The 245,482-nt window shown below is 37.4% G+C and overlaps 1 protein-coding gene, 2 long non-coding RNA genes and 3 pseudogenes across 19 annotated transcripts; 3 read left to right on the top strand and 3 right to left on the bottom strand.

The window, feature by feature from the left end:
- The first annotated feature begins 20,237 nt into the window (after positions 1-20,237).
- LOC102155258 lies at positions 20,238-23,738 on the top strand. The gene is made up of 3 exons (XR_005370376.1): positions 20,238-20,887; positions 21,500-21,577; positions 23,299-23,738. It is a non-coding gene; the product is annotated as an uncharacterized LOC102155258 (long non-coding RNA).
- A 952-nt stretch (positions 23,739-24,690) lies between these two features.
- On the bottom strand, positions 24,691-100,305 carry LOC102155141. Of its 10 annotated transcripts, none has more exons than XR_005370372.1 (5): positions 98,657-100,304; positions 96,915-97,063; positions 83,895-84,109; positions 34,888-35,012; positions 24,691-25,043 (listed from the first exon to the last, which is right to left on the bottom strand). It is a non-coding gene; the product is annotated as an uncharacterized LOC102155141 (long non-coding RNA). The 10 variants fall into 10 exon arrangements; XR_005370371.1 differs by having other exon boundaries at positions 24,698-24,868; XR_005370368.1 differs by lacking the exons at positions 24,691-25,043; positions 34,888-35,012 and adding exons at positions 64,414-65,127; positions 68,401-68,653 and having other exon boundaries at positions 98,657-100,305.
- LOC119869469 lies at positions 24,890-25,042 on the top strand (annotated as a pseudogene).
- On the bottom strand, positions 52,181-55,877 carry LOC102155189 (annotated as a pseudogene).
- A 274-nt stretch (positions 100,306-100,579) lies between the features above and the next one.
- On the top strand, positions 100,580-243,674 carry OSBPL8 (oxysterol binding protein like 8). 8 transcript variants are annotated; one of them, XM_038558500.1, is made up of 25 exons: positions 100,657-100,762; positions 141,542-141,650; positions 158,111-158,149; positions 163,949-163,985; positions 173,919-174,047; positions 201,145-201,215; positions 205,366-205,443; positions 207,525-207,626; positions 210,027-210,230; positions 213,048-213,132; positions 214,600-214,771; positions 217,669-217,906; positions 218,529-218,713; positions 221,840-221,921; positions 222,226-222,324; positions 224,133-224,229; positions 226,800-226,898; positions 229,391-229,488; positions 231,139-231,228; positions 233,170-233,306; positions 234,794-234,979; positions 235,308-235,395; positions 239,183-239,288; positions 241,217-241,319; positions 243,542-243,674. In XM_038558500.1, the coding sequence occupies exons 2-25, from the start codon at positions 141,609-141,611 to the stop codon at positions 243,672-243,674; spliced, it is 2,700 nt and encodes an 899-aa protein (XP_038414428.1). In that variant the 5' UTR covers positions 100,657-100,762; positions 141,542-141,608. The 8 variants fall into 8 exon arrangements, with proteins under 8 accessions (XP_038414429.1, XP_038414428.1, XP_038414427.1 ...); XM_038558499.1 differs by having other exon boundaries at positions 173,910-174,047; XM_038558505.1 differs by lacking the exon at positions 100,657-100,762 and adding an exon at positions 166,359-166,441 and having other exon boundaries at positions 141,586-141,650.
- On the bottom strand, positions 118,121-118,230 carry LOC119869437 (annotated as a pseudogene).
- Positions 243,675-245,482: the final 1,808 nt, after the last annotated feature.

Below are 245,482 nucleotides of genomic sequence, written 5' to 3'. Positions count from 1 at the left end.
TTTTATTATATTGTCTCCTTTAATCTTTACAATAAACTCTAAAGTAGGGTTATTATCCTCATTTAATGGATGAGGAAATTGAGGAATAGAAAGGTTAAATATAACATGCCGAAGGCCAGTTGCAGAGATGGGATTCAACTCAGACTAACGGATTCAAGACTTCACGTTATTAAATGTCACCTACCCAATTACACCTTTAGCTAAAGTCTATATCAGTACAAGGGATGGGCCGTACTGATGGTCAGATAAAGGCAGGATGTAGCAGCATTGTTGTTGGGAAGTCGTTGGGTTAATCTAGTTTGAAGTGCGCCACTTTCAGTAAGAAGTTATTAACACACCCCTTTTGTATCGGTTAAGGTAACACCAGCTGCTATAACAAACAATCTCAAAATGTACAACAGCTCAAACACAATAAAAATTTATTTTCACATACATGACGTCCAAAATGATTGCTCCTGATGGCTGATGGCCCTCCTCTAAGAGCCAGCCCATCTTGTGTCACCTTCATCTTCAACATGTGACTTCCAAACTACAGTGTTCATTTTCATCAAACTACAGAAAGGGAAAGGAACATGCTTGGAGTGGGGCTGGGGGGATCTTGTGGACCAGCTGTGGAGGTGGCATGCATCACTCCAACTCCATTTTACTGATTAGAACTCAGTCACCCGCCTGTATCTATCTAACTGCAAGGGAGACTGGGAAATGTTGCCTAGCTAAGTGCCCAGCTAGCCTCTCTGCCACAACTGATTGCATTCATGACGTGATTTCTCTTGGTTTTACTCTCAAAAGAAACTGGAGCTTTCATTTGAAGATAACCTTGCTTTCTTTCCCATGTAAAATTTACATTCACGTCAAATATACCACGTGACTCTTCCTCTCACATCCAGTGTGCTTATGGAGAAAAAGTTCTACATTCATTTCTTGAAGGTTTTAAAGTAAATAGCTCTTCTCTGATAATTTGTCCATAACCTTTCCCATTATTTCCTTTTTCACTCCTTTAATAGGGCATTCTATCTTGCAGAAACTTGTAAAGCTTTCACATTTATGGACTCCTTTAAACCTTAACTGATGAAACATTGACAATCTTGTTGTGCTGGTTTAATTTATTGATGCCTAAAATTGTATGCCCTGATGTGGACAAATATGTAACAATGCCATTTTTACCCATAGAAATTTACATATTGGGGATCCCCGGGTGGCTCAGCAGTTTAGCGCCTGCCTTTGGCCCAAGGCGTGATCCTGGAGTCCTGGGATCGAGTCCTGCATCGGGCTCCCTTCATGGAGTCTGCTTCTACCTCTGCCTGTGTCTCTGCCTCTCTGCCTCTCATGAATAAATAAATAAAATCTTTAAAAAAAAAAAAGAAATTTGCATATTAAGAAGATTAGGTGCTAACAAAGGTTGTAATGATGGTATCCTTTTAGAAAACTCCTTAGATTTTGCTTAGATGTTTGGGAATGTTCCTTTATCTTCTCCATGTTCCAAATATTCCTTCATTGTTTTTGTTTTTTTTTTTTTTAATTTATGATAGTCACAGAGAGAGAGAGAGAGAGAGAGAAATAAGAGAGGCAGAGACACAGGCAGAGGGAGAAGCAGGCTCCATGCACCGGGAGCCCGACGTGGGATTTGATCCCGGGTCTCCAGGATCGCGCCCTGGGCCAAAGGCAGGCGCCAAACCGCTGCGCCACCCAGGGATCCCTATTCCTTCATTGTTACACATATTATAACTTTGTTTTTCACTAATGACTCTGCCTCTGATTCCAATGTGTGGTGGTTTTCCCAACACTATCAAGTAATTCAGCACCAGCCAGATGTCCTGCAATTCAATTCAGTTCTCATATTATTTACCTGGAGATAAAGATCCCATTGGCCAAGGGCTCAGTCCCATAGGGCTCAGTCCACTTCCTCCAACTCCAGATGCCAGTTGGAAGTTCAGATTGTCACCTGTGCTTCTGACCATCCAGCTATAGATTGAGGGTTCCAATGACCCCCCTCTATTGGCTAAGTTAATTTATTAGGGTGGCTCATTAATTATTGAGAACTCTGAGAAACATTTTACTTACTAGGTTACTAGTTTATTGTAAAAGGATATAATTCAGGAATGAGTTGGAAGAAATGCATAGGGCAAGGTATGGGAAAAGGGCATGAAACCCGTACACTCTGGGAGTACCACTTTCCCTGAATCTCTACATGTTGACCAACCCTGGAAGCTCTCTGAACCCTATCCTTTTGGGTTTTTATGGAGGCTTCATCACATAGGTAACTGATTAAAGCATAGGCCGTGGGTGCCTGAACTCAACCTCCAGCTTCTCTCCCCTACAAGAGGTGGTCAGTGGGGGGTGGGAGACACTGACAATTTCAGCCCTCTAATGACACGGTTGGCTCCCCTGGAAGCCAGCCCCCATTCTTCGGTTACATAGCTTTCCAAAAGTCACCTCATTAACATAACAAAAGATATTTATTGTTCTCAACATTTAGGAAATTCCGAGGATGTTAAGAGCTCTGTGCTAGAAATGTAAACAAAGACCAAATATATATTTTTGTTATAAATCTCAATATTATATTCACCTATTAAACTAATTGGAAAATAGACACAAGACAAAAAGTGAAAACTTTTCATTGAATCCTCCTACTCCCAACCCAAAGTGGGAAGTAATGTCTTCCTCTTCTGCTTTTCCATAGCACTGTACCTGTATTTCTCTTGACACAGTAAATACACTCTTCTTGCCTTGTTTTATGGTTATTTACTTATATGTCTTATCTCCCTTACTGTTTTACTTATTTTAAGGAAAAAGATCCCATCTAATTATTTCTCTGTAGTGCTTTCCTTATAGTATGAGCACAATAAAAAAATACTGATTTGAACTCTTATTTTTTATTTTAGCTACAAATGTTTCTAAAAACATTGAACTACACGAAAACATTTTCTTTTAGCGCTGCCAAAATATCCATTCATCCAACAACTAAAACAACAATAAAAATTAATGAGTAGCAGTGATAAACAAACCATTACAGTGCCAAGAGCTGGAGTACATTTATGAATAAAGAATGAAATTCAGATTAGAGAGAGTCACTAGCTCATCTAACAAAAGTTGAAGGCTGCTGGACAAAGAAATTGACACTTAAAATTTTAAGCTGGAGAGATGAGGAAAAAATTCCAGGCATAGAAAAAAAAAAAAACAACATAAGAAAAAGCAAGGTACCATGCCTCAGGCAATAGACTTCAGGAAAAACAAAACTCTCAAGGGAATGAGAATTCATCTTCAATCCTTCACCAATAACCACTGAATGGCATTTTGCTGGGTAAGGTCAAAATGCAATTAGAAAAGCATGAGTTTATTCTAAAAATTACTAAGGGACCTTGAATCCAAATGGGAAATCTTCCATTCCAGTAAATCCTCATTTTTCCATATTTATTGCATACCACATATTTAATTGAGTATGAGTTCTCTGGTGTCACATAACATATGAACTAGAATCAAAGGTTTTCTTACACTCACTACATTTATATTTTGTTCCTCCATGGTTTCCAGAATTATGACCTGATTTTGACTGATTTTTCCACTCTCATCATATGAATGTGGTTACTGTCCCCTATGAACTCTTTGATATCTAATTTGAACCAATAAAGAATGAGTATAGGGCAGCCCGGGTGGCTGAGCAGTTCAGCGCCGCCTTCTGCCCAGGATGTGATCCTGGGGGCCCGGGATCGAGTCCTACGTTGGGCTCCCTGCATGGAGCCTGCCTCTCTCTCTCTCTCTCTCTCTCTCTCTCTGTGTCTTTCATGAATAAATAAATAAAATCTTAAAAAAAATGAGTATAAAAAAATAGGCATTTTGTAGGGAGGTATATTTGCCAGATATACATATTGTAATTATATGGATTTCTTGGTTCCTTTGATGTCTGGTTTACTTCCCCTGGTGGTCTGGTCCTAGCCCTAGTCACTCCTACACAAAAGTCCACAAGAGCCACAAGGATACTAAACTGAAGTCTAATACAGGACTGTGGGGAGCCTGTGATACCTACTTCTCTCAGCCACTGAAGGTCCTTCCAAGGGCACAGAGCTTGATGACTGACCAGAGCACAGTTGCACAGCAGCCTCCACCGGCGGTCCGCCAGGCCTGGTGCCTGTGCGCAGGATGCAACCTGTACATTCACGTGCCAGATCCCTGCAAACACGTGGGGAAGAAAGCCTTGGGCCTTCATCCACCTCCATGTAGTTAGTCAATCAGACCATTCCTGCCCATGCTCAAGGAGGAAGGACTTTGGAAAAATCAACCTCTCCCAAGTTAATTTTAAAAAGAGGGGGGCATTGCTGACACAATACAGACAGAAACTATCACCAAGAGACATTGTAAAATAAGTGGTTTTGGTTGTCAATTTCTATGGTCTTTGCAATATTCTGGTCTTCCATGCTAACCCTGCACTCTAGATTCTTGGGTATAGGACTTTAAAACTCCAAAATCAAGACAACCCAAAAAATGACATCTGGGAGTTGACTGAAGATAATGAAGACCCCAAAAATAATTTTGGTACATTAGGCATCTGAGTGAAAAAAAAAAAAAAAAAAAGGAATTCTTTTTGGATTAGGCTGCACTGACCCAAGACACAGAACTCAAGCTTCTGATCTTCCTGCAATCAGCTGATGTCAACGGGCCACTTTACTTAATAGGGCGCCCCCTGTGGTAGTCATCATGATACAAGACTCCACAACGTGAAGAAATTTAGAGGAAACTTCCCACGTACGCAGTGCTGGAAACTTTCTCTTCCTGCTGATAGCTATATGTTTGTGTGCAAACTTGAAAGAATATATAAGCCTGACACCTTCTTGGAGTATCTCTGATTATAGGGTACCATTGCCAGGGGAAATGTTTATCTTAGAAGAACTACCCAATCCAAATTTTCAGACTTACCAAATCATGCAAACAACTGAACAGGATCTCTGCATATAAAACTAAGTATGAAGGAATCTTCTGGTAAAGGAATCCGTTGAAAAATATAAACCAAAAAAAAAAAAAAAACAACAACAACAACAACAAAAAAGAAAAATATAAACCACTAGGGCTGGCTCAGCCAGTAAAGCATGTGACTCTTGATCTCAGAGTAGCGACTTCAAGCCCCACACTGGGCATGGAGCCTACTTTTAAAAAATACAAACCATTAGTAGGTAGTGCATAAAGGATAAATATAAATTCTTAGATCCTTGCTTTCATACTCAGGGCATGTCTAGGTATGGGGCGCAGGAATTGTATTTTTTTTTTTAAATTTTATTTATTTATGATAGTCACACAGAGAGTGAGAGAGAGAGAGAGGCAGAGACACAGGAGGAGGGAGAAGCAGGCTCCATGCACCGGGAGCCCGACGTGGGATTCGATCCCGGGTCTCCAGGATCGCGCCCTGGGCCAAAGGCAGGCGCCAAACCGCTGCGCCACTCAGGGATCCCAGGAATTGTATTTTTAACATGTATGTTGGTGATTCTAATACAGACAGACCATGAGAACCACCAAGCAGATACAGCTCACTCTAGACGTTTCTACATGGTTCATTCATTCAAGAAACATTTGCCCAGTGTCCTCATGGGGCTTACATTCTAATGTGGGGAAGCAACCAATAACAAACAAGTGACCAACCATATATCAGGACTACAGAACATAGGGTAGGAAGTTAGTTCTATGTACACAACTACGGGAGGACGTGAAGATAAAGGCAATGGGCTGAGAGAGAAGGAGTGCTACTTTTGGACAAGATGATCAGGAAACGTCTCTGATGCAATGACATTGGAGCAGAAACCTGGAAGACATAAGAGGCCAGTCATGCGTATATCTGAGAGAAAAATATTACAGTACGAAAAAACTGCAAATGCAAAGGTCCTGAGGCCAGCACCGCCTGAGAGCCGGGAGGGGTGCAGATCGTGAGGCCCTTAACATGCGATGGCAGGTACCTTGCCTTTTATTATCATGGAAGGTTTTGAGCAGAGCAGTGACATGACTTAACTTACTTTTTAGAGGAGGCATCCAAGTGAAACAATTTTGTAAATCAAAAATTCAGTGAATTTGTCGTCTTATTTATAACACCAAAGTATGGAGAGAGCTAGGATTTTTTTAACGTATCAATTTTATTAGTTATGTGAATGTTAGTAAAAAGTAGCAAACAGTATTTTTTAAAATAGTAAAAACAAAACAAGTAAAATTGGTTTTATAATCAATTCATAGCCATGCCTCCTTAAAATGGTAGGTTTGAGAGTCAGATAAACCAGGTTCAAGTTCTGCGCTCAGCTTTCTTACTAGTAAAACAGGGGTAATACATGCCTCTTGGGTCACTGTGAAAATTAATTACAATTATATATGCCTACCAAGTAGACGGTACTCTCTTAAGGGCAGCCATCCTTAGTAGTGTTCTTTTGTCTGCATTGACTGACTGTTCCACAAAACGAGAGAATATTGGTCAATAGTAACATTTCATTGTTTTCATCCCCTATGCTGCATTTTCGAAATCAGTCTTCCAGTTTATTATTTTTTGCTGCCATATGTAACCTGCCAGGTAACTCATCCACTGGGTTTTCATTGCAACAATTATAATCATCTACTTGGCTCTTCTCCAAATAATTTTTGTAGTCTTATTTTGTGCTTAATTTTGCAATTGTTTTATTTCTTTAAATATTTGATATGTGGCTTTTGCATCATACGTCCGATATTTGATATGCATAGTCGGTGGGTCTTCTGTGTTTGTTGTTTCTGCTGACTCTTACTCATGGTGTGTGAATTTGGGATTTGAACTTTATTGTGAGCTATTATTGAGGGCATATATTGGGAGGATGCTTTCTTCAGAGAGCCTTTGTGATGTTTTGCTGGGATCCAGAAATGTCATTCACCTGGCACCACACAAGTTCCCTTTTGGGATTTCAGTTTAGCCTGAAAGTCTCTGCTTCACCTCCCCTACATTGCTGCTAGTCCAGAGCTTTCAGGAAATCTGTCTGTGCTTCCTGTATTTGGGGCTTGCCAATCTTATTTTAGCCAATGGTCTTTTTCTCCTTCTGACTGCCTATCGGCCCAGCAGGGTCTACTTTTCACATGGGATCTAGTTGTTTCATAAAGAAAAATTCCTTCACAATAAGTGAACCTCTTCATTTTATTCAAGGCACGTAGCACCACCCAACATTATATTGTATAATCACTTGTTTATAGTTTTACGGCCAGTTTCCCTAGCAGGAAGCAAGCTTCCTGAGAACAGGGACTTTGGTTCACTGCTGAATCCCCAGTGACACAGAACACAGTGCTTAGTTCATAGCACAGCTTGGAGCTTGACACCTATTTCTTGAATGTTGAAATGAATTGATGAATAAATGAGTGAGTCCCGTCAGTAAGTTCATCAGCATCAGGTGTCCCACTGGGCACTCTGATACAAAGATGAATCGGGCAAAGTTTTTTCCCTTGGGGTACTTACTCGAGGGAGTAGTAAGGTAACAGGTGAGCTTACAAAGGATATACAAGTAATAAATCCAACAAAATGCATGTACACACACACACATCTGTGTATAAATAAATATACCCCGACATATGCCCATAAATAATACCCTAACAGAACTATCTTTCTGACAAATTGGACAAATTGGGAGGACGACACAGGTCAGGCCATGCTCAGCAGTTTTTAACCTCATCATTCAAGCCATCTGTAGGGGGAAACAACAGGATCAATTTTATGCTGTGGGGAGATCTTGGCGGATGAATTAGGGCAAGCAAGGTTGAAGCAGAGAAAGACGACCACAAATTACTGTAGTCCAAGCTTTACTCAGAAAATGTCTTTGAGTGCACATGATACGCCCGGCACCATTCTGCGCACCAGGGAAGATCTGTGAACAAGGCAGGTAAGGCCTTGCCGTCCGAGAGCTGGAATTCTGGTTGACTGAAGTCAGTGGTAAGTCAACACGTAAACGAACGTCACTTGGTGGTAGGTGCTCGCAGGAAGAGGGTGGCGGGTGGGCCGTGTGGGCAGCGGCCCAGGGAAGGCCCCGGGAGGGGCGGCTTGGGGACGGCCCGAAGGACAGGAGGGAGGCGCCCGCGGGAGGGCAGAGGGCCGGGAGGGCCCCACGTGGAGTCTGGGGGAGCGGGTGGGGGCCCGACGGTGACCCCCCCGTGGCAAGAGGTCTGGGTGTCAAAGTGCAGTTGGCGGCAGCGGCCGAGTCCAGGGCCGGGCCCGGGAGCGTCGTAGGACTGAAGCTTTAAAACGTTCATTCATGTGGCTGCTCTGGTGGCAGGAGTCCAGAAAGAGGTGGCGTGAGCTGCGGGCACGGGCGGGACGTGAGGGGGCCCGAGTCAGGTGGGCCCGTGGCCCTGCACCCTGTGGCCTGCCCTGGACTCGTCTCGGGCCTGGCCGGGGGGCAGGGGGCAAGCAGTGCCCGGCCCCACCGGCAGCTGCCAGACATTCTGTGTCACCATTTGGCAGTGGCCTCGGCCTGGACACTCGGCCGCAGGAGGGACGCTGCTGAGCTGTGGGCTCAGTCACAATGTGGCCCACCCGCCGGGGTGCCGCCTCGTCACGCCTCCTGGTCACACTGACCTTCTGGCCTCTGCGTCACGGCACCTGTTTGCACGTGTCTCCTGCCAGGTGAGCCTGCACGTGTGTGCGCACGGCTCCTGGGGCTCGGTCAGCGCCGGACACCGGCTGCAGAGGTGGCCGGGCCGGGCTTCGTTTGGCAGTAAGGTCACCGTGACGCACGGGAGGACGACACAGGTAGGGGGCTTTTCACTACTAGTAGGTATGGAGCTTTATTATTATTTTTTTAAAGACTTTATTTATTTATTCATGAGAGAAACAGAGAGAGAGAGACAGAGACCAGGCAGAGGGAGAAGCAGGCTCCACGCAGGGAGCCCGACGCAGGACTCGATCCCGGGACCCCAGGGTCACGCCCTGGGCTGAAGACGGTGCTAAACCACTGAGCCCCCCGGGCTGCCCAAGCATGAAGCTTTAGAGATGATTATATGTAGAATCACCAATGGATCTTTAAAAAAAAAAAGAAGAAGAAGAAGAAGGGGGCGCCTGGATGGCTCAGTGGTTTGGCGCCTGCCTTGGGCGCAGGGCGTGACCCCGGGTCCTGGGATCGAGTCCCGTGTCGGGCTCCCTGCGTGGAGCCTGCTTCTCCCTCTGCCTGTGTCTCTGCCTCTCTCTTTCTGGGTCTGTCATGAATAAATAAATAAAATCTAAAAAGAAAAAAAAAAACAGAATCAGCAGTGGGGGCTCTGCTCACACAGGGCACACTGGTCTGCCACGCGAGGTGGGCGTGCGGCCAGGCCAAGCGCTCCAGGGCCCGGGCCCACCGCTCACACCTGCCGGAGCCGGTTCCTCACCCCTGCTTTTGGCAAACGCTGCCCGTGGCTGGAGCCCTTGGGACCGGGTGACGTGCAGCCTCGGGCTTCAGCATCGCAGGTGCGGCCAGGGCTGTCACCTGTGCACCGGGCGGAGGAGGCTTGTCTGTGTCAGGTATGCGGCCGCTGGGCTGCGGCGGGGGCAGGGGGGTGCAGGCCTGGGGGGCCCGGGGCCACCAGCGCGGTCTGTCCAGCAGCCCAGGGACTGCACCTGCCCCCCAGGGGCAGCCTGGTGGTGGTCCCGGTGGACCAGGCGGCGCACCTGTGCTCCGCCACGTCCCGCTAGTGGCGGTCACCTGCAGCCGCCCCAGGCCGCCAAGCCCCGGCTCCTACAGCCTGCTCGGCCTGCTCCAGCGACTCCGCTCCACACCTAGGAGCCCCGCTCCATTCCCATCCCGGCCTGGGTAACCCTGGGCTACCGGGGACTCTGCCCCGGGCCAAGCTCCGGGAAGGCGAGACTGTATTGCCCACAAGCAGCTTTTATTCTCTGGCCTAGAGCTTGGCACAGCTGGACCCTTAGGACGCAATCGTGAAGGAGGTAGGCTGAGAGCTTCTGGGCGACACAGAGGTGTTCTGTCACAGGGACGTGGCGGGGCCTGGGCAGAGCTCCAGGTCGGCAGCATCTCAGCGAGGCGCTCTGGTCCAGGAGGTCTTCGGCTCCACACACCTGGGAGAGCAGCCCTGAGCCGTGGCCAAACCCGATTATTGTCTTGCAGGTAGACTCAGACTAAACAAACTCTTAAGAGCCCGATGTATATATTTATTATCCCCACACTTGGGTGGTCCGGAATTCTGCTCATTTATTCATGTAACGAATTTGAAGTACGCTAGGTATTGCTACATCCTTGTATCAACAGTGAACAAAATAGACAAGACCATTACTATCGTGCAATTTGCACAAACGATGGCAACAAGAACATAAATGCAGATCATGGCAGCTGTTATAAAGCATCTATACAGCAGGATAAAAAAGATGAAGCTTGTCAGGAAGGAGTGTGTGCTATTTTAAATTGGATAATCAGGGAAGGTGTCCCCCAGGAAGGACATTTAAACTGAAACCTGAATTAAGTGAGGGATGAAAATACCAGAAAGGGGAAACATTACATTTAGAGGCTCTGAGGCAGAAATAATCCTGGGGAGGTTTGAGGAGTAAGAAGTCGGCCAGTCGGGTGGGCGGCCTAAAGACGGCTGTCAGCGATCTGGCTACTGGTGTTGGCGCCCTTAGGAAACTCCCTCCCCTGGGGTGCGGCCTGGGGCAGTAACTACCTTCTCCTGAATAAAATCTGGCAGAGGTAATGGAATGTCACTGCCAGGATTAGGTTCCAAAAAGGCGGTGGCTTTGGCCTTGGGTGTTTTTTGCTGTCTTAGTTTTTCACTGGGCAGAAAAAGTTACCACGGCCTGCCAAGACGGCTGTCCTTAGGCCAACTGGTAAGACTGGCTCTTGGCGGGCATCTGGGAATGTGGCTGGTGAACAGTTCCCCACACTGCTGTAGGACTTTCCCAAACTGATAAGGGCCACTCACTACGCCTCGACTGATTGTGCAAACAATATGCTTATGCCGAGCACCTGCTTTCCAGCGGGGAGTCTGGAATTTCAGGATTCATTGGGCAGGGGGTACCTGTATGAGCTGCCCTCGATACAATCTTCAGGTGCTCAGTCTTTCATGGGCTTTCCTGGGCAGAAATCTTGCACACACGTTGCTGCACTTTCTTCACTGGGAGAGGCGTGTGATCTGTGCAAGCCTTTATGGCAGGGTGAGCGTATAAGGGGTCCTGCAGATGGATTCCTCCAAACTCTGTGCCATTTTTTATGACTCGACTGTGTGTCCTCACTACATTGCTTTGGTAAATCTTAGTGTGAGTACGACTATGTGACCAGTCCCCTGAGTGCTTCCTGACTCATCTCTGAACATGGAGGTTGTCCTGGGGAACCTCCAACACACTGGCTCTGACAAAGCTAGCTTCCATGAGTTGCTCTATGGGACGGTCTTCGGGGCAGAGAACTGAGGGAAGCCTCTGGCCACAACAGCCAGGAAGGAGGAATTGAGGCCTTCCCTCCAACAGCTGGTAAAGAACAGCCGTCCATGTGAGTGAGCTGGGAAGTGAACCCCTTCCCACTTGAGCCTTCAGATGAAGCTGCTGTTGTAACCTACACCTTGATCTCAGCCTCGTAAGAGACTTTGGACCACAGGCACCACCTAAGCTGCTTGGATTCCTGGCCTACTAAAACTCTCAGATAATAAATGTCTATTATTTTTAACATCTAAGTTTTAGGGTGACTCATTATGTAGAATTTTTTAAAATATTTTATTTATTGATTCATGAGCGAGAGAGGGAGGGAGGCAGAGAGTCAGAGATACAGGCCAAGGGAGAAGCAGGCTCCATGCAGGGAGCCTGATGTGGGACTCGATCCCGGGTGTTCAGGATCACACCCTGGGCTGAATGCGGCGCCAAACTGCTGCACCACCAGGGCTGCCCTCATTATGTAGAATTAGATAATACAGCCAGTATGGCTGGAAAATGGGAAGCAAAGAGAATGCAGTGGGTGACAGGCTTCACAGGCGGACAGAGCTCAGATCATACAAGGAATTATAGTCAATGGTGAGGATTCCATTAGCGGATTTGGAGCAGGTAAATCTAATCAGCGCATTGTCTCCTGTAGGCCAACGGCTTTCTACTTTGGCTACATTTTAGAATCACCGACGGAGCTCTATGATAGGCCCCAGAAATTCTGGTTCAATTGGTCTCAGGAGAGGCTGCAGTACTGTTACTTTTTAAAAGTTCCCCATGTAATTCTGATGGGCAGCTTGGGTGGAGAACCTGATGTGTTTTAGGGCAGCAAATTCGTGTGGGAAGCCAGAGAGGATAGTTCACTGAACAGAGAATCAAAACAAAGGGCGTGAGTTGCTTATTTCTAATGGTGAGTTATTACATCAAAGTAAGCAGGCCTGACATACCTACATGATGCGCTCTTCTGATTAGTGCTGGGGAAATAGCCACAGTTGCTCAAAACTTGCATTGTTCTTCCTTTTTTTTAAGAGTGTGGGGGGAGGGGCAGGCTCCTTGCCCAGCTTGGAGATCATGACTTGAGCCCAAATCAAGAGTCAGGTGCTTAACAGACTGAGCCACCCAGGCACCCCATACTGTCCCTTCTTACAAGGGTCATCCATCCGGCAGCCCTGGTGGCGCAGCGGTTTAGCGCCACCTGCAGCCCAGGGCATGACCCTGGAGACCCAGGATCGAGTCCCACATCAGGCTCTCTGCGTGGAGCCTGCTTCTCCCTCTGCCTGTGTCTCTGTCTCTCTCTCTCTCTCTCTGTGTCTCTCTCATGAATAAATAAGTAAAATCTTAAAAACAAACAAACAAACAAAAAACAACTGTCATCCATCTGTTCTGTTCACACAAGATACAATATTGTGGATGAGTTTTCAGCTTCAAACAGACCAATACAAGCAAATGTAAATCTTTGGCCTTAAAACTCTTTTGATAAATTCTAACAGTGGTAATAGGAAAAAGCTTTTGTCTTCCATTTCCAAAAAGGATGACAAAATGAATTCTTTGGTCGACCTGACTCTGCTTTAAAAAAAATGGCTCTGAGACACTTGGGTGGCTCAGCATTTGAGCATCTGCCTTCGGCCCAGGGCGTGATCCTGGAGACCAGGGATCGAGTCCCATGTCGGGCTCCCTGCATGGAGCCTGCTTCTCCCTCTGCCTGTGTCTCTGCCTCTCTCTCTCTCTCATGAATAAATAAATAAAATTTTTAAAAAATTTAAAAATTTAAAAAATGGCTCTAATAACATATGCTATATGGCTCTATAACCAATGCATGCATGTAAGACAGCAGATTAGGAGAGGAGATGCTAGATGCTTCACCAACCTCAGTATATTGGAAACTTCATCCTCTGTAACTCAAAGCACTGACATGAACAAACTAAAACAGAGCAAACAAAAAAGAAAAATCACTTCCATGAGACTATAACAACTTTGGATTTTTATATTTATTGTATTTTCTATCAGTTATATTTTATATATTTGGCTAAAGATATTTATCTGAATCTTAGATTCTGATCAACACACTGACATTCTTGATTCAAATATAATTAAATGTAAATTTTAAAATTTTGATCTACAGTACTTTATTTTAAAAACTTTGTGTCTTTTTGAAATGGAGATGAAGGCAATTATGTTTGCTTCTCCTCCCGTCAGTTTGGGGCCTGAACAAAGAGGGGAAAGTGCTGCCAGTGTTTCTAGGACTAGAGGGAAATAACCTTACATTCATATTGAAAAGAAACAAAGATGGGCAGCTCAAAAGTATTAAATCACAAATCATTCATTCCTTCATTCAATAGACATACTGAGTGTATTAGATGTCATGTGCTCTTTCTTGGTGCCAGGGGTACAGTTGTGAACAACTTACATAGGGTCCTTACAGAGCTTTCTTTGTATGGGGTGTGTGTGTGTGTGTGTGTGTGTGTGTGTGTGTCAGATAATTAATAAATGTCAGGTAGTAAATAAGTGCTATTATTATAATGAAACAAGATGATGTAATTAGAAGATGGGACTGGAAAGGTAGAGGATGGTTACTTTTGGTTGAGTGGTCAGTCTTTCACATATCAGATTTACTCCAGAAGAAAACTGTGATCCACAGGATTTTTTAAAAAGATTTTATTTATTCATAAGAGACAGAGAGAGAGGCAGAGACATAGGCAGAGGGAGAAGCAGGCTCCATGTAGGGAGCCCGATGTGGGACTTGATCCTGGGGCCCCGGGATCACACTCTGGGCCGAAGGCAGGTGCTAAACCGCTGAGCCACCCAGGGATCCCAAAATTTTAAGTATTTTTAAAGTAACTGCCAATCTTTAATATTCGGGAGATTTCACATAACATTTAAATTTTTACCTTCTCTTGAAAAGTCAGAATTATTCTAGGTGGATATTTCTGCATGGCAACAGTATTCTTTTCAATGGGAAATGTCTTTCCTCTTCCTCATAAATCCCCCTTTACTAACAGAGCTGCTGTGCTCATTTGCAATACCTACTTGCTTCTGAATTCTGAAAAAATTTTAAACCCTGGGCTAGTTAAAGCACAGGGACCAGGGTATGGCATGGAAGGGATCCAAAGCATCTAGAAAGCCAGGAGCTAAGGAGCAGCGGGGAGCAGGCCTAGACATGTAGGTAGCCATCCAGATCACTTCCTTGCCTGGTTTCACCACAGGCTTTTAATAGTATATACGGTCTGGTTTGTAAAAGCATGCAGAGCAGACCAGAGAGTTTAGTAAGATGGAGAAAAGAATGAACTGGTGGTCAGGTTCTGCTGAAATGTTCCTATATAATTTTATATGATCACATGTTTTAATATGATTATATGTTTTTCTAAAATTGGGGAAAAAATAAGATATTTAACCACTATTTCTTTCTACTCAGAATTCCCATTTGTCAGACTTTCTCTAATGTCAGATGGCATTGGAATGGCAATAGGCACCTTGAGAATACAGCTAAGGAAAGTGGAGTTGTGAAGGGGCCACTTTAACTACAATTTGGAAAGTCATTTTGGAAAGTTTCAGCAAAACTAGCCAGATATGATAGGCTTTTAATTTGAAAAATATAAAGCTATCTTCTTTTGTCAGCTTTAAGTTTATTACAGAGCTGATAAAAAGTCATAAAAATTTAATGCAATATGAAACAAAAGGGATAAAGAAGAGCAATGAAACCAGTGGAAATTATTCTGACATTGAGAGGCAAATAGTAACAAGATTTTTTTTTTTTTCCAGAGCATGACAAAAGCAGCATCTTTTGTAAAGGAAAAAGAAGAAAAAAAATAAGACTCTTGGATTGTTTGATAAGAGAAGTTGATCACGGGATCCCTGGGTGGCGCAGCGGTTTAGCGCCTGCCTTTGGCCCAGGGTGCGATCCTGAAGAGCCGGCATTGAATCCCACATCAGGCTCCCGGTGCATGGAGCCTGCTTCTCCCTCTGCCTATGTCTCTGCCTCTCTCTCTCTCTCTCTCTGTGTTACTATCATAAATAAATAAATAAAATTAAAAAAAAAAAAGAGAGAAGTTGATCACGTGGAGAAAGGTTGAAATTTCCCACTTAGCTGATATAGGTATGGTTACTGAGGTCCTGACCCTCAGTGTCAAATCACCCTTTTTTTTCTTTTTGAAAAATGGATGCAGGCCTTTAAAATCATTTTCCTTTCCTAGCTAGCACTGAGGTTCTGACAGTAGCTCAGGAGAGCGTCCGGAGAACCCTGCGGGAGGAAGAGGCTTGCTCCCTTACTCGGTGTGCTTAGGCTTGTGCTTAGGCTGGTTCCCACAGCACATGAGCCGGCCACAGCCCCGCAGCCCCAGATCCTGCAGTGGGTGGTTTCTCCAGCATCCAGCCCTACAGTACTCGTAGCTCCTCCAGTACCAGCCCCTGCCCTGCACTGGAGCCTGGAGCCCCCCAACCAGCCCCTTGGGCAGTTCTGTTAAGGAGGCCCAGGATCAGCTCTCACCAGCACTCTAGAGGCCCATGGCCCCCGAGTCCCACCGGTGGGGGGGGGGGGGGGGCACCACAGCCACTTCTCCGCCACTCAAAGAGTCACAGCTAGACAACGCATCTCAGTCCTGATTGGGGGTGTGGGGGCTCGGCATGCTCTATCTCAGCCCTGAGGGTAGTAGCTGCCTCTATCATCTGCTATTTCTATACTCTATATTTTTATGTCTTTTTATTAAAGTTTTCCTATTAAATTACCATGTGATTTTCTCTCCTGATTGGACCCAGACTGATACAACATGAAATGTTGATATCTATGGAAACAACATAAAACTCATTTCACCAACTGCAATGAAAACATTGATGATAAAGTAGTTAATGGTTGTCATCAATTTAAAGAGTATAAAATCGGTCATTTTTCAAGAAAACTTAAATGCCCTGAGAAGCTTGCAGTTCATGCCATGAAAGAAACTTTAATAGAGGGTTTTTCAAATTTGACAATCCTAAAAATTTACACAATCCTACACAGAAGAATTATGAAATTGAAAATAAAAACTTTTTAAAACTATAAGAAAAACAAATTTTGGTCAACAATGTTGGAGGAAAGATAAAATTACCTTTCAATTCTCTCTAATTTTAAAATATTATAATATGCAGAGCTTGGGTGGTTCAGTCAGTTGAGTGTCTGCCCTCAGCTCAGGGCATGATCTCAGGGTCCTGGGATTGAGCCCTGCGTTGGGCTCCCTGCTGAGCGAGGAGTCTGCATCTCTTTCTACCTCTGCCCCTCTCCCTGCTCATACTCACATGCTCTCTCTCTGAAATAAATAAATCTTAAAATAAAAAATTAAAAAATTATCGTTTAGAGAGGTGATTAAGAAGTATGCGGCCAAAAAAAGTAGGAAAGAATAACAGAGGTCAAGCAGATGGTTAATAAGAGTATTATATTTTTTGGATTTTGTGGTATTTGTGGTATTTACTAGCTTTTCAAAATTTATAATGTGTTGTGATTTTTTTCTCATTAAAAGTAGATATTTGCTTGTATACCTGATATTTCCTTCATATTTGTGTATTCTTTTTCTTAAAGAAGATCCCCCAGTTGTACAAGGTTTTCCACTAGCCTGGACTTGGTCCAACAAGCCCTCCTTTTCCCCATCTGTGTATAAAGGAAGTTTGTTTGGATAAGAGTCCACCAAGGGATGCTCATCCCCACTCCCTTGAGAGATTGTATTGACAAGGTGATTTGTACCTACGAGTAGCATAAGACAGCAGGAAAAAGTTGATGACCTTGAGTTCACAAATTCTAGGATACTGATGACTTATTCTCTGTAGAAATGTTCTCACCAAATATGCAGGAGGACAAAAAAAAAAAAGAAGAAATTTTCCCAGGATATTGGGGAGGTTCAGCTTCTGCTCACATACCAAGCGCAAGAGGGATAGGGCTATGCTGGGCTATATGTACCATGTGATACCATGTTGGGACCATCCTCCACCTCCTCCCACCCCACAAGCATCAGAACAGAATCTAAAAAATCTCACCATACAGACTTTTCTGATGTCTGGAATTTGAGAGATTAGAAGATATCATTATCGAAAAGGTAAAAATTGTGTTTTTGCAATGAAAAATAAAGCTACAGATAATAAGATACATATACTGTCAGGGAATGTAATCTATTTTTTTTAAGATTTTATTTATTTATTCATGAGAGACACCGAGAGAGAAGCAGAGACACAGGCAGAGGGAGAAGCAGGCTCCCTGCAGGGAGCCCCATGCGGAACTCGATCCCAGGTCCCCAGGATCACACCCCAGGCTGCAGGTGGCGCCAAACCGCTGCGCCACCAGGGCTGCCCCATCCCTATATTCTTATAATAAACCCCATCACCTTTTTCATCTCTGCGTCAGCTAACGGTACATGGTTTCTGTCTGCTACACAAAGTGTTCAAGTTAAGCTGGTGGAAAGGAAAGGCCAAACATTTATCTACCACCTACTTCATGTCTGGCATCTTCTTAGCACCTTACATATAGTAACTCATGTAATTCTTACAAAGAAGCCAACGAGGTGGTCGCTTGTCATCCCCATTGTATGAGGAACGTACAGAGGCAGACCGCGCAGAAGTTAAGGAACTTGCCCAAGTAAGGTCACTGGGTATAATAAATAGCTAAACCAGGATTGTAATCTGGATTTCCTGGCTCTAAATTCTAACAAAGGAACTGGAATTGAACTCAGAACGTCTGGCTCCAGAGACCGTATTCCTAACCTGTATACTGTGCTGTGAAAACCGGAGTATCACAACCAGAGTATTCCTGTGTGGTTTGTGGCCACGCGGATCCCAGCTCCCGGGCACTGCAGAGCCTCGAAGAGAGGAGCCCTCTTCTAGCACAGGCTTGGCGAAGGCTTGTTCCGAAAACACTGGGGTGCAGTTCAAGGATTGCAGGGTTCTTGGCTCATGAAGTCAAAGAATGAGTCTCATGGAGACAAAAGGGTTAAGTGAAGTGAAAGTTCATTAAGTGAGGGTGAGAACAAAAAGGATGAAAAAGCTCTCCAGAGTGAGGGGGTCCCCGAGGGGTGGCCACTGAGGGCTTTTAGGGCCAGTCTTTTTTGAAAAGTTGACCAGGAAGCCTGTGGCCCAGAGATTCTTGTGCCGTCTTGCTTTGAGCAAGGACTATTGGTGACATCCTTAAGGACTTACCTCTCTGAGGGTTGGTCATGTTCTGGATCACGCTGTAGCCACCAGAGAAAACTACTCCTTAACATCTGGGGCCAGGTGGTCTGGTCGATTCCTTCTCTCTCTCACGCTTGCTTAGCACTTCTCCCTGCCAGGAACAGTCTCAGAGCCTCCCAGGGGCCCCCTATCTCTGTCTACACCTTAACCTTTCCCTTACTCAGTACCAAAGAATTGCTTCTCACGGGCACTTCCAGTTCTGGGACAGACTTCACTGTGTCGAGCACACATTTTGGTTCTTAGGTTCCAGGGCCATTTTGCCCCGCCTCCTTCCTCTCCCCTCAAGCACCGCCCGCGGGGTTCACTGCAGGGCGGGGAGCCAGTGTGCGGGTCCGGGTCTCGCCCCTCCCACTACCAGAGGGATAGGTAGCCTAGGAGTCTGGAAGTCACAAGTGCTCTTAGGCACATTTGGTTCAAGGAAATCAGTAATGGTTGAATTTCAGTTGTAAGTGTGACACGCAAAATTTTGTACCACCTGGATCTTGCAGACCCTATAAAAATAAGACTTTCATCTGTCAGCTTCAGAGGCCTTGGTTTTTAAAAGGGCCACCCCACAAGCTTGACTTGTGATCTTGTGCCCTGCAGTTGGCTTGGGCTGTCATAAGAAGCTGTCCCTGAATGCTAAAAATTGTTAGTTTTTTTTTTAATTTTTATTTATTTATGATAGTCACACAGAGGGGGGGGGGGGTGCAGAGACACAGGCAGAGGGAGAAGCAGGCTCCGTGCACCAGGAGCCCAATGTGGGATTCGATCCCGGGTCTCCAGGATCGCGCCCTGGGCCAAAGGCAGGCGCCAAACTGCTGCGCCACCCAGGGATCCCTAAAAATTGTTAGTTTTGTTTCTTAATGATACATGTAGAGTTTCCAATTTGGTAAAGATTCTAAATATGAGCCAGTAGTTTCTAGAAGTTGGTTTGAATTTCTTTTTTTCTTCCTTCCTTTCTTTTTCTTCCTTCCTTTTCTTCTTTCTTTTCTCTTTTCCTTCCTTCCTTCCTTCCTTCCTTCCTTCCTTCCTTCCTTCCTTCCTTCCTTTCTTTCTTTCTTTCTTTCTTTCTTTCTTTCTTTCTTTCTTTCTTTTTCTTTCTTTTTCTTTCTTTCTCTCTCCTGTCTATCAGCAAAAGCCTCTCTGAATTACTGCAACTAGAAATGATCTGTTTCTCCAGCCACTATAGTGCAGAGACACTTGAAACCATGCTCATGCTCTTTTATTGAATAAATCGCTATACACTTCTCTCACCTATCTACCAGACCAAATGTAGTGGTAACATGTGTTCTGTTGGAGCACAGTCTTCAAAAGTGGCTCCCTTACAACAAAAAAAAATTTTTTAAGATTTTATTTTTTCATGAGAGACACACAGGGGGGTGGGGGGCAGAGACACAGGCAGAGGGAGAAGCAGGCTCCATGCAGGGAGCCCGACATGGGACTCGATCCCGGGATCCCAGGGTCATACCTTGGGCTGAAGGCAGACGCTAAACCACTGAGCCCCCCAGGTGTCCCAAAAGCACATTATTTTGAAAGTCAGGAATAAGATTATAAAACAGAACAAAAAAATAAATGTAAGGGATTTAGTTTAAACAAAAAAGTTTCCCAGGGCCAACAAAGGCCTAGGGATGGTGCAAATGACTGGATTTCAAGCTCTTTGGAGAGAATTTTTTAAAAACTCTGGAAATGAACATAATAAGAACAGTAAGAGTAAATTTCCAGTTTGCTTAGGTAAGCTAACGAAAGTAAAGAGAAGCATGAAAGAAGTGGATTTCAAATATGACTGCTCAAGACCCACAGGCAGTCAAAGAAATACCAGAAATTTGTTCTTAGTTGAACACAAATTCAAATGCTTTGTTAATCCGGATATAATTTTATCCACAGCATGCACCATTAAATATTAATCTTTTTGAGCACTCATTCCCCGTCCCCCCAGCAATTCAAAATAGTTCAAAATACTTAGGGAAAAATTGTTATCAAAACAAAGCAAAACCTGAATCAGAGTGAATTATACCAGCCACCTAGTCACTAAAGCAATGCTAGACAAGCACAGACGGTGAACATCTGGGTTTGCTTGCCTGCAGGGGGTGGAGTGAAGAAAGCAGAAGGCATCAGCAGGTGAAGCAGGCACTGCACTTGTGTCTCCTGAGCACATTCTTCAAAAATGACTTACTTTCACCAGTTTAGTGTGCCAAAACTCACTGCTTTTCAGACTATGATGAAAAAAATGTTGGAGGAAGTGGTGTCAACATCAGGAAAGAAAAGAGTCCAAGGGAGGAGGAGTCTTCTTTATGATGCTCACCCCCACGTGTCTGCACAAGCCATGCTCCCTCTGATGACGGATCCTTAGTAAGTCTCTGCTTACCAGTGGGTAAAAAAGGAAAGTGTATATAAAAGAAACTGATTCTCCAAAAGAAATGTTCTACTGACTTAAAAAAAAAAAAAAAAAAAAAACTACCACAACCACCAAAAAAAACGAACAATACTTCAAGGGGGTTATTCAATGCACTTAAATTAGTAAAAGGACAGAAATCAAACCTGGGCAGGACCTTTGTCTACAAAAGAATGCCCTGGGTATCACTGAAATCAATACTCAGATACTAAAGTTTCCATTCGGGAAACATTTTTCTATATAATAAGCAGCTCTAATTCTATTTTAATTCTATTTGAGGAATATAGATTGTTGATGAAATTCAGAGACCATTATCTCTTCTCCTTTTTTAAGGATTCAGATTCCCCCATCTTATAAAGCATCCAGTAGTCATTTATACTCCTCAGGCTACTCCTCAGGGAGGGATGGGTGCGGGGAGCCAGGCTTCAGGATAGGGGGGATTGCTTTTACTGTTCTTCATCGCCATCACGGGAATTACATATTCAGCTCCAAATGCTGAATTTACTAAAACAATGTTTTTTCTCCCTCCTAAAAATAAGACAAACTATTCAATCGTTTTTCCTTTCCAGCTAAGGGTCCTTGTCGTCCTGATCAACTAAATGAACGATGCAGCATCTCCTTGGAAAAAATGTGCAGCAGAAGTGCACGTAAGTGGTTAAATGCCCACAGAAGCTGGGCTCTGCAAGCTCACGGCGGATGGCACGCTCACTGTTTGCAACTCACTGCTGGCATCTGTTGCCGCTGGCACGACGCTAATAGGCTACCCCCGGGAGTTAGCTCATGCTTTCCCAATAACTCCCTTCTAGAATCACCTAAGCAGTGAAGCAATCTCTATATGCCCGCATGAGTTAGGCCACTGGTAAAAGTCATGAACCCGTGTTGTTAAAGCAACGTGGGTTTACTCCAGCCTTGCTTCACTCAGATTATTATCCGGGATAAAAGGGCAAGCCACTGTCACGAGCCGGATATCAAGGGCTGGGGCTAGAATTAAAGACAATAGGGGCTTGGCTGGCTCAGCTGGGTAGAGCACGTGACTCTTGATCTCAGGGTTCTGAGTTCAAGCCTCAGGTTGGGTGTAGACATTACTTAAAGAAAAAGGACAGGAGGTCATCATCTCTGCAGAGAGCTGCCTCGGTCAGCACCACTCACCCAAAGGGTCCATTAGCATGAAAAAAAGAAAGGTTTTTGAAATCCTGTTGGTTTCCTGCCTCTTGGCTTTAGCTGGCTCCCCTAATTGAACAGTTTGTTTTCTCTTCCTGTGCTTGGACTCCTCTCCGATGGTATAAACTTTGCTTCTTTTTCTCTTCTTATCTAATACAGGAGAGGCTATTTCCCTCTTTCCTGCCCAACAGGCACCGTCCACACCTCACATCCTTCTCTTTTGAAAAATGACATTTGGCAAAGGGAAAACACATCAGGAGCCATTTCTTAGATCTTTATTGCACTGAGTATTTAAATCTTTTGTGCATATTTCTAGAGGACTGTTCTGTGCCCAAACAGGAAAGAGATGGACTCCAGGGTTTCCAATGAAATTTGCTATTTACAGCTAGGCTGAGGGAGAGTTATGGCTCACAGTCAGTGTCAGGAAATAGGGAGTATAATTTAATCTGTGCCTCCTCCTTCCTCATCTTGCTGTTGGAAGGTGACCCACTTTGAATGTAAGTGGAACTCAGATGTTTCAGGGCCCTTCTGGTGAGCAACAGAGGTGGAGCTTCAAGAATTTGCAAGAGGAGGAGCCCTCTGGTGAGACTCCTTCCCAGAGAAAAGGGCCTAGACCTCACAGGTGTGAGGGGAGGGGCAATTCAGAATTCTGCAGAGAGTCCTCAACCCAGCCTTGCCATCAGATCAGGCCCCAAAGACTCACGTTCCACATACAGTGTGGGAATGGCCAGTAGAGAAAACCTCTAACTAAAAACTATTTGTTTACAAAAATTTGTTGAGACAGAAGAACCTATTGGCCATCTTCTAAGAGGAGAAGCAATTTCCAGGGCTTCACTCTATTAGAAGCATCGAGTATGAGCAATCTGTATTGCCCAGCAGCCATAGCCAGTGGACATGAGAGCAGAATTTCACAGACTGGTTCCATCTAGAGAAGGAGGTTAACATGCTCAGTGGAGGTGAGAGGACAAGGGGAAAAAATGGCTGTTTCCTCAGGTTAACTGACCAGCATTTTTTGGAGAGACACCCTGGGGACCTTCATAAAAACCTTGGTTTGAGAAGATCCTGTACAGAACACTGAGACCTTCTATTAGCAGGTGGGAGCAAGTGTCAGTGAAACCAGGAGGCCGGTTGATTCTTTTCCTAAGTGTGGTTTTACTTTGCAGGGAATAACCAAGCAAACAGACTCTTAACTGTTTTTCTTTCAAAGGACAGATGGTGATCCATGCTGCTCAGGCCTGGCTTCTGAAGGGCTTTGGCACTGGGAGTAACAAAACTGGAATGTGCTGCTTGCTTTTGGGGGTGCTGCTGACCCGGTGAAGATGTCCCTGAGAACACTGCCAGGACTACTGATAATTTTAGCACTCCACTGAAGGCATTAGATCACAGTTATTAGCTATGGAGTATGGTTGAAAAATTGTTTTAACATTTAATTTCTGTAGCTTTTTATATGTTTATTCTTTTGAGAGACTTGGTTCATCTTTGGTGTTTAGTGAGAGCATCTTCTAAGAGCTCATATCTGGTCAATTCTCCATGCTTGTCTTCTATTGTATTTTGCATATTTTATATTAAAATAATTGGTTTTGGGCAGCCTGGGTGGCTCAGTGGTTTAGCCCTGCCTTCAGCCCAGGGCATGATCCTGGAGACCCGGGATCAAGTCCCAGGTCGGGCTCCCTACGTGGAGCCTGCTTCTCCCTCTGCCTGTGTCTTTGCCTCTCTCTTTCTGTGTGTGTGTGTGTATGTGTGTGTGTGTCTCTCATGAATAAATAAATAAAATATCCTTTTCCAATCTGTGATCTGTACATGTACTTTACCTATTATATCTTTCAATCAAGCAAAGTCTTTAATTCTAAATCTTTTCCATCCATTTCTTTTTTATCCTAGAGTTTGTGCTTTCGGAAGTTGGTTTAAGAAGATCTCCCACATCCCAAAGCCAGAAAAATAATCTGTGTTTCTCTTTTTTCCTTTTACTATTAACTTTTCAGATTTACATTGTCCATTTAGGACATTAATCCAATTAAATTTCACCTTCCCAAGAGACATAAACAGCAATAGATATATAAAATATTTGTGGTATTAAAATTTCATTGGAAAAGGTAGAAAATTGGGGGGGAATCTAAAAAAGTTTCTTACGTAGAAAAGAATGAAAAAAGGATTGAGAAACACTGCTATGAGCTAAGAATCTAGCATTTTCTCTATAAAATGACACTTTTCTAATATCATCTGTTAAATGTTTTATCAATTCTTTCTTCAGTTATCTAGTTATCAATTCTATCTACCAGTTATCTGATACCTGCAGTGACCTCTCCCCAGACCCTTTTTCAAAATCGCTGTAATTACTCATAACATATTTAGTTTTCTTATACTTAGGAAAATAAGTATGTTGAATTCAGTTTTTTAAAGTCCTACTAGAAACAAAAATAAAGTCCTACTAGAATTTTCATTAGGATTGAACTGAATTTACAGATTAATTTTGGAAAACACCTTTTACCTTGTTGCTGTCCATTCCGTTACCATGGTATAGCACTCTATTTATTTAAGGCTATAATGCCCTTAATAAATTAAAACTTTTTCTCTACTGAGATCATATACGTTGTTTATTCAGTTAAATTCATAGCTTGTAGTTTTGACTACATCCTAGAATGTCACATTTTTAGTCAGCTAATGACGATACAGAGGAACACTACCAATTTTTGTAAATGGATCTAGTATCTGGAATTCTTGTGAAACCTCTTATTAGATGCATAGTCTTTCTGTTGATTCAGTTGGGATTATCTCACCTGAAAGAAAAAAGAGAGGGGATACTTACCTGGCAGAGGAGTGGTTTTCCCAGGGCTAAGCTTATCCATTGCACTCCAGATGTACTGATGCTTGAGATTTCCCCAAATGTGCGAAACTTGACTGCATAATTTGTGATTTATGGTAGTCAGGGACTGCATTAGTGCTCTCCCCTCCCTGTGCCACCACACACACACACACACACACACACACAAAAGGTGGGGGGGAGGAGGAAAGAAAGAATAAGAAAAGAAAAAGAAATCAATACTTTTTCTGAAGGGGCGCCTGGATGTCCCAGCGGTTGAGCATCTGCCTTTGGCTCAGGGCATGACCCCGGAGTCCCAGGATCAAGTCCCACATGGGGCTCCCTGCATGGAGCCTGCTTCTCCCTCTGCCTGTGTCTCTGCCTCTCTCTTTGACTCTTATGAATAAATAAAATATTTTTAAAAAATACTTTCTCTGAAGCAGATAAAGAGAAACCAGTAATCTAGTTACCTATATGTAGCAAGGACAGAGAATTGAACCCTTGTGGAACACACCATAATAATCAGCTGATCTGTTTAATGGCACAGGTGATTTCTGCTCTGCATTTGCAATGATCAGCTTGTCCAATTCTGTCTAATAAGTACCTATAATTACTTCTGGCTTCCTTATTCATATGCTCAGTCCTTTTTGCCCTGTATAATTGTGAATTTCAGGAATGTATTATATTATGAAAGGTTAGAACCACTGCAGTTAGTACACTGCTTTATCTCCATGAGCAGAGCAGTAATCAATATTCTATGGCTTTCTTTGAATAGTCATATTTAATAGCTCTGAACATTCTCACCAGGACTAACAATGAGGAAAAAATTTAAGCATATGTATTAGAAGAGGAGAAAGTCTCTTGAGTAGTTTCCTAAATGATGACCTACCTAAATGATGCCTAAGTTAAAGAGATCATTTTTGCCTGATGATCCAAATTTATTGCTTAATAAGAGCTTTAGAGATTAGTAGCATCAAAATATACACACGATTCCCTAAATCAAGTAATAGCTACAAAGTAAAATTATGCTCCATTATAACAAATTTGGACAAAATTTCCATGCAAACACATGACTGTAAAATCTGGAAATTTCCCAAAATAGTCACAAGAAAACTAGATGCCTTTAGAAACAAATTCCTGAAAATGATCATATCAATTGGACTGAAAATTTCTTCACCATCTAAAAAATCCAAGAAATCATTTGGCTAACAAGTAGTTCCTACCAAAATAAAAGTATAGCACTTGGCAAAATATAAGCAAGTGTATTTCATTTAAAAAAAAATTTTTTTTTAAGTAAGCTATATGCCCAATGTGGGGCTTGAACTTACAACCCTGAGATCAAGAGTCACAGGCTCTACTGTCTGAGCCAGCTGGTACCCTTAAGCATATGTATTTTAAACAGAATGAATTGGATTTCTACATAAAGCTTTTTGTAAGCTAAATTAAATCCAGAGCTAAGGCATACAAAAGAAGCACTAAGACTAGCTCTTATTAAAGAGAACAGACTTCTCTGTATCCATTAAGTGGGACAGATAGAAAGACAAATTTGTAACAGTGGGATCATCTTAGCTGCTCTTAATAGAGCAGAACTCAAAGTAAAATATAATGGCTTAGCACGGAGGGAGAAAATCGGAACAGAAATATCTTTATGAAGGTGATCCTATGTAATTCTAACAAAAAAAAACATGAGAACATGAGGTTTAATGGAAACGTTTTTCAAACATAACAGTAGAGTAGTGATTTAATTTAGGTCATTAACAGCAGAGCTGGCAATGGTATTGCTAACTCATTGTACTTTGTATGTATCTCTATGAAAACACAGATTCACCCTATGTCATAATTTTGAGCAACTGGCATTCAGAAATTATCTCTTCCTCTCCTGGTTTGTTTGTTTTAAAATCTCCTGTACCTAGCATGATGCACAGGAGTGTAGTAGATGTTCAGTCTTGGAAATGTTTTCTGTTTTAAAGTAATAGGATTATATGATTTAAGACTTTGCACTATTTCTAGATGTATTCATTATCACTGGGTTGTCTAATAGGCATATGGCTTACTCTACTTGAGCCACAATACCCTGCATTAGTTCAGTCTAGACCAATTATTCTAACCTCTAACTTGGACCTTTAACTCTGCCAGATGCTCTTTGACAGTAGATTCTCCAATACTGAAAATCTTGCCAAGCATATATTATGTAGTTGTGTAATTACAGCTTTCTAGTACTTAGTATGGTATTATTAGCTCAAGCTGTGGCTCATTTAGTGTATATAATTACAGCACACTCAGCAGTGAGCACTGACCTACAAAAGGGGGGGGGGGCGGTGGTGATTTCTGGTGCTATTTTTTTTTTAATTTTTATTTATTTATGATAGTCACACACAGAGAGAGAGGCAGAGACACAGGCAGAGACACAGGCAGAGGGAGAAGCAGGCTCCATGCACTGGGAGCCCGACGTGGGATTCGATCCCGGGGCTCCAGGATCGCGCCCTGGGCCAAAGGCGGGCGCCAAACCGCTGCACCACCCAGGGATCCCTGGTGCTATTTTTTTATATACTTCAATTGACAATATATGTAGTTATTACTAAAACTCCAAATTTTGAGAAACTTTGATGTTCACACTACATTTTCACGTACTTTTGGAATATCTAACATTACACTGATATTTTAGAGCTATTATTTCTGCTAATGATTACTGACTATTAATATTATTTGGATAACACTTCAATTTTTAAATTTTTTTCCTCTCATAGGTGCCTGGAGGAAAACAAGAAGGGACAAAAACGGCACAAAAGAGTGCAAGTCTTAAAGAAATGTTCTGCTGGAGAGTGATCATTTGTTAAATTTTTATAATGCCCTAGGGCCTACTCACACCTTGGGAAATGACACTTTCTTGTCATCATTCCATCGACATATTTTACAGCTTCAAATATCCCTCTTTAAGAGGCACAGGAGTTAGCCCCAAAGCAAACAGTAGTCAGAGGTATATTCTCCTAGGGATCCACATTGTTCTGGACATGAGGTATTAAGTCTTGGGGGAGGTTGGGAGTGGCAATATGAAGCTTCCGTTAGTTGCCTGGGCCCTTCCCAGGCCTTTCTGACTAGCTTCCCATCTTATTGCTCCTTGTCACCATTACACATCTCAAAAGTAGCCAAGCTACTTTTCCTTTGGCTCCATGTTCCTCTAGGATTTACTGCCATTACAAGAAAGGTTAACAGCTTAACCCCAACATATGGCACTTAACTGAAACTCACAATATCAATAATTGAAGAACTTTAATTTTTAAAAAGATGTCTTGAAGACTACTCTTTTCCCTTTCCTTAACTTGTCATAAATAACAAGAGGTAATGCTTTTACATATTATTTCACACTTGTAAGTCTCTGTGAACCTCAAGAAGAAATCATTAAGTGTGCAGTATATTTTCCACTTTGTTCAAGCACTCAATATTTTTAAAAAACTGATTTTTAAGAAAGAAGCTTCAGTTTTCAAACTATTCATAATTTACATTTTAATTGGCATTTTAAATATTCTGAAGGTGAAAGCCATGGCTGCTTCAATATTAAAGACCTCTTTCTACTTCCAAATACACATAAAAGTAATTTTCATTTATGTGGTTGAAAGGTCACACGCTAATGTAGGCAGGAGAATTGATTTTAATTCCATAAAAGTCTTTTTGGTATTATGTAAAAAGATTCTTACCAGCATAATCAGTTAACAAAGTTATAAAGAGCTTTTATGTGGGCATTTTTCAGACTGTGATTTATCCAATAACATACATACAGACAGACAGACACACAATTTTCTTTATACTAAACCATGTTGTAATATAGTTCCACTTAAAACATCTTGACATCTCCCTTATGCTGGTCTTGTGACCATTACAGAACCAAATGACTATTGGGAAACTCAGTGATAAATGCATAAACAAAATGGGCCTCTCTTGATAGGTGTCAATAAAGTACAGAGCTGGGGCAGCCTGGTGGCCCAGCAGTTTAGCGCCGCCTTCAGCCCAGGGAGTGACCCTGGAGACCTGGGATCGAGTCCCACGTTGGGCTCCCCGCGAGGAGCCTGCTTCTCCCTCTGCTGGTGTCTCTGCATCTCTTTCTCTCTGTGTCTCTCATGAATAAATCTTTTTTAAAAAAAGTACAGACCTGTTAGAGCCGTCTGAGATCATTTAGACTGCTACTGTCATTTACAAGCAAAGCCTTAGAGACATCAACCTAACTTGTAACACACTGTCTCTAAAGGTAAAGTCATCGTTGTCGTCATCATCATTGTCATCAAAATCAGAGAGACTGCTAAAAGGAAAATCAACTAGTAATTTGCAGAAAGAATAACTCTTACAGTGTTCGTGTGGACACACACCACATAGTGTCTAATGATTAAGGCCTACCATCTTGAAATGTTTTATGAGAATACCTGAGCTCAACATATCAGACTGAAATTTATTAGAAATGTTTTGCAGGTAACATGTATGTTAGATGCCATGAATGATTTTTAAAGTTATAAAAGGAAGAAGTGACAGAGGGAGGGAGGGTGGGAGGAAAGATAAAGGCAATGCCTGTCTTCCAAAACCTTATTTTTACTTGGAAAGAAGGTATTTCTATTTAACATTTTGTCTAACCTCTATAAACATTTCAATATTAGAGCTGCGTCTGCCATAAAATGAAATGCTCTCCAAGGACAGAGAGTTTATCTTGTTTACTGATTTATCTCCTAGAGTAAGAACCTCCCATTAATGGTATTTGCTCAGTAAACAAACGCTTCTTACAATGAATTGTCATTATTATGGTGCATCCGAGCACCAGTGATAGAATGGATCCTTCACCTTTCATATTCTACTTCAGCCACGTTAATGTACATCCAATACAGCTTTTGCATAAAGAATAATTAATATTATGTTTTTCAAACAATAGCTTGTACGAGTTTTAAAACACTTGAGGGAAAAATCAATGATGGAATAATGACTGATTTAGAAATATACTCATTGACATTCTCATTAGTCATTTAATTGTGATTTTTTTTGCGGGTTAACTAGTAATCTCAGTTGAAGATGAATCCTTTAATTCTGCGTGCCTTTATTAGGTTAACCGGGTTGAGAGGGAGAATGCCTACGTGAAAGGTAAGGAAAGGTGTTATAAATAGGATGAGACCTCTGAAGAGCACTGATCCACTGACAGGCATTTGGTCTACTTAAGAGGGAAAAGGGCGGAGTTTGGTTATCAAAGAAGAGGGTCTGTTAGGAATCAGCTGAAGAAAGAACAGGAGCAAAGACAGAGATGAAAGGGTCAAGTTGTGATATAGCAACATATATGATTTTTTATTAGCACAATAAATAACACAGCATAGCAACAGACCTAATAATCTCTAAAATTGCCAAGTTATGCTGTGAGTGATATTTTTCAGATTTCTGGAACAACTGGAATGTGATATGAAAAGGTGTAATTTCTGTTGACAAATTCACAGAAACTGTTAGGGCTGCTGTTGGTTGTTGTTTTCGTTCATAATTGAAGGAAGTCTGAATTTAATTAGAGATAAACAAAAATAAATATGTCATTTTTTCCTCATCTGGGTTCATGGACCCCTGAAATATGCAATTGTCCTTGGCTCATGCCTTCCTTTCACTCACCTATGTAAGGACTCTAAGGACCTGTACTAGACTCATTCTGTACCATTCAAAAGAGCAGAACTACACTCAGTGGGTTCAAGTTATATGAAAGACAAGATTTCTACCTGAAACCAATATAACACTATATGTTAACTACACTGGAATTTTTTTAAAAAGCCCACATCAACCAGTAAAAGCATCTGAGTAACAATGTTTCACTTCTGATGAATATATAACTGCCAAAAAAAGAGACAGATTTCAGTTCATCATAATGGAGAGCCTCTCAACAATTAAAAATCCTCAAAAATAATAGACCAATTAAAGTAATGAGTTTTTCATCACTAAAAACGTCAAGATTAAATATGATTAAATAAGGATTTGTGTACTGGAAATGAAATTGGGTCCTAATTTCATAAACTATAACAAGAACGATGCTTTCTAGAGATTTGCAATGAAGCCAGTCTGATAATATTTGCCAGGCATGGTGCTTTACATTCATTCACCAATTCATTCCTTTTTTTTTTTTTTTTTTTTTTTTTTGAGGACAAAGAATGCCTGCATGTACCAGGGAGGAGCAGAGGGAAGAGGAGAGAGAGAGATAATCCCAAGCAGGCCCCATGTCCAGCATGGAGCCTGATGTGGGGCTCAGATCTCACTACCCCGAGATCATAACCTGAGCTGAAACCAAGAGTCAGGCACTCAACTGACTAAGCCACCCAGGTACCCCACAACTCACTCAATTCTAACAGAATACTGGGAACCAGGAATTATCTCATGAATATTAGCTCAGTTATTTTTAAATATCCTGGCCAGGCCAAACATCTAAGAGGTAGAATTCAAATCAAGGTCTTTCAGGCCCCAAAGGTCAGTAGTTTCCATCTGAAAACTGGAGTTATAACACCTACTTCTAGAGTTGTTATGAAGACTTCAAAAAATAATATATGACAAGTGCAGATACCAGATGATCATAGATAATAATATTCTAGGCACTTTACATGTATAAACTTATCTTCACAGCAGCTCTATGAGGTAGATGATATTATTATCCCCATTTTACAGGACAGAAAACAGAAACACTAGGATGTTGAACAGCTTGCCAATAGTTATACAATTGGACTCGAACCCAAGCAGTCTGACTCCAGATTCCACATTGGTAACTACGTTACAGGATTTCTAATTCCTTTAGCACCCAGGGTTCTTGGTCCACTGCTTTGAAGAATGAAGAGGTGGACCAAGGAGGGGTGGGCAGGAAAGCAAAGTTTATTGAGCAAAAGTACAGAGGTCCAAGAGGGGAAGCGAACCTGAGAGGGTTGCCACTGGAGTTTCTAAGATTAGCGGTTGTTACGCGGTCTTTCGAGGAACTATCTAAGCAACCAGGATGTGCTGAGTCGTGCCATCCAGGGCTTTGGTCACATATCTGCCTATCTATCGCTTAATGTTATGTGCTAATGGTCTTTTGGGGCCGACATCTGGGGGCTTACGTCTTAAGTGCCCCTTGCTTGTGATGGTGATAAATGCTTTGTGGTGAATTGTTTTATTTTGGGATGTTTTGCAGAAGTCACCTATGCAAAGGCCACAGAAAAGAATGTTAGTGTGTTCCTGTCCAAGCTACACAACAGGATGTTAGTGCTATTCTGTCTTAGCTGTCCCAATTCCATATTTTCTTGGTGGGGACCCTGGCCCTGACTACCTAACTGTTCAACTAACTCCTAACAACTACTATGCTATGCTAGCAGGCATGGTGCTAGCAATTTGTTTTATGTGTTTGCAAGATTTCTCTTCCCAACAAAAGTTATAGTTCGAGGGTAAAAAAAAAAAAAAAAAAAAAAAAAAAAATGGAAGTGCTTTAATACAACTAGGCTTGACATATAATAAAACTAGACATATAAATTCAAATGAGGCCTAGAGTTCTTTTGTTCGTCACTGCCCAGCCCATAAATGTTCTGTACTGAAGATCTCGGACTGTCATCCTAACCTACATTTACTTTCCGTGCTAATACCTAAGCAGGATAGAGTTTCTCACTTCTTGATTCTTATTCCTTTACTTCTGTCAAGGCTGTTGATGAGTCAAAAACAAATGACTCATCAAATGAGACAAAGCAAAAAAAATCTGGGCAGGTCTGCTCTCCAACTCTGAGGGAAATCAACAACAAATACCAGCTTTACCTAAATCCCTTTGCAACACAGACAATAATCACATAAAAGAACCTTACAATTTCATTTGTAGAATCATCCCCCCTTTGCCCTCCAGCTATATCTCACCACAGCAAGGAAGATGCTTCAAAAGGAAACATGAAAATTTCAAAATAATAAAAGTACCAGACTTTTCAGGACCTATTCCTATCAGTTTGACTCAGAACCAAGTTGTTTTGCCTCCGTTGCCTGCTTCTTTCAATCATTAGGGTTATTATTTATAATCTCTGAGGACGTTTTGTTCATGGTGGGTCCCTGACAATGTCCTCTTAGGGAGAAACAAGAACCACCCACTCTCAGGGAAGCTTAGTAAAGTGCCGCTCTGCCTGTCGCCAAGCCTGGTTTCTTGTCCTGCAGTGGCCTCCAGAACCGTGATTCACAAGCTGAGATTTAGGACTTGCTACGTTCAAAGAGATAAGCAAAATATTTATTTTTGTTATTTTTCTCAAGAAGTTATTTGAGTCACTCACATGTTTCTCTTGGTACTTAAAAGGCTATAGTTTTTTTGTTTTTTAAGATTATTTATTTATTTATTCATGAGAGAGAGAGAAAGAGAGAGAGGCAGAGACACAGGCAGAGGGAGAAGCAGGCTCCATGCAGGGAGCCTGATGTGGGACTTGATCCCTGGCCTCCAGGATCAGGCCCTGGACTGAAGGCGGCACTAAAACGCTGAGCCACCCGGGCTGCCCAAAAGGCTATAGTTTTAAGTAATTATATGACCATCTTCATAAATGGATATAAGCTGATGGCAAAGCAGTGTATCAACATTCACATACATTCTCTCACTCGATCTTTATAAAAACTCTATTGTCTTAATATCTTTGGTCCCCGTTTTATAATGAATGAATGAAACAAAGTTGAGCAGTTGGGCACGCCCTTTGGGGGGGTGTAGAACTGGAATTCAATCCATGTCTGTGAGATTCCAGAGCTTAAGTTCTTAACCCTCTATTTTCAACGTTCAGGGACCTTTTTTCAATAGCCCAGACAGACACTGGCAACTCCTGCCGAAGCACTTGGTTCACAACTATACACTAAAGTCCTCTGTCCACCTATAAAATGGACCCCGAGCTACTTTTCCTGATACTCTCTGCACCTTTCATCCTTTCAGAGCGCTGTTTTATCTCCTGAGCACTATGTGCTGCTTAGTGCAAGAAAAGTTACTTTTAGCAAGAAGTAGTTTTTCTGGGGTCAACTTCATAAATGCAACTACATCAGCGACCCTTCAGCGGGACCCCGAGCGTGGCTGGGTCAGCCCTGGAGGAATGAGCTGAATGCAGGCTTTGTCTCTTGACAGTGGCCACATACCCTACAATACTCATCCCAGGATCTCCTAAGAGGAGGGAAACCACTAGGCCAAGTCTCTTAGGATGAGGAGGAATTTGGACGCCAGTAATCAGATTCAGACTGCCGATTGTCACTGCTTGTTGAGAGCTGGCATTTACCTGTGGCCAATATTTTCCCTAAGGATCCTCCTAGAAAAATCTTTGTAGTGGCTCCAGCTGTTCCTCAACCTTCTGGTCAGGTCTTCACAATTCAGAAATAAGTGCCAGGAGTTATTTAGGTAATTTTTGTTAGTTCAAGTCAAGCACTTGCTCCCTCTTAAGCTGCCTACGGCTGCTTCACTAAAGGATTGTTTCATCAATAAACACTGGAATTTACCTAATAACTCTGTTGGCGGTGCAGATATCCAGAAATTTTATAGGACACTTGATAGCAATGATTGTAGCAAGAAGTATTTCATGGGAATTTATTATCTTCTTTGAAAGAAGTATAGACTATAAATACTAGGATCTGTCAGAAGAAAAAGAGTAAATCTTAGGTTGGCCAAATTGGAGAATTTTTGTGTTTTTATATTTCATTGTATCATTTTTATTTCAGTTTGCAAAGCGTTAGAAGTCTTTAAATAAGTACAATTAAAAAGAAAACCTTTTCTGTGAGCCAAAGAAGCATTTTAGTATTTGTTCTGGTTTATTTTTACTTTCTTGCCTACTAAAAAACTGTGAAAGATATTTCCTAAAATAATAAGTAGTAATGGCTGATAAACACCAAAAAATATGTTGTATCTAATTATTGCAAATTTTTAAAAAATTGTGAATTAAAAATGAGAAAGAGAGACAAACAAACCAAAAACAACAGTAAAACATGTGTCAGTGAACTCAACCCCCCAGGGAACCTTCTGAGAAACTGTGTGGAACCCACCTCAGAGCTGTCCCACCAGGGGACAGGGAATAGGGAAGCTGGTCCCACTAGTTGAAGATGCTGTTGACTCTGTATTTCTGATTCCAGTAGTTCTGAGAGCACCTGTGGGGCCAGAGCGAGCCCTCCTGTGGAGAAGAAAAGACTCAGGAGGGGTCAGTCAGGTGGAAGCTGTTGCTAGAGCCACAGTCAGGTAAGCTTAGGGACGGGGTACAGGGGGTGGGGGGCCAACAGTCAGGGAAGCTTAGAGGCAGGCGTGGCACGGGGGTGGGGGGTCAACAGTTTCTTTCAAACAGATGCTAGATTGACCCCTGAAGGGTGAGCTTCCTCACGATTTCAATTCAACCAGGAGTGCGACCTACTTGGCCGCTCCATCACTGGCCTCAGGCACAGACTTGGGTCCCCGAATGGGAGCAGAGGACACCTTGCCTTGGGCGGGTGCGTGCCAGAGAGAAGGAGGAGGCTGAGGCAGCCGGCGCTGGGCAGTGAGGCGCTCCTTCCTGGAGGGGGGAAGGCGAGGCAGGGGGGGAGGAGAGCCCGACCAGAATCAGCACTTAATAGCCAATACTGCAATTTAAAAAAGAAAGACAATCGCGGTATTCACAGGTGATTTCAGATTATGAAGGTGTACACCCCCCACATAGCTAAAAAATTGCAAAAGAAGTTGTCTGCTGGGATCCCTGGGTGGCGCAGCGGTTTAGCGCCTGCCTTTGGTCCAGGGCGCGATCCTGGAGTCCCGGGATCGAATCCCACGTCGGGCTCCCGGTGCATGGAGCCTGCTTCTCCCTCGGCCTATGTCTCTGCCTCTCTCTCTCTCTGTGTGACTATCATAAAAAAAAAAAAAAAAAAGAAAAGAAGTTGTCTGCTGGAGAACGGGAACTGGGGCCAGAGGAATAGAAGACGCACCGTCTTTTTCACAACAACCTTAATCGTACTATTTTGTTTTCCTCTGAATACATGTATTAGTTTGACAAAACATTAAATTTTTAAAAACTATATAGCAAACCCACCACACTGAGGAGGAAAAAGGTTTGTTTTTTTTTTTAACAGATATGACACAATAATCCTAATTATAAAAAATTCTACATGAGGAGTTGTTACTTTTATAATCAGGAAAATACACATCCTAAAAATAGTTGAAAATACATAAAGCTTAGGTGAGTTGGACTCACTGATAGTGTTTTTACATATTAGGTACTTACAAGGTTTATTTTATTTCAGCAATTAGTTCTAAGAAATCACAGTGAAAATAAATATAAGAACAGATACTATGCTAGTTCAAACCCTGTTTGATTGAAAAACCTGGGACCCATTGGGATGTAAATAAAACTAGTGAGATACCAATGTGAAATGCAAGAAACTCTGGATTTGGAGTAAAAAAAAACTACACTGGAGTTCTGGGACTGCCACCCACTAACTCTGATGTTGCTTATGTTCTTGAATATCACTGAACCTTGGTTTCCTCTGTAAAGGAGGGTAACAACACTGACTTCACAGGATTATTTTTGAGATCAAGTGAAATAATAATAACCTAACAGTATAATAATAATAAGTTACATAAATATAGGTATCTATTAGAAAATTTGTTTTAAATATTAGATTTAAAAACAAGAAAACTAATTATAGATAACCTCTTAAAAGAAGAATTATAAGGGCACATCTTAAAATTAAAATTTCATTAGAAAATATATTTCCATTTAAGTTGTATATGAAGATAAATCTTTCCATCACTATGTGCTGGCTAGGATATTAGCATACTTATAACAATAGTGTCTTTCACATTAGAATTTATCTGATTATAAAAGTAATGTGTGTCTATTAATCTTCAAATGTATCTTCTCCAAAAATGGCTTTTAATGGTCACAAAACATTCCATCAAGCAGCTGTGCAGTAATTCGACATTTTCCTGTTGCTAAGATAGGTTGTTTCCAACTTCTCAGTATTTAAGTTGTTTGTTTGTTTGTTTTAAATTTTTTCTTTATTTATGATAGTCACACAGAGAGAGAGAGAGAGAGGCAGAGACACAGGCCGAGGGAGAAGCAGGCTCCATGCACCGGGAGCCCGACGTGGGACTCGATCCCGGGTCTCCAGGATCCCGCCCTGGGCCAAAGGCAGGCGCCAAACCGCTGCGCCACCCAGGGATCCCAGTATTTAAATATTTTTTAATTTAATTTAATTTTTAAAATTTTATTTTTTTAAAGATTTTATGTATTTATTCATCAGAGACAGAGAGAGAGAGGCGGAGACCCAGGCAGAGGGAGAGGCAGGCTCGTGTGGGGAGCCCGACGTGGGCCTCGACCCCGGGAGGTCCCACTCCGGGCGAAGGCGGGGGCTCAAGCGCTGGGCCCCCGGGGCCGCCGGGTTATGAGCAGCGCCCCCGGCTCACAATGCTACTACACAGACCCTGCACTCTGAGTCGGAACTGCCTGTTTACTCATCCGGTTCCCTCACTGGACAATAGGTTTTGTGAGGGAGTTTTTTTTTCTGCCACTTTACTCAGTGCCTAGTCCTTTGTCTAGAACATAGTCTTCTATGTCTATAAATAGGTGCTGTGTGAGTGAACAAAGGAATGAATGAATGAATGAATGAATGAATGAATCCTAGTATTTCCCCTCAGAATGTAGGTGGTATTGGAGGGATGCCTAATGAACTGAGATGACCTTTAGAAAGCACTTTGTGTGTTTTAAACTTTATTATCTTTTAATCAACATTATTTTTGCTGTTTTTGCTGTTACCATGAACCAGAACAATAAGCAAGAGACCTGGGAGGGGCAGATGAGGGCGTCAGCGGGGACACGAGATGAGGGGGCGATAGGCCCAGCGAGCACCGGCTGCTGAGAGCCCTGGGTCACCTTGGCAAGGATGAGGCTTTCCCTTCACACAATCCCCTGTGGCCGCATGAGTAGCTGTTTCACAGCAGGAGGGAAAAAGAGCAAAAGCAATGGCTGTGGGGGAGGGGCAACTATTTTTCTCATTTTCTACTTAAATCCGAGTTGGAAATACACAAAGGGGAATACACAGAAAGACATGCTTCCCCTGTATACTTGAGTTCTTTGCTTGAGGCCGACACAAATGTGTATTTGCTAGAATCCGGATCCAGCGTGCTGCTCCAGAGCAGCACACTGAAAGAACTGCAGAGGCCAGAAAGCCTGGGAAGCAGTGCGTAGTACAGGAGGAGTGATATGTTTAGGTAATTTCTGATTTAGAGGGGGTTTAGGAGCCTCCGGGTGATGGGAATAGTCCGTATCTTGTTTGGAACGGTGGTTATACCAATGCGTACAACTGCCGCAACCCTTTGAACTAAATGCCTAGGATTTCTGTGTATGTTATTGAATGTAAAGTGTAGAGGCCACTTTCAGGCAACCAGCTTGAGCAATGCAAACCTGCGTGAGGTCAAAGGGCCCAGGGGACCCCTGGGCTGAATACGATCAGGCCCACTAGGTGACGCACCTCAAATACCCATGAGCGCTAGCTGACCAATGGGTTGCTTACCCCCAGCAACAGGTGTGAAAAAAGGAAAAAAGGGAAATTCCGTATGTTTCCATCCCGCCTCACCTTCCCCTTTACCTACAACCCCCCCACCCCCCACCGCCTCCTGGCAAACAGTCTCTCTTTTGCTGTCCTGCGCCCTACTCCCTTGCAGTGGGAGTTTACTCCCTGCAAACTTCTCTCTCCTTTGTTCAGCTTTGGGTGAGTTCTTTCAACACCACCAGCGTTGCCAGCTTCCACTGGATCAGGTTGTGTCACATAAACTATACCTCAATTCAAGAAATTATTGAGTAATAGGTTTTTTTTTCTGGTTACAAAAATAACATGCATTAATTCTAGAGCGTTTAGAAAATACTGATATGCACAAAAAGGGAAATAAAAATTATACAGACTTTTATTGCCCAGAGACAATCACCCTTAACACTATTGTCATTGTTATCTGAGTTTCCATTATCCCAACATCCCACTTAGGAGGCTACCTAATAAAGCAGTAGTTATTATATGGACATATTCAACTAATGACCTGACCACCTATAAAATGTGTCCCCACCCAGTGTCCTCCAGCTTAACACTAGGTTTTGTCCCCACCCATCCTGTCAAAATGCTTGTCAGGCAGCCATTGCCTGAATGTTGGATGTAAACATCCCAAATGTAATGGGATGACCCTAAAGTGGATTGTGATTTTTTTAAAAACAAAGTATACTTCATAAAGTCAGCGTACACAGCGTTGGAAAACTGCGGGATCACATGAAAGCCATGGAAAAGCAAGGAGCTCCACCTGATGAGCATGTACTGCAAGAAAATAAACAGATCTGATGACAAGCACTTCAAGAGAATGATTCATCTCTCAAAGATTAGAAGAAGCTCTTTGGAAATAATGAAGCCCTCAAATTATTTTTGTTACAAAAGTTATGATAGTACTACAAAAGTCAGCCATAAAATGAAGAATATTATACCATACTATCATACAATTTTATTCAAAAGAAAAAGTTGAAATATCAATATTTTAAGTTTTTTCCCAAACATTTTTAAAAGATTTATTTATTTATTTAAGTGGGAGGGGGGCAGAGGAAGAGAGAGAGAGAGAAAGCAGACTTCTGCTGAGCATGGAGTCGGACTCAGGTCTCCATCTAATGATCCTGATGAGATCATGACGTGAGCTGAAATCAAGAGGTGGACCCTTAACCAAGTGAGCCACCCAGGCACCCTTCCCAAACATTTAAAAAACTATTTTCTTTAACAGCATCACAAATATTAATGTGCATGGGAATCACCTGGAGATCTTGTTAAACTATAGATTATGATTCAACTAGGTCAGGGGAGGGGTCAGAGTCCACATTTGTAACAAGCTCCCAGGAATGATGATGCTGGTAGTCTTTGGTCCTTACTTTGAATTGTTAAACTGTAAAATTGTAGCTTAAGTAAATTCACTTTAAGTGACCTTTATCCAATACTAATTATCTTTCAGAATTTAGAAACACCTCCCTATCCTTCCAGCTATTTCTAATTTAACTGTTCTAGAACACATATAATATATGGTTCTCAAACAAAATCCCCTGGAGAGCTTGTTCAAACAAATTGTTGGGCCCTATACCCAGAGTTTTTCTCTTGGTGTATCTGGGGTGGGGTCCAAAAATTTGCCTTTCTTACTAGTTCTCAGGTGATGCTAATGTTGTTGATCCAGTATATACTCGGTGAATCAGTTAAAATGATTGCAAATAACTTCCAGGGAGTTGCTTACAATACCCAAATTAGACATTCTGCTTGTAACATTTGCAAAACAAAGAGCGAGCAGCTCGGGTGGGCTGCTCAGGTGGCAGCCAGGGTGGCTCAGCAGTTTAGCGCCTGCCCTCAGCCCAGGGTGTGATCCTGGAGACCTGGGATCAGGCTCCCTGCATGGAGCCTGCTTCTCCCTCTGCCTGTGTCTCTGCCTCTCTCTCTCTCAGTCTCATGAATAAATAAATAATTTTTTTTTTAAAAGAGCAAGATGGAAATTGTACAGATCACAGGAACAAGCCCCAAGCATTCTACTACCTGAACGTTTCTGCTATTTACTGCCCTCACTGATCCAGCTTACTGCCCAAGGATCGGTTTTAGTAGATGATGTATGTTAGTGTTCTCTGTTTTGGCTGTAAAATTATTTTTATTAATGATTTTCTATAACTTGGTGTATTTTAATTATATTTCTAAAGAGAGTAATAAAAATACATACGTGAGATATGCTTAGATTATCAGTTGTTTGATCTCATTGCTGCTGACAGAGGAGTGCCCCTCACTTTACAAGTAGGGGCTCTGCCATCATCTTGTTGACTGCACCTGAATTACTAGAATGTGCAAATACATACATATTTATTAGTATAAACTACTCACTACACACAGTTTCTTTGTATGGATCCTTTCAGACAATCCTCTCATTTTGAGAAGATTCCGTAGTTAAAAGCAGATAATATAATCATCAAATCCACTTCCTGTATTTGTAAAATCTGCAATAGGCAAAACATGAACAATCAACTTAAAACTTCACCATAAACCCCTGTGCTCCGAGGACCTAGCACTCAGGATACTGCCAACCTTTAATCACTACTGCCAGTATTGTTATTCAGTAGGCAATGTAGTCATGTAGTTGTGCTATTAGCCCAAAGTGATACCATGGAGAGCTGTGTCAGATACCTCAGGAGGAAGCAGCGTGTGGTGGCTAAGCGCTCTGGCCCTAGAGCCAGGTGGTGTAGTTCAGATCCTGGCTCTATACCACCTACTATGAGTTCTGTGGTCTTAAGCAAGTAACTGGATCACTTAGTTTCTGTTTCCTCCGTTGTAAAATGGGAATAATAATAGAGCATATTTCACAGTGTCATTGTGAAATTCAAATAAGTTAATATGGGTAAAAGCATTTAGAAGAGTCCTGGCACAAATTAAGAAGGCAATAAACATACCTATTTTATTATGCCCTAATCATTGAATTGGAAGTCAGCGATCTGGGTTCAAGTCTTGGCTGTGTCATTAGTTTTATGATTTTACAGAAGCCATTTAATCTTTCTGAGATTTGTCTGCAAACCAGGGCTCTAAAGCCCTGCCTTGTCAAGCTGATAGAATTGTGATCTCAAATAAAATCAATAGTACATGTAAATGTGCTTTGGAAAACTGTAAAGCATTATATAAATGTAAGAGTCAAAATCCTTCTTTATAATTTTATTTCTCTTAATTATCATAAATCTTTTTTTTTAGTTTTTTTTTATATTTATTTATGATAGTCACACACGGAGAGAGAGAGAGAGGCAGAGACATAGGCAGAGGGAGAAGCAGGCTCCATGCACCGGGAGCCCGACGTGGGATTCGATCCCGGGGCTCCAGGATCGCGCCCTGGGCCAAAGGCAGGCGCCAAACCGCTGCGCCACCCAGGGATCCCTCATAAATCTTAATACATTTATATTATATGAAATATTTTATAGAATAAATACATGATCAGAGCAGGAAAGTATTCTTAGTGAGTACTTCCTTTTCTTACAGTTTTATAGTCACTCATTTAGCAATTTTTTTTAAAGATTTTATTTATTTATTCATGAGAGACACACAGAGAGAGAGAGAGGCAGAGACACAGACAGAGGGAGAAGCAGGCTCCATGCATGGAGCCCGATGGGGGACTCGATCCTGGGACTCAGGCCCTGGGCTAAAAGCAGGCACTAATCCACTGAGCCACCCAGGCGTCCCTCATTTAGCAATTTTTTTTTCTGAGATTTGAAATGAAACTTACTAGAATAAAATTTCTAGTGTCCTTTTCTTCACTAAAAAAAGAAAAAGAAAGAAAGAAACATTTTGCCATAACTCGTCTTCCAGCTGTCTGGTATGCTATAAAGAGCGTGGGCTTTGAGAACAGAAGACCAACACAAGTGCCGTGTGAGCTCTGTGACCTTGCACAAGTTATTTAAATGATCTGAGTTCCCATTTTATCACAGGGGTAATAGTGGCTGGAAAGCCCACCTCCCTGGGTAAGACCTGGAGAGGTCCTAATGAAATACATGGACCATGGATGAGAGATAGATATATATGTAACCCATGAATCAGTGCATTTTTTTTTCAAAGACTAAATGGTAAATATTTTAGGTTTTGCAGACCCATAACCCTCCGTCAAACTACCCGATTCTCCAATTGATGCCGACTCTCCAGTTGATGCATAAATGCAACCATAGACAGTATGTAAACAAATGGGCATGGCTGTGTTCTAATAAGGCTTTGTGGACACTGAAGTTTGGTTTTCATATAAATTTCACATGACACAATATATGCTTCTTTTGAATTTTTTCAAACCATTTAATTTTCCATTCTTCGCACACAAAAACAGGCAGTAGGCTGAAACTGGCATTATGAGCCATACTTTTCTGACCTTTGGTCTAACATAATGCCTAGCAAGTAGCACATAACAGTAGCTAATATTAGACATGTAAAATTGCTTTATAAAATGTAAATATTAGGTCTAAGCTATTGGCAACTTTCTTGTTCTTCATCATGACTTAAAGACTATCAGCTGTTGTCCCATTATCACATCTCTACTCTCCCAGTACCTGAGGCCATAATTCATCTGAAACTGTGGATGTGGCATCATCTAAAGCACGGATTTGGACTCTTGCTTAATCTTTCATATATATTGAATTTAATTATTTTTCAATAAAATATTAAAACTCTTTTTTCAAGCAAAGAAAGGTAATATTCTAAAACTTTCAAAAAATAGAGGAAAGTAAAAATGAGGAGGATCTCTCATTTTTCTGCTTAGTTATGTTTTCTACTTTTCCCTTTGAAGACCATTTTCTTTACTTACACAACAAAAAAGAAGTACAATAGTTAAGTGTTTATACTTTCTCTGCCATCTGTCAGCATTACATCATTTTCTTCCTCCAAACATAGCTTTGTTTTGTTTCAACTGAATTGTTTTTTTTTTTTATCTTCAACTTCAGCTGGTTCTGTACTTTATCCTTCCTGAGTTTTCCCTCCATGTGTGTCCTTAATTGTGCACACCTCTATCATCAGATATATCTCAACACCGTCCATTCTCTTCAGCCACATGTTGTTTCTTTGGTATTTTGTTTCTTATCAGCTTTGTATGTTGACTGTAATTTCTTATAACTCATGTTTCCCTATCCACACCAACCTAAGGAAAATGGAATCATGTAACAGTAATAAATAGTATTTTTTTGTGTGATTTTTCACCCCAATCCTCCACTGTGGGACTTGGAGCTACTCTTAAAGTCTCATCCAGTTGTCTTTATGAAGCTCATAGGTAGTATGACACATGTCATACTCATAAACAAGTCTTATGTCACCTATCCCGTCTGCCATGATTCCCTCCTACCCTGGCCATCTTTGGTGATATTTGCTTTCAAAACCTTTGCTTCCCACGGAATTACTTGGTAGTGCCCGATCATTGCCACTACTGCAGGTGATATCCTATGCTAAGGGTATTTTCTCCTGAAGCTACAAACTATTAAAATCTTTCCCACTCTTGGAACTAGTTTTCATTCCTGCAGGGTGATGAGGGCTGGCTTCCACTGGCCACCACTATGAGGGCTGGTCACCGTTGCAGATTCACTGAATGTTAAAGTTGAAGGAAGCAATTTTTAGAATCTTCCTTGCACTGAAGCCTGCTGTACCAAAGTAGGATCAAAAAAAAACAACAAAAACAAACAAACAAAAAAAAAACAAAGTAGGATCAAGGCTTTTCTCCTTCGTGTGTTAGCATTAGCAGATGAGTAACAGGATAGGATTATCTCGTTATTGTAGTATCTTACCTAGTTTATTGAAACAGAGCCTTCATCTCCTGTATTCCCCTCCCTTAGGACACTGAGTTTATAGCCTCTGGGCCAGAGGCTAAACCAGAGAGACAGACATCGTGCTCTACTAATTGTCCCTCCTGTGTGCCACTTATTGGTCCAAACCTAAAAGCAATATTTTCTCTTCCTTTAGAATGAATTAATTCCCAGGAGACTCCTTTTCCGGTCATGCACAATAGTGGAGGACTCATGCCCTGACACTACACATGTCTGAAAAACCAATGGTGATTAAAATATAGGTTCAAGCCAGATCCTCCACCTCATCAGAATTCTACCCCCTAGTCATTCTCATTTTTCTTAATCTATTGTCCTTTTTAAATGATGTTGGCCATAAAACCACAGTTGTCTTTCTCTGGGCTTTTAGAAATCTGTTTTTCTAAAATCTCCCATATGTTTTTGCAGTGGACATCTGTTGTTTTGCATGTCTCCTCAAGAACATTTGCTCCATCAATTCTGCCTTTAGTTTCCTATATCATCAGTTTCCTTTCTCCACTAGCTCTTTCTAGAACATATAAATTACTCCCATTTACAAAAATTTTCTTTTGACATCCTCTTCTAGCTACTGCCCCCATTTCTCTGCTCTACTCTTTTTTTTTTTTTTTTTTTTTTTTTTTAGTTTTTGTTTATTTATTCATGAGAGACACAGAGGGAAAGAGAGAGGCAGAGACACAGGCTGAGGGAGAAGCAGGCTCCATGCCAGGAGCCCGACGTGGCACTGGATCACGCGACTCCAGGATCAAGCCCTGGGCCGAAGGCAGGCAGGCACTAAACCGCTGAGCTCCTCAGGGATCCCCCTCTCTGCTCTATTCTATTGCAAAACAGATATAAACTGTGCTGTTGTTTTTAAGATTGCAGTCTCCAAATTCCCTTCTTCTCGTTCTCTCTTGAACAGACTTGAGAGGTTTTTTTTCACCTTCAGACCATTTAAACTGCTCATGGCAAGGCCTCCAAGTAGTTAAATCCAAAAGCCAGTCCTTATTTTCACCTGACCTCTCTTCATTTGACAGTGAAGTCTCCTTCCTTAAAGCATATTATTCTCTTTGCTTCCAGGATATCTCATTCTCTTAGATTGTCTATCTCATTGGCTGCTGCTTCTCAGTCTGCAGTCTTCCTTACAGATTCTTTATCATCATCCTGACATCTAAACTTTGAAGTACCTCAATTTTGGAGTTTTTTTCTTCTATACTCTGTCTCCTTCAGGATCTCATCCAGTCTCATGGCATTAAATGTCATCTGTATACCTATAAACTCTGCAGGCAAGAACTCTTACCTGAATCCTAGAGTCATATGTTCAACTGTCCGCCAACATCTCCACTTTGAATCATTAGCAAGTATCTCAAATGTAATAAGAATGCAGTGGAACTCCTGTTCTACAAGCCTGTTCCTCCCACAGGAAGGATTTTCTCCATCTCAATTAATGGCAACTCCAGCTTTCCAACCACTCTTGCCAGAAACCTCAGAGTTATCCTTGATAGTTGATTTTACTTCTCCCTCCACCCTAATTCACTACTTTGAAAACATATCCAGAATCTGACACTTAACTGAGTCCACTGTTATCATTTTAGTCTAAACTATTAATATCTTTAATCTGGATTACTGCACTGATCTCTTACCTAATCTCCTGCTTCCTCCCTTTGGTTTGCATTTTTAAATGTCAGCTAGACCATGTCATTACTCTGCTTAAGCTCTCTAGTGGCTTCTCAACTCATTAAAATCAAAGACAATAGCCTTCAAGACCTTTTACAATCCTTGACCTCATCTCCTATTCTCCCCTGGTTTACTTGTGCAAGATACAAACCCACATATACACTGCTGTTTCTTTTCCCCTTTTACCCGGATATTTACAGAGCTCATTCTCTTGTTTATTTTGGCTTAATTGTTCCCTTCTCAAGAAGTCCTCCTCTGATAACCCTACATAAAATTATAACAATTTCTATTCCTCTTCCCTGATATTTTTCTACAGCACATATCACCATCTAAAATATTACATATTTTATTAATATACCTGTTTATTGTCTCTGACACCCCAACTAGAGTGCCAGGTTCAATAAAACAAGGATTTTTGTCTTTATTATTCACCATTATGTATCTGAAATCTAAAATAAGCCTACATATAGTAGCACTCAGTAAATCATTGAATGAGCCCCCAGCACCTGTAATCCCTGCAGTAGCACCTTAATTTTCCTTTGTGGAACTATTCCTTTTCAGTCAATTAGTACTGACTTTAGCCCCTCAGCTTCAGATTTAGTATGTGCCTGATATATTCCTAATCCCATCCCTCACACAGGTCACATAATTGGTTTAGGGATGGGCCCATGACACAAGCCTGTCAAATAACTCTCAAATCCCATACTTTGGTGAAAAATTTGGGGGAGGAGATGCTCTCTTTCAAATGAGGCTGCTAACCTTGAAGGACATAAGCTATTGGAGTTCATCTTGCCACTATGAGAGGTGACCGTTTAAAGAATGAAGCCCGCAGACAGGAAAACAAATAATAACAAAAGAGAAAAACTGATTCTTGATGATTTATTGTGAAGACCTGTATCTAAATGTGCCTGAGTCAATTTGTTTTTTTTTTTAATTTTTTATTTATTCATGATAGTCACACAGAGAGAGAGAGAGAGAGAAAGGCAGAGACATAGGCAGAGGGAGAAGCAGGCTCCATGCACTGGGAGCCCCACGTGGGGTTTGATCCCGAGTCCCCAGGATCGCACCCTGGGCCAAAGGCAGGCGCCAAACCGCTGCGCCACCCAGGGATCCCTGCCTGAGTCAATTTGTTTTTTTTTTTTTAATTTTTTTTTAAATTTATTTATGACAGTCACACAGAGAGAGAGAGAGAGAGGCAGAGAGATAGGCAGAGGGAGAAGCAGGCTCTATGCACCAGGGGCCTGACGTGGGATTCGATTCCGGGTCTCCAGGATCGCGCCCTGGGCCAAAGGCAGGCACCAAACCGCTGCGCCACCCAGGGATCCCCTGCCTGAGTCAATTTGAATTGGATTCTTGCCACTTAACAACTAAAAGAATACTAACAAACTCAGACTCTACTCCAACTGTGTCCAACTCTAATGTGATGCTGCTTTTTTTCTTGATCTTCTTGTAGCTTCTGTATACTTCACTATTATTAAAGTCAAGCCCAGAGCATAAGTTTCTTTAATTGCTTCCTTAGTTTTTTGAGTAATAAAATTATCAGATAGGCGAGTAAAGAATTTTTCTAACTCTTTGCCTTTAGGAGAATAGAACATTCAGTATACATTGGAGTAGTTGCAGTTCCTCCTCTAAATTGCCTCAATGCATTTTAAAACTGGACTTAGCATTTCAAACATCCATCTTGTTAGGTGACATGCAGCATAATTCTACAGTAATATCACTTGCATTTCTCCACCCCCACCCCTGTTTTCTTAAGAATTTATTCATGAGGGATCCCTGGGTGGCGCAGCGGTTTGGCGCCTGCCTTTGGCCCAGGGCGCGATCCTGGAGACCCGGGATCGAATCCCACATCGGGCTCCCGGCGCATGGAGCCTGCTTCTCCCTCTGCCTGTGTCTCTGCCTCTCTCTCTGTGACTATCATAAATAAATAAAAATTAAAAAAAATATATAAAAAAAATAAAGCTTTAAAAAAAAAAAAAAAAGAATTTATTCATGAGAGACCCAGAGAGACAGAGACATAGGCAGAGGGAGATGCAGGCTCTCTGTGGGGAGCCTGATTCAGGACTTGATCTCACGATCCCAGGATCATGACCAGAGCTCAACCACTGAGTCACCGAGGTGCCCCACATTTCTTCCTTTTTAAACAGAAAAAAATGATTTTCATTATCTCCATCCTTAGGTGACTAGATCTCCTTATAAGTAAATATTATTTTTGAAATCAGGAAACATCCAATCCAAACTCCATGCCTAGTACTTTTCTAGATGCTAGGAATATACAGATGAAGTTTTATTTTATTATATAGTATTATATTGTCACACAGGAGGTATTTGGTAAACATTAAGTTAGTAAATAAGTGAATACATTGATATGTAGAACTTACTCAAATATTCATTGGATCTATTTCCTTTGTTATATTGTTTCTGTTGACATATTTTAGTCCATTCCAACAATTATTGAAAGTGATGATGACAGCAATAACTTTGATTTATAAGGTACTGATTTACAATATATACAATGTTTTATGTTTTTACTACTCCAGTCAGTAATCTTTGGGTGGATAGGACTACAGACTAATTCAGGTTAACTAAAATGAAAGGGGTTTATAGTATATTGCAATAAAAGTGTCGTTATACCAATCCAAGAATACCCACATGTAATTGCCATAATAGTGCCAGATCCTGGATTCACGGCATTTCTTGGGACTTCAACAGCAGAAATTCATAAAGATGACCCTTTTGCTATATTGTTAATTACCATAACTCAGTGGTATTCCACAGGCCTGCTTCGTTCTTTTGTACTGTGGTCAACTGGCCACTCCTGGTTCAAGCAGCTCATGGCCAGTTACAAAAACATGACATTAAATGGCAATCAGCACTCAATGCGGGATAGACTGACGGTGGAGGAGATGGGGGTGAATTTAAGGGTTTTATTTAAAGGGGACTGATGATTGCTGCCATGTGGGAAAATGGATCTATTGTTGCCACATTATCTGACTTTTCACAAGGAGCTGGAAATCCTCAGTGAAATTTCTTAATTTTTGAAGGATGGCAACTAAGTTAAAGAGAGAGAGAGAGAGAGAAAACAAAGAAAAAACCCTATATGGGCAAACCCTCTGTTGTCTGTACAAAAATGGTTAATATGGCAGGTCAACCTGCTTATTCTTAGAAAAGCTTACTTACACGTTGACCCATGGCTGGTGGGAATTCGAAATTTAGGAGGGTTCTCACCATTCCCAAAATTGTTAAGACTGACTCACTGTGTCTGAGCTGTTCGTACAATGTGGTTCATGCTAAGCACCTGCTTTCCTTCTGAGAGTCTGGAATTTTGGTATATGCCTGGCAGGAGCTGCCTACATGACAAGTTCCCAGTAGAAACCCAGGTAGCTGAGTCTTTTTTTTTTTTTTTTTGGTAGCTGAGTCTTTAACAAGCTTCTTGCTGTGTAGCATTCTATCTGTGTTGTCTTAACTTATTGCTGGGGCAGCCAAGCAAATTCTGTGTGACTCCATGGGAAAGGACCCTTGAAAGCTTATGCCTGGTTTACCCTGGACTTTACCCCATGTGCTTTTTCTTTGCTGATTTGGCTGCATATCCGTTTTCATGATAAATCATAGCCTTTGAGTATGTCTATATGCTTAGTCCTGTATATCCTCTTAGTGAATCATCAAATCTGGGGGTGGTCTTGGGGACCCCTGACACAAGCCCAAACAAAACATCTTTGAGCCCACAAGGTATAATTTTTAATCTCTAATCCAAGAATTGGTCATGGGCAGGACAAGTACCACTCCAAAATGAAGTATTTTTCCATGCCTTATCTCATTTAATCCTCACAACCCTGCAAAATAAACATTTTTATTATTTTATTTATTTATTTATTTTACATTTTTAGAATACGACTTGACACGAGGAAATTGACACTCAGAGAGCTTCAGCTTGCACAAAGTGATATAAACTCCAAGTAGAAGAGGTGAGACTCAAACAGAGCTAAATCCTATTTTATTTCCATATTGCCATGAGTGAGGCTTTCTGAGCCAGTATGGAAGGTGGAAATGGGCATGGACAAGGGAAGGGAAGGATAACCCAGCAGCTTGGCCACCTTTTGCTGGCCTGTCAGAAATCCCAACAATAGGGTCTGAAGTGGTATGGGGAATGCAGAGTTAATTTGGGTCCATATCCAAGAGAAGATGTGATGATTACTACTGTCTTTTAGACTAAAGAAATTTTTGTCAAAAGGACAGTGATAGTTGTTCTTGAGGGATGGTGTTTGCGGAAGACTCTCATCTAGCATCTAAGGGACAGTGGATGGTTGGGATATCAGGATAAGAGGGTAAGAAATGGATAGGTAGGTTGTCAAGGCCTAGCTGGGGCCCAGGACTGAGCAACATTCTCAAGAAAAACTGACATGAAAACAGGCATCTGGGTAGAAGTCCCACTCTAAGACCTGAACTCCTGGAGTGGGTCTCCAGTATGCCCTGGGCCAAAGGCAGTGCTGAACCACTGAGCCACACCTGGGCTGCCCTGTTATATCCATTTTAAAGGAAGAAAACTAAAGCACAGAAAAGTTCAGCACAACTATTAGTTTTATGTGAAAATGTTCCAAGCTTGAAGCAATAAACAATTTAGAAAGAGAGATAAGACATAAATAAAGACAGCCATCACACTGCCTCCCCACACATTCACCCAAAACCTACCTTGATCCTGAACATTTCCACCCTCTGTTCCAGGAGGCATCCAAGCAACTCTAATGCCACCTGTTGACCAGCATGGGGAACTGTCTGCTTCAGTACCTCTTCTATAATCCTATTCTAGAGGGATTTTGTCCTACATTCCCCCCACCCCTTTATTTCTAGTTTTAAATATCCACTATATTCCCCATGATACTCAACACAAATCTTTTATATCTGAAGAAGAGAAGGCTTACGAGACATCTATGGTAAAACACTTACTCTAAGAAATGTAATCCATTGTGAAATATCAAATGGATGATTCCATAAACATGAATGGATTTCTTTGCTACAGAAAATCCAAGTGGAGTGAGTGGCTCAGTTGGTTAAGCATCTGACTTGGTGTCTGGCTCATGACCTTGGGGCCATGGGATTTGGCTCCACATTGGGTACGGAGTCTGCTTGAGATTCTCTCTCTCCCTCTCCATCTGTTCCTCCTTCCCCCCACTCACGTGCTCTCTTTCAAGTGAATAAAAAAAATTGTAAAAAAATAATAAAGGGGCACGCTTGGGTGGCTCAGTCGGTTAGATGTCTGCCTTCAGCTCAGGTCATGATCTCAGGGTCCTGGGAGGGAGCCCTAAGTCGGGTTCCCTGCTCTCCCTCTGTCTCTCTCCTCTGCTTGTGCTCTCTCTTGCTCTCTCTCAAATAAATAAATAAAATCTTTTTTAAAAATAAAGAAAAATTAAATAAAGAAAAAAAAGAAAATCCAAGGAATGGAGACATGTAGAAAGGTTTCTTGAAGGAAAAAAGGATAACACCCTGAATACATTTAGTTTTCTGCCCCTTCTGTACCTCACATTCTTCTTCTGCATTGTCCAATGTCCACAATGTTAGGTTGTCACTAAGCTACTGCATTATAAGGGTGCTTTGTTTGAGTCTTCATTCAGTGCATTAAGTTCTGTGATGGCTTCATCAAAAGTGGTCTTAGGCATGGCACAAAAATAGACACACAGATCAATAGAACAGAATAGAGAGCTCAGAAATAAACCCACACTTATATTGTCAATTAATCTACCATGAAGGAGGCAAGAATATACAATGGGGAAAACACAGAATCTTCAATAAATGGTGCTGGAAAATCCGGACAGCTATATACCAAAGAATAAAACAGGACCAGTTTCTTATACCATACACAAAAATAAATTTAAAATGGATTAAGTACCTAAATGTGAGGCATGAAACCATAAAACTTCTAGAAAAAAACATAGGTAGTAATTTCTTTAATATTGTGCATACAGGGATGCCTGGGTGGCTCAGCAGTTGAGCGTCTGCCTTTGGCTCAGGGTGTGATCTCAGGATCCGGGATCGAGCCCCACATCGGGCTCCCTGCAGGGAGCCTGCTTCTCCCTCTGCTTCTCTCTGCATCTGTCATGAATAAATAAATAAAATCTTTAAAAAATACTGGCCATAGAAACATAAAATAAAAAAAATAAACAATTGGAACTATATCAAACTTAAAAGCCTTTGCATAGCAAAGAAAACCATCAACAAAATGACAAGGTAATCTGCTGAATGTGAGAAGATATTTGTAAATGATATGTCCAAGAAAGGGTTCATATCCAAAATATATGAAGAGCTTATACAACTGAACACCAAAAAGAAAACAAACAATCCAATTAAAATGGGCAGTGGACTCATATAGACATTTTTTCCAAGGTCATAGAGATGGACAACAGACACATGAAAAGATGCTCAACATTACTAATCATCAGGGAAATGCAAACCAAAACCACAATGCAGTATCATTACACTCGTCAGAATGACTAGAATAAAAAAGACAAGAAACAAGTGTTGACAAAGACGAAGAGAAAAAGGAACACTACTGCACTGTTGGTGGCAACAACACAAATCGGTACAGTCCCTGTGGAAAACAGTTTGCAGGTGCCTTAAAAAATTAAAAATAGAATTTCCATATGATCCAGTAATTTCACTAAATATCGGGTATTTATCCACTAATTCAAAAGGATATATGCACTCCTATGTTCTTTACATCATTATTTACAGTAGCCACTATATGGAAGCAACACAAGTGTCCATCAATAGATGGATAAGAAGATGTAGTGTGAAATATCATTCAGCTAAAAAAAAAAAAAAAAGAATTACATCTTGCCATTTGCAACAATATAGATAAATGGACCTGGAGGGTAAAATGCCAAGTGAAGTAATAAGACAGACAAAGACAAATACAATATAATAACAAACTAAAAAGGAGAAAAAAAAAAACAGAGCAAAAATTCAGAGAACAATCTAATAGTTGCCAGAGAGGAAGTAGGTGGGGAGATGGGGAAAATGGGTAAGGGGATTAAAAGTACGCCTATAGTGGTGAGCACCGAGTAATGTATACAAATGTCAAATCATTTGCACACCTGAAACTAATATGATACTGTATGTTATGTTCAGTAAAGCAACAACAAAAGTGGTTTCAGCCAGTGTGCAGGCACGCTCAGGGTTACTATGGACCTCACAGTAGACTACAGAAAAGAGTCAGCCCAACATAGATTGGCGTGTGGGTTCCATCTCTTTAGTTTATGTCGAATGCCTTTTGGAAAGCTTCTCCAGAATTATCTATAGTTTGTTTTCAATTGTTACTATGTGCAACAAGGGTTACTAGAAGTAAACTCCATTTTCAGATAATAGACTTCCCTTTCTGAATTAGTTGCATTGGTTATTAAGTACTCGTCCAACAACTGCAGGACAGTGGTACAGATGAATTTCAGTTCAGACTCTTTTTCCCAGTAGTTCTTAAGCAGTTGCAACTTCCGGTCAGAAATGTTCATCTTTTGCTCCATGATTGAGAAGATCCTCCAAGGACCTCTGCAGTCCCTGAAGACATTCTTACAGGCCACCCAGAGCAGGTTAAACTCTGACTGGGCAGCTTGGCTCCAGGATCCATCATGGCCTTCACACGGGTGGATATGTCGAAGCACCCGGCCTGCTCAGCCAGCTTGCCTTCGGGATCACTCTGTGTTCTCAGTGGGCAGGCTGCAAGCAGGACTGATGGGGCTCCAGGACCAGGACACGGAGGAGCATGTGGCAAGGCATCAAGGGTGTGAGCATCAATAGGATATGGAGGAGTCCTCCTCAAGAGCCTTCTCATCTCTGCAGCTACTCTGATTAACATCTGGCTTTAGCAGAGGTCCTTCCTACACACCATTTTCAACCTGTCTTTCTTTCTGCTTCCAAATCTTGGCTCACTCATAGAAAAATTTCACTCCCACTTTCTTTGTTCCATTTACAAACTCAAAGACTACTCTCCATGTGCCTAACCTTGAGGATCATGCTCTTGACCTTCCTGCAGCAGAGTCTCAATATTGGGGGTAAAATCAATGATCACAGAAAACTTGAATCTAATATATTTGAAAGTTGTTCGGAGCACCCCTCAGAATCATTATGAAGTCCTTACTGACCACTTCACTCACTTTCACTTAAATCTATATTTTGCTAAGTACCAATATTCAAGATAAAGATTTCTTATCCACCAAGTCTTAGAATATTAGAGTTGAAAAGAGCCATAGAGACCATTTATAGAGTTCAACCTTTATTTTATTTTATATATATATATATATATTTAAGATTTTCTTTATTTATTCATGAGAGACACTGAGAGAGAGAGGCAGAGACAGAGGCAGAGGGAGAAGCAGGCTCCATGCAGAGAGCTTGACGCGGGACTCGATCCCAGGACTCCAGGATCACGCCCTGAGCCAAAGGCAGATGCTCAACCACTGAGCCCCCCAGGCATCCCTCGAGTAGTTTCTAAGAAGGAATGCATTTCTCCTTTATTGAAGGTTTTCTCCTCCTATCCTATTATTTTTGGCAATGGCAGAGTTGAAAGGTACCTAGGGATTACTGGCCCCATAATTTTAGAGGTGTCTCCTCCCCAACTCTTTAATATTGAACTCTGATGTATCCTCAGTCATATAAAGTGCTTTGCAAAATCAGCTTTAAGGCTCCTGTTCTAACCAATCTGTAGCCTCCCATCCACCCTAAATAGAACTTCTGGACATGCCATTGTCTCCTGGAGATCTTTAGCAGGGTAATGACTCAAAGCAGGGAGTTTGCTGTTTTTCCTGAAGGCCACCCATCCTTTGAAGCTCTCATTCTTCTAAAAATGAATAGTTAGAGGAACCTCAATCTCTACATGGTTTGCATTTGTGCAGAAGCAAGAGAACCATGTATCATAGCCTGGCTTCTCTGCTAAGTTGTTGATAATGTTCTTTAGAATTTGTAGTATGAAGTTAGGGCATTTCTTAGTTTCAGTGTGGATAAAGTTTCCTTCTCTAGTTTGCTTCTTTGAGTTTCTTTTAGTGGGTGTGGAATGGGAAGGAATTTTTTTAAAACATACTTTTTCCAGAACTTTTCCTACCCTTTCATTTTACAAGTAAAGAAACTGAGGGACAGAGAGGTAAAATGATTTGGTCAGATTCAGCCAGAGAAGAGCAGAAGCGAGGACTGAACCCAGGGCTCCTGCTACACAAACAAATGCTTTATTTACCTGTTGTATTTAAAAACCAATATTAGGAGCACCTGGGTGGCTCAGTTGGTTCAACTGTCATGATCCCAGAGTTCTGGGATTGAGCCCCACATGGCTCCTTGCCCGGCAGGGAGCCTGTTTCTCTCTGCCTCTGCCTGCCACTCCCCCAGCTTGTGCTCTGTCAAATAAATACATAAAACCTTAAAAATAAATAAAATAAAAAATAAAAACTGATATTATAATAGTTTAAACTTTTTATTTTGAAATATTTCATATTTCAACTACATTATGGATTCAGTTAATGGCTTACCTCAGAAATGAATCATTATTTAAATGAAGTTTCCTATGGGAAAATGCATTTCTAAACCCAAATATTCAATTTCCTTAGTGTCAGTCAATTCAAACCACTAAGATACTGTAGATTGGGTGGCTTAAATAACGGACATTTATTTTTCACAGTTCCAGAGGCTAGGAATTCCAAGATTAAGGTGCTGGCAGGTTCTATAGTTTGTGGATGGTTGCCTTCATGTGTATCTTCATATTGGGAGTTGAGGCGCTCAAGGAGAGAGAGAAGGAGCACATGCACTATCTCATCATGAGAACCCCACCCTCATGTGGGGTTAAGTAGAGGTTTCTGACTATTCTTTAAACTGTCCTTTCCTTGAGCACTTACTCATAGTCTGGGCCTATGCTTGTCCTTTTACTATGTATACAGTTATTCTGTTTCATTTAAACTGTTAATTCTTTAAAAGTAATTATTACTGTATTATTAAACTTCTTGAATAATTTTGCAAAAATATGTATGACTATTAAAAATAAAATGAAGTGCTGGGGCACCTGGGTAGGTCAGTCTGTTGAGTCTGCCTTCAGCTCAGGTCATGGTCCCAGGGTCCTGGGATTGAACTCAGACCTGGCTCTCTGTTCAGCAGGAAGCCTGCTTCTTCCTCTCCCTCTGTGCTTGTGCTCTCTCACTCTGTCAAATAAATACATAAATAAATAAAAATAAAATGAAGGATAAAATTTGTTAGAACTCACATTTTTTAAAAAAAAAAAGATTGAAATTTGAGGAGAAAGTCAATGTAAATAACAGAATCCTTTTTCCAGAGAGTAATTAACACTTGCATGAAGTAGAGGATTGGACTAGGTGACTTTTGAGGTTCCTTTTGGGACTGTGATTTCATCTCAATCTTATGCAATGGAGAGGAAAAAAGCAATGGAATAACAGATCTGGGCAGGCTTGTAACTTGCTTATAATCAAAGACACTGAAGCTAGCTAGGTCATTAAAGGTGATGCAGTTTCCATCCTTTTGGCTGGAACACTCTTGTTTTGTAGCTCTAGAATGCCACATATACTATTCCAACTTCAGTCAGGGTCTCATGTCACTAGTGAGCCTAATTCATAGAAACCATAATATAATTGTGGTTTGACTCCACTAAATTGGAAGTGGTTTCTTATGCAGCAACTGTGACTGGAACAGGTATGTTAGTATTACTGGAAGAAATAAGCAAGTACTGGGAAGACCTGGAAAGAAAAGAACTGAAAATGAGAGAAATTTGTACTTTGGTAGTTCTTAAAGGGTTAATTACAGCATCTGTCATACAGAGAATGGATGTGTGTGTGTGCATGAGCGCCTGCTCATCCGTATGTTCCTAGCTGGGGAGGAGGGTACCAATCAGCATGCTCTACTTCGGGAACTTGAAAAAAAATTTTTTTCTAAGAATTCTACTTTCAAAAAAAAAAAAAAAAAAAAAAAAAAAAGAATTCTACTTTCATGTAGACCCAAAGTCTACAAGAAGAAAGTACGAAGAAGATTTGGAATGGATATTGAGGTTGAGACAATGATAAAACAAAAACTGTACCCACCCTGCCTTTGGTTTTGTTTTTTTAAAGCTAGCCCAGCTGTATTACCTGACCTATTCTTAAGCGGATCCCTGAACTGGTGCTTGGAATAACCGCACTGGAACCTCTCTCTCTTGTCTTCAGTCTTCTGCCTCATGCCCATCCCATGTCCATAGTTGAATAGAGATACTACAGTGACTAAGACTCCAGGCTCTAGAAAGAAACTGCCTGGTTTTGAATTATGGCTTCTTTATTTACTAGCTAGGTGGCTTTGAAACTCCCAAGAATTGGGGAATTCTTTCTTTTTTTTTTTTTAAGATTATTTATTTGGGGGGGGGGAGAGAGAGAGAGAGAAAGCACGAGTGTGAGTGGGGGGGACTGGTGAGTAGAGGGAGAAAATCTTAAGCAGACACCCTGCTGTGCGTGCTCCATCTGACAACCCTGAGATCATGACCTGAGCTGAAATCAAGAGTCAGACCTTAACCAACTGAGCCATCCCAGCACCCTTGGGAAATTATTTTTAAAAAAGGGAAAAAATCAAGGGAATTGTCGGAGCCCACATGCCTGGGGAAAAGAGGGGCTGGTTAAGAATAAGCTTCAATGAGTAAGAGACTTAAAGTGTAAAAATACAAGATGTTACAAGCTGCCATGAAATGAACTTCATTCTGAACCCAAAAGTCGGGATCCCTGGGTGGCGCAGCGGTTTGGCGCCTGCCTTTGGCCCAGGGCGCGATCCTGGAGACCCGGGATCGAATCCCACGTCGGGCTCCCGGTGCATGGAGCCTGCTTCTCCCTCTGCCTGTGTCTCTGCCTCTCTCTCTCTCTCTGTGACTATCATAAATAAATAAAAATTAAAAAAAAAAAAAAAAATTGAACCCAAAAGTCAACCTGAAAAATAATTGAAGGAAAGAAATCTCATGTCTTAAAAAATCAGGAAAAGTTCCCTATATGGACTAGAAGCAAATGAAGAAATTAGTCTGTAAATCAGATTACCTCTTTGTAAGTGTGCAAAGATTTCCCCACATGTGTTACAAAAGCTTTGTGCTTTAATTGCATGGATAATATGTTAAGAGGTAGATGACGCAGTATGCACCAAGGGTAATAAAGAAATGAGAAGACAAAATCCATTCTTTAGATAAATGTGGCAAAAACAAAAACAACGCCTGCATTTGAGAAACCCTAGGCAGCCTTGATTTAAGGGATACCTCTGACTAATCTCACCAAAGATACAAGGCCCCAATTCACCAACACCTTACCCCCCTTTCTTAGTATTGCCCAGGCCTGGACTATGTATTCAAACAAACAATCCTAGAACCAAGCAGATCTCCAAAATTCAGAAGATACCATTCAAGTACACCAGATAAGATAAATAACATTTGGATATGCACCCAAAAGCAAGTCTGATTTCCTGACAAAATTATTTTATTTTATTTTATTTTTTGACAAAATGATTTTATAGAGAGTTTTATGCCTTTCTAAGAGACTACAAAAATCAAATTATGTTTTTCTTCAAGTAGCACTCAGACTCAGCCCCCTAAGAATCCTGATAAGCAGTAAGTTTATACTACAGTATAAAAATAGTCTTTTTTATATATTTTGATATTGTTTGGGAAATAATAGGAAATACTGTCTTTTAATATTGTTTGGGAAATAACAGGATATAAAGATCTATGAAATTAAAGTACTTCCCCCTAATACTAGGGATCAGTTAATGAAAAGAAAATGGGTGATAACAATTAAGATAAGTTTGAATTGGGAAGCACTGTAACCTTGACTGGTCCCCCAGTTAATGAGACAGTTATTCCTATTTGAATAAGGAAACCAAGAGTCAAAGATATTTTTCATTTGTGCATAAAGGGAAAAAGACATTCTAAAACTCTTCTTCTGGCTTAACAAAGAAACCTCACAAATATTTAATTACCTTTTAAAAAGTAGAGATGTCATTTTAAAAATAATTACTAAGGAAGCAAATTATTAAGATAAACAGACCTGCAGACTGTTGCAGGTCGTAGAGACCTTTTCAGAGGACATAGCAAGCAATGTCTCCTCAAGTCTGCCTGCCTGCCTCCCTTTAAAAGACCCTCTGTATAAGTATACAAAGAGTTATAATAACGAAAAACAAAAACAAAACAACAAAAAAAAGAGAAACAGTACAGGATTATGGGTTTAAAAAAAAAGATTTACTTATTTGATAGAGGGTGTGTGTGCACAAATTGGGGGTGGGGGGAAGCAGAGGGAGAGACTCTGCAAGCTGACTCCCCACTGAGGGTAGAGCCGGAAGCAGGGCTCAATCTCATGACACAGGAGATTATGACTTGAGCTGAAATCAAGGGTCAGATGCTTAACCAACTGAACCATCCAGGTCCCCCAAGATTATGTTTTTACAAGTGTCCCCAAATGGAAGAGAAATATTAGACTGATACTTTTCTGAACATCTTAGATTCAATCTTTTAACAGAAATACCTTTATGCTGCTGAGCAGTGTCTGCTTCTCTATAAGAGAAAAAAGAGGGGATCCCTGGGTGGCTCAGAGGTTTAGCGCCTGCCTTTGGCCCAGGGCACGATCCTGGAGTCCCGGGATTGAGTCCCATGTCGGGCTCCCGGCATGGAGCCTGCTTCTTCCTCTGCTTGTGTCTCTGCCTCTCTCTCTGTGTCTCTCATGAATAAATAAATAAAATTAAAAATAAATAAAAAATAAATAAATCTTGGTGGCAACTGATAGAGATCCAACTGAGTTACATGAAAAGGGGAAAAAGAGCAGAGATACAGGATCCAGGGCTGCAAGCACCAATGGGAAATCAAAAAAGGCTCGCTATCCTGGAGTGAGGCCTCTGCTTCCCTCGGAATCTCCATTCTTCCCTCTTCCTGCATGCTAGATATCTCTGTTCTACAGGCCACAGATAAGAAAATATCTATCATCAAAAGAGGTTCTAGTTTAAGCAGAGACTTGAGAAAGTGATACTTCACAAAAAGTTAAAGGAAACAAAGGGAGTAAATTATATTAATATTTGGGAGAGAATGAGTTTTGAAGCTCTGAGTTTTTTGCTTGATTCCCAAACAGACTCTAACAAACTTCTTAAAGTCATCAAGTGAATTTCCTACAGGACAATATTAATTTAAGCCGTGAATGTTACCGGTTTGTGTACGCTCCATCAGCTATGTCATTGCAATCTCTGATTCTGCCCCCATGATTATTCTCTTGCTCATCTTTGGCCACAAAGCACCACCAACAATGCTAAGTGCCTCAATTCTTTACAAGACTTTCTGAAGAATTCCACAACTCTTTCAGCCAACCTTAGATGGTCATCCTAAGAGTGGCAAAGAAGGAGTGCGGGGATGTGCATATGTATGCAGGGTCTTTTATTCTCATCCCTTTATCTCCATCAGCTGCCCAGACAAGCCCCACAAATAAATATACAATGAAGTCATATTGTACTTATACGTAAGTAACTTCAAAATATGTCCACAAAATGAGTTCCCCTTCCCCATCCCAATATCCTCAAACACACACACATACACAAAACAGAATACAGCTCCCAATGTGCCCAAATGGAAATTCTGGCACCGACACTGACTGGCTTCATATGATTATGGTTCATTTAGTGCTCACTAGCTAGCCTTCCCTACTGAATTCATAGTTTCCATGTTGTTTTAAACTGGGTTCCCCAGGAACCAACTCTAAGACTAAGTTAATGTGTATGATATTTATTAAGGAAAGCCACAGGACTAGCAACTGTGGAAGGGAAGGAAGCAAGAATACACAGAGAAGTTGAGCTGTGATGCCATCACAGTGACAGCCTTGGCTGATGCTACAGGGAACTGTAGAGCTAGAATGGCCCTTCTGCACTGTGCCAGGTTGGGCTAAGATGGCTAAGTCTTTATGCACCCACACTGATCAATTATTGTGAAGAAGCCTAAGCCACATCGAAAGGACATGTGTACATGTTCCGGCCAAAAGCCCTTGATGAGGTCCCAGCCAACAGCCCCTACTCCTGTACACACGTGGATGCAGAAGCCTCAAGATGACTCCAGCTCCAGCCACAGTCTGACTGCAACCACAGAAAGCTGGGCTTAACTGAAACTAGTCAGCCTCAGAGCCATGAGTGTTGATAATAATAAACAGACTATTGTCCTGGGCTACTGAGTTGAGGTGGTTTGTTATACAGCAATAGGTAACTGGAACAGTGAAGAATCCTCCCAAGGAACTGAGGCAGATGTATCTCAACATTTTCTAGTCAAAAGCTCTTAATATTGTTTTCTCTTTTTTTTAAATTTATTTATGAGAGACAGAGAGAGAGAGAGAGAGCGAGGCAGAGACCCAGGCAGAGGGGGAAGCAGGCTCCATGCAGGGAGCCCGACGTGGGACTCGATCCTGGGTCTTCAGGATCAGGCTCTGGGCTGAAGGCGGCGCTAAACCTCTGAGCCACCCAGGGATCCCCATATTATTGTTTTCTGATCTAACCATCATTCCTAAGTTCCCTTCACAATTTCTCTCAGGAGAATTCCATACCCTCAAAATAATATCCTAAGATCTGCCTATGGTAGGTGGCATGTACATTATGATCCTAGGGACACTAAAGTAACAACTTATATTTTCTGTTGAGAGCACCCGCACTATACTACAGAACCAAGTAGCTGCATCAAGTGGAATTATTGGAGCTTATTGCTTTTCCTTTTATCTGCTCACATTCACTAGTTTATTCTGAGACTGTTTTATTTTATTTTATTTTTTTAAATTTTATTTATTTATCCATGAAAGACACAGAGAGAGAGAGAGAGAGAGAGGCAGAGACACAGGGAGAGGGAGAAGCAGGCTCCACGCAGGGAGCCCGACATGGGACTCGATCCCTGGTCTCCAGGATCACGCCCTGGGCCAAAGGTGGCGCTAAACCACTGAGCCACCAGGGCTGCCCTGAGACTGTTTTAATAAGTAAGAAGCTAATTACCTTAAAAGGAAAAAAAAATCAACATTGAAAGAAAAAAATTTCTTCAAGTTAATGTAAGCCACTGAAGGATTTAAGAAAAAAATAACATGTTCTGATTTACATTTTTAAAACAATGCTATTTCTGTTGTGTGGACAAGAGAAGGGAGATGGGTTAGGAAACTATGGCAATCATCCCAAGGAAAAATGACAGATAAGAATCAGTAGGATTGATGATGAATTCAATAGAAAAGGCAGGGAAAGTGGAATTATCAAGGGTGATTTCCAGGTTTCTTAAATGAGCAGCTGGAAAGAAAGGGTGAAAGAGAAGTGAAGGAGAAGAAAAGTTCAATTTTAACCATGTTCAAATTGACATGTTTCCATAATGAAAAATATTTCAGAAAAGCGCAGTCACATAATGCCTTCTGGAACCCAAAGAAGTAGTGTGGGCTGGAGGAGGGGGGTGGGGTGGGGTGGGGAATGAGAGTACATCCAAGTTGCAAATGTGCTTCTGCATTTCTTGTTTAATCAAAGTGCTTTTAATTTCCTTTAGAATCTTCAAAAATTATTGCTCAGCCTTGCAAAAATGAAGATGTCCTTTAGTAAGGTTGCTGTGAAATGTCTGCCATCTGGTGGACATAAATAAATATAAATTTAAATATAAATTTACCTCATCCAATGGAAAAGAAACATTACTGCCAAGTTGAGCAACATAAATCTTTCTAATATCACTGTCTTGCTAACAAACATTTACATCTTTGTATTTCTCATTAGGGAAAATTGACACATTTAAACCTAAATCACATCAACGGTACAACATTGAAAAGATTTATAAAAGGAATCTTGAGTTTGATAAAATATTAAAATCAAACTTAGGTATAATTCCAAAAACTAGATTTTCTAGGAACCATATCAGATAAAAATGTAGTCTTTGGCTCCTTAACAGAAAATAAATTAATATTTATCTTTCCCCGGATCACAGTCAGTGGGTGCTGGAGCCCACTCCCACAGACTCCTAAGAGCTGATTGTGCACATGTCTTCTAACTCTAACTTTAGTGATTTCAGGTTAGTAACTCGGTATTGTTCATGGTGGTTGTATTTATACTAAAGAAATCAAGAAAGACTTGAAATTAGAGTTGTTGGTTTTTGTTTTTAAAAAAATCACCAATTAAAAAAAAAAAAGCATTCCATGGAATGGTTGTTATCATTTAAAAAATTTTATTTAAATACACATTTCCAGGGCAGCCCGGGTGGCTCAGCGGTTTAGTGCCGCCTTGGGCCCGGGGCATGATCCTGGAGACCCAGGATCGAGTCCCACATCGGGCTGCCTGCATGGAGCCTGCTTCTCCCTTTGCCTGCGTCTCTGCCTCTCTCTCCTGTGTCTCTCATGAATAAATAAATAAAATCTTAAAAAAAAATAAACACACATTTCCAATTTTGGAACACTACAGAATCTTTTAGGAAATGCTATTTTGGGTTTTATATTTTTCTTTTCTTGGAGGAGCCCAGAATGAATTTTTAAAAGGTTATTTACTATTAAAATTATTTCACAAAGGTAATATATCTCAAATTGCTGCAGTCTTAGTGAAACATTTACTAGTGCTGACATTTTGATTTTTTTTAAAGATTTTATTTATTTATTTATTTATTTATTTATTTATTTATTTGAGAGAGAAAGCGAGCGAGTACAAGTGGGGGAGGGAGGAGCAGAGAGAGAGGGAGAAGCAGATTCCTCACTGAGCAGGGAGCCCAATGTGGGATTTGATGTGGGACTCGATTCTAGGACCTTGGGATCATGATGTGAGCTGAAGGCAGATGCTTAATGGACTGAGTCACCCAAGCGTCCCAAGACTTGAATTTCTTGTACTGTTGATTGTCAGCTAATAGATGTGATGAATGATTATATGGCTCCAAAATTGGGACCAGAAACTGAAATGCTCCATATGCTCTGAAACCTTCCTGTTTTTAGAGGAGTGAACTCAAGAGATAAGTTCTTATTATATTTGTCTGATGACTCAGAAATAGTCCCTCTGATGTTTTTTGAGGGAGAGCAGTGTGCTTACCCTTACCTCTAGTTATATTGCCTTAGAGAGTCTAAACAATAAATGTGAGGTAATTCATTTCTTACAATCCAAAACTCTTGTTAACACATAAGAACAAGTGCTAGACATAAAGCTATTGGACCAGGGTCTTTATGTTCAGCTCTCCACTGTGCCATTTTCTAAAACAGACTTTTCAGATCTTGTGAATTCCATAAACCCTTAGATAAAAGAAAATGCAGCTTTCTGTTTTCTGAAACAGAAACGAAATAGGTCTGTTTCATTTCAGCTGAAGTTCAATATGACAGAGAAATAGTTCAGTGGAAAAATCCACAGGCTCTTTCGATTTGCCTTCCGTGGTAACAAGGAATGGTATTCTATAATAGGTGCAAGTGGATTGAGTTGGGAATTTGAGCAAGAAGGGGATTTGAGTTGAATCATGTTAAAAGGTTATGGAAATGCCCAGCACTAAAAGTAGTAATTAGAGATGTTTTACCAATTGTAATGCATTCCCATCAAGTAGACTCAACTTTCACTTTCTTGAGGACGGTGGTTTTGGTATCTTCCACACCTAGCGTAAAACCTCAAAAGATATTTATTTTTTGCAAAGTTGTACAGGTAAAAATGAACGCATTGTTTATGTAATAATGTCTATTTTCCCCAGGAGACTGCAAGTTCCATGAGGTCAGGGATCATATCTGTCTTATGAACACTGTATCCTCAGTGCCTGGCATATAGTAGGGAATTTATACATATTAATTACATGCACTAGTAGAATATAGACATTAGGTATGATATATAGATATTGGATCCAATGCAGATCTATTTAAATTTGTTTTGTAGGTATTCTAGCTTACTCAGGATGTCACTGTGTTTTTTTCTAGGTGATTATATATTAGGGGGCTTAATTTAACTATCTTATGATATACAGGATTCTGATTTTGTAAAGGTCTCAATTTAGTGTAATAAGGAAATTTTCTTAGTTTCCTAGTGTCTACACTAGTTGAGGGAAGAACAATTCACCCATTCTGTTCTTTTTTTCTTCTTCTTCTTCTTAAAAAAAGTTTTCTTTTTCTTATTTAAGTAATCTCTATATCCCACGTGGGCTCAAAATCACAATCCTGAGACCCGGAGTCACAGGCTCTAATGACAGAGCCAGTGAGGCATCCCAATCACCCGTAGCGTTCTGACAGTTACTCCTCCTACTCTCCTTTGGAGAACATGTGGTGTGCAGTTCTCCTGAGTTACTCCGTCATTATGCTTTCCTTCCCTTTTCACAGAATGAAGGAGCCTGAAATAAAGGCATAACAACATGTCTTAAATAAGGTTATAGGACTTTCCTTGTCAATAATTTCTTTCCTTCTAGTAGTCTAGTAGTCAAATGTTTCTTAAATACATTACAGTCAGGGGCGCCTGTGTGGCTCAGTCAGTTAAGCATCTGCCTTTGGCCCAAGTCATGATCCCAAGGATCCTGGGATTGAGCCCCATATCGGGCTCCCTGCTCAGCAGGGACTCTGCTTCTCTCTCTCCCTCTACCCCTCCCCCATGTTCTTTCTCTTTCAAATAAATAAATAAAATCTTTTTAAAAAAATTACAGTCAAAATTTATAATCTTCCTTGTCAGTTTCCTCTATCATCTGAACTTTGAATATCTAGTTAACCTTATCTTCTATCTTCCTTTTATGCTGTTTGCATGCAGGTCTCCTTCATGTGACATGATCACATGATGCTTCACTTTTCTTTATGTCTGATATACTTTCAAAGCTATTTTTAACTTATACAAATGCTCAGTTCTAGAAACTCCACCTTCTCCACTTCATGTCTGAGACTTTCCAGGAAACTTTAAGAACTCTGTCAAATTAAAAAAAAAAAAAAAAAAAAAAAGAACTCTGTCAAATTAAACAACTGGTATATTTTTCAATACAAAATGTTACCCATTCAACCCTAGGAATAAAGGGACTAACAATAGTGTCCTCAGCCACTGCACAAGGGAAGTCCATGGTGTTACACAGAAAGTGTCATGGGTCTTTACTTAAGTGGTAAAGTGCTCAGTTTGGACCGTAGGCAAGAAGACCTTTCCTATCAGACTTTGTCATCATCACAGCTCAGTGGCCAGAGGGACACATGATCAATTCCTACATGATCAATTTAGCAAATCCAGAACATTCAGGTTAGAGGGATTCAACTGCAGAATTATCCAATCATTCTCAGCCTCAACGAATAAAGATTCCTACGTATCAATACAATAAGAATAACAGTTCATTCCTTGTAATTTTCTTTTTAATATATACAAAAATGAAATGAGATGTGTGGAAGTATTTTGTAAAATGCAAAAGGGAAAGGACTTGTATCATTGAGCACCAAGTGCCAGGTGGTGCATGTAAAAGACAGCACAGGCATATCTTTCTTGGATCCCTGCTCATTGCATCCTGTGGGAGAAGCTAATTATATCATTAATTTCCAACTCATCATCCTCTGTCTAGAGGAAAACCTCCACACTTGAATGCTCAGACTTGCTATTAAGAGCCTTCTCTGCTGTCTAAATTTAAAGTGGCTTTAGAAGGAACTTACCTATTTTTTTTATTATTTTTCAAATGACTTTACTATAGTTACATTTTAAAACTTAAATAAAGGATAAGAATTGTCATTCCAGTGAAGAAAGTAGATGCCCCAAGGAGAGCCCCTCACTGGAGGAAAGAAAGTCTCTTCAATAAATACTGCTGGGAAAATGTGATATTCACATGTAAAAGAATGAAACTAGACCCTTATCTTATACCACTTAGAAAAATTAACTAGAAATGGATTAAAAACTTAAAAATAAGACCTAAAGTCAAAACTCATAGAAGAAAATATAGGAAAAAAGCTCCTTTACAGGGGTCTTGGTGAAAATTTTTCAGATATGGCATCCAAAGTACTAGCAACAAAATAAAAAATTAACAAGTAGAAATACATCAAACCAAAAGGCTGTTGCACAGCAAAAGAACAACCAACAAAATGAAAAGACAACCCACAGAATGGGAAAAAAATATTTGCAAACCATATATCTATCTGATAAGGGATTAACATCCAAAATATATAAAGAACTCATACAACTCAATAACTGTAAGAATAATAATAATCCAATTAAAAATAGGCAAAAAATCTGAACATTTTTCCAAAGAAGACATATAAAAGGCCAACAAGTACATAAAAAAAGACGTTTAACATCATTAGTCATTAAAAATGCAAAAAAAAAAACCACAATTAGATATCACCTCAAACTAGTTAGGACAGCCATCATCAAAAAGACAGGCAATAACAGACATTGGCAAGAATGTAAAGAAAGGGGAACCCTTGTGCACTGTTAGTGAAATTGTAAACAGGTGGAAAACAGTATTTTAAACAGGAAATTAAAAATAGAAATACCATATGACCCAGCAATTCCACTTCGAGGAATATATCCAAAGGAAACAAAAAGATAAATTCAAAAGGATATCTGTACCCCTATATTCATCATAGCATTATTTGCAATAGCCAAGACATGGAAACAACTTAAGTGTCCATCAATGGATGAAAGAGTAAAAAAGTTATTACATATATAAATACAACAGAATGTTATTTATCCATAAAAATGAGGGAATCCTACTATTTGGGACAACATGGGTAGATCTTAAGGGCAGTATGCTATAGGCAATAAGACAGATTAAGATAAACACCATAAGATCTCACTTACATGCAGAATCTTTACAAATAAAAATTAAACTTAAAAATATAAATAAATAAAGCTCATAAAAAAAAATCGATCAGATCTGTGGTTACCAAAGTAGGGGATAAGGAGAAGGGAATTGAAGGAAGGAGGTCAAAAGGTAAAAACATCTAATTACAAGCTATATTAGTACTAGGGATGTGATGTACAGCATGATGATGATAGTCAACATAGCTGTCTGATTTATGGAAAAGTTTTTTTTTTTAAGATTTTATTTATTTATTCATGAGAATACACGGGGGGAGGGGGGGGAGCAGAGACACAGGCATTGGGAGAAGCAGGCTCCACACAGGGAGCCCGACATGGGACTGGATCCCCGGTCTCCAGGATCACGCCCTAGGCTGAAGAAGGCGAGGCTAAACCGCTGAGCCACCAGGCTGCCCTGGAAAAGTTGTTAAAAAGAGTAAATCCTAAGAGTTCTCATCAAGAGAAAAAAAATTTTTTTAACTTTCTTTTTCAATTTTATCTATATAAGATGATGGATGGCAATTAAACTTACTGCAGTAATAATTTTACAATATTTTTAAGTGAAATCATTATGCTATACACCTTTAGCTTATACGGCATTGCATGTCAAATATATCTCAATAAAACTGGAAGAAATAAGGGTCAAGCCTTTTTAAGCACAAGACTTTCTTAATATAGATATCCTGAGCAGGTACTAAATGTATCTCTGGATACAATCGTATAGTAAAAACCAATAGTCCATGCTAAAAGGCACTATTTCCTTTTCATTTTCTGAAAAGGAAAAGGAGAAAGGCACGTAAATACTTTAGCCATATAAAGTAGAAGAAACAAGAACTTTGAAATCACACAGAACCTGGTTTCAAATGTCATTCCGTTTCTTGCTTGACCTTGAGAAAGTGACTTAACCTCTTTGCACCTTGATTTCTCTTATGAAAATACAGATAGGGGATCCCTGGGTGGCGCAGCGGTTTAGCGCCTGCCTTTGGCCCAGGGCGTGATCCTGGAGACCCGGGATGGAGTCCCACGTCGGGCTCCCAGTGCATGGAGCCTGCTTCTCCCTCTGCCTGTGTCTCTGCCTCTCTCTCTCTCTCTCTCTCACTGTGTGCCTATCATAAATAAAATAAAATAAATTTTAAAAAAAAGAAAATACAGATAATACTTTTTAAGTGTTGTTATGAGGATGGACTGATAAAATTTAGCATAATAAATAACACAAGCTAATCATTCAATAAATATTTATCACTTTATTAGAGATATCTTTGTGATAAATGGACCACAGGAAAGCTACAGATGTCTAGAAAGAAACTCCACAGGGAATTAAAATACCAACTGCATTTTTTTCCTTTATATTGTAAAGAGACAACATAAAACTAGTCCAACTATAACTATCGTCTTGTAATATTCTAATATATTGGGTTTCAGTTCTCATAAGAGCTATAAAATTAGTTCCCCCTTGAGTATAGCTACTTATACGCCTAATAACCACAATCTTTTAATACCTGTTAGGTTCCAGTTCTTGAAGGGTATAAAATTAGTTCCCTTTGAATATACTACTTATATTCCTAATAGGTAGAGAACTGAACTCATCATTTTGCCTCACACAAACCGCTCCTTTTTCTGACTTCCTGATTTCTGTGAATAGTATTATCATTCTCCCAGTAACTCATATTTGAAGCTCTAATCATTTTTTCACAACCACTTCTCCACTTACTGATCTTACTTCATTGTTTTCAAAATCTATTTCCACCCATCTCTACTTCTAAGGCTATCAACCTAGTTCAGACCTCCAACCTGGTTTTTTTGCCTCTAGTCTCTTTTCTCCATCAAATTCTTTTCATCGGCAGTTGCCAAATAAATCATACACAAATAATGCTTTGATTATTGAGTCTGTTTTACCCCATTACCTCTGCCTCTCCTGAAACATCTCTGGTAGCTCCCCACTGCTTATTAAATGAACTCTTAGGCATTCAACACCTTCCATGAGATGACCCCTTAGTACCTTTCTGCGCTTGTCTTTGATTACTCTTATCTGCATCCGTCTTGCCTTTTCCTAAGCAGTACCTGTGCTTTTTTACCTTAATACAATTATTATTATTTCTTATACTTTGAAAAACGTACAATCTCGTTTCACCTGTTCAAATCATGTCACTCTTTAAGGCCCAAAGCAAAAGCTATCTCTCTAGCAAGTGAAATAGTAGATTTGCAGAAAATTCATTTTAAAATCAATGAATTTATTTAATTCATTAAACACATACATACATACAATAAAATTCTACCCTGAAGGGCTAGGTTGATTCCTGGCAACGAAACTAAGAATTGAATTGGAATCATTAGAAAATTAATGTGGGGTTTGATTCGGCAGACAAAAATAAAGGCCAGTAATCTTTATTTTGGCAAGAAAAATGGAGGGTTAGAAATGAGGAAATAAGCTGGAACCAGAACAGCATATGATGGGTCATGATTACCAGTAAGCAGGTTAGTGAGAACAGTTAGGCCAGTATTGGTTAAAAGACCATAGACTCTTCACAGAGTTGTGAAAAATTGTGGGTGAATGCAAATTATGTGAAAAATGGATTGCTACCACTTACAAGTAAGATTTGCTCTTGGCCAACAGTTCTCAAAATGTGGTCTGTAGACCCCTTGGGCCCTGAAAACCTTTCAAAATATCTGCAAGGTCAAAACTATTTCCAAAATAATACTAAGACATAATTTGCCTTTCAAACTGTTGTTGACATTTGTACTATAATACAAAGGTAATGGACAGTAAAATTGCTGGTACATTAATAGAAATCAAGGCAGTGATACCAGCCTATACTAATAGCCATTGAATTGGTTACTGTTATATACTCACAAGAAAAAAAAAGAGTTTCATTTAATAATATGCTTGATAAAATAGCAATGATTACTAATTTTATTTAATCTGAACTGCTGATGATTCAATGTCTTTTATTTTATTTTTTTTTCAATGTCTTTTAAAAATCTATGATACAAAGAGCACAAAGCATTCCTGCTGCATACCAAGGCACAATGGTTGTCCTGAGGAAAAGGATTTATGTGATTCAGTTGTGAGTTGAACAAGCCACTTTTTATATGGAACAACACTTTTACTTGAAAGAATGACAGACAAAATGAACTCCTGGGACTTTTGCACATCAAAGGAAATAGTCAACAAAACCAAGACAACTACAGAATGGGAGAAGATTCTGATAAGCAAATCTCTTATCAGATAAAGGGCTAGTATCCAAGATCTGTAAAGAACTTGTCAAACTCAATACCCAAAAGCAAATAATCCAGTTAAGAAATGGACAGAAAGGGGCAGCCCCGGTGGTGGTGGCGCAGCCGTTTAGTGCTGCCTGCAGCCCGGAGTGTGATCCTGGAGACAGACCGGGAATCGAGTCCCACATCGGGCTCCTTGCATGGAGCCTGCTTCTCCCTCTGCCTGTGTCTCTGCCATTCTCTCTCTCTCTCTATGTTTCTCATGAATAAATAAATAAAATCTTAAAAAAAAAAAGAAATGGACAGAAGACATGAACAGGCATTTCTTCAAAGACATACAAATGGCCTACAGACATGAAAAAATATTCAACATCACTGGGAATCAGAGAAATACAGATCAAAACCACAATGAAATACCACTTCACACCAGTCAGAATGGCTAAAATAAACAAGTCAGGAAACAACAAAAGTTGGGATGAATGCAGAGAAAGAGGAACCCTCTTATACTGTTAATGGGAATGCAAGTTGGGACAGCCATTCTGGAAAACAGTATGGAGATCAAAAAGTTAAAAATAGAGCTACCCCACCACTCAGCAATTGCTTTACTAGGTATTTACCCAAAGGATACAAATGTAGTGACCCAAAGGGGCATCTGCACCCCAATGTTTATAGCAGCAATGTCCACAATAGCCAAACTATGAAAAGAGCCATATGTCCATCGACAGATGAGTGGATAAAGAAAATGCAATGTGTATACATTATATGTATATATATACACATATGGTTATATATACATATGGAATACTACTCAGCCATCAAAAAAATTTGAAATCTTATCATTTGTAACAATGTGGATGGAACTAGATGGTATTATGCTAAGTGAAATAAGCCAGGAAGACAATTATCATATGATTTCACTCATATGTGGAATTTAAGAAACAAAACAGAGGATCATAGGGAAAAAGAGGGAAAAATAAAATAAGACAAAATCAGAGAGGGAGACAAACCATAAGAGACTCTTAACTACAGGAAACAAATTGAGGGTTGCTGGAGGGGAGGTGGGCGAGGGGATGGAATAATTGAGTGATGGGTATTAAGGAGGGCACTTGATGTAATGAGCACTGGGGTTATATGTAACTGATGAATCACTGACGTCTACCTCTGAAACTAATAATACACTATATCTTAATTAATTAAATTTAAATAAAATAAAACTTAAAAAAGAATGACAAAGAGTGGTTATTCAGACTTGGGTATTTGGCAGACATTGTCTCAAAACTTAGTGAAGTCTGTCACTTCAATGAAAACAACTTACAGTATTTGTCACCATAATATATCAGTAGCTTTTAATGTTACAGTATATGAATGTCCATTCATATGATTTCAGATTCCACATTTAAGAAACCGTCACTTGTAGGTTTCAGTGGTGTGATATCAAAGAAGAATATTCACAATTATCTTTTAAAAAAACTATTAAAATGTTCCTTCCTTTTCCAATTACATATGTGTATGAGACTGGATTTTTTAAATTTATTTCAACCAAAACAAATATCAGAACAGATTGAATACAGAAGTAGATAGAAGAATTGAGTTGTCCTGAATTTGCTCTATGGCAACCCTACTCAGAAGGTAGCTTCCTTTGTAAATAAAATGTCCACTAATGCTAACAATACTCTCCTGTTTAAATAGTAACAATCATGATGTATGAACAAGAATGATTTTGTGTTACAGAAAGCAGAGCTCACCAATAGGCAGGGGAAGGTGGCAGAGTAGGAGAATCCTGAGCTTATGTCCTCACATGGGCACATGAAGGCAACAAGTACATGTAATGCAATTCACTCTGAAAATGACATGAAGACTAGCAGAATGGATCTTCCACAGGTAAAGTCATAAGGAGAAGTCCATATCAAGAAAATAGGAAGGGTAGAGACTTGGCGAAGAACCAAACCACTAGTACAGCAACCTACTGATGTGGAGAAGCAAGGGATAAAGCTCCCCAATGAGTACCCCAGCCTCGGGCACCTGCCTGGGAAGACAAGCCCCCACAATGTCTGGCTTTGAAAATCAGTGAACTTAACCATGAGCTATGAAAATCAGTGGGGCTTAACACTAGAAGAGCCAGAGGACTATAGAAAACTGAGTCTTGGCTCCTAAAGGACCAGCATGCTGTATCACTAGGTCTGAGATCCAGGAGAGAAGCTTTGAAAGTGCCTAGGCTATAATTTTAGGACACATGCCAGAGGAACAGTGATCATAGAATTTTTTCCAGGAACAGAAGTGATATGGGCAATCCCAAATAAACAAGTTACCTTACACCTAAAGGAACTACCAAAAGAAAAACAAAGCCTAAAGTTAGTGGAAAGCTCTAACTAAATAAAGATCAGAGCAGAAACAATGAAACAGAGCTAAAAAACAACAGAAATGATCAATGAAACCAAGAACTGGTTCTTTGAAAAGATAAACAAAATTGATAAACTTTTAGCCAGATTCATCAAGAAAAACAGAGGGATAACATAAGTAAAATCAGAAACAAAAGAAAAGTTATAACCAACATCACAGAAACATAAACAATTATAACAGACAACTATGAGAAGTTATATGCCAACACACTGGATAACCTTGAAGAAATAAACTCCTAGAAACATACAATATCCCAAGACCGAATCAGGAAGAAATAGAAAATCTGAACAGACCAATTATTAGTAATAAAATTGAGTTGGTAAAAAAAAAAAAAAAGACTCTGAACAAGCAAAAGCCCAGGACCAGATAGCTTGACAGGTGAATTCTACCAAACATTTAAAGAAGAATTAGGGGATGCCTCAGGGGCTCTGAAGTTGAGCCTCTGCCTTCGGCTTAGGGCATGATACTGGGGTCCAGGATCGAGTCCCATATCAGGCTCCTTGCAGGGAGCTTGTTTCTCCCTCTGCCTATGTCTCTTCCTCTCTCTCTGTGTGTCTCCTGAATAAACAAATAAAATATACTTAAAAAAATAAAGAAGCATTAGTACTTATTCTTCTCAAACTATTCTAAAAAATAGAAGAGGAAGGAATGCTTCCAAATTCATTCTACCAGAACCAAGGACAGTACAAAAAAAGAAAATTACAAACCAATATTCCTAGTAAATGCAGATGCAAAAATCCTCAATAAAATATTACCAAACTGAATTAAAAAATACATTAGTATGTTAATTAACTTGAATTAAAATTAAAACTTAAAAAATAGATCAAAAGGATCATTCAGTATGTCAAGTGGGATTTATTCTGAGGATGCAAGGATGCCTCAAAATTAGCAAAACGATCAATGTGATACACCACATTAACAAAATAAAGGATAAAAATCATATGGTCATCTCAATAGATATAGAAAAAACATTCGTCGAAAGTTAACATCCATTTATGATAAGAACTCTCAATAAAGTGGGTTTAGAGTGAACATACCTCAACAGAATTAAAGGCCATATATGACAAACCCATAGCTAACATCATACTCAATGGTGAAATGCTGAAAGTGTTTTCTCTAAGATCAGGAACAAGACAAGGATGCCCACTCTCACTGCTTTTACTCAAAATAATACTGGAAGTCCTAGCCATAGAAATCAGACAAGGAAAGGAAATAAAAGGCATCCAAATTGGGGAGGAAAATGTAAAACTGTCATATCTGCAGATGACATGATACAGTATGTAGAGAACCCTCAAGACTCCACCAAAGGACTATTAGAACAAATAAATGTATTTAGGTTGCAGGATGCAAAATGAATTGTATATAAATCTGTTGCATTTCTATACACTAATAACAAAGTAGCAGAAAAAAGAAATTAAGAAAATCATCCCATTTACAATTGCATCAAAAGAATAAAATACCTAGGGAAAAAAATAAGAAGGTGAAAGATCTGTACTATGGAAGTTATAAAGCACTGGTGAAAGAAATTGAAGATGACACTAATGATAAGATATACCATGCTCACGGACTGGAATAATTAGTATTGTTAAAATATTACCCAAAACAATCTATAGATTCAATGCAATCCTTATCAAAATATCAATATTATTTTTTCATATAACTAAAATAAATAATTCTAAAATCTGTATGGAACCAAAGCAATCTTTTTCCTTTTTTATTTTTTTTTTGAACCAAAGCAATCTTGAAAAAGAAGAGCAAAAGCTGGAGGAATTACAAGCTCAGATTCCAAACTATACTGCAAAGCTATACTAATCAAAACAGTATGATACTGGCGCAAATAGACACATAAATCAATAGACCAGAACAGAGAGCCCAGAAATAAATCCATGCTTATAGTCTACTAATTTATGGTAAAGGTGGCAAGAATATACAGTGAGGAAAAGAGTATCTTCAATAAATGATATGTGAAAACTGGACAGTTACATGCAAAAGAATGAAATAAGACCATTTTTTTAATACCATATACAAAAATAAACTCAAAATGTATTGAAGACCTAAATGTAAGACCTGAAACCATAAAACTCCTAAAAGAAAACATAGGCAATAAACTCTTAGAAATTGGATTTAGCAGTATTTTTCTGGATCTCTCTCCTCAAGCAAGGGAAATAAAAGCAAAATTTAAAAATGGGACTACATTAAACTGAAAAGCTTTTGCACAGCGAAGGAAATGATCAACAAAATGAAAAGGCAACCTATTGAGTGAAAGAAAATATCTTCAGGGACACCTGGGTGGCTCAGCAGTTGAGCACCTGCCTTTGGCCCAGGGCATGATCCTGGAGTTCCGGATTGAGTCCCACATAGGGCTCCCTGCATGGAGCTTGCTTCTCCCTCTGCCTGTGTCTCTGCCTCTCTCTGTGTCTCTCACGAATAAATAAAATCTTAAAAAAAAAGAAAAGAAAAAGAAAATATCTGCAAATGATATATTCAACAGGAGATTAATATCCAAAATAAAGAACTCATACAACTCAACACACGCATAAAAACAATCCAATTTAAAAATGGGTAGAGGATCTGTATAGACATTCTTAGGAAGAAAACATGCAGATCGCCAACAGACATATGAAAGGATGGTCAACATCACTAATCATCAGGGAATTACATATCAAAACCACAGTGAGTTATCACCTCACACCAGTCTGAGTGGCTAGGATCAAAGAGACAAGCGTTGGCAAAGATGTGGAGAAAACGAACCCTTATATACTATTTGTGACTGGAATGCAAATTGGTGCAGCCACTATGGATAACAGTATAGTTACCTCAAAATATTAAAAATAGAAATACCAGGGGTACCGGGTAGCACAGTCAGTTAAGTGTCCAACTCTTGATTTTGGCTCAGGTCATGATCTCAGTGTCATGGGATCAACTCCCTATCAGGTTCCCTCAGAGGGGAGTCTGCTTCTCTCCCTCTCCCACTGCTCCCTCCCCACTCATGTGTGCCTGGATGTGCATTCTCTCTCCCATTCTCTCAAATAAATAAATAAATAAATAAATCTTAAAAAAAAAAAAAAAGAAATACCATACAAACCAGTATTTCCACTTCTGGATATTTACATTAAGAAATAAAAACACTAATTCAAAAATATATGTGCAGCTCTATGCTTATTATAGCACTATTTACAACAGTCAAGATATGGAAGCAACCTAAGCATCCATAAATAGATGAATGGATAAAGATGTGATATACGTACACAATGGTCTACTACTCAGCCATAAAAAAGAATGAAATCTTGCCTTCACAACAACATGGGTAGATATGGAGGGGTTTATGCTAAGTATAAGAAGTCAGAGAAAGACAGGTATATGATTTTACTTATACACAAAATCTAAAAAGTAAAACAGACCCATAAAATGCAACGAACAACTGGTGGTGCCAGAAGGGAAGGAGTTGAGGGGATAGGTGAAATAGTAGAAGCAAATTAAAAGGCACAAACTTCCAGTTATAAATAAGTCACAGAAATGAAAAGTATAGCATAGAGAATATAGTCAATAATATTGTAATACTTTGTATGGTGAGAGATAGTAACTATAGTTATTGTGCTGAGCATTTTGTAATGTATATAATTGTCAAATCACTATGTTGTACACATAAAACTAATATTGCATGTCAATAATATTTTTGAAAAGATTTTATTTATTTATTCATGAAAGACACAGGGAGAGAGAGGCAGAGACATAGGCAGAGGGAGAAGCAGGCTCCCTGCAAGAAGCCTGATGTGAGACTTGATCCCAGATCCTGGGATCACACCCTGAGCCGAAGGCAGATGATCACTGTCACCCAGGTGTCCCAATAATATTTCAATTAAAATGAAAAAGGGGATACACCTGGGTAGTTCAGTGAGTTAAGCATCCAACTCTTGATTTTGGCGTAGGTCATCATCTCAGGGTTGTGGGATCGAGCCCAGTGTTGGGCTACGCATTCAGCACCAAGTCTGCTTGTTCCTGCTCTCCTCTCCCCTATGACCCCATGCTCTCTCTCTCTCTAAAAAATATATAAATAAAATCTAAAATTAATTTTAAAAAATTTTAATTTAAAAAGAATTGAACTGTCCTCTATAAAGCCAGCCATTAAAGGGATTTGCAGGGGACAGCCCAGGTGGCTCAGTGATTTAGCACTGCCTTCAGCCCAGGGTGTGATCCTGGAGACCCCGGATTGAGTCCCATGTCAGGCTCCCTGCATGGAGCCTGCTTCTCCCTCTGCCGGTGCCTGTGCCTCTCTCTCTCTCTCTCTCTCTCTGTGTGTCTGTCATGAATAAATAAATAAAACCTTTAAAAATAAATAAAATAAATCATTATTTAAAAAAAATAAAGGGATGTGCAAAAAAATGTAAAACCAATACTACTCTTTTCACTAAATTATTTGGGAAAATAGTTAATTTTTATGGAATATATGTTTATTTATGTTGAAATATAATGAGTTTATTATTGTAATTTTTAAAGGAATCAATAAATTTTTAAAAATCGTGGTTTAAATTTTCTAACACGGTAAACATCAAGAAATATAATCCATATAAACAAAAGCTCTTTTGAATTCTCCATAAATTTTTAAAGCATAAAGGGATCCTGAGACCAAATATTTAAGAACTGCTACCCTTGGCAGTCTTTTTAGGACTTTTAGGAAAAAGATAGGGAATGGGTAGCTCCCTTGTGTAAGAGGCTATGTATTTTTGGTTCAGAAATTGTTCAAATCTGTCTTGGATCAAAGCAGCAGAAAGTCAGGTGAAGTTAGGATTATCTGCATCCCCTGCTTTATTGATGTCTGATCCAAACTTTAGCTTTATTTGGTCAGAGTTCTCACGCCCCCTCCTCAAGGTAGCCTCTTGAAGACAGACTGGGATTGGGCTTACCGGTGACAGATCACCCTGACTAGTTGCAGTGTCAGGGTGTGGCTCAGGTCATGTGTGTGGATTTGGGTGTGGAGGTCCTAGATCTGTTCTTCTGAAGTATACCCTTTCTAGTTAAGAAAAATACAATTAACTTCACTATAGTTAGGTCATCAGGTGATCACGCTGTTGTGCCCAAGATTGCAAATCCGAGAAACCACCAAGGAGCTGACACTGATGTAAGCACACGAGGGTTTATTAGCAAGCTCGAGCTTGGGTCCAAGTATACCCGACACAGCGGAGCAGGGACTTGGACCCCGAAGTGGGTTACAGCTGGGTTTTTTATAGGCTGGTCTAGGGGATTTCCAGAAGGGATGGAAGAATTCTAAGATGGGACTTTCTACCACGGGCGTGGGCTCTGTTGTCTTTCTGATATGGGATTACCTGCCGAGGACATTGAGGACATTCTGCAGTTTTTCCCTTAAAGTTCAGCTCTTATTCACAGGGACCTAAGATGGCTGTACTTGTGCTAATGCTAAACTTTAGGTGGGATGGCCTTAATTTTTCTCGGCTTCCACAACGTGGTCAGCTCATAATCTGTATCATTCACTAGAATGCAAGTAGAGAATGTGGACTTCAAGAAACTGGGGTGCTTATTTTGATTTAGAGGAGTAGAAAATGGTGAAATACGGGATAGATAGAGAAAATGAAGAGGAGTTTCAGTTTTATGATCTTGATGGTGGGGGTGAGATCCAAGAAGAGATTAGATAATGTTTAGAGGGCTTTAGGGATGAGATTTTCATAACCAGCCCCAAATCTGGTCTCTTATATGCAAGAGTTTCCCTGATATAAATTGGAGTAGCCCTTGGAAACTGCATCAATTTGATGAAAGAGCATCTGTATGCCAGATTAAATGGTTTGTAGTTCCCCAAACTAGTTGTACATGGCTACAGCATAGTGAAAGAGATGAAGGACAAGGAAAATGGAAAATATAGTTAATGTGGAAAGGAAGTTTTGACATTATAAAGTGGAGCAATTTATTATTGCTATTGGGGGAATTCAATAATGAAAAGGAAAAATGGTCCAATTACTTGTCTTGATGGTAGGCAATGGTCTTATCAATCAGACAGTCAATAAAGGAAAAAAGCAAATGCTGACCTAAGATGTAAAAGGATACTGACAAAAACAGGATAGAAATGGGGAGGAGGGTTTAATCTTTCATAAGAGAACAGATCAAATTAGGGCTGAGTTGTAGCAGATTTCTAGGTACAAACAGCATTTTAAGTGCAGACTCTGTGGTAGTCATTAACCTATTTTTTCTGAGAGCCATCCTTCCCAGACTCTTCCCTGCTCTACACTCTGAATCACAGGACGTGACCAGGTTGAACCATATTTCCCAGTATCTGTTTGCCAACTGGCTTCTAGTTAGGTTCAGCCTAGAAGGTACTAGTGGGAAACTGGAAGGGAGAATGAGGGGAGAAGTATCCTACTACCCAAGAAAAAGACACAGAGAACCATCATATACAACACTTGGGGTAGCTTGGAAGGCTGCCAGTTTTGAGTGGACTCAGAAAATAATAGTTCCTGGGTACAATTACTCTTCACCTATGGACCTGAAAAACTAAAGGAACAAGTTGTCTGCCTCTACTATACCCAACGTTCAGATGGTGGTACAGATTCAGTATGACAGTTAGAGACATTCAAGCTCAAATGGGGGAAATTAAGGTTAAAAAAAGGTAAAATGAAAGGTAAGTTGCTCAGTCCATAGCATTCTGAAATACAACTGGGTGAATGTTCCTTAATTAGGTTCTTCAGCTTGGGGATCATCCTGCAAGGCCCTTGGCTCTGCCCCCTGGGTTCTTGGTTCAGCCCTCTGAGTCATCCTTCCTTTTTTATGGAAGGTAGCATGTGTTCACAGATGAGCAGGTTTATCTGCCTATTTCCTGCCAATAAAATGGGGGAGGGATGTCTGACAGCTTCCTTTTGTTTTACACTCTTTCTCATTCCAAGCTGGCACTGTTTCTGCAGAAATAAATTCCTCAAGAACTTGGTGGGTCTTCAAGTATTTCAATGAGGGTTACTCCTCATTTAGACAAAGACGCACAATCTACAGTTTGTTTCAAAATAATCTCATCTCTATCTTTGGCTCCTGCTGAGAGCCTAGGGCTGAGGAATAGCACCTTTAAACTTCTTAGAGGCCCAATGGTTTGATTGAGAAGATCTGAGGCACACCCTCAATCTCCTGAAATAGCCCTTTGTGTGATTAAGCACCTTGACCTTCGATCTATTTAAGGTTTTAAAAAAATGGTTGTGGAGTTACTACTCTCTGGGCACTTTTTCTAGGGCAAGCTTTTTTCAGTGTTCAGGACCCATCTCCTAGTATTAGTATTTTTACTATCTAGGGAGGATGAAGATTTTCAAAATCATCAAGTCCCGATTCCTTTTTGTTTAACAGTTCTTCCCTTAAATTGTCTCTTTTCTTGAATTTTACTATAAGTAGGAAGAATAAGCCAGTTGTAACCTTCAACACTTTGCTTGGGAATCTTAACTATATAGTAAGTTCATCACTTACAAGTTCTGCTTTCAACATAACGGCAGGAGACAAATTTGTCTGCCACTAAGGCTAAGCTGTCTGCCACTATGATTCCCTTTCCTCTAGTTTCCAATAACATGTTCCTCACTTCCTTCTGGTAATGTCCTCAGTTCCACATTTCTACTGATAATCTGGTCATGGCAATTTAGGCTTTATCACACTGTTCAACATTCTTCCAGCTTCTAACCACAGACACACTTTTAGGTATTTGTTACAATAGCACCCCACTTCTAGGTACCAAAATCTGTATATTTTTCTATTTATGTGTAACAATCCCATAAATTTAGTGGCCTAAAATAACACCCTTTATTATATCTGTTTCTGTGGGTTAAGAGCCCAGGCACAGCTTATTTGGGATTTCCACTTTGGGGTCCCTCCAGGCTACACTGAATGTATTGGCTGGGCTGTGTTCCCATCTGGAGGCTCAAGTGAAGAAGAATCTTCTTCCAGACTCCCTCAGATTTTTGACAGAATTCATTTCCTTGCAGCTGTAGGAATAAGAGCTTCAGAGGTCTTTTGCTGGCTGTCAGCCAGTGTCTTCAGCTTTTAGAGGCCACCTGGGTTTCTTGCCACATGGTCCTTTCTGTAGGTAGTCACAACATAACAGCTTGCTTCATCAAAGCCAGCGGGGAAGTGGGAAAGAACAATTCTGCTAACAAGATGGATTCTTACATAATGTAGCATTAATGAGGAGAGTGATGTATCCTACCACACCTATGATATAATGTAATATAGTTATGGGAGTAATATCTTACTACCTTTGCCATATTCTATTGGTTAGAAGCAATTTATAGGCTTCACCTTGTAAAAATTAATAAGGGGAAACCTCACTAAAGTGAACCTGGTATAATAGAAGGGGGAGCTGGAATGGGAAGCCATACCCTCAATGTCAATTATAGGAAGAATTGTCAATTACAGACCCCTAAAAAAAGAATCCTCAACAGGAAAGAATCATCAGTTACAGGCCCCAAGAAGGAAAGATGTACACTGCATCTGCTACAAGGAATTAGCTCCCCCTGCAACTCAGCCAATGAGAAACTTTCATTATCCTAGACTCCTACTTTTTCCCAATGTTTTGTGCAAAACAACCCCTGCAAACTTCTTCCTTTTCCATAAAATAAATCCTTCCCTTTGGTAGACTTGCCAATAATGTTGCTGTAACTTGCTTATCCTGAATTGCAATTCTCTGTTCTTCCTGAATAAATCCATGTTTGCTGGTAAAATAAACGACTTTTATTTTTTAGGTTAACAATCTATATTTGGAGGTAGGAGCATTAATATGTAGATAGAGATCACTGGGAGTTCCCTTAGGGTCTATCTGCCAATCCATATAATTTCTCAAGACTAATGATGCAACGCCAAATGTAATGTTAAAACTTCATAGAATAAAGCACACAAAAGGATTCCCAGATACAGTATTTCTCCTCTGGAAAGGCAGAACTTGCCCTGGACACTAGATTGGGCTAAGCCGATAAGAGGAGCTCAATTAATTTCTGTTGTGGAGAGAGGATTTTATCAAGTAAGCACCTGGCAGAGCTCAACAGCTCAGAAAGAGCAACAAAAGTCTGAATATAAAGGAGAAAACTATTAAAGAACATTTATCACACCAAAACACTAGTTTCTTCAGTTACCTCTATTTCCATGGTATCTGTCACCACCACTCATTCTACTTTGGTAGAGTGACTATCACTCACTTTACTTTGGGCAAGTTATTTGTTGAATCATAAAGGTGAAATGAGACTGTCAGGTCATATGTTTGGTAGGGAGGGAATTACAAAGAAAGAAAAACTGTGACACTTGGGGAAAGAGTTATGAAGAAGGAAAACCAAAGGGGTGCTTAAGAAAAGGATATGAATTAGAGTTATATGGATACCATGGCTAGCACAGTGAATTATTATAATTCTCACATAAAATTTCTAAAATGGTTATCTTAAGATTACACTGGCTACATGGTCAGTGTAAAATATTTTTAAAAACTTAAAAAAAAGTTAAAGCTTTTAACAATTGGATTACACGGTTGCCTCAGGCTTCAGGATAGGGAATCTCAAAAAAAGTTTTTATTATTTTTTTTAAGAAGATTTTATTTATTTATTCACAAGAGACAGAGAGACAGAGACAGACACACAGGCAGAGGGAGAAGCAGGTTTCATGCAGGGAGCCTGACGTGGGACTTGATTGATCCTGGGACTCCAGGATCACACCTGGAGCAGAAGGTGGCACTAAACTGCTGGGCCACTGGGGCTGCCCGTCAAAAAAAGTTTTTATATTTAAAAAGAATTTAAGCTTTCCCATACCTCATTTCAGTCTTTAAACTAGTGAGCTTAGGGATCCCTGGGTGGCGCAGCGGTTTGGCGCCTGCTTTTGGCCCAGGGCGCGATCCTGGAGACCCGGGATCGAATCCCACGTCGGGCTCCCAGTGCATGGAGCCTGCTTCTCCCTCTGCCTGTGTCTCTGCCTCTCTCTCTCTCTGTATGACTATCATAAATAAATAAAAATAAATTTAAAAAATAAATAAATAAACTAGTGAGCTTAAAATTTCTGTTTTTCTCTGGAAGATACAAACTAATCTATAATGACAGCACAATAGTGGTTACTGGAGGATAAGGAGGGCTGGGAGGAGCAGGAGACAGAAAGAAGAAATACAAAGTGGCACGAAAAAACTTTTGGGAATGGGGTGCTTGGGTGGCTCAGTTGGTGAAGCCTCTGGCTCTTGATTTCAGCTAAGGTCATGACCTCAGAGTTGTGGGATCCAGCCCTGGGTCAGGCTCCCTGCTCAGTAAAGAGTCTGCTTGGGATTCTCTCTCCCTCTCCCTTTGCCCCTCTGCCCACTTGTGCTTGCTCTGTATCTCTCAAATAAATAAAATCTTAAAGAAAATAAAAATAATAAACTTTTGGGAATGATAAATGTATTCACTATCTTGAGCTATCTTGAACCACACTAGCAGTAGTACATAGTTGAATATATGATTCAAACTTATCAAATTATACTTTAAATATGTAGTTTATAGTGCATGTCATATTCATATTCAGATGAGGAAATAGATATCAAGAAGTTAAAGTGCCTTGTCCAATATTAGCCAGAGTAAGGAAGCAGAGACAGGTAAAAATAGTTTTTAAAACACTTGAACAAGTGCTATTTTTCCCTCTTAACTTGATAATTTATCTCTACATGGTTTTAAAAAGGACTTGAAAAGATATAAAATATGAAATGTATATTATAGAAAGAAGATTGTATTTAAGAGCTCTGGGTTAACTTACATATCTCAACTGAACACTGGAAATCCACTGTGAATTCATTTGATGAAAAAGTTTAATTCAGGATGCCTGGGTGGCTCAGTGGTTGAGCATTCCCTTCAGGGCGTGATCCCGGGTCTTGGGCTGGAGTCCTGCATCAGGCTTTCTGCAGAGGGTCTGCTTCTCCCTCTGCCTATGTCTCTGCCTCTCTCTGTGTGTCTCTCATGAATAAATAAAATCTTTAAAAAAAAAGAAAAAGAAAAAGTTTAATGCATCTCAGAAGTTTGTCATTACATGCAATCTGAGACATACCTACCTTTAAGAATTTTATAATTATATGCCCAGCAGGGGGCAACTAACTACTTCAGAAACAGCATGATGTATAGGAAAACACATTAAAATTGCAGAAGAGACTATGAGCATTCTCAGTTGTATAGAACTAAATTCCTATACATGTGTCAGTTTCTGGATGAGGCCATGAAGGACCAATATGAAATTCCCCAGTTCTTCTCCTACTGGGGCAATCATGGAACAAAGACTCATATGAAGATGGTGTAACCACAAGGTTGTGTGGAGGCTGAGAAAAATTCAGGCCATTCCACCTCAAGTTTAGCATTAGCACAAGTATAGCCATCTTAGGTCCCTGGAATAAGAACTGAACTTTATAGGAAAAACTGCAGATTGTCCTAGGCAGAGAATCCCATATCGGAAAGACAATAAAGCTCAGAATGCCCTCGGCAGAGAATCCCACATCAGATCTTAAGAAACTCCCCTACCCTTTCCCCCATATTGGAATGGAAAAAAAAAAAAAATTCCTCCACCCCTTCTGAAAATCCCCTAGACCAGCCCAAAAAAAAACCCAGCTGTAACCCACTTCGGGGTCCAAGTCCCTGCTCTGCTGTATAGAGTATACTTGGACCCAAGCTTGAGTTTGTAAATAAACCCTCATGTACTTGCATCGGTGCCAGCTCCTTGGTGGTTTCTCGGATTCCCAATCTTGGGCATAACAGTTGAAAGAGCCTAGATTATCATGTCATCACATGGAAGACAGTTCACTGCAGCCAGAGCCAACATTTTGGAATAAGAAATAAATCTCGGGCAGCCCGGGTGGTTCAGCAGTTTAGTGCCGCCTTCGGCCCAGGGTGTGATCCTGGAGACCTGTGATCGAGTCCCATGTCGGTTCCCAGCATGGAGCTTGCGTCTCCCTCTGCCTGTGTCTCTGCCTCTCTTTCTATCTGTCTCTCATGCATAAATAAATAAAATCTTTAAAAAAAAAAAAAGAAATCACTGTTCAAATAATTGACTTTTTTTTTTTTTCAACTGCAGCATAACAGACTATTTTGTTCTACTTCATGGAGTTATTTTGATGATTCAATTGGATATGGTATGGGAACTGTTTGATAAACAAGAAGCATTCAAGTGTTATATTGAATCAATCATATCAGCTTTGAATATAAATCATTCCTTCGGGATCCCTGGGTGGCGCAGCGGTTTGGCGCCTGCCTTTGGCCCAGGGCACGATCCTGGAGACCCAGGATCGAATCCCATATCAGGCTCCCAGTGCATGGAGCCTGCTTCTCCCTCTGCCTGTGTCTCTGCCTCTCTCTCTCTCCGTGACTATCATAAGTAAATAAATAAAAAAATTTAAAAATCATTCCTTCATTGTTGATTATAATAAAGATTCAAAACTCAGTTAAATTAGAGTACAGGTAACTTAAAAAAAAATAAAAGATTTATTTAAGAGAGAGAGGCCACAAATCAGGGGAGGGGCACTTGAAGAAGAGAATCTTTAAGTAGAAGTAGAAGGTGCCTGCAGAGCTCTGAAGCGTAACAACATGAGATCATAACCTGAGCTAAAACCAAAAGTTGGACGCTTAACCAACTAAGCCACCCAGGCCCCCCATAGATTATCAGGTAACTTTCGTTTAAAGTATTCTAACTCGGGATCCCTGGGTGGCGCAGCGGTTTGGCGCCTGCCTTTGGCCCAGGGCGCGATCCTGGAGACCTGGGATCGAATCCCACATCGGGCTTCCGGTGCATGGAGCCTGCTTCTCCCTCTGCCTATGTCTCTGCCTCTCTCTCTTTCTCTCTGTGTGACAATCATAAATAAATAAAAAAAATTAAAAAAAAAAAAAAAAAAATAAAGTATTCTAACTCTTTAAACCTCTCCTTGGAGCAATGCCTAACACACAGTAGGCATTCAGGTATAAATGAACAAATTCCCATTTTGCTGATTCTCTGATAATTGCTATCATTTTATTCTGGGATCTTTTATTCTCTTGTTAGACTGCCAAAATTTCATTTTCCATTCCTTTTATCGGACCTAGGATCTCATTAAACAACCATTTTTGGATAAAGTTGTTCTATCAATAATGGGGCTTAGGCAGTGACGGCTGCTTATATGCCTTAACTCTCTTCTGAATTCAGAACCAATTGCTAGGGAGCCAGATAGGGAAAGATTGAAAAGCTGCGTTCTTATTGATATAGCTGCTTGGGCAATATAACTTCAATGTACGGCCACTAACCAGGCTTTTCAATACTTCTTTCCAAGTCCAAATGAGATATGGCATAATAAAAGGAAATTTTGGGCCTGCAGAACAGATAAATTTGGGCAGAATCACTGCTCTCCACACTCAGTGAAGTCAACAGTAGAAAGAATGAGGTTCAGGACTCAGGCCTAAAGAAGGCAAGTGTAGGCTCTGATGCATGTGTGTTTAGTTTATTACACAGAATAAGAAACAAAACAGAGCATAATATGTTGTGGGTAGGTAGATTTGAAAAATATGGCAAGAAAGAGGCTGGGTCTTATTTTCTTTTTCAATCACCAATTAAATGAAATAAGTCTTTCTGCTTATGGAAGGTGACAGAAATAAAAATGGAAGTTACTCTTCCCTAAAGTTCTGAAAGTAGCAGATTCATATTATAAGCGCCAGGTAGGGAGCACCTAAACATGTAAATATATAAATTCATAAACATATAAATGTCTAAGTAGGGAGTACAATAATTAGTGCTTATGTTGCTTAGGAGAGAGGATTAGGCTGGAGATACATACTAAATTAAAAAGAATGAGAACACAAGATCCAAGGTCTCCTCTCTTTTCTAGGAAGAAGAATGAAAAGAAAAGAGGGCTGAGTATGAAATTTTGGAGTAATAAATAAATAGTAGAGAAAGATAAACTTGCAGAAGAGAATGAGGAAGAGTCAGAAAGGTAGTTGGAAAACTAATGTGATGACCTAAAAAAGAAGTGTTTCTGCCCAAGGCCAACAGAGGCACATATCTATGTTGCCAATTCCTGAAGACTGCTACAGTGCAAAGGCTCCATGGATCCAGTGCTGAGGTAGGCCTATGATGCAAAGGCCAAGGCAATCTGCAAGCAGAGAGGCTTTAAAGAAGTGACCACATTGGTTGGTGTCCTGGCAATCCTTCATGCTAGAATGTTTACAGTCTCATGTTGATGCTGACTCAGAAGCTATATGTAGGCTCAGTAGGAGATAGTAATTTTCTTTAAAAAAAAAAAAAAAAAAAAAAACTTCTGGGGGATGACTGAGTGCCTCAGTTGTTACACATCTGCCTTTGGCAAAGGTCATGATCCCAGGATCCTGGGCAAAGGCCCCATTGTCAGGCTCCCTTCTCGGTGGGGAGCCTGCTTCTCCCTCTAACTCTGCCTCTCCTTCCTGCTCATGCTCTCTCTCTCTGTTAAATAAATAAATAGAATCTTAAAAAAAAAAGTCATTTAAAAATAAATGAATAAAAATTAAAAAAATAAACTTTTGTTACTATGAAAGCAGTAGATGCATGGTAGAAAGTTGGAAACTATATATAAGTAAACTAGAAAAATAAAAACAACCATATTTCCCATCTATTAGCACTGTTAACAGCTCATTGTATATCTTTCCATGCCTTTATTTATCCTACAGATACATATAAATATATATATGTATTTTTAACCAAAATGATTTCATACTTAGTGTTGTTTTACAATATATTTACTTTTTTAAAAATTAACAATCTCTACCTTTCCAGGTCAATGAATTTTCATCTTATCTAAAACCCAAATTCAGATTTCCTCATTGGTCTCCAAATTATCTTTAACTCTGAAAATTACTAACTAAAAGTAAGGAATTATTTATTTTTCCTTTCCTGTATGAAACATATTTTAAGGTAACCAAATAGTTCTAGGGACAAAGGAAAGCTCTATTTTACTGAAAAAACAAAACAAAACAAAACAGTCAGAATATAGAATAAATGATGGTATTAAAATTATTTTGCAATTCTTATTGAAATTATAGACTCGTGCAAGGGTTTTCAACAAGTGTTAAAACATGAGGTTTGGGGATCCCTGGGTGGCTCAGCAGTTTAGTGTCTGCCTTCAGCCCAGGGTGTGATCCTGGAGACCCAGGACTGAGTCCCATGTCAAGCTATCTGCATGGGGCCTGCTTCTCCCTTGGCCTGCATCTCTGCCTCCCTCTATCTTGGTCTCTCATGAATAAATAAATTAATTAATTAAAAAAAACCCCCCAAAACCCTCATGGTTTATGTTTGAAAAGGAAATGGGCATATGCATGGCATCAAAATAATGTCATACAAATTACTTCCTGGTTATAAGTTTATAAAATAGGAATGAGACTGCCATATCATTAATTATCAGTCTAAGCATCAGTAATTGAGCATTAATCCAATAACATGAAAGATGCTATACAAAAAATATACTACATTACCTATAATTATTCTAGCCCAGGGGCCCTTGGGTGGCTCAGTGGTTGAGCATCTGCTTTTGGCTCAGGTCGTGACCCTGGGGTCCCTGGATCGAGTCCCACGTCGGGCTCCCTGCATGGAGCCTGCTTCTTCCTCTGCCTGTGTCTCTACCTTTCTCTTTTTCTGTGTCTCTCATGAATAAATAAATAAAATCTTGAAAAAAAAAGATTTTATCTTAAAAAATTTTATTTATCTTAAAATAAGATTGTATTTATCTTAAAAAAAAGATTTTATTTATTTATTCATGAGAGACACACAGAGAGAGGCAGAGACACAGGCAGAGGGAGAAGCAGGCTCCATGCAGGGAGCCCGACGTGGGACTCGATCCCAGAACTCCAAGATCACACGCTGAGCTAAAGCAGATGCTCAACCACTGAGCCACCCGGGTTGCCCCAATAAATAAAATCTTTAAAAAAAAAATTATTCTAGCCCAAAATGTTTAACTCGAATCCACTATATCTTCGCAACTAATAGCTCTCAAAGATTCCAAAGTCAATTTTTACATTTACTGAATATCATAATGAAGGTGTGTTGGATTACTAAATGACATTGTAAGGGCAGAAGAATAAAAAAATGTATGCATTACCACATTGTGCTTAGAGATAAATTTTATTATGATTTATCATAAAGAAGTTTGGCAAGAGAGGACTCGCTTAGAGTGTTGACTTCATGTATTGCAACACTCTAATGTCTGTTTTAAGTCTTACTTGAACGGCAAGTACAACTCAAATCGAATTTACCCCCTGGTTGTTAAAGAAATGGCTTTCATTCTCACATCACATGTGAAACCTGATATTTGAATTGGGGACTGTAGGGACGCTTGAGTGGCTCAGTGGTTGAGCATCTGCCTTTGGGTCAGGTCGTGATTCTGGGATCTGAGATTGAGTTCCACTTCAGGATCCCTGCATGGAGCCTGCTTTATCCTCTGCCTGTGTCTGCCTCAGCCTCTGACTCTCTCATGAATAAATAAATAAATATTTTTTTAAAAAATGAATTGGGGATTGTAGAGATTCTTAAATAAATCTATTTCCAGGGCCTGAGGTTATGTCCACCTATGTATCTTCTACAATTCTCAGAATTAGGCCAGTTGCCACAAAGTCTTTCTATCAATGGAAGATTGGTAGAGTATATACTCTGTGTGTAATTCTTTTACAATCAAGTAAAATGAAAATATAGTTAGTAATATTGCATATGATGTAATATTCCCCAAAGATAGTAATCATAATAGTTTGTTTCTTGAGGTTTTCTCTTGTTTTCTTTGAGTTCTTTAATTCTTATCACAACACTGAAAAATAAAAAAAATATTTTTTTAAACTCCACTTTACAGATGAGGAAAGAGCCTTGGTGAGGTCTCACAGCTAGTAAATGACAGGGTTAACATTATGTATCTTGATGCTAGAATTGGAGCTCAATCCCACTACACTGTACTACTTCAGTGACCTAAATTTTTACTGATGAACTTTGTAATATTGATTAAATTTGTTTTTAGGGATCCCTGGGTGGCGCAGCGGTTTGGCGCCTGCCTTTGGCCCAGGGCGCGATCCTGGAGACCCGGGATTGAATCCCACGTCGGGCTCCCGGTGCATGGAGCCTGCTTCTCCCTCTGCCTGTGTCTCTGCCTCTCTCTCTCTCTCTCTCTCTCTCTCTGTGTGACTATCATAAATAAAATAAATAAATAAATAAATAAATTTGTTTTTAAAGATTTATTTATTATAAAGAGAGAAAAAGCACGTGCATGAGAGGGGCAGAAGGAAAGAAGAGAAAATCCTCAAGCAGATTCCCTTCAGAGTGCAGAGCCCAACGTGGGGCTTGATCCCAGCACCCTGAGTATGTGACCTGGGCTAAATTAAGAGTCGGCTGCTCACCTAACTGAACCACTCAGGTGCCCCTTGATTAAATTGATTTTGAGATTTCTGTTGGGCTTAATAGTAATACTTACTCATAACAGTTTCTGGATTATCATTGTTAACCTAATGGGAACATCTCTGCATAAAATGAAAGTACTTAGTTCTTGTTAAATATTAGCACATAAGAAATAAAACATTAACAGAATACTTTTAACTTTTTTCCCCCAGAAAAGTCAGTGCTCTCAAGGCAAGCCTAAGCTTTCACTTGACTTTTTTTTTTTTTTTTTTGCTACTTTTTATGAATTTGACAATTGTGCTTTTGGAATCTGTTCAAATTCTATTTGTAGCTGAATCATGTGAATGCCAAGGAGATCAGTACATCTGCTTCTTAGCATCTCTAGCTAGAGTAATCTGTATTTGCAGAATGCTTTATATAAATTTGAACATGTTAATGTGCTTAATTAGATTTATTTACACAGGTCTTATGATATTTGGTCTTTCACAGTAATTTAATAGAGGTCTGGAGCAAATACCAGATAGCATGAGTTGCTTTTGATTTGAATACTTTTGCCAAAAATAACCATAGACATGGGGCACTTGGGTGGATAACTCAGTTGGTTAAGCATTCAGCTCAGGTCCTGGGATTGAGGCCCACGTCGGGTTCCCTGCTCAGCAGAGAGTCTGCTTCTCTCTCCCTCAAGTAAATAAATAAAATCTTAAAAAAATAGAGACATGATAAAGAGGAAATGATTACTATCTTAAGGGTAGAAAATAACAAGCAGTAGTTGTAGAATACATTCCCATGGATTTGACCTACAGGTAGAGAAAAGAAAGTGACATCATTTGAAGGTTGTTTTTTTTCCCCCTTAAAGTAGGGCCCAATTATACAGTATGTATCTATCTCTTAGAAGTGAGACATTAAAAAAAAACAGAACCCAATCACATATCATTATCATGCCTAAGATGATTAAAAATTTCCTGATATCATGTAATATCCAATCAGTATTAGTATTTCCATGATTGTCTCATTAATGTCTGTTTATAAAAGTGGTTTGAAAACGGAATCTAAAAGAGGTCAATATATTCCATTTGGTTGATATGTCTGATGAGCCTATTTTATTACATAATAGTGCTCTCCCCTTTTTTTTTCTTGCCTTTATTTATTACATAAAAGTCATTTTCTTCTAGGGGCACCTGAGTGGCTCAGTGGTTAAGTGTCTCACCTTTGGCTCAGGGCGTGATCCCGGTTGTCCTGGGATTGAGTCCTGCATCAGGCTCCCTGTGGGGAGCCTGCTTCTCCCTCTTCCTAGGTTTCTGCCTCTCTGTGTCCCTTATTCATGAGAATTTTTTTTTTAAGGGTCATTTTCTTCTAGAATTTCCCTGGTTCTTAGTTTAGATCATTGTATTCATATGATGTACTGCCTTTATAATAATTTCAGAGGGGTAGGGAGGCAAACAATGTTAGGTCCAAGACTATTGGCTGACAGCAAAAAAAAGTTAGAAGTAATAACACAATATGGCACCACAACAGGCAAAGTGTTTGGCCATTTGTGGAAAGGAGTTAATATTTAAAAATAAAAAATATATGTATCCCAACTGCTGTACATTTCAGGAAGGTATTACAGAGATCAAGGTTAAAGGAAACCAGGGGGGAATGGGATTGAGAGTCTGGTCTCAACTGCCTGTGCATATAGATCAGCACAAGTTAGGCTCCCATAGGAACTGACTGAAAACAACTAGGGGAGAGTATCAACAGGACCTAGCACAGAGGAAATGAACCTGACAAGAATGCTTTGGACAGATACTACTGGAATATAGGGTAGGTGCCTTCCTTCTTCACCTTGTCACCTCTGGGCTCCAGTGTTCTGGAGGAGTGAGAAAGATCATAAATACCTAGGAGATTTGACAAAAGGCATCAAGGTAGCACTTGTCCTTGCTGGGTGGGGTGGGTAGATAGCTGCTATCTGATGATGTTGTATGTATGGCACCTTCATTCCCAGCAGAGAAGAGCACAAATGGCAGTTTTGAAACACTGTTAGTTTATAGGGTGAGGGCTCTTGCTAGCTTCCCATTCATTTCAAAAAAGAGGTGGAGTAACTGACACTTATTTTTTTTTGTAAACAGGATAGGCCTTGGACCCAGTAAAAACTGGTAACTTATTAAAATTGAAAGAATTAATGTACAGTCTGGTTTATATGAATTGAATTACTTTTGAACTGTCAGTTCACAGATGTATAAATACAGATTAGACAAAACTAACTGGAATAATCTATCCTAGCAATATATAATTTCATAAATGTAAAAAAATAGAAAGTAACGCAAGTCATTTGGACAGTCTTCAGTGAAATAATAAATTTGGTTTTCTCAAGAAAGTATTATAGAAGTAAGTATGTTTTGAATAATCCCAAGTGGTTGAGGAAAAGAAAGTAAAGCTTTCATAAAAAAAGTAAGGTATAATTTTTTCGCATTGTTATTATCACAAATTTGGAAATTTAAGGTATTATGTGTTCTATGCTTTTCATGTTTCCATAATTGTGATAAACAGATTTTTATACACTCTCTTGAAATTGAAATGAAAAACATATTTACAACTGGGAACGTGTAGTCTAGGCAAGTAGCACAAAGAAATGAGTTCTTCCTCTTCCTTTAAAAATGTATTTGGAGTTCAGGATGCCCTCTGAGCTGAATTATGCTTAGGAGTCAATCTCACAGCCTGAGCATAGATTTCTAACAATTTCCAGAGACGGTGTTAAAAGTCATAGCATGCACATAATTTTGAATAGGCAACGTGAGCGGAAAGAGTAGTTAGAGCTTTTCAATAGAACTTAATTGTCCTCAACCTGTGAATACATAATTATATAATTTGTTATGATGAACTTTCATTTTTAGACTTCTATGGTGGGGCTCATTAATGCTTCACAGTTGTGTGAAAAATAGTACAGAATTCTGTCTTTTATTAATCCACATCATGAGCTCCTAAATATACGCTAATGTCTTGGTCTGATTATTAATAAATCACCTTCATTGGTACATTATGCAAATTTGAAATAGAAAATGTCACGAAGAAAAACATTTAAGATGCTATTTCAGTACAGTCATTTAAAAAGAGAATACCAATAAAACATTAATACAATTTTCCTATGTGGACAAGAGGAAAAAAATAAATGAAAATGTTTAGTATTTTTGCTTTTAAGGGCATATACTAGATGGAGATAATAATACAAATGCATAAAATACTTGGATCTGATAAGGTCTGTTTAATAGTTGGTAAAAGTGAGACTGGACTTATTCTGATGTCAGGAATATGAGTGATTGCTATTTTTTCTTTTAAAAATATTTTTTTCTTTTAAAAATATTAAATAATTTTAACAATTCTGTTTGGCATAGTCAGTGGTTTTTAGATTCATGCAAATATTTAGCACTTTCAAAGCTCTTCCTTTAGTCTTAACTCTTAAGACCTTTTATTTGAGTCATTTCATTTTTTTCTGAAGAAAGAAAATCTGATAAAGAATCATTATTAGCAGCAAACTCTGCTTTGCCTTGCCTGAAAATACCTTCATTTTGGCTTCATTTCAAAAGATCTCTTCAATGGGCATTGAGTTCTGGGCCTATAGCCATGTTCTGTTAGCCCACTGAAGACGTTATCCACTGTCTTCTGATTCTGTTGTTACTGAAAAAAGTCAGTTACTAGACACTTTGAGGTTAATCTATTTTTTTCTTCTACTTTTAAGGTTTTCTTTTATTTATTTATTTTTTGGTGTTTTATAGTTTTACTATGATGTATATAAGTGTAGATTTATTATTCTTTAACTTACTTGGGATTTGGGGGACTTCCTAAGTCTGTGAGTTGGAGTCTTTGATCAGTTCTGGAAAGTTTTCAATCATTACCTTGTCTAAGCCTGCTTCTGCCACATTTTCTCTTTTCTTGTCTTTTGGAGTACTGCTTTTATTTTAGACTTTCTCACATGTCTTCCATGTCACTTAAAGTCTTTTTCATATTTTTCATTTAATTTTCTTTTTTTCTATTGCATTTGGGCAATTTCTTCATCTCTGTCTCCCAGTTCACTAAACTGTACTTCTGCTATGTCAAATAGACTATTAAATGTGTCCACTTTATCTTTAGTTACTCTTTGTACATACTTGTTCTCTGTATATATTTTCAAGGTTGACTTTTATTCACATTTTATATAGTTATTTTATAGTCTATGCCTGGTAATTTCAGTATCTGAAGTCCTTTTGAACATGTTTCTGCTATCACTGATTCTCACTAATGGTGTGTCATTTTCTTCTGTGGTTGTTGTTGTTTTTTTTTTTTAAATGTGAGGTGCTCAGGGTGGCTGGGTGGCTCAGTCAGTTAAAGCATCCAGCTCTTGGTTTTGGCTAAAGTCATGATCTCAGGGTCATGGGATGGAGCCCTGTATTTATATGTAAATACTCTGCAAGCAAATCTCTCTCTATATTTTTAAAGATTTATTTATTTATTTATTTATTCATGAGAGACACATAGAGAGAGGCAGAGACACAGGCGGAGGAAGAAGCAGGCTCCATGCAGGGAGCCTGATGTGGGACTCGATCCCAGGTCTCCAGGATCACGTTCTGAGCTGAAGGCAGATGCCCAATCGCTGAGCCACCCAGGCTTCCTAAATCTATATATTTTATAAACAGACTACTTTTTTTTTTTAATTTTTTTAAATTTATTTATGATAGGCACACAGTGAGAGAGAGAGAGGCAGAGACACACAAGGCAGAGGGAGAAGCAGGCTCCATGCACCGGGAGCCCGATGTGGGATTCGATCCCGGGTCTCCAGGATCACGCCCTGGGGCAAAGACAGGCGCCAAACCGCTGCGCCACCCAGGGATCCCAACAGACTACTTTTTAATAGAAATTTTTAGTCGAGTGCTTACCAAATATCTAGGTGATTATTTTATAGATGTCTATAATTTTATTTTATTAAATAGAAGAATATCATTGTTCTACAATGCATTTAGCGTTTGAACCACTAATCTGTTGGTTTACATTCATTTCAGCTGATTAGTGAGATTATACTAAATAATAATTTCAAAATCTCTATGATTTACAACAATAAATATTTACAGTTTACTCTCATATCATGTTAGTAGCTGCAGGTTAACTGCTGCTGTATTGCTCCAGGGTGAAGTTCAGTTTCAGGTCTGCTCCATGTATTTTCTCATTCCGATACCCTATTTGGAACATGTCTTTCTCACGGCCGGCAGCACACGACTAAGAGATTGACACCAAATTTGATGTTACACTCAAATTTATTTTATTTTATTTTTTTAAACTTTTATTTTTTTTTTTTAATTTTATTTATTTATTCATGAGAGACACACAGAGAGAGAGGCAGAGACACAGGCAGAAGGAGAAGCAGGCTCCATGCAAGGAGCCTGACATGGGACTTGATCCTAGGTCTCCAGGATTAGGCCCTGGACTGAAGGCAGTGCTCTAAACTGCTGAGCCACCTGGGCTGCCCTCAAATTTAAAGTCGTTAACATGTGGCTTATAAACCATTGACTAGATCAAGTTATATGGCTGAGAGTAATAATACAATCTACCACAGTCTTCAAAGATCTGTTGAATACCTTATTCATGTTTGAGGTTGCTCTTAAATCTCTCTGAGAAAATAAGGATGTTAGCCTAAAATCCTCATCAGCAATCTTTGACAACATAAATGTCTAACCAGCTAGGCTAAAGGTAAAATAAAAATCAACATCAAACCTATCTCTCATTCTAGGTCAGTGCTGATACATATTCTGTGGGGAAAATCATCATGTCTGTGAGTGCTTTAACTCATTTGGAAAAAGAACGTCTTATTCTCAGAAATGTATAATTAGTTAAACACTAGGCATGAGAGATTCTCATTGGAGTTAAAATTGGATAATTATAATAAAAAGTTTTGTTGAAAAATGTTATTCTTTTTTTAAAAAAGATTTTATTTATTTATTCATCAGGGACACACAGAGAAAGGCAGAGACACAGGCAGAGGGAGAAGCAGGCTCCCCACAGGGATCACAACCTGAGCCAAAGGCAGACAGACTCCCAACCACTGAACCATCCAGGTGCCCCCAAAAATGTTATTCTTAAAATCATTTAAGAATAGCAAACTTGTAGGGTATCTCAACATAGCAGATGGGAGTTACAGGATATTTCTCAATTACAGTACAGGATCACATATTACAGTTTCTGTTTATGTTGGGATTATATCACAAATGCTAGATTGAATGATCATTTCCTGGAATCATAGAATATTAGATTTGAAAAGATCTGAAAAGTATGTATTTCTGAATTTTATTGTATTGACACATTTTTTTTTTTTAGTTGCAATCATAGTAGGTATGTGAGGTATGTCAAAATCACCATTCATGGCAAGCAGCTATTATTAGCAAAAGTTAAAATACAGATGATTACAAAAGATATACTCACATTTGTTGCCCCATATCTTCACTTTCATGAACTTGCATTCTGATTTTTTTTTCTTTTTTGAGGGTGGTTCATAGAAGTTACAGCTAGTCTGACAAGAATTTGCATAACCCTGAGTACACAATGGCTATTTGTTTCAAATGTATCATCCCCTGGGGAAAAAAAAGAAAAAAACAAAACAAAACAGTTGAATAACATTGGTTCAACAGTATATAGTTCAACTCTCTACTTTTCTCAGAACTTGTAATGAAGAGAATAATTTATCTAGTCAAACAATTATAGATACTTAGCAAAATCTATAACCTCGACTACCTTGCTTCCAGAACAAGGACAATGAAAGACCATTTATTTTCTCAACAGCCAAATTAAGAAATTTGGGCTGAGGCAGGAAAGGATTGTCAAGGAATTTGCCTTCTTTTTCTAATCTTTAGTTTTAGTTCCCAAAGGAAAGGAAAAGCACCAGAGAAACAGAGCGCAGAGCATAGATTTAGTATGTTATTTGTGCTTTTAGAACATTCTTTTTCAAATCTATTTGATTGAATATTTGATTGCAACTCACAATAAGGAACAGTTTATTTTATTTTTTTTTTTTTAAATTTTTTTAACTTTTATTTATTTATGATAGTCACAGAGAGAGAGAGAGAGAGAGAGAGAGAGAGAGAGAGGCAGAGACACAGGCAGAGGGAGAAGCAGGCTCCATGCACCGGGAGCCCGATGTGGGATTCGATCCTGGGTCTCCAGGATCGCGCCCTGGGCCAAAGGCAGGCGCCAAACCGCTGCGCCACCCAGGGATCCCTAAGGAACAGTTTAAATGAAAACGTAGGACACACTCTTACCCTTCCCCGCAAAGGAAACCAAAATTTCACAAAGCAATTTCTTGTCCACACTAGATATGACCTCTGACCTTTATCTTCTATTCCATTCTAGCCTATTTCATTAAAAAATGAAATTGATTTTTAAGTCAGCATAAAAAATACTGTTCTAGAAAGTAGGAGACACGTTTCAATCTGTTGAAAAACTCCAAAGTTACTGGCTTTGCTCAAATAGTGTCACTCACAGAATAACAGATGTCTCGTATTTATCTGAACTACTGGTACAGTATCTCATACTTCAGAACAGAATCTGTTGAATCTTTTCCTCCCTGGAACACCTGCTCATTATCATATCGCTCAGATTCCAAGACTCCTTGTTTTTCACATTGTAACATCTCTGATTTCAAGATGTATCCTAAAAAAAAATCAGTGGGGTGGCATAGCTTAATTGGCAGTGTTTTTCTGTTTAGAGTAACATGAAATAATGAGTGAGTCTCAAAGTCCATGATGTCTGAGTGTGTCCATGAAATACATTAATAATACTGATCGTATAGGCCAAACTCTACTGCTTATTCATTTCAAAGTATCCAGCTGATCAGAATAGCTTTTTTTTTCTTTTTTTTTTTTTTGATGTCATGTTAAGTAAACATAATGAGTGCATAAGATTTGCTTAAGCAAAAACCCTAAGTCCTGGGATCCCTGGGTGGCGCAGTGGTTTAGCGCCTGCCTTTGGCCCAGGGCGCGATCCTGGAGACCCGGGATCGAATCCCACGTCAGGCTCCCGGTGCATGGAGTCTGCTTCTCCCTCTGCCTGTGTCTCTGCCTCTCTCTCTCTCTCTGTGACTATCATAAATAAATAAAAATTAAAAAAAAAAAAAACAAAAACAAAAACAAAAAACCCTAAGTCCTGGTCTGGAAGGAAAAATGACTTACAAACCGGGAAAGCTTTCTCATGTGCTTTGTTGGCAGGGTTTATGATCTTTGCTTTTCCTCTGGTGACCAGCACATACTTTTCTTCTCATCACCGCGGGGGGTGGGGGTGTGTGGGGGGGAAGAGTTCTGGTTAAAAAGGAAGGCAGAAGGTATGTCCAAAAGTTAAGGTACTTAGGGAAAAAAAGAAAAAAAAAGGAAAAAGGAAAAAGCACTAATCTTTATTTTAAAAATGGAACAGATTGCCAAAATCCTGTGTATCTGTTTAAACTGCCACCAACCTAACACGTTGTAAAACTTAATGACTGTAGAACTGGCACGAAGGATGCTGAAGGCGACTAGGAACAAAAATAAGTTTGCTAGGCTATTTTCATCCCAGCGTGACTGAAACGCAGCATCGCTTCCTCAAAACTAAAAACCTCTAATGAGGAAAACAGTAAATTAAACGCCACAATTAACGTGCTACTAGAAATCGGAACAATTAGTTACTGCTTTTTAAGCCAGACACCATGATGCCTTTTTGACACGCGGGTGACATGCGCGTGCCTCCGTGCCTCCGAGTCTCTAGGCCTCTGAGTCTCTGGGCATTCGGCCTCCGGGTCCCCGCCCCGTCTCCGGGTCTCTGGGCCTCCATGCTTGAGGGTCTCTAAGCCTCTGGGTCTCCTGGCCTCCGGGTCTCTAGGCCTCTGGGTCTCCCGGCCTTTGGGTCTCTAGGCCTCTAGGCCTCTAGGTCTCCCGGCCTTTGGGTCTCTAGGCCTGCCTCTGGGTCTCCGGGTCTCTGTGCGTCCAAGTCTCCAGGCCTCTGTGCCTCTGGGTCTGTAGGCCTCTGGGTCTCCTGGCCTCTGGGTCTCTAGGCCTCTGGGTCTCTGTCTCTGTGCCTCCGGGTCTGTAGGCCTCTGGGTCTCTAGGCCTCTGGGTTTCCTGGCCTCCGTGCCTTCCAGCCCCTGGGTCTCCGGGCCTCCAGGCCGGGTCTCTGTGCCTCCAGGTCTCTAGGCCTCTGGGTCTCCTGGCCTCCAGGTCTTTGGGCCTCCATGCCTGCGGGTCTCTAAGCCTCGGGGTCTCCCGGCCTCCGGGTCTCTGGGCCTCTGGGTCTCCCGGTCTCTAGGCCTCTGGGTCTCCTGGCCTCCGGGTCTATGGGCCTCCATGCCTGCGGGTCTCTAAGCCTCGGGGTCTCCCGGCCTCCGGGTCTCTGGGCCTCTGGGTCTCCCGGTCTCTAGGCCTCTGGGTCTCCTGGCCTCCGGGTCTATGGGCCTCCATGCCTGCAGGTCTCTAAGCCTCGGGGTCTCCGGGCCTCTGTGCCTCCGGGTCTGTAGGTCTCTGGGTCTCTGGGTCTCCCGGCCTCGGGGTCTCTAAGCCTCTGGGTCTCCTGGCCTCTGTGCCTCCGGGTCTCTGGGCCTCCATGCCTGCGGGTCTCTAAGCCCCTGGGTCTCTAGGCCTCTGGGGCCTCCGGGCCTCCGGGCCTTCCGGCCTCACGGCGCGGTCGTGGGATCCCGAGCCCTGCCCAGGCGCCGCGCGGTGCAGTCTCCTCGGATTAGGCGGGGCCCTGTGAGGCGGGTCCAGGAGGCCTCCCCACGCAGGTCGCAGGCAATCCCGCGGCGCAGACAGCTGCTCCCGCGCCGCCGCCGCCCGGCCCGGCCCGGCCCGCAGGGGGGCGCCGCCGCCGCCGCCGCCTCCTCCGCGCGCGGGCACGTGACGGGAAGGTGGGGCTGGGCTGGAGCCCGCGAGCGGGGGCGTGGCCTGCGGGGGCGTGGCCTGCGGGGGGCGGGCGCTCGGACGGGAAGGCTCGCGGCGGCCCCAGGCGCCCGGAGCGGCGGCGACGCGGCGGATGACAGCATTAGGGCGCGACGCGCTCGGGGCCGGGCGGCGGCGGGAGCGGTCGTGCGAGCGCCTGCAGCGGTAGTTGTGTCCGCGGCTGTGGCCGCAGCCGGGGTCGGCGGGATCGGCGGACGGGGGCAGCGCGGGCTCGGGCTTCCCGGCCCCTCGCGGCAGAGCCGGCAGCGCCGCGCCCCAGCCGCCGCCCGCCACAGCCGCCGGAGGGAGTTGGGGTCCGCCGGGCGCGGGCAGGGCCCCGGCACCCCGCCTCCGCGCCTCCCCGGGGGCTCCGCTCCGGTGAGTGTGTGTGTCGTCCGCCCCGCGCCCGGCGGACGGGGGCTCCCGGGGCTCCCGGGGCTCCCGGGGCTCCCGGGGCTCTCGGGGACGCCGGGCTGTCGCGCAGCCGCCCTTGCGGGGCCGCGGGGCTCGGGGCCGGGCGGAGAGCCGGGCCCTGGGCGCCGCGGCAGGCGGGACGCGGCGGGAGGGCGCTGGCCTCCTCTCCCCTCCGCTCCCCTCCGCTCCCCTCTCCTCCCCTCTCCTCCCGCTGCTTCCCTCCCCTCCCCTCCCCTCCTCTCCCCACGTCTCCCGTCCCTTCCCCTCCTCTCCCCTCCTCTTCTCTCTTCTCCCCTCCGCTCCTCCCCTCCTCTCCGCTCCCCTCCTCTTTTCTCCCCTCCGCTCCCCTCTCCTCCCTCCCCTCCTCTATGCTCCTCTCCGTTCCCCTCTTCTCCGCTCCCCTCCTCTTCTCCCCTCCACTCCCCTCCCCTTCTCTTCTCCCCTCCCGTCTCCTCCCCTCCCCTCCCTCCTCTCCTTTCCTTGTCGGAAATGACAGAGGATCTGCTCTCCTCCTTAAACAGATGGGGAGAGTTACCCACCTGATGATGGTGTCGAGCATATTTGCATTGGAATTAATGAAGTTTTTTGCCTTTCTAGTGCTGCAGGTCCCGAGTGACTTCTCCTTACGAGAATACCCTTCGTAGGGTAGGACTGTTCGTTTTTTTTTTTTTTTTTTTTTTTTTTTTTTGAACTTTCCCTGAAACGTAGCCTCCAATTAGTGCCAGCCTTAGGTCTTTGCAGATAATCTTTTAAAAGTTGTTATCAAAAAAAAAAAAAAAAAAAAGTTGTTGTCATCGTCTTAGCCTCAAATTAGTGCCAACTTTAGGTCTTTGCAGATAATCGTTTAAAAGTTGTTGTTATAAAAAAATAAGTTGTCATCATTTTAACTTAGCCTCAAATTAGTGCCAACTTTATTTAGGTCTTTGCAGATAATCGTTTAAAAGTTGTTGTCATCGTTGTAACTTAGCCTCCAGTTAGTACCAGCTTTAGATCTTTGCAGATAATCGTTTAAAAGTTGTTGTTTGTTGGTTTTTTTGTTTTTGTTTTTTGTTTGTTTTGGGGTTTTTTTGCCTCCTTTAGAACTCCAAGGAAAGCAAGGGTGGTAAAGGGACTCGGGTGAATTGCCCGTTAGATCTTCCTCATTCCATCAGGTGTCCTTTGAAGTTGTCCTGCGGCGGGACTGTGGTTCAGTTTTTAATGCTTTGCTGGAGCTAGAACCCGTCTTGCGGTGAAAACGAGATCATGCTAGTTTTATAAAATCAGGTTGGGGGGAAAGGAGAATAAGGATATGCAGTTTCTCCTTTATAGGAATACAGCTGGTTTCAAGTCCTTCTTGCCCTCCATCTCCCCCGCCTCCCCCTTTTTTTATAGCAACGGTGTGTGGAACGACTACAGTGTACCTGCTCAAAGTACCGGGAGAGGGAATAGATGAAACACAAGAACTACCTTTTAGGTCTTTAATTATGGAGATTAGGTTGTTGCGGTCGAATTCCAAATTCCACGCGAGCCGTTTGAGCCACAGCGCGTTGTACACAGCTGCTTAGAGATGGTTGTTTAATTAAAAATGGTCATGGTTTATTTCTCTCTTGTTGCATATTAATATAGTATCCGATCTGGGAAGCGCGCTGTTGTCCCTTTTCAGTTAGAGTATCCTTACATGTTAGAGGCAAATATATTTCTTACAGCAGCACATGTATGGCACTGGGGAATTTGGCAAGATCTCGTTTCTTTGTTCATTTTTAAATTGAAAGCCCGTATACTGGTGGGGATAAATACACAATTCTGTGTGATGAAGTTATGTTTTAGTTTTGATTTAAGAAAAAAAAAAGATACGATGACGATTTCACCAAATCTGCATTACAAAAGGATCAGTCTTGTTAAAAGACAAATTACAGAATTTCTTTAGCCACTGCTCTAAGTACATTTAAGCGTGTTTTGGTTTATAAATAATCCTTCAAGAGCAGATTACTTGGAGCATGAGTGACAAAATAAGGGATTGATACTTAGATGTAGTTTTCTGATTTTGTGGAAAATTCTTTCCCTAATAGCAATACCTGAAGTATTATATTTGGATATAATATATAAAGATGAACACATTTATGGCAATGATCTTGGAGCAGCAGGGGATTCAAAAGTAGAAGGCTTATTCTTATGAATATGATGTACGTGTAATCCATAAATGCAACTTGAAGTCTCTGAATATGCGTTAATGGATGTGGCTGGACAGGTTGTGGCTTAACTGGACCAATTGTGTCTAAAGTATTTTCTCGTGGATGAGACTCAGGAAGGGATATTTGGACTAGGGTGTAGATGTAGATTTCACATTAGTGTGTGAAATTGAAAGATTTTTAGATTTTTTTCTTTCTTTTTAAGATTTTATTTATTTGACAGAGTATTAGCAAGGGGAGCAGCAGGCAGAAGGAAAAGGAGAAACAGACTCCCTGCCAAGCAGAGAGCCTAATGCCTCAATGTGGGGCTCAGTCCCAGGACCTTGGGATCATGACCTGAGCCCAAGGCAGATGCTCAACCAACTGAGCCACCTAGGTGCCCTAGATCTGTCTGTCCTTCTACTTTGGTTTCTCACTTCCTCATATTTCTTTGAAGGCATGAAGTTAAAGGTCTCACATGGGAGACAGGATAGAAGGAATTTTTCCTCCCTGAAAAATGTTATCAAGTATGCAAAGGAGAAGGCTTTCTTCAGAGACCTTGTTGGGAAGGAATCCTTTATCGTAGAACATCACACTCTTATACCTTCATGTTATTTTTACCTTTTTAAGAGATGCAAATCATGTTAAATCGTCTATGATAGCAATGATCTTTTTTTTTTTTTTTAGCAATGATCTTTTTGTTGTTGTTGTTCACCATTGACTCTTCAAACGCTTAATAGTTACTGAATGAAAAAAATGTAGTTCCAGGTATATGACAGGAGGACAGAAGAGTGTGTGATAATGTAGTCCAGAATAGATACAAGGAGTGAGATAAGGAAGGATGTTGGATTGGTAGGGAGGGAGCAGTTCCTAATTGGGAAAATTTTTTAGGGGAAGTAATTGTTTTTTTTTTTTTTTTTTTAAGATTTTATTTATTTGAGGGAGAGAGAGAGAGAGAGAGAGCGCGCGAACAGGGATGGGGAGGGTGAGGAAGAAGAACCCGACTCTCCGCTGAGCAGGGAGACCAATGGGGAGCTTGATCTCAGGACTTCAGGATCATGACCTGAGCCACCCAGGGGCCCCTAGGAGAAGTAATTCTTGAGTCAGGTTTTGCTGAAAGCTGTGTATCTGAAGATGAGTGGTGCTTTTAAGGGGATAGAGAGCATGAACGAAAGCATTTACATTGGACGGGGTAATCATGTGGGATTAATAAGCACAGTGAGGTTTTTTGATGACATTATGAATAATTTCTCTTCTCCCCTTACAACTCTTGCCTCTGCCAGCTGAAAAGATTGGTATCCTGAATAAGAACTAGTTGTGAAGTATTTGAGTTGTGGAAGTGGCAGTGGTATAGTGCAATCAAGAACATCAAACTGGAGGGTCAGAAAGTTTGAATGTGGTTTCTGATTAAATCTCATACAAGCAAGTGCCTTTAGGCAAATTGCTGGGCCTTAGTTTCCTCATTTGTAAAAGGAGGATAATCATCCCATATGGTTGTTGGGAGAATGAAGCTACATAATGTATGTGGAAGTGCCTATATCAATATCTAACACATAGGAGAACTTTACATTAAATTGTTTAAAAAAGATCTTTGTCAGGGGCACCTGGGTGGCTCAGTCGGTTAAACATCTGACTCTTGATTTTGCTCAGGTCATGATCTCAGGGTCCTTGGATTGAGCCCCACATTGGGCTCTGCTGGATGTGGAGCCTGCTTGGATTCTCTCTCTCCCTCTCCCTCTTCCTCTGCCCCTCCCCACCTTGCTTGCTCTATGTGCACACACAGGTGAGCTCGCTCGCGCGTGCTCTCTCTCTCTCTCAAAAAAAATAGATTTTTGTCTTTAGATTATTAAAAAAATATTTTGGTAAATTATGAACTCTAATATCTACTTGACCTTTAAGTTGACCCTTTAAAATACCTTTAAATTTGTAAGTATCAAAATTTTAAATGCTTAATTTTTTTTCAAGCATAATGTTTTCTGATGCAAATGAAGCTTGTTTTGCTTTAATGTTAAAGACTACAAAAAATACTAGATGCCTCAGATATTTAAAGCTTTAAGTAGGGGGCGTGTATGGCTGAAAGTCTGAGCCTTTAGGCCTTTCTTTTCTATAGAATTTGTTTTTGAAGAAATTGCCCATGCCTATCATGCCATCTATTCATTGTTTTTGAAGAAACAGGATTTTCCTGCTATTAAGGAAAAAAAAAATACCCAAAGTATCCACTATATGTTTTTAATAATTCGAGTGACTATAAACTGTGGAGGATCCCTACCTGCTGTGCTTTATTTAGAATTCAGTATTTTTTGAGCAGGCTGATAAGACTTCTGCATCATTTCTTTATCTAAGGTTTTTGCTTCAGTGGCTGTTTGTTCTTTTATGAATCTCAATATTTCATCATACTTTATGAACTCTTTGTAGTGTTTATAATCCGTGGAGCAGTCTGTCTTGTGTATAATATTTGGAAGAGAATTTTATTATTAAAAAGCTAAAAAGAAAAAAAAAAAAGGCTAAAAAGAGTCCTGAGTCTTAAAAGATAAAGAAGCCAGTTATCTATCATCTTCCATGTTCACAAAAAGCTGAAAAAAAGAGGAAATGGTTTAGAGCTTGAAGACTGTTCAGATAAAAAAGGCGAAACTTTTTGATTAGGGTTGTTAAAAACGTGATAGATTCAGAAGGAGATTGGCATAGCTCCTGAAGGTGTCTTAGTAGGTGGTGTTAGTCATGATAATAATAGCTAATATGTGTTGATTACTATGTACCAGTTCCTGGGCAGCCCCGGTGGTGCAGCGGTTTAGCGCCGCCTGCAGCCCAGGGTGTGATCCTGGAGACCTGGGATCAAGTCCCACATGGGGCTCGCTGCATGGAGCCTACTTCTCCCTCTGTCTGTGTCTCTGCCTCTCTCTCTCTCTCTCTCTCTATGTGTCTCTATGAATAAATAAATAAAATCTTTAAAAAAATAAAAAAGTAAAAAAATAAACTTCATCTTTAAAAAAAAAACAAAACAAAAAACAAACTATGTACCAGTTCCTATTTTAGAAGTATTTGCCATGTCATCATATTTAGTCCTCACAATGAGCATCCCCTCCCCATCAGATTATTTTTTTCCTTTTTTAATTTTTTAAAGGTTTTATTTATTTGAAAGGAGGAGGGGAAGGAGAGGTAGAGGGAGAGGGAGAAGCAGCCTCCTTGCTAAGCTTGGAGCCCGACATGGGGCTCAATCCCAGGACCCTGGAATCATGACCTGGGCCAAAGGTGGACACTCAACCCACTGAGCCACCCAGGCACCCCTCTTTTTTCCTGTTTTAAACCTCAGGCACTGAGAGATTAAGTGGTAGATAGTGGAGCCAGGATTTGGATTAAACCTAAGTCACAGGCACGCTAAGAAGCAGGTGTTGAGCCTACCGGAAGGATTTGAATTCGAAGTTTAACCTGAGCTTTGATTTAAGAGCCTGTCCTTTTAACTACCACATTATACTGCTTTGTGTAGTTTATTTGCATTTGCCCCTTGTGACAAGTCTTGATCTTCATGATCTTTCTGAGTCTGCTTCGACTGTATGATTTGATGAAAATATACTTTGTAATAAGATGCCTATTGCTGCAATTTTTTTTGAATTTCACATGTATTTAACTGACATCCTATTTTTTAAATCTTGAAAATATTTATAGAAAAGCAGAAAATTCTTTAGGCGTTCAATTGCCACTGTCTCATGAGGAAATTCCAGACTAAACTGGAAATATAAGAACATAATAGATATAGTATTTTAAGGTGACTTCTTAAAATTTTTAAAATCCATGCTTTCTAAGAGTAAGACAGAGTAGGTACAGAGTAGGGTGAGGGAATTCTGAAGATCAGCTCTGATTTACTTATATAATTTTGCCTGTTATTTCGACTATAATAACATTTAAAATCAGCAATCCAGAAGTAAAGAAAAATAGTGCTGTGCATCATAGTGGGGAATTTTAATAGTTCCTAGACTATGTTTTTGCAAGATACAGATGTTTTTTATAAAATGATCCCGAAAGTACTCTCTTACTACCTATTATTATAGAAATCTAAAGAAGCAGAATAGCACAGGCTCTGAAGCTAGACTGCCGAAGTTCACAGCCTGCACAGCCACGTATTAGCTTATTGCCCAGTACCTGGTCTGGTGCTGACATCAGATGCCTATAGGGGGGAGAAGATGGTGTATTGAGGCAGAGTGGGGCCCAGAGATGCATCCTGTGAGTTTCCTGTGGTTCTTATGTAGTATGAAAGAGATCTAGAGGATCTCACATAATCCTGGTGAAAGAAATAGATGTTAACAGAGTGGGAGCCGACAAGCTTGTTGTGAGACTACTGTTGTGAAGGGAGAGACCAGGCTGTAATGGTTGGGGAGAGGGTGGGTGTGGCGGATTCAGCTCAGTGCCCACCAAAATTTTATGTTCCCTCTTGGTGTAGTATGATGAAGGCTGGCAAGTGGTTGCTCAGCCAGGAGTGCCCTTCTGTCATTCTTTCCTCTATCCTTGTCATCCCTGCATGCATCGAAATGGGGCCATGTATGTGACCGATTTTCATGAGTGGACTGTGGATGGAAATGATGTGTTGTCACTTCTGGGTAGAGGGGACAGAAAAGCAGGTGTTCTTTCTCCAGCTTCTTTTTACAGTCCAAGGAACCTAGGGCACTTACAGGATGGAAGGAACTAGCGACTTTGAATTCCCATGTAGAAGAGAGCTACATACCAAAGAGGAGTACCCACAACAGGTTGCAACTTTAATGAGAAATTTTAATTGTGTAAAATTACTGTAAGCATGGGCTGCCTAGGAGAGGTAGTTGAGCGCCCCAGAATATGCGTACCAACAGGGGATGAGGTGGGGCCTGAAGGCAGATGGTTCAACCCCTGAGCCACCCAGACATCCCTGAGCAAAAGGCGTTCCTTTAAAGGGGGTTTTCTCCAACTTGGCACTATTGACATTTTGGGCTGTATAATTCTTTGCTATAAGTGACTGTACTCTGCATTGTGGAATGTACAGCAGCATCCTGGTCCTTTATCCATTAGATATCTGTAGTACTTTCTCTTAATTATGCAACCAAAAATGTCTCCAGACATTGTTAAATGTCCTCTTGGGGGGCGGGGGTGGGGTGGGGAAGGACTGCCCTTGATAGAGAACTACTGCCTTAAAAATTGAGTTAACCTGAAAGATATTATTTTAAGCTGGAGGACCGTTATTTTTATTTAAAAAATGGTTTCTCCTCTTAGAAGATGGGTGGAGTTTATGGAGGAGGTTTGTTCGTGAATATGCAACAAAGGAAGTTCTGTTGTTTTTGTGAAACACACTGCTTTCTATTGAACGTTGATCTATCCATCTATTTATCAATTTAGATGTTATTTGAATTTTCCATTCTTTTTCTTTCTTTCCTTTTCCTTCCAAACTTTTTGTTGCCTAAACACAGTACACCCTTTCCCCTGCCCCTATTCTTAACCCCGGCTGTCATGTCCACTAGTTCTCTCTAAATGATGAAAACCAATAATTGGTTTCAATATTATGACTATGTCAACATTAGTTATGCTGGGCGGGGTAGTATGCCCAGCTTGATGTCTGCAGATTCTTTTAAGCAGCCCTTGGGCCACCTGAAGAAACATGCCCTTAATAACATCGAGGTCTAGTGGATTTTATTTACTTAACTCAAAATCTAGCCATTGAATTAAAAAAAATTCGGCATGACTTCCTGTTTTCTTGGTATTTCTACTCGCCCTTTTACTTGTATTCTATGCCTTTATCATAGTTCCCCTTCCCCCCAACTCTTAAGCATAGTGCACTTTATGTTGTGTTCCTTATTTTTCTGGAGTCGCCTTTAGTTCTGTCTCAGTTTGGACTAGCTGCTTTTAAGTCTCCTCTGGGAACTCCGTTTGCTATACCCTTGAATTGAATCCATTCTACTATAGATCTTTTTCTAAATTTATTTGATCTTTTTTTCTGGAGTCTTAAAATAACTTCCTGAGAAAGGTATTTGAGAGGCAAACTTTCTGAATTATTGTCTGCACAAGTTGTCTTCATTCTGTTTGACTGATGGCTTGGCTGGGCACAGTTTTGTAGGTCTCAAAAAGTTTTCTTTTAGAACTCTGAAAGCATTGCTTGGTTGTCTTCTAGCCCACAGGGATGCTGATTAGAAGCCCTGTGGCATCTAATTCAGTTTTGTGTGTGTGTGTGTGTGTGTGTGTGTGTGTGTGTGTGTGTTTGAAGATAATCTGTTTTTCATTCTGTCTGAATAAAGGTTTTTATTTTTTGTTTTGGTTATTTGTTCTAGGCAGTCAGTTGGTTTTATTGTCTAAGTGAGATTCTTCTAACTCCGGGAAATTCTTATCCATTACGTCTTTGAGATCCTTCTCCCTTCACTTGGTCCATTTGTCCTTAAGTGGGCAGATATTTGAGTAGATGTTTTCTCTCTTGGATTGATCCTCTTTGTCTGATTTTACTTTTCATATTTTTTGATTCTCTTTGCTCTGTGTTCTGGGGATTTCCCCCCTCCACTTGTTTTGGTTGATTTTGGGGGGCAGGTAATCTATGAATTTTCTTGTTCTCTTTTTCTTTTCCTGTATCATTCATCTCTGTTCTAATACTGTCTTTAGTGTTAGAATACGTAAAATAGATTTTTAAAAGATATTATCTTGTGTTTCCTCAATTACCTTTTTTCCCACTCTGGTCACTTTCTGTGTTTGTTTTTGTAAGTATTATTTTTCAGGCTTAGTTTTCCTTACATGCCTGGTGTTTTCTGGTTGTCCGTTCATGTTTTAGAAGTTTCTGATCTGGGTCTCCCCCTCTCTCTCACCCTATTCCTTGGACTGTTGTCCCTACTAGTTTTTCCTTTGAATAGGAGCTGTACACAGCACTTAAGGGGCTAGCGTTAGGTAGTACAGGGCAGGGCCTATCTGTTAGCAAACATTGTTTTATTGTAAAAGGGAGAGGAGCTAGCTTCCAGCCTGTGGGCCCTCTAAATGCCAGAGGAAAAGAGTATTACTTTGCCCGCATCCGATTTTAGTCTTCTAGTCATTCATTTTTCTTAGGGAAAAGCAGAGTATGTTTTTGCCTGGGGGCAAATGTCACTTGTTTAGGTGCCCCTTGGAGATGGAGATAGGAGATGATGGGTAATGTAGTTCTTTATAAAGTCAAGTAGTATTTAGTTCTATTTTTGGCCCTACTCTTTTCACTCTTTGCTGTATCATTTAGTTTGCAGTCATGCCTCTTTGGGGTCCTGTCAGACATATGGATTCCCACCCTTTATCATCACTTAGAGGGTATAATAAATATGTAGTTTTTTCTGCTTGTTATATCAAGCCATATATGTGTGTGTGTGTGTGTGTGTATCGGTGTATATGTATATAAATAGGCACACACACTCTGCCCCTGCCTCCAGCTTTAAATTTATTTGTTCTTATGGTTTTCTTTCTTTTTGTGTGAATTGTTTTTATTTCAATGAGATAGTTGGAATAACTGTAAGGAAATTTTATATATAGTCTATCATTTTATGTTAGAGTCCTTTTTTAACTTCTTCTTAAACCTAAGATATATAGAGCTATTTAAATATTTTTTTAATTCATTTTTTGAGCTGTTTTTAAAATGTAGGCTGATTCATAGGAATTAGGACCATAATACTGTTAAAATACAGTGATGTTCCTAAAGTATTGATTTATATAGGTGTTTGTATCTTTATGCCAGTTAATCCTGAAACTTGTACTCTTTTTGAATTCTTGTTTCCTTTTTAGTTTTTCTGATTACTCTTCTGTTGTCATCTATCCCAGTTTGCACATGTCATTACGATTCTTTTGCCATTTCTACTTTGCTACTTGGAAACTGAGTAAGACCATTTAGAATTGTACATAAAATAGTGACTTTGCTCCAGAGAATGGCATATTAACTTTGTCATGTGGCTCTTGTAATATTTCAATTATTGAGATATCTTTACTTGTTTTATTTTTGGTTTAACTGTTTCTAGTTGGTGAGATACTATTCTTTTTTATTTCTCTGCTTTGTTACAGCTACTTTGGTTCAGCAGTTACTGATATTTTTCTCTTTTCCTCCTTTTCTACCTTACAATCTTTAAATCTTTGAATTGCCTAGCTGGTTCACCGAAGGCCTTAGTTTTCATCTCCTTTCATTTTATATTCATAAAAATTTCCCAGCATTCTTATACAATTTCTTTGACCTGTTTGTTTTCTTTGTTATTTCCCATTCTCCTTTCCTGAATCTTTAGGTACCACATTGATTAATTGTAAATTATTCTGGGCAGGTAAATTTATCTGTTTCTTTCCCCTCTCTTCTATGGTGATGCAGCATTTCCCCATTAATCTTGTTAGGTCTTCTCTCAAGAGACTTTGTAATTCTTCTTTAGCTCTGATTTTTACTGCTGGAATGTGTGTCTATGATTAGAGTTATAATCCTCCTGCAATCAGAAGTTTTTGCAATCCAGATTTAAGAAATGCTGACTACTTTGTAGTTGAAATCCTGTCAGAAGGGTTGTGGTTTGGAAGGCTTATTAAACCCCCCAGATTTGGCCTGATTATTTAAGATATTATAGGACCTATCTAGTAAATTCTTAATTGAAATTTAAAGTAGCTTAGAAAATAAATTGATTCTGGGATAGTTTCTTTATTTGCCTAATACAGAGGAAATCAATGTTACAAGTATTCCGTTAATGCAATAGGTATATATTTACTGATTAGTGAACTTTTCTTATTTTTTTTTTTATTTTTTTATTTTATTTTTTATTTTTTTTAGATTTTATTTATTTATTCATAGAGACACAGAGAGAGAGAGAGAGAGGCAGAGACACAGGCAGAGAGAGAAGCAGGCTCCATGCAGGGGCCCGATGTGGGACTCGATCCCGGGTCTCCAGGATCCCTGGGCTGCAGGCGGTGCTAAACCGCTGCGCCACTGGGGTTGCCCCGTGAACTTTTCTTATATTCTGTGAAACTCAAGGTTTGATTGTTTGGGAAATTATGGTTTTTATATCTTCATTTTCCCAAGAATTTAATTACCATGCCGTAGGAATTAAAAATAATAGTCATTATTGACAAAGAAAATAGAGGAAAAATAGAGATTCATTTGAAGGTTGATTACTTAACATATTGAGTATTTTAATGAGTAGAGTTTTGTTTTATTTCGTTATCTTTGGGGCTTCTTAATTCATGGTAGTCGTAATTAGCCTCTTCAAACTTAAAAGTTAAAATTAATCAGTAATACATTTTGCGACTCTAATTATGATTTTTAAAAAAGATTTTATTATATTTATTTATTCATGAGAGAGAGAGAGGCAGAGACAGGCAGAGGGAGAAGCAGGCTCCATGCAGGGAGCCCAATGTGGGACTCGATCCCGGGACTCCAGAATCACCACCTGAGCTGAAAGGTGGCGCTAAGCCGCTGAGCCACCCAGGCTGCCCGCAAATTATGATTTTAATTAAATTCAGAAAATATGTTTTTTTAGAATTCTCTTAAGAATTTTTTCATTGTCATATTAATAAGTTATCTCCATAGTTCCACATTTTTGGTAATCACTCTTGAAGTATTAAAAATTGTGTCATAGGTCCTTTTTCAATTGGCATGCAGAAGTGTAATTATGTGTCTTGGTTACGCACATGATAAATTAAAGAGGATGAATACTTTGATTGTGGTAATTTATACCCAGAATTCAAAACCCAGAAGCATCTACTCCAGAGTTAGGCACTCAGATACTCTTTTTTTTTTAATGTCCCATATTGAAAGCCATTCTTAGTTTGATTCAAAATATGAAGAAACTGCTCTTGGGATTGAGTAAGAAAGTCAATATAAAATTCTTTGAGATTGTCTTGAATTAATTTTAGAGCTTGCGTTTTAAGCTTTGATCCTTGAGAAAGAACTCTTAGCTTAAGTATGGGCGTTAATTTTACTTTTAGGAAAGTAGGTAACTCTTTTGGTTTGTTATAACTGTTTACTATCCTTAAAAAATGAGAAACACCATTTTTTTCCCCTAGTATCCTGATTTAAGACAAGGTTCATATTTTTCTTAGAAAAGAACCTTTCAAGGAAACTGAAAATTTATGTTTTAATAATCAAGTCATTTTAGCAGTAATTTGAAATACCTAACTTTAAGAGCAAAGACTTAAAATCCAAGAGAGACATTTAATATGTAGGACTAAATTATTAATGTGCGATTACCAGTATCATATTTGTAAGCACTGTTGTTTAAGTGGTCTTGGTTTATTACTGTCTCAGAAACCCTCTTTGAGACCCTCTGTCACAAGCTTGGGACATAACATTACAAACACCAAGTGATTTAGTAAACAGATGCACTGAGAGAATAAGAAACCTGCCAAAAGTATTGTCTTTCCTACTAAGTAGCTGTGTGACCTTGGCAAACCATTTAATCTCATGGGTCTTAGTAAAATGGAGAGCTTGGACCAGATAGCCTCTTAGGTTTTTTGAGGAGTCCTTGAAGAGTCAGGGGCTAGAATTCCAATCGGACAATATACTATATAATATAATCCCTAAAATAGCTCAGAAGATGGTATTATTCTCATTTTACCAATGACATTATTCGTGCTGTACAGATTCCATGTTCAAATAACTTAGTCATGTAGCTACTAAGGGACCAAGCAAGAAGTTGAACTGTGGCCTATCTCATTTTATATTCACATTCTATTTAGTAGACCATATTACCTCCACAAGCCATATTTTTATAGTAGACCACCAGATTTTTTTTTCCTAAAACTTGTTTTGTTTCTTAATCTTTAGTTTATAGTAAATGTGCTTATGTTTTACTGCATCTGTTATTCAGGAAAACCAGAAGTCATGGATCAAGCCTGTCCATGAATCATGCTCAAAGTAGAAACGGGACCAATTATTAAATTTACTAGAACTTACATGTTTAAGAAATGATTGATGTGTTCAAAGTTATCTTGAATTTATTTCAGCAATGACATTGTCTCACTGTTGCTCAAAAATACTTTTGGAACTAATATTTCTGTGTTTCCTCAGTTTGCTCAGTCTCATGGCTTTTTTTTAAGAGAGGGAGGGGGCAGAGGGAAGGAGAGAGAGAATTTCAAGCAGGCTCCATGCCCAACACAGAGCCTAGTGTGGGACTCGATCTCATAACCCCGAGATCATGACCGAAGTAGAAATTAAGAGTCGGATGCTTAACCAACCAAGCCACCCAGATGCTCCCTCATTTTTAAAATCTACATTCTATGGTGGCAGATGACATCTTTTGGAAATGAATTTGATCTATGGAAAAAGTGGGAAGTCATTCTGAGCCAAGTCTCATTAATTAGGGATCAAAATGAGGAATGCCATTTTTAGTTAAAAATAAGCAGACCAAAGGGTGATATCCTAATGTCACTTGCAAGGTAGTTAAGGAAATGATTAGAAAAAGGAAGTCCCAAAATTGTTTTGTGTGATGACAACTTAAAATAGCCTCTAAAAACAACTCTTCTGAATGGAGTTAAGCTTTATTTGGCTATAAATTCTATATTAAGGTTACATCATAATATATGTGTTCTGTTGGCCACTTAGATTAGTGGTATGCTGACTTAGCATGCACATCAGAGAAAAAGAGTTGATGAATAAATTACAGACAGCAGATACTTTCCATTTTAAAGGAGTTGAGAATCTATAGAACATTTGTTTCTAAAGTCATTTAGTTCTTGGTTACATTAATATTATGTAACTTGTGATTATCCACAACAGCTATCCCCATCCCACTTACATAGCAAAACTACTTTTGCTAAGCCTGGATGTACTCTTTGATGCAGGTTAATGTGTAAATTAATTTTCGTGCAAGAATTACCTTAGGCTGCCTTATACACTTATATATTAGTGGATAACATTTTGGTATCAGCACTTTATTAGTGCAGTTAATAATAATCTATATGTCTTGTTGCACAGGAACTTGTGATAGGAAGATTTCATTTTACCTTTTGAAGGTGTTATTTTTCTTTAGTTAAATTTCCAAATAGGGGAATGTAATGAAGCTTCCTCATTTGTAGGTATTAGAGGATAGTAAAAAAATGCTTCAATTTCCTTCTTAATAATACTTTTCCTTCTGTGGTTTCAAAATAATTTAATGTTATAAAACCATTAATTTAACATATTTGAGTGTGGGTCACTATGCAGGAGGCTAAAAATTCAGTGGGAACTAAATAGATATGTGACCTCTTTGAGCTTGTGTGTTTGAAGGTGGGGAATAGACAGTAGACTACCACTTGCACAATTCACTGTGTAATTATCATGTGGGGAGTGCTAAGAGCAAGAAATATAGGGCAATATGAGAATTTGCTGACCTAGTGGGGGAGGGGAGCCAAGGAAGGTGACTTGAGCTGAGGGAAAAAAGAATATTTCTGGCAGAACATTTTGTTTGAATATCCTGGAACAGCAAGGAACTTGGCTTTTGCTAGGAACTGAAAGAGTGGTGTGGCCAGAGTGTTTAAAAAAAAAAAAAAAAGAATGATAGCAGTGTGGGGCAGTAGACCAAGGTTGGGTCATATAAGGCTTAATAGATCATGTTAAAGATTTTGGTTTTTGTCTTAAAATCCCTTGGAAACCATTAGAATATTTTAAACAAAGGATTATGAAAAGATCAGGTACGTAATTATCACTCTGGATGCTGTGTGAAGAATGGTTTTGAGGTAGCCAGGGTAGATGCTGGAAGGCCCATTAGGTTGTGTTGAAATTAAGATATCTGTAATTTATCTTAAAGGAGAATCATGTAGGCCAGTGATTCTCAAAGTATGTGTCACCTGGGAACTAATTAGAAACACAGATTCTTAGGTTTCTGCTCAAACCTACTGAATCAAAAACTTTGGAGATGGGGCTCAGAAATCTGTTTTTGAGCAAGCCCTCCATATGGTTCTGATGCATCCTAAGAGTTTTTGAACTTCTGCAGATCATTAAACATGTGGATTTGAATGTAGGAGAGAGTTCTATGCTAGTAATATGGATAGGGGGTTACTGCATGAAAGTGGTAGTTGAAAGTAAGAGAGAAGAGGCTCCAATGGAATGAAACCCTGACACTTCAAAGTCCAGAGAGAGTGAAGGGAGCTAGTGAAAGAACCAAAACAGGATTGGTTTGAGGGACTATTAGAAGGTCAGGAGGGAGTTTTGAATAAGAGTGTGGCAAAGTAAGCATTAAACTTGTCAATAAATGATCTTTGTGTAATTGTAGTGGAATTACAAGGGTGGGCATCAGTGTCAACAGATTGAAAAAGAAGGAAATATAATTTACCTATTTAAGGCATCCCTTACTCTTTGGACAGATAGTTAATATTCCACAGTTATGGGAAATAAAATAACTTTGAGAGACACCATAAATAACCTTGAGGGATAGCATAATAGTCTGTGGAGAACTATAATAAAATATTATCATTTGGACTTACTGATTCTGAAATTCATAATTTACATGGAGTAATGAGCTGAAGCTTATCATTGCCTTTACCATCTTGTGAGGACTACAATTGTTAGTTAAACTTTGTGTGGGGGGCTTGGGGGAGATGTATTAGCCCACCAAGAATGATGTTTTTTAACATGATTAAAACCGCTTTTGCAGTGTGCATTTATATAAAAATATTTTTTTGATGACAAATACTCTTACTCATTACAAATGCATCAATTCACTTTTTATTACTACTGTGAATCTAAAGGAAACTGTCTTTAAATGAATTTTATAATTCAGCCTTTCACTTAAGCTATCTTAAGTTGTTGGAATTATTCTAACATATTAATGTTATGCCATTCTTAAGGAAGACCACATTTAATGTGAAGACAAATTAAGATAATTTGAAGGTGAACCTCAGTTGCATGAGTAATATCTTTGGAGTGTGCGTGTATGTGTGCGTGCATTTAAATTATTGCATTTCTAACACAGAAATGGGGTGGAGGAGAGGCAGGGAGAGAGGGAGATTAAGACTTAAACCATTTTAAGATGCATTTTGTTTTCAGGGTAAATTTATGTGTCTAACTTTTTTTTTTTTTTTTTAATTTTAAGTAGGCTCCATTCCCAAACCAACTCACAACCCCAAGATCAGGAGTTGCATGCTGTACTGACTGAGCCAGCCAAGTGCCCTACATTTTTCTTATAAGACAAAATTAGGTGATTGCATCAACACGTGTCAACTATAAAATTCAGCAGCTACAGAAACTCATAGTTTCTACCGCTACTAGTCCTGACTTTATATGTCTAAGATAGCCCACTAAATTAGCAGTTTTTTTTTTTTTAAGATTTTATTTATTTATTCATGAGAGAGAGAGAGAGAGAGAGGCAGAGACCCAGGCAGAGGGAGAAGCAGGCTCCATGCAGGGAGCGAGCCCGACGTGGACTGGATCCCAGGTCTCCAGGATCACACCCTGGGCTGAAGGTGGCGCTAAACCGCTGAGCCACCCGGGCTGCCCTAGCAGTTTGGTATTATTCGTCTACACAGTATCATTTCTCCCTACTTCCTATGCCTTGTATGGGTACTTGTATGTATAATTCTTAACAAAACAAAACAAAACAACCCACTAGTAGTATAATATACTGTTTTGCAGTCTTTTCACCAACCAGTACATCCTAAATCTAAACGGCTATATCCTAATAATTCCTTCCTTTTACTTTATATTTTGTTCTTAGAATGTTTGACTGGTACTTAAGGGACTTGGGTTCTGGTTTCTTTTGGCTTCATGATATTGGACAAGTCACTTAAGCCCTTCTGTTTTTAGTTTCTTCATCTGTAAAATTTAGAGATGGTGAGTGGTTGACTTGAAGGTTTGTAATAGGTCTAAAATTTGTTTAGGAATGCTAAGATTTCAAAGGGTAGACATTTCCTTAAATTTTAAATGAAAAGTGATTATTTTAACCCACCTGTGACCACTGCATGGGAGAAGTTCTTGCCAATTAAAAAATACAGTAGTTCAGGGAGGAAGCATGTTAGAAACAAGATTCAAAAAAATGGTATCCCATTATTTACTAGTGTACTCACTTAGTAGGTGTACCTGGTGCTTTTAGAGTAGTACAGACCAAAGCAAAACAGAAACAAAAGTCTTTCTCAGAACTGATTAAGTTTTTGCACTAAAAATTTATACCATTTTTTGGGGGGATGTAGGTTATAGGTGGGTCTATGGTTGTACCCACTAAGTACTAGTGTCAGATTAAGACAAATGGAACTCATAGCCTGCTCAGTATTCTTTTTTTCTGCATATCAGATGGGTAATGTGCCAAGGTGGTAACAAAGTTTGAGGGAGGCACATGTCACACAACAGTATGAACACCCAATCATCATGCTTACTGTTCAGCATTCTTTAAGGAATTTGTCATCTTCTCGCAAAAGTGTCTTATAAAAGCCAGAGTGTTGGGAATAGGAGTCATTGGTATAAGGCTAGGAGCTGTGTTGTTTTCAGGAAACACTTGAGAAAGCAAAGCAGTCTTAGTGTAAGAAATCTTTTCTTTTTAAGATTTATTTATTTATTTATTTATTTTTAAAGGTGGGTGCAGAGGGGCAGAAGGAGAGAATCTCCAGCAGATTCCTTGCTGAGCTTGGAGCCTGACATGGGGCTCTATTCCATGACCCAATCGGAAACCACCAGCTGGATGCTCACCATCCAACTGGGTTGGATGCCACCCCAGGGCCCCTTAGTTTAAAGAATATTTGACTGTGGGACGCCTGGGTGGCTCAGTAGTTGGGTGTCTGCTTCGGCTCAGGGCGTAATCCCAGGATCTGGGATCGAGTCCCACATGGGGCTCCTTGCGAGGAGCCTGCTTCTCCCTTTGCTTGTGTCTCTGCCTCTTTCTCTCTGCGTCCCTCATGAATAAATAAATCTTTAAAAATTTTTTTTGAGTGAATGTGTTCAGTTCTTAAATTAGCATTCTTGTGTTATTATTATGTTGATTAAAAGGTAGTTTTTGTAGTTTTTGTTTCTCTGCTTTTAGTGTCTTAGGTTGCTGATTTCATTTCCTTTTAATTTTAACCTGTTTTTAGTTGCTTATTTTTTGTCCATAGTGTGTTTGTCCATTAATATTTTGTGTACTTCATCTTTAGCTTTTATTTTTCTAGTATTTTCTTGTCACTTTTATACATTTTAAATTTCTCTGCCCTTCTGATATTTTGCTTAAATTCTTTTTTAAAATTTAAGGTTTTTTCCCTCAAATAGGATTTTAGTAAGGCAAACCGCAAAATGGTATAAATAAGAATCATTAAGAAAACTAGTGACTCCAACAATGGCTTGCCCAGGAAGAGCTTTAATTTAAATTTACTTTTTTGTGCATGTATTCTTTTTTTCTATATAGCTCACTGTTGGGTGGCATGTTTCTAAGATCGGTAACCAAAAAGATACTTTATACCCTCAGCAGGAGATTCAGGCCACTTTTTACCCCCTTCCACTTACCTAATGGTAGGTCTTAGGGCTTTTTATAAGAGACTTTTGTATCCTTTTAAATTTTGGACTTTTTCCTCAATGTTTAATCTCAGTAATCCAGATGCACCATGGGCAAATTTCCCACCACTACATAAAATACATTTATTTACAGTGATAAAGCCTTTGAAGTATACTTATTAAAGGGTCCGTTGTCTTGTTGTCAGATCTTTTTAGTCATTTTGAAGGTGCTTGACTTAAAAAGTTTCACAATCCTCATTTTATCAAGAATGATTTTTAGCAGTATCGGCCTCCTAAAATCTTTCAACAAAAACCAGAAACACAGTGGCAGGTCTTAACTAATATTTTATTGCTAATCATACTGTTAAAAACATTTTTCCCCTAATTTATGTTTCTTAAAATAATTTTCTTTTTTTAGTGTGTATATATATATATATATATATACACACACACACACACATATATATATAGGAAATGCTTTGAAAAGTATTTTACAGTATAAAATCAAATCAAAGGAAATTTAAAGGGAAAATCATGATTCTGAATGACATAACACATTAATAATTTTTTATGCATTCATAATTATTTCAGGTATTACATTTTTGTATATCACGTAGACCCAAGAAAGCAAAGGTAGATTCTTTAGTCTCTACATGTTCTACTCTGAGCCAAGGCATCTAATTGGATATGGGCTTTGGTGTAAACGGAGCAGATGAAACCTTGTGTTAGCTGACTGTCCCTACTTTACGTCCTTCCTCAACAAGAGACGAGTTAATTTAATACTGTAGTTTGGTGGTTCTCACCATAGCTATATTGCTGCTAATCTGTTTAAAAGTCAGTATTATTGCCCTTTAATATTTCTTCTTTCATTGTGCATCTCATTCTGTTTCTGTATTTCTGTACATTTCTGTCATTCTGGGAACTAAATTAGCAATCTTGACTGTCTCTTCCCAGAATTAAAACATTGAAATGACACTTAACTGTTTTATGTATAAAATGTAGAAAGGAGTTACTTTGCTGAACATGTAAAATCTTACTTAATAAGGATTTAAGTTAGTTTGAATACTAATCCTACATTCTTTTATTAAACACATTTAAATGCATACATGTAATGACACTTCAAAGTTATAAATGCTCAAGAATCCTGATCTTGGTCACTTCAGGTGTCTTGAAATGGAACTCTGGTATTCTTACATTAAGTAGCATGCCATGAGATCATTTTTGTTGTAGCTGATTAGTACTTTTGAGGAGATATTTTATATCTTGTTTTTCAAAGTGATCACTTACCGATTTTAGATTCTGGAAAGTGGAGCTTTCATAATTTTAGGAGTACAATGACAGCTGCACAGCAAGTCCATATGTTGCTTTGCTATAATTATATTTTAATAATTATTTTTTCTTTAGAGAAGGAACTATGGCTAACCTCCAAGAGACTGAAGGTGATGAGTGTAATCATTCATATTTTTTCAACAGAAAGACAGAACTTTTTCTTTTTTCTTATTTTAAATAGTCAAATTTATTTTTCTTGTAAAATTGAGTTTATTTGTGTTGTGTCATAGCATCAACTGATGAAGTTACTATTCTGGATCCTACTGTAAAATTGAAATGAATATTTATGTCGGATGGGAAGGTTACCCTGCTTTTTTTTTTTTTTTTTCTATTCCCGTATATGGACTTGCTGCCACAGGCATGCTAATTTTTCCATCTCCTGCATGCAACTTGCTCCTTGCCGCCTCCGTTCTTCTACAGATTACCATTCCCTCCACCAGCAATGTCCTCCTTCCTTTTCTCCTTTTAAAATTAGCATCTAAAATTATTTCCTCTAAAAGTTCATTGATGGTTTACTCCATGTACCTTACTTATTTTCTTGATTTTACCGTAACACTTAACATGGATAGATACAGAGTCAACCAATCTGAGTTGTTTCTGTGATGTGTACCAGGTATAGTGTTAACTATCCCATTTAATTTTTGCATCTATCCTAGGAGTTATGTGCATTCACAGATTAAATTAAATAATTTCCGTTACATTCCTAGTTTTAGCTGTGCTAGAATTTGAACTTTTCCTATCAATTAAAAAAATTTCTTTTTTACATCATTCTGCTAATCTATTTCTGTAGTCTTTCCTTTCTTGTCCTCTATCACTTAACCTACCAACAGCATGTTAAGAAAAAAACAAACCAAACACTATTTTGATACAATTTGCATGGAATAAAATGCACCCATTTTATGTATATAATTTGATGCATTTAAAAGAATTTTTTTAAATTTTATTTATTTATTCATGAGAGACATAGAGACTGAGAGAGAGGCAGAGACACAGGCAGAGGGAGAAGCAGGCTCCATGCAGGAAGCCCGACATGGGACTCGATCCCAGGTCTCCAGGATCACGCCCTGGGCTGAAGGCGGCGCTACACCGCTGAGCCACCCAAACTGCCCAATAATTTGATGCATTTTGACCCATGTAACTATTACTATGATCAAGATATAGAACATTTTTATCAGTGCCCAAAACCCCTTGTGCTCTCTTCCCACTTAATATTTTCCCTTCTCCACTCTCCCACTGTCTTAGCTCTTCTTCAGGCAACAGCTAATCTGAGCTCTATCTGCTACACATTGTTTTTTGTCTGTTCTAGAATTTCATATAAATGAAATCATAGAATATGTACTCTGTGTGGCTTTTGCACAGCCTGTTTTTGAGACTGTTCCTTTTTATTGCTGGATAGTATTGCATTTTATGTATGTATTAAATGTAGTACAATTTGTTTATTCTATTCATTCACCTGTTGGTAGATATCTGACTTGGCTATTACAAATAACATTGCCATGAAAAATGCATATGCAAGTCTTCATGTGGACATATTTCCATTTCCCTGGAAGTGGGAAATACCTAGGAATGGTTCTAATGTTATCCATTTCCAGCAACATTATGTGAGAGTTCCAGTTGCTTCTCTTCCTTGTCAACAGTTTAAAAAATTTTAGCGTTTTCTAGTGGTTGTGTAGTAATATCTCACTGTGGTTTTTCATTTGCATTTTACTGATGACCAGTGGTATATTAAGCATCTTTTCATGGATTCATTGGTCATTTGTATTATAATTTTTTTTGTAAATTGTTTAAATCTTTTGTCTGTTTAAAAACTTTTGCTTTTTCTTATTATTGACTTTTAAGAGTTCTTCATATATTCTGGATCCTAGTTCTTTGTCAAATGTATGTATTATGTGTGTTTTCTTCTAGTCTGTGGCTTACCTTTTTAATTTGAAGAGAACCTTTTAATTTTTATTGATTCTAGCATGCCAGATTTTTCTTTTATGGCTTGTGTTTTTTAGTCTCCTAAGAAATTTTGCCTACTCCAAATTTGTGAAGATTTTCTCTCCTATTTTATTCTGTAAATTTTATATTGAAATATTTATGTTGGCTTTTCTATTCTGTGATTCATTTTGTTAATTTTTGTGTTTAGTATAAGAGTCAGGGTTTTTTTTTTTTCTTTTAATGAAGTTTTTATTTAAAATATTTTGCTTTTTACTGTGTTTTCTTGGCACTTCTGTTGCAAATTAATTGACCATGGATGTGAGGTCCATTTCACGACTTTCTGTTTTGTTCCACTGGTATATTATGGTATGTCAATATCATGCCCCTTTGTTTTATTTTTATAGTAAGTTTTGGAGGTAGTATAAATTTCCTAACCCAAAATCATTTTGAAAATATAAAAAAAGTCTCTTGCCCTCACTGCTTGTGTTTGTGTACATGGTGATTTTTGTTTTCATTTACTTGTTTTGTTTATGTTTTGTTGGTATGTTATGCTAGTTAATGTTTTCAAAATGTTACCACCAACAGGGCTTTGTGCTTATTTTCCAGGGAAGATATTGTTTGTTTTAAGGAGGATCCTAAGTGCTTTCAGCTGGCCAGAAGGAACTGGACAGCAGCTGATGTTCTTCTTCCTTTTCCTCAGAATCATTGGTAGTGAGCAACACTGAGTGTTAGTGGTCCATCTATGTGATTTTGAGGAAGGTCAGTAAATATAAAGTCTACAGTAGCAAAAGTGTGTGTCAGAAGCCAAGTGTTTATTTGTTTTAGATTTTATTTATTTATTCATGAGAGAGAGAGGGGGGCAGAGACGCAGGTAGAGGGAGAAGCAGGCTCCCCGCAGGGAGCCCGATGAGGTTGCAGGGGGACTGATCCCCAGATCTGGGATCATGCCCTGAGCTGAAGGCAGCCACTCAATCCCTGAGTCACTCAGTCCGAAGCCAAGTGTTTAAATACCAAATATGAAATTGGTTGGGAAAGGAAATTGTAACCCTTTCCAGTTACTTTAAAATCATGAGTTTTTCCCCCCTTCTCCTGTCTCTCTCTAACAAAATAGCTTTGCCTAAAGCAGTCTTTTGCATGAATATTTGAGAAACACTAATGGCAGTTGCCAAAACTAAAGGATGTCTAAGTGGGAACATGTTGAATTGAAGAAAAATGTTAGATACAGATTGCATTTAATTTAGCTTAACTACATGTAAATGGAAGTAAAAAAATGAATACTATTTGTGGTTTCAAAATAGTGCCCAGATGCTTTCATTTTTTTTTAAACTGCTTTACTTTAGAATAAAAATAATAGGAGAAAAAATAAATGTAACATTCAATTATGTATCGATTTTTGTCATTATTTTGTTTCATTTGTCTCTCTCCCTCACTTTTTTTTTTTTTTTTTTTTTTTTGGTCCTTGGGGATTTTATCTTGCTTATTATGTATCCTTTTTTCTTTACTTCTCACATATTGAGAGGTGTTGATGAGCCTTGATTTTGCATTTTAATTAACTTGTTCTTGTGAATTATATAGGTCCTAGGCTATGGTAGAAATATGTGTGTATTTTTTCTTCCTATGGAAATCACTTTTATCCTTTGAAAGATATGTCTAAGCTTTGCTCTTGACACAGCTTAGAATTTTAGAAACCAGATAGATAATGAGATAGAAGTGGAGTTACAGCTTCCCCCTTTCATTGTTGAGTTGGGTTGATTATGGTCGAGGGCCTTAGGAAGATTGGTCATACACTTTGTTTCCACTCCGGTTATTTACTTCTGAAAGACTGAAAGACTGCGTAGATTATAAGATCAGTCAGACAAATGGAACTGTCCGTCAGCTGCTCAAATAGATATTTTTAGATATGTTTCTCCTCTTAATACTAATCATACAGTTGACCACAAATCCTTCATTTGATAGGGGATGAGAAAATAAGAAGCAAGAGCTCCAGAGGAAGCATTTTGCGTTGTAAGACTGAACTGAAATTGAGGTAGAGATCACATTTTTGATTAAACATGGTTTTTTCTCCTTATCATTCTGATCAAAACCTGATCTTGATGATGTTTATATGACAGACCTTATTAATGGAATTAAAACACATAGGCAGAAACACATAGGTGGATATTATACTACTGTTACTTTTTTTTTTTTTTTTTGATAGCGTGTATGGTGTTTTATGTTTCAGGTGTGACATTCTTATCACTTGTTGATTCATTTGAAGTTGACTTTGTTATTCAAGGGTTGCTTATTTTAGTTGTACATGGCTGAAGTACGTCCATTTAGGGTCCTTTGGTTCAAGCAGTAGGAGGCTTTGGCTAACTTAAATAATATACCAGAATGATAAGCTCATCTTCTTGAAATAAAAGTTGAAAAACCGAGTTTTAGAAAGAACAGACACTTTTAAGCGGCTCCAGGGATCTAGAGAGCAGGAAGCAATGGATAGTCTTTGTGGAGCCTTCCTTAAGCTAGATAGTTATCTAATTGTTTTTCCATTCATGTGATCACCCTGCTCATGATTCACATATCTCAAAGAGTCAGATCGGGACTGATTGACTTGGTTTGGGTTATTGCTTATTCTTTGCTAGGAGATAGCATGGTACCAAGCAAGATTGTATATGTTGGTGGAGGGTTGCTTTTTTCAAGGGAAGATCAGGGTACATGTTATTACAGGAAGGGGAAGTAAATGTGTACAAGTTAAAAAAATCCATCAGACTGCTATAGTTTCTAGGGTGACATAATATTTAATCTTATAATGCAGTATTAACATTTCTTGGCTGAACCCAAACCTTTCAGCCTTTATAGATTTGCCATGATCAATTATTAGATGCCCGTGAAGACTGCTTTGTTTTATACTTGTTTTTCCTCTACCTTTTGTTTATACCCTTAAGTGACTGAATGATTTAAACCATGTAGCTTAATTACTTGTGAAGAAGGTTTTTCTTTGATTCCATTATTCATTTAGTGAATTATTTTTTCAGTGCTTGCAATATGCCAGGTACTGTGCAAGAAACTGAGGTTTCAAAAATAAGCAAACAATGCCTTTTCCCTCCAGCCTTAAGAAATAAATGACATACTACATTGTGTAAGTTTAAGGTATACAATGTGATGATTTGATACATGTATATGCTGCAGAATGTTTACTACAATTATGTGTTAAAGGCATCCTTAATCTCACATAATTGCCATTTTGTTGTGTTGTTGTGATAAGAACATTGAAGCTCTGCTGTCATAGCAGCTTTCACATACACAATATGGGAAAGCCGTCAAGTTCCATCCATGTTGCAAATATCAGGATTTCTTTTTTTTAATGGCTGAATAATTTTATTTTATAAATATATTTTTTTCTACACACACATACCACACACACTACAGATACCACATTTTCTAGTCATCTGTTGATGTACATTTAGATTGTTTCCATGTCTTGGCTATTGTGAATAATGCTGTGTGAACATGGGAGCAATGCTACAGTGAACATGGGATATCTCTTCCAAGATAATGATTTTGTTTCCTTCAGGTAAATACCCAGTAATGGAATTGCTGGATCATCTGGTAGTCCTATTTTTTAACTTTCTGAGGAATCTCCATACTGTTTTCAATAGTGGCCGTAATAGTTTATATTCCTGGCAGCAGTGTACAAGGGTTCCCATTTTTTTTTTTAATTTTTTTATTTATTTATGATAGGCATGCAGTGAGAGAGAGAGAGAGGCAGAGACACAGGCAGAGGGAGAAGCAGGCTCCATGCACCGGGAGCCCGATCCCGGGTCTCCAGGATCGCGCCCTGGGCCAAAGGCAGGCGCTAAACCGCTGCGCCACCCAGGGATCCCAAGGGTTCCCATTTCTGCATATCTTCACCAACATTTGATATCTCTCTCTCTCTCTTTTTTAAATAATAGCCATTCTAACAGGTGTGAGATGATGTATCATTGTGGTTTCCATTTCCTCTGTGATTAGTGATGTTGAACACCTTTTAATGTAGTTGTTGGTCATTTGTATGTCTTTTTAGAAAAACGTCTATTCAAGTGCTCCACCCATCTTTAAATCACTTTTTTTTTTTTTTTTGCTATCAAGTTGTATGAGTTCCTTATATATTTTGGCTATTAATCCTTTATCAGACAGCTGATTCACAATACTTTCTCTCATTTTGTAGATTGTCCTTCATATTGTTTCTTTTGTTATGCAGAAGCTTTTTAGTTTCATTTAGTCCAACTTGTTTATTTTTGCTTTTGTTGCTTGTGTTTTTGATACATATCCAAAAATAATACCAAGACTAATGTTGGGGAGCTTTTCCCTTTTGTTTTCTTCTAGGAGTTATTTGGTTTCAGGTGTTAAATGTTTAAGTCCTTTATCCATTAAGTTGAGTGTCTGGTGTACGATAGGGATCCAGTTTCATTCTTTTTTTTCTTTTTAAATATGTATTTATTTATTCATGATAGACAGAGAGAGAGAGGCAGAGACACAGGCAGAGGCAGAAGCAGGCTCCATGCCGGGAGCCGGACGCGGGACTCGATCCCAGGACTCCAGGATCGCGCCCCAGGCCAAAGGGAGGCGCCAAACCGCCGAGCCACCCAGGGATCCCCTCATTCTTTTGACTCCAGTTTTCCCTTCATCATTTACTGAAAGAACTATTCTTTCCCCACTGAGTATTTTTGGCTCTCTTGTCCAATGTTAGTTGACCATATACGTGTGAATTTATTGCTGAGTTCTCTGTTCTGTTCCATTGGTCTGTACCCATTTTTATGCCAGGACCATATTGTTTTGATTACTGTTGCTTTGTAATATAATTTGAAAAGAGGAATTTGGTACCTCCAAACTTTGATCTTCCCTCTGAAGATTGTTTTGACTATTTGGGGTCTTTTGTATTTCCATATAAATTTTGGGATTGTTTTTCTATTTTTGTGAAATGTGCCTTTGAAATAATGGTAGGGATTGCATTGAATCAATGATGATTTTGGATAGTATGGACATATACAACATTGTCTTCTGATCCTTGAACATGAAATGTCTACCTTTTTTGTGTCTTGTTTGATTTCTTTCTTTGGCGTCTTATAGTGTTCAGTATTTAGAGCTTTCACTTCCTTGGTTTATTCCTAAATGGGGTGCGTGGCTGGCTCAGTCAGTAGAGCATATATGACTCTTAACTTTGGGGTCATGAATTCATGCACCACTTTTGACATAGAGCTCACTTGAAAAAAATAAAGCCAATTCTTTAAAAAAAAAAATTATTCTTAAGCATTTGTTCTTTTTGATGCTATTGTAAATGGGATTGCTTTCTTCGTTTCTTTTTCAGATAGTTTATTGAACTATAGAAATCCAGCTGATTTTTGTAGATTGACTTTTCTATCCTGCAATTTTACTGACTTTGTTTATTAAACACTATAGAGTGTTTAGGATTTTCTGTATACAGGATTATGTTATCAGCCGACAAAGACACTTTTTATTTTCCAATTTGGATGCCTTTTATTTCTTTTTCTTGCTCTAGCTGGGACTTCCAATACTATGTCGAATAGAAGTCGTGAGAATGAATACCCTTGTCTTTTTTCTGATCTTGTAAGGAAAGCTTTCAGTCTTTCACTACCGAATATGTTAGCTCTTGGTTTTTCGTATGTGACCTTTATGTTGCGATGTGTACCTTTTATAACCAATTTGTTGAGCTTTTATTTTTTTTCAAGTAATTATGAAAGGATATTCAATTTTGCTAAATGCTTTTTCTGTTGCTATTGAGATGATGATTTTTGTCCTTCATTTTAGTAATGCAACATTTCACATTTATTGTTTTGCATATCCTTGAATACTAGGGAAAAATCCTATTTGATGATTGTGTATGATCTGCTTAATGTACTATTGAATTCTGTTTACTTTGTTGAGGATTAGTTTGTTGAGGATTTTTGTGTTTATAGTCATCAGGATATTAGCGTGTTTTCTTGTAGTATCTTTATCTTTGGTATCAGGATAATTCTAACCACATTAAATGAGTTTGGAAGTGTTCCCTTCTCTTCAGTTTTTTGGAAGAGTTTGAGAAGAATTGGTGTTAATTCTTTAAAAATTGGGTAGAATTTACCCATATAGGCATCTGGTCCTAAGCTTTCCTTTATTGGGGGTGTTTGATTATTGATTCATTCTCCTTGTTATTTGGTCTGCTCAGATTTTTTTATTTCTTTATGATTTGGACTTGGTAGATTGTATGCTTCTAGGAATTGGTCCATTTCTTAAAGGTTGTTCGATTTGTTGATGTATAATTGTTCCTCATAGTCTCTTATGATTTCATCTCTGATCTTTAGCTTCTTCCTTCTGCTAACTTTGGGCTTAGTTCTTGTTTTTTTTTCATTCTTTGAAGGTAAAGTTAGGTTATTTGAGATCTTTCCTTTTTCTTAATTTAAGCATTTATCTCTATAAACTTCTTTTTTGCTGCATCCCATACATTTTGGTATGTTGTATTTACATTTTCATTTATTTCAAGATATTTCTTTGTTTCTCTATTCCTCTTTGACTCTTTGGTTGTTCAGCAATGTGTTGTTTATTCCACATATTTGTGAATTTTCCACTTTTCTTATTATTGATTTCAGTTTCATACTTTTGTGATTAGAAGAGATAGTACCATGATTTCAGTTCTTTAAAATTTGCTAAGACTTGTTTTGTAACCGAACATATAATTTATCCTGGAGAATATACCATGTGCACTTGAGGAAAATGTGAATCCTATTGCTGTTGGGTGGAATGTTCTGTATATGTCTGTTAGGTCCATTTCTTCTGTAGTGTTTCCTTATTGATTTTTTTTTTCTTGGTGATTTATCCATAGTGGGGTTTTGAGGTCCCTTCCTATTGTTGTATTGATAGTGGGGTTTTGAGGTCCCTTCCTATTGTTGTATTGCTCCTTGTTATCTCTTCAGATCTGTTGGTATTTGCTTAATACATTTAGTTTCTTCAGTGGTGGGTGCATATATATTTATAATTGTTATATCCTCATGATGACCCCTTTTTATTATATAATGACCTTTTTTTGTCTCTTGTTACCATTTTTTACTTCAAGTCTATTCTGTCTGGTATGACTATAGCTACCCCTGCTCTCTTTTTGTTTCCATTTGCGTGAAATGTTTTTCCATCCCTTCTCCTTGAGCTTATGTGTTTCCTTGAAGCTGAAATGAGTCTCTTGTAGCAGCATTTAGTTGGGTCATTTTTTATTTTTTTTTATTTTTTTATTTTTATTTTTTAAATTTTTATTTATTTATGATAGAGAGAGAGAGAGAGAGAGAGAGGCAGAGACACAGGCAGAGGGAGAAGCAGGCTCCATGCACTGGGAGCCCGACGTGGGATTCGATCCCGGGTCTCCAGGATCGCGCCCTGGGCCAAAGGCAGGCGCCAAACCGCTGCGCCACCCAGGGATCCCCATTTTTTTTTTTTTTTTAAATCTATTCAGCCATTCTATGCTTTTTCATTGGAGTGTTTGATCTATTTATATTTAAAGTAATTAATGATAGGTAAGGACTTACTATTGTTGTCTTACTGTTTTCTGTCTGTTTTATGGTTTTTTTGCTCCTTTCTTCATCTCTTGTTTTCTTTCTTTTTGAATTGATGATTTTCTGTAGTGGTACACTTTGATTACCTTCTCTTTATTTTGTGTATACTTTAAGTTTTTGATTTTGGTTCCCCTGTTTTTGGTTATTTTGAAATGTCTTATGGATATAACAGTCTATTTTAAGCTGATCACAACTTAACTTTGGTCTCATAAAAGCCAAACAAACAAACTGCTCTTTCATTCCTCTCCTTCACACTTTGTGTCTTTGATGTCACAATTTACATCTTTTTATATTGTATATCAACTTACAAATTATTATAGCTTTGTTTATGTCTTTCAACCTTTCTACTAGAGTTAACACACCACTATATTCCAGTATTAGAGTATTCTGGATTAGACTGTTTACTTGCCTTTACCAATGTGCTATTTGTTTTCGTAAGTTTTCATGTTACTAGTTAGTGTCCTTTAGCTTCAGCTTTAAGAACTCCTTTGAGCATTTCTTGTAAGGCAAGTCTAGTGCTGAAGAACTTCCTCAGCCTTTGTTTGGGAAGGTCTTCATCTTGCTTTCATTTCTGAAGGACAACCGTGCTGGGTAAAACATTCTTGGTTGGCAATTTCTTTCCTTTTAAATATATCACACTGTTCTCTTCTGACCTGCAAGATCTCTGCAGATAAATCCACTGATAAACATGGGGGTTCCCTTATATGTAAGAATTTGTCTTCTCTTGCTCTTTTAAAATTCTCTTTGATTTTAAGCCATTTTTATTAGAATGTGTTTTGGAAAATTGGATTGAAAATGTGGGTGATCTATTAGCTTCATGAACTCTGATGTCCAGATACATCTATCTCCCAAGTTTGAGAAGTTCTCAGCACTATTTCTGTAAATGAACTTTCTACTCTATTCTCTCCTATTTCTCTTTTGTGGACTCCGATAATGTATACCTTGCTTTTCTTAGTGTTGTCTTACAAGACCCATAGATTTCTGCATGCCTTTTTATTTATTTATTTTTCTGACTGGTTAATTTCAAAAGATTTGTTTTCAAGCTCACTGATTATTTCTTTTCCTTGTTGAATTTTTCAGATTACTTATCGTATTCTTCAGTTCCAAAATTTGTTCTTTTGTTTTCTGTCTCTTTGCTGAACTTTTCATCTTCTTGTATTATTTTTCTGGTATTGTTAAATTGTTTTCCTGTGTTCTTTTGTAGCTGTTTGAGCATCTTCAGAATGATTACTTTGAATACTTTTTTTGGCAATTTCTGGATCTCCATTTCTTTAGGGTTAGTTATTTTGGAGGTTTACTATATTCCTTTGAGCTATGTTTTCTTGATATTTTGTGAGCCTTGTAGCTTTGTGTCTGTGCATTTGAAGAATCAGTCACCCCTTTTGACTATTGACTGATTTCAGTAAGGGAAGACATTCATCTACAGGTGGGGCATGCTAGAGTATGTTGTATCCCTGAGTCTAGTGGTACAGGGTACCAATGAAGGGGCATGTGGCAGCACTGGGTCCTCAGTGGCTATTGTGGCTCATTGGTTAAAGCCATTGAGGTCCACAGCTTCAACAAATGTGTATTTTTTTGTCTAGCATTGTGGAGGATCTGCAGCATCTTTGAGGACTGTTGAGGTCTTCAGCACCTCCAGGTTCAGGAGTTAGGGTCCAGGGCAAGCAGTGGTAGTGGCTGGAACTTGTGATGTTCACATACTCCACTGCAAAGACCAGTTACAGGTGCAGCTACTGGCACGTGTGGTTGCAAACACACATGTAATGGTGGGGCTGAGGGCATGTAGACAGCTGCAGGGCCTTGGCTGTAGGTGTGCATTGTTGTACTTGCTGTACCTTGCTATGAGTTGCATGGCAGTGGAGGACAGTGATGAGGTTGGGCCAGCATGTGCAAGTACACAGCTCAAGGGGCTAGCTGCAAGTGCTTCAGTAGTACAGGCCAGTGACAGAAGATAGGGCCTGATCTGGACCCACAAGAAGCTATGATAGCCTTGGCTGTTGGTGTGCTCTTCTTCTCCTCTTTGGTTGCAGTCTTTCCCAAAATGTGCATGTATATGCATGTGACGATGGAAGCTGGTACCAGACGTCAGGTCAGTGGCATGCAAGTACACAACTGGATGGGCTCAGCTGAGCATATGCATATCAGTGGAGGTCAGCTATGAGATTCTAGGCTGGTATTTTGAACTCAGCAGCCACAGATGCCTGGACTGGCTGCTGGGGTAATTCCCAGACTCAAGGGGGCAGGTGAGAGGAAGGAATATATGTGGGAGACTCAGGCAGCTGGTGTCTGTGAACTCAAATACCTGTTGGGCAAAAAGCTAGTGAAATATGGAGATGTCTGTGCTGGCTTTGGTCTGGTTTGGTCTTTTCTTGTCTTTTATTTTTTTTAAATAGGCTCCACACCCAGTTTAAAGCCCAGTGCGGGGCTTGACCTCATGACCCTGAGATCAGACTTGAGCTGACATAAAAAATTGGACGCCTAACTGACGAGCCATCCAGGTGCCTTGGCTGTTGTTTTTATCAATGGATAAAGTTTCCAGTGCCCTCTGCAGAGCAGGTTACTGGGAACTGTCATTGTTCCCACTATATGGCTGCTAATGGTAGCCCTTGTTTTTCTTCCATGTTCCTAGCCATGCCTATATGTTTCAGCTTCGCCAGTCTCTACTTGGGGTGAAATGAAAGTAGGTCCCTTGTGCAGTGCCTAGAAAGACTGGGAAAGCTGATAGTTGACTTTGCTCTCCCTTTTCTGGCAAGAGGAACTCTTTCTATCTAGGGAATTCCCTCTTGGTACTGAGCAATGCTGGCCTAGGGGAATGGATGATGCAGGCAAAATGAAACTGTTTTCCTTCCTTTTTTTTCCTCCATTTTTCCCCTGAGTAGCTGAAATTTTTTTAATGAATTCAAGATCTCTATCTTAAAGCTATTTTTTGTTCATGGATGGCTAGATAATACAAGGTGAAACGTTAACAGGGTATTGTATTGGATAGTAGTAAAGTAGACAGTGATGAACAAACTTTAGAAGACAATTCTCTATTGATGTTTTCTGTTTCTGCATATCTTGCAAGTAAAGCACTAACTGTGCTTTGTTCTGGACTATCTTTTCAAGGATGATTTTGAATTGTATAGTCTTCATAGACAGAGATAGTGTTTTCCTTCCAAGGAAACGGCAGGCATATTTGTTCCCATCATAAAAAATATGGATTTCTGGAATGCCTGGGTGGCTCAGTGTTTGAGTGTCTTCCTTTGGTTCAGAGCGTGATCCTGGAGTCCTAGGATTGAGTCCCACATTGGGCTCCCTGCATGGAGCCTGCTTCTCCCTCTGCCTGTGTCTCTGCCTCTCTCTCTCTCTCTCTCTCTCTCTGTGTGTCTCATGAATAAATAAATAAAATCTTTAAAAAATTTAGGATTTCCTAAGCGCAGAGTGCTCCTGTATTGTAACCCACTCTTTCTAATAGGCATCTATTGGACCTATGCACATGGCTTTCTTGGGACTTGGAATGGCTAAGATAACTAGATAACTAGAAAAGGTGGGAAAGGTAATTGTAAACATTTGAGAGAATTCTCTAAATTGATAGTTGTACATGTATTTTTAAGTTTTACTTCATTTATAGAACTAACACTAGAGATCTCATGATGTATCATAGCTGTGGCTTAAATAAGAATGGTCCTCAACTATAATATGCACATCTGTGCTCAATGAAAATGCCTTTCCATTCAAAGGCTGGAGGGGTGTGATTGTGTGTGGGTGTATTTCAGTAGTAATAAAATATTTAAGATGTATAAATATTGCTTTGAATACTCACTTGAACTGATTTTTTAAAAATGTAGGTTAAAAAGGCTTTCACGAAATTTGAAAAAAAACTTAGAAAACTGTACTATTTAAAAAAATTTTTTAAAGATTTTTATTTATTCATTCATAGAGACACACACACACACAGAGGCAGAGACACAGGCAGAGGAAGAAGCAGGCTCCATTCAGGGAGCCCAACGCCGGACTTGATCCCAGGTCTCTGGGATCATGCCCTGGACTGATGGTGGCGCTAAACCATTGAGCCACCCAGGCTGCCCCTGTACTATGTTTTATTGGTTTGTTGCAGTTCTTGTAAGTTGCATAGCAGTGATTATGTCAGCGATATTTAGACAAGTGGTAAAACCACTGGCTGTCATGTTGTAGAATATTAAGAGTTGTCAGGAGTCTTAGTAATGGCCATTTTAACTTCACAGTCTTCCTTATGAGGGAACTGAGTTCCAGAGATAGAAGTAAAGTAGTTTGTCTAAAGGTCCGCAGCTAGTTCTTAATAGAAATGTGGACTTGAAGTTTACTAATATTCTTTTTGTCTTACCATGCTACATTGGGCAGGGAAAGTGAATGCCCTGAGAATGGACAAAGAGATCAAAAGTCTGTGTCAAGGTCTTAGGATTTTTGGTATGGTGATGTGAGAGGACTTTAACTGGTACATTGATGAGCATATTAACTTTTTAGAGTTATATATATTATGTGTATTAGAAAAAAATGGAACTTGTGACTCAAATCGGTAAATTTATGGATTTTTTAATAAGGTTAATTAAATTTAAAACAAATATGGGTAAAAAAAAATTAACTGGATGCTGGTAGTACTGGCAAAAGTTATGAAGTTGGTATACCAATAACTATTGAGAAACCCTGATAGGGGCACCTAGAGGGTTCAATGGGCTAAGTTTCTGCCTTAGGCTCTGGTAAGGATCCCAGGGTCCTGGGATGGAGCCTTTCACCAGGCTCCCTGTTCAGTGGGGGTCTACTTATCTCTCCCTCTGCCTTCAGCTCCCTCTGTGTTCTCTCTGTCTCTCTCAAATAAAGATACAAAATCTTTTAAAAAAAAAGAAAGATTAAATGACATGTGTTAAAGATGTTAGCCTTGTTTAGTAGTTGCTCCTTCCTTTTCTCTGTGACTGAATTAGCAATTTATGCCCAAAGTAGAGAAAAATTATTATAAAAATTACTTTTTCTAGAAACTTTTAATGTAGACAGTGAGGCACTGATTTCCCAAACAATGACTAGAGTACTGATAACAAAAGGAACAAAAGAGGGAACAGAGTCTTCTTTAAACTTTGCATTTGACTTGTAATTATGTTTAAATTTGGATGCCCGCCTAGCTTTAGTGAAATGTGGAGAAAGGAGTCTTTAGGATTATGACACATTGTATTCTTTTACAAAAATTTTATTAGACTTTTTTGATCAGAGAAGTAACAAACTGTTTAAAAATTTTTTTAAATGGCAGAAAAAGTGCCTTTTTTCTCAAGCCTGCTCCCTAGGGCCAACTGTCATTAAGTTTGTATTTAATTACCATTTTGACTTTAAGAAATAAACTTTAAAAAAAGATATTTATCAGAGAGAGAGAGAGCACAAGCACAGAGAGCGGCAGAGAGAGAGGGAGAAGCTGACTCCCCCCTGAGCATGGAGCCCAATGTAGGGCTCCATCCCAGGACCCTGAGATTATGACCTTGAGCTGAAGGCAAATGCTTAACTAACTGAGCCACCCAGGTGCCCCAGAAATAAACTTTTTAATTCGTAGATTATCATTTTGATGAGGGAGCAGAAGGCAAGTTGAGGACAAAGCACAAGCTGACACCTCACAGCCTCCCCTCCATCCCACTCCTGGGTGGGATGTGTGTGACATTCCTCCAGGAAACATCCAACTATCTTAATGTTAATGCTCTGCTAGAGGGAAAAACAGCCTTAGCTTGATAATTGCTGAGCCTCCAGTATCCTGTCTTCTTTAGCAAATCACAGTCCTTTTGGACACCTCCCTTTTTCCTTACCTCCCCCAACTCCCAAGTATATAATCAGCCACTCCTCACAACCCTAGTGCAGCAGCTCTTCCTGCCCACAGATCCTATCCCTGTGCTTTAGTAAAACCACCCTTTTTGTACCTAAGACATCTCAAGAATTCTTCTGTGACCAGTTTGCTCTTGAACCCCAACATTTCACATCAATTACATTTTGTAAAGACTGAATTAACATACAAAAGGCAAAGAAGATACAGTAAAAAAGTCGAATCATAACATGACTAATTTAATAGAGGTAGCAGGAAGCAGAAAAGAAAGAAAATTAAGGATAATGCCCTAAATTCCTTACCTTTGATAATAGGAAGCTGAGAGAGACATTGCTAATAGGTCAAGAAACAAGTTTTTGATATTTTCTTGAAGCCAAAGACTACAACTAAACATATATAACCAAAAAATCCTGGAGGGAGAGGGTGATTGGTTAGAGGCTTAAGGTATAAGCACAGTAATTTCCCCCATTTTTCAGGAGTGAAAATCAAAAGATGTTTAAATTGATGTAGTTTTGGAATGTTAGGTCTGGAGCTGATGGCCAATTGAGTTCTTGAGACACTTTTGGTGCAAAAAGGTGATTTTATTAAAGCATGGAGATAGGTCCTTTGGCAGAAAGAGCTGCTGCACCGGGGTTGTAAGGAATGGCTGATTATAAACTTTCAAGTTGGGGGCAGCCCCGGTGGCGCAGCAGTTTAGCGCCGCCTGCAGCCCAGGGCGTGATCCTGGAGACCCTGGATCAAGTCCCACGTCAGGCTCTCTGTATGATGCCTGCTTCTCCCTCTGCCTGTGTCTCTGCCTCTCTCTCTCTCTGTCTCAATGAATAAATAAATAAAATATTAAAAAAATAAATAAATAAACTTTCAAGTTGGAAGAAGGTTAGGGATAGTGTAAGTTTAAGAAATTTGGAAGCAAGGTTTTCGGTACCTTGAGAGGCTAGCTGTTTGTTAGGAAAAGGCCATTTACTACTGGTTAGTAAAACCTTCCTCATGAGACCCTTCAGATGATATCAGTGGGCCATGTTTAGAGGATTGTTAACTATATCTTGGGGTGGGGGTGGAGGGCAGCTCATAAAGATAAAGGAAGTTTTCAAAGGGATTTTTTTATAGGATTCTGAACATTAACCTGGGCTAATGTCAAGCTAAGGTTGCCTTTTGCCTCTGGTAAGATGTTAACATTGAAGCCCTTAAGCTTCTTGAGGAAGGTCATTCTGCCTGTCTCAAGGACTTGTCTGTAAGCTGTAATTTGTAAGGAAGTTTAGTATTTTTCTTTTGCCTTTGTTCTCCATATCAGTAATTAAATGGGGGTAATTTTGCAAATTGAAAAGCAATAATTGAGACTCATTCATTCTATAAATATTGATCCTCTAATATTGAAGTACCCCAGGGATCTGAACTTGGTCCTTTTTTCTGTCTGCACAAATAACTCAGGAACTCTCATCCAGTCTCATAGTTTTAAATTTTTAAATATGAGAGAGTGGAGGTGCGGGACAGAGTAAAAGTAATAAGCTTTACTGTGGGATCAAACTTAAGTTATCAACTTAAAATAGACTGCTATAGTTAGCAGTTGTTATATGTAAGCTTCATGACAACCACATAATAAAAACCTATAGTAAATGCACAAAAGATGAAGAGAAAGGAATATAATCATACCATTGGAGAACGTCACCAAACCACAAAGGAAGAGAGTAAGAGAAGAAGAGAGGAATGGAGAGGAATTATGAAAATAGCCAGAAAGCAATGAACAAAATGGCAGTAAGCACATACTTATTGATAATTATTTTTAAAAATTACTATTTTAAATCTGATTGGACTGAATAGATAAAACATCAATAACAACAACAACGAAAAACAAGACCCATCTGCCAAAAGAGCCTCACTTGAGATGTTAGGACACACAAAGTTTGAAAGGGGAGGGATGGAAAGATATTTCATACAAATGGAAACTAAGAGAAAGCTGGAGTAGCTATACTTATGTCAAACAAAATAGACTTTAAAACAAAAACTGTAATAAGATAAAGATGGGCATCATATAATGATAATGAGATCAATCCAACAGGAGGATGTAACATTTGTAAATATTTATACACCAACATCAGAACATTTAAATATATAAAGCAAGTATTAACAAGACCTGAAGAAGACAGCAATACAATAATAATAAGGGACATTAATACCCCGATATAATGGATAGATGGTCCAGACAGAAAAGCAACAGGAAAACACCACCCTTAAATAACGTGTCAGACCAGATGGAATTAATAGACATAATCAGAACATTCCATCCCAAACCAACAGAATGCACAGTCTTCTCAAGGACACATGGAACATTCTCCAGAGTAGATCATATATGTTAAGCTACAAAACAAGTCTTAATTTAAGAGTATTGAAATCATATCAAGCATTACTTTTACTATAGTGGTTAGAAACTAGAATTACACGAGGAAAACTGGAAAATTTACAAATTTGTGGAGATTAGATAACATGCAACCGTATGAGTCAAGAAATCAAAAGAGAAAAAAAATACCTCAAGACAAAAATGGAAATCTATCAATTTGTGGGATACTTCAAAAGCCATCCTAAGAGAGAAGTTCATAGTGATAAATGCCTATCTCAAGAAACAAGAAAAGTCTCAAACAACCTAACTTTACACCTTGAGGTAATATAAAAAGAACAAACTAACCCCAAAGTTAGTAGAAGGAAGGAAATAGCAAAGATTAGAGCAGAAATAATGAAATGGAGACTAAAAAGACAGTAGAAAAGATCAATGAAACTAAGAGCTGGTTCTTTGGAAAGATAAACAAAATTGGCAAACCTTTACCTAAACTTACTAAAGAGAAAAAGGACTCAAAATCAGAAATCAAAAAGGAGATACTACAACTGATACCACAGAAATACAAAGGATCATAAGAGACTACCATGAACAATTATAATCATATGCCAACAAATTGGACAATCTAGAAGAAATGGACAAATTCCTAGAAATATATAAGCTATCCAGACTAAATCATGATGAATAGAACATCCAAACATCAATTACTAGTAAAGAGATCGAATCAGCAGTAAAAACTTCCTACAAGCAAGAGTCCAAGATTATATGGCTTCACTTGTATATTCTACCAAACATTTAAAGAAGAATTAATATCAGTCCTTCTCAAACTCTTCCAAAACATAACAGAGGAGAAAACTCCTCTTAATTCCTTTTGCAAGGCCAGCATTACCCTGATACCAAACTAGGCAAGGATTCCACAAGAAAAGAAAATTACAGGCCAGTATCCCTGAGGAACATAGATGTAAAAATCTTGAAAAAAATATTAGCAAAACTGAATTAAACAATGCATCAAAAGGATCATACACTATGATCAAGTGGGTTTATTTCAGCACTGCAAGGATGGTTCAGCATCCACAAATTAGTCATTGTGGTATGCCATATTAATAAACTACAGTATAGCTCCTCCGACAGCGCGGGGCATACTCCCGGGAGGAGCTCAGTCCCCCCGGGCCTACCCTGGGCGCCCGCGCTAGGGGCTTGAAATACCGGGGACGAGGACAGTGGTGGAGGCGACGGCGCAGAGAGGGGAGTGCTGTCAGTTGCGGTGAAAGCGTGACGACTGCTCTCCTTTTCCGAAATGGTTAAAGCCCAAGTTCACATGGTAACAGCTCAGAAATTCATGAGGACGTGTTAACATAAGTGACACCTTAACGAGTACTAAAAAATAACGAGTGAGGGATGACTTGAACGTCTGCCTTCCGCTCAGGTACTGATCCGGAGTCCTGGAGTTCCTCGCGGGGAGCCTTTCTTCCTCTGCCAGTGTCTCTGGCTCTGTCTCCGTGCCTCTCATAATAAAGCCTTTCAAAATAAAAAATAAATAAACTACAGTATAAAAAAATTTCCATAGATGCAGAAAAGGCATTTGACAAAGTTCAACATCCTTTCATCTCAACAATGTAGATATAGAGGGAATGTGCCTCAGTATAACAAAAGCCATATATGAGAAGTCCACAGCTAACATCATATTCAGTGGTGAAAAGCTGAAAACTTTCCCCCTACGGTCAGGAACAATGCTTGCTCTTGACCTTTTATTCAATATAGCATAGGAAATGAACCCTTAAAATGGAATGGATAGGATGAAAAAAATTGGTAAAATACTTTTGGAGTTGAAGCTTCCTATGGGTGTTTTATTTTTAGTATTGTCAATTTCTAGGATAATGTCTGTCAATTTTCAAATATGAATTTTAGTGTGCATCTTATAGACATAAATAATTTTTGTATCTGTTTTGGATTATTATTCATATAGGCAATTGAGGTGACAATTCATTGCAATAAATGTTTACTAAGTATGTACAGTGAACTAGCACTGGGTAGATAAATGAGTAGAATGCAGTCTTTGTCCCTGAAGAGTAGATCATGAGAACAAATAATTACAATGCATTGTAATACGTATAGTGAAGAAGTATACCTAAGGTTTATAAATTGAAAGTCCACTTAGCTTAGGCTAATTGTGTATTGGTTATATCAAAGAAACCAAATAATAGCCCTCCAAAGCCCAATTAAAAAGTATTAATATCAGCATTTATACTTCAGTGCAGCCTTTTATACTTGCTAAAACAAGAAAATGTTTTTGGAACTTCAAGAAATGATCATAATTCTGCTGTCTTACTGATTTTGGTTTTGTTGGCGCTTTTAAGGAAGGATTATTAAAGAGGTTATTAGAGACTTTTGAATATATAAAGTTATTATATGAATTCAGCTTGGAGATTTTGTTAGTTGAAATTCAGAAGAAAAAAATTTGTAATAAAGACATGCTTCTAAGACTTTTTGAAATAAAAAGAGCTATAAAAGTGATACATACTCATTGTAAAAATGGGGAAACAGAAAAACAGTATTTTATATATAGTGTTCTGTAATTTGCCTTTTTCACCTAATGTGACCTTCTTTCTAGTTTATATATAAAGAAAATACATAATGAGTCTGTAAAAACCTGCCTAATTTTTAGAAATTCCTGCACAATATTCTATTGTATGTCTATAGTATAATATAAACAAACTCCTAATAATTGACATTAAGGTTGTTCCAGTTTTTTTATATCTTTACTTTGTTGAATATGTTTATTTATCTTTGTGTATTTGTATAAACACATATGGCATAATTATTAGCCTTGCAATTACTGGATTAAAGTGTGCATATTTTAAATTGCCCTTCCAAAAATTGTTATGATCTATATTCCTCTCACAAAAGTGTATGAGAATGCCTGTTTTCCTTCATTCTTGCCAGTTAGCAATATTAGCACACTTTTTAGTTTTTGCCAATGTGATCATGAAAAAAAGAACATTTTATTTCCTTAATTGTAAATAGATTTAAACATCTTTTTAAACTTTGAACAATCTCATCATATCTGTAACTTGTTCTTGCTATTCTTCAGTTGGTATATAGATATATTTTTTCTTCTTTCGTTTTTCTCTGAACCTGAAAGCATTCTTTAAAGCACATGTCAAAATTTGTTTTCTCCATTATTGGATTTCCCAAAAACCTCAGCCTAGGATGATTTCTCCTTCCCAGTAGGCTTACTGCTTTATTTTCCATTTATCACAGTTTTATACTAATCCTAATACGTATGATTTTTTTTCTTCTTCTAGGATTTCCAAATTTACAGGATGGCTGGACATTAATGGAAAGAGAAGCATAAACTTACCTTCTTTCACTATGGATGCAGGTTTGGCAGATGGAGAACCCGATCAAACTTCGGTAAGTGGTTCAAATACAGTGTAATAAGGAACTATCATCTACAGCTGTGAAGTGTTTGATTTTATTCAAATACTTCATTCATTTTATTCAAAAAATGTATTTAAAACAAACTTTAAAAAAGACATTAAAAATAATTATTTATCGCCTCTCCTGATATGAAAAAAACAGATAAATTTAACACTTGTTGAAACAGAACCCAGTCAGTTTTCTGATAGTTCCTTCCTGTCTTCCCCCTCTGCTTACTTGTATTAACTTGATCCCAACCCTTGGGGTAGTAAATTCTTTGGGAATGCAGAAGCCAACTTTTCTATGTTTCATATTGCTATGGAATTATATTGAGTTGTTTGTAAATTTTAACTTCGTAAAAGTCTTCTTCATTTAGACTGAAATGTAGGAGTAGTCTAACGACTGATAGCAAAATGCAATTTTGTTTGCTTGTGTTAACTTATTCCAGCCTTTTCTGAATTTCTGGCTCAAGCTTGTTTAAGTTTCTTAAAGGGTCAAAAAAAGTTAAACTTTAAAATAACTTGTTAATAGAAAACAAAATGGGCATAGAAGTAATTTGGCTTAAGAAGGTTATTGTCACAACGATTATAAAAGGAAAACTGATGGTAGGTTATTTTATTTTCACTATGATTTCAGCAAAAAATTAAAATTAAAGCTTTGTCTTAGAACATGTTTACTTTGCCTTAAATATCTTATTTAAAGTTAATAGATTTTCTTAACTCTTTTACCTGAAATAGTTTTAATTTCTTATTGATAATAAAGAAAATGCCTGTGATAACAACAATTGCTATTCTCTAAGTGTATACTTTGTCAGACTGTCCTCACAACAGCCACTAAAGGTAGATATTTGTTTATTCTCACTTTTATAGAAAGAGAGAAGGGCTCTGAACTGGAGGTTAATTATCTTCTCTAAGACTTCACAGCTTAAGGGGTGTCTCAGTACTTTGCCACTAATGTGTTGACTCTGTGCCTGTCTTTCTGAATAGAATTGCTTAAAATTTGCTGTTACCTTTTAAACTTGTACCCTAAATAGTAAATTTAAGACTTTGTGAGAGAGAGAGAGAGAGAGAGAGAGAGATCGCAAGCAGGAGTAGGGAGGAGCAAAGGGAGCCGGAGAAGCAGACTCCCCGCTGAGCAGGGGCCCACCCCCACCCCCCATCCCAATGCAGGCTTGATCCCCGACTCCAGGATCATGACCTTGAGCCAAGGCAGACACTTAACCGACTGAGCTACCCAGGCACCCCAATGGTATTAAATTCTATACCAGAATACCTGTGCTATATTAATAACGTTTTATTCCCTTTTTTATTCCAAATCCTGTTGATATAGAGATTGGAACAAGATATTTAAAAAGCAGTGAGAACAGTTTTCTTTTTCTTGTTCATTAATTTTCTTTTGTGAAATATTGTAACTTATTTTAGAGAGAATAATACCAGTAATTCCAGTTGAACTACTGAAATATTCTATATTTGAAACTAATCTTGAGATCTACTTTTGAGTTACTTATTTATAAAATATCACCTTTGAACTGCACAGTCTAAGCTAGTTACTATTTAGGTCTAGAAGTGGGTAAGAACATGGGCTTTGTAGACCTTCAGCTACATGTTACAGTCTAAGCTCTGTTGCTTGGTTGTATGATCTGGGTAATTAATTAAATTCTCCAGGTTTTCAGTTTCCTCATCTATTATATAAAGATAATAGTAGTATCTATCTTCCACAATTGTTTTGAGTTTTGAGATCATATATCTGTAAAGTACCTATTACAAAGCCACAGACTTTATAAATAGCCAATAAATAAAAGCTGGTATTCTTATTGTTGATATAACTAGCTGTATTAAGTCTTCTCTCCAAAAAAAATAATTAGAAGGCAGGAGACGTAATAAAATACATTGAAAAAAGCTGTAGGCTACTCAGTAATGTGGGTGTTATACTTTCCCAGAATCTCAGTTTTTCTTCGTAGAATATTGAGGCATTCTGCTTCGATAAAAAAATATATGGGTAAGATTATTCATTCTACTTGATAGAGACAGTATGATCTAGAGAAACCAGAAATTTCTTTGAAAATATGAAGCGGTATGTCAGTATGAGTTGGTAGTGTTTTAAAAAATAATAAAATGCACTAGTTTTTAAAATATTATTAAACTTTTTTTTGAATGTAGCCTTGGGGTACAAATTACTGTGCTTGGTGAAAGGGATGCCAAGAGGTAATACAAAATAGTCTGTCTGAATTAGGTTTATTTTGGAGAAACTAGCTAGATGGATAGCTAAGGCAGTAACAGATTTACTGAGTGTTTTTTTTTTTTAAGATTTTATTTATTTATTCATGAGAGACAGACAGAGATAGAGAGAGAGAGAGAAAGCTCTATGTATGGAGCCTGACATGGAACTCGATCCCGAGTCTCCAGGATCAGGCCCTGAGCTGAAGGCAGGTGCTAAACCGCTGAGCCACCCGGGCTGCCTGATTTACTGAGAGTTAAATGATGGACATAAACAAGGCATAGTTTACAAGCTGTGAAAAGTGGGTGGTTGTTATACACTGGGGGTAGTTAGAAAAGTTTTCTTAAAGAGAATGTAAACTTTGACTAGCACAGGTAAATGGTGAACATAGGATTGAAAATGAGCAAGGAGAGCATTCTAGGAAGGGAGAATAAAAAGAGGCAAAGCTAAATGGGAGAATTAATTGCTTATGGGGTTTTTTTTCTAAGGGACAAATGAATTAGAAAGATTAAGGTATATTGCAAAGTAGTGTTATTTACAGGAATAATAATTTATGAGTCAGAGAGAGACCAAAATTGTAGAAAGTTTTGAGTACCAGACCCAGGATTTTAAACTTGATTGTGTAAGTCATGGTATGTCATTGAGTATTTTATGTAGATAGATGAATCTGGAAGCAAGATATAAAATGATTAGGAAGAGTAAAAGATATTAAGAGAGTATTATAGTGGTCTGGATGTAAGGTTGTGAAAGCTTGGACTCAGTATGACTATTAGTGTCCATTGATTTAATATTCTTCTGGAACGCCTGGGTGGCTCAGTGGTTGAGAGACTGCTTTTGGCTCAGGGTGTGATCCCGCAGTCCCAGGATCGAGTCCTTCTTTGGGCTCTCTGCATGGAGCTTGCTTCTCCCTCTTCCTGTGTCTCTGCCTCTCTCTCTCACTCTCTGTCTCTCATGAATAAATAAATAAATTCTTTAAAAAAAATAATATTCTTTTTCCATAGAGGATTACTTTTTCTATTCCTCTTTTAAGTAGGCTCCACACCCAATGTGGAGCCCAACCTGGGGCTTGAAGTCATGACCCTGAGATCAAGACCTAAGCTGAAATCAAAAGTCAGACATTTAACTTGACAAAGCCACCCACACAACCCTACTTTCTCGATTTTTAAAAAATTCTTTGACTCATTCGTCATTCTACTTGTGTATAGTTCAATTTTTGTGGTAGTTTTGTCTTAAGCAGTAAATACTGAAAAATATGGATTGAATCTCTGTACCTGGAACTAATCTATTTTAGGACACAAATATATATTTAATATGTGTCTTTTGATATTTTGTAAAAGTCCAGAACTTAGATTTAGAAATTAACCACTAAGAAAAGCTTGAGTTAAATTTTTATTAATAGATTGAGGTAGACTATATGAAATATTTTTTTAGATTAAAAAAGTTGAATGTTTTTTACCTTAAGGAAAGTCATTATATCTTTTGAATATCTTATATATTATTTCTGTTGCCAGAAGAAACTTTCTTTATAAGTCTATTACAGGTAAAAATCTTTTGTTGTATTAAAAATGTTTTATATAAATGACTTTTCAGAAAAGAATACAGTTTTTAAAATAAGTATGAATCTTCTCACTTGAGGTAATCTTTCTTAAGATGCTAATGTAAATTGGGTACTTCGAATCAAGGATTTCTGAAATGGAAGGAATGCAAAGATGATTTAGTTCAGTAATTCTTAGAATGTAATAAATGAATATCTTCCTAATGGGCCTAGAGATTATCCAACTTCCCGAAACTTTTCTTTTTACACACTTAAACTAGATGAGTTTTTCAGGATTACTGTGCTTTGGTATTCATAAAGTAAAGTTGGTATGTTATTAGACTTTACTGAGAGCTTTAAATCCTAATCTAAGAACTGTGACTACTATATATAATATTTGGCAACATTGTATAGCTTGTATATTTGGGCATGCAAGTTAATGGAATTGCCCCAGTGTTTGGTAGCATCAAGTATTATTTTGAGTGGATCAGAGTTTTAAATGTTGGAATTCTTCTTCCTTTTATAAATATTATTAGCTTAACTTCGTTGTTATGGATTTGATTAGTTTTGTGTTCTTAGTGATAATTTTGTTAGCAACAGTATTTTAGTATACAAATTTCCTAATAATTGGTCTTTGAGACATGTATGCGTTCAAGTCTAATTATAAATTATCCATATGCTAATTTCTTATCATTCCAAAATATTCTTGTATAATGGCACTTTTTTGTTCTTATTAGATACTCCCTCCATGGAAAGCAGGAATGGATGGAGAAGGACTGTGAAGTCTCTTGTCTAATCTATAATAAATGGACCTCAGAGTTTGAGGGTCACCAAATTTGGCACATTCTCTTATCTAATATTTGTCCTTTAAGACCAGCTTGTTATGTGTTTTGCAAATGTTTAAATACTTGAGAGAGGCTGTTCTCTTTTCTTTCCCTTTAACAAAGGGGGAAGAAGGAAATTAAAGCCTTTTGAAAATGTCCAAGTCCTTTGACTACTTTTCATCCTTCACTTTTGTAGGAAACTTAGAGATCATTTATTTAGTCTAATGATTTACCTAATGTAAGAATTCTATCTATAGTATCCCCCAGCAGCTCATCATCCAGACTCTGAATTGAACATATGATAGATAACATAGAGTGTCAAAGACCGCTTAAATCATTATGTTTGAACTTGAAAAGGCTTCTCTGTTAAATTTCACTGTTGTCATTAGACTAGTTTCCTATTGCCGCTGTAACAAGTTAACAGAAATTTGGTAGCTTAAACCACAAATTTATTATCTTATAGTTCTGGATATAAGAAATCTAAAAGCAAGATGATGTGTTCCTTCTGGAGCCTCTGAGAGGAGAACTTATTTCCTTATCAGTGTTTAAAAGTTGCATTCATGCATTAGCTTATGTCCTTTTACTCCTCCCATCACCTCTTTTCTGGTCACATCTTCCACTGCTCATTTTGATCTTCTTGCCTCCCTCTTTTAAAGACACTGGGGATTATGTTGGGCCCTCTCATGTGCTTCAGGATAACTGCCCTATCTCAAGGTCCTTAACTTAATCACATCTGCAAACTCCCTTTTACCATGCGAGGTAACATTCACAGGACCAGGATGGGAGGCCATTCTTCTGCCTACCGTAGTCATAGTAATAACCCCTGGTGCATCCCAGTCTAGGGGAGTGGGCCCTACAGCTGGGTGATCCAGTATTTGGTCTAGTGGAACATCTTAACCTGCGGAAGTGCCAGTTAGATTGAGGTCCTCAGTTGTGTAAATTCTTAGGTTGCAGAGATCTTCTTACATAAAGTATTAACTAGGAATTTTAGTCACCAATTTGTTACCTACATACTGATTCTGTCATATTAAAGTAGCTCTAATAGCTGCTTGGTAACTCTAAGAATTTATATTTTAATCACATTTAAGAATGATGTTATCTTTCTTGAGCTTTTTATTATGGAAAATTTCAAATGTGTTTTTCAAAAGATGGACTAGTGTAGTGAATCATCATGTACCTGTCACTTGCCTTCAGCAATTATCAGTTCAGGTCGGTCTTCTATTATCTGCAGTCCTACCTTCTTATCCCATTTTTTTTTTTTTGTAGATATTTCAGTCAATATCTCTAAAATATTAAGATTTTTCTTTAAACTTGAACCATAAATACCATTAGTATCCTAAAAATGAGTAATTCTTTTGTCAATGCTTAAACTTCCCTGATTGTCTTATAAATATTAATTTTGTAATCTTTGTTGGCCTTGGTTGATAAGTCATTGAGGTCTTTTTAATCTTTTAAATCTGTCTTGCATCTGTTTTTAATTTTTTCTTTTCAGTTTATTGAAGTGAATAAATAAAGTAGTTTGTCTTGTAGAATTTCTCATCATCTGGATTTTCCCCCATGGTGATTATTTAGTATGTTCCTTAGTCACTTATGTTTCTTGCAAGTTGATCATTAGAGTTAGAGGCTTGCTCAGATTCAGGTTCAATTTTTTTTGACAAGTATACTTCATTGAGAGTGTTGGGTATTATTATTAGGAGGCATATAATATCTGTCTGCCTTCTTGTGATAATAGCAGCCATTGATGATCATAGCCTAGATATGTTAATTTACTAAGGGTTATATAAATTAATATCCTAACTAGCTTACAAAAATGAGGGCTGGAGAGAATAACTGTGACTAGTTGTGAAAGCTTCCTTTTACCAAAACTAACCTGCCTATATTTTGTCTTCTAGACCATTAATCTTTTTGCATTTTACAACTTTACTGAACTTTCTACTAAAGGGAGACATTTTTTAAAAGGATAAAACAATTTTACAAGTATATCTTATATACTTTATCTTCTTTAACTTATGAATATTACAAGTTAATAGTACTTAAATAAATATTTGTAATGTTTGAATTTCCCAAGTGGGAAAATATCACTTAGTTATTTCGTATCGTATGGGTACTTAGATTCTGTCTTATTGTAGCTTCTTTTTTTGACTTGTTAAATGTTCTTATTAGAAACTTGAATAATATAATGTAAAAAATTTGCAGATATATAACAAACTCTAATAAACTCTAAAAGAGATGGAAAAAGAGTTAGTTTTGAAAAAGAAAAATAGCCAGTGATTTACACAGTACATCAGCACAGTACTTCTAAGCCAGAAATATTTTGTATTTCCATTATGCTTGCAGAGCTTTTCCAAGTATGTTTACAGGACTATGTAATTCCTCAAGACCCTTTCAGAGAGTCTGTGAGGTAAAAAAAAAAATTTTTTAATAGTAATATAATGGTATTTGATGTTATTTGCCCTTTTTCTCATTCTTTCATGAGTGTACAGTGTACTTTTCCAGAGACTGTATGAAATGATGATGTCGGTCTGCTGGCTAATAAGAGTATGTGCTGTGTTTTCAAGTTTTCTTAGCTTAATTTTTTTCCTAAGCAGTGTTTTTTTACTCAAAATTTATTTATTTATTTATTTATTTATTTATTTATTTATTTATTTATTTATTTTTAAAGATTTTCTTTATTTATTCATAGAGATGCAGAGAGAGAGAGAGAGAGGCAGAGACACAGGCAGAGGGAGAAGCAGGCTCCATGCAGAGAGCCTGACGTGGGACTCGATCCAGGGTCTCCAGGATCATGCCCTGGGCTGCAGGCGGCGCTAAACCGCTGCGCCACCGGGGCTGCCCTCAAAATTTATTTTTTAGAATAGTTTTGGCATAGAGAAAAGTTATAGAGTTCCCATGTACTTTGCACTCAATTTTCCTTTACTAACTAATTTATGGTATATTTGATATAATTAATGAATCTAGGTTGATACATTTTTAACTAAAGTCCATACTTGATTCAGATTTCTTTAGTTTTTACATATTGTCCTTTTCTATTCAGAATCCCATATGGAATAGCACATTACATTTAGTAGTCATGTCTCCTTCGGGTCCTTTTGGCTATGATTTCCTTGTTTCTGATGAGCTTGACAATTTTGCGGAGTACTGGTTAGATATTTTGCACAATGTCCCTCAATTGAAATTTGTCTGTTTTTCTCTGATTAGACTGGTCCTTATGGGTTTGGGGAGGAGACCACAAAGGTGAAATGCCATTTTGTCACATCATTGTCAAAGGTATATACTATTAACCTGACTTGTCATTTCCGATGTTGACTTTAACCACCTGGCTGAGATAGTGAATTTCCATTTTTAATTTACAATAGGGCAAATATCAGTAGGTATAATCCACTTTAAATAGCAGCTCTTTGGAGTCTTCAGTAATTTCTGGGATAGTGAAGGGATCTGGAGACCAAAAGTTTGCAAATTCCTCAGTGAAGCCATTATCAACTAACATTTTAAGGAAGAATAATTTACAACTTCCTAATATGAAAAGAGGGATCCAGAAAGTGATGGAGATGGAGGCAGGGTAAAAAGAAGAAGTGATAGGGCCTTCCCTTCAGGAATGAGGGAGTGATGATCAAGATAAAACTTTATTACAAAATTGTACCTAGCATTATTATGATCTGTATCTTTCAAGGAGTTTTTGTTTTTATTTTGTTTCTGTTTTCATTTTGACATTTACAGATACTAGTTGAATGCATACTTATTTTGTCTTTGCGAGTTATAATATTTTGTCTGATTCACATCATCTGCAAATAATAGTTTATTTCTTTCCAATCCTTATACAGTTAGGCCTGTGGTTTTGTGTATGTATGTCTGCAGGTGAGAGTTGGTGAAGTGTTAATGGCCTTTTTTATTTTTCTAGAAATTCATCCATTTTGTGTAATTTTCAAAAATTTTTAAGATTTATTATTTTGTTGGTTTGTAGAATCCATCATGTCCTCTTTAGGGCTCTCCTGTTTGGGGGATGTGGCACTTTTGCTTCTCTTTTATCTCTCATGTTTTCCATCTTTTCAGTATCCCCTCTTATTGAATTCCTTCATCACTCTTCCTGCTATTTTATTTGTCTTGCTGTTCAAACCTGCTATATACTTTGTTTAATCATAATATTTTATACCCAGTATTATTGTTTTCATTCATTCATGTGAATGTTTGGTCATACTTCATTTTTTACAGTAGTCTCTCATACCTTTTTGAGCATATTTATTATGGTTATTTTAAGTTTTCAGTGGGTTTGGCTCACTAATTTTCTCTCTAGCTGAGATGCTTCACTTTATTTTATTTCATAGTATTTGGACTCCTTAGGATATTTATTATTATTATTATTATTATTATTTTAATTTTTATTTATTTATGATAGTCACACAGATAGAGAGAGAGGCAGAGACACAGGTAGAGGGAGAAGCAGGCTCCATGCACCGGGAGCCCGACGTGGGACTTGATCCCAGGTCTCCAGGATCGCGCCCTGGGCCAAAGGCAGGCACCAAACTGCTGCGCCACCCAGGGATCCCAGGATATTAATTATTTTTATGAGTTTATGCTTCCTTGTAAATAATATTCTTTTGGGAATATTAATTGCTTTGTCTGATTGATACTGTCCTAAGAATGGAAAGAGCCTGGAGACTCTTTTGGTTTGATAAAGGGAATATATGTCTTAGAGAAGAGAATCTCTTGTTAAAATCATTGCTTCATCATTTTTCATTTGTTCTCCAACCAATATATTCTGTTTCTTAGAGAACTTTTCTGTATATCTTCTCTGGGCATAGCTCACAGCCACAAGCTGCCTCCCTAGTTGTAATCACTTAGTTCATTTGGGGACAAGGGTAGTGAGAGATAGGGGTCAACCTCTTTGCCTGTGCTTATAGTTTTTTGCATACCACAACTGGACACACGTGCAGTCCTAATTCTAATTTATTTATTTATTTTTAAGTAGTGGAGCCCGACATGAGGCTTGAACTCACAAACCTGAGTTCAAGACCTAAGCTGAGATCAAGGTTGGATGTTTAACCTACTGAGCCACCTACAGTTTAAAAATAAAGTGTTTAGAACTGTGTTTAATGTTTTCTAGTTGGTAATAAATCATGTTCTATCCTGGTAGTGAAGACAGGATGGGCAATGATCTGTCCAGTATTACTGAGAAAAAAGGGCACAGAAAGATGACTTACAACTTTCCCTCTTACCCTTACCCCTTTCCTCCATGTGTGGGTGGTACTGTACTGTCTTTCTGATCTAAGGTTGCTTGCTATCCATCCAACTTTAAGGGTAGGTTCAGAGACAGTATTAGTTATTTCACTAGCAAATAACTCAGTTTTCATTTGTATAAGAAATCAGTAACTTTCTTTTTGGCTTTGCATTCTCTATATGTAGAATGACTGAGGTGGTGGCAGAAAGAACAGTAGGACTGTTTAACAGTTCATTCCTATTAAGATATGTGGCAGCTGTGACATGCCCATAGTGTAAAAATCAAAAGTAGAACTCACATAACTCCCAAGTAAATAGATTGCCATTTATTCAATAGAAAGCTATTTGTTTTGCTAAAGTAGACTTGAGGAAAACTGCCTTCAAAATTTTGTTATTTAATATCCATATAAAAGTATAGATTGAAGATTTTTCAAGAACATTTTTACTTGCTGTTTCTCTTAAGCCTTAAGACATGCAGGTGCTTTTATAAGCAGAATACCATTAAAGCCACTGCTCTACGCTTAACTCTATTTAAAAAAAAAAAAAAAAGATTTTATTCATTTATTTGAGAGAGAGCATGAGTCTACAACCAGGGGGAAGGGTAGAGGGAGAAGCAGACTCACTTCTGAGCAGGGAGCCCATGTAGGGCTCTTTCCCAGAACCCCAGGATCATGACCTGAGCCAAAGGCAGACTCTTAACCGACTGAGCCACCCAGGCACCCCTCTACATTTAACTCTTAATTAAGATTATGTCCATTAAGAATCTTAAATTTCTTCTTGTTTTTGTAGAAAATAAAGTGAAAGTCCATCAAACCTCAGATTAGAATGTGAAGGATTAGAATTTTAGCATGTTAGAGATACATGAAGATAAAATTTAATTATAGGTTCAAGAAAATTTCCACTTGTTCGGCTATTTAAGAGAGCAATTAAGGGATTTTTATCCAGACCTCTGATCACCTTAGTAGGTTTTCATTAACTTAAGACTACTTCACAAGTCACCTTATTAAGTTTAATATAGTGAAAACAACAGCAATGGTGCAAAAAAAAAAAAAAATGCATGAGAGGGGAAATGAATTTGCGTGTGTGGATACACATAAAGTTTAATTATACTTTTGGTCAAACATCTATTGAGTTTAGAAAATTAACCTACCTTCACAGAGCACATTTATGCACATGGTACCTTGTACTTGGTTTTAGTTCTCACAGGCATTATTGTTTGCTGCTTAGGGTAATTGGTAGAAAGTAAAACTACAAGAAATGAATAGCAACTAACATTTGGTAAATTTCTGTCAAATGCTAGAAGCTATTTCAGGTGCTTTGCATGTAAACTTACGTAATTTTCTAACAAACCTATGAGATAGTATTACAACCCTCATTTACTAGCAGAGAATACAGTTAAGTGTCTCAGGGTCATATAGCTAGTAAGTGGCAGAACTGGGATACATTTTGGCTCCGTAGGCCAAGCTTTAATTATTTTTCTATACTGCATCTCAACCAAGTTACAATCAGAATATACAGGTTGGAATTTTTTTTTTTTAAGATTTTGTTTATTTATTCATGACAGGCAGAGAGATAGATAGGCAGAGACACAGGCAGAGGGAGAAGCAGGCTTCATGTAGGGAACCTGATGTGGGACTCGATCCTGGGTCTCCAGGATCACACCCCATGCCGAAGGCAGTGCTAAACCGCTAAGCCCCTGGGGCTGCCCTGGAATTTTTGTTTTTAAGGTAATGTCAAACCTCTGAATTTTTTCTTATTTTTTTTTTTGGAGCCAAGAAACAACCTGTTTAGTGTTGTGATTTGGGAAAGTGATCTTGGCAGAATTATGGAATATTGCAGGGACAACTAGCTGAACATTGTAGAGCTATCTCTGAGGGGTCTTGAAAAAGTCCATTGCTCAGGTTGTAGGTACCCCTGTTCAATTGAATTAGAATGTGAGAGGGTGAGATACAGACATCAGTACTTTTTAAAAGTCTTCTTGATAATTTTAATGCACAGCCAAAGTTGAGAACTATAGAAATAGAGGCAGTTAGCCCAGGGAACAAGTTAGCGTGGAGTTGTGTAATCTAAGTAGAAGAAAATTAACACCCATAGGGTGGTGTTAGCTGATCAGAAAATACGTCCCTTTTGGGTTTTGCTTTTTTTCTCTAGATTTTTAGAATTTGCACTTTGCATTTTTGGGTTACTTTATTAGTATATAGAGAAAAAAACTCTTATTTTTGCAAACTTACTATATGTTCTGATCTTGGCTCTGTGTCTCATACACTTTCTCATTAATCTCCTCCAATGTACTGGGGGGAAGATATTACTCTGTTTCTGAAGAAACTGAGACTCTGAAGGAATTAGTAATTTTTCTAAGATCACATAGCTAATCAGCGGTCCATGTTAGGATTTAAATACACTCATACTTTGTTATTCTTGTCATTGAATGTAAAGGCTAGTGTTTTTATATTATAAATTGATCTATGTCATACCCAGCCTTTTAAAAATTTTATGTGCATTACCTAATATATGTATACTTTGAAAAGTATGTGATACGTGATCTATTGTATTTAACTCAAACCTTGTTCTCCTTTAACTAATTTTGATTTTTCTATCTCGGGTGAATATTTTGGCATTTAGGCAGTATATAGTTGCTGAGACATGAAGTACAGTTGCTAATTGCAGTTTTATGTGTGGTAGATATAATTATGAGTCATGGAAGTTGACGCTTCCATAATATTATTAGCAGTCTTTCTTGTGGCTTGATACTTAACAACATAATATGCTAATCAGTAATTTGTCAGAAATAGAACTCTAGAAGGAAAGAAATTATTTGTTATACAGTCCTTATGTCTTAATTCAGATCCTAGGCATGATTCAATATAGAATGTGGGCTTATATATCTATGTAAGGAATTGGCTAAAATGAAATTCCAAATAAACTTTTATTTCAGACTGAAAAGCAAAGTTATTTAAGTAGGTCATAAGATTAAGCATCATACACTGAAATATTGATGTATATGAGCTGTCTCCTATAATCAGTTGTCATATCTAACCTGGCATGATTGTGATGTGATTACATGGTTTCTGTTGTGGTTATCAAGTGACTAAGGATGGTTAGGTCAGATATAGAGGAGAATATTGATGAATCCAAAGGCCGAGGTCATGTGGATTTAGTTCTTTTAATGGATAGTTCACTTTTTTCTTATTTCATAACCACATACCTCACCAGCTGTCTCACCAGGTGTATTAACCATAGTTACAGCTGACATAATCGATTTTGAACTTCCCTTGTATATGAAGTCCTTGATGGAGGAAGTTGTTTTCATCATGCCAAGAGACCACCATTACCAGAAGCTCCATTATGAAAAACAGGTGGTGAATCTGTAACAGTGTTATTTATGAAGGACAAAATTATTTAAGAAAAAAGGGAATTCCTAACAAAGGAATTTTGGCATATGATAGTCAGAGACTAATAGTGGAAGAAAATATGAATACACTTTACATTCATTCTAGAGAATGTCAGAATACAGGGGCTGTTGCTATTTTCTGGGAATACTATGGAAGTCTTCTGGTGAAGTTACTTTATTTTTTTTAGACTAGGGGGTGGGGCAGAGGGAGAGAAAGAATCTTAAGCAGGCTCCACACCCAGTGTGGAGCCCACTGTGGAGCCCACGTAGGGCTCCATCTCAGGACCCTGAAATGATCTGAGCCGAAATCAAGAGTCAGACACTTAACTGACTGAGCCTCCCAAGCGCCCCTGTTGAAGGTACTTTTGAACAGAATCCTAAAGGATAAGAGCCAGTGTGGAGCTTGCAGCTCTGTTAGTCGTCTATAATGGTTAGGCTGTACGTGTTGAGGTTGGGGGGAAGGTGAGTTGGGGTTGAGTTTTTCACTTCCTCAGAAAGGAACATGATGGTGCAGTGCAAGGGCACTGTCCGTGGAACTGTTCCACATGGAACTCTGTGGGCAATCCCCTACAGTTCTGCCTGAGAAGAGATGAATGCAGTGACAACACATGTAGTATCCCTCTGTGATACCTGGTGTGGGAGGCCAGGAAATCCCTCACCAAAGATGTGATTTTTTATCTGAGATAAGAAGGAGTGCAGCAGGAGGATGATTGGGAGACCTTTAAGAAGCTGGAGCTCAGAAGAGTTAAGGTGGACAACTAATTTGAGGAGTTGTTAGTGAATAGAGCCCGTTTAAAAGTTAAGTCAACGGAATCATCTGGGGAAAACATGTTGAATGGATACAAAAGATATTCTAGGATGCAACCTGGGGGGCAGAGGCAGAAGGGGAAGAGGGGAGCCAAGCAAGGAGAAGGGAATAAGGGAGAGAAAATAGCTTGGAAATTGGGGAAGGAGAAAGAGTTTTGAGAAAAGGAGTGATCAGTGGTGGCAAATCCTAAAGAGTGGTCGGTTAGGTTGAGCTGGGGAGAGGTAAGTTTGGCTAGACTTGAAATGTTTTATAGTGTAGGCACTTACGGCTAATTTACATTTAAATTAAATAAATCCAACTCCTCAGGTTTCACTAGCCACATTTCAATAATTTAACAGCTATGCGTAGCTAGTAGCTGCTGTATTGGATAGTATAGATATACACCATTTCCATCATCACAGGGAGTTCTATTTGATAGCACTGTACTAGACCATTGTAAAATTAGGGAAAAGTTAAATAAAAATTCATTTTTTTACTTATTTGTGATAGCAATAGAGAAAATACTATGAGATGACTAATTATGTATTACCAGAGAACTGATGTTAGGAAATCAGAGTTTTAGCTTGAACTGTGGTAGCAGAATTGGCAATTTGACTTGAGCCTTCAAGGTCAGGGAACTTTCAAGCTATTGAACAGGGAAGCAAAAACAAAGGGAAAAAATTGCAGCTCACTGAGCATAATCAATTTTACTAGACAGAGAATTAAGGTAAGTGGAATTTTAGAGTTGCAAAGCTATCTTATGGGGCATCAGAACACCTCTGTGGCATGAATGCTGTAGACAGTCAATGCTGTAGACTATTTATTTATTTTTATTTTTTATTTTATTTTTATGATAGGCACACAGTGAGAGAGAGAGAGAGAGAGGCAGAGACACAGGCAGAGGGAGAAGCAGGCTCCATGCACCGGGAGCCCGATGTGGGATTCGATCCCAGGTCTCCAGGATCGCGCCCTGGGCCAAAGGCAGGCACTAAACCGCTGCGCCACCCAGGGATCCCTGCTGTAGACAATTTAAATGTTAGGATTTGGGGCTTATTTTCTAAAGAATGGGTACTATCAAATGTTTTTAAGTGGAGGAGTAAAATGGTGAATGTGATAGTTTATGGAATTAACTTGATAAATTAAGATGTTGGTTTTTTTCTTAGTCTTTGTCATTTGTTGCACTACTAAGTAATTATGCCGTATGTCTACATACTGCTTTTTAAAAAGCCTATAAAGTACACTCACGTAAATCATTATTAAGCCTCAAAATTATTCTGGAAAATTGTAACATTTATAATTATGTATTCAGAAGAAAATCTCAGAGTTCAGTAATATGCTAATGATGGGGCCAGCTTGAAGAATTGAGTAATATTGGGTAGATTGGAGATAACTTACCTTAATGTCACATAAATTACTATACAGTACATATAGTCTCCAATCTTGTTGGCGTAGGGACCATGTCTTTATGTTTTTGAATTCCAGTACCTAGCGTAGTAAATGAATGAATGAGATGCGACTGACTTAGTGCAGGGACATCTATTGAAAGGGAGATGAGAAATGAGGTGATGTGAATCTGGCCTAGGTAATAGTATTAATGGGAATTGAAAGAAAGGTCCAGATATGAGGTAGACATTGTCTAAGTAAAAATCATCTAAACTTAATGACTTCTTGAGATGTTGGGGGTGGGGGAAGAGTCTCAGATGACTCGAGGGTTTAGGTCTCAGTGAAAATAAGATGCTACTGTTTAAAAACTCCAGCAAATTGGCATGGAAACTGGTTACTGAGGGAAACTACAGAGTGCTGTTTTTGACTTAAAGATGCTTTTCTAAAACCAGCTTAGAGCCAGCCCTTCCTTTGTTTATAGACTTTTAGAACCAGAAGTTAATTTGCCGTAATGTCTGAACCATGCAAGTGGCAATGTTTTGGGGTGAAGTTTTAGAGATAGGGTGGATCTAAAGGAGAAGCTTGGAAGTCATCTGAATAAAGTTCATAGATAAGATTTGAGCATGAGCACAGTCTGCAGGGAAGGAGCAGGTAGAGAAAAACAAGTAGTTGAGGGCTGAACATTGCTTGTGGCCATTCACTTACTAGAAGAGAAGACAAAGTGGAGCCAGGAAAACAGGAGAAGGGAAGCCAGAGGAGTCGAGTACTTTAGAAACAGAGGAGAAAGTTTACGTAGGGAAATGGCTGATAGAATTAAATACATGCAGGGAGGATAAGAACTGTGAAGAAGCCTCAGACTATGCCCGAGACAACTTCACAGACTGGCAGATTGATGGGAACTTCTCCTCAGAGGTTTTTGTGTTGTTGTTGTTTTAAAGAATTGAGTTTCCAGTGTAAACATATTATTGCCTTTTTTTTTTTTTTTGCTACTTCTTAAAAGATTAATGCACCACTTAATTCATTTGATACACTGTGGTGCTCTCTAAATTCAGATTCAAGTGTTTGACATTAAATCACTCCTGAGAAAATTTATTTTTTTTTTAGATCTTGCCATATTCAGAAGTTGCTGAAGTTCAAGAGACAGTGAGTAATATATAGTGCTATGTTTGAAATGTTAACATTTTTGTATTTTTTCAGGATTTTGAGTTGGATTCCTAAAATATATTTTGACTCTATTTTATCATAGATGGTTATGTCATTATACTAAGTAACATAGATTGAAAAGATCACTTTAAAAATTTACATTTTTTCCAAAATGTAAATAGATTTTTTTTTTTTTACTGTAAAAATCATGCATACCAGTGGGGGCATATTAAACAATACAGAAGAATGTAATAAATAAAATTCTACCTTCTAGAGGCAACCACTTTTAATAGTCTGGTGGCCTCTTTACTAAGTTTGTTCATGTGTATTTGTCTTACATATGAAATTTTATAAAAGTAGAGTCATACAAACTTTTATAACCTATTTTTAAAAGTCAATGTATAATGAACAATGAATAAAAAATCTTTAATGGCTACATAGTATTTAATTATATGAATATTATTTAATAGTAGATTGTTATTTTAGATTACTGTAAATGATGTGATAAATATCTGTGGATGCCTCTTTTAATATTTTGGATGATCACCTTAGTATACATTCCTAGAAGTACATTTGCTGGATCAAAAGTCTGATTAGGTTATTTTAAAATAACTGCCTGGCAGGCCAGTTAATATTCTCTATCCAACAGTGATAAGCTCTAGTTCCTAGAAAAATATTTCCGTAAAATATCTCCTGTAAAACTCAGGGATAAAATGTACACAATGTGTGCTTTGCAGTTGATGCAGGAATATGAAAAGTTCAGTTGAGTATAGAGAGAGGACTCCTGTAGAAAGAACAAACAAATCTCAACTATGTTTTAGATCTTTTCACTAAAGACTACTACTCTGAGGGCCAAAGATAACACTAAAGAGAGTGCTCCTGGGATGTTTTATATAATCTTCCTTCCAAATTGTGGCTTCTGAGAGCCAGCTGCAGAAGGATTGATTCTATGAGTACAACTTGATCAACTTTTGTGGGGGGAAGAGGTGCAACTTGCTTGAAACTTTATTTTCAAATTGTATCAATGCTTAATAAGCTTTTTGTACTTTGGCTTAAGCTCAAAAGATGACTTAAATCAATATGTATGTAAAAGGGAGGTGCTGTGCTTAAGGCAATGGAATCAAGCTATAACTCTTATGAGATGGTTTCTGTGTTATAAGGTGGCCATCTGTCCTGAGTTGCTTGGGCCTAAGGGGTTTCCCAGGATATAGGGTGTGATTATGAATTTCTACCTATTCCTTTATACTTCTGAAAGATGGCAAGTTTTATGCTAATTTTAGATAGCACGGCAAATATTTAGAAGTACATTAAGTAAAGTCCCATTTTTGCATAATGCTCTTTTCCTGAGATTTGTAGACTAAAATCAGTAAAGATTTAAGCTATACTTCCTGCTTTTAGTTAAAGTAGTTGATAGTATACTAATTAATAACAAATAGAAAAACTCTAGGTGTGTTACTATTATTTTACCATTTTCAGCCCATACTTTCTGCCAAAATAGAGAAACTGTTTATACGATAAAGAAATTGTTGAAATGACGTTGTGGACGTCGTTGAAGGGATAATGATAAATATGATGTTATTCAATTAGAGGTAATGTTTGCATCATATCCTTAATGGTCTTCTTTGAATAAGCTGAGGAAAATTTCCTGGATTCTTTGAGTTTCTACTAGTATTTTGGTTCTCTAACAAAAGCCAAAAAGAGTTGACTAGCTTTTTATTTTTATTTTTATTTTTATTTTTTTTTATTTTTTTTTTATTTATTTACTTATGATAGTCACACAGAGAGAGAGAGGCAGAGACACAGGCAGAGGGAGAAGCAGGCTCCATGCACCGGGAGCCTGATATGGGATTCGATCCCGGGTCTCCAGGATCGCGCCCTGGGCCAAAGGCAGGCGCCAAACGGCTGCGCCACCCAGGGATCCCCTAGCTTTTTATTTTTTTAAATATCTAAGATACTTGTGTAGATATTTCACATCAATAATTTTACATTGTCTTTATTCATGTGTTGTACAAGATAGAACTGTGCCAAGTAGGCCCAGGTCCTAAAAGCAATAAACGTAAGTAGTGTAGTGTATGCGATCTAACAGGCACACAAGACTTCAGTGATATAAGTTACTTAGTAAAATTAATATGTAATCTTCAGTTATCCCTGTCCCATTCCCCATTGGCATCACTTACAGGCAGCTCTGGGAGGATCATTTCACTTGGATCCCAGTTTAATGCCTTTGTATCCACAATTTTCTGGGGAAGGTTTCTGAAATCTTACTTCTTGTTATATTTCCACTTTCACTGGAGTGTTTCAGCTTAATTCTTAGTTCTGCTGTTCCATTATAATGTCTGTTTTCTGGTGCCTGTTCTTTTATTCTGTTGCATTTTTTGGTCTCTTGTGATTAGCTGTTCAGGTTCATATACCCTAACTCTCACACATATCATAATTTATACTGTTTCTTACAAACCTGAACCTTTCTCTGTACAAGTTTATAGATCCAGTTGCCTACTTGACATTTTGACTTGGATGTCTAGTAGATATTTCAAATCTAACCTGTCTCAAACTTAACACTTCTATTTTTCTTTCAATAAATTAACCTCCTCAATATCCTTTCCATCTCAGACAATGACAGTTCCATGCTCAGACCCCAACACTTAACATCATTTTGATTTTTCTTTAAAATAAATAAACTTCATATTTCGTCTGTTTGGAAATCCTGCTGGTGCTACCTTCAAAATATATTCAGAACTCAACTATTTCCTCTCCCCCTCACCTCTTACCTTGGTCCAAGTCTCCTTCATTTCTCCCCCTACGTTATTACAGTAACTTCTGACTGGTTATACTCCTGTCCCTCTAGTCCATTCTCCACTCAGCATCCAGAATAATCCTGTTAAAACGTTTTCAGATTATGTCACTCCTTTTCTCAGAAATCCAGTGGCACCCCATCTCATTCAGAATAAAGCCAAAATCCTGACTAGGTCCTACACATTCTGGCACCCATTTATTTATTTCTTTGACTTCATTTCCTACTACTTTACTATTTGTGTTGTATTCCAGCCTCTCTGGACTTTTTACTGTCCTCCAAGCCCTCCAGACTTGCTTCCATCCCAATCCACCACTCTATACATGTTCCTCCCTTTGCCTAGAATATTCTTCCCCTTTATGTCCTTATAATAAATTCCCTCATTTTATTCAGTCAGTTCTGTAGTGAAGCCTTCTTAGGTCACCCTATCTTAAATTATAACTCCCTCTTCCTTAACATTTTATAAAACCTCGTTCTCTGCTGATTTTTTCCTTAGTAACTATACTATATAATATGCAACAAATTTTTACTTGTTTAGTATGTTATTTTTCATTTCTCCCACTGGAACATAATACCACAAAGGACAAAATTGTTATCTTTTTTTGTTCACTCCTATATCCCTTGGTGCCTAAAATGATACCTGTCTATATAATAGGTATTCATAAATATTTGGTTGGATGGATGAATGATAGGAATAGACAGTGTTTGTTTTGATTCTTTATTATCTCAATATGAAAAAATTAGTCTAATAGAATCAGATTTATATGATAAATATACTTAAGATAATGTTGAAGCATAATTTGAAACAAATATCAGAAGTTACTGTATATGGTAGAGATTGTTTTCTGGGAGCAAACAGGCAAGAAGTACAGCTGCAAAGAAGTTGACATAATGCTGTTAATTAACAAAATTTGAGAATTATGTACAATGAAAGTGAACTTAATTATTTACTCTAAATAGAAGATCAACTAGAAAGCCTTCATAAATGACTGGCCTTGTGAAATTAAATAGTCCCAACTATGCATATATGGTTAGAACCATTGCTCTCCTTCAAGAAATTCAGATTTTCTGGTAGATCTAGGAAAATTAGTAATTATTCATATCAATACAGAAAGATTTTTAGAGAATGTCTGTCGAATATTTGTCAAGTTGACCATGGTTGACTCTGTCATTTTCCTAACTTCTTTTCTGTTTTCCAGTATCATACTAGTTATTTATTGGTATATAACAAATCATCTGAAAATTAAGTGGTATAAAACAGCAAGCATTTATTATTTTATAATTTCTCTGGGTCAAGAATTCAAGAACAGTTTACTAGGTGTCCCTGGTTCAAAAATCTCTCATGTGGTTGTATTCAAGCCACTTGGGGGCAGGGGGGTTTGCTGCAGTCTCATCCAAAAGCTTGACTGGGTAGATGGGAGGGCAAGAAGACCCAAGGCAGGAGATATGTTTACCCAACAAACTCAAGTGATGCTTGTTGCCAGACATCATTCCTTCACTTCATGGGCCCGTCTACAAGACTGCCTCAGGACTCTGTAGTTGACTTTTCCCAGGGTGATGTAAGAGCTAGCAAGGGGCTATAAATAAGATGCAGGTCATAGTCTTTACAGTCTAATCTTGGAAGTGACGTTGATTCACTTCTGCTATATTCTATTCATTAGAAGTGATTCAGTGAGCCCAGAATATGCTCAAAGAAAAGGGATTATACACGAAGACAGGGGGATCCCTGGGGCCTTCATAGGGATTTCCTACCACAAATACTTTAATCTTTTCCCGCATGCTTGCTCGTTGTGGTAATATGGCCATCAGTAATAAGGACTTAAACACAATTAGTTCTTTGTCATTACAGCTGTATTTTTTTTAGTTTATCTTTGAAGCTGAATTCAGTTTATAGAATAATGGGCAACTATGGAAAAATGACTAGAGCCAAATGCCATAAAGGAATTAGAATACAATTTCAAGCATTAAGGAAGCAACAGGGCCAAGATTTTTTCCCTAGGAGGCAAAGCAAACAACTGCTACCTTTCTTTTTGGTCACAGATATTTAAGATTCCTTCATTCAATAATATAATCAGTGGGAATTTTAAATTTTTGTTGTTACTTCAGTTTTAATGTTGCTGTACTTGGTATTTGAAATGAAGGAAAGCTGAGGATTCTGTTTCTACCAAAGGAAATCAAAACACTTGTCTATAGGCAACGTTTAGCATAATGTTGTATGTTAAAATAGTAACTGGACAAAAGGTCAGTAGTCTTATTTCTTTGTGTTGATTTCAAGATCTTCATTTCAGGATTAGATCTTCCTTCTTAAAGACCAGTAGCTCCACGTGATAACACTCCATATTAAGTGGGTCTTAAGAAAATTTTATCTGACAATAAAATTTATCATTCTAACCCATATTGCTCTGTTTTTTTTTTTTTGCCATTTGAGAAAAAAAATTGTTCTACTTTGTTGATGTCTTTGTAAAAGCTCTTTGCACAATGCTTGGCATATAATAAGCACTCAGTAAATGTTCCTTTCTTTTTATAGACTGAATTTCTATGTAGTGTTAAGTGCTTTCATGGCATGCATAACTAATATTTAATAGTGCATGGGTGTTATAGATTTATAACCATTTAAATTTAAAGAATGAACAACTTTGGGCTGTCCCTTACATTTCTAAATAATTTTACCACTCCTAACCCATATCTTGAGTTTAAATTGAAAGTAATTTTTGACTTGAACAATTTTTAAAACAAAAATACTTAGTTGATTTCATTCTGGTCTTTCCGCCTTTATTTTCCAAAACTTAAATATTTGATAATGCTTAAGCCAAGATCTTTTTATGTGTGGCAGAGGATAGTCCTTGTGAACTATGATTACTAAGATTGTTGTGCATGTGCTTTCTACTTATAAACTAATGCTTATTTTCCTTGTCCTTTTGTTTCACTGCTGCTTCAATCCTGATGCATTTTGCTTCTTCCTGGTTTGGATTGTATTTGTTTGCTGCTCAATTACCCTGCATTTAAAGCTTCTTGGTGATAGCAAAGATGTCCTTGGGCCATCAAGTAAGTAGCCAAAGTTTGAATGGCATATTTGGAGTTATAATGTTTTGCTGTATAATTATAAAAGGCATATGTTATTTCTCTATTGATTATTAAGTCTTTTTCTTTTCTTTCCAGGCACTGAAATACTAAGTAAAGAATATAAATGGTCTTTCAGTGCCCATCTGAGATTGGTAGTGTTTGGATATTTACTTCTTGATTGTCTAAAGGTGGATTATTTACTTAGCCAACTAACTAATTCATAATTCAAGACCTCTTCATAGCATTCCTTTCTACAATTATCATAAAGCATAGATCAGACTTCTTTGAGACTGGACATGGTACAAGAAATTCACTGCCATTTGAAAATGAGAAATACTGTTTTGGGCGCCCCCCCCATCTTTACATAATAAATAGGTTTCAAGGGATCCCTGGGTGGCGCAGCGGTTTGGCGCCTGCCTTTGGCCCAGGGCGCAATCCTGGAGACCCGGGATCGAATCCCACGTCGGGCTCCCGGTGCATGGGGCCTGCTTCTCCCTCTGCCTGTGTCTCTGCCTCTCTCTCTCTCTCTCTCTCTCTCTCTCTGTGTGTGTGACTATCATTAAATAAATAAATAAATAAATAAATAAATAAATAAATAAATATGTTTCATAACCAAATTATCTATTTGTACTTTGGAGATTTCATAGTGAAACATGTTTCATCTTAGAGATTTAGAAAATATACCCATTAAATTTATGTCTGGAGAAAAAAGGTGTTTTTTACCAGACATTGCTAGCTTTGAGGAGCGATATACAATGAGTACAACATGTGCCCTGCCCTTAAGGATCACTATAGTTTAGCAGGGTTTTTATAGCCATTACTAGATAATTTCAGAGCATTATTAGAGAGGCAACTTTTGTATGAAAAATCATGGAATTACTGAGGTGAAAGGAACCTCAGATATTATCTAATTAAGTATTAACTTTGTAGATAAAGAGCCTGAAGCTAAGAATTTAAATGACTAAGGAGTTAGAATTGGTTACTAGCCCAGTGTGTTCTCTCCATTTTAAAACATCAATGAAATCATCAGTTTGCTGATTTAAAATCTAACCAAATAATCAAAATATTATTGTGTCATAGATCAGACAAAGATTTAAACTTTATTGAAGAGCAATGCAGAAATTATATTGATGTAGAAAGTTTTAGTATTTATTCCTTAAACAGTTTATATGACCTCTGCAAGTCAGCTCACTGCGCTGGAGCTCTTTTTTTTACCCCCCCCCCCCCCCCATTGGTTAAACAAAGGGACTGAGCAAGATAATGGGAAGCATTCTTCTAGTTGTAAAATTCTTTGGTATGGATTTGTTGTTATTTGTCTCTAATACTGATTATAGTATGTATGTGATTTTTTCAAAAATTGAGACAACTCAATATGCAAAAATTCTTTTTAAAGGGGCACCTGACAGCTTCAGTCAGTAGAGCATATGTAGTTCTTGATTTTGGAGTTGTAAGTTCGAGCCTTGTGTTGGGTATAGAGATTACTTAAAAGTAAAAATAAAATCTTTTTGACAAAATCCTTTTTAAAGTTCTTAATTGCAACAATTCACAGTATTTTAAATATATTGTTTACTATACAACCAGCATTATTAGAATCATAGAAATTTTAAAAGCTGAAAAAGTGTACAGATATCAAAACATTTTTATGTTTTCTTGTCAGCCTTACTTGCGATACCTGGCAGATATTTTCAGTGGATTTAGCAATTACTTTAGTTACCTCATATTTTTAGATGTTGACTCAGACAAACTGATTGGTGATGCTGAACTGACAAATAGAATAGAATTTTTTTTAAGGTTTTATTTATTTATTTATTCATTTAAATAGAGAGGCAGAGACACAGGCAGAGGGAGAAGCAGGCTCCCCACAGAGAGCCTAACGCAGGATTTGATCCCAGGACCCTGGGATCATGACCTGAGCCAAAGGTAGACACTCAACCACTGAGCCACCCAGGTGCCCCTAGAATTGAATTTTTAATGCCAATTACAATGGTTCTGTTGTACAAATTGGATTTCATAAATGGAGATCTTTAATTTCTACTTGGAATAGAAGAGATTTATTGTGGTTACATATTTCCTGCATACACAACTAAGAAAATGTGATTTTATATTAGAGATGAGTTTATATTGTACTCTACCAACTATTAAAAGGCTGAAGCTATATAATTACTAGAGATCACATATCTTTTAGAGTGAAAAGTGATTTCATTAATAGTGGGATCTGTACTGAATGAGAAAAAACTATAATGATACATACAAACATATTTAAATTCTTTAAATTTACACCGTTCTTTAAATTCTTAAAAGGGGAGTCTTAGGATTTATTTAGAGATTATTTATGATTTTAATCCTTTATTTTAGCTTTCTTAGATTAAGGGCAAATACCACACTATGAAGCTTGGAAAATTCTTCATATTTTTCTGTTGATGAGTTGACTTCACAAAGTAAGATGGTAGTTATAGAATCATATTCTCCTTAGAAGTTACAATTGGTATGTTAATATTAATTATTCCAGCATGTTTAGTTTCTCCTGTACTTAAGATAATACAATATGAATAGCTTAACGTTATTTCCACTATAAAGTAGAACCAGAAGAGGGCACTGTGATGCTGTCTGTAATAGGTGAGGCAATTGTGTCAGAAACTACGCTGGAGTCCTGCAGTGATTGATTTGTCAAAAATCTACCTAGTCATTTAGCACGTGTTTATTGTCATTTTTAGGCCAATACAGATAAAAAGGTGAATGCCCTTGAGCTTACATTCAAATAGTCTAAGATTGTACAAGTGATGTAAGACATCAAAATGATTCTTATATTAGACAGATCCTCTTGTCTGTATAGTTGTTAATGTTTGTGAATGGGGTAAGAGAATAAATAGGAAAACATTCTAAATGTTTTCTAAATATAGTTACTCTATTGCTATTTCTATAAACTCCCTCATTTCAAGATTATCAGAATCATAAATAGTAAGGAGTTAGAAAGAGATGAGTAAAAAAAAAAAAAAAAAAAAAAAAAAAAAAAAGAAAGAGATGAGTAGAACTAAATTTACACTTTGCAGACTATTTCCTTCTTTATATAGTGAAGTTATTCAAGATAGAGAGATACCTGTATCTTAGTGATGGAATACTGAAGTATACTTTAATGTACTAGTTGTTCTTATCATAATGGTTTTTAAATTAGCCTAAAATGCCTCATACTACAAAAGAATATATGTGGCATATGTAAATCCTAAAGCATAATCATCCAGTGAGTATGTATTGAAGCTACCACTTCAGAACTTGAATCTTTAGAATCCCTCATGTTCGAATATGTGCTTTTTCTCTCCTCTATCCCTGTGTATGCCTCTAAGAGGTGATGATAAGTTTGTATTTTTTGTCTTTTGCTTTTTTAAAAAATTATTTTTTGATATTTTAAAATTCCATATGTGTCACCAAGTTTTGCTTAGTTAATTTTATGACTGATATCATGCTATGTGTCATATTTTAGGACTTGTTTTTTGTAGCTAATATTATATTTTCAAGATTCAACCATGTTTTGGGGTATAGTTATAGATCGATCCTTTTCAGTGCTGTATGCTATTCTACGTGTATATCACAATCTATCTTATTTTCAGTTGATGAATATTTAAGTTGTTTTGATTTTGCTCTTATGAACGTTCTTATTTTCTCTTGGTAAATGCATATGAGTATTATTTCTAGGTATAAAGCTAAAAGGGAAATTGTTGGGTCCATAGGGTATGCTGAAATTCAGTTTTAATAAGGTAGTTCTATGTTGTTTTCTTTTTTTTTCTATGTTGTTTTCAAAGTACTTATATCAGTTTATTCTCCAGCAGCAGTGCATAAAATGTCTCATTGTTTCCCATCCTTATCAGCATTTGCTCTTATCAGACTAATTTTTGTCAGTTTTACTGAGTTTAAAATATTTGTTTCATTGTGATCTTGAATTGTGTTTTTCTGTATCTTTTCATATATATATTGGCCTTTTTCATTTTCTTCTACGAACTCAATATTCAAGCCTACCCTTCCCTCCCCCAAATTTTTCTTTTTCTTTAACTGAAAATGTTTTGTATTAAGATACAATTTACATACAAATTTATATTAGTTTCAGTTATATAATGATGATTCAATATTTGTATGTTTTGCAAAATGATCACCACAGTAAATCTCATTAACATCCACCATCATACATAGATACAGAATTTTTTTCTTATGATGAGAGCTTCTAGATTTATCTTCTTAGCAACCTTCAAATATGCAGTATAGTATTAACTATAATTACCATGCTGTATGTCACATTCACATCACTTATTTATTCTATAATTGAAAGTTTGTAACCTTTAATTCCCTTTGCCCATTTTGCCTACTCACTAACCCCCCACCTCTGGCAAGCACCAGTCTGTTCTCTGTATCTGTGAACGTGGTTTTTGGACTTGGAACATATGTATTTGTCTTTCTCTGTTAGACTTAATTTACTTAGCATGGTGCCCTCAGAGTCCACCCATGTTACAAATGGCAAATTTCATTCTTTATGGCTGAGTAATATTCCATTCATTTGTCAGTGGACACTTGGCTATGGTAAATAATAACATGCTGTGGTGAACATAGGGGTGCATATATCTTTTCAAATTTGCGTTTTCACTTTCTTCAGAAAAATATGCTGAAGTTGAATTGCTGGATTATATGTTTCTATTTTTGACTTTCCTAGAATCCTCCATACTGTTTCCATAGTGGCTACAATAATTTACATTCCCACCAACTGTGCATAGGTAGTCAGGTTTCTCCATATCTTTGCCAACACTTGTTATTTCCTTTCTTTTTTGATAATAGTTGTTCTGATAGGTGTGAGAGGAAAGCTTATTATGGTTTTGATTTGTATTTCCTTGGTGATTAGTGGTGTTTAGCATCTTTTCATGTACCTGTTGGCCATTATTTCTTTGGAAAAGTGTTTATTCAGACCTCCTGACCATTTTTAAGTCAAATTGTTTTTTGTTGATGAGTTATACGAGCTCTTGGTGTATTTTGGACATTAACTCCTTATCAGTTATATGACTTGCAAATATTTTCTCCCTTTAGTAGGTTGCTGGTTTCCTTTGCAGTGCAGAAGCTTTTTGGTTTGATGTAGTCCTGTTGTTTATTTTTTGCTTTTGTTGCCTCCGCTTTTGGTGTCAGATCCAAAAAACCATCAACAAATCTTATGTCAAGGATCTTGCTACCTGTGTTTTCTTTTAGGAGTTTTAAGGCTTCAGGTCTTATATTCAAGTCTTTGATCTGTTTTGAGTTAATTTTTGAAGATGATGTAAGATAGTGCTCCAGTTTCATTCTTTTGCATGTGGCTGTCCAGTTTCCCCAGCACCATTTATTGAAGAGACAACCCTTTTCCCCATTATACATTCTTGGCTTCTTTGTCATAAATTAATTTGACCATATATTCATGGGTGTATTTTTGGACCCTCTATTTTTTTCTGTTGATTTATGTGTCAGTTTTTTTTTTTTATGTGTCAGTTTTTATGCCAGTACCATACTGTTTTGATTATTTGATTATCATTTTGATTAGCTCTGATTTATAGTTTGAAACCAGGGAGCATGATGCCTTCCACTTCTTCTTTTTCAAGATTATTTTGATTATTCAAAGTCTTTTGTGGTTCCATACAAATTTTAGAATTTTTTGTTTTATGTCTGTGAAAAATGCTATTGGAGTTAAAATAAAAAATTTTTAAAGATTTTATTTATTTATTTTAGAGAGCCTGCATATGAGCCAGGGGAAGAGCAGAGGGTAGAGGGAGAGGAAGTGGGGAAAGAATCCCAAGCTAGCCAGGAGCCCTAGGAGGGGCTCTATCTCATGACCTGAGCCTAAACCAAGAGTTGGACACTTAACTGACTGAACCACCCAGACGCCCTTCCATTGGAATTTTGATTGATTCAAAATTGCAATTGGATTGCATTGAATCTGTAGGTTGCTTTAGGTAGTATGGACATTTTAACAATATTAATTATTCTAATCCATGAGCCTGGAATGTCTCTACATTCATTGTGTCTTCTTCAGTTTCTTTTATCACTATCATATAGTTTTCACTATACAGGCCTTTAACCTCCTTGGTTAAATGTATTCCTAGGTATTTTATTCTTTTTGATGTATCCCTAAATTTTCCTATTGAATTGTCAGTGTTTTTCCAATTGATTTATAGGGTTGTATTATTTTTTTTTTAACATATTCTGGATACCACCCCTTTGTTAATTATATATGTTGCAAATATCCGATTTTCCTTTTTAACTTTTTATGGTTCCTTTTGATTAAAGGCAAATATAAAGTAGAATTTATCAGTTCTTCTTTGGTTAGTGCTTTGCTGTATCTTTTAAAGGAATTATTCCCTACTCCATGTTTATAAAGATACTCTTTTTATATTTTTTCTAAAAGGTTTTAAGTTTTGCTTTTTTATATTTATGTCTTTAATTTTCATAAAACTATTCTTTGTGCATGATATAAGGGTTAGGATCTAATTTTCCCATACTCCATTTTCCTAGCATCATTAATGAGTGGTCTTTTTTGTCCCTACCTCTTTTGTTTATCTAGGCTCAGCATATGCATGAATTTGATAATGAGAGCTCTCTGTTATGTTCTTTAGGGTCAGTTTGTTTCTTCCTACGTTAGTACCATACATTTTTAATTTAACAATTTTTAGGAATTTTTAAAAAAATATTTTATTTACTTATTCATGAGAGACACAGAGAAAGAGAGGCAGAGACATAGGCAGAGGGAGAAGCAGGCTTCCTGCAGGGAGCCTGATGCGGTACTCCAACACCCCAGGATTGTGGCCTGAGCCAAAGGCAGACAGACGCTCAAGCACTGAGCCACCCAGATGCTCCAATTTTTAGGAATTAAATGGATCTTAAATTTTGTAACCAAAGGAGCTGCCATTTACTTTATGGTAATGAAGTTTCATAAAAATATAAAATTTTGTTGATGGGTTCCTTCTGCACGATTCTATTGAACACCTTTGCTATGTTGGAACCATACCAGGACTTGAGGATTTATGGAAATACAAGGCAGACAAAATTCCCTTCTCTTGTAGAACTTGTGGTCTAGTGGAAAAGTCAAAAAATAAACAAACAAATGATACAATTTCAGATTGTGATAAGAGCTACAAGGAAAATCAAGTTCGATAAAGTGATAGAGTATTATTGTGGCAGAGTGCACACTATTCAAAAAATTTTATAAATTGTATTATATTAAAATTAAGAACTTACTAATCACAGGCACCATGAAGAGCTTTTCTGAAGAGATAACATTTGAACACAGACAACAAATGATGAGGGGGTCAATAATGTGAACATCTGGGGTGTTCAGAACCAGGTAGAGGGAACCAGAGATATAAAGACCCAGAGACGGGGGCAAAATGGCAAGAAGGCCATTAGAGCTAGAAGCCAAGTGACTAAAGAGGATAGTAATAGAAAATGAGGCTGGAGAGGTAAGGGGGGGCCAGCCACTTTTGAGTTCTTATGCCATGGAATTTAATGCAAATATAATGGAAAGCCATTAAGGATATTTCTGCGTGGTGCAAATCTGATTCATGATTTTCAGATTGTTCATGTTTCTAATTCTTTTTTTTCTATTTTTAAAAATTTATTTATTTTTTATTGGAGTTCAGTTTGCCAACATATAGCATAACACCCAGTGCTCATCCCGTCAAGTGCCCCCCTCAGTGCCCGTCACCCAGTCACCCTCACCCCCCGCCCACCTCCCTTTCCACCATCCCTTGTTCGTTTCCCAGAGTTAGGAGTCTCTCATGTTATGTCTCCCTCACTGATATTTCCCACTCATTTTGTCTCCTTTCCCCTTTATTCCCTTTCACTATTTTTTATATTCCACAAATGAATGAGACCATATAACGTTTGTCCTTCTCTGATTGACTTGCTTCACTCAGCATAATACCCTCTAGTTCCATCCACGTCGAAGCAAATGGTGGGTACTTGTCGTTTCTAATGGCTGAGTAATATTCCGTTGTATACATAGACCACATCTTCTCTATCCATCATCTTTTGATGGACACCGAGGTTCCTTCCACAGTCTGGCTATTGTGGACATTGCTGCTATAAACATTGGGGTGCAGGTGTCCCGGCGTTTCACTGCATCTGTATCTTTGGGGTAAATCCCCCGCAGTGCAATTGCTGGGTCATAGGGTAGCAGGTTTCTAATTCTACTCAAGGAGCAAGAGAGAAAGTCTGGAGACTAGGTAAAAATCTGTTGCTGTGATCCAGTGGAAGAGTAATGGTGACTTAGAACAGGGTGATAGTAGTGGAAGTAGAAGTAAAAGGATTCTGGTTAAATTTTGAAAGTAGACTACAAAAATCTTACAGATGAATTGGATGTGAAGTGTGAAAGAAAGAGGAAATATAGAAGAATATATATCTTAAGGTTTTTGGCTTGAGAATGGTGGGGAGGAGAGTTAGTAATTCCACTAAATAAAATGCATGAGAGGCTGGTTTGGAGAATAGAAAGAATCAAGAATTAAGCTCTGGATAAATTTAAGGTGCCTATTAAATAGTAGCAGTTATTATAGGGCAGGCAATTGGACATATGAATTTAGTTCAGGAAGAAATACACATTCAGGAGAGTATAGATTCTTTTTTTATGGACTTAACGGGAGCATAAAATTTTTAACTTTGCTTGGATGTTAAGTGAAAGTTTTTTTGAATTTTTACATTGAAATTTACAGAGCTAAAATATAATTCTTAAACTTTAGCACAATGGAAGACAATTTGAATTTAAAGCAATTGATTTAAAAGATAAGGTGATAACAATGTGAACATGAAATTCTGGTTAAGTTAAAAATTAAATCTGTAGTGAAGACAGAATCATACTTCCCCAAATAAAGCTAAAGCTTTTGTAGGCGGAAAGCACAGAAACACATATTGAAAGGACATGGGGGATCCCTGGGTGGCGCAGCGGTTTAGCGCCTGCCTTTGGCCCAGGGCGCAATCCTGGAGACCCGGGATCGAATCCCACATCGGGCTCCCGGTGCATGGAGCCTGCTTCTCCCTCTGCCTATGTCTCTGCCTCTCTCTCTGTGTGTGACTATCATAAATAAATAAAAATTAAAAAAAAAGATTAAAAAAAAAATGAAAGGACATGGAGATTCTAGGGCACTGTAGATTTGGTCACAATTTGCCCTGTTCTTCATTGAATCTGTATCTCTTTTCTGTCCTCTCTGCAACTGGGCATTGCTCTTCTTTATTAGTAGCCTGGCCAAATAGGTGAATAACAGCCTTAAACACGATTTAAATTAATTACTAGGGCAGCAGGCTTTTAAGAGATTAGACTTTGGAACCAAATGCTCCTGAGTTAGGCATTGTACCTCTATCACTTATTAGGCAAGACAGTCTCTGAATGAACGTCAAGTTTTCCTATCTCTAAAACAGAAATTATACCTACTTTTCATGAAAATTAGAAATTAGAGTAGAAATTTTAGTGAATGTAAGTATTTTATACTGCTACTAATTTTTTCTGATTACTAATGAAGGTTGGCTACCTTCAGATGTTTATTGACCATTTGTATTTCTTTTATGAAATGACTTGTCTCTTACTGCTTTATGGGCAAATATAAAGAGTTAATAGCACAATGAAAAGTTCATAGTAACCTTGGAGTACCTTTCACTATCAGTTGACTATGTATTTTCATTTTTATAATGTCTTTATTTTGTGTAATTTGACTCATGCATACCTGTCAGTTTCTCTTGGATTGATGGCAAACTACAATTAAAAGAAAACAAAGCAATTGTGCAAATTTATTAAAGTACAGACTTGGTAAAATGAATATAACTATTGAGGCTATTTCAATCATTATTCTATGTTATTAACTATGCCATTATGTAAATCCATAACATAAATACTAATTCTTTTTTCCTTCTTTCCTTGAGCTGTGGTAGCAAACAGTGACGAATCTCAACTTCTGACACCAGGAAAGATGAGTCAGCGCCAAGGGAAAGAAGCTTATCCAACGCCAACCAAAGATTTGTATCAGCCATCTTTTAGTCCAGCAAGTCCTCATAGTCAGGGTAAGAAATGGTGCTTTTCATTTTGTTTTTGTTTTAAGGAAAGAATGACATTCTAGGTCTATTATAACTTTTTTCTTTGTAACCGTTTTGTTTTATAGAGGTTCTTTGTTTTGGTCATCTATTATACTCTTGAAATGAGTTTATGTTCTTTTAGAGTCCTTTTAATGCCTCTTATATTCCCCAGTGTACTTGATTAGTTACACTTTTCTTCTAATTGAGTGATTCTCAAACTTTGTGGTTTCAACTCTTTACACTGTTAAAAATTATTGAAGACCTCAGAGAACTTTAATGTGGGTTAACCTATTGATATTTATTGCAAATTACAATGAAGAAATTTTTAAAATGTTTATGATTCATTTAAAATTATAATAAACCACCACAGGTTAATATGAATAACACTTTTATTTAAAAAAAAAAAAAAAAAAAGCTATGTTCCTCCTTCCCTGTGCCTCAAAAAAAAAAAATTGAGTGAGAAGAGTGATATTCTTTTCCCTCGTGGTCTCTTAGATTTGGAACCTTGGACATTTTGGGCTAGATAATTCTTGGTTGTGTGGGGCTGTCATGTGCATTGTAGGATATTTAGCAGCATCTTTGGCCTCTACCCACTAGATGATAATAGCATTTTCTCCAGTTGTATACAACCAGAAATAGCTCTAGACTTTGCCAAATGTCCCTTGAGGGACAAAATTGTCTTTGGTTGAGAACTACCATCATACCATTTTTGCAAATCTCTTTGATATCTAACTTAAGAAGACACCTGCATTTTCATATCTGCTTCTGCAGGTAATCTGTTATGATGTGATGATTTGATTGAAGTATATGTATAAAATCTGGCCTCACATATATATGTAGTCCGAAAAGGGAGGATTACTTTAATAGCTTTATATATAATTGCAGATAGTTTTCAATATTACACCAAAATTTGACAAGTGATAGTTTCTTAAATATTGGTTGCAAAATGGAATCTGAAACTTATCCGTAATCTTTTCATACTCTTTTATGAAGAGTATAAAGAGCCCATTGATCTGTCTTGAACTTTGAATGACTTTTAACTCATGCATGATTTTTTTTTTCATGCATGATTTTTTATCATCATGCCTTAGTTATTTGGGAAATAGTTGCTTATGATTCAGATCTACTAAGTGTTGACACGGTTTAAAATACAATACAAAAAAATACAATACAATACAAAGATGTGCTGTATGCATATTTCTCATCTTGTCATACAGAATATTAAAACCATGTGTACTCAAGGTTTAAGATTAATTAATTTTACTGCTTCATCAAGAACATCTGTAATTGATACTGGCCTTTTACTGTAAGTACATGGCAGTGAAGAAACCAGTGACTACTACTACAGTTTGGTGCCTCTGCCTTTATTTGTGCTAAGGTACCAGCAGCTTTACCCAACATTGCTTTTGTACCATGATTGCAAATGTCAGCACGATGAAAATATATTATGGAACGTTTTGACCTTGCAGACTTTCTAAAAGAATCTTGGGGACTTCCAAGGATTATAGATCTCACTTCCTAATTCATAATTGATAAATTTTGTGTATTGAATTCTGCTTCTTAGTAAAATGTATTTACTCAGATGCTTTAAAACTCTTGTAGTACTACAATAGCTATGGTGGAAAGACTTCTGCTTTTAAAACTGAACACTTTAAATTTGGTGTTTGAAAGCTATCATACACTTATGTGTCTGTTTTTATGCTAATACCATACTATTTTGATTACTATAGCTCTGTCTTATAGTTTGAAACCAGGGAGCATGATGCCTTCAGCTTTGTTCTTTTTTGGGATATTTTGATTATTTGCAGTCTTTTGTGGTTCTGTACAAATTTTAGAATTTTTTGTTTTATTTCTGTGAAAAATACCATTGGAATTTTTAAATAAAGGTTTTATTTATTTATTAGAGAGAGAGAGAGAGAGAGAGAGCACATGGGTGAATGAGGTGTGGAGAGGAGCAGAGGGGGAGGCAGAGAGAGGGTGAAAGAGTGCCAGGCAGGCTCCATGTTCAGTGGAAGTTACTAATATTTTATAAAATGTAATTTACAGTCTTAACTATCACCAAATCTCTGTATAATTAGGTTTTGGTGTTGTGACTTTGTGAATTATTCTTTGAAAATAGGCTTTAGTTATTTCTTTTTAATGAGTATTAATTGATAAATTAGTAAGTTACATGATCATTTTCTACTTTATTTCAGTAGAAAATGTTTTTCTAGTCAAGTGTTAGTTGGAAAATTTTTATTTACCATTGTTGGAACTGGAAAAACTTTATATAAAAACATAAAAATAATTACTATTAATAATTATTAATTAACATCTATTGCTTATTTGTTAAATATATTTTGGTCAGTTAGCATTTTTGTTGCCAGGATGCTTTTTTGAAGCTTGAAAGTGGATTTATGGTACACATTGATATAAATAACCTTCATTAAGATAAAATTCTGAAAGGATGTAGCTTATGTGGTTTTTCCATTCTGTGCACCACAATTTTGGCTATAATAGATTCAGATAATTCCTGTATCTGTGTACTAGAATATTTAGAGGAATTTTTTAACTTGGAACTTAATGAAGCAAGGAAAAGGTTACTAATAATTAAAACTACCCTTATTTATATCTATTGTGAACTTTTTCAGGCAAACAGAATTTGAGAGAATAGTACAATGAACACTAATATACCCATTCGATAGATTTAAGAAATTATTAACTTTTTTCTTCTCTTTGTTTCATTTATTTGAGGGTGAGGCTTGGAACATTTCAAATTGTAGACCTCATGATATTGTACCCCAAAATACTTAATGCAATTAAGAACAATTTCTTACATAGCCATTAAAACCGTTGTTACATTTAACAGAATTATTGATAATTGCTTAATATAGGCTAATACCTAGTCCATATTCAAATTTCCCCAATTGTTCCACATCTTTTTACAGTAGGCTTATTAAAACAAGGATCTAAGAAAGGTTTATAGATTGTATTTGGTTGTTAGGTCATTATATTTCCTTTAATCCCAAGAGTCTCATTGTTTAATTTTCTCTTGTTGCTTTTAACTTTTTTATAAAACTGGATCAGTGTCCCTATAGAATGTTTGACCTTTTATGCTTGATCACCTTCTTGCAGGATTGTTTAATTTGTTCTATCTTCTATATATTCTATAAACTGCAAGTTATTATTTTTTTTAAACTGCAAGTTAAATGCAACATTGATTATATTCAGGTTGAACATTTATGATGAGATTATTTTATTGGAGATGTATAATATAGGGGAATGTATGCTGCATCATATGAGAATTCACTTTATGTTTGATTGTCCCACTGTTAGTGACCTAAGATTAATCAGTAGGGGGTTGCCTGGGTGGCTCAGTGGTTGAGCATCTGCCTTTGGCTCATGGCGTGATCCAGAGTCCTGGGATCGAGTCCCACATCAGGCTCCCCTTGCTTCTCCCTCTGCCTGTGTCTCTGCTTCTCTCTCAGTGTCTCTCATGAATAAATAAAATCTTTAAAAAAATAAAAAGATTAATCAGTAGTGATCCTCTTCATTGAAAGTTACATACTTTTTTACCCTTATGACTTGAAAGTAAAATAGATATAGTTGGAACCTGGTAAATAGTCTTTACCCCCCTCAACGTTTTCCTTATAGGTGTAAGCACCCTTTGATGATCATTTAATCAGTTAAAATATTAGGGGTTGAAAAATGATAATTTTCTAATATGTCATTCTTTTAACATTTGTTACTAAAATTTTTCTGAAAAGACGAGATCTTAATTGTCACAGAGTTACTTGGTAAACATGGAAATATAGTTCCTATAGGAAAGGCAAGATAAATGGTTGTTTCCTCCTGAGATCCCAAGAGATGATGTAAAATCTGCTTCCAGTGGTGACACATTTAGTCTTTAAAATTTTTTTAATATTATAAAGAACTCATATGTTTTAATATATTCATTAAATTTCAATCATTGATAAAATGAAGATAATAATACCTACCACATAAGATTTTTATAGGGCTTAAAATGTTAATTCATATAAAAAGCTTAGAACATAACTTAGTAAATAATAACCACTCATGATAGCTGATTAATAAGTAATTATTACTATTAATATTATTTTTTTTAAATAAATGATTCTGTTTGGGTTGAAAACTTGTATTTCAAGGTGCTGCATATTTCAGCACCTTACAGAGGCTAATTTGGAAATTCTTTTAGCATGGATTGCCCATGTAAACCTCCAATTTTTGCATTTAAAGCATCTGCAATGTCAGTTCTATCTTGATTTGTACCCAGATGTTCCTGCATAAGTTATGGGCAAATTAATATTTGTAGAGTGAATTACATATTGAATGTTTTTATTTATTAAAATCAACCTATTGGCTTTGTGTAATGCAAAACATCTCCCTCTGGTTTACCTACTGAAATTCTATATCATAGTTTCCAGGTGTCAGATTTGTTTAAGATATATCAATTAACTTTTAAAAAAAGATTTATTTATTTATTTATTTGAGAGAGAGAGAGAGAGAGAGAGTGCATACAAGTTGGAGGAAGGGCAGAGAGAGAGAGAGGGAGAGAGAGAGAGAAACTCAAGTAGGCTGCCTGCTGAGCAAGGAGCCCCAGACAGGGCTCCATCTCACGACCCTGAGATCATGACCCATGCTGAAACCAGGAGTCAGATGCTCAACAGACTGAGCCACCCATGTGCCCCTCTATCCATTAACTCTTGATTACATTGAAGATAAACTGCCAGAGAAGATTAACAAATGTCCCATAAGCCTCTTTGAATTGTCTACCATGTCTCAAGTACTCTTGCTTACTATTAACAGCTTCTGAATGGAAAGAGTTAGAATTCCAAAACTTACAGTAATAATGACTAACATTTAATGCTCCTTATGTCCTTTAGTGCTTTTGACATGCATTAGTTCTTGTAAGAACTAATGGAATTCTTACAAGAACCTTATGGTGTATAAATCATTCTCCCTGTTTCACAAATGAGGAAACCGAGCAATTGGCAAGGGTAATTTCCTTGCCCTAGTTCGCACAATTAATATGTGATAGAGTTAGAATTTGAACCTAGATATAATTCCAGAGCTTGTTTATTTTTTTTTTAAGTTTCAATGAATTACTTATTAGTTTTTTTGAGGCTCAAATTTTCTAAACTTTTAACATGGGCTCCTGTGTCTTTTAGAACCCCATTATGTGTAGAATGCTTTCTGTGGAGATTTTTATTTTTATTTTTTGTAACATGTAACATTGCAGTTGTGGAGTCATGGTATGAATGTATGCTTTACTTTATAAGAAATTGGCCAAACTAGTTCCAAAGTAGTTGTACCATTTTATGTTTCTGTTAGCAGTCTACAAGCGTTTCAGTTGAACATTTATATTCTCAATCTTTTTTATTTAGCCATTCTAGTGGGTGTGTAGTGGTATCACATTGTGGTTTTAATTTGTATTTCTCTTGTAACCAGTGATGTGCATCTTTTCAGAAACTCATTGGTCATTGGTATATTTGAAGTGTAAGTTCAGAGTTTTTACCCGTTTAAACAACTGGTCTGTTTATCTTATTGAGTTTTAAGAGTTCTTTGTGTATTTCTATATCATGCTTTGCTAGTTATGTGTATTGTACTTGCTTCAAGTTTTGACATACTTTTTCATTGTACAAATGATTGCTTTCAAAGAGTAGAAGTTTAAAAAAAAAGAGTAGAAGTTTTTAATCTTGACGAAACCCAGTTTATCATTTTTTACCCTATGTTTCAAGCTTTTTTCCTCCCTCTCTACTAAAGAAATCTTTGTGTACTCTAAGGTTGCAAAGGACATTTTCTGTGATTTCTTCTAGAAGTGTTAACAACCATAAGGCTCTGATCTCTATTTTCATTCTTACTATTACCATCTTAAGTCAGGTCCTTATCATTTCATACTTGTTGCATAGTACCACACCCGCCTAATTCTATTATGACCTTGCCTCCAGTATATCAGGCTCATCTTTTTCTTTTCTTTTTTAGAAATTTATTTATTTTAGAGAGAAAGAGTGCTCGTGCATATGCCAGTGGTGGGACGGCAGAGGGAGAAAATCTTCTAGCAGACTCCTCATTGAACCAGGAGCCTGATGCAGGGCTCAATCCCATGATCCATGAGATCATGACCTGAGCCAAAATCAAAAGTGGGGTGTTTAACTGACTGAGCCATCCTCAAATTGTTAACAAAGCAACCAAACAGAAAATGATTGTTTATGTGTTAAGGTGAGATTATTATGAGAATGAGGTTTTTATAGATGTATGTAGGCAGATTCATAGATTCTCTGAAGTAGGTCTCTGAGGGAAATAATATGAATAAAGAGAAATAGAAAATTATAAATGAAAATACAGATTTTAATCATTCAAGCTTGTAACCAAAAAGTTCACCGATGCCTGCATTTCAGTCGCTCCCATTTTCAAAAAGTTGACAGTTGATTATTACCTTAAGCAGTGGCTGCTGAATCTGGCTGTCTTGAGAACCACCTGGGAGCTTTGCTTAGATACATATTTCTACTTCAGCCTTTTAAAATCTCTAAGAGTTTTTTTTTCCTTCTAGGGCAAGACCATGTATTTATAAAGCTCTCCAAGAGTCTCTGCTATAGTAACATTTGGACATAAATTCCAGGTTCTGTAATCTGTTAGGACTTTTAGTTTATCTAATTTTACTGTACCTTTCCAATTTCATTTTTTGTTTCCCCTTGAACTCAGCAAGATGGCTTTCTTCACTGTTCCTCAGCTTGACTATGCTTTTATTTATCCTGGTCCTCCATTAAAGAATGTCACCTTCCTTGCCTTCACTTATCTGAATACTTCAAAAATCCAAGAGTACCATTAGTAAAAAATGGGTTCAAAGTAAGGATCAGACTAAGAGTGCTTCTGTAAGATTTTATGTTGAGACTTCAGAAGGATTTAAGGCAATGGCTCTTGGAGCCTTTCAACCAGACAAAGGGGCTTAAAGAATCTTACAGTTGTATCTTTTAGAATGTTTTAGCTAGCCAAAGAGCTTCTAAGGCTCTTAAGTCTGTTGTCCTACAGTGCCATGATATAGCCTAAAGTAGTGAATGACCTATCTCAAAGAAATTTTTGGTTGCAGCGTCTGTTTCATTGAGTCAATTCTAATAAAATTAGTAAGAAACTCACAAAGGTTTTACAAGAATAGTGCTAATGGAAGCACCACCAGCTTAGATGGAAAATGATAGACATAGTTCAACTAAGTAGAGCCTTTATGTGTGAGGGGAATCTGAACCTTGTGTGGGCATGAAGTAGATGGAGAAAGCTCCACCATTGCAAATATGGACCATTTCTTCTGAAATAGGAAGACTGACTCAGAGAATGGAGCCAGGAGGCCAGAGGGCAAAGTCAGGATCCCCAAAAGACTATTTTCAAAGAACATGACTGTGTTCTAATCAAAGTATTGATGACATGTGCCCAGCAGATTTCACAATTGCTATGACACTGTAATGCCTTCAGTGTAACTCATTATCTTCTGCATCTTTTGAACTCCAGTGCCCATTGCAGTCCTATCCCTGGCTTACTGCAGTGGGGCAAATAAGTTATCTTTTGAGGTGATGGCGTTTTGGTTTAAGAGGAGCTGTATCTGAGGAGCTGTATGTGAGGAACTAAACCCAAGGAGTACCATTTGCACTTGAACCTGATTTAAATAACTAGATTCTGGCCTTACAGCCAGTGCTATAATAGGATGACATTTTGGTTAGGGGAGACAATGAGTGTATTTTACATGTGGAAGGAATGTGAATTAGATATATTTCATTTCAAAGATGACTGCAGTAATGTCTTTCATCAAGAAATGAAGTTTACTCTCACTCTCCCCCTACTCCTATTCAATCTAGGATGGCCATGTGACTGCTGTGACCAACATGACAGAAGTGACATTCTAGGACTTTGGAGATCAGACATTAAAAAGACTGGTTACTTCTGCTTTTGCATATTAGAGGAAGCCAGCTTCTATGTAAGAAGTCTCACTATCCAGATACTACCATGCTGTGTGAAAGCCCAAACTGGCTAGCCTCCACTTGTAGTCATCCCAACTGAAGGATCAGATATGAGTGAGGAAGCCATATTTGGGTGTTCTAGCAGATACTCTATGAATCAGAGAGGAACCTCCCTACCCCCGGCAACTTGCATAAATCTCAGAATGAGGAGCAAATAATTTAGTGTTTTAAACCCCTAAGTTTTGAGTAGTTTAAGGTACAACAGTAGATAACTATAATAGTAGGCAACACAAAGTGATTAGAATTACATTTATAAATTTGGAAGAATATAATATGTATGAGAAGATTCATTACCAGACTGAACTGTTAAGGTGAGTTGAATACAGTCTGGATGAGAGGGACAGTGGTGGGAATTAAAAAAAAAAAAAAATTTATGGGGTGACAGTCGAAAGAGTAAAAAAAGAATCAGCAATGACTCCTAGATATTTTGCTTGGGAAACTAGTTTAAAAGTTTATATCAAGGTAGGGAACTATGGAGGAAAACCAAGTTTGGTGGAGAGATGCTGAGAACTCCAATTTTGGACATGGTGAGATTGAAGTATGTTAGTTAGAGCTATCCATGTGGCATGTTACAAAGGAAATTGGCTGTATGAGTTTGGGCTTTAGTAGACACTTCTGCCCTGGAAATGTAAATTTAGAAGTCATCAGCATAAACAGAGTAATGAAAACATTTGAGACAATCATGTATATCAGTTTAGAGATTCCCAGACAATATTGTTTTTTAAATGAAGTAGAATAGAATCAAAAGATCAGAGCCTATCTGATCTGTGAAAGTTTTATCTGATACTCATGTGTTCTTACACACACATTTGATATAAAATATATCTCTTGTTGTGAGTTGTAAAAAGTTTAGGAAGAATTGAAGCTTGAAAAAAGTAGTTGGAGGGGCACCTAGGTGGCTCAGTGGTTGAGTGTCTGCCTTTGGCTCAGGTCGTGATCCCTGGGTCCTGGGATCGAGCCACATCAGGCTCCTCCCTGCAGGGAATCTACTTCGGTCTCTGCCTCTCTGTGTATAAATAAAATCTTAAAAAAAAAACCAAAAAAGTAGTTGGAATACCATCCTAAAAAAATGTCAATATTTAAGGATCTGATGGAGAAAGTATTGGTAGAAGAGTGTTAAATCCCAGAAGAGGGGATCTCTGGGTGGCTCAGCAGTTTGGCGCCTGCCTTTGGCCCAGGGCGTGATCCTGGAGTCCCGGGATCGAGTCCCGCATCGGGCTCCCGGCATGGAGCCTGCTTCTCCCTCTGCCTGTGTCTCTCTCTCTCTCTCTCTCTATTATGAATAAATAGATAAAATCTTAAAAAAAAAATCCCAGAAGAATGAAACAGGTGATTTTTTAAAAAAAGATTTGTTTATTTATTCATGAGAGACACACAGAGAGAGGCAGAGACGTAGGCAGAGGGATCCTGGGATCACGCTCTGAGCTCAAGGCAGACGCTCAACCACTGAGCCATCCAGGCGTCTCGAAATAGATGGTTTTATGAAGGAAGGAGAGTGCCCTGTAGTTTTACATATAGCTCCAAAGTCAAACCAGTTAAGACAACTGAAAAATTATCCATCAACAAGATATCATTGCTAGCTTTTGTGAAATCAGTTTTGGGAACAGTAGTGAAGGCAGAAGCTGAAAGCAATAAAATTTAGTAAGAAAGATAAGGAATTAGAGATAGCTAAAATAACAGACTCTTTCAGGAATTGTGCCCTTGAAGGGGAGGGAAGTGTATGGTAGCTAGAGAAAGACATGGGATAAAAAAGAGATTTAAGAAAGGAAATATTTGAGCATGTCCAAATTTTGACAGGACAAAGTCAGTAGAGAGAAATATAAAACGTGTGAGAAAGATGGGGGAATTAATAGGGTAGGTCTCTGAAGAGGCAGCAGGGATAGGATCTAGTATGCAGATGAAGGGATTGACAGGACTAGGAATACAACTGGAAAGTGGAGGAACCATGATAATGGGAGTGCCAAGTAGCATTCAGCCCTCAGTTGAAGTTGATGTTAATCTGCCTTAGTATGAGATTTTCTTCTGTAAAGTTAGGCTTTACTGGGTATGTGCAGTAAAAGTAATCATGGCAGAGTAGGTGTGGGATGCTGGCATGGGAGTGGAAGGAAGTTTAATGGATGAGTTTGGTGAATTGCTCTGTTGGAGGAGGTGGGATCTGTAGGAGAAAATGTCCAAATTAGTGGATGGCTTAGAGGCATTGTATAAGTAAGTGGTTATGGGGCTGAGGAAAGCGTTCTCCAACAGATGAATACTAAATAAAATAATTCAGGTTAATATATAAAGGAAGAAAGGTGTAGAGAGAGTAAATGTCATTGTCAGTGAACTCCTTGTGACAGCCTGTCCTTTCCTTTTTAATATTCATCTATTCCTAGCACACATGGTACTTGGAACATAGTAGGTACTTTTGTGTTGAATAAGTGCATGAACGTCTTTACTGAGCACCTTTTATGTGCTAGTCCTGCCCTTGTGCAGCTTTAGTCTCATTTTTTAATGAATAAATACACATTTGGGGGTGATATTCACCTACTAAAACCATGAGTATGACATGAACCTCACATATAATATTGTTCCTGTGTTTGCTAAAGAGAGAGTCCTACAAGAGTGGAAGACCATGCATCAGGAAAAAGTGGTATTTATATTGATCCTATGTGCTAGACTCATGCAAATAGCTACCTTTTACCAAGAGCTTGCCCAGTTAGGCTAATATGCTATAAGTTGTATGTGCAAAATTAGGTTGAGCTGTTGAAACAATCACATAAGACAGGCACAGTTAGTATGTCAGTTTTACAAGTGAGAAACCGAAGGATTATGGATGTTAAGAAATTTGTTCAAATTCGCTAAACCAGTAAATGTCAGAGGCAGTTTTCAGTCTCAGGACTGTCAAAACCCACAGTCTTACTACACTCTACTGAGAGTGAATTGTAGTGCCACCTATTTTCTTTTCGTTTTATACATGCTGTTGTGTTAGAAGTTGATTTTGCTAGTGCTTTAGGATGGCAAAGATTATTCCTATTTTCTAGCGGCTCTCCTTCATGTAAATTGATTCATACCAATTCAGTGTAGGTCATTATCCCTTAAAAACAGTTGTTAAGTCTATTTTTTTGCAGTGTGGTTTCTTTCCATTGTTTTAGGATTTTCTTTTCATTTTTCGAAGGAACTAGGGAGACTGAGTCTCCTCACTGAAGCCCACACACATCAAGGTAGTCTTTTAATTATTTATATGTTTAGGTTATGGAAATCAATCAGATTATTCCAGACATTATTTATGTGTCAGATTTTTTTCCTTATTCAAAGTTAAGTATAGTATACCAGTTTACTTAAAAATACTTTTAGGGATCCCTGGGTGGCGCAGCGGTTTGGCGCCTGCCTTTGGCCCAGGGCACGATCCTGGAGATCCGGGATCGAATCCCATGTCGGGCTCCCGGTGCATGGAGCCTGCTTCTCCCTCTGCCTGTGTCTCTGCCTCTCTCTCTCTCTCTCTCTCTCTCTCTGTGTGTGACTATCATAAATAAATAAAAATTAAAAAAAATACTTTTAATTTTAGTATGATTACAGTCTCTTAAATAGGATGGTATTTGTTTTATGCTGACTTTTTTGACCTTTTACATATTTTAGTTATTTATCCAGAAAGACGTTCATATTAATTAGGCTTGTTGTCTCCCTTTCCCTGCTCTACTTTTGAATAAGGACAGCTCTAATGGAGCCTAGAGACTAAATTAAAGCTCATCACATGGATACTGTGTTCTCACTACATGACATTTGAGATTGTTATCAAAGCTTGATGAGTTACTGTAATTCATCTTGTAGCTATCCTTTCATTCTTTGATCATACAAAGCTATTTTGCATGCTTTCAGTCTTACAAAACCATTTTTCATTTATAGTGCTTTTTAAGAGAATATAAAATGTTGCTTTGCCAAAACTTAAAGGAGTCTGTTTCAAACTAATTTTTAAATGTTTAAAATTTTAAAATGTTTAAACTGGAAGTTACCTACTTTAATCAGTTACCTGCTTAACCAGTTTTATCAAAATAAATTTAGACCATGCTTCCTTTATCTAGACTTAAATTAAAATGTATATGCTTAGTATTGTGTTTCTCTTATCCTTCAGCAAATTCTCTTAACCCTGCCAAGTCCTTTCACTTGAATGCCCTGGTAGCATTTGTAGCATTACACATGACATGATGTATCTATATCTACAACTTAATAGAAAACTTCAAAGTAAAGGGCGATTTTCTTTGCGGAGTTTACTAATGTGAGTTTACTGGTGTAAAAATGTTGTACCAGATTCCCCAGGGTGAATTTTAGACATCACTGGTATAAATCTCAGGTGACACCTTCATTATAAAGTGGTTTCTAGGCAAAAGGAGACCAAGAAGTCAGTTTCCTCCATGAACCGAAGCAATTCTTCCTTCCTTGGTAAGGTATTTCTAGGATCAATTATTGAATATTTATGAGACTATGCACATTATAACAAATGTGTCTTGAATATATGTGTTTTATTTCATGAAAATTGTTTTACCTGAAAGAGTACTTGAATTTATCCCCACCATCTTTAATTTTTTTTCCTCCTAAATGCTGTGCTTTGGTTTATAGCCATAGCTTGTTTTAATTGGTAGTATACATTGGATAGTATACATTGGAGGTTATGTTACTTTTCTTCTGAGTTACTGAATCCTCACTGTTAGATTTTTAAAGTTATTTAAGACATAATTGTTTTCTGTTTGAAATTCTTGAAGTTTGGATAATTGCTGCTTAGAGAGGCATGAAAGTATCTATTAAATAATGAAAAAGATACAATATTTGGCAAATTAAAAAATGAGAATGAAATAGTTTTCTAAATCTCTTGTGAAATGTTGCAGTATCTATGTTTTTCAAATATTCCTCTGCTCCTGTAGGGTAAACTGAAGTACTTTGAAAATATTTATTGAAAAGTGAGAATGAATAATTTAGCTCTATTTTAAATATATTTACCAACTTGAGAGGATTCCATCTTATTTTTGCCAGGCCTTATTAATTGCTTCTCATCCAAGCAGTAATGTTCATCTTACTACAGGACACTTTTTTCCCTATAAAAATGTTTTGTGTGCATATATCTAATTTAAAAATATGTATGTGTGTGTACATCTACATATTAAGGTGTATGTGTGTGTGTGTGTGTGTTAAGATAACATTAAAGGACTATCATGTACTACTTGCACTAGTTCCTCAGCTCTTTTCTATTGAGATTTCCTCCCATTTGTTTCCAAAGTCTGGCAGGTTGAGATCCTTTCCTCTTAGCACGAGTGGTAAAATAGTTTCACCTATAAAGTTAATTGCTACAATTTTCCTTTCCTTATTTGAGGCATGGAGATACCAGTTTTCTATATTGTAAGTAAATACAAAGCAAGATAATAACTTAATTTGCCAATGTTTGCGTAATTTCTGAGAGAAGATAAACAATTTCATTTAAAAAATTGTGTTTTCATTTTGGTTCTAATTTTGAATGTATATTCAAAATTAAATTAAGTTTTACTTAATAATGAAACAGTGAAGTTTAGCAAACACTTATTTTCCAGGTAAAAGAAGGATGTTTGTGACAGACAAATTCCCCCTGGAGAGTACAGGATTTTCCAAGAGTCTCCTCCACCAATCTGGCTTTTATTCTTTTTGATACAGGGTTCTGTACTAGAAAGCAAGAACAAACCAAAAATGATATTCTCAGTCCCAATTTGTGAAATTTAGGAACAAGAGGTAGGGAAGCATAAGGACATGAAAACATGTAAGTGAATTTTATATATTACAGTTCCGGTAATATAGCAAACTAGATATTCAGACAAAAACCTTCCTAGGAAGAACATCAAAATGATGGGTATGGTAGGGGTTTTTTGTTTTATATTTTTGTTTTTGTGTTTGCTTTTTCTATACCACTTTATTCCAACCTGAGCACTTCAATATAAAATTAAACACTGGTGAACTGTTTTCCTTACTAATTCTGAATTGCTATAAATGTACAAGTTCTGCTAGCAGGTCAACATTTAGATTTAATCATCTCTAACTACATGATAGATATCATATATGAAAATACCTAAAATAATCAGTGCAATATACTGAACTGATCAAAATAAAAGAAACTTTGGAAAACAATGCTGCAAGATTATTACTAATACACTGCAGTACTTACTTATGTTACAAGTTACTGATACATTATTTATTATGGTTTAGCCATGTTGGAACAACTGAACCCCATCCTTTTAAAGAGAGAGAAAAAGGAAAAATTAGCTATTTTAGTAACTGTACATTTTGTATACTTTCAAGCAACTCTTATTAAATATTACAGAAAAGTAATAAACATATGGAGACTGCAGTGTAATGTCTTATTTATAGTACCACTAAAGATCAAATTTATTTTTTTATTTTTATTTTTTGAAGATCAAATATAAAATAATCAAGTTTGAATGTACATTGTTGTTAGTACCTTGACTATATTATGTTCAAAGAGAACGAAAGCCCATTCCCTGACCCAAACAACAAAACCTATGTAATAGCCAGCCAGACTGTTGTCATCTACATAGGACTGTGCTTCCTGGAAATCGGCAGCTCTTTTATTTGCAAGGTCAGCCTTGTTTCCTGATAAAGCCATTACAATTAGCTTGCCTTTTAGGTTCTTCAAACGATTTTTTGGCTCTGGCAAAGGATTCATCATTTGTGCTGTTATCTATGACTGTGGCTTCTTTGCTCCTCTCTACTACATTGGTATCTATCATTCTTGACCAGCTGCATCCCATATTTCAGACTTTATTGTAGCTTGGGGCCAGAATTCATACCATTTCTGTTTCAAAAACTGTAACATTCCTCAGTTTAGTTTGTTTGTTTGTTTGTTTGTTTATTTATTTATTTATTTATTTCCCTCAGTTTAGTTTAAAATGATCTTGGATCTTGGGTCATTAGTATTCGGAGGTGTCTGGAAGAATCAACACAGTACTTATTAGAGGAGAGGTTTGAACACAGGCCTCTGAAAATTATTGATTTTTAGTTATGAGTTCATATGTAAACAGAACAAGATAGCATTATGTGTGCACCTGTTAAAATCCAAAACAGTGACAACACCGAATGCTGGCAGGGATGTGGAAAAATCAGTAAACACATGAAGTAGCAAGCCACCAGAGAAAATCTGCATAAATTACCTACCATCCAGACCACCATCTTCACCATTTGTAATTATAAATGCCAGAATGTGAGTTAATGGATTAAAGACAATATATTTTTTTAAGATTTTATTTATTTATTCACGAGAGACACAGAGAGAGGCAGAGTCACAGGCAGAGGGAGAAGCAGGCTCCATGCAGGGAGCCCGATGCAGGACTTGATTCCAGCACTCCAGGATCACATCCTGAGCCGAAGGCAGATGCTCAACCACTGAGCCACTCACGCGTCCCAGGCAATATTGTGTTGGGAACCTTTCAGAAGGCTGAAAGATGGGGTGCCTGGGTGGCTCAGTTGGTTAAGCACCTTACTCTCGATTTTGGCTCAGGTCATGATCTCAGAATCATAAAATTGAGCCCTGCATTGGCCTCCACACTCAGTACAGAGTCTGCTTGGGATTTTCTCTTCCTCTCCCTCTGCCCATGCCCCCATGCACATTCTTTCTTTCTCAATTAATAAATGAAGTCTTTTTTGGCAGCCCCAGTGGCAAGCGGTTTAGTGCTGCCTGCAGCCTGGAGTGTGATCCTGGAGACCTGGGATGGAGTCCTGTGTCGGGCTCCCTGCATGGAGCCTGCTTCTCCTTCTGCCTGTGTCTCTCTGCCTCTCTCATGAATAAATAAATAAAATCTTAAAAAGAAAATAAATGAAGTCTTTAAAAAAAAAAAGATAGAAAACAACTCTCCGATTAAGGAGGCTTCAGAATTCCCAAGCAGGAAACCTAAATAGTTTTAATGCTAATACTTTACAAAAAGAGCTAAAAAGTAATGAGTTAAGCAAGCATTTAACTTAGTGAACATCATTAGGAATAAAAAGACACAACTAAAAATATAGGCAGATGTTTAAAAGATAACCAACTCTAGTCAATAAATTTGAAAAATTAGATGAAAAATTTCTAGAAAGATCATACTTCCTAAAATTTATTTAGTAATAGGAAATTCTAGTGATTTTTGTACTCTAATTAGTAATATAAATTATCTTTAGGAAAACTTCATATGCCCAGATATATTTAAAAACAAATTCTACTGAACATTTAGGGAAAAATGTAATTCCAGTCTCACCTTAGAACTGTATGATTTCATTAAGTCTGAAAAAGCACCCCTCCTCCTACTTTAATATCTCTGAAATTGGATTAGATCTTTTTTTTGTTTTTAGAGGAGAAAAGGTGGAGGGAGGGCAGCAGCAAAGGAAGATGAAGAGAGAATCTTAAGCAGGCTCTGTGCTGGGATGGGGGGGGATGTAGTGGGGGCTCTAACTTTTGGTTTTGCCTCAGGTCATGATCTTGCAGTTGTAGGATTGAGTCCTGAGTTGGGCTTCTGCCTAGCCCAGAATCAGCTTCAGATTCTCTCTCGCTCTCTATCTTGCTCTCGCTTTCGCTCTCACTCTCGCTCTCAAATAAATAAATAAATAAATAAAATCTTAAAGAAAAGAATATCTAGATGTCATTTAATACACAGAATAAAGAAGAAAAACTATGTTATCCCATTAAAATGTATTTGAAAATTTTAACATCTGTTCATGATAAAGTTTTTTAGCAAATTAGAAATAGAAAGGAACTCTTTCTTAACCTTGTAATTAGAATTAGGAAGAAGGAAAAGGTGTGTACCATCTATGGGTCATTTCAACACTAGTTGGAATTTAGCTAGTGAATAAGATAAAAAGAAATTAAAGGAGCAAACAAATTTTATTAGTAGTGTAATTATTTATACAGAACCTTACCCAAATTTACAGATAAGTTATTAAAATTACTAATGCAATGTAAGTATCTGCCTTTGGCTCTGGTCATGATCCTAGGGTCCTGGGATCAAGCCCCGCATCAGGTTCACTTCTCAATAGGGAGCCCGCTTCTCCCTCTCCCTCTGCCTACTGCTCCCCCTGCTTGTGTGCACTCTTTCTGTCAAATAAATAAAATCTAAAAAAAAAAAAAAAAAAAAATACTGGATACATGTTCCAACTGCAGTGTATATACCAGTAACAAATAGTTTAAAAGATGCAGCTCAAAAAATACCACTTAAACTAACAGAAAAGAAAGGTATATAGCAGTAAGTCTAATAAATCAATATCTTTATGTAGAAAAGTGTAACACTAAGATAGTGTATTCTCAGTAAATGGAGAGACAATAAATTTTCCTACCATGTTTCCAGTAGGAAAATTCAGTATTATTAATATGTCACTTCTCAAATGATTTTATCTGTTCAATGTATTTTGAATCCATATCTCAACAGTTTTTTTTCTTGGTACTGGGTAAGATTATCCTCAATTGTCTAGGAAGAGCAAAGGGCAAAGAAGAGTCAAGACCCTTCTAAAGAAGCAGAGCCAGGCAAGGGTCAGGGCCATTTAGTACTTACCATAAAGATCCATTAAGTAAGACAGGAGATACTGGTGCTGAAATTGAGACGAATGAAACACCAACAACAGAGACTTAGATATAATGTTACTCATTAGAGTTCTATATGACCTTATGGCAAAAGCAAAACTATGGAAATAGTAAAAAAGATCAGTCCTTTCCAGGAGTTAGCAGGGAGGCAGCAATGAATAGCAAAGCACAGGTTTTTATGACTGTGAAAATACTCTGAATGATACTATAATGATAGATACATGTCATTATGCATTTGTCCAAACCCATAGTATGTACAGCATCAAAAATTGAATCCTAAGATAAGCTGTGGACTTTGAGTGATTATGTATCAATGTAGGTTCATCACTTAGAACCAATGTATCACTCTGGTGAGGGGAATTGATAATAGAAAGGCTATGCATATGTGGAGGCAGGTCAAATATGGGAGATCTCTCTGTACCTTCCTCTCAATGTTGCTGTGAACCTAAAACTGTTCTAAAAAACAAAATCTTAAAAAAAAAGGAATGAGAACACTTCTGTACTGTTCTTTACTGGAAGTGAACTCGCCTTATCCAAACAGTATAGCATGGGAAACAGAGAAGAAACTTCATCAACATATCAAGACAAGCCAAAGTCAGAAAAAAATTGGGCAAAGTTCACTCAGTTTGTCCTTGGTTTATAAAGAGATGGTATAGTGATTGGGTACTTTTTGGGTAATGACAGCACATTTATATTAAGCTGTTTCCTGGTCCCATGCATTCTAACTCTTCACTGTCACTTTTTGGTAAAGTATATATTCTAGTACAACTGTTCTCAGGTGGGGCCTATGAAGAAAGTAAGGTCTATAGAAAATAATTTAAGTGAATATTTTCTCAGTTCTCTCCAGGATTATAGTGCATGGCTAGAGCCATTATGGATATACGGGAGAAAAGAGTAATTCATTTTGAAAAGTAGATGTTTTAGTGCAATAGTCCTAATGAACCCCAGGTGAGAAGGACTTCTCTAGTAAACTATTTGAAAATACATATGGAAAGTAAGTTTTTGACCTTGGTGTGTCTAAAAACATCTTTATTGTACCCTAATATGTAATTGATAGTTTGGCTGGGTATGGAATTTTAAGTTGGAAGTCATTTTTCTTCCAATTTTGAAAGCATTGCTTTTATTTTGATCTTGATTCCAGAATTATTGGTGATGTCAATAGCTTATCTGATTCCTTATCTAGAGGAACTTGGTGTTATGATTTATGTTCAAAAGGATTCTTTGGTATAAATAGGGCTGGTTCTCAGTTTTTACCATTGCTGGTTTGTGATTCAGCTTTCTGGGATCTGCAAGACTGTGACTACTTGTTAATCTCATGCTTTCCAGTATCAAATATATGTATCCTGGATACATACTTGTGGAATCCATACCTATAAATTGTTTATGTTTTTAAGATTTTACCCCTTTCCTGTAATTTTAATTGTGTTTTAGGAGGGAACACGTTAGTTTAATGTCTTCATTCTGCCATTTTAACCTGGAACTTTTCTAGATGTTACATATAGTCCAATTTGATCCTTGAAACAATTGGATAATATAGGTAATATTATTAGCACTTTATAGTTGAGGAAACAGAGACCCACAGAAATTAACATAATTACTAAGATGCATCCAGCTGGGATTTGAACCCAGGCAGTTTAATTTCAAATCCTGCTTAACCATTATACTATAATGCCTTGAGAGGCAAGCACCATTGCATGATGAATTATCGTTTCTTTATTGTCTATAATTGTCATTTGTATTTCATGACATGGAGAAAAGCAAAAAAAAAAGCATAAATTCCTGTTATTGTAATTATTAACTGTAAACTTATTTTTACCATTAATTGATTTTGAAATGCCTTTGCCCAAGAAAGAACATGTTACATAAGGAAATTCAATTTGTTAGGTGTCCATTCTAGTAAAGAGCAACAGACTTAGCTTGTATAGAATGCTGTTGTATAGGAGTGGAGAACTAGCCTTGAAATGTATGTGTAATAATAGGAAGTTAACTGAGTTTGTATAGTAAAGTATCTATAAAAAATGAACTAAACTGAGTTTAGTTTAGCTAAGGGGCTTATTTCTAGATTGAAAGTAAGAACTGTGATCAGAAAAATCAATCCAGGATATATAAAGAAAGTAATTGACTAGAGCTTTTTAAGTTTCAATTAAGGTAGAATAAGGAAAATGAACTTTTTGTTTTTTTAAAGATTTTATTTATTTATTCATGAGAGACACAGAGAGAGAGGCAGAGACACAGGCAGAGAGAAACAGGCTTCATGCAGGGAGCCCGACGTGGGACTCGATCCCGGGTCCCCAGGATCACACCCCTGGCTGAAGGCAGCGCTAAACCGCTGAGCCACCGGGGCTGCCCAGGAAAATGAGTTTTAATATAACTAGGAAAGAATTTCTTGAAACTTTAAAGATTAGTTATAAAGAGATAGCATAGTATATAATTTTGGCTATTGGTACTTTACTATTAGATTTAATAATGTTAGATCATACCAGTAACTTAAGTTTTAACCTAGTATAGAAAGATATTCCATTTGTTATTGTGATAATAAAGCTGCATATTCCTTTAAATAGGAGAGTTTTAAGTTGGAACATCCTCATTGGTAGATGATATATTTTGAAAAGTTCAAATGCAATGAACAGGAACTATTGCGGCTCATATCTGTTTCAAGACAACATGTATTAGAGCACTCAGCATTATTATGGTGTCTTTTCAATCTTCCCTGTTGATGCATTTGCATTAACATTGCCTTAATGACTCATCTATCCTTGCTAGAGGTAAAACTTAAATATTTATTTTCGGTTTTAGCTGTTAGAATCCATCAAAATTGTACTTGAAAGAGTATCTTGCTTTATGAATTCTTAAACATGGCTGAGGTAAGCAGTGGATTAGATAGAGATCTAGAGGCTTCAGGAAAGATAAACAGTGTTATGGTTTATATCCATTTCTGAAGTAAGCAAAAACTGGAAAGAATCGGAAGAGGTGGGAAGTGTGGTGGATACTACAAAAAACATAACAGATATGAGAAAAAGGTTTCATTTTACTTCATCCTGAATCTCTTAAGTATTGATCTTGCTTTGTTTTACTAAAGCAGCAGTTCAGCTCAGGGCATTGCTGTGGTTTGATAAAAAGGTAAAACATTAGTGGAATAGTCTTCCTTGTTTATCAGTTCATTTAAAAAAAACACACCCACTAGCGTGGCTTAATGCCTTTTCTGTTTATTGCTGATTTGACAGTCTCTGGTCCTTCTCCTTTGCTGTTAAATGTGTGTGTCCTTTGTTTGTGCTGGTGGGTTTCGCTACATTTGGATGTGAGAGAAAAGACTCTCATTGCCATACTGATCTAATTATCCTTCTGGGCGAAAGTATACGTTAAATAGACCTCCTAAACCATGAAAGAAGAGAGCTCACAACAACGTAGATTTTCTTCCTGTACTGTGGTTTCGCCTGTTTTATTTCCTCCACGAATTGATGGCCGAAAGCTTGTCCGGAATGCTTCATTTGGAGGATACAATGAACTTTCTCCTTCATTGCCAGGTTTGTTTGTTTAATCTTGCATTCTTTTCTTAATTTCTTGCAGGCTTTTCATTAAACTAGACATTCTAACATCTTAAAACTGCTTTCATTAAAATGAAACCGATTCTATAATTAAAGGTTCAGGTTTAGTGACTGCTGCTATATGGCTTGGCTTTTCCATATTTTCTTTTAAAATCTCTAAAGCCCAAACTTGAGAACTAGTGATTCAGTGAAGTACAAATCTTGCATTGCTGATAGCATGAATTTTTGCTTTAATTATAGAAACATTATGACCCTTCGATAAAATTAAAACATTTTCTGGACTTGAGGTAAAGGTAAAATTCTATAAATAAGTAAATTGCTCTGAGGTTTTTGCAAATGAAACCCAGTTCTTTAATATTGATACTGGTTTGGCTGTTTTCTGCAGAATAGTAACTATGTTAAAATTGATGTGTAAGCTTTAGCAGTTCAAGTCCTGACTAAAGTGAAGTTTTCTGTCCAAGTATAATTTTTGAAATAGCCTTCTTGTTTGATGTGTTTGTATATAATTAGTTTTTACTAAGAAACTGTTATTTTTAAGGTAACAATTTAAAAATGAAATCAGGCATTTGACGGCTATGATTTAGACATTAAATAATTGGTTAATGAAATAGATCTAAATTGATTTTTTGTATGAAAAAGATTTATTATAGCAAATATTTGAATATATATTTTAAAATATTTTAAAATCTGTTTTCCTTTCAAAATTTTAACTTGTGACATTATTTTGTCTACTTTTTTGAGGTTATATTTTTCTTTTAAAATGAAAGTATTCTTTTAATATTCATGGCAAAGAAATCACTGAAACTTCAGGTGCTTGCTATAACTATAGATTTTTCTGACATTTTAAAAATTTGAATTATATTTTCTGCTTTCACACTAACATTTATTCTTGGCTTTTTGTGATTATCCAGGCTGATAGGTGATGTATGCATTATTTTGAGATAGTGAAACGCCTTATAGAAGGTGTTATCTGCACAAATAGTTATAAATGCACTGATTTCATTTTCTTTTCTGATAGTGTTTCAAAAAAGAATTGGAAACTGTACTTCTGAACTGTTGTCTAAATAGCATAAGCTGTAAACAGCATTCACAATCTGTATTTTGTCTTCTCAGTATAGCATGGTTCCTATCATGCTTCTCATGTTCTCAAAATGGTGTATCTTTTAGTATTTGTCTTTGTTCAGAAGTGGCTTTGAAAATACAACACACTGAAAATTTTTAATGTTGTTAAATACTCTATTTGCTTTTACAGTGTGATTTAGTTCTATTTCTATGTTTGTCTCTGTATTTTATTTTTAAGCTAGCAAACTTACTAGCAAATGTTTGCTGACCTTCATGCAATGAGTCTACTTAATATTAGAGAATAATCCTATGACTCTACTAAACAACAGAAAAATTTCACTTTAAGTTTGGTATTTAATTAGGTGACTAAAGGCAGAATTGTCAGTTTATATCTTGCCAAAGAATATATTGAAGGTCACCCTGGATCAATATATTTGAATGGAAAAGTAAATGGTTGGCTTTGTTTTCTAATTCTTGAAATAGAGAAAATCATATTCATAGGGAAGCTTCCATATTCCCCCTTTTCAACCAATAGTTGTATTGCAACTAGCCATGATAGAAAGCTCTTTAAGCTTTGCATTTTACAAATACAAACAACACAACAAGCTGTGTTGTATTTTATCAGCTAAGAGATAGAATGGAATTAAGTACTTTAAAGAAGTGGCTTCTATGCTGTTCTTTCCAATAAAAAAGTAAAGCATATATTTCTTCTGGGACATTTCATTATACTGAAAAAAAAATACTTAGATGCATTTGTTTTTACCTGACATCATTAGAGGAAAGGTTCTATGTTAGTTATATTGAAAGATCATTTTGCCTTACTACTTTGAACATAACCTTCTTTTAATTTTCGTTTCCTTAGAAAAAAATTACTTTTTTGTCACTTGCACCTTAAGAAATATATTGGTATGGCCTTTTTCTTTATGATGAATTATAACCTAGAAATGGTATTTACCTGCCCATGTATTTCTAGTAACATCATAGTGCTTTTTTTTTTTTTTTTTTTTCAGAGTTCGTGTCTGCTTATGTTTCTTTCCCCAATCTCAGGTGTAACTTCCAACTTTCAGATATGCTTATTGAGCCAATCTCTAGAATAGTACCAGAAAATTGGAATGAATAAACTTTGAGCAAATAAATCACTTATGGACAAACTGTGTGAGCTCTAGTGCACGAATAGCTTTCTTTTTAGTATATTTTGACTTAGAGATTTTTTTTTTTAGTACAATTTCTTGACTGTGTTCAGTATAGTTAATGTAGCTGTATTTTGTAAATATCTATTAAATCTGCATTTGTAGACAATGTATTTATAAATTCACTTTAGGAAGACTGAAAGAGCATAAAGCTTGCTTTATTATATCTAGACTTTATTGAACCAAATTTATTATGGAAGTATATGAAAAGGTTATACCTTGCCAATGATGATAGCTCTTGTATTCTATTCAGAAACTAGAAGTTAGGGACATGGTGTTTATTTAGAAATATTTATGACTACAGATTTAGGGAAGACTTTCTTAAGACCAAGAAGCACTAACCATTAAAGAATGAGGTGGCTAAATTTGGCTACATTAAAATTAAGAGTGGTTTATAAGAAGAAAATGCTAGTAATAAAAAGATAAGCCATTGAATAGGGACTTATTTGTAACATATAGCTGGCAAAAGACCAGTATCTGGAATACATCAGGAATTCCTATATAAATCAATAAGAAAAAATAGTAATTTTTTTTTAATGCACAAAAGATTAGGGGAATCTGAGTGGCTCAGTTGGTTAAGCATCTGACTACTGGTTTTGGCTGAGGTCGTGATCACATGGGTTGTGGGATTGAGCCCCTTGTCAAGCTCAGTGGATGGTCTGCTTGAAGATCTTTCCCTCTGCCCCTCCCCCTGGATATGAACATGGATGTGCACACACACTCTTGTCTCTCAAATGAATAAATGAATCTTAAAAAAAATAAATGCACAAAGCATCTGAAGAGTTCCTTTACAAAAAGAAAGTTAAAATAGCTAAATAACATGAGAAAGTGCTCAAGATCATTAATAGTTAGGGAGATACAAACTAGAATCTCATTATACCATTGATATACACACCCAGCAGATTAGCAAAAATATTAAAAATTTGCCAATATTGATGTTACCATGGAGATAGAGAAAGGAGAACTCTTACACACTATTAGAAAAATAATTTGGTATCATAAAGTTGAATATACATATATACTATAACCCAGGAATTCTTCTAGGTTTAAACCTTAAAGAAACTCAGAGAAAGAGAAATCTATCTCCAGGAGATAGATAGATATAGATATAGATATATCTATAGATATATATAACCAGGATACACTCCTGAGAGTATTTGTGGCACCATTGTTTATAAGAGGGACAAACTAGGAACCACCCAAATGTTTATCTACAATAGATGGATAAATAGTGGCATAGTCATCCAATGGGATTGATGAGCAATAAAATCCTATTGGATTTTAATCCCATGCTTATATGATGAGCAATAAAAATGAATGAAATACCTGCTTGACACACTGGTAAAGAATATTTGCAAAAGTCAAGATAGTTGCCTTTGAGGAGAAAAGTAGATTGTGATCAAGAATGATGCTGGGAAGTGGGGAGGATCTTATGGGATTTTGACAGTTCTCTGTTTTTTTTTATTTGGATGGTAGTTATGTCAATATTCACTGTATACATTAAATTATACACTTATGTTTTATGCATTTTTCTGAAGCTGTTCTGTATTTTACATATGTAATAATTACAAGTAACAGTGGAGTCTACTTTTGTTAATTTTCGAATCAAATTATCAAATTTTTGTGTTTGAAAGGGTGAATAAGGATTAGACCTTTTCAGTAATTCATAGTCAAGTATGGAATATGAACATGAAAACAAATATTTAAAGTATGTTGTGATAAATAGGTTTGTACAAATATGTGTGAAATGCTGTATATCTCAGACAAGGGGAGAACGAAGTATGTCTACACAGTCATAGCAAGGCCACCTCTTCTGGGTCTTAAGAGGCACCCAACATTCTAAAAACACATGAATTTTTAAAGTTAGACCTAAGTTTGAATTAGTTCCGATACTTTCATTTACTGACAGTCAAGTTACTTAATTTCTGTGAGCCTCAGTTTTTTCAATTATAAAAAATATATAGTTAGTATGTGGGGGGTTTTTTGTGTGGTAGTGTTTCAAAGATTAGTAAGTAAGTAAAGCATCTGACATAGTGTCGTAATCACAAGTGTTCTTACAAATGGATATTGTTGGTTCCTTTGTTGTTGTCATTAATATGTTAATTATATTGATAAATTAATCAGAACTAGATACAAATTGAAGTGAAAGTCTGTTCTTTTAAGAACAAAAGAAGTCATTTTTTATATTTATAGTATATACTTTCAGAAATTTTTTTAGAAATTTAAATCTATAGAAGAGCTTTGAAATAATTTATCAGTTCATCAGTATTAAGAATGTTCCTACTCTGAATAAATATTTTAGATTTTTAAACTGAATCATGTAACTTTGATTTGCTTTATACTCAAGTCTAAAATTTGGTAAGTTATTTAAAATTTCACATTACATTTATGAAACAGTTTTCTCCCCCTAGCATTGGGATTGAGTGATTCTCCTTATCAGAACTGGAGGGTAAGGAAGATACCTTCTTCATATTACAGAAAACAATTCAATAAAATCTCTGGATTAAGAAATTGGAATGGATTTATTTTTAGCTAATATAAACCAAATACTGAATAAATGGTATCTTTAATATGTTAGAAATGATTTTTAGATGCTTCAGGCACTGGTGCTACTGATGATTTTTTAAGTGCTGCTTTATGAATAATCGTGTATATTTTTAATATAGGCTTTTATTGGACTTAGAACAATTATAGGAAAGAGTTAATAATACTTGCCCTCAAAAGTAGAAGCAACATCATTGAGTACTGCTCCTTTTATGCCTGCCACACAAATTTCAGCATTAACATTTCTCTAACTGTACTTTTAATAACATTAATTTGCTAATTGCTTTTGGCATAGTGTTATTTTAATGTGTTAAATGATTGCAAGGATCCGCATGTTCATCCCAGTGCATTCATATATTTTAGATTCGTCCTTTTAGAATTTGTATAGCAATAGTCAGTGCCAATGATCATTTTAAAGGAAACATGAATTTAATGTATATTATGTGGAAAATACTATGCTAAGTGCTTTCTAATGGATCCTCATTTAATTCTCACAATAGGCACATTGTTAGATTTTTTAAAAATCTGCCCCTCAGTCTAGATTTATTTTCCCTAGTCTTTTATCACTAATTCTAGAATTGCTCCAATTTGGCAAGAGATATGAAAAGTATGTTGGGTTGGTTTTATCAGTTAGGATTCTTTTTTAGAAAAGAGCTCACTAGATGGGTGCCTGGGTGGCTCAGTCAGTTGAGCAACCAACCGACTTGGTTTCAGCTCAGGCCTTGATCTCAGGGTTGTGAGATTGAGCCCTGCGCTCATCAGGCTCCACCCTCAGCTGGGAGTCTGCTTCTCTCTTCTCTCTCAAAATAAATAAAATAAATCTTAAAAAAAAAAAAAAAGAAAGAAAAGAGGTCACTAGAACAAAAGCTCCATGAGGCCTCTGAAGTTCATGTAAAGTGCTCTAGGAGCCACAGAAAAGAGGTATTTAACTTGATGTTGACAAGTTCAGGAAAAGACTTCATCTTTATAAGCCTTAATTTATTCCAAAGAGTTATTATACTACATATGATCCCTTAGAAGTCTTTTAAGCTCTAATAGTTTAATACTGTATGTTTAATCTAGACTTTTGTACCAATGTACATCAGTTATAATGTACATTTGAAATTGGATGACTTATATGCATTTGCTTAATGCCTGCATGCTATATAGTAATACTCAAATAATAACAATGTTTTTTTATAGGTTTTGAAAGAGGAAAGGAAGACATTTCTCAAAATAAAGATGAATCTTCACTTTCTATGTCAAAGAGCAAGGTAAGTATATGTTGTCCCCAAATACATGATTATGGCATTTTCCTAATATTTAAGAAGAGGAACTAACACTAAAATTTCTATCCAATTTTTATGGCATGTTTTTATTTATGTTGGTGTATCATTCAGTATATATGAAACAAAGAAAATTCCACTGGAGTTGATGTAGGATGCTGTTGGTAACTTGGAAATACCTATTGGTAACAAGTGTGTTCTCTCCAGAGTTATATTGCTTCTGATATCTGCTACTGTACTTCTCAGAGTTCCATTCAGAGAAGTTCTCAGGATTTGTGATTTTTTTGTAATTCCTAAGTATTCCAACTTTATTTGAATGACAATCAAAATACATACATTTTACCATTTAAAAGCCAAAGATCTCTTGCAGTAGTAGCTTGCAATTGAAAGACGTTTTCTTAGAATAAGATATAGTTTCCTAAATTAGTAATTCTGGGGCACCTGGGTGGCTCAGTGGTTGAGAGTCTGCCTTCGGCTCAGGTCGCGATCCCAACACCTGGCTGACTCAGTTGGTAGAGCATGGGACTCTTGATCTTGGGGCTGTGAATTCAGGCCCCACGTTGGACATAGGGCTTATTTTTAAAAGGGAGGGGGGATTACAGTGAATGAGTGGGATTCTTAACATGGTAACTAGTGTAAGTAAAGTTGTACTTAATTCCTGTTATATTCCAACAGTTGAAACCTGTCTTTACTTAGATTTAATCCTTGTCTATTCTGTTAGCTGAAGAGATGCATGGTCAGTAGTTTGTCCTTAAATAGTCTACTCTTGTTTTTCACAGCAATCCTAAAATGTATACATTTATCATTAAACCACATTCTCATGGAATTCTGAACATTTTAGCCTTACTTAAGTAACTTCAGGAAACAAAGTTTGTTATTCCTTCTGAAATCAGTGTGCATAACTAAAACCATCATAGTTTTAATCTTATGTTTTTCTGAATTTGATGCAAAAGTATTAATACTGCCATTTTGGTCATTTGGATTTGGGATTAAGTTATTTCTTTAAATACATGATTAAGACCATTAAGCACAATGGAATATACCTTTTTTCCCTCCTCCCCATTTAAAAAAAATAAAGACAGTTTCTATTTCTCATGCATCCTATAAATAAGTCAATTGGAAAAGTCAGTAATTAAATCTATCCCATTTGCTGTTAGCATTTTAAGTGAATTTTTAGTAGTCCATCTCAACAAAAGGAATTACCAACCTGGGTACTGTGTCTAATGGGATGAAAGGAATCTTATTTCAAGGATAGAACCTATTTCTAGGTTTTTGGGCCTAGATCTTTTATTGACTTGAGTCTCCAAGCATACATCTGCTTATCTAACAGGTATGCTAATTTGCCTATTGCTTGCTATAAAAAATATATTTACCTGGACAAAAAAAAAAAAAAAAAAAAAAACCTTTCCAAATCAGAATATCTGAGCTAAGCATAGTAACATAACATTATTACTCCTTATATTTGTAGTATTTTATAGTTTTCAAAGCAAGTTGAAAGTATTCTCATATGTTAATGTTCCCTTTACTTAAAGGTCAGATTTATGACAGTACCTGAAACATAATATATACAAAGTAGTATGTTAAACCCATCATGCACACTACCTCATTATCTTCAGAGCAACCCTACAAATTAGTAGGAGTTATCCTCATTTTACAAATGAGGAAGCTAAAAACAAAACAAAACAAAACAAAAAAAACAATAAAAACAAATGAGGAAGCTAAGACTGAAAGAGATTGAATAACCTCCTGAAGTCACACAGCCCATAAGAAGACAATAGTTAAGGGGGGGAAAAGAAAAAAGGAGGGAAAAAGAAAACTAAAAATATAACATACTGAGCATTCTAAGGCTATTTAATGAAAAAAACAAACAGTACTATAGTAAACCCTGTGGTCATCATTAAGATAGTGGTCAATAAGGTTATAAAAGAAGGACAAGTTATTTTAATAAAATATTTCCAACAAAAAATAGGTTGAGTTTTGATACTTAAAAGGCAACCTGTTGATTCAGAAAACTTAGGTGTAGTGTTATTTTAAAGACTTATAGAAACTTGGTCAGTGGGTCTTCCCCTCCCCCCTACCCCCAGAACTGGCTACACAAGATGGCAAGGATTCCTTGAAATATGTGTTCTCTAAAATTTACCAAGCTCATGTGACACCCTTCTGGCCTGCTGGTCCCTTATATACTAGAACCTTTTAGGAATCACCAAGCTGGATCTTGTCACATCAGGGAAACATTTCCTGTTATTCATGAAGATAAATCTTAAATTTGAGTCTAGCTAAAATTCTCTGTGAATAGTTGTAAAAGGTGAGAAATCATTACAATCCTCACTGGTGTCTAAGAAGTATATTATAATACCCATTTTCCCATGAAGCTGTGGGAAATAGAAATCATCCTATTCTTCTGACAATAGCTGTGCCATCTTTAGGTTCTTGGGGGTGAGGGGAAGACAGAGATGTATTTGGCTTGAGCAACTTTGTAAAATTGTTTTATTACCACAATCAGTGCCATTGCCACAAGTGTAAGTAGTATGATGTTTGAAGTTCAGTTCTCAAAGGAGTGACTTCATTTAAAAAAAAAAATAATGAGGGAGAGAGAGATAGCAAGAGACAGCAGGAGCAGGGAGGAGAGGCAGAAGCAAACTCTCGGCTGAATAGGAGCCTAATGTAGGGCTTGATCCCAGGACCCTGGCGTTGTGACCTGAGCCGAAGGCAGACCAACTGGGCCACTCAGGTGCCTCTATTTTAAGGTTCTTATGAAGATCAAATAAAAATAAGTATAAACAAAGTCTGGAAACAAGTTTAAGACCATAATACTTTAGAGAGCACTGGATAGGGAGGAAGAGGTAGATGGTAGGAATATTGGTTTTTAAACACTATAAATTAGTGTTTTATTTATTTTTTTTTAAATTTTTTTTTTTATTTATTCATGATAGGCACACAGTGAGAGAGAGAGAGGCAGAGACACAGGCAGAGGGAGAAGCAGACTCCATGCACCGGGAGCCTGACGTGGGATTCGATCCCGGATCTCCAGGATCGCGCCCTGGGCCAAAGGCAGGCGCTAAACCGCTGCGCCACCCAGGGATCCCTAAATTAGTGTTTTAATGCTAATTTCTAAAGATATATATATTTCTTTCCATCAGAGAAGTAACAGTAGGGCAATGTGTACAATGACTTGCTAGAATGTACATGATTTGGTTTATTAATTTGGAATATTTTTAACTGTTAAAAAGTTACATTGCTTTGGATACTTTTAAGAATAAATAATTACAGGGCACCTGGGTGGCTCAGTGGTTGAGCATCTGCCTTTGGCTCAGGTCATTGTCCTGGGGTCCTGGGATGGAGTCCCATATCAGGCTTCCTGCAGGGAGCCTACTTCTCCCTATGTATCTACCTCTCTCTCTGTGTCTCTCATGAATAAGTAAGCAAAAATCTTTAAAAAAAAAAAAACCAGAATAAATAATTTCATATGTTTATTAGAAATATTCCAGAAGATAGAATGCAAAAATTTACAAATGATCTTATTTAACCTCACATTATAGATTAATTTATTAATTCGGTTTTTTTAAGTTTGTTTTTTGTTTTGTTTTGTTTTTAAATAATCTTTACACCCAGTGTGGGGCTTGAACCTACCACCCCAAGATCAAGAGTTGCATCCTTTTCTGACTGAGCCAGCCAGGTGCCCCAGACTAGTGTTTATTTTGTGCTTTTGTGGGTTTCACACAGATTAGCTTTTAAACCCAGATGCTCGGGATCCCTGGGTGGCGCAGCGGTTTAGTGCCTGCCTTTGGCCCAGGGCGCTATTCCTGGAGACCCAGGATCGAGTCCCACGTCGGGCTCCCAGTGCATGGAGCCTGCTTCTCCCTCTGCCTGTGTCTCTGCCTCTCTGTGTGTGTGTGTGTGTGTGACTATCATAAATAAATAAAAAAAATAAAAATTTAAAAAAATAAAAAAATAAACCCAGATGCTATCTATATAGGGAAAGTTGACATTTGAAAATTTATATTTGCCTTAAATACAGCAATAAATGGGAAGAATTCAGAAACATAGCTCTAACATTAATTTTTATATGCCTGTATGTGTAGAATAAATGAAGTTTTTAATTAATATTTCTCTTTTGTTTATTTCTATGTGATTTCAGTCTGAATCTAAACTTTATAATGGCTCGGAGAAGGATAGTTCTGCTTCAAGCAAGCTCACAAAAAAAGAATCTCTCAAGGTTAGTTTCCACAGTTACTTCATTAATAACATTATGCATTGCATATGCTTTTAAAGTAGGCTAACAAGATAAATATGTCTCCTAAAGAAAGAAAAATAATATCCAGATGAGTACACATAAAGAATGTTAATATTTGTGTGGCACATTGGAGTCAACTGAAGAGGCTGCTTGATGATCGTTCAGCACCACCTCAGGCCTCATCTGGCCATTCCTTTGAGGACTGGATAGCTCTGTGTAGTTATACCTACTTAGGCACATCACTTTGTTGTAGAACATGTAATGGGAAGTTGTGGTGCTTTTTGAAATTCAAGTTCACTAACTGCAGGGTCGTGGGCTGAATTTGGCCCACAGGTAGATCTATTTTGTTTGATCTATATTGATATAGAATATATTGCTATCATATTTTAAGTTAAATATTGATATAATGTTTTTAAAACTTGAGGTAAACAGTTACAAGTTCAAATTTCCAACCTCTCTTTAAGAAATATTGCACTTTGGGCTTGCCTTCCAGAATGGCCACAGATCCTGGATCTTAAGAAACAGATGCTTTCTAGTTGACTCTGATCCCTGCATGGTCTATTTTACCCCTTTTTTTCTTATATCCGTATGCATTTGCACCTGCAATCCCCTATTAAATCTACTGTTATTCAGATATTAATAAATATCTGAATATTAATAAAGATCAAAAGTCTGAAGTTTTTTGGCTATAGAATTATTTAAATCTTGTTAGGTATATAGTCTTCTTACTATGAAGTACAAATAGGAAGGTTTTATAGCTAAAAGAAATGTATCACCACTCTTCTCCCATCCATATAATAACAACAAAGTAGTAATCCTCTACGGCCTTCCCAAATTATCTCAGAGGTAACCTATGAAAGTAAAACTGATATTTTGAATGAATTAGTATCATTTTGTGATTTCTTAAGTATTTATATCTTAGTATTAGGAAACAGCAAAATTGCCAGTTGTAAACAAATGCAGCTGTTGTTTGTAATATGAAAAAACAGACTGGATTTCTATCAGCAAGAGAATTTATTAAGAAAAATTATAGAAGCAGTATAGCATGGTGGTTAAGAGCATGTCTTTAGAACCAGTCTGCCTTTGTTTGAATCCTGCCTCCATGAGTTACTAGCTCTGTGATCCTGGGCAAGTTACTCTCTGTGCCTCAGTTTTCTCATCTGTAAAACAAGGATAATAATTATCTTACTTTCCGAGATTATTGTGAAGATTAAATGAGGGTAGTACTTGTAAAGTGCTTAGAACAGTAACGGGTATGCAGAATGCGTCCAGTAAATGTTAGCTCTTCACTCTTATTTTATCATACTACGAAACTTACGTAGCAATTAAAAGAATGAGGTAGGCATGAAAATGCTCCAAAAAATGTTGAATGGGGGAAGCTTTTTTAAAAAATGTGTTTAAAAAAAAGAAAAAGAAAAGCTATATAGAAAAGCTATATATTTCTATAGGTTGTATACAGAGAAAAAGCCTGAAAGGATAGTGTTTTCCAGAAGTGTTAATACTGGTCAATTCTAGAGATTTTAAGAGGGTAGGGTATAATAAAGACAACTCTTAGCTCTATTTGTGTTGTTTGAAATTCTTACCATGAGATTGGATACATCTAGTATTGTGTCATTAAAAAAAGGTAAAGTTCTTCAAAAAGATACAGAGAACTAGTAATCAGAAAAACTAGATTCCCGGGACACCTGGGTGGTTCAGTGGTTGCGTGTCTGCCTTTGGCTCAGGGTATGATCTGAGAGTCCCAGGATGGAGTCCCACACCAGGCTCCTTTCAGGGAGCCTGTTTCTCCCTCTGCCTAAGTCTCTGCCTCCGTCTCTCTCTCTGTGTCCCTCATGAATAAATAAATACAATCTTTAAAAAAAAAAGAAAAAGAAAAAACTAGATTCTAACCTCTAAAAATTCCTACCATCTCTTAAAAAAAAAAAGTCCTTTTATCCTAAGATGCTAAAATTCTAAAAGAGGTTTAGAATTTAATACTTTGCATGCTATAGACCTAAAGTATTTGGAAAGAAATTGCTCATTTCTAATGAATTTTTGATTTTTCTATTATTTATGTAAAATAGGTGCAAAAGAAAAATTACCGAGAAGAAAAGAAAAGAGCCACAAAGGAGTTACTCAGTACAATCACAGATCCTTCTGTTATTGTTATGGCTGATTGGTTGAAGGTCAGTTTTATTGAAGCTTGAATTCAAATTGCTGAATGTTTACCTACTGGAATAGGAAAGCCCTGAGTGCACCTAAAGCCTTCAAGACAAAAACAGCTCCTGGGATGATTGTTTTTCACTGGCAACCTATTAATTGTATCCCAGAGGTTCTATGTTCCAGTCTTAATGGGGAGAAGGAAAATTAATGTTGTCTGTCTTGAAATAACATCAAATATGGATAGCAGTTCTTTTTAAAAGGCTTTTTGGTTTGTGTGACATATAGTCCAAGGAAATATTTTGTTATTCAAACTATCGTTCAGTATTATTGTAGGCAGATGTGTATGCATTATTGAGAAGATCTGAAACAAGGTTAATATAAAAGTTATTTCGAAAAGATTAATTTTCCGAAAAACATGCATATTGCTTTTTCCAAGCCTCTGATTATTTCCACTTACTCTCATTTCTTTCCGTTTTTTTTTTTTTTTTTTTTTTTTGTCATCCCATTCTATCCTCTTTCTCATCTGAAGGATATTTGGTTGGAATCTTTCAGACTAATGCTAAGTTTAAGAATGATCTTGTTAAGACTCTGACTCTAGGAAATTTTAGTACCCGACATTCATCTAAAAATCACCCCAGCTGTGAAAGCTTTCCACTGTCCCAAAAAATTGGTAAAACCTCCTTATGAGATCTGTTGTGGAAGTTCTCTCACTAAAATGGGAGCTTAATGATAGTTTGCTTGTTAGTGCAGGTAGTACTAGGGTCTTCTTCACTGGTGTACTAAAAATACATTCTGACTTTGACTTTACTTAGAAATCTTTAAGCTCCAGGGCAGCCCAGGTGGCTCAGCAGTTGAGCGCTGCCGTCAGCCCAGGGCCTGATCCTGGAGACCCCGGATCAAGTCCTACATTGGGCTCCCTACGTGGAGCCTGCTTCTCCCTCTGCCTGTGTCTCTGCCATTCTCTGTCTCTCCCTCTGTCTCTCATTAATAAATAAATAGAATCTTAAAAAAAAAAATCTTCAAGCTCCAGATCTCACTTGAGTTTTTCTGAGCTAAACTTCCTATTGTCTTCTGACATTGGGTTCCAGTAACTAATCCCCTAAAAGTCCCCAACGGATCCCCGGCTGACTTTCTAAATCATACCTTCATCTGATAATTTGCCATTTATGTTCTATGTCACATGTCCCAGATTAAAAATGTTATCTTAGGATAACTATTCCTTTTGTTTTTCTTGTCTTGCCATTTCTTTTACATAAACACATACTTTTCTCAGAGTTTTTTTACTTTTTTCATTCCTGGCTCCAAACTCCCCCTTACTAATTTTTTTCTTATTTACAGTTACTGTGGTTTGCTTATTTCTGGGGTTAGGGAGCCCTATATTTTTTTTTAATTTTTTAAAAAATTTTTATTTATTTATGATAGTCACAGAGAGAGAAAAAGAGGCAGAGACACAGGCAGAGAGAAGCAGGCTCCATGCACCGGGAGCCCGACGTGGGAATCGATCCTGGGTCTCCAGGATCGCGCCCTGGGCCAAAGGCAGGCGCCAAACCGCTGCGCCACCCAGGGATCCCAGGGAGCCCTATATTTATTTCATAATTCATAAAAGTACATTGAGAGCAGACATTTTATAGTAAATAAAAGGATAATTCCTAGTTTTTATTCTAAATATATTAGCATTCTTTTCAGTATTGTGAATTCAGTGACTTGCATAGAAACATTTTTACTGGATAACAGAAATAGAAATTGATAGGAAAAGCCAGTTATAGACTTGTTATTGACATAACATTAAACCCTGGGATGAGGAACATTTTGAGACTAGAGAGAGATTCAGGTAACTGTGTCTTAAAATTCCCCCAAGAACTTAAATGGCACACTTTATGTAATTACTAAGAACAAAGTAATTTGGAGAAGGTAATTTTAGAGGATGGAAGAGCGTTCTTCCCTCTTCCTACCAATCCATGAATGTTTAGGGAATGCCTAGTGTTTGTGCTAGCAGTGATTTCAGCACTGTTAATGTTGTGGTGGGGGGGGGGGGATTCTTAAAAGGTGGAATAATCTTACACTCCCACACATAAAATTATGAGAGATGGTAAGAAGAGACTCTTGGTACTAGGAAAGTATATTTTAATGGCTCCTGAGCTGGCCCAGAGGGTTAGGAAAACCATTCTACTTGGTACATTATTTTAAACCTGTTGACCTAGTCTCTGGCTAGACTGTAAGTTCCTCAGAAGCAGGAGCCATTCTTTTTTTACCTTTGTGTGCAGTGCTTACCATTTAGTAGCTTAAAAAAATCTACTGAATCTAGTTCTATTTTGTGGAGATTTTAGATTAAAACATCCTCTTTGCCATTAGTGAGTTTGTATCTTGTGGGGCAAAAAGAGAAAAATGGAGCTTTATTTCCTAATAAAGTTATCTTTCTACAGATTCGTGGTACTCTAAAGAGCTGGACCAAGTTGTGGTGTGTTTTGAAACCTGGGGTGCTACTGATCTATAAAACCCAAAAAAATGGTCAGTGGGTTGGAACAGTTCTTCTGAATGCCTGTGAAATCATTGAGCGTCCATCAAAAAAGGATGGCTTTTGTTTTAAACTTTTTCATCCTTTGGAGCAGTCTATTTGGGCAGTGAAGGTAAGTAAGCACTGTTGTATAATTAAAAGGTAAAGATAACAATCTATGAATAGAATCTATGAATAGAGTGGAGATGAATCAAGGTATCTAATGATTGCCGACCTCTGCCAAGACTTCTGAATTTGCTTCTGTTTTAAAGTGCGTTATTTGTCTTTTTGTCTCTACACACAGTAAACTATGTACCAATCTCTCTGGGGATTCAGTTTGTACTTTGTTTTTTAATTGCAGTTACTAGCTTTGCTTTGTAATATTATATCTTATTTATAGTGAGTGAGGTTTTTTTTTTTCTTTTTTTCTTTCTTTTTTTTTTAAGGTTTTTTTTTTTTTTTCCCCTTTATCAAATTATAAGATCCCTAGAACAGAGCTGCCATTTATTCTTGTGGTCTTTCCTATAAGATTTAAATATGTGACAAGAAATCTATAATAGAAATAAGAGTCAATAGTCTACTTACTCTTGAGATTCAGCTTTCTTTGAAAGCGAAGATCTAATGCTTTAAAACTAAAAAGTTAGGGACACCTGGGTGGCTCAGTGGTTGAGCATCTCTGCCTCAGGTCGTGATCCCAGGGTCCTGGAATTGAGTCCCTCACAGGGAGGCTGCTTCTCTCCAAGTCTGTGTCTCTACCTCTCTGTGTGTCTCATGAATAAATAAATAAAACTTTAAAAATAAAAAAATAAAAATAAAAAATATTACTGTGGTCACTCATGTGTTAAAAAAGCAGAAACTTAATCAGGAAAATAGGAATGCCATATTTGATTAACTACCAAGGCATTCTACAGACATTAGATATGTAATACACAGTAATGGAATAAATGGATTTAATTTAAATTTTTACAAAGCAATCATTGTTTTAGTTTCTAAGAAGGCCAGTTATACATGAATAAATGGTTTAGAGGTTCTCCTTTAAGGAAAGCCACCTAATTGAGATTTAGGGTTAAACAAACAAATGTAACTTCAGCTTTTAAATATTTTTTGGTATTGCTTAATTAGGCAATATATATACACACATCTCTAAATGACTTGGACTTTTAACCTTTATTTTAGTAGTCTGTAGTCATAGCAAGACTAAATTTAGGATTAGAGTTCCATTCTGGGATTAGGCACTTCCCACAGGGAAAGAATTTAACACATAGAACTTCTGTTAGTTATACACCATGTGATTCCCAAATGAAAAAAACAACTTTCAAAAGCCTTTCTATATAGTATTTATTCTTTACTAATACTCTTAGGAATTATAAGAATTACAATGAATTTTTAAATTATTTTAAAAGATTTTAATGCCAAATTTATTGAATTCTCAATATTGTTGGGAAAGAGGGAAATTAGTCCAGTTAATTGATCATCAGAATATTCTCCACAGGGGGATCCCTGGGTAGCTCAGCGGTTTGGCGCCTGCCTTTGGCCCCGGGCGTGATCCTGGAGTCCTGGGATCGAGTCCCACATCAGGCTCCCTGCGGGGAGCCTGCTTCTCCCTCTGCCTGTGTCTCTGCCTCTCTCTCTCTCTGTGTGTCTCTCATGAATGAATAAATAAAATACTAAAAAAAAAAAAAAAAAGAATATTCCCCACAAACAAAAGACGCTAAGTTCTTCAAAGTCAGTATCCATGATTAGGTAAAAGTAATGTTCTTACTTTGTATCAGGGACTCTTGAGCATTTTACATGGACTTAAAAAATTCTCATACCTTTAGGGGTGCCTAGGGTAGCTCTGTTAGGCAGCTGCCTTCAGCTTAAGTCATGATCTTGGGGTCCAGGGATTATGCCCTAAATTGAGTTCCCTGCTCAGTGAGGAGTCTGCTTGTCCCTCTCTCTCTGCCGCCCTCCTCTGGCTTGTGTGTTCTCTCTCTCAAATAAATAAATAAAATCTTTTAAAAAATAAAAGTAAAAATTCTCACCTAAAGAGGTTACTTAAGTAGTTTTTCTGGCATGGAACCAAACTTGAAACCACACAGTCTGACTAGATCTTACTCTATGCTAGTTCTAGGAGCTGGCCCATAAAATTATAAAGCTCTTTGAAAATACCCAAGTGATATTACAGGATTTATTAAAATTATATTGACTTTTTCTTCTTTTTCATTTTGAATCTATTATCTTCTTTATGCTTCTCATTTTATTCTTTGATCTTATAACTTAAAATTTACTTTGTCTATCAAAATTATGCTGTTAGCTCTATCCCCAAATTTTCTTTCCAGAGAAGAACTGGGTTCACTTAAGTTTGGCCTTGGTGATACTAATTACTGTAGAGTTCTTGGTGTTGTATGCTCCTAAAACAAATAACCCTAGCCAACAACAACAATGACAAATTCCTTTATCTTTCTGGAAAAAATAAAATTAACCTTTTCTGTTGGTATTTTATAATAATTATATCAATGATTATAAAATAAGAGATTTTTCCTTAGACCTAATCAAAATTCATTTTTCTTTTTCTTATAAATTATAACTATATTTCCAGCTTTTTTAGTCCTCTAGAAATTTAATATTACTTATTTTAATAGTATCTGTAGAATGGAAATTTCTCTATTAAAATTTGATCTAGTAAAATTAATTACAGGTTTATGTTTCTGTGAACAATTAAGTAGAGATAATGTTTAATGATAGCTTTAAGTTGTTCAGTTTTCTGGTAAAGAGGTATATTTGTTGGAGGAGGAAAACTTACTTTCCTTAAAACTTACTCCTGCTTTCTCAAGAAGCATGAGATCAAAGCCTGTTTGCTTTTAGATTCTATTCTTTGCCTAACTTAGATTGTTACAGGTGGTGATAATGGAAAACATGAAGTTAAGATTTCATAATACCTACTGTATACCATTTCTTTTCTTTTAAGGGTCCAAAAGGTGAAGCAGTTGGATCTATAACTCAGCCCTTACCTAGCAGTTACCTGATCATCCGAGCCACTTCAGAGTCAGATGGTAAATATTAGATTTTGATGGAGTAGATTTTAGAACTCATTTTTAAGGGTTTATTTTATATGCCACTGTGTTTTTTTCCTTTGGGGAAAATCTCTTTAGTATGGTATTTGCAGCAGAAGTATTGTATTCATAAATTGCTTATGATACTAAAATATTACTAATTTTGTAGACAAACAGGGAAGTCTGATAGGAAGAATTGTAAAGTCAAGTGACAAATTGGCAGCCTAAAGTTTTCTTCTTCATCCTCCATTGACATCTTAATACCTTTTGACTTGGCTACTGTTCTGTGTGGTAACTCTTTTAAGTATTATAATTTTAGAGGTACATTTAATATACTATTTGTGTTTTATTATACCTGGGTGGCTCAGTTGGTTGAGCATCCGACCGTTGGTTTCAGCTTATCTGGGGGATCAAGCCCTGTGTCAGGCTCCCCACTCAGCAGGGAGTCTGCTTCCCTTCTGCCCTGCCCCCCTACTCAGGCACATGTGCATGCGTGCGTGCTCTCTCTTTCTCAAATAATTTTTTAATTAACATTTATAACACACACTGTCTTAAGGCTTTTTTTACCCAAGAGATTCAAGTACAAACTTTTGTTCTGTATCTAGTAACTTAATAAAGAATTCTTGAAGCAATATGGAAAGCAAAACTTACTTATGTGAAAGCAAAGCTAACTTGAAAACCTTAATAATTGATAATGGATTTCTTCCTCACTTTAATGTTTTAAAAAGCTTAGTCTAGAGGAGGGAATCTTGTAACCTTTCAAAGTTTACTTTTATCTGATGATATTTTTAAAGTTAAAATATCATAGGCACAAGCTTACATTATGAAAGTGTTTTACTTGGCTAATATTTCCAGCACATATCGAAACATATACATACATTTTAAGAGCAACTAACAGGTTTGTTTGTTTTGCTAATACAGTTCTAAATTTTAACTTAAAAAATAAAATTAGTGTTTCTACTAATATGTCAATTCATGACAATACTCTCGGCATTTCTATGACTTAGAAGTTTTCATACATATAAGTAAAATGGATGGTAAACCTGGGGATAGACCTTTTATCAACAGCAAAGTATCATTTTGCTTAAGTTTGTTTATAGTAGAAACATAATTTCTTCCGTATATTTTGTGTACCTTCTTTGGTAGCTGCAAATTATACTACCTGTTACTGTTCTAAGATTTTAAAGATAAAATACGTTTATTTTAGTTTAGGTGTACTTACTAATGCATCTCGTATGCTATTCATTTACCAGTGGTTTCTAGATGCTTTGTCTATAAAAAGCTCTTATTAAACTGAAAAACTGCATTTTACAAAATCCTTGTAAGAAATTATATTCAAATTAACTTTGCCAGTCCATGTTTCTCAAAGAAATAATAGTATGCTTAAAAGTTAACAGTGTTAAATTAAGATGGCTGCTGGGTTTTAGTTTCTTGAACTATACTGCTTATGAATCTGTGTTCTTCTAGGAAGGTGCTGGATGGATGCTTTGGAGTTGGCTTTGAAATGTTCTAGTCTTCTTAAACGTACAATGATCAGGGAAGGAAAGGAACACGACCTGAGCATTTCATCAGAGAGCACACATGTGACTTTGTATGGCTTATTACGTGCTAACAATCTCCATAGCGGTGACAACTTTCAGTAAGTAGCTACTGTCACTAAATTTTATAAGAGACTATGTTGTTCACAGGCTAGTTGGTGGGCCTAGAATTTTTGTTGTATATTTAAAATTGAACTTGGCTGTTTTCTTTCCATTATATGGCCTCAGGCCTGATTTGAGATTTGCTTGGTTGCTATTACAACATATAGAAAGTCATTTCCTTGATTTTAGCTAATGTGAAGTAATTGTTCTTTCCCAAAAATACTTTGTCCTTGTACATGCTGTTCCCTCCATTGAGAATGTTTCCTAGCCCTCCTTGCTCTTTTCTCCTGTCACAACCCTGTTCTTCAAGACCAATCTCAAATATTACACTGAATACAAAGCCTTTCCTGCTTCATGACAGTAAGATGTAATATGTTTTTCTATTGCTATTCCATAATGGCACTTATTCTACCTAGTATTTGTGGAATTCTATTATATTTTACATGTTTCAAGTTGGAACTGTATCCTATTTGTGGTTTTATCCTCTGAAATATTCATTGTAGTTAACACTAAAAAAAATTTCCCTAGGGAAGCTAACAAATACGTTGTTTGAGGTTTAGATCTTGCTTTGTAGGAAATAATTAGATTTCCCTCCTCTTCCCTTGTCCCAGTACTCAACTTCTGCTCTAAAGCTCCTTATTCCCATCAGCATTGAGGTTACTTTCCTCAAAGTTAGGAATGGATATTTGTTGGGGCCTCTTACCATGATTTTTCCCTTGAAAGCTCTTCAGCTGTAAATAGTCCATTGTTTTTATTGAATACCAGGTAATTTTTAAATGCTTTTATTTTGGAATCCTAAAACTTCATCTGCTTCATATATTTATTCATTTAAATTTTTTTGAGCCTCTTTTCTGTTTAAGATATTACATACCTTTCTGTATTATTTACTGCATTATAGGTAAGGAGATGAATCAGATATGACCCTAAATTTGAATGCAGTACAATAATTTTCTAGCCCTGTGATCCTGAAGAGAGGTTTTATTTTGTTTGAAACCTATAAAATGCTAGGCAACCGTAAAGGATAGGAAGAGAAGAATGACAGAAACAACCAAAGGAAGGGTGCTTTAGGGTAATACAGGATCAGGAGACTTTAGAAGATGGAAAAAGATAACATTCAGCTAGGGAATTGGGGAGGGTCAATATGACAGATTTTTATAAAGGTAAAATCAACATAGCAACCTGTTGGCTATATGACAGAACATGAGCTGACTTGATGATGTAGAGATGAGGGGAATGGGGGCCTACCTTTGAGACATACAGTTCGTTTGGATGTAAGGGACGGGGAATGGGTGTAGTTAAAGGTTACAGGTTTAAGCCTGAGTGACTGGTAAAATCATGGTAAAATAAAAATGGACCATGTTGGGAGATGATAAATATTGGACATGTTGAGGATGCATTGGTCACAGGACACATAGATGGTATCAGCCAAGCATTTAAAAACATGGGCCTGAAGCTTATTTGCATGCATGGGCTTGAAAATCAAATAGACATGATGGTGAAGGCTTGAAATTGGCAAGCTTGCCAAAGGAGAGGGAGGATAGAGAAAATAGGAGGGCCAAGGAAGAATAAAATGTCTTAAGGATAGTAGGAAGTAAGAGGGATCAGAGAGCTCAAAAAGTTGAACCATAGTAGTTGTATGGAATCCGAGCACTAAGACCATTTTGAGGAAAATGACCATCAAATCCAGTGATGCAGAGAAGTCACAGAAGATGAAGATTGGACAAGGCTATTGGATTTGTCAACTAAGCCATCATTAAGGACCTCTAAGGGAACAGATCAGTCAGTGGATTCAAGGAAGGGAAAACTGGATCATGAGAGATTAAGGAGAGTGATAAGAAAACAGGGACAGCAATTTTAGACTACATTTTTAAAATACATGATTATAAAGGGAAGGAAAGAAAAGAAGTACTATAAAAACGAATTTCTATTAAAAAAAAAAAACGAATTTCTATTAGAGATTCTTGGTTAGGGGAGCCTGGGTGGCTCAGTCGGTTAAGCATGCAACCCTTGATTTCGTCTCAGGTCATGATCTCAGGGTTGTGGGATCGAGCCCGACGTCTGTCTCTGTGCTCAGCACAGTGTCTGCTTGAGATTTTCTCTCTCTCTCTGTCTCTACCCCACTCACTCACTCTCTCAAATAAATAAAACCTTTAAAAAAATAAGATTCTTTGATTAAAATCCAAACAATGAATTTTTTACATTTTTTTTAAATTTCAGAAGTGAATTTTTTAAAATTCCGTTTTGTACAAATTATTAACCCTAATTGTATATAAGAATAGGGTTGGGGTATAACAGCTTAATCAGTTTTAGGCTATAGGTTTATTTCCATAAACTGAAATTTCCATTAGCAGTTCTTAAAATTTTTTCTCAACATCAAGCCTATGAGTCAAGTATTAGAGAGAATTACTTTTTTATATTTTCACTTACTTTGACTTTGGAGAGACCTTTATAGGGGGAAAGTCATAATTCATTTCATCTCACTTGAGAATCTAAGGATCTTAACTTGGAAGTTTTTCTTTAGACCAGAAGTGATAGTGAGATTGATTCAAGTGATGATGTTTATAAAACTAAAATAAATCTAACAAGGGAAAATCTAAACTTTTGCTTTTGGAAGCTTTTAGCCCTAAGTGGTAAAGAGGCAAAGAACTCAGTGTCCTCTTTTAATATTTCCCAGGTTTTTATTTAATTTCTCTATGCCTTTATTTACTAATCTATAAAGTGAGAATAGTAATACTACTTATAGGTTATTTTTGAGGGGTAACTGAATAAAACTGTATAAATCACAGAACAGTGCCTGACACTTAAAATCTCAATAAGTGTCACATATCATTCTGATTTATAAATTGTATATTTTTAATCTCCTTTATTCTTCCTCCTAATATTTCCTTCCCTCAAGGTTAAATGATAGTGAAATTGAACGACAGCATTTTAAGGACCAAGATATGTATTCTGATAAATCCGATAAAGAAAATGATCAAGAGCATGATGAGTCTGATAATGAGGTGATGGGGAAAAGTGAAGAAAGTGATACAGATACATCAGAAAGGCAGGATGACTCTTATATCGAACCTGAGCCCATTGAGCCTTTAAAAGAGACTACCTACACTGAACAGAGCCATGAAGAACTAGGAGAGGTAAAATCTGTGATTTTCAGACATTTTGATTTTCTAATTCTTGGGAATTTCCAAGTGAAATTGAAGATATTTCTTTGACCTATTGCTTATTTTCCTGGAAGAGAATATTTTTATGATATCTATTTTATTTTGAAAATCACATACATATGAAACATATCAGAATTTATAAACAATTAAATACGTATACTCACACAAGTACCAAATAGTCTATTAAATTTAAAGTTTACATTTTCTTCAGGTTTGTTTTTGAAATAGGATAGTACTACTTGATTTCATTGCCAGGTACAATGTCAAGTGCAAGGACACATGAGCTTACAACTTTCTTGTTATATGCTTGTTCTATGCTAGCACATAGAAGTAAATATAGTATAAATAGTAGCATGTGATGTTTTTGTAATGAATTCTTTGTGACTATCCTTCACTTTGATGTCTCTTAACAACTATTCTTTTTGCTTAAATTTTGCGCCTATAGACTTACTACCTTATAAGTTATTTCCACGCATACTGAGAATGCTTGAGATAGTTCTGTAGCTTATTAAGATTTCAACATCAGCTGTCTTATCTACATATCTAATATGTCTAAATAAATATGATATTTAAGTTTTTTTGTTAATTCCTAAAGGCAGGTGAGGCTTCTCAAACAGAAACTGTGTCTGAAGAAAATAAAAGCCTCATCTGGACATTGCTGAAACAGGTCCGTCCTGGCATGGACTTGTCCAGGGTGGTTCTGCCTACATTTATTTTGGAACCTCGCTCTTTCCTGGATAAACTTTCAGATTACTACTATCATGCAGATTTCTTATCTGAGTAAGTAGATTCTCATTTTTTTAAAATGAAAGACACTTCATGGTTTTAAGAGATTTTTCAGAGGGCTAATTACAGTGGATGTCTTACCAAAGTCAGGCTGTAAGGAGATATCACTCTTCACTCTCTTCGCCGTTTCTACAGTTGACCTCAATAAGAATACTTAATACTTTGCTATAATATTTCCATTTATGAAGCTGAGTTGAGAAATCATAAGCTTGAGGAAGACAGGAGTCTACCCCTTACGGACAGTACTGCTTGCTCAGGCTTCCTGACCCGTTCACTGACCTAACATAGGGAGAGGTGGTTAGCATTCCTTGTCCCCTGCTCCAGGTCCACTAAGCTCTTGTTCAGGTCCCATCCTGGGGCTTGTGCTTTTGTTTATACATATCCTCTCTGTATGCTCATGACACATGTGCAGCTTACCACAACTGGTATGTCCTGCCAATTGCTGGCTCATGGTATGAATCCTTACTTTCATCTTTAGTTTTCTTTCTGCCAGCAGATCCTGGGTATAATTCTGAGGAAGGCAGACATCAATATCTGTATTTAATTTAGTGATTACATTATTAGTCTGTTAGTTGCGGTAATGAACATTGCCCCCAAAAAGCACAATCTGAATCAAAAGATAATTGAGAAGCTGGGAGATTTTTTTGCAAATTAAGGCACACTCAAAGTGTTGCTTCTCCTAAAATAAAAAGGGCCCTTACAAATTTAATGAAATGATCAGCAGCCTAATAGAAAAAGGAGAGGAGGAAATGACCAGGCGGTTCAAAAATGAATAGAAACTGTCCTTAAACATGTAAATCTCACTCATAATAAGAAAACTATAGATTCAAATTATGAGCTATTATTTTTAATCCATCATAGTGACCAAAATCCAAAAGTTTTATAACCCCAGTTCTGCTTTACATCTTATTATAGTTCTTTTATCTGTCTAGAAATTTATTTCTCTCAGTATATGAAGCAGGTTCCTATGAATCACAATAAGATCTTAAGAGATTCCTATTTTCCCAAATTATTCTGGCTACACACACTGTTGCTTAGAATTTGTGAGGCAACAGGCACTTGTACACTTCTGTTGTTGCATGATACAAACTAGCACTGTGCTTTTGAAGGGAACCTGGCAGTATTTACCAGAATTATAGATACATTCAGCCCTTTGATAAAGTAATCTTGCTTCTGGGAATAACTTCTACAGATATACCTCTACATATTCAAAATGACATATATGCAAGATTGTTGCAGCAAGGCTTGTAATAGTAAAAGATCAAATAACTCAGGTATTCAGCCACAGTTGACCAGTGGTTAAATAATTATGATACATTTACACATAAGGAAGAAGTCTATAACCTGATTTGGAGGGATCTTCAGGATTATGTGTGGGTGAAAAAAGCAAGGTACAAAAAAATGGGTGTGATTCGCTGCCTTTTCTTTCCTTTTATTTTTTTTTAAAGATTTTATTTATTCATGAGAGACACATAGAGAGAGGTAGAAACATAGGCAGAGGGAGAAGCAGGCTCCCTGCAGGGAACTTGATGCAGGACTCGATCCCAGGATCCCGGGATCATGTCCCAAGCCAAAGGTAGAGATCCTCAACCACTGAGCCATCCAGGCATCCCTGCCTTTTCTTTCTTAAAAAGTGCTCTGGCTGCATAATTGTATTTGTTTTTTTATGCTTAAAACTATTTAAATAAACATAAAAAAAGGTGCCTATATGGAGAGATGGGACAATATCAAGACATGTACTTCATATTGCTTTGAGTTTTGACCTGTATATGCAAAATATGAAATAAAACTGCATAGTAAGAGAATTTAAACCGAGGTAGGAAGAGTGCAATCAGTTGTTACTCCCAATAAGGGCAAGTTTTCCACTTGGCGCAGTTGTCAGTAAGCCTAAGCCTGGTCTCTTCCATTTTACGCTTCTTTTTCAGAAATCACTAGGGGTGCCTGGGTGGCTGTCAGTTAAGCATCTGACTCTTGATTTCAGCTCAGGTCATGATCTTAGGGTTGTGAGATTGGAACCAGCTTTAGGCTGGGCATGAAGACTGCTTAGTTCTTTCTCTCCTCCTTTCTCTGCCCTCTGCCCCACGCACAGATGCACATTCTCTCTCTCTCTCTCTCTCTCTCTCTTTCTCTCAGGAAAAAATCACTACACTGAACTTTCAGACATGCTTGAAGGAAATAATAGTTAAATTGTAATATACATGAAGTTGTAATATATATTTGAAAACTTGGTAGTATTCACTTCTGACATACACAATGTTTTGCAGTGTTTATAGCAACAGCAAAAGGGCAAGGGGGTAGCCGAGTCATGGCTTCTAAAAATTTCTTGTTTAAAATGAAAATTGTTCTTTGATTATCTACTACATTGATAGAATTTATTCACTCTGGAAAATCAGTTGTTAGCACGTAGGATTGAAGGCTAAGAATAGGTTAAATCCTTTTTGATTGACTTAAATTATCTTAAAACTTTCATATTTGTGATTCAAAACTTCAGTATCTTGTACTAGAACTAAAAAGGCATACAGCCCTATTTTTAAGGGAGCATTTTGCGTGGGAGAGGTTAATATCAGCCTATGGTCCTCCATTCATGTAGGATAGCACTCACCAATTACTGTTGATCTCCTCTAATTAGCATCAGTGGCTGAAAATAGACTGAATAAGGTAGACATGATTCTTCTCTGACATAGGGAACTGAAGACCTCTAATGAAATTGTTAATGAGGCTGCTTGACATCATTCATTGCAAATGCTAGGTGGCATACAGTACTTGAATCTCAAAATATGTTTTTTTTTTTTTCAATCATAATTTCTCATAGAACTCTTAGCAACACTTAGGGCTCTACAGAACCCCGTTTGAAAGCCTTGGTTTGGAGAGTTTCCAAACACTACTTGAGCAAAGACCTGGGCAGTATATCAAACAATAGGAAAAATGGGGAGAAAAGCAACCAGATTATGAAAAGTTATTCTTACAGTCTGATTTACATGGTTGTTTTTGCCGTCTCTCTTAAATATGACTTAGGTTTTCCAGCCATATCTTGTACTCAGCTGTTTACTTGATAAATACAAGGGAGAATTTATGATATATTTTGTGAAAGTTTTATGCATAACCATTTTGTTTTTTTAGGGCTGCTCTTGAAGAAAATCCTTATTTCCGTTTGAGGAAAGTAGTAAAATGGTATTTGTCAGGATTCTATAAAAAGCCAAAGGTAATGTTTATATTTTACTTTCTTTAAACTTATATGAGTTCTTTATTTTTTGTATTATCTTTCATTTATTTATTAATAAGCATTGATAAGCATTGACAAGGCCTCTTTGAGTTAGCAAAATTGCAAACTATTTAATCATTTAGGCCTATATTGGGATTGAAATCATTTCATTTTATTTCATGTATCTACTGTGAAATTTTATAAGGATAGTTCCCAGATGACACTGTTAAACCTAATTTGACTGGTTTAAACTATTTTGAATCTTCCAGATTTGTATTTTGAAACTTGTATGTTTTTTTACCAGGGACTGAAGAAACCTTACAATCCTATACTTGGTGAGACTTTCCGTTGTTTGTGGATTCATCCCAGAACAAACAGCAAAACTTTTTATATTGCTGAACAGGTATTAGAAGTGCATGTTACAGAAACAAAACTGGTTTGGAAGTTATTGGAATGTTTTAATAAAAAAATATTAACTCCGTAAACTCACTGTTAATTAACCTTTCTTATTAATGAACATTTGATAAGTATTAAACCTTTTACTACTAAATACTACTAAATATCATACTTAAAATATTACTATTAGTTCATGGAATCCTGTGACCAAAATAAATCTTTATTTTTCCTGCATCTCCCCCCACGACCCCAGTTTTGTTTCCTTTATGACCAAAAATGTCCAATGATCTCCTAGTTCCTAAATCAGATTTACACTCATTTGTCTGGCATTCAAGGTCTTCCATATCTTTCTAAATTAATCTCAAATTAGATATCTTTCTGAACCTTCTGTAGTGCATTCATAATTAGTTAACCTGATATTGCACTTTTTTGCCTCTTTATTTTAAAATTTGATTCTCCCATCACAGTATTTCTTCTCAGGTATTCTCCATCTAAACCAACCCTGACTTGCTCTTCTTTCATGATCCAAGTGACTACATATCCCAGTGATTTTTCCCTTCTCAGATTTCAGTATTTTTTTTGTGACTATCCATTAAGCTGTTATTTTAACACATTATTTAACTTTTTACAAAATATTTATTTCCTAATTGAATTCCTTTAAGGAATGCCCTCCCTATAAACCTCTCATTTTGTTTTACACATGGTAGGCAGTCAAAAATATTTCTTAGTTTTAATCTTTGATTAGGTTAGACTTATATACATTTATATTCATGATTCTCAATCTTTTCTCCTCATCCCCCTTTCCCCTTGGTCCTGAGGAATATGACATTTTTTCCTCAATAAAAATCACTTATCACCATAACAATTCTCATTGGAGTGTAAGAAGGATGAGGAAACTATGTGTCATTTGAAAAACCTTCCTCTACCCTAGAGATTTAGATATGCCTCTTAAGACCACTCAGCTGTGTATTAATTTTTTAAAAATTATTGGTTGTACCATATTGCATTTTAGCTCACTATAATTCCTCACTGAATTGAGAAACTTGAAAAGAGTTTGATTTTAGTTTTAACTCATTTCAAAAAACCTAAGGTATTTATATATTGAAAATATTAGATTACTTAAGTAATATTTGTCAAAGCTTTTGTTTCCTATCACCTATTCAGTAATCCATATGAAGAATAGCCACTGTTTTAGTTATCCATTGCTATATAATAAGTGACTGCCAAAACTTAATGGCTTAAAACAAACATTTATTAGCTCCTACAATGAAGTTTAGGAATCTGAGAACTGCTTAGCTGGATGGTTCTGGCTCAGGATCTTTCATGAGAGTGCAGTCAAGATGTTGGGCATCTTTGCAATCATCTGAAGACTTACCTGGGCTGGTAGATTTCACTTCCAAGCTTATCACATGGCTTTTGACAAGAGCACTCAGTTCTTTCCACATTGCTTCTCTATAGGGTTATTCACAACATGCAAGCTGGCTTCTCAGACCTAATGATCTGAGAGAGAGAGACATCAAAATGGATAGTGCATTATAACTTAATTTCAGAAGTGACATGCTGTTACTTTTATACAAACTAACTTTGAAACAATGTAAAAGGAGCACCTCTCATGCCTAATGACATGAATACCAGGAGGTAGTTTCCTTGGGAGATATCTTGGAGGCTGTTTACTATAATCATCAATGTTTAATTTTACCACTTATCAAACATTACTTCTTCTTATTAGAGTATACTTTTAAGACTTGAAATTTTGGTAATAGCACAATAATATGTTTGTTATTATATTTTACATTTTTTTCTTGTGTTCAATAGGTGTCCCATCATCCACCAATATCTGCCTTTTATGTTAGTAATCGAAAGGATGGATTTTGCCTTAGTGGGAGTATCCTGGCTAAGTCCAAGTTCTATGGTAAGTTTCTCCTTTTTTCAATCTGCACCCTTTTCTGGAAGGTAGTATTCTCCGGTGAGGTTTTCTATAGACAATTCTTGGGCTGTTTTTAGTAAGGAATTTATATATCATTGTAAGTATCATCCTTACTTGGATAATGGCTTTTCCTTTTTGTATTTCTCTTTGCCCATTCGTAAGTCTAATTCATAAGTATGACCCATTTTGTGTAAGTATTCATCACGTATGTGTAAATTCATGGGAAACACCACTTATCCAAAAGACAGAATGATTGACCACTTTAGCAAGCTACTTTAACTCATAATGTGCTTATTTTACCTTTAGTTCCACTTGAGGTCTTTTGTTCCATCTTATTATACCTGAGGGCTTGATCATTCTATTTAGTCTTTAAATAGAGAAAGAATGCAGTTAAAATCCTTGGTCTAGGGTTACTCAGTAGTGATATTTAATCTTGGACCAAATAACATACAAATAAAAACTTTTGTTAGTACAAGGGAAAATATAGAAATATGGTTATGGTAGGAAACTATAATCTAAAAACTATGACAATTCAAACAAATGGCCAAAGCTATATACCAGGAGAAGTTATTTAACCTTAAGTACTTTTTTTTTAAAGATTTTATTTATTTGTCAGAGAGAGAGAGAGAGCACAAGCAGAGGGAGCAGCAGGCAGAGGGAGAAGCAGGCTCCCTGCTAAGGAGAGCCCTATGCAGGGCTGGGATCATGACCTAAGCCAAAAATAGACCCTTAACCAACTGAGCCACCCAGACATCCTTTTTATTTGTTTTTTCTTAATTAATTTTTAAATGGAGAAAAATCAGTTATTTAAATTTAAACCTGAGAGAAAAACATAATTATGATAAAATTAGAAAAATACAAGAACAGAAACCAAGGGGTCTGGTTATCTGATAGAGTGGAGAACCATAGATAAGTCTGTAACAGGGAAATCTAAAAATAGCTTTTTTTTTTAAGATTTTATTTATTTATTCATGAGACACACACAGAGAGAGAGAGAGGGGCAGAGACACAGGCACAGACAGAGAGGGAGAAGCAGGCTCCATGCAGGGAGCACCGACATGGGACTCAGATCAGGAACAAGGCAAAAATGTTCACTCTCACTGTTTTGTACAAAATTGTATTAGAAGTCACAGCCAATGCAACAGACAAGTTAAAGAAAAAGCATACAGATTAGAAAGGAGAAAGTTAAAAACCATATACAGGGGCACCTGGGTGGCTTAGTGGTTGAGCATCTGCCTTCAGCCCAGGGCATTGACCCCAGGGTCCCAGGATCGAGTCCCACATCAGGTTTTCCACATGGAGCCTGATTCTCCCTCTGCCTATGCTTCTGCCTCTCTGTCTCTCTCTCTCTTTGTGTGTGTCTCTTGTGAATAGATAAATAAAATCTTTAAAAAAAAAAACATATACATACCTGATCTATACAGATAATTCTTAAGAACAAATAAAAACTACTAGAACTAATAAATGAATTTAGTAAGGTTGCTGGATACAAGGTCAAAATACAAAAAGTCCATTGTATTTCTATACAGAATGAAATTTAAAAAACACCTCCAATTATAATATGTGGAAAAAAATGTTTAGGAATAAAGTAAAAGATGTGTAAGACTTAGACACTGAAAAACTACAAAGCATTGCTGAGGAAAATTAAAGAAGATTCATGTAAATAGATATACTATGTTCATATATTAGATTTTTTAAATTGTTACAATGGCATGAATTGTTGATACAACAGCAATGGATGAATGTGAAAAACACTTTGCTAAGTGAAAGAAGTCAAACACAAACTATTTATTCTGTGATGCCATCTGTACAAATAGAACTACCATGATAGAAACCAGACCAGTGGTTTCCTGGGGCTGGAGGAAAGGATTGACTGCCAAGAAGCAAGGGGGAGCTTTTTGGGGTAATACAAAGTTCTGTATCTTCATTGTGGTAGTGATGATGATGATTACGTGACTGTATACAGTTGCCAAGATTGTCAATATACATACTTAAAGTGGGTCACTTACAGTAGGTAAATTATGCTTCAATAAAATGTGATGAGAGGGAAGAATTCTCATGGGAGAAAAGCTAGAAGAAAATACATTGGAATTTTATCATCAGTTGCATTTTGATAGGTTATGCTTATGTTTTTTTCTAAATTATCTATAGTATTTCATCAATTTTAAGTACTAAAAGTAACTGTGTAACTTATAGATAAGAAATAATGTTTTTATTCAAACATAGATATGTTATTAAGCCATACCATAAAACAGTGTTTTACTGCATGTTCTACATGATTAAGATTTTTAAGAGCCTCATGTAAAATAACGTAACAAGCACATAACCGTACCTTTTAAAAGTACTCATTTTGTAAGGCTAGGAATATGGGTCCCATAGTTTTGGATATAACAGATATACACATTGAGATTGAGACATTTTTAAGATGTTCCACTGTAGATGTATGGTAGTATATTTTGTTTATTTTGTTTATTTTGAATTGGTTAAGTATATTTTGTTTATTTTGAATTGGTTGCATTAGTTTTGTGAAATTTAATAAATGATATTTATTCTAGGAAACTCATTGTCTGCAATATTAGAAGGAGAAGCACGATTAACTTTCTTGAATAGAGGTGAAGATTATGTCATGACAATGCCATATGCTCATTGTAAAGGTAAGTATTTTCCATACTTGAGTTAGATATTCTGTAAGCCTTTTTAAGTAAATGTATATGGCTGTAATTTCTTGTGTTTTGTGATTGATAGAGTCAACCTTTTGTTTGAAAGTGTCCTTGGTTTATAGATATTTAAGATTATTGCTGTCATCTACTGAATGTTTCTGTGGCAAATTAATTCACTCACAACGGACTTTTTATGACACATACTTCCGCTGGAAGAGGCTGATTTATAATAATGGAATTTCATTTAGCTAATATGCAGGATTTAAAATTGGTGAAACTGCCATTATTTCAAAATCCTTAAAAGTGATTTTCAACTTTTTTGTACCACCACCCTTTTTAAGACGTTAATTCACTGCTTTTCACTATACTAAGTCCTTTAAAAATTTTTTCTTATACTCAGCAATTTCTTAAAAACCAACGTATTATACTTTTTCCCCATTATTGAGGATACAGATAAAGATACTGTCATTTAGGACAGACCAGGGACCCAACCATTCTATGTACCTTACATTTATAAACTCATTAATCACTTCAGCAGACCTGTAAAGTAGGTGGAGTGTCTGTTTCTGTTTCATGAATATGGAAAATGAGGCACACAGATGTTAATTTGCCTGAGATATCAGACCTAGGATGTTGCAGAGTCAAGATCAATGTGACCTGCACTATTATGCGTGTGCTTCAATATTCAGTTTGTTCATTATCTGTTTACTCCATTCCAACCCATTTTTTAAAAATAACTTTTTGGGGTAATTATCCTCTTTTAGGAACTGATTCATGAAAGCATGGAAATTATTTAATGTGGCCTCATTTCACAGATGTAGAAACTGAGAAAGTTAAGAATCTTCTGTAAGGCCAAACCAGTGAGAACTCTGAAACTAAACTCCCATCTAGTGTAACATGGGACCTACCTTGTTTGAAGTACAAGAGTAGGGACACCTGGATGGCTCGTGGTTGAGCATCTACCTTTGGCTCAGGGCATGATCCCAGCCGAGGTCCTGGGATTGTGTCCTGCATCAGGCTCCCAGGCTCCCTAGGAGCCTGCTTCTTCCTCTGCCTTATGTTCCTGTCTCTTTCTGTGTCTCTCATGAATAAATAAAGTCTTAAAAAAAAAAAAAAGTACAAGAGTAGCCACCTTGTGACTTCAGGCTAGATAATTCTTAGAGCTTCATGTGTGGTTCTTAAAATAGGCATGAAGTGAAATATCTGAAATCATGAACTAAATTGATAAGAAACATATTTTAACATATTTACATCATTTAGAATAAAGAAAATGATATTTTATGTAGATACCTAATGCCAGTATTCTCTAGCATGAAAAAAAAAGAAATTATAATAGCTCTTGTGAATGAGCATAGGAAATAATGATTGTTTTCTACCCTTGTGTATTTTCTAAGATGTGTTCCTCAAATTCTTAATCTCACAAATTGTGTTACACCTTCCATAGCCAAATAAGTATGAGACACACTGCATAGCCTGGTCCCCACTTGGAAGTTAACATTGTGCTTTTGTATATTAAAGGCTGCCTTAACAGTTTAGTCCAAGAACAGATCACACGTGTACATGTACACACACACACACACACAAACTTTAACAAAAGTAAATGAATTTTCTCAACTTTAAGTCACAGAACCTCTTGAGGGTTTTGTTTTTTTTACATGTTTGTCTTACTTATACAGTTGATTCTTAGGATGAGCAGTAGTTATGTTCCGTAAAGTCACCACAAACACATTTTAATGAATACTAAACCATTGCTCCTAGGGGAAACACAAGATTAGTTTCCTATGAGTCACCTTTTCATCAACCAATCAATATATAACCTTGTTTCTATTTAAAAACACTTTACTGTATAGCATTGATACAGTAACATTGAACTGACAGCCAACAGCACTATATCTGATGCCTGAACCAAGCTTTAACACACATTTTCTCCATAAGGTACATTATATCCTTCTGTGCTTAGGAATGCTAGGCAGCCCTTTAGCACTACAGTTAGAAGTCATTTTAAACTATAAAATAGCAACAAAAATCACCAAACTGTGAAAAATGTGGCACTTACATATACTGCAAAAAAGGCACTTGTTTACCAAGTGAGGGATGACATCAGGAGGACATGTTACCTTGTTCAGCCTCAACTGGCAATTTGCACATGGGAAAACTCAGATTTTTCACCACTCTTTGCATGTCCATGGAAGACTACAAAGGTGCTGTGGATGTTTATTTTGGGATTGCTAACATGTTTTAGTGAGAATGTGAATTCACACATAATTTGATCTACAAATGGAATGGAATCTGCAAATAATTGTATCCTCTGTTATCTAAGTCCTACAGAAACAACTTTGTCTGTTTCAGATTTTTATTGGGTGGGGACAGAATACACTTGAATTATTGGTCTCTCCTAGAAGGAGAGTAGATTGAAAAGTTCTGCTTGTTATTAGCTAGTATCTCTCTTCAACCTTTTGTCAAAATTGTTTTGTTTTTTCCTTTAGGAATTCTTTATGGCACAATGACACTGGAGCTTGGTGGAATAGTCAATATTACATGTCAAAAAACTGGATACAGTGCAATACTTGAATTCAAACTAAAGGTTAGTACAGATAGAAGGTATCACCCAATTTAAAGAGGATCTGTGCTATTAATATTGGACAAAGAGCCCAGTTTAGTTCCTTCATTAAAAAACGAATTTAAGAGCACAGAGTTCATCAGAGGGCAGCCTGGGCAGATCCAAAACAACAGAAAGCCATCATTTTTTGTTTATTGATTTTAATTAATAAGACTATTGGTATTTTATGGAAGATGAGATCTATGAAGTGAATGGATAGAAATTTCTTAGTAAATTAAAGCGTTTCTTTACAAAATACCACAAAGTATATATCAGCTAGAGCTAAAGTTGTATACATTAAGAATTGTATTGTTTACTATTTCTGCCTAATAATTTACTCAAACTCACAGCCTTGAAAACAACCTTGCTCTGATCTGTGGTAGTTCTATCAGTTGGGAACTTAGAGCATATTGGGGGTAGTTTATCTCTTCCACATAATGTTTGGGGCCTCAGTTAGTAAGACTTGCAGGTTGTGAGTGGCTCAACAGTTGGAACCAGAGTTATGTGAAGGCTCATCACTTACATGTCTTGTGCTGGGGTTGGAACAACTTAAAGACTAGGACTGCTGATCTGAGCACCTGTACATATGGCCCTTCCATGTGGCTTAGCTGCCTCTCAGCATGGCCACTTCAAGATAGACTTCTTATTTGGCAGCTCACAGTTACAAGTACAAGTGTTTTTGTGAACAAGGTGGAAGCTGCATTGCTATTCATGATTTGGTTGCAGAAAAGTCAAATGACATCACTTCTACCATTTTTGATTAGTTGAAGAGTTATAAGCCCACCTAAATTTAAGAGGAAAGGATGTAGACCCCACTTCTCAATGGGAAGATGGCCATCTTTGGAAAATTTTGTCTGCCTCTAAGTGAAAGGGAAATGTATGACCTTTTCCATGTGGCAGTTATTGGTATAGGACAATACAATATGTCCAGATAAGAATATTTCTATGAACTGTATGATATTTGTTACTAAATTTCTTCTGTTTTGATATCCAGCTGATCAACTTTGTTCTTATAAAAAGTATCAGAAGTAGTATTTGGTACAGTGCCCTTTTTTCCTTAATCTTAGCAAATTTTTTGATTATATGGTGATAATGACATCTGAAAATCATGACTAAAGATGTCTTAAGTAATTTTCCACACCTGTAAGGGTGTCACTGACGAGAGACATCAGTAAGGCAATATATAGAAACTCAGTGTATTCTTTCTAATTTAATTTTTGGATGATTTTTTGATTAAGTTTTGTTTTACTGTTTTGTTTCAAAGGAAAGACTATTATTCGAATAGGTAAATTAAGTCCCTCAAGTCCACTGAATTTAAGCAGTAGCTTAAATAGACTGCAACATTGATGGACCATGGTTGAGTCAGAAGAGCACACAGGGCATGAGTCATCGTTTGTGATCTTTCTCAGTATGTGTATTTGGACATCACACAGTCCGTTTGTTTTTACCTTTATTTTCCACAGCAACAGATTCCAGTTTTTTTCGTTGAACATTTCTGACTAAAATTTGAGTCAGGATTTCATCCTCTTTGCCTTCAAAAACTATACCATTACTTCTTTCATTCCTTTTTGTCTATATTATGTGTAAATAGAAGTTTAAAGCAAAATATTTCTGTGATGTTTTTTCTTTTAAAAGCCATTTCTAGGTAGTAGTGACTGTGTTAATCAAATATCAGGGAAACTTAAATTGGGAAAAGAAGTCCTAGCTACTTTGGAAGGCCATTGGGTAAGTATTTTTGTATTTTCTCTTGACAAGAAGACTGTATTCTGTGAAAAAAAATTAAAATAACATTTTATAAGTTCACTTATTCCACTGCTAAAAGCATCATTCAACATAAGCTTCAGCCTAACCAGTATTATTATAGCATTGATCTATCAACAATATTTAATTTCATGTAATACTTTATCTTTCCAAGACTTTATTTCAATAAAAATACTAACATATACCACTTATAATGTACTGCACTATTTAAAAATGTTACTCTGGGGGTCCCTGGATGGCTCAGTGGTTTAGTGCCTGCCTTTGGCCCAGGGCGTGCTCCTGGAGACCTGGGATTGAGTCCCGCATCGGGCTCCCTACGTGGAGCCTGTTTCTCCTTCTGCCTGTGTCTCTGCCTCTCTCTCTCTCTCTCTCTCTCTCTCTCTCTGTCTCTCATGAATAAATGAATAAAATCTTTAAAAAAAATAAAAATAAAAATGTTACTCAGAGACGCCTGGGTGGCTTAGTGGTTAAGCATCTGCATTCTGCTCAGGGCGTGATCCTGGAGACCCGGGATGGAGTCCCACGCCTGCATGGAGCCTGCTTCTCCCTCTGCCTGTGTCTCTGCCTCTCTCTTTCTCTCTCTCTCTCTCTCTCTCTGTGTCTCATGAATAAATAAATAAAATATTTTAAAAATAATAAAGATGTTACTCGTATTACCTCATTTAATACTTAATAACTATATGAAATGGGTACTGTTACTGTCTCCATTTTACAGAGGAGAACACTGAGGCACAGAGTTTAATTTGCTCAAAGTGAGGGCAGCCTGGGTGGCTCAGTGGTTTAGCGCCATCAGCCCAGGGCATGATCCTGGAGACCCGGGATCGAGTCCCACGTTGGGCTCCCTATGTGGAGCCTGCTTCTTCCTCTCCCTATGTCTCTGCCTCTCTCTCTCTCTCTCTCTCTCTTTCATGAAAAAATAAATAAAATCTTTAAAAATAATAATAATTTGCTCAAAGTGATGGGACAAGAATTACAGCCCATGTTCTCTGGCTCTCCAGGGTTGTGTTTCTATTCCGAGCAGTATACTGCCTCTCACCCAGAAGAATTACATTTCCTTTTGAGGAACATGGAAAGGACACAGTAGCATTTGAGAGCAATGGTGTTGATTTATTTCTCTACTGATACAAATTCACTTATAGAATTTTGTTAAGAGGAGCTTAAACGAATAAGAAGGCTATATCATGGTACTGCCTAGATGCATTCTCACTGTGAACACTTCTATTTTCTGCATTATAAAAAGCGAAAATGATGAGAAATGTGATGAGAAAATGAAACTGGATCTGGATCTAGAGACTCAACCAAAAGGCCACATATGCTCTGTAATTTTAAATTACATTTAAATTTTTAAAATTACATTTAATTACATTAAATTTTAAAATTTTATTTCTATCTGAAAATCATTTGGAAAAATATAAAACTATTTTAAAAAATGAAGTTTCTAAGATTGTGGTCAAATTTTTAATGGTAAGGGCTCTTTGAGGTGTGTGTGTGTGTGTATATATATATAATTATTATATATATATAATTATATTGAATAGATAGTCAATAGCATTTCATTGTAGCTCTAGCAAATACTATGCTGTATAATTCAGAAATGGTTGTTGAGGTTTTGCAAGTAATTGTTTGAAATTTATTTTGCAGTAAAACTTGTGAAAGCTCATGACTTTTTTGTGTGTTTAACCAAATTTTTTAAATGACTAGTATTACGTATTTAATATAATGATTTTATAAAATGACAAGAGATTTGGGACTTTTAGAAAGGTGCCAGATGTATTTGTTTTAAAAATGTGTTTAACCATGGGATAAAGTATCAGGAAGAAAGTATTATTATTATAATATTATAGTAAATAATCCTCTTAAATAATGACAATTCTTTACATTAATTTTTAATTTATTTTAATATAGGATAGTGAAGTTTTTATTAATGACAAAAAAACTGATAATTCAGAGGTTTTCTGGAACCCAACACCAGACATTAAGCAGTGGAGATTAATAAGGCATACTGTAAAATTTGAAGAGCAGGGAGATTTTGAATCCGAGAAGTAAGTATACCACTGTTTGGCTAACTTCATGAATATTGAAGAGTGTTTTTAAATCCCTCAATAGTATGGACACTTTTCTCTGCCATTTTTCAGTCACATTTTAATTCAGCAAAATAATGTAACATTTCTGGGATGTGACGGAACTTTTTTTTTTTAATCTGTGAATGTCAAAAAACATGCAAATCATACTGGTTTTCTGCAGTTTAAACTAAAACTTCCCATTTTTTCCTTATCTGCTCTAGGGCCTATTTAAAAAAAAAAGAAACTTCTGTTTGTATAAAAATCATGGGACTAATTATAATTACTCTTGATTTTCAAAATATAAGAATCATGTCACAGGATATGCAGGCTTCTTAGAGGACTTACATTAGTTGGGTAGTAGTTAAAACCATAGTTTCTGTTTACTCACGAAATTCTTGCTGGATCTCTTATACTTTGTAACCAAAAATATTGTGTAAGTACTGCCCAGTTCTATTCTTATTATATTTCTTTGTGTTAGAAGGTTTCTGTGTAAAAGACCCTCCATCAGTTACTTTATACACTTTATACAGTTCACTACATGTTCTCATATGCGTATCATTCTCTGTCATGGGGATTCATGTCTGTGTGCTTTTCCTATACATTTAAAATTGAGGTTGTCAAAAATGGAAAAATATGTATGTACCAGTTCTAAAAATTGTTTGAGCTGTAACCACACGATGCTCTCTATCAAGAGGGAAGCTTTGCCAAGGCAGACAACAATTTCTGAGGTGTGAATATAATTTAACATATTTTAAAGATGAGATGAGTTTTAGGATAAGTAACTTTTAGTTCACCAGCCAAGAATTCAACCCAACTCTATCTGATTCCAAAGTTTGTATTCTTTCAGTCACAACATGCTGTTTTCCCAGGTAGGTGGGATATAGATAGTATATTTTTATTTGTCTTATAAAAGACCAAACTTCAGTAGGGGAAAAGATTTTACCTCAGTCTTTTCTTATTAGATCATTAGTTCTCAACATTGGCTACACATTAAGATCACCTCGAAAACATTTTTAAAAACAATACATGAGCCCAGCCCCAAGATTTTGATTTTAAAAGTTCCTGGTGATTCCTGCATCCAACGGTGAGAAGCATGGCATTACAGTATTGTATCTTTGAGGCCAGTAAATTTTAAACAGTGATACAAATCATCCAGGGAGCATAAAAATACAGATTGTTGAGGCTTCATTACATTCTTAACTAGTCTCTGGTCCAGTACCATTCATTGTCATGTTTAGGAACCCAGGTAATAACTCCCTACTGGCAAGAAAAAAATTGGTCTCCACTGTGATCTCTCAAGGCACCACTTTTTATATCCTCACTCTTTCTAAGCCTGTAAGCATAAGCTTTTTGCAAAGCCAAAAACCCACATGGGCACACCATTTTCTCTCAAGGGAATTCAAGTCTATTCTATGTAAATTTGATTTTCTTTTGCTTTTTTAATGCTGTTTTTATACATTTACTAGACTCTGGCAGCGGGTAACTCGAGCCATAAATGCCAAAGACCAAACAGAAGCTACTCAAGAGAAGTATGTTTTAGAAGAAGCTCAAAGACAAGCTGCCAGAGATCGGAAAACAAAAAGTGAGGAGTGGACATGCAAGTTATTTGAACTTGATCCACTCACAGGAGAATGGCATTACAAGTTTGCAGAGTAAGTATATACAAAGAATATACCAACATAACTTTTTGCCTTTATTTCTATAATTTTTACAGTTGGATAGTTTTTTCATTAGCCATATATATAAATTGGTATGAGATTTTAAACTTGATGTTCTATTCATCATAAATTTGACTCCATGAGAGTAGTGTACAAAATAAGCTGAGAATTAGATTAGATATGACAAATATTAATCTTATAACTAGGTTCATAATTGCTAATAAAAATCTAATTATAGAATACATTTTTGGAAAAGTACTTGAGTGTTTTGTTATTAATCAAATGGGTTTGTTTGTTTGTTTGTTTGTTTTAATTTATGCAGTACTAGACCATGGGACCCACTTAATGATATGATACAGTTCGAAAAAGATGGTGTTATCCAGACCAAAGTGAAACATCGCACTCCAATGGTATGTAATAAAAACATGACAAGATCTGTTAGGCATATAAATATTTTTAAAAGATTCATTTATTTTAAAGATTTTTATTTATTTATTTATTCATGAGAGACACAGAGAGGCAGAGACATAGGCAGAGGGAGAATCAGGCTCCCTGGTTGAAGCCTGATGCAGGACTTGATCCCAGGACTCCAGGATCACACTCTGAACCAAAGGCAAATGCCTAACCACTGAGCCACCCAGGTGCCCCTATTTATTTAGTTTTTAGAAAGAGAGCGAACAGGGATAAGGTACAGAGGAGAGAGAGAGAGAGAGAGAGAATCTTAAGAAGACTTCATGCTGAGTGTGGTGCCTGACTCAGGCCTTGATCCTGCAACCTATGGATCATGACCTGAGCCAAAACCAAGAGTTGGACCCTTAACCCATTGTGCCACCCTGGCACTCCTGGCATACAAATTTTTTAAGCCTTTAGTATCTTTTGCTACCACTGTTTAAAATTTAACTGCAAAATTTAAAATTTGAGGGCACCAAAATCGCAGGATATGCAGCTCCAAGCTCTATCCCTTCAAAGAAACAAAAAAGCAAGCAAAAGGTGTCAGAACCAAATTTTCCAGAACTATGGAAATAGAGGTTTGCAGCAACAGAGTGCTAAATCAAGAAGGAGGTGACTTTAAAGCCATAGGAAAGCTTTATAGTATTTTTACTTGCCCTTGTCCCAACTCATCATTGGTGCTCTAGTAGTTTTTAAGGGTCCCCACAGTCCCAATGTGAGCCCTGGTTCCAGAGGGGAGCATAGCGGACCTTATTCACCAATTGTGTATGTCTATTGTGACCTCTAGGAGTGGGGGCTGGGGGGTGGGGTGGCTATCTAAAGGATTCTTGCAGGGCAAGCATCTCTGTTTTTGCTAACTCATAGCTCAACCAGAAAGGCTGCAAGGCATTGCTTGGAAGTCCTGTGAACCATACAACCTTCATATTCCTGGGGCAAAAGATTACCATTGAAACAATACGGTAAACTATGTAAGGCCTGAAACAAAAGCTGGGGAGAGATTCTTTGGGAAACTAGGGAATTAGAGATTTTAGAAAACCATGGAAATGTCCAAGGCAAAATGCTTATGCTCAGAAAAGACCTGTGCAAGCCTGGCTTAGTGTTGAAAGAGGGCTGCTACAGAGCCAGTCTAATAAGACTGGGAGAGTATTTTTTGTTCTTGTCTTTTGTTTTTTTTTTAGCTATTGGTGTTCAAGGAAGCTTCTGTCAGAATGCTCGCTGAACGCAAGCTAAGAAACAGATTTCAATAACCATGAACAAGGCGTACATTCTTTGTAAAAACAATATTTAGGGACTTCACTGAACAAATGGAGTACTATGGCTTTCATCAGTCCAGAAGACCACAAGCCCAGGGGAAGGTGGAGAATCTAATATCCTGAATTACTTCATTATAACAATCAGATGTCCAGTTTTCCATAAAGAATTACAAGGCATAAAAATAAGCTTGAAAGCATGACCCAGTAAAAGGAACAAAGTAGACAGAAACCATCCCTGATGAAATCCAGACACCAGACTTAGCAAACAGATTGTCTCAGATGTGCCCACAGAGTTAAACAGGAACAAAGAACCAAAGGAAACCAAGAAAAAGATATATAAACAAAATTAGAATATCAATAAAGAGAAATTATACCAAGAAACCAAACAAATTCTGGAGCTCAAAAATAGGATAACTAAAGTCAAAAAGATGTTACTAGGGACTGAAGGGAAGAGCGAATGGGAAGTCATTGCTTACAGTCTCTCTCCCAAAAATGTTTCACAAGTAGCTGTGACATTTGGACAATATTGTGAATCTACTTAATACAACTTGATTGTACACTTAAAAATGGCTAAGATGGCAACATATATATATATCTGTATACACACATGTTATCCCTATTTAGAAATTGTAGAACATTTTAGGAGCACCTGGGTGGCTCAGTCATTTAAGCATCTGACTCTTGATTTCAACTCAGGTCCTGATAAGATTCATATATAAATCTTATATATAAAAAAAATAGTGTAAGGGAATAAAGGGGAAAGGAAAGAAAGTGAGTGGGAAATATCAGAGAGGGAGACAGAACATGAGAAACACCTAACTCTGGGGAATGAACAAGGGGTGGTGGAAGGGGAGGTGGGCGGGGGAGACGGGGGGACTGGGTGATGGGCACTGAGGGGGGCACTTGATGGGTTGAGCACTGGGTGTTATGCTGTATGCTGGCAAATCGAACTCCAATAAAAAAATATACAAAAAAAAAAAATTGAGCCCCGTGTCTGGCTCCGCACCGGGCATGGAACCTGCTTAAGATTGCTCACTCACTTGCTCTCACTTTCTCTCTCTTTCCCTCTCCCCAAATCTCCTTCTCTCAATCTCTTAAAAAAAAAAAAAAAAGAGTAAAACATTTAAAATTTTTGTTTCTTCCTTTAACAGTACTAACATGATAGAGACACATATGGCATCTGTATTTTCTCTTAAAGGTAGAGTTTACGAAGAGGTAGATTGTCATTTTAAATACTTCTCACCAGTCTTCATCAGTCTCCAATTTGAGCCTATTCTGAGAATGTGGATTTGGATTCTAAAGTTTTAATGTTCAATCTCTATCACTTGAAGTAGGAGGGCATTGTGTAGACCGAATCTAGAACCTACCAGCTCATTGTTTATTTTCTATAATAAAATTATAGAAATTTTAATTACAGTCTTTTGAATAAGATTTTGCAAAAGAGGAAGTTATTGGTGAATAATTCCTATTTAGAAAAATAAGCAGAGGGCAGTCCCAGTGTCTCAGTGGTTTAGTGCCACCTTCAGCCCAGGGTGTGATCCTGGAGACCCGGGATCAAGTCCCATGTCGGGCTTCCTGCATGGAGCCTGCTTCTCCCTCTGCCTGTGTCTCTGCCTCTCTCTCTCCCTTTGTGTTTCTCATAAATAAATAATAATAATAAAATCTTTTTTAAAAAAGAAAAATAAACAGGCATGAATAGAATCCAAGAGTTATGATGACTGTTTCCCTGTTTTTCTCAGCATATAAATTACCTTACCTTTTAGATTCCAGTGTCTTCTCTTGAATTTGAGTTTTTAACCTTAGGATTGACCTCCAAAATTGCAAGCCTATTAATAGAGTAGAATCTAAAGTACATTATTCTAAGACAAACTTTATACTACTTGATCATTTGATACACTTCTGAATCTTGTGCATGCATTCAAATGCTTTGTATAGATTTAAATCCTGCTCTGCAAAATAGTACTTCCGTTTCTTATACGATGCTTTCTACATTATCCAGATATTATTAAAACTAAGTAGAGATTTTATGGGAAACCCAACATCGTTCAATGAGAACAAGATAGATATGATTGAAAGAAAGCACTGTTACTTAACATTGAACTAGAGATACTGACTGGTGCAGTAAGAAATGTGAGGGGAATGGGTCTATATTCATATTTGTGTGTACATGAAAATGTCTCTTGAAGGATATACAAAGTAATAGTAGTATCTATTTTGTGGCAGAGAAACTGAGTTGATAGAGCTCAGGAGTGAAGAGAAACTCTTCATTGCATGCTTTTAAAAATATTTTTGTTGTTTGTGCCAAATTAATGTTTCCTATTACAATTTAATAATTTGAGCGTATCACATAGTTTGTTAAGTTTTAATTAGACTATTTCATCTTTGTTTTTATTTCAATGTGCTGTATCCATGAACAGATAGTTTTGACAGTCGTACAGCATTGTTCTTTAATTACAAAATTCACTGCAAATTCACATAGTATGGCTTTTTTCAGGTTAGTGTCCCCAAAATGAAACATAAGCCAACCAGGCAACAGAAGAAAGTGGCAAAAGGCTATTCTTCCCCAGAACCTGATATCCAGGACTCATCTGGAAGTGAAGGTAAAAATATTTACTGCATACTATTCACTATAAGCATCTAAACTTTTAAAAGGATGTTATGGTATTATGTTTAATATAGGAAAAGTGTTTTTCATATTAACTCAAGAAGATGATGGGAGAGTTTGGGTAGGGATAGAGATGGTATGCAAAAAAAGTTATTTTAGATTATAGATAAGTTTCAAGACCAGGCCACAAAGGAAAGGCAAGAGAAAATATGCAAATCAAGAACCACTTTGTAGTACTAGCTCTTATGTCTCATTAGCCTCTGAAAAATTGAGTTTCCTCGACTCCATGCAGGATGCATTTTTTGAGTTTTGAACTTAGGTCCATGCTTCAAATTTTTTTTTCTTTTTTAGAATAAGTTCTCATAGTGTTTAGAAGTCACAGACAAGTAAAAATACAACTATCAAAATTATGGACTGAATTAACTAGTATGCCATTCTTGTTCAAGTCAGATAATGTGTAAAATGTCTTGAATTACACTGAGATAGAATCAAGAAAGAATTAAGGTAAAGTCTGAGAAAATTGTTTTTAAAGCCATAGTTCTCTGCTAAGCTCGTACTAAGCTGAGGAGCAAATTTTTACAGAGATAATGCAAGAGGTGAATAAATGATAAATGCCACGAAATGAGTAGACACCAAATAATAGTTTAAAGGAGAAACAGCTGAATTCAGTTTGAGAAAGGTTCTTAGAGGAACCTTGATGAATAATCAGGATTTATAATGGATTTACAGCAATCTAGGCTTGAGGGATTTGGGTGGTGGGCAAGATACTGGTGTAAAAGAGGAATAAAAATCAATAAAAGTTTAAAGTAGGAGTCACCACGATACCAGTGTGCTTCAGAGGGGAGTATTGGTTATACTGTTTTGTTCCCATTTTACAGAAAAGGAAATTGAGACACAGGCTAGCTAGCTTGCTCCAGGTCACATATCTCATGAGGCTGTATGTATATATAATATATACAGATATTTTAGTTCCTTAATGCACTCTTACCCACTCCACTGTTCACCTGTAATTTACCAGCTGACATTCATTGGGTACTTAACTCGTGTCAAGCAAGATGTTTAACACAATGTACTACAATCATGTGAAGTCTGAGTAGTGTTATTATAATTCCTGTTTTACAAATGACAAAGCTGAGACCTGGAGAGAAGTTAATATATGAACAGAAACAAAAAGGAAGGAATGGCTATGAGAGATTTGAAGGGGAAAAAAATACGATGTACGGGTTGACAGTAAAAATTTATAGAAAAGATTGCAGAACCAACCAAAAATATTTAAATTTTAGGTGACTAGGGAAAGATAACATTATCAATAAAACATGAAAGGGGGACTCAAAAAGCTGACTCCCTCAGATGTAGGCAAATAGACAAGAGAAGAGTAATGCAAAAAAAAAAAGAGAGAGAGTAATGCCTTCCCCCAAATTAATATATGTTTTTAATAAATTATTTTTGTCGGGACACCTGGGTGGCTCAGCGGTTGAGCGCCTGCCTTTGGCCCAGGGTGTGATCCTGGAGTCCCAGGATCAAGCCCCACATCCAGCTCCCTGCATGGAGCCTGCTTCTCTCTCTGCCTGTGTCTCTGCCTCTCTCTCTCTCTCTCTCTCTCTCTCTCTGTCTGTCATGAATAAATAAATAAAATCTTTAAAAAAAAGTATTTTTGTCTATTTTGATGAGTTTTTAAAAACTGATACCATCCAAAATTTAACTAATTTGTGGTTACTTTAAATATATCTGTAATGTTCTAATTTGGAAGTGATATGATTGGGATTTTAAAAATACAGAGTATTAGTATTACATTACTCTAAGCCATAAAAGTAATGCCTAGGAAGATTTTTATTACACAAGAATCATTAAGCTGAAATGTAAATTGTTTATAATTAAGTATGTTCTCTATTTTTACCAACTTCATTCCAAATGTCTTTTCAGCTCAATCAGTGAAACCAAATACAAGAAGAAAGAAAGGGATAGAACTGGGAGACATTCAAAATTCCATTGAATCTATAAAACAAACACAGGAAGAAATTAAAAGGTAATATACATGGACAGTGGCTGTTCATTTAAGTGTAGAGAGATAGTTAAGAATCCTGTTAGGTAGGAAATTATATGCAAACTTTACAGTTTTATAACATTGTTGGGCTATAATAGAACCTTGGCTTCTGTTGCCTGATGACTAAAACTTACGAAATTCCTTCACCACTAAAATATAGGGGCAGAGTGGTGGTTTTTTCTCATCTGTGAGGGTAAAATTGGAAGCTCTTCATCTTACTGCTGTAACATACTAGAAATGTAGCAGGGTTGGGTGTGGAAATGGGGTAGTTTCTGAGAGAATTGGTTAACAAAGGCTTCTGTAGTCCCTTTGTATATGGCTAATGTTTAATTGGAGTGCATCAGTTGTAGAAATACTGAAATACATCATAGCAATGGTTACATAGCATGAGATCCTTGAGTGCTCTTTTTGTAGTCCCAGACCTTCACACACACCTCCCCATCATCCAGCAACACAAGGCCATTAACACCCAGGAAGGCTCCTTGTAGGGGAAAAGGTTCTGATCCATCCTGCTCCATTGCTAAGCTAGCATGAGTGCAGATTGGTTGACTCCCATTGCTATATCAGAGAATTAAAAAAAAAAAAGAAAAGATTTTTCTCTGTTTTTAGTGATCTTATAGCTTATATCTAGTTGCTGTTTTCATTTACAGCCTCATCCCTGCACCTATCCCATGCTCTAGTTCTGTGAAACTCCTCACATCTCCAGAATACAGTGTGCTGTGTCATCTTTGGAGCTTTGCCAACACTGAATTGCTCTTCCTCCCACCCTGCCCATTAAGAAAATCCCTGTTTATCCTTCAGAATATAATTCAGATGCCACCCTTTTTGTAGCATTTCTAATTATTCACCCTGTCCTGTGGAGTTATTATCTCTTCTCCACTTTCCTTGTACAGTTCTCTATACATACTGCTTTTGAGTGTTTGGTAGACTACAGAGTTGTTATTGTGTGTATCTGTTTACCACACCCCTGCCGCCCCCACTGGCCCATGAACTCCCTTTAGAGGAGGGGGCATGTCTTCTGCTTCTTGGTGTCATCAGCCCTTATAAAATTCTCATTTCCTAGTTTAATTATATTTATTAATTAATGAACCTGCTTATTCGCTTGCTTCCTCTCTCTCTATGCTGGTAACACACTTTACTAGAAGAAGTTGGGGCAGTGGCAGGGTGGGATGTCTTCACTAACCTTTTTTTTTTTTTAGCCAAAAGCATTTAGGATAGCATGAGGATAATGTAAGCTCATTTCATGACTAAATTAACATTTTATTTTTGTCTTTCTCCCCTATAATTTGACTTTGACAAAGTCTGTCAGCATATGAAGTGCCTATATAGCATTTTTCAAGTTAGGAATGTCACGAAATCTGTTGTATTACTTTTTCCTGGGGAATTTAGGATTTTTCTCCAACTTGTTTCTATCTTTCCTTAAGTAAATATAAAAGAACTTTAATAGGCCAACTGAAGAGCATAGTTTTTGTTTTAAAACCACTGTTATTGGGGATCTCTGGGTGGCGCAGCGGTTTGGCGCCTGCCTTTGGCCCAGGGCGCGATCCTGGAGACCCGGGATCAAATCCCACGTCGGGCTCCCGGTGCATGGAGCCTGCTTCTCCCTCTGCCTGTGTCTCTGCCTCTCTCTCTGTGTGTCTGTGACTATCATAAATAATAAATAAAAATTAAAAAAAAAAAAAACACTGTTATTGGGCAGCTCTGGTAGCTCAGCAGTTTAGCACCACCTTCAGCCCAGGGTGTGATCCTGGGTCCAGGGATTGAGTCCCACGTCGGGCTCCCTGCATGGAGCCTGCTTCTTCCTCTGCCTGTGTCTCTGCCTCTCTCTCTCCGTGTCTCTCCTGAAATAATAAATAGATGATAGATAGATAGATAGATAGATAGATAGATAGATAGATAAAAAATAAATCCACTGTGATAACAGAGAAAGGTGATTATATTTTTACATCATCAAACTTTAATGATTATGTTTGATGTACAACATTGAATAATTGGTACAATGTGGAATGTAGCTTTAGACAAGACCTAATAATGGCTTTACGTAGGATAATCAGCTTCCTGTTAAGGTAGTTGTAATTAATTGAACTAGTTACTTCAGTGTTCTGTTACCTAAGACTTACTAATAAATCTCATATATCAAATTGTGAGTTTTATGTCAACATTTTGACAAATAATTATAAAATTTATTGTTTCTTATTTTGTAGAAATATTATGGCTCTTCGAAATCATTTAGTTTCAAGCGCACCTGCCACGGATTATTTTCTGCAACAAAAAGACTACTTCATCATTTTCCTCCTGATTTTGCTTCAAGTCATAATAAACTTCATGTTTAAGTAGAAGTTCCTTACAGTTGAATTAATGAACTGGAATAATCAGATTTGGCCTGGGACCAATGTTCAAGTGGCTTTGGTCTTTATTAAAATGTCACAATATTTCTGAAACAAAAATCTTAGAGATAAATGTAGTGGTGTTGACCTTTCATACCTTTTATTCTTAACCTGATATAAGAACTATTGGTTATTAAAGTGAGCTATGTGTTAAGTGCCAGAACATTTCTAGCTTTTGTGACAATGTGTTTACATGTGAATATGATAAATCCACATGTACACATAATTGTGTCTTATGTATACCTGAAAGTAGTCTTTGTATTCTATAGTATGTTCTGAGATATAGCATTCATAACAAATATTGTCAATCTTAGGAAATCTATATAGCAATCTATTTTCTTCATAAAACAGGCACAAGACTTTTATCAATAAGGAATTACGGAATGGGAATGATTGCAAAATAGACATAAATAGTTCAAAACACTGTCCTGTTTAAAAATCATTTCCAAAGCACCCAGTTCAATTGTCTTCTTAGAAACAGCAAAAAAAAAAAAAAAAAAAAAAAAAAAAGTGTAGGCAAAATTGATATACTGAGAGAGACAAGATGGCAAATTGCTTTTTTCAAAGTTTACACATGATTTTTTTAACCCCTAGAATTTAATATTTATAGCTACAGGTATAAATGTGTGTGTATGTATATCAACATAAAAAACTGGTATGCAGCTATTTGGACCTATTGATTATATCTTTCTTATACCTATATAATATACCACCTCAAGCACTTGGTTAAAAGAGTGTGGTCAAAATTTATTGCTGTCCTTTTTTCTTATTTCTGTTTTTTGTAACTCCATTGGTCCAATCACTAGGCCAAATTTTAGAGATGTTTGTAGGGCATATGAAATTCTGATAATTTCTGGGGTTTTTTTCATTATGAAAAATTTAGCTTTTGTTTAGGCCCTAGTGTGTTCAGTGAATAAGTAGAGTAGAAAAAAAAATTATAACCAATATTATATTTCAAAAGCCAAATAAGAGAAAGGCAATAAGAAAAGACACTTAGTGTGGTACCATTTATGTATACATTACAATTGATTTCTTTAAATGTGCAATAAGTTGAGCATCTAAGAAGAGCATCAAGGTCTGAAGTTTAGTTCCTTATTTGCCTTCTCTGTTCTGAGCAACTTCATTCTATAATAAAACCACGATTTTTCACGATTTTTTTATTCAGGCTCGGGCAAACTTTTTCTAATTTTTTGAGAGGGGGTTAATATTTTTACTTTTGTCATAAATATTTACAGTCCTCAGAAGCAATTTTTGCAAATGTAGTTAAGCTTAGGAAGATATATCTCAGAATCCTGAAAGTAAAGATTTCAAAATGGTTATTAATGAAAATAAAAGTCAGAATAATTATTCTGGCTACTTTTGCCTTTGAGTAAGAAGAGGCTGTGAGACCCTAGTAAGATTACAATCAACTATTTATGCCATGATAAATATAAAATCAAGGAACGATTGCTAAATTTAAAAAATCAAAAGTGATAAAAAGAAAAAAAGAGCTGGCTTTTTTCCCCTAATCAGTATACCTATTTTAAGTAACCTTAGGTTTTATGAAGAGCTATATCCCATGTAATTTTGGCAAAATAATGCTCAATTCCATATGTACATGTGAAAACTTTTTTTTAATTGAAATAGAAGTAAGATGTACTTAAGCCTTTTAAGTATAGGTATACTAGGACTACACAGAACAGGTGGGATCTGTTTGTATTTCAGACTTGTCAGTATAATTTTTGTACTCACTTTCTGTTACCAATGTTATATGCTCAA

Source organism: Canis lupus, chromosome 15 (genome assembly GCF_011100685.1).
Source record: "Canis lupus familiaris isolate Mischka breed German Shepherd chromosome 15, alternate assembly UU_Cfam_GSD_1.0, whole genome shotgun sequence".
NCBI lineage: Eukaryota > Metazoa > Chordata > Mammalia > Carnivora > Canidae > Canis > Canis lupus.
The sequence above is the reverse complement of the archived record's forward strand: the minus strand, read 5'-3'. Positions and strand labels throughout refer to the sequence as shown.

What these genes read in the sequence shown, in the direction of transcription:
- OSBPL8 (XM_038558499.1), top strand. Translation starts at nt 141,609, where the DNA reads ATGGATGCAGGTTTGGCAGATGGAGAACCCGATCAAACTTCG. An exon ending in AGCAAGTCCTCATAGTCAGG is followed by an intron (nt 174,048 to 201,144) that starts GTAAGAAATGGT and finishes GTTTTTTTATAG; the next exon opens with GTTTTGAAAGAGGAAAGGAA. An exon ending in CTACTTTGGAAGGCCATTGG is followed by an intron (nt 231,229 to 233,169) that starts GTAAGTATTTTT and finishes ATTTTAATATAG; the next exon opens with GATAGTGAAGTTTTTATTAA.